Source organism: Synchiropus splendidus, chromosome 1 (genome assembly GCF_027744825.2).
Source record: "Synchiropus splendidus isolate RoL2022-P1 chromosome 1, RoL_Sspl_1.0, whole genome shotgun sequence".
Lineage (NCBI taxonomy): Eukaryota > Metazoa > Chordata > Actinopteri > Syngnathiformes > Callionymidae > Synchiropus > Synchiropus splendidus.
In genome coordinates this window covers 4572933-4861290 of record NC_071334.1, presented here as the reverse complement: position 1 = coordinate 4861290, position 288358 = coordinate 4572933, and the positions used below count along the sequence as shown (strand labels likewise).

Here is a 288358-nt window from a genome sequence, read left to right as displayed (position 1 = left end):
TCATGGATTCCCACTGACAGCAAGTTCATCTCACTTGTTATGAATTTGGGATCATCAGTTGTACATTCCACCAGCTTCAGTCAGGGTGGCCATAATGTTTTTGACACGTCATCATAATTGACCAAACACCACCATTAAAGCAATGTATGTTTTATGGCAATATACTTATTTTGTTGCGTTGTTAAGGTGTTTTGCGACCAATAATTCATTGCAGCGAGACAAAACTTTTCCGTCCTTCATTGAATGTTGTGATCACTACCTACCAACAAGGAGGCAAACCTCCTTGTTGGTTGTCTCGGAGTCTCAGGTGAACCTTCAACCTGCAATGTTAAACGGATCCATCTTATTGTGGCACTTGGTTAGTCCTACATCTGCATGTTTTGGAAATGGATGAATCTCTATTTTTCTATAATAATGGACAAATCATCCAGCGTCACCACTGCTATGCGGATGATACACGGATTTACTTCAACATAAAGAACTCTCAAAGCTTGGTTGCTGTCCTAGCACGTCTTGATGTCACCAAACAGACACAAGATTTCCTTCAGCCGAACCAGTCAAAAACCAAAAATACTAGTTTTCCCCTGACCTCTCCCAGCTTCACTATCAGCCTCGGCCCCCTGTCCAGATATACAACTTCTGTAGCCGGACTTCTCCGTGTCCCTTTTGACCCCTCTCATTTGACCCTCACATTAACATAACAGTCCTGTTTACTCCAATTGAAAATTATTATTACTTAGGAAAAACAAATTCATGCATTCATATTCTCCCGCCTGCACGACTGTAACTGTCTGCTCACTGGCGTCAACAAGCAATCTCTCTCACGCCCCCTGCTGGCTCAGACTCTAACAGACAGCACATCAGTCTCGAGTTAGCTTCTCTGTACTGGGTTCCTGTCCTCTTTAGAATCGATTTTAGGGTTTTATTAACAACATCTTGGCCTGGTCATTGCCGACATTGAAGAAGTGCCACCCACGAACCCTCAGATCCTCAGGTGGGTCTCTTCTCGTTGAGACGTAATCTAGAGGTGTCGGAGCCTTTTCTGTCAGGGCACCTCCGCTCTGGAACAATCTACCAGAGGAGATCCTAAACACAACGCGCATCACCTCCTTCAAATCCCTGCTGAAAATGCATCGACCTTCATGGTCGAGCTAGTCAATAATTCTTCACTGGGCTGCCTGTAAAGCACAGACTTCTAAAAAGTACCAAGTTTAAAATTTAATTATTTAAAGGTCGATAAAGATACAGTAGGAGCAGTTCAATTGTTTCAGTTCCAGCGCAGTTCCAGGAGTGATCCCCCTCTTATTGAGGGAATGTATTTGAATAATGTAAACTAGTGTGAACTGAAGGTGATGCTTTCTCTTCATACACAAAGCCCAGAGTGACTAGTGAAAGCTGGTCACAGAGCTCCACACATCATCCCTCACTCAGTAAAGAGTCCCACGTCTCAGGCATAGGTTACTGTACTGCGGTTCATGGTCATGATGGCGAATCTATTGTATGCTGTATGCAGTACATGGACGCCATTGAAACAAACAAACACCAATTTCACCAGTTTATAATGAATCATCAATAAAGTGTCTGTTTTGTTGACCCTGTCTTGGTTTGAAAAGCATCATTTAAGTCACCCCCCGTTTCTTGAACGTCCACCGAAGTGCAGCTTTAATAAGACACAACTGCGTCGGAGCGGCTGAAGATTAGCTGGAATCCAAGTGGTGTACGGAGAGGAATATTTCGATGCGTAACAAGAGCGGAAGAGAGGGAGCCGACCTGATCAAGGCGGAATCAGATGAGAGCAGTGGGCAAAGCGCTGAGGCCTGTCGGTTGCCGCTCCTGTAATAAAACACCAGCCAGCATCAGCGTGAGGCTTCATTTTAATATTAATTACAAATATCTCTCTGCACAACAAGGAAATAATTTGACAATCACTTTGGCCCCGAGTACTGTATTAAATGCAAAGTGGTGCTGAGGGTGAGAACAGTCAATATGGAGAGCTAAAGTCTCAGCAACACCGCGCCTCCACCTCCCCCCCTCACCTCATTACATGAAGTGTGAATGTTAATTCTAGTGGGTTTATTAGTTAGAATCAAGCAGAGGGAGAAAAATGAGAAGAGGCTAGCGTTTTTATTGTTTATTACAAGTGGCTCTGCGGCGCTACCTGGGAGTTTTTGGCTGTACGCAGGGAGGAGGGGTCTCCGCTACTGTTCGTCCACGGGTGTAAAGGGCGGCGGGTACGGGGTGCGACGAGTGGCTATTGTCTGATTCATAATTATATTTTTATTATGACGGAGCTCGGGGGGGCCCTTGCGCTATACAAAGCAATTTCTGTCGGAGCGAGCGGCGAGGGCAAAGTGTTTACATACCAAATTGTAAGAATATACTGACAGTGTTTGGCTGTTAATAAGGCGTAATCACTTTCTCTAATTTAATCTGGTTGCTATGGTAAACAAATGACACTTGAGGCTGATGGCGGCTGAGGAGGGAGGGAGGGAAAAGGACAAGACCAAACAAACGGAGAGGAGACACCTGCTGCCCCCCTTGTTAGAAGGACACACACGCACACAAAAATAAAAAATAAATAAATAAATGAAGTAACAGAGAACTTATGAGTTGCTCTAAATGAAATAAATAAATAAAAATATCTATATGGTGGTGTCGAAATGCCCTTAGACTTTGAGTTACATATTGTATTCTACACTGCTTCCCACTCAAGTGAACCCCCAAGGTCACAGACTGACCATGTGAACATGACCACGTCATTTTATTTTTTTTTTTATTGCAGTGTTTTTATTAAAAAGAATATTTCAAAGCCGCATGTAGGATTCAATCCCAGCCGAATTTACTTAGAAGCATTTTATTGGAATTTCTTTTCTTTAATTTTTTATTTGATCATTTCTATATCCAAATAATGGCACAGAAACACACTATTTCTTATTTACTAACAGTGCCATAAAAATGGTTCAAGTTCACTCTGCGTCTCCTGCGACTGCATGAGAATCGTATTCTTTTGTTCATGCCATTCACGTAGCTGTTGCTTCTGTATGTACAAGTGACGCATAGTTACGTTAGATTTTTGTGTTCAAACAAATGAGAAACGGTGCACGGACAACACAGGACCAGTATAGACGCTATGTTTGTCCAATACATGTCCAAGCTGCTCTGTAGCTTCTGCAGCAGCTACCTCATATATTTAGCCAGGTCTGGGTGTAAAATTATCTGTCCGATTCATACTTTGAATATAGCTCCATGGCAGTGGTTGGTGTCGTATAGATCAACATAATAATGTGAGCAGAAACGCTCTTGAGAGAACAGTGGCGCCTGTGCTAATGGTTTTCTTACTTTGGATCTTATCAATGCATATCAATATGTCTCGCTGTGTCTGTGCAGAGCCTGTCACATCCAATATCGCTTGGACATTTTACATAATTATTATTTTCAGGAGTCATCGGGGTCTCACAGAAGGGATGGTAAGTGACAGGCGTTTAAAATGGTTTTTTAAATCACACAGGATAACCAGGGCCTTTCAGAAATAATTGTGTCAAACTGCTTTTCACCTTTTTCGCCAATCAATATGCACAACTATTCACCGACGCGATGACTATCCATCAAAAGGCGCCGCTGCTCTTTAATATACATGCTTGCATTTTAATGGGCTACTTTGGCAACAATGGCGGGGACAACAATGTGGCGCTGTGTTATAGGAAAAGGTGATACTTTCACACCAGGAATGCTGCGGTGTTGCCTGAATTTATAAGGAAAATAAAACATAAAAAATTGAGCTGAGATACAAAGGTCTGACGTCTGGCTTTTTGAGGGAGAGCTGTGATATGATATTCCTATTTTTATATTACTGTAATTTCTGGACTATAGAGATCACCCACCAACTTCAAGAAGGAAAACAGATCTTGTTCCTACATGAGCCACAGCGCTCTATAAGCCGCGGGTGCAGTGGTGCTGTCTGCACCGTAGAAAGGCTTAAAAATGCATGAGGATCACTTCTATACTAGTTTGGAAAACGGGCTCCAGCAAGGAGACTGACTCATAAACAAACAGGCCAATGTTCTGAACTGGAATCATCAACTCCTCACATCTTTTATTGACATTAAAGCGCTCAAAATGTGTCCCAAGTTCAGACACCACAGCCGGTCTCAGCTGCTGCTTCTGGTCTCCGCTCCTACCAGGAGATCGGCTCTGTGGGCGGAGCTGCGGACACGCGGGCGAAAACAGCGCATTTTGAGTGCTTTAAGGTCAATAAAACACCTGTGATGTCATGGGTTTGATGCGACGAGGCTCAATATTCTGGCAGCAGGAGGCTCTTCAGCCTGGAAAGAAAGCTGTGTCGTTGTACAAGTGCCAGGTTTCAAATTGCAAAAAAATAAGTAGCGGCTCAAATATTACATATACTTTTTTTTGAAGCTGCTATAACAGCATGGTGCGATCACTCATTTGGTTTCACAATTCAATGTTTGGAGTGACTCAAACTGAGGTGACACTTTTGTATTCATGTATTCAGAAGTCAACTTTGTTTTTTGAGCAGCCTTGTGTTCTCATGCAGTATTTTAGGTGACTCTGATCTTGTCATAAATCCTTCTACTATGACACTAACCCATTGTACTCAGTGGCTACCAACTTTTATTGATGTATACACATGTAAAGCTCACCATCTTTCCCTTGTTTGTAGTGTCGCAGGACCAAGTTGGCAGTGACGTGTCAACGCCATGTGCCAATATGAATCATTTGCTTTATATCTTCTCTCTGCACTGCCTTCTTTTCACTGATCCAAGCACGATCCAGGGTCAGCAATTTCCATGTGAAGTTTTTAGATAAGGAAAAACATCCGCCGGCCTCCCAAAATGGGCCAGCCCGGCTGCTGCAGCACCTCCAGTCGGTGCCCGTAAGCCTCCAACCACATACTCCCGCGGAAAGAGACGCAGCAAGTCGGAGTGGTGGCCCAAGTCGATGTAATCACATTCACTCAGTTACACGGCTGGTAAATGATTTAAGACTAGATTTCATGCATGCTTTCATACTCATTCTCCCGCTCGTATTTTCTCATTGTGGCCCAGAAAAAAAAAAAAAAAAAAAAACCCTGAACAATCCAGATTTACGCCACTCTCCAATTAAGCTTCTAAACAGGACCAAGAGAAGGGGAATCTATTCATTTTCTTTGGATTAGAATTATTGCCACTTGCAGGAGCTCAGGGCTTCATACATTAAATAATGCATCATTTCATAATTATATCGACTATATAGATTTTTTAAATGGGATAGCGAGGAAGAACGGAGGGGGAAAAAATGTTGGCTTTAATTAGATCGGTGTGTAAGATATCTCGGGGGTATGATAAAACAATGTTAAATATCTGGCAACCACTGGAAAATATGTCCCGACAGATAATGAAACACAAATAGGGTCTCGCTTTGCCGTGGCTCCTATTTGTCAAGACGTCCCCACATGCCTCTTTCTGAAGTTTGGTAATTATATTGAAAATATAATCAGGAGAGAAAAGGGCTAAATAACATGCCCCCCCCCACCCCCCACCTATTTAGAAGCATATATTACCATCCTATTACTATAAGAGCAATTCACCGCAGCAAATCAAGCGTATCAGGTGCAGCAAGACAAGAGAGAGCAAGTCGCACCATCACATTTTTTTTTTTTGGTTTTTAATTGGAGAATATTGTTAATTACATATTGACACATACTTAATGTCTTTGAATTAAAGTAGCTGTTGAACATATGTATAAACCTCGGTCCAACAAACTAAGGTTCATCTCTTGAGAAATCAGAGTGAAGTAATACTTCTCCATTTTAGTACTTCCTGGTACCAGATGGTAAAGTTCTTCATACCACTGGCAAAATCTGACTTGAATTAATGTCGTCCCTTTTTTTTTTTTTTTTTGACATGTGACATGTGTCTAGGAGGTGTGCAAAAAGCATACGTACATCGTCAATTACCCGCCGCTTAGTCCTGTTCAGGGTTCTGGGGAGTGGTGGAGCCTGTTCCAGCAGTCATGGGACGAGAGGCGGGAATACACCAGTGACTTTGCCAGTCCATCGCAGGGCACACACACACACACCATTCACACATACACACACACAGGGGCAATTTTAACCTAGTGACCATGTCTTTGGGCTGTGGGACGAAACCGGAGAACCTGGAGAAAACCCACGCAGGGACGACATGCAAACTCCATGCAGAAAGGTGGTCCGACACACTGGCAACCTTCTTGCTGCAAGGCGAAGGCGCTAACCACTTGGGCTCCGTGTGGCCGAATGCAAGAAGCATCGATGTCAAAATAAATAACATGCTTCGTATCTGTCCAATATTCCATTCCCAGAAATCAAATACAATACAACGTGCTAGCATGTCCTAAACATTTTTTGTTTCCGCTGGTATTTTTGCCCATTTATCTTTAGAGGCAAGTCTTTCTGTTAGGAGAGTCTCCTTGAATTGGCACAGAGGGACGGTATTGCAGTCGCTCTACCGAACTCTAGTGTGTAAGAGAGAGCTGAGACAAAAGGCAAAGCTCTCTATTTACCCATCAGTCTTCATCCCGACCCTCACCTCTCTTCATGGCCTGTGGGTCAAGACCGAAAAAACGAGATCCCGGTTCCAAGTGACTGAAATGAGTTTTCTCCTACGGGTGGCGGGCGTCTTCCCTTAGAGATGAAGTGAGGAGTTATGTCACGCGGGAAAGACTCAGAGTAGAGAAAAGAGTCAGTTGAGGTGGTTCAGGCCCCCTGGATGCCTCCTTTTGTGAGTGTTTTAGGCATGTCAAACTGGGAGGAGATTATACGTCACTGACCTGGGAACATCTCAGGATCCCCCAGTCGGAGCTGGTGGATGTTGCCTGGGAAAAGGGCGTTTGCCCATGAAGCTACTGCTGTTGAAGATGGATGGATGGGTGGATGGATGGGCCTTGCCATCACCCCAACCCTTACTATAGCTCTCGCCATTTATTACAATTTCTTTATAGACTGCTTGCATTAGGTGTCCGCCCCATGTTTGACAGTGGGATGGAGTTGTAGGGCTTGAAGGCTTATCCTTTCAGGAGACCAAACAAAGGCCCCATCATTTTGGTCAAAAATCCCATTGGTCTCTGACCATATGAGCATCTGCTACGACCAAACAAGCTTTTGTGTGCCTTATGTAGAACAGAGGTATCTTCCTTTGGCAACTGTCATGAATCGCAAATTCAGATTGTTGAAAAGTGCCCATGTAACCGTAGCTATTGCATACCTGTCCTCTGCCTATAACTCCCGTTATAAAGCGGTGCAATTCCCCTTATAAATTGAAATTAATTGACCTTACAAACACAATCGCGGCACATTTTAATATTTTATTAACGCTATTTACATCACAGCAAGACAGAAAACGTACTGGAGAATGATAACAAAGATAGCATATATAAAAGCTCTTGCATTACATTTACCATGTGCAGCATGCTTTAAAATAAGGAATTCCTCCATAGTGTCTTTCAAAAAAAGTCATACAAACATTCTTCCATGTTTGTATGATTTTTCTCTGAATGATTCCTCTTGCGACACAATCCAAAACAACGGATGTGGGCTGCAGTGCAACGCGCATGCGCACACGACACTTCTATCGTCAAAGCCGAAAGCAATGAGAAATATAAATGCGCGACTGAGGACCACTTTTGCTCGTATGATGCGCCGACTGTCGTCAGCCACCAGCGAGACGAGACGATCCGTTTTGGATCCGAGTCGATATCGGTCTGGCGTGAAACGGCAGTGGGAATTTTTCTTGTTCTAACTTATTTCCCCCCGTATAAAAGTCGCTATATGGCGTTGAAATGGTAAAAAAAAAACCCGTATAGAATACGAGGAAAACGTCAAAGTTGACAGGTATGTTATTGATACATAGCAAACCACCTAACCGGTTACAATGTAGTTGAGGGACAGCCAGTGCTTTGGAGAGATCTCATCTCCTTGGTGGGTGTATCTGAAAATGACGGCGTGAGCAGTGAGGCTTACAAACCTGTTTCACTTTCACCTCTTCAGGATGCATCACACCTGGTGTCATTTCGGTACCTGTTTTAGACAACATTATCCAATGGATTTTCAACATGGGGTGTTGAAGAGCCTATGTTCCTATGAAGACTTGTGTTCATAATTCACCCCAGTTATCATTGCGAAGCCCACTTGAAACAAGCTCAAGAATTCCAAAGTACAATTTCAAAACTCCCCATGGCATCACCGACGAAGTGACACATGAAGACACAAACACCCGGCCGATAACAGGAAGGACAATCCGAGGCTGCGCGCGCGTGTGTGTGTGTCTCTCTCTCAAACCTATTATGATTGCAGGCTCTATATATAAAATATGTAAATGTCGCCCGGCTGCGACAGTCGCAGGCGTCAATAGAAGTTGACAGCTGAATTATAACCGCAGCCAAATCCATCAGTCTTTTGTTTTAACCCGCCGAACGACGCTTTTTTAAAACCCAACAAAAGGCCTTTAATCAAATTCTCAAGGTTGTTGGCTTTAGCATTGTATTAGTTTAATAGTTTCTGCCGCGCCGTTGATGTTAATGACACATTCCTATGTAAATATAATGTGGCTCCCAGAAGCCATCAAAACATTTTCAGGTCCAATGAATACAGTTGCATTTTTCCCTCCTCCTCCTCTCGCGCTCCTACAGAAATGTCTTTTTACTTAGCGATCGCTGCACAGTGCATGGCGATACAATAAAAAGGAGGGGAGATTGATTCATGGAGACTTTAAGGTAGTGATGCACAGCACTGATACAAATAACTACAGAGAGGGGAGAAGATGTGTCGCCTCCCCCCCCACCCGCCACTCTAATCGACGCACATAAGCACATATACATATGCAATTGCAACAAGGAAAAAAAAAGTAATTTAGCTTGAGACAAACACATCTAAATCACATGTTCACTTTAGCTGCTTTCCATTCATCTGCCATGACTCGAGCGTTGAGAGACGGAGGGAAGTGTGTAAGAGCTCTGAATGTAGGATTTTGATGCGCCTCGACAGAAAGGAAGAAATATTTAGCTATTTAGTGCATGTGGTGAGTAAAGCCTGAGTAAACGCCTTTTGTGCATACCAATCATATAATGAGCTCTGGAGGGTGGGGGCGGGGGGTGTTTAAGTGCTTGTTGTTAATTTATCGTAGCAGTGTCGAGCTCTGCCCACAGTTTCAGACGTGACACACAGATCAGGGCAGAGCGCGGTTGATCTCATTCACTCGAGACGTATTCAGTCTCTGCTGGTCAGGTTTGTTCTGGCTTCCGTCTTAAAGTCACCTGGATAAGCTGCAGGTGTATTGAACACACTGCCGCTGTTGAGTCACGTTCATGTCACACGTCAACAGCATGAAATGATCAGGGGCTGCTGTGCGTTTTCCCATGATTGTAACTTAAAAAAGATATATTATTCAGGATTCATACAGGAATATATCATTCATTTCAATGGCTATGTAAAAGACATCAAAATTGGAATGTTATTTTTTTTTACTTTCACGATCTCGCCGAAGAGTAACACAGGGGGGAACACAAACAAACAAGAGGAAATGGTATAAACATAATTTAACATAATAATGAAAATTTAGAGCAGTAAAACCTGATGGCACTGACTGCCCATTGTTGATTCTTGATCATTTGTTTATTTATTACTAATATTACCTATATATTTTTGAAATATAATTTATGATTCTCCATTATTTATTGACTTAACTATGTATATTACATTTATTTCGTCATGATACATATTTGGGTTTCAGTTTGGTTCAGAGTCAAGGTTAAGTTTAGCCATTTGTTTTGGACGGTTAAGTTTAGGGGGAGAGGCTGGGGAAAGGGTTATGGCAATGAGAAACCTCACAAAGAGTAACGCGTGTGTGTGTGTGTGTGCCTTTTGTGGGGACCTTCTATCGGTCCCAACAGGTCTAAACCTCAATTTGAGGATGATTTGAGGTTGAATTCAAAATAACTGTCATTCTCACTGGGTTTCAGTTTGGTTCAGAGTCCTGGTTAAGGAGAGCCATGTGTTTTGGTGGCTGGGGAAAGGGTTATGGCAATGAGAAACCTCACAATGTCCCCACAGGGATAGCAATACTAGTGTGTGTGTTCTTGTACTTTTATCTTTGTGAGAACCAGTATCAGTTTTTAATCCACAGAGTGGGAACATTTTTTCAAAGTGAGGACATTTTGGCCGGTCCTCGCATTTCCAAGCCTCATTCTGAGGGCTAAAACTACAAAATACCAAGGTTATTATATTGGGGTTTCAGTTTTGTTCAGAGTCAAGGTTAAGTTTAGCCATTTGTTTTAGATGGTTAGGTTTAGGGGGAAAGGGTTATGTCAATGTAAGCCAGTGACAGTCCTCACTAAGACAGGAAGACAAACATGTGCATGTGTGAAACATTCTTTGGGCTTATTTATCCTACATTTTGGGGACCAATTCTTAACAAAACACTATCCTTGTGAGGACCGTTAAGGTGAGCCATGTGTTTTGGATGGTTATGTTTAGAGTGAGAGGCTGGGGAAAGGGTTATGTCAATGTAAGCCAGTGACGGTCCTCACTAAGACAGGAAGACAAACATGTGCATGTGTGAAACATTCTTTGGGATTATTTATCCTACATTTTGGGGACCAATTCTTAACAAAACACTATCCTTGTGAGGACCGTTAAGGTGAGCATTGTGTTTTGGATGGTTATGTTTAGAGTGAGAGGCTGGGGAAAGGGTTATGTCAATGTAAGCCAGTGACGGTCCTCACTAAGACAGGAAGACAAACATGTGCATGTGTGAAACATTCTTTGGGCTTATTTATCCTACATTTTGGGGACCAATTCTTAACAAAACACTATCCTTGTGAGGACCGTTAAGGTGAGCCATGTGTTTTGGATGGTTATGTTTCGGGTGAGAGGCTGGGGAAAGGGTTAATGAGAGGTCCAACCAAGGCTAGAAATATGAACTTGTGGGTGTGCTTGTGTGTGTGTGCACATGAAGTGTATACACAGTATACTGTATGCTGTACATGATATTATATTGTCATAATATGCACTTAAGTAGATCACAACTACTTAGCTCACTGTGTGTAAAGTATTTTATATCATGTCGCTCGGATTACCGTGATTGCAATTTCTGCCTAATCTGTTTAGAAAGTGCTGGTAGTGCCTTATAATGGCGTGTGAGCACCACTTGGAGCAGAGTGCTACCAAATAAAAGATCAAGCGCATTTGAGCGTTTCAATTTCCACTCACATGCCGCACAGATTTCTCATGCGTCGTCTTGCTGTGTGCTCTGGGCTGAAACGTTTGCTTTCTTACTCGAGGAGAACAATCTCATTTGCAGCGGAGCAAACCACGAAAAAAAAAAAAAAGAAGAGGAAAAAGAAGATGCACCTGTGATGATAACCTCATATTCCATCCTACTTACTTCCTTTATCTTACTCTTTTACGATGCCAAGTGCAAAAGCAAACAGTGCGGGCTCAATTTAGTCCGCCTTCCACCCGTGGCATCTAATCTCCCACATCGCCTGGATTTTCCACATGGGACGACGAGTGGGTGCGCATCAGATAGGTGAGCAGACGAGGGTCTTTAACGCGTCTCAACCATACAAAAAAAAAAAAAAAACTTCCCGCGGCTCATTCTCTACCACAATGGCTCACACAAAACAAGCATGGAATATCAGATTCTGAGATTGTTACATGTGGAAAAAAAGATACTGAGACATGTCGACTGAACACATGCTGCAGTCAGGTTTGGGAGAACAAGCGAAATCTGTGCTGATGAATCGCATGTGTCTCACAGTGAAAGCAACAGCATATGGAACATTGTTCACAAAGGAAGCGGATCTAAAAGAAACATTTTCTGTTTCACCGAAGTCTCAGCCATAGATGCTGAAGTATAGTCAAGTAGACGTTCAAAATGTCTATTCAATCTGAATGCAGGGAGCAGTGAAAATTGACTTTCAAAATACAAGTATGGTACTCAAACCATTCTTCTCAGTCACACTCCGCTCATTCTGCTCCACAAACCATAAGGCCTTCCTAACATTGTCGCCAAGCTTCTCCACATGAACCTCTTCTGTTTTTCTGACTTACTTCGTCGCTCCCTATGAAAATGAGCATCAAGTCTGACATTTCTAACTCCGAGTCCTGTCCTTGTGTCAGAGTTACTGCCTCTAAACTAAACATTGTGTCAGGTCTCAACACTGCAGTCTATCAACCAACCCCTCCTCACTCTCATGGCGTCATATATTGACGTTGGGAAAGTGGACTTTTGCGTCCTATACTGACGACAAAGGCAGCCTTCAGCGTCGCATGTTGACGCATTGAGACTGATTTGTGTCCTTTATGTCTGAAATTATTCCTGTTCATTTCAAATGATGTTACTATCACCGATCACATGCTACCAAGTGTTCTTTAAGTTGGCATTGCTGTTCACCAATACATCCACTAGGGGGAGCAGCCCAAAGTCAAGACGTTGACAACAACAAACTCCAAAACCAACAGTGGGCAACAGTGGAAAAAGCATTGATCATGTAGCTCTCGTACTAAAGAGGAAACAGAGGTGGTGGTCGGTGAGGCTGTTAAATATATGGCCATTGTTATGTCTTGGTCATGTCTCACTTGAGCTACATATGTGGTAGTAACAGCAACACTGCCCCCATGGTTTCCTGTGGTACTACTCCACTTGGTTTGTATCCGTAAGCTTTGTGGAAACGTGTAGAAATACGGAAGAAATGAATGTGCAGCACGGATAGAAGGATCCGACCCCATCCGGATCTGTTCATAACATCAGTTGCTACTTACACATGACGCGCTTCCCACGGCGTCAGGATAATCTTACAAAGGCAGAAGATGAGAACATGTGCTTCAGTTGAAAGCCAGATCCATCAACATTCAATGCTGAAGGCTGCCACTACTGGACACCTCCAGTCTGCCTCCATCAATGTATTAGGCCATGGGAGTGTTGGGATGTGATGTGTTGTCCTCACCAGTCTAGCCTGCACTCTCCTCATCGCCTCTCTAAATCTCTTTCCCTTCACCTATGTGACTGATTCCAGGTGGACTCAACTGTTCCAGCCACGTCTAGATTCCTCCTGCCTCTCGCCCATGTACACAAATGCATCAAGTCTGCTTCCTACTAACTTTTATTTTCCTTCTCTCAAGCCGATATTTCGACTTTCATTCACACACAAATACAGAGATACAATGTGCCCTTAGAGCAGGGGTCACCAACCTTTTAGCAACCGCAAGCTACACTGTGTGTTGGTGACCCCTGCCTTAGAGGAATGCCACTGGATCCTGGAGTAAAACAGAGTAACAGTAACAAATGGTGCTTTATTGACTTCAGGGGACATCTGTGTCTACTACATTCCTGTGTCCTCCGCTGGTGAAACCTGCCAGAGGAAAGCTTTCTACCTGTCACTCTACAAGAGGATGGCAGCAGTTCAACCCACAGAAAGAGAAAGCAAACTTATAGATAATCTTTTTACTTGCTGTTGCGCAAACATCCCGCGTTTGTTCAGTCTGCTGCCGCGGTCAGGCCAAGTTGTCTATGATGCATACCAGGGCGTTAAGTGGCTGATTAGCGCCTTATCTTTCTCGGGGTTTTGAGGGATTTTCACGCTGACATTTTAAAACACAAACACAATGCTCAGTTGGGTGGCATATTTGCGTATTGTTCCTTTTTAAGATTAAACTTTTGTCCGTGCGGAAGTTGAAATCTTCTCTGCGAGTCACTGGATGGCTCAGCTCCTGTGTTTGTGTACTTGTGTTCTCAGTGTGTGCAAGTGTTCCCATGTGTGCTCCTGCATGTAAACCCTCATTCAGATAGACCCCGGTCCAACTTCCTGGTGGCCCTCGGCCACATGGAGTGGTCCGATAGAGCACTGGAGTCTACAGGAGATGCGCACACTGCTGTCGTATGCCGGGGCCTCTCTTATCGAAGCCGCCAGCACGGTAAGCTAGGATTAGCATCTAGATCTGCGAAGACTGGACGTAAGCGCGGGGGACAATGATGACAGAAGAGAGGAGGATGAGAGCTGGGGAGAGACGCGTCACGGGTTCTGCTGCGCCTCAGCCACTCCTTGTTTGACGACCGTCTTGAAGAAACCCTTCCCCTGGTCTGACATGGCGAACATTTGTTCACGCTCACTTGAACTTTTTTGGTGGTCTGATCTGGTGGATGCACTCTGAAACCACAGAAAACATCGCATCCGCGGCGCGGGCTAAGTGGGCTCTGTTTTTGAAGTCTTTCTTTGAAATAAGCGAGGCAATCCCCTTGGCCCAGGGATCATATTCTATTTACGTTCCCTTTGCCAACGACACAGGCGACGCTGGCCAAATTCACAAAAGAAGATCCACATTGGAAAATCCGGCTAATCCCTGATTGAAAGTTCATGTGTTGGCTTGGATCTGTAAGCTCTGGCAGTTTTTCCCAGGAAAAGGGGCGTAAATGAAAAAAGAGAGACAACAACACTTGGATCTCTTCTGGTTAAAAAGTGGACTCGGTGTCAGTGGCAGGCAAACAAAGCCCCCGGCCACATGTCCGAACGAAGAAACGGACCATTCTAGCCACGTCCTCAGAAGACGCCCCAACCCTCGGCATCAGAAGTCTCGCGTTTCACACGATATTTGTCAATTTGATTCCTGTCTTTACTCGCACGGTCCCCTTCTTCCTCCCTCCCGTCCTTCCTGGCGGAGTCGTCCCTGCCCCACTCGTCTCCCTCTCTTCCAGGGGTGGTGGCTATGGCGAGAGCGCCTGCACAGATGGCAGGCCAGCTTGCCTTCAGGGGAAGGGCTCCACAGCTTAAACTTCCTCCATTTCCCTCTTTTCTTCTTCTCCTTTCTTCAGCTCAAACTTTTGGCCCACAACTTTTCACGCCTGGCGAGCCTTTATCTCGCTGCACACAATGTGACAGGGGGAGCAACAACAGGGCTCTCTGAGGGCTGCTATATCAAATGCTTGCGCTGCCATTGGATCAATAGGGTCCATCAGTTTCAGTGGAAACCGACACATTGTTGAAGTGCACGAGTCAGATCCGCGGGAATCATGGAACTGCACGACCATTTTATGTTGAGACTGCCTGTTCCGATCGCAGTTGAGTTTGTGTGAACAAGAACCTGCCAGATCAGTGTCTTCTTCAGATGACCCAGTGATAATGTTGTAGCTCGCTATCTCTCCGCAAATATCATTTAACACTTCAGTCGAAGTGAACAACGTTCCTTTAATGGCTTGCTACACTTAGCGACCACGAGTGTTCTTGTTCACGGTGGCCTCTTCACCGGCGTCTCTTCAAGGGATCAGCAACTTGACCCGTGTCGAGTGCTCACCTGAAAGCATGAGAGCTGTTTCACACCTCTTGTAAAGTCGTCGGTCTCTGTTTGACAGACAGCTTCTCTATACTGACTCGTTCAAGAGCTGCGAGATATAGGATTATTGCTTATTTTTATCATCCATTACAGCCAAGCGGACCACGCCGGACCCTAAGAAAAGGCTGATGGCTGCCTAACATTTTTTAAATTTGACGTACTACACTGTCACCTGATAGCCAGAAATGAGCACTTGCTTTTGTGATCAATAAAAATAAAAATATAAAAAGTAAAAAGTTTGTATTGTCTTGGACTGAGCTAGACAACTTAGACATTGTAATATTATGATCATTATTTTTGTTACTCACACAGGTCAGTGTTAGCAAACCGATCGTCCAACAAGGTCCTAACACTAGTGACAGACGGTGCCATCTGGTGGCCTCTGAAAATCAGTATCATGTTTCACGAAACCTACCTGACACATGACATGGTTGACAAAAGTACAAATGGTACAACTTCACCTTATTGTTAGATCTATTGGATTAGATGTTTTTTTTATGTGTCCCACAGTGGTGAAATTCAATGTTTCAATAACAGCAGCAACAGCCAATGACAACAAAGACACAATGATGCCCAACACATTTAAAGATGCACAACTAGCATCAAAGATCAAAAATAAGGCTACAAAAAACACTACACTGAAGTCACAACCGATCAAACAGACGATAAATTAATAAATACCCATAATATATAAACAAATATCATGACTAAATAAATAAGTAATTGTCTGAGAAAAAATGACAAATGTACAATTATTACCATGCGTTCAGTGAATCACCAAAAAACTGCTAGTACGAGTGTGTCTTGAACTGTATGTTCAACTTTTACAATTGCGTAAAATGCCATTTATTATCATTATTTATTATTCCTTTCAATAGCAGAGAGTGACAACACGTCCTTACGGTTGTTTTTTCATCCGCTGTTGTTCACCAGTCAATGACATTTTATTTATATGTTTTTAACCTGCTGCTTCTTTAAAATTTCACTTTTTTACACATTGTTTGAATAATCAATATGTTTTGCTCTGTAAAAGGTATTCTCAAGGTTCTATTGTTCATTTCTGGAGCTATGATCGATATACCAACAGAGAAACAACAAGCAGTTTTTCATTGCTGGAAAAAAAAAGCCCTCACGGAAAACACATGAATAAACAAATAAAGTGCCTTTAAGAATGTTTGATGCGGTCCTCTGCTGTTGTCAAGCAGCTCTTATCTAATAATGATAATAATAATTGTAATAATCGGCATCATATCCATGATAGTTTTGAACTGCTCTCATGAATCAGACGGGGAGCGTTGTCATTGTGCGGCGGATGAGAATTAACACTCACCTTGACCTGTGACTCGCACTCTCAATAACGCATAAAATTCTAATTATAGCGAGAGATTATAACATTTTTAAATATGATTGCAGCATTTAATACACTTTAAAAGTTAGTACGTGCCGGTAGACGAGACTGGATTTTTTTTTTTTTTTTTTTTTTTTTCCTCTGAAACAACGTTCCTAATTAAAGCTTAGAGGGGATTTGTCATCAGTGTGCTTGAAGCATGTCCTAATTCTCATTTTCATAAAACATCTGTGAAATAGACTGTATTTAACGCACACAATGGCTATTTTATGCACTTTTTACGCTTGTCTGGTATGTATCTGCTCATGCTGAATCTGGAGCATCCACCCGAGCCAAGGGTCTCAAGGACCCTTTTCAGGCGTCGGTGAGAAGCGCGCGCGTGTTTCCTGAGCGATGTGAGGAATCCGGGAGGAAAGAGATAAAGGGAGAGACAGACATGCGGAACAGGAGATGAAGGAGGGCAGAAAAATTATTTTAGACTTTGTCAGAGAAATCAATTGTGCAACTCATAGAAACGGATGGCGAATTGGGTGATAAGAGCGTGGTGTCCTCCCTCTTCTTAACAAGACGAACTGAAGCATGAGGGTAAATAAAAGAGACATCGCTTCCCTATCTGTCTGCCTCAGCTTTAAGTCCTCACATTCTCTCCTCCTCTTTAGCCTTGTTATTCTCGATCTGCGGATTTTGACAACTGATCCGGTTTAGAGAAAAAGTGTGAAATGTTCTTAAATGACGCTCACGTAGAACCACATTTCCGATGGCGTGACCCCCCCACCTTCTTTCTAAATCAGACTCAAAAATAGCCAAACTCAAGTCATGCAACACGACCATGTCAATATGTATTAGAACACGGAGCGGAGCGAAGAACGGGGAGAGAGAATCATGCCCGGCCTTCCATCTATCATCATGAGTCAAGTGAGATCGCTGATAGCTGAGTGATGAGCTGGCAGCTTCAGTGGGCCGCCAGCTGGATGTTGTGTGTGGAGTTCGCTTTGTTCAACCGAGTGGTGATGGACAGGCAACATACCCACCGAGAAAATGGTAGCCATCTTCATCTGAGTAGAAGGCCACCCAACCACACCCTCCCAACGGTGGCAGGTTCGCAACAACAACATCCCAGTTGCATCAGGGAGAATAAGGACTTGGACCTGCGGTATGCTAAGTTGGAGGGGCATCAAAGTGCACTGGCCCATGACTTGGGGTGAATTCCAATTCCTTCCTTAATCCTCAACCTCAGTCCGAAGAAATCCAAGGGCTGTTAGGCTCAGTTGAGGAGCAACATGGAGGAGTAAGTAACTTACCTACTTTAGGATTGAGAAATACCCAGAAATACCCTTTGTGTATTTCCAGCCAATAAAAAATGGCGTCCAAAGCGACAAAGAAAGCCAGCTACAAATGCGAGTATTTTCTTGGTTGATGGAGATATGAATGATATCTTAGCTCATGTTAGGAATTCTTTACCTCATTGTTGCATGGCATTTACTTATCAATCTTCTCCTGGATTGAGAGACTGAATCCCGCTTTTGCGTTATGCTGCCCCCAGAGTCTCACACATAGCCCTTAACGCGTGGTTTTGAGTGCTAAGGTTGAGCGCTAAGGATTAAGGAAGGAATTGGAATTCACCCTTAGATTTTACCTGACGTACAGGTCAAGTCTGTGGTATACAGGTGGTACTAAAATCATTGAAATCGAGAGCCATTGGCCGAAAATCTCCACAGCTGCACATGTTGGGGTATCAACTATTTTCTGACAATTCTGAAAAACACAGCCATTTTTTCGACCATGACCTTTGAGCCTGTGAATCAGGAGGGTCTTGCTGCTCAACCTTAAAGGTCTCCCGCGGTTGTCGGTGAGAAAGACCCTCCTGTCGTGGCGCGTCTTGGACCCCATCTCCACAAAGCAACCTCTCTGGCTGCCAGATGGACCTGCACTTTTTCCCTGCACGCTTACCCGTCCAACTAAGGCCTAGGCTTTTCCCTATCCACATTTGTTCTCCCTTTCCACCCTCACTTACAAAAGGAAGGCGCTTTGGCTGAAGGGAAAACACAGCTGAATTTTATGGTGCGGCTTCTTTTGCCAAGCTGATTTTACAATTCAGAAGGACAGAGTGCATGGATTTTTTTTTTCTTTTTTTTTTTAACCCAGCAGAGATGTTTGCCGTGCCTTTCAAGGTGCAAGTTTGAATTGGCTCTTACTTCTCTCAAGCTAATATTTCCCTTCCCCGTGTGAAATCTTGACGATATATGAGAAAAACACCTTGGTGTATCTGGAAAAGATCTTCTCAGGACATTTCTTTTTCTCCTACAGGGAGCGAGGCACTTGCACCTCTTGTCAACTAAACCAAATTATGTGTGATGTTTTGTAGTAGTGTAATACCTAGTAATGTAATAGCTAGCATTAATACACTCAGTTTATTTGCTGTCACCTGCAGGACAAGGTCGACAAGAGTTGTGCAGAACACTGACCGGTCAACACAGAAATAACTACTATGGATACTAGTAGTAGTGTTACCTAGTGTTGAGGTACTCGAGATCAGTCCTGGTCTTGAGAACGGACAACTTCTCTAGAGTCTCTCTCTCATCTTTTATACATTTCCTCTTGGTCTTGTCTCAGATTTATATTCAAGGCCAGTTGAGACGGAGAGAGAAAACAGTCATAAGAGGTAGGCATAAGGTGAATGAAGGATTTTGGCTTTCTGTTCAGTTTTGTTGTGGTCTTACCGAGACAAGGCCAAGACAGTGTATGTATTGGGTCTCCAACTGATCCACAAAAGGGTCACAGTGGTTGCCGGTTTTTGTTGCAGCTAAACCTGACAACCACACACCAATGTGCGTGTTTCTTTGGAACAAAAACTTGCACCCACTGTGGCCCTTTTGTGGATCAGTTTGAGACTGTCTTGGTCTGGTCTGGGTCTCCACCTCCAAATATCTTGGTCTCGTCTGGGTCTGGATACTCCCCAGACTCGACATTGTCTTCGATCGATGCGATTCGATCTTGACTACAACACTGTTGTTCTCAACACAAAAGTGAAAAAAAAAACGTCTTCAAAACTGCAGTTACATTGCCGCAGGTGGGTGGCGCTATGGAGTTCAGGTGAAGAAAAGCAACAGGTGAAAACGGAGAAACCATATTTGTCATTCTGTCAAACCAGATCAGCTCTGTTTGTACAGTACGACAGTAACTTTCTCTAAAGCAGCTCGAATCACACGGGAGAACCTCTCACGGGAGGCAACGTCACCACGTACTTAATAACAGATCAAGGAAACTGTGCCACTCACACATTAATGTACAGATCTACATTCAATAGTTGCGATAACGGCGCACCCTCCCTCATATGTCTCCTCAGAACACCAACACATCACACAGCGATGCGCTGGTTTGATGCTACTGTGTGTGTATTCGGTGGGTTCCTGGCCCTCCGCTGAAAGTGTGCCAGTGTAAAAACACTGACACACATTGTTTGGCGTAAACATATACCACCAAGCACAAAAAACCCCCCCCATCAAATATTTATTCCACCCTCCCCTTTCCTTTAAATAACTGAACCAGGTTCAACACAACTTCAATCGCTCGACCCCGATACAGTGAGAGGAAGAACCACTCACTTACTCCAGGGACAGAATTAACATCCAATTTCCCACTTCTCATTACAATTCAATAAAAGGCAATCTGCTTTTACCTTTAGAGCACTGTTTTGGGTGGATGCTTTCAGGGGGCCCCACTGCACTCTGAGCCCAATTAGGAACATTTAAACATATTAAAATCTCCCCAGCTCTTCACTGTCCTGATTACTGCTTAAATATAATCTGCTTTTATATTCCTGCTCTGTCTCTTTGACTCGCTTTTCTGCCGAAATTACATCCACTAGCAATGTTTTTTTCCCTCCCTCCAGAGAGGTTCCAGGGTCGCGTGTGAGACTATCACATGTGAAGATATTGAAGCGCTAAGTGGAGAGTGTGTGTCTCACACTTTCCCACTCTGATATTGTCTTTAGCAAGACTTTCCCCAGCACACGCTCGCAGAAGCGCACACACGTTCAACTGTTTCCAGGTGCCAGAGTCCAAAAGTGACCAAGCACATTGAGGAAATGAGGAGAGGCAGTGAAGAGGGTCAAAGTGGACTTCAGGATGTCGGTGACTTTAAACACTGTGGTGTGGTTCAATGTCTGAAATGAGGGGGAAAAAACATCTAGAGTGCATCCACCCAAAAATGAAAATCCAAAATCATTATACCAAGAAATGACATGAAGTCACTCAGGGAGAACTGTTTCTGGTTGGATTTCTCAACTTTCATGGATGTATGAAAAAAACAAATCAATTCACAGTAGAATTTCTAGTTCATCGGAGGATCAGGCTCAGGTTAAGGAACGAGTCCCTGCCTCAAGCGGAGAAATTTAAGTATCTTGGGGTCTTGTTCTAGAGTGGGGGGTAAGTGAGTTGGTCGGCACATTGGCACAGCAGGAGGTGGTATTGTAGTCGCTCTACCGCACTGTTGTGTGTGTGTGAGAGAGAGCTGAGCCAGAAGAATTTACCTTCTATCTTCTACTATGGTCATGCTACAGGTCATAACCGGAAGAATGAGATCCCGGATGCAAGAGGCTAAAACGACCCTTAGAGACAGGGTGAGACTCGGAGTAGAGCAGGTTCCTGGGTGCGTCTCGGTATCCCCCAGTTGGAGCTGGCGGATGGCGTTGTCGTTTGTTAGCTATCTGGTGGTTGTATGTTTTTCTCCATCAAGATTCTAAATCTTGCCGATGACACCACCTTGACTGAAATTGCTACTGTTGGAGATAATTTTTCACATTGACAGACATGATCAGTCGCAGAAAAACTCCCTGATCCTGTGCCTTGTTGAAGCCAGGTGTCTGAGAACTGGACTGATTTAATGTTTTCTCCTGGACCTATGCTTCTTTTCGTGAATGATCTGTCTACACACCCGCCACATCCTCACTCCCATGGCGTACGACGGTATACTGAAGTTGGGAAAGGTGAGATTTAAGTCCTATTCTGACGACAAAAGCAGCCTTCAGTGTTGCATGTCGATACATTAGGTTTTCAAATGAAGCACATGCTCTGCCTTCTGCGGTAACACATAAAAACAAGATGTATTTTGAGGGGGATGACGCTAGTTTCATCCTACGTTTAGCGATGGAGGTTGGGGTTAGGTAAGGCATGGTGCTACTTTCATCCTACATTTAGAGGTAGACATTGGTAAACACCATGACTCACTGAAGTGCAGGTCGCAGTGGCTGCTCCTTTAAAGCGTTTCCTTCACAGTAAGGCACAGATCATTGGGATAACCTCTAACATAAAGAAGAGTTTCTCTGCCTGGCAAGTGTTGCCTTCACCTCCCATTGACTCCCAAACATTTATTTCGGTCTCTGAACAGTCACCCTCAATTCATGTATTTGATTTTAACTCACCTTTTAGTGAATATTCCTTATTTGACTTTGCTCTTTTTTTACCTCCCATTTTCTCTTCCAGCCAACGTGTGCACCTGTTCAAGTGAGGAGGACTGGAATTATTCCTCGCACATAATCCACCACCGTGTTCAAGTCAGGCATGTAAGAGAAAGCATCTTGAATTACACCATGCAAAACTCTCTCTCATTAATATTACAGCCACTATTCTTTGACTTCATTACATTTCGTTTCATTTCGCCGTCTGAGTGAGGGCAAACGTTGCAGGAGGGGGAAATTATAAGGTGTGCAAATCACATTTTAGGGTTCAGTGTACAAAGACTATAGAAATGTTTTAACCTTCTCCTCTCCTTGATTGTTCTCCTCCGAACTTCAACAGACCAATTATTTAAGTAACCAACTCGGTAAAACTGTAATAACACCAAAATGTCATCCCTATTAGTGACTGTCAATCCAATCTCTCGCTAGTTGGTCAAAGGTAGAAGCAGAAGTTAGACCCATTAAAAGTACTGGGACAGTGCACACCTCAGCCAAGGAGCTCGTATCGTATGACTTTATAAAAAATGGTGTTCAATCCAAACAATAAGACAACGTCCATGATTCAAAGGAAAGAACTGCTCTTCATCTTTCAACCCTAAAGCAGCAAAACCTTTTGTCCCAACAGTCACATATGAATATGAATAGTTTGAGATGATGTTGTGTGGTTTATCAAGTGATGTTTTCTTGTTTGATGCAAGGACGCAGGGAATCTGAGCAGCAGCTTTTAGGAGGCACACAGTACAGGTGAATACTTATTGTTCGAAACAGAGTAAACCCTTGGGCCGACTTATTTCAATGAAATATTTAAATTTCATATCACTATTTCAAAAGGTTCTAGCTTAAAAACGGTCACATCGAGTTTGTGGGATATGACGACACCAGGCAGCGGCCATCGTGAATTGCCTAGGTTTTACAGATTTATCGGTTTATCTGATACAATGGCGATACTCTTGGTCATCTCTCAAGCAACAATGATGATGGTTAGGAATCGTCTACCCATCCTCACACCCATGGCGTATTACAGTATATTGATGTGGGGGAAAGTGGACTTTTGCCTTTCATACTGACGAGAAAGGCAGAATTCGGCATTAGGTTTTCAACTGACGCATGTTCCACCTTCTGCCTATCCCTCCACGAGGGGAAGGAAAGCTTTTAAATCCATGAAAAAGCTTATGTTCATGGGTTGTAATGCCAGGCTGAAGGTGCTTTTGTTGTCATGGGTAGATGAGGTTTCGTGAAACAGTATTGAAGGGTTGATGTGACAGTGTCCTCATTTTCAGAGTCCACTAGATGGCGCTCCTGGTTTATGAATAACATGAGGTTTTATGGAATTAATTGTTCAAATCCAGACAGTGCCCCCCCTGAAAATCATGACACTGTTTCACAAAGCCTCATTTACCCCCACTAGCATAGGATGCAACCACTTTCCCCAAAGCATTTTGTTTCCACCTCCGTCACTGTTTCCACCGTGCCACCACCATGTCGCCTGACTCAGCGAAGCACCAGTTTGTATTGCTTGCTGTTACTGCTCTTACCTCTTGTCTCTCTGTTGTACCATCATCAGAGTGTGAAGGTACCTATGCAGAATCAAACGTGTCCTCTTGATCTCTGTTACATTCCTATTTCGGAACTATAGCCTCCCTCCACCCGGGGGTGGTTTTCAGTCTCTAGTTACTCCAGTCTTTGATAGAAACACGTCCACAAATGTTGCTCAGATTACAGGTGTTCGCCCTATGTTTGAGTAAAGGCTTCATATTTGCATCTTGGCCTGTTGAAATACCACAACGCTGCCAGAATTTTGCACAAGTTTTATTTTTATGCACTTCCAAAAACTTGTCCAGCCACTCATCGGGTGTAATGTCAGTACAGTCCCATCCAACTGTCAGCGAGATTCCACATCTGTCTGCGCATACAGACCAGTTAATCCACTCTATTTCTTAAGTCAAATCGTATCTAAATGTACTGGACACTTTAATGCGCACGAAAAGGTCCAGAGCTGGATTCGAACCAGGAACCTCTGAGAGGCAGCAGTGCGCACCACTGCAGCACCATGCCACCCAGGCGGATTTAAAAAGAAACATGAAAATACTCCTTCTTCCTGCTTATTACCTTACTTCATTCAAACACATTCCCCTGCACAGAGGAGAAGCAAAAGCGCAGAATAGGGGGCAGCAGAGTAGGTGCGCGGGTATTTTGATCCTAATATCAACATGATGATCTTTCAGATATGGTAGGCTTCCACCGCCCGGTCATTATGCATAAAGATGGCAGCTGTCTGAGTTTCAAATGAGAGAAAATACAGAATAGATTAGAGGACTTTATCTAAATGCAGAGGACGAGGACACGCGATGAGAGGACTTAAGTGACCCGCATATACGTGTCTTCTTATTGTTTATGAAACGGAACTAATGGTGTCGGAGGTGGACTCCGCTCCTTCCTTCTCTTGAATATCTCTTCCCCCCGTTTCGGAGAAGATGGCGTCTCGTCCGTTTGGCAAGTGTCTGACATCGACGGTGTGTATTTGCAGCGCACGTGTGTGTGTGTGTGAGTGTGTGTTAAAATTAATCAAAGCGGGGGCGATGATGAACAGTTTCTGTAGGATTCTGTCAAAGGTTAAGAGCTACTTATTTTTAAGAATGACATGAATCTTGGGAAGACAGTGATTGCCTAAATGACCACTGTAATTACCAATTACTTCTTGAAGCAGAGAATGTATTCGCGGCATGTAGCCAGCTAAATACAGACAGGCATTAGCCCATTTACGTACTAATGCACGTCATTCGGATCCTGAAAAGGGCAGATGGGAACACAATGGAAGGTATAATAGATACCGGCTAATATCCCAAAAAGAATATTGGATCCAAAGGAGATGAATATTACTTTGTGTCAGATTGTTTTCCCATGAAACATTCAAAATATATTTCATCTCTCAGCTACTGCCGAGTCTGGTTTTCCTTTTTGTAAGGCAGCGATTGTTAGCGGAGGGCACCACCGCAAAGGAGACCGTCGAGAGCAGACGCTCCCTTCTCTCTTCCCGCCATTAAACGACAATGAGGGCTCGACGCGATGAGCTACCTGGCCTCGCCGAGAAAGTTCACAAGTCCCAGTCTCGCGCCCGGAAACAAATCAGAGGGAATATAATCCACAGATTATATTCGCAGATCAGAGATCGCTGCCTTGTCGCTCCGCGACGGGGAAAGTTTGCGGGGAACACAGAGGAAGAAAACAATGGCTGACAGGCCTGACTGGCGCAAGGATATTTACTAAATTAGACATAAACTGCAACGCTCTGCATCTCCGCCAAGGAACTTGTAAAGTCTCATAAATAAGTCAGAGAAAATGACAGAGACGGAGCACGCAAACATAAGTGGTGTACAAAATATGTCTGAGTGTGTGAGGGCTCGGGATGTTTTTCTGGTTTGGGATAATGAGTGCTCTTCCCCACTCAACAACAACCTTTCCCCTCCTCGTTTATGCTACATATTGCTCTCTTCCTCCCTTGCCTCCTTCTCCCTCTGCCATTGTCAGCCCAAGATAATAGGGACACATATCCGCTCCCGATAAAGTGGTGAATGCATTCCATGTGATAAAGACGCCGATTATCGGCAGAGGGGTTATAAGGGAGGTGTTTTCAAGGAAAACTTTGGGGAGCAACTTTCACTCACTGCATGCTGAAGAAAAAACAACAACTTTTGAACGGTGCAGCTTTAACTTACACTGTATGTCTCTTTTGGCAGAGCATATGAGAGATTAATATATTCATAATAATAATTCATATTGCGCCGGTTTATAATGGTCTTACAATTTTATGCGACAAATGTGACTGGATAAACACTTTTCCTAACCAACTTGTGCAGAGTTAAAAGCCATCGTGGTGATGGGTAGATGAGGCTTCATGAAACAGTGTTGCAGGGTGGATGAAACACTCTCCTAATTTTCAGAGGCCACTAGATGGCGCTCTTGGTTTAGAAATGATGTGAGGTTTCATTGAATTTATCGTTCAAATCCAAATATTTTTACATCAGACAGCGCCATCTGGTGGCCTCTTAAAATCAGGACACTGTTTCATGAAACCTCATGAACCCTTCAATAATGTGCCATGAAACCTCGTGTACACTTCACTGGCATGTAGCCCGCACCGATCTACGGCGTCATAAAGGGAAGCGAACTTTTCTGTATCAGTGCAGCTTGAGTCCGAACTTCAAAAAAATGTGTAAAGTATGCACAGATGCTGATAAAGGGAAAAGAAGTGGCCCCAGAAAACTGTGGTGTTTGTTGGTGTGGAGGAATTTGCAGGCGTGTTGAGGTGTTCCTTCGAACAAGTCAATAAATTTCACAAAATTTTGAAACCCGTTATTAACCTTCTATGTAAATAATAACACAGCATTGGATTTTGCCGGTGACTGTCAGGTTATTTTTTAAGGTTTGTGTTCCATCCTTTACATTTAGCTGAATGGCAGGATGATAAACAGGCCCCGCCCCTTAGCCATACCATTGTACAGTCCCTGACAAAAGTCTTCTCGCTCATTCATCTTGTAGGAACTGCTTAGAACTTGACTTTGAATCATTCCATTGGCTTTCAAAGTGTTTCATATGGAAGCTAAAACCCTCCACATTAGGTTAAATGTCCCAAAACAAATTTGCTCCACTGTAGAAATATTGATCATTTAATGACCACAACAATGTCAGATTTTGGCAAGACAAAAGTTTTGTTGCCTACTGAGAGTAAACTACTAAACAGTAAAAAGACGTTCACAACATCTAAATATAGTGAGAGCCCTTTAATATCTTGTATGGCTTCCATGAGCTTGAAGGACTGCATCCATGCCGTCCATAAAATTGATCAGATTGATTGATGACGTCATCGGGAATGGCAGAGAAAGCAGTCGTCCATGCCTCCCACAGCTCACCACGAGTCTTTGGTTCAGTCTTCCATGCTTCCTCTTTCATTCTACACCAGACATGCTCAATGGTGTCCATGCCTGGAGCACCTTGAGCTTCTTCAGGGTGGATCTTAGGAAGGTTGTCAGAGGTCAAGTGGCAGTTGATGTGAATGTCTGGTGTGTGTGCTGGTGTTCTTTTTATACACACCCACAAATTGACCAAGGAAAGAGTGGTCACAGGTGAGGCTGCATCGTGATGTGGGATTGTGTGCATCATCAAAAGATTAAATAAATTATTATTATTATTATTTTATTTTTTTTAAAGAAAAAAAAATTTCAGAATGGAGACTGGAGAGACAAAGGTCTTGTGGTCCTTTGTCTCTCCAGTCTCCATTCTGGGAAAAAAAAAAAAAAAAAAAAAAAAAAAAAAAAAAAATTAAATATGTATTTGAAGGGCGCTTAAAGTCAACTTGTATCGAAGCAACAAGACTTTTGTCAGGGACCGTAGGTAACAACACCCATCCCTCGGCGGCAGAGCAGCCTGCGATGGACTGGCAACCCGTCCAGGGTGTATTCCCGCCTCTCGCCCAATGACTGCTGGGATAGAATGAATGTATGTGTTGCCACCAGATTTGAACCGTAAGCCACCGCCCACGTCACAGAGTACCTCCATTGCGTCGCGTATCAACCTCATGTGCGTCAACAAGCGACGCAACGGATGGATGACATCAAGAAACGCCTATTGAGTCAGAAGGTTTTGCCTATGTACAATTCAGAATCACCTTCATTGTCAGTGTCAGTGAGGAGCCAAGCACTTAGTCCTGCGGGAAAGTAAACAAAAAAACAAAATAAAATAAGCAATAATGAGTAAATAAAAACAAACCACAAGCTACAAGGGCTGTTTTTTTCCCAGACTTTGAGATATGGATTTGTAAAGCTGCATTAATGCTCAGTATTGTCATGGTGGTTTAAGCGCGTGGTCATTTTCCAGCCCATTTTTTATTTTCCCCATCTCCCTCCCCGTGTCACTTTCCCTGCCACTTCTGCTCTCTTCCTTTGCAAAGTCATGTCCGCAGCCGGCCGCGAGCCGTTTGAAAGGGATTAGTGAGCACTGGCACTACATTGAAAGCAAATCCATAAGGGCTCTGGGATTCACATTGTAATGTTAGTGATAGCTGTGGAGGAAAAAAAAAAAAAAAACACTTGGTTTTTTAAGCTGCCCTCTCTCCGCCAATAGCTCATTCCTCCCCCTTCATCCGGCCCCATCACATCATGTGTCAGGATTTAAAACCAGACCGAATATTTTTAAGTGGCAGAAACAAAGTGTGCCGACTGTTTATTTCTTTCACTTGCCTCGTGTCATCTCTTGCCAAAGCAGTTTTGCAGCAGCATTGTCACCCCGCTCCTCGCCACCGGCGCTCCCCCCTCATTGTTTTATATATTTTTTTTGTCAGTATCTTTAAACAATACCTGCGTTTTTATCGAGACAGCAGTTTTTTTTTCTGCTGTGTCTTTATTTGTCCCCTTTGTTTTGGGGTTGGCATCATCATTTTCTTGGCACTTTTCTTCAATAGTTAATGCTTCATTGGAAAGAGGTGACAAACAGCAAACCAGCAGAAAGAGAGAATGCATATATGTGTATTTATTTCAGGATTTAATTTGTCGTTGAATGGGGCTGAGAGCAAATCCTGGGTTTGTCTTAAAGACGGTGCTCCGTTTGTAGGGACGCGTCAGGCGGATCATTTTACCGACCAACGTTTCATTTGTCCGACTCACACTGCAACTTAGGAAGGTGAGGAGCCACAAGCAACTCAAAACTGTTCGTCTGTAATAATGAAGTTGGTATTTGACTGGAATGATTTTACATAGTTTGAAGACGGACACAAATCTGGATCGACAAATTTCTCTTTCCTTCCTTCCATCATTCCTGCCAGCCTTCCTTCCTTTACTCATTATCTGTACTTCCTTCCTTCTGTCTTTCCTTCCATCATTCCATCTTTCCTTCCTCCATCTATACTTCCTTCCTTCCGTCAATCCTTCACTCCTTCCTTCTTTCATTCATTACCTATATTTCCATCCTTCTGTCATTCTTTCCTTCCTGCTACCCTTTACTCCTTCCTTCATTCATTCATTCCCAGTACTTCCTTCCTTCTGTTCAGTTTCTGTCTTTCCTTCATTCCATCCTTTACTCTTTCCTTCCTTCATTCCACCTTTCCTTCCTTCCCTCCCTCTATACTTCCTTCCTTCCGTCCATTCATTACTTCCTTCCTTCTGTCACTCTTTCACTCCTTCCTTCTTTCATTCATTACCTACCTGTACTTCCTTCCTTCTGTCTTTCCTTCTTCCTTCTATACTTCCTTCCTTCTGTCATCATTCCTTCTGTCACTCCTTCACTCCTTCCTTCTTTCATTCATTACTTATATTTCCATCCTTCTGGCATTCTTTCCTTCCTGCTACCCTTTACTCCTTCTTTCATTCATTCGTTCCCTCTACTTCCTTCCTTCTGTTATTCCTTCCATCATTCCATCTTTCCTTCCTCCATCTATACTTCCTTCCTTCCGTCAATCCTTCACTCCTTCCTTCTTTCATTCATTACCTATATTTCCATCCTTCTGTCATTCTTTCCTCCCTGCCACCCTTTACTCCTTCTTTCATTCATTCATTCCAGTACTTCCTTCTGTCTGTCCTGTTTCTGTATTTCCTTCTTTTCTTCCTTCATTGCACCCTTCTTCCTTCCTTTCTTTCCTCCTTTTTCCTTCCTTCCATACATTCATGACTTGACATTGCATCTTTTTCTCCTTCTTTCCTTCTTACATTCATAATATGTACTTCTGTCTGTCCTTCCTTCTATCTTTTACTCCTTCCTTCCTTCTGTCATTCATTACTTCTTTTCTTCCTTCCTTTCTTTCCTCCATCCTTCCTTCATTCTTTCCTTCATTACATCCTTTCTTCTCTCCTTTCTTCTTTCCTGCCATCCTTCCTTTTTGTTTACCAAAAGACACAAATGACCGAGGATCCGAAAACCAAAGCAAGTCTGATGCTGACGATGGAATCACCTTAGAGAAAGGATTGGTCACCACATGACAAGTGCCGAGTTCCAGCAAGACTCCTGGGGAGTCATTGCTGTGACGTCGTGTCCATCTCAGATGAGCCTGACTAAAAAATGTTGATGTCTGATGCCCTGATATCCGTGAACACAGAAGTAAGTGATGGCAGCGAAGCCATGGCATTTGAATGACACATTGATGGCCACGGCTCCAGCGCGAGGTGCCAAGAGTCCAGAAGATAGAACCAGTCTGGATCGGCGGTGGCCAAGTGCTTAGTGGGGAGTCCACAAACTGCTCAAAGCTGACATTTGTGCCTCCAGGAGGTACGCAAATAGGGATAGACAGAGCGTCAGATCCAAGTACCCCGGCCCCCACCCTGCCTACACACACACACACACACACCCCTCTTCTTGAGCCCTCCGTCGTCTTCATCTCTCCATCAATCTCATTTAATTGTTTTTCCATCGAAGATGTTGTACACAGATAACTCACCGTGCATTATTCCTCCTCCTCCGTTTCCTCCAGCTGAAGTGCCATTTGGAGAGCAGGGCGCTGTCTGGGGTACACTGGGGAAAGTGCTGATGTGTTCCACCCCCCCACCCTCCAATAATGCTGGAGTTCATTTAATGGACTCAGGTTCTTGTTAAATCATGCAGACTGATTGCTTTTATGTTCTAGTGCAACTCACTTTGCTGTGTTGCTGCAAAATAAATAGTGTTTAAATATGGATCCGACGGTGAGACACCGCAGGTTCGGTGTAAAACCACGTAAAGCAAATGGAAAGATTTAGATTCGATGGCCACAGGACTCTGAACTAACATACGCTCAACATACACTACAGCACTAAACTATGACCTCTGCCACTGGACATCAAAGGACCAGTTCACTCAAAGGGCAAAAAATAAATCAACATATTCTCAGTCAGAGCTGATTTCAGGAAACAGTGCGATACTCGTGATGAAACTGACCCTGCATCAGTAAAGAGGGAACTAACTCCATGATCTTACATCAGCTTGCTCAAGGTCACTGTCAGTCATATGAAGGTTAATGAAACAAATACAACTGTGTCGGGGAACCTTAATCAATTGGATATCAATCCATCATGAGCAGTTCATAACAGCAACTAATGGTATTGCATTTTTAATACAACGTCATTGTGGCATTTGCCCAAACCTCCCAAGGTCACATTTTCACCCACTTCTCTGTGTATCTTCTCCCGTCTTCTGCTGCAGTTGGATTGCATTAATAGGCAATGCAGATCAATGTTTCAGTGGTTCAAACTTGTTCCACCTTCGAAGAATTCCACAACGTTTTCTGAAGTAAAAGGGTAGGTCTCTGGTGCGGTATCTTTTTCAATAATGGGGAATCATTTTGGTAAATCCAACAGGACATTGTTTCTACATAGCCTCTAATTCAAAAGAGAAGCAGAAGACATTAATGGCATTACATGGAATTCAGATGTGTCAGATGGGTAGATGAGGCTTCATGAAACAGTGTCCTGATTTTCAGAGGCCACTGGATGCCGCTGCCTGCTGTATGCTTGGACTTGAACAACTTATTCAATGAAACCTCACATCAGTTCTAAACCAAGAGCGCCATCTAGTGGCCTCTGAAAACGAGGACACTGTTTCATGATGCTTCATCGAGACTTGCAAGGGGGCGAGACCAAGTCCAAGATTCATAGTAGAAGTAAACAAGTCCATAGTAAACAAGGAAACATCAAGACAGATTTATTTTTTTAGATTTAAAAACACATTCACATACAGTCGGGAAGGCCAACCTTCCTGCAACCAAGTAGTCAATTAAAATATGATAAAAGTCTCAAGAAGTCAAGGGAGTGCACAGATGGTATTACTGGGCACATAGCTGGATCTCTGACCAAACAAAAGACAGTTGTGTTTTAAGTTGACAAATGCACACATTTGTGATGGAAAATCTCAGTTCAGCTCGACTGAGACAAAAGAGTCTAAATGTAGTCCATACTGGGACAGGACCAAGGCCCTGAAAATGTGGTCCTGATTCAGTCACGGGTACAACAACATGAGTAAACAGATCACCCACCTTTTAAGTGGATTTTGACCTCCTGATAGGTATGTATTTTAGCTTCAGCAGCCTGTGTTTCATTCTGGTCACCTCCAAGAGTCAGAATGTGAAATGAGCAGTCGCTTACACACACGCTGTTGTGTGTAAGAGAGAGCTGAGCCAAAAGGCATAGCTCTCCATTTACCGATCAGTCTTCATTCCGACCCACACCTCTGGTCATGAGCCGTAGGTCATGACCAAAAGAACCGGATCCCAGATACGAGCGGCTGAAATGAGTTTTCTTAGAAGGGTGGCAGGTCTCTCCCTTAGAGCTCTGTCACTCGGGAGAGACTCGGAGTAGAGCCGCTGTTTCTCCACATTGAGAGAAGTCTGAGGAGGTTTAGGCATCTCGTGAGGATCAAGGTCTCCCTTTGGAGGTGTTTCAGGTACGGCCAGCTGGGAGGAGACCAGGACCAGGACCAGGTGGAGGGAGGAGATCTCTTCACTGGCCTGGGAGCGTCTCGGGATCCCCCAGTCGGAGCTGGTGGATGTTTCCCAGGAAGAAGCTGCTGCGACGGTCACAAGGACGGAAGGGTAGTCTTGTCCTTCCTAGTCACTCTCAATACCAACTGAACTCTGAAGGGCTTCTTGAAACACTGTGTGCCCTGTGTTGTAAAGTGACGTGAGGTTTCATCCAAATATTTGTTCTAAGCCTGAGTTTTCAGACCTTAGAGTGCCATCTAGAGTCTGTTGAAAATGGGCACACTGTTTCACGAAGCCTCGCCAGTTCATCACTCATGCAGAGGAAAAAGTTCTACGTTCACCTGGTGCCATGGGTCTTCGCTGCCTTGCTGACCACAGATGGTGATCTGTTTAAATCCATTTTTCATCCTTGTTTACTCGCTGTTTTCCTCGGCAGCCTCTGCAAAAACCGTGTTCTTGTGAGGTTCCGTCGTCATCTGTGTGATCAACAACCCACCATTCAGCTTTGATGGCTTTCATCATCAGACCAAATTATGCAGCTATGAAAGTGCAATGCATCCACTTTAACAAGGACTCTTTGTTTTATGTCTCTGCTCGCCATGTGTCATTGACTTGAATGCCTTATAAATACCATTGATATATTAAATTGGCATTACACTGCCATATTTTTATCATCTTCAATCCTTTTATATCCAGGCGTAATGAGAAGGAAAGGGGATTTAAAAAAAAAAAAAAAAAAAAAAGAAGAAGCAGCAGCAGCTCCAGCAGTGGCTTTATTTATTATTTCCTTAAAAGAAAAAGGCTGATGGTGAGTTCTTTTCTCTTCACTCAGGGCACTTTGTGTTGATCGCTGTGAACATAAGACGCGTGCTGCGTGCGGAATAATTGTTCCTCTCATGGTAAGAAAGGCTGTATCAATTAAGGGTAAATAGTCTCCTCAGTTATTAGAGTGGGGCTCAGTGGTGTGCTGTCAATTCTTTGCTTTGACTGTAACTGTGCTTAAGCCATGTGATGTTAATACCAGTGTTTAACACCAGAAATGCGCACAATGTGTTTGCGTCCTTGTGTATGAAAAGAGAAAAAAAAAAAAAATCATCTCTGCTTCTTTGTGTTCGGAAAGTGAAGCAATCGTGGGTTAGTTTAAGCCCCTCAGCTGCCACGACTTAGACCAATTGACATTATATTTCCACTGAATCAGAGCGACAATAAATTGGAGAAGTAAAATATATTTCCATCATAAAGTTTAAGGCAGAAATATGGCAAACAATTAGGACTCGCTCCCGAGTCACTTGGTGATGTTACAATTGAAGTGTGGGGAGGCAGTTGGTCCAGACAACAAGCCAGTTGAGGTGTTTAAGATTCAATGATCTTTACGTTTGGGAGGATGACAGGTGGAGGAAAAGTCTTCTGGGGTGGGTTTTTAAGAACAAAGGCAGTGGGATCAAGTTCCTCTTTCTCTTCTCTTCTCCCTTCAGTGGTGGCCACAGCAGATCATCTTCCTCCATCTCACCCTGTCCTCTGCTTCCTCTTCTCTCAAACCTCCAAACCTCATGTCCTCCTTCACCACCTCCATCAATCTCCTCTGTGGCCTTCCTCTCCACCTTCTGCCTGGCAGTTCCAACCTCAACATCTTCATCTACCAATGTACTGGCTCTCTCTCTCCCCTCTGTACATGTCCAAACCATCTCCATCTAGCCTCTCTGACTTGGTCTCCTAAACACCTGAGCACATGTGCTGTCCCTCTGATCCTATCATCATCCTGCTCACTCCCAGAGAGAAGCTCAGCATCTTCATCTCTGCTACCTCCAGCTCTGCCTCCTGTCTTTTCCTCAGTGCCACTGTTTCCAAACCATCCAACATTGCTGGCCTCACCAGCCTTTTGGACACTTTCCCTTTCATCCTTGCCGACAACCTTTGGTCACACATCACACCTGACACTTTTCTCCAATGATTCCATCCTGCCTGCACCCGCTTCTTCACCTCTTTCTCACACTCTCCATGGCCTTGGACAGTTGAGCCTCAGTACTTCAAACCCCCCACCTTCTTTATCCCTGCATCCTGTAACGTCACCTGTCCACTTGGGATCTACACCATGCTGCCAGTGAGCGGCAAGATGGACTCATTTTTAAAAAAAGGACAGCAAGGATGAGCTGTTTGCTCTGAGGATGTTGATGGAGAAGGTCAGAGGAGCTGCACTGTGACTTGGTGGATCCAGAGAAATCCTTGTGACAGAGTTTCTAGAGAGGAAGTGAGGTGCTGTATAAGCCAGTCACTGGCATCAGAGAAGCATGTGAGGGTGGTGCAGCACATGTCTGCGGACAGTGAGACACTGGTGAGCAGTGCTGTAGGAGTGGATTCAAATTGAGGCACAGTTCATGACCGGATTCTTTATATAAACAAATGTTTATTCAACTATTTAAAAGCACAGTTGGCAGTTGATTAAAAGCGTATCCACAGAGACTTGACTCTTCAATTTCTCTCTTTGAGTCTTTCAGGGTCTGTTATGTCGGGTCACCTGGGGACTCGTTGAAAAGGCGCAGCCACATGTGTGGAGAGGCAGGGGAAGGGGATCGTCGGCGAACACTGGGTTCCCTTTGAAATCCCCACAGGTGGATTCCCTGACTGCCACTTTTCTCCCACTCACATTTATTCATGCAGTTTTGTCCCTGCTGACTCTGAGTGAACAGGCTTCATTGTATCGACATGAAAATAGTGCAGTTCACCCAGGAAAGAGGCTTCGGTGAGTCAAACCATTTTTTTTTCCCTCAGTAGAATCAGAATTATTGGCATGGCCAGTGAGGATCCCACCAACTAGGAAAGTGCTTTGGAAAACGTGCAGTCAAAAACATAATAATAGTAATAATCATAATAAAATGTAGTATATTGTATATGATACCTGTTTATTTTTTTAATATAACTTTGACCTTGACCACAATTTACCCAACAGACTACAGATGACTCTTAAGCTGGAAATACACAGCGATTTTTTTCCAGTCGCGGTGTTCAGCTGCTGCTCACACAGTCCGAGTGAATCTCAGTTCACGGCTCATGACTCTTGTTCTCATTCGACACGATCCGATGTTTCGATGGGAACTGACTGCTCACACTGTACATCTTCAGTATGTACGACACAGTGGACTCTTGTGTTTGGAAATGATACGTAGAGGATGGAGAAGCCGGAAGAAGAGCGGAAACTGGAATCCGACGGAGAAACGGAGAAGTTTTGACGGAATAAAAACACTAGTTTTATGAGAAGTGACTCTCGACCCATTGTGTAGCTGAGATCCAGCTCGTGCGTCACTTCCTAAGTCCGAGCGCGACTTTAGTTCCGCGAGTCACTTTGACATTAGGTTTAGTCATTAGTTTGTTTCGATGTTTATAACGTCAGTTTTCATCTTCGAAAGATAGATCATAATTCTGAGGGCAGGATGGCTCTCACTCTTTCACCAGCGGCGCCGCCAAGAACAAATATTCTTAAACCGTACATTGCCGCTTTTATGAAACAGAACTAGAAAAAAAGTGATAAAGCGTCAGGCCGAGCTTTAGATCTTTGACTGACAACCCCTGCCAAATCTAACTTGGAGGAGAGCAAAGGTCAGCCCCAGGTAGAGACGGGTCAAATCTCAACTAACGTTTCTGCCGACACCTTTGAAGAGCCCCAAACCACCATTTTATTTCCCACCAGTTCCGTCTGACTCACTGCTCATGAACTCTTATGTAGACACCATCATCTCAATAACAGACATGATGGTAAACATTCGCCTTTGACACGCAGATTTCAGTCAGATGCTGGGAGGCGGGGTTTATGACAACATCGTAGCGAGCTCATAAACGTACATGTCTAAACTTCTGAGACAGAAAAACACCAGGCATCTGTATAGCAAACAACCTTGCGTAACATACTTTAGATCCGAGCACACTATTCCACAAAGGGAGCTCAGCCATGAGGGCTGAATCAAAGTTGTCTCATTGTATAAAACAGCATTAGCCATGCGAGACAAATAAAACTCCCAGGGCAAAGACGCGCAGGTGGAAACGCTGGAATCGGCTCATATATCAGCCGGAGCACTGATCTGAGATGATGACTATTACCTGGAGTAATGGATGAAAAGGAGTGATGGTCTCTCATGATGGCGCTGGCCTCTGACCCCACTTGAGTGTTTGGCTGCTCAGTTGGATAAAGATGAGTGGTGTGACAGGCCAGAGTGGGAGGAGGACGCTGAACTGGAGGGAGATCATTGGAGGACGGACGTAGGAAGCGATCTGTGTACAGAGGCATGTACTGTGTATACAAACACTCATTTTCCATCGTGTGTTATTGTCATAGTGAGACAACGCTTATGATGCTATATGTTTACTATTGCTATTTCTAAGGCAAATACTGGGAAATAATAAAAGCTAGGCCACATTTTTAAATACATTTTTTTATATAATAATGCATATATATATATATATATATATATATATATATATATAAATGAAGTATATTCTCCTCATAACTGATTTGTCAATGATCTTCTCTCAAAGCTTGGAAACAAACATTTCACTTTAGAGACAGTAGTTTTGAGAGTAATAATAACTAGTAGTAATAATAACTGAAAAAGTATATATATATTTTTATCGACACTCTCAAGATTAACATGAAAGGTTGCATAATATCCTGCAAATGTACATCTAAATATAACAAATCTCTTGTGACAACCTAAAAAATACACGTGAGTTTGAGCAATTTGGATTTCATTCATGCATGTTAATATATTTTATTATTATAATTATGATTATTACTTAATTATTTACGTATTCCATTTTGCACTTGTTAAAACAATATGAATATATACATTTCATGGACTCTTTAATAGACAATGTGTCAGAGAATGAAACACCAAATGAAGGATGATAACATTTGAAATCAAAAAGTCAATTTGAATTAAATATAGAAATCCATTGCATGAAAACTGTACACCATGTTGACCAAGAAAAAAAGGTCTGTATTTACATTCTGTGGAAAACGCATTCATGTACTTAATCCATTGATGCAATGAGCATTTTAAATGACAGCTATTTGAAGGTGCAGTGTCATCATTTCATATTTTGATTTGTGCTGGTTCACCTGGTTAGAACCTGAGTTAAACCAACTATCACCTGGTTACAGGCCTCAGAATGTCAAAAAATAACCCGGAACATGAGCATTTTACACGACATGTGACCCAATTTCCAAGTGTCCAAAGAGAGAGAGGGTTAGGGATTAGAAAGGAATAAGGCCACAGTATTTTTTTTTGCGTCTCTCCAGGCTGTAAGTGTATGATTGACTCGTGCCAAGCCGAGCCTTATGCTTTTTCTGTCGTGTTGCCAGCGACAACATCCCCTGGTAGGCTCCAAAATGATGCATCTTCTTTGATTCATACTTAAGTGCACATCAGACACAGTCAAATATTAATATATCTGCCATGCTCGCCAGCCAAACAACATCTGTCTCAAAACATGAACTAATATTCTTCATTCCTCTTGGTTTTTTTTTTTGTTTTTTCATAACTCACAAGTATATTCCCTCCAACATTCATCGGCGCATCGCTGCGCAAGTTTGAGGAGTTATTTACCAATTCATAAGAATTCAAATATTCAGAATAAAACGTAGCAAACAGAGGAGCAACCGTAAGCATGAAAACACATCAGATTTATTCTGGCTGCCTTGTTTACCGGTTCACGGAACGCTGCATGCAAACAGAATGCAAATGCTTTTGATTGAATCAGGTGATGGCGAGGTAATTGTATTTGGAGAAATGTCCAAGATTTTTTTTTTTTTTTTTTTGTTTTTCCTTTCTGTCATTATCAGCGGGGAGCTTTCTTTATGAAATCCATCTTAAACAAAAGCCATCATCTCTGCCGAGCCTTTTGATCTTGCTTTGTCACATGCGGATGTGGATGCGTCTTTAATTTCCTTTCAATTAAAAGTAAATATTCGCCTTTATTTTTTTCCCCCACTGTGAAATCCAAACAAGAGGAGTCAACACAAGCAGACAGGTGAGGAATATTCATTTATATCTGCCAGCCGTTTTTTTTTTTTTTCTCTCTCTGCTTCTTGATGCTGATGATGTGATTCAACAGGCAACACGGTGCCTGCACACCTTCTGTCAAGCACACACACGTATGATTTTGTTACCGAATAAAAGAGAGGGAGAGAGAAAAAAAAAAACTCCCCGCGGCTCGTCTTGTCGGACAAAGCAAGCAAAACAAGACAAACTTTACTTCATCATTAAACCAGTGTTAATTCTCGCCTCCCGCGGCGACTGTTGTTTTGATCAGAGGGAGATTGTCACAAAGACATAACTTGGTCCCTTTCTTCTCGCGACAGCGGCGGACTTCAGCGCCGATGTAGTGCAGTGACAGCAGTACAACCTGATGATGGCCACTGCTGTGAGGGACTTTCTCATTATGACTGCCTGGTTCTCAACAAACTTAACTTATGGAATAGTTGATAAATAATGACAATTTATTAAAAATATCTCTTGTTGCTTGGTGCTCTGATTTATATCCTAAATTCAGACCTGAGAAAGTCCTGGGACAGGAAGTAATAAGGACATACAACATGTCATCCTCACTCACATGCAGTAACATATTGACGTTGGGGATAGTTGACTTTTGCGTCATATACTGACGCTAAAGGTTGGGGTTAAGTTAAGGCATTTCATTTATTATTTATTTGCATGTACTCAGATTTACTGTAAAGACCCGCAATACATTTATTTAGAGTCCAATCCTACACAGTGGACTCACATAGACTCCCATCCTCACTCCCATGGTGTTATACATTGACGTTGACTTTTGCGTCATATACTGACGACAGAGGCAGCCTTCAGCTTTGCATGTTGACGCGTGTCAGTCCGGGGTTAAGGGGTTATAAATAGCAACTGACGTCCGATATGATTCAGTGAAGAGAACCTCCGTGCGTCTCCCGCCCCTCGCTAAAAAACAACTAATTGTTATGGTTTTTTTTGTTAGTTTTTTTCACCCCGTTTCCTCCCCCCACGTGCGAAGTGCATTATCCACACCCCCGCCTGAAATGCTTCACGAAAATGTTTCATGCAATATGTCACCATGCAACACCGAAGGCTGCCTTTGTCTTCAGTATAGGACGCAAAAATCAAACAATATCTGACACCATGGGAGTGAAATATGTGGTTCATAAAGTCACACAATCAGCACTCGGAAGAATTGAACACATGATAAAACAAAAAACTGCTCAACACATCAAAACAAAACAAAAAAAGTGTTTGAACAAGAATGTATCCAACTCACTCAACTGCAGACAAACAGGAAACACACGATAGATAGGTGTGTCTCAGACAAACTACTCCTGGAAAATCACAGTCAGTGCATAGTTCTAACATACGTGCACACTTCTAAACTGCGGGCAGTATTTTTCACAGGCAAGCTGGCTAACACCTGAGCTCCTGGTGTTTCGATCTTTTCAAGTCAAGAGTCCTACTAAACTAAAATTGCATCCACTGACAGCGCAAGCTTTTCAAGATACCTGATATAAAGAACCAGCATCACACTCCCATCATTTACCAGTATATTTTATTTATTTCTTTATATTAATACAATATTCAAACATCAGTTTTCAGCATTTCCAGTTTGTTTTAGCTTAATACATTTTTTAGTTAGCTAGTTTTAGTCTGTTTTTGTCTGTCTGTTTCTTTTGCTAAGGAAACGCTATGGTGGTGCTATACATCTTTTTAAGTGCCAACAAATGATAACAACCATCACTGTCCCCCAGTAAGGCTTTAATGATTACTTTCCTGTTGGTATGGCACCAGTGTCCTCATTTTCCGAGGTCAGAAGGTGGCGCTCTTGGTTGAAAAATGATGTGAGGTTTCATTGAAAGAGTTGTGTGAAGCCAAAGATTGAAAGAACAGAGTGCCGTGTCGTGACCTCTGAAAAAGAGGAGGCTGTTTCGCGAAGCCTCACCACCGAAGCACTGGTTTCGGAACACCTGCTCAAATAGGAATGAAATATTCGGCGCTAAACTCGGACAAATGGAATGCTATCTACATCACTCGGCTCAGAGGTTTCTTCGAGCTTCCGGTTCATCTTTCTCACCGCCCTTATTCTCACTTCAGCCACCAATATTTTGAAGGCGGTCCTCCCTCTTCAGGAAGCAACACTGAGTCAAGGGACTGATTGAATTTCACTGGTGACATCATAATGTGATATAAATTTCCCGCCAACTCCCCACCCCGCTGCCCCACTGCGCTTCATGCGCTGTGCTTTTAAGCCAGACTGTGCCCAACTCTGAGTGATGGATGCTTCCCTCCTTCAGAAATGTTTTATGGCATGTGTCATGACCCACAGGCGGCGTTCTACGGGTCTCCATGTGATCCGGCACATTCCACACACGCACCCTTCTCTGAACCCCCTCCAGGTATTCAGGCCACAGAGCTGCTAAAACTCCTCGCTATGTTGACTCACAGCAGGGGGGTGGCAGTGCATGATTAAAGGACTAGTGTAATATATATGGACACACACCTCCCCGCCCCTCCACATTTTGATATGTGTGACTGCACAATACTGTCCCGGCTGCTCTCTAACAAGGCAATCAGTTTACCAGTCGAGGGCTCGCGGCTCAGTTCGGGTGAACAGCTGTGTGATCTCTGCGGAGAGACCGGAGCAGCTCTGCCAGATCTTCTCAAATAGACCCCTCATGATGTCATCCGTGAGTCGACGTGGAGCTGGAGCTCCTAAATTTAGCATGTAATGCTTCACTCACGGTGGTGGAGTTTAATGTCCGTTCAGCGGAGGCCTGGACTGAACAAGGGCTCCATCGGATCTGCAGCGCTGTCTTACAAGCACAGTGAAACCAAGACACAGGCACTGAGGTGTTAGAGACAAGCCCACCCTTCCAACGTCAGCTTATGTCAACTGATCGAAAATCTACTTTTCAAATGAAGATGGATTATGCACCTTCTTTCCTGGAAGTTTTGCATATACACACAGTGGTGGTGAGGCCAGCAATGTTGTATGGTTTGGAAACAGTGGCACTGAGGAAAAGACAGGAGGCAGAGCTGGAGGTAGCAGAGATGAAGATGCTGAGCTTCTCTCTGGGAGTGAGAGCAGGATGATGATAGGATCAGAGGGACAGCACATGTGCTCAGGTGTTTAGGAGACCAAGTCAGAGAGGCTGGATGGAGATGGTTTGGACATGTACAGAGGAGAGAGAGCCAGTACATTGGTAGATGAAGATGTTGAGGTTGGAACTGCCAGGCAGAAGGTGATGGAGGTGGTGAAGGAGGACATGAGGTTTGTAGGTTTGAGAGAAGAGGAAGCAGAGGATAGGGGGAGATGGAGGAAGATGATCCGCTGTGGCCACCACTGAAGGGAGAAACTGAAAGAGAAAGAAGAAGAAGATGTTGAAAAGACATGTACAGAGGAGAGAGAGAGAGAGCCAGTATATTGGTAGATGAAGATGTTGAGGTTGGAACTGCCAGGCAGAAGGTGGAGAGGAAAGCCAAAGAGTGTACAGCAAAAAAAAGACAATAACACAACAGGTTTATTAACTTTTCTCTGCTCTCCAGGTTGAAGGCTCCTTTGTCGTCAGCATAGGATGCAAAAGTCCACTTCCCCACCATCAATGGTGGTCAATGAGGATGAGTTGAATCACCAGTGATTGTGACAAGTGAGGCTTCATGAAACCGTGTCCTCATTTTCCCTAACCATCACCCGCTCTCAAACCCTTGGCTTCGCACAGCCATCTCACTGAAAACACAAATCATTTCAGAACCAGGAGAGCCTCCTTCAGAAGTCTGGAAGCGAAGACACATGAAGCTTCACCTGACAACTCGCTCTGTTGTTCAGTTATTACCCTCAGCATTATCGGGCCACCACTCCCAGGCCTGTCCAAATACCTCAGTGCTGTGCAAACGAAAATCACCATTAAAATAAACAAATCAATTCAGTCTGACTCAACAATTGATTCTTATTAAAGTTACTCACTTTGCAAGAGAAATACTTTTCTTAGCTTTGGCAGGCAAAACCTTACCATATACATATAAAACTGGACATATATCTAGTGATTTAACTTTGCACTTTGCATGACTATTCAAATGCTATGTGTCCAAATGTAGTTATTCAGTCTTTTACATGCGTACTGGGGGGAAAAAAATGAATAAATTGCCAGAAAATGTTAATTTTGCATGGAGCCTTTAACATCACTCTGAAATGTTTAGAATGTTTTCAGTCTTCTATTACTTTGACATAAAATATTTTATGGCCCAGTGCCAATTCTCACCTTAACAGTGGGTTCTTCTCGTTCACGTGTGAGCGTAGTGGGTCCCAATACTCCTCAGACTGAGGACAAGTGGGAAGATGAAGTGCGGGCAGATTCCCATGGCAAAAACGTGTGAATTGAATTGAACATGATTCATATTCACAACAGGAGGATTTTAGTAAAGAGAACGACTGCTCTGCTTGTTTACTTTCACCATCACACGTTGGTGACCTAAAGTGTCGACCGTTACAATACAACATGAATGAGTATGTTGTTATTTCTTCTTAACAAACAACAGTCAGCTAGCATCCAGGCTAAAGTCGACATACCTCGAACAAATGTATCACAGCGAAATAGCGGCGAAGTCGGCCTTGGCGCCGCCCATTTCTTCTCCGGTGGTTCACCAAACCAAGTCAGATTATGAAGTTGCTTAATACACAGTAAACAAAACACGGCACAGCTAACATTGTCTTTACGCGTGACCTAAGTAAAGCGTAACGTCGCGAAGTGCTGTCCCACTGTCTCCTCACTTTGTCGGAGGCACTTCATAATGTACTGCAGTCAAAACCAAGTGCTGGTGTTGAGGGTGAGGAATGGTCCTATTTCTGCCTGGCTCTTACTTCTTATGTGTAAACAAGACATTTTTCATCTCGTGCTTGAACATGTCTGTTTCCTGTTTCTCCTGCTTGTTTGCCAACGTTTTTCCATCTCCAGCTTTTCGAGGAACCAGACAGTATTAGTGACTAGTCATAATCTTACGGTCAGTCAGCCTCACAAGGGGATTACATAGTTGGAACTCACGCCTTTGAATTAACAATGCGTTTGGGGAAAAGTCGCATCTCCTTCTCTGCCCAAGTGTTTAAGAGCCCCCTTTAACTCCAGCCTGAGACGGAAAATTGATTGTGAAAAGAGAAATTATCATGGCAACATGATCAAAGACGCGTGTGCTTCTTATCAACTTTTGTTGTTTCGAGTTCTGCCAGCTTGGATCTGCTTCACCCAATTAAGATATTCCTGTGTGGTGAACAATTCAATTATCACTTCAGTCGGATGAAACTTTCATAAATCAAGGGAAAACGTTGACATTGTAATTGCATTTAAGCAACGTTAAATATCGATGACTGGCAGCAATATACGGGACGTGGGCAGCTGAAATAACCAGCAAGTGCAGCAGGAATCTTGAAAATAAACATCAACCATCAAAACATGCAGCTCTTATGAAGAGCAACATTTTTCCTTTCAAACTAAAACGCCTGCATGTAGGCAGTACAAACACTTCATTTTCCACTCTATGCTGCTGTCGAAATGAAATTTATTATTTTTTTATTTCATTATTTTGATATTCTTTTGCAACGCTTATGTATGAATTATTGAAAATAAATAAGGTTCTCCAAAGCAAGTCCCCACCTTTGCATAAAAGACGGCACAGAAGGTCGTAGAAGGTCACAGACAGAGCAGTACACTCACTATTCTGGGGTAAGATTTTGATGTTTTCTCCTGTTTAATCGTGTGCATCTAAATAATGAACGCCCTGTTTGTCTTTCATTTGAAAACTTGCAAGGTCATCACCGTCTGACCTGCTCTCTCTCACCAGCTCATCTGGGTGTTTCAGCGGAGATTTTTACTTGACCTTGATCAAACACGCTCAGACTCCTGAGAGTTGCTGCGACTGATCAAGTCTGACTCAAAAACTCTGATGCGACTTCAGAGCTTGTAAATCGAATCAAGTTGTTGGACAAGCCTTCCATGGTTCCATGGCCAGGTCAGTCTTCAGGTCATGAATCAGGTCTGGAGAAGAAAGACAAACAGAAAAAAAGCCCAAAGTGGAACAAGGTTCAAATTTATCAGGTCCTGGTCTGCAAGGGTTCGACCGGCTTCATCTGGGAACTGATGCCTTGTCTCTGTTTTTATCTGTTCCCGTCCTCTTTTTAACACAAAAGGGTTGTGAAAGAGATAAGTGGAAGTAGAGCGGGTCAGCGCTCATGTTTTTTTTTCGTTTCTTTCTTCAGAAAATCAGATATGGACATTGAGGCTAACATGTTTGGATCCTGGTCACTGTTCACACCACTCCTCCGTTACGGTTAAAGCAAGTGCTTTCATTGCTTTGGTAGATCCCAGACGTATGTACCGGCCCAACTTTACATTGTGTTATCAAACGGAAATATCTTTCCAAACTTTTTACCTTTGTCATCAAGTTGCACTCGTAGTTCTCCTGAACTAGCGAACTCTGTGACGCAAATACACGGAAGAAAGTTGCAATTGTCACCGTACACAGTGTCACCAAGATGTGCCTGCTCATTCATGTGCTCCTTATGGAACGTCACATCGGAAGGTAAACTCAATTGAAATAGTGAAATAGGAAGCCTGACATCCGTGTCGACGTTTGGACGCAAATGTCCGCTCAAGTACAGTCATCTTTCGGTGCCTAGGGACTGAGAAAGTGGTCGGGTTTAACTTCCTGAAGCGAATGGTGAGACGCAGAAATCAGATGCCGCTGTGAATAATGTGCCGCGTATCAGATGATAAATTATGTACAGGACCAAAATCCTTTTCACTGAAGTAGTCGCTGAAAGAGAGAACAGTCTGCCTGCCTTAATGTAGTTAGATGCTAGTTTCTGTGACAGTAAATAAAAGTCGGCATCAAATGAACATTAAACCCCGGCGTTTCACCCAGAAGGTCTGATGAAAGAAGACAGGATTTGCACGTCTCTGTTTCCGAAGTGAATTATTTGCCTTTCGCTATCGCGTGCGTCTGCGGAAATAATGCAAAAATAACTAAAATTAGCAGAACCCCTTTTACCCACTTTGAATAATTTCCCCAGGAGTTTGAAATCCCTTGAAAGTAGCGCGAGTCGGCACAAAGGCTGCAGCTGTTGTACATGGTGAGTTATTTCATCCCGCCGCTCTCCACCAGGGTTCCTGTTTTGTTGTCTTGACCCCGCACTGTCTGAGGACTTCTTGAATAACAGAGCTCATATTTTACCGTTTTTTTTTTTTTTTTGTGTCAGCGTGGCCTCATGCAAAATAGATACGCACGTTTTATTGAAGTTTTTAAACAAGAGAGAGGCACGGCTCGTATGCAGGACGCAGTGAGAGCAGCGCCAGAGAATGATCTCATCATAAATTATTTTACTCATATTCAGCCCCGCCGATGTATGTGGCATCGGTAAATAATGCATCGCCTTGGCGCATAATTAGGACAACAACACTATTCTTCCGTCTCACTCATTTTTCTTCAAAACATTCTCCCCTCTTTCGCTGTTTAATGGCGGCGCCGAAGACCTGATTGATCTATGATTAAGCTCGCTAAATGGCCTTCGATATGCATGGAAGTGCGCACTTCTTTCCGTTCATATAGGTTATCATTTGAGTGCTCATTATCATTTAGACAAGAAATAAGCAAAGGTAATGTGCCCTGGAACACAGGCGGTGCCCTGCTATGTTTGTCGCCTGTAATGTACCTGTGCATTTGCCTCCGCAGATTCATTCCAGGCCCAAGCCTCCTGCCACTGACACTAACTCATTGTGACAAAATGCAAAGTGCTGTTTAAAAAAAAAAAAAAAAAGGGAGGAAGAGGAGGTTATTATTAAATATATGTGTCCGTGCGTGTGTGTGCGTGCGTGCGCGCCAGTGAGCGTGTGTGTGTGTGCGCTCCGTCTTCCCTTTCTTCAGCAGCAGATAACACCTTTCGGAGGAATTGCCTTGAAGCATTATCCCCCAGACAGGATACACGGCTAATCTTCAGCTTTGAGCCATTACGCTACATTTATCTGTGACCCCCTCTCACTTTATATTATTACAGTTAAAGTCCATAAAAGTGTGTTTAGACAAAGATGAAGGCATTACCTGCTCAGAAACCCCGAGTGCTATTAGAGGCTCGGGCTCCTGCTGATGCGCGCTGGATATTAAATATCCTTTATCTTAAACTCCCCCTCTCTGGCTGCAGCTCTCTGGGTAAGCTGATATCTCACTCGGCCCTGCCTTATATTGCCATAGGTGTAATAAATACACAGATATCAATGGGCCAAGTTTGTCCTGGTCTCAAACGATTATGTGAGGCATGCCTCGCCTTTATGCGCTGGGAGTAGCAGCAGAGCTTTTATTTATTTCCTGAGGAGGGTAAGGACAGATAGAGTTACAAAGTCAGGCAGGAGAAGAGCTGATGTTCAGATAGAACTAAAGGCCAAAACCACCCAAACCTCAGGCGGACAGCTACCGCCTCTTACGTTTTACTCCGCATTTGTACCGTAGTAAACTATACAGTCATCGTTAAGAAGCGGAACATAGCATATCTATAACGTCTCTGGGACAAATGTAACACACACCTAATGTCTCCAAGTTCCATTCTTTGTACTGGATTCGACTGCTCCGCGGGTGAAAGAAACTGGAGAAGAATGTTTTTTTGTCTTTGTTCTGTGATGTTATCACGCTGAGCACAGCCAAAACCTGGAGCACAAGTCATCAGATTTGAGGACAAAAAGACCCCTAAGTGCTATATATTTCCTATCAATTTGGAGACATGCAGAAAAAGGGGTATGTAGATATTTGGGTTTTTCTTTTCTGTCCGTGTATTGTACTATAAATCAGCATCCATTGTTGAAATGAAGGAAAAAACACAGACCTACTTTCTTCAGGTTTAGCTTTTTTAATCCCTCCTGTGTAGAAGTATGGCCCCCCTGGAGTCACCGCCCCAACTTTTATTACCTCTCCGATGGCAGGCAACCAGGGAAGACGGGTGAATATCTCCTAGCGATAACCCAACATCCCCAGAGTGAGCAGGTCAAAGAGATTAACCTATAGCTCCTTTTTTTTCTTTCATTATTCGCCACAAATTACACCCACTTAGAGTCAAGAGGAAAAAGGAGAGACTCATATATGGGCTGGTATCTATTTAAAATCCAATTCCTCTGGGTAAATTCCGCTGCCTTTCCATTTCTTTTATGTTCCTGCCCACTGCCTTGGGGCAGCGCTACACCGTGATGGCATAAGAAGTTTTGTGAAATTACACACCTTGAGACCAAACTTGTCTTATGATCGTTGGGAAAGTTATACAATCGTAACCGTCTTTTTTGTTTCAGAAACACTTGACATGTGAACCTGAACCTGGGGTTGTCCATGTTAGCAGTGTCTCTGTCAACTCGACTACTGAAAGACAAACCATATTTTGAACCCATTGGGTGGATCGGGCAGCCACAATATGGGATGTACCCTGGGTGTTAGCCATGAGTGCCCAGTCGGTAAGTAGCAAGCAGCTTCTTCAAGTCGGCATAAGAAGCAGAGGAATGGTGCGGTGTGGGAGTATTTGAACCATTCTCGGTTCTACTTTTTAAAGAGTCTGATGGCATAAAGCAGGTGGGCCAGCCATGAGAGGTACCTAGGTGTCTTCTCTAGACTGGTGTCAACTCCAAGGGTGAGTCAGAGAGACTATGCCTTGTGTCAACGTGTCAACGTAGGTGTTGTCAAGGGAGATCCTCAAGTCAAAGCTAAGACAGCCCTCCACTGTTCTTACTGAGCAGTTACCGGTAAGAACGTAAGAACACCCCAGGTGTGAAATAACAGCTTTGGTCTAGTGACTTTTGCGTCCTATGTTGATGCAAAAGGCAGCCTTCAGACTCATTATGTCCCTGACAGTGGGCGGTGAGTCTGATTGACGGGGGTTGGTTTTGCCATGGGATGTGCCGTGGGTGTCATTAGCTATAGAATCAGTCACAGTGACAGTGACGCCTATGTGTCAGCATGCAACGCGGACGCTTCGGCGTCAACATACAGTAGGACGCAAAAGTCACTCGACAAAAGTCATTGTCAAAGCATTGAAATGGACTGGGTTTACTATTTCTTAGTGATGTGTAGATAAGGTTTCATGACACAGTATCGAAGGGTTGATGAGGCTTCATGAAACTGATTTTCAGAGGCCACCAGATGGCGCTGTCTGCTGTAAAACGTTTGGACTTGAACTGCTAATTCAGTGAAACCTCACATCATTTCTAAACCAAGAGTGACATCGAGTGTCCTCCTAAAATGAGGACACTGTTTCATCAACCCTATGATACTGTTTCATGAAGCCTCATCTACCCATCACTAGGATTTATTGCTAGTATGTGTTGGAGAGCAGAAACATTTCATCAGCATGTGAGCATAAAATATATTTGTTCTTAAATACTTAATAATCCAGATGCCCAATGAACCACAAGAAGGACGTTCTTCCTTTGTGTCACAGCAAAACTATTGCAGCTACTTTGTGTAGCATATGCTTAAAGACTGTTTTTACGTCCAACTTCCTCATTATTGTACTCCATTTCTAACATTTTACCATTCTGTGCCATAAGAAAATGTAGGTTTCGCATGGGTGGGGGGGCGGAGGGGTTCTTTCTGACATACTTTTCTGCGTTCTCCTTTGCTAACGTTTCAATATGAGCAGTGTTATTTGTTCAACTCCAAGAAATGTTATGGTTGTTGACCTATTCTCTGTATCCAGGCTGCTTTATGAATCACAATATTCATGACGCTTTAGAAAGCCCATGCCAATTGTCTCAGAGCGAGAGTAATGTCTGTCCTGGTGTTTTGCACTATACGCACGTACAGTTGGAAGACGATGAGATAAACACGTTATGAGCTATAAACAAGGTCTGGATCTGGTGAGTGAGTTTGAGAACAATTCGTCATCCGCTGCAGGTGCGTCGGTCAGCCCCACTCTTTTGCATGTCAAGAGACGCAATCTGGAAAGTGACAGCATTTACCAAACACAGGCCGTAGATAAAGAGAGATTTAAAAGAAACCAGCAGGAGCGTGATGGACGTACGGTACACATACAGTAAGTGAGGATTGACTGATACTGCCGCCTGGTTTTTCATCAAACTTTTGTAGTACAGCCAGACTTGATTATTCACCAGCTTCAAAGTCAAAGTGTTTACAATAATTTGTCCGCATGTTTAGTCCGACTCATAATTTTCAGTACGTCGGAAAAGTCTCAGCGGCACAAAGACACGGAGCACAACAAGGTTTAGGTGACGTCAGAAAGTGACAGAGTTCAAAGAGAACAAAAGTGCTGACTCAGTCAAACTTGTCGTTGGTATTGTCACAGAGTGAGTTGTGTCCACCGCGCAGGAACTCGCTCTTGATGTAGTAGGTTGTGTGGTAAAGCCTCCATGCGCACATTAAAAACAAAGTCTGGCATCAAGGGTTATTTATTTATTTATTACTAGAAAGAATTATTTTCATTCTAATGTATTCTTTTTGACTCTTATTTAATTATTATTTTTTTGCTTGCATCACTAAGCTTATATATTAACTGACTTACCTTAAAAATGTTTCTCGATGACTTGACTTTTAATTTTATACATTTTATACTTCATATTCAAAAGAGGGTTTGGTTTCCTCTTGCTCAAGATGGTGTCACTGGCAAAGGGATCCCTAATGTTGTGGATATTTTTCCACTAGTTTTCATTATGGATCGAAGGTTTGGCTCCATCCGACTTGCTTCTCTGGTGACCTTGGGCAAGACACCGACCCCACATGGTGGTGGTTGTCAGGTGATCAGTCACCTCCAGGACAGCTGTGGCTGCAAATGTAGCGTCACGATCTGCTTTTATTTTGGTTTCATTTTGCACACGTGCTTCCTCGGCTTCGTTTCCCATGAGCTTGACTGGGCAATGGCGCACACCTGGAGTCACTCTGCGACAACAATAACCTGCAGCATATAAGCTTCCTGGTTCCACTGCCGTGCACCAGACCATCTTGGCTGTCATGCAGGTAACGTTGCTTCTCTCTGGTATCTTTGTTCGCGATTCTTGTCCTTGGTCCATGTGACGTGTAGCTAACCACCGTTACTAAGGTATAAATGGATGACGGTTTCTGTAAAGCACTTTGGGCGCAATAGTTGAAGCAACATGTTGATGTTCGCATGGGGTAGCAAAGATCATCAAATAACTATCGTTATTGTACGCTTTCTTGAGTTAAACATGTTTAAAACTTCAATCCTCCAGTGTCTGAGACGTTTCTTTCTGATCACAGATGGCCATCCGCAATGTCATAATGATCTCTCATATAGTAAAAACAATTCACGTCACTTTTATATATCCTTCCTGATCCTGACTTTATTCTAGTACGGCAAAAAAGAATGTTCCCTGAGGTCAGAAGCGTCACCCCTGGCCCCACAATTTGAGAAGGACTGCATACCTGAATGTTACCAGCATCTTTATTGAACCGTCAGAACATTAAGTAGGTGCTACATCTACGTATTCACTCGATAAAATATCTTGTAATGGATTGGATCTGGATTGTAATGGAAGTAATGTAACCTGTTACTTTCCAAGGTGGGTTACTATTCGCTCTTTAATTTTGAATCTTGCAACCCAAAGGATAGAGGTCAGGCCTACCACCACTGTCAAATATTTGTGTTTTGGAGCAGAAGTGCAGGAGTTTGGCGGTACACGTGATCACACCCATGACATTGAGTTTTGGCTTTGGATCTGTGTGTTCATTGTCATGTCTTCACACGACACCAGTGATCAAATCTCCCGCACGGCTAGTTAAACCTTGCTCTGCTTATGTCAAAGTACTTTGATAAACTTCCAAATTGATCTCCTACTTTTCATCATTTAGGTCACTTATCTCGCATTTCTACACTGACCAGATATATCTGGTCCTCAGTCACAATGTCATTCTGTAGTTGGATGAAGACAGCAGCGCCTACAGCACCAGTTACCATGACTGATCACAGCCGACCCTTCTCATCCTGGACATCCTCTTCATTCTCTGGCAGGAGGCTACGGTCCATCCAGACCAGAACCTCCCGTCACAGGAACAGCTTCTTCCCCTCGGCCGTTACAGTGTTGAATTCGTGAACAGCCTTTGTTATTTTATTTTATTTTATTTTATTATGGTCAGCACTTTATTCCAAAACACTTTCCTAGTTAGTGGGCTCCCCACTGACCATGGCAATAAATGAAATTCTGATTCTGATTCCGGTGCAGGAAGCTGCTGCCTCTCCACAACAGGCAGCATCACTCAGCACCAGCCCGATGTCCGTGATGATGCGCACACGGGAGTCTGACCGGTGACTGATGGTGCAGCCATGTTGTGGGTGTGACAAGCTCGGAAGTTACTTCCTGGTTATGAATGGCTGCGGAGGAAAGGTCAGCGCCATGACAACGCCGTGATTGATATCACCCACGTCCAATTAAATTCTGCTAAAGAGACGCCTGTGCGGCTGCTGTGTGCTTATTAAACATAAAACAACTACATCAAAAGTCGGACAGTCGGCTTTCCTTCGTTTACCGCCTTAATTATTGCGGATTTCCATGCCGGGTCAGTAAAGGGGAGCGCTCTTGTTATGGATGTTTGGAGCCGAGCACAAAGGTCAGACTCGCAACTTTTCAGATCTCCTCAACTTTTCCAGTGGATAAATAGAGGAGAGCAAAGAACAATACTCCAGCGCTTTGAGAAATGCAAATATTTGTTGCCAGGTTGTTCTGGATTTTCCTTTTTTTTTTTCTCGCCAGTTCTCATCGAAACACACGCAGATGCCGACACACAAGCTGCTTTGAGGAAACTGGGACAAACAGTCGAGCCATGAATAAGAGGAAGCACATTTTTATTTGTGTATTCCGTGGTCCTTTGAAACCTCCAGCCCATCTGCACGTGCACTTGAATCCACGGTCGACGGTACAGTTTCCTTCCTTTGGTCCAGGAGGAGAAAGGAAGACAGAAATCAAAAAAAAAAGAAAAGAAAAGTCCTCTCACTTTTTAAACCCACCTTTGGTTGAACTTATGCTTCGTCCCTCCCGCCCCCGCCCCCCGTGCCTTGTGTATCCACTCTGAAATTATAGATGGGGATAATAATAATAATGTCATTTTGTACCGGAATCTTAGTCATTACCTGCAGTAAAGTGCTTCTAATTGATACCAGCAGAGAGATAACGATTACAATGCCCTCTAGGAACATATTATTGCAATATTAACCTTTGTATATACTTTTATGCAGAGGTCCCTGGCACATTAAGGGATCTCTAAATCTTAGCCGTGCAGTCTAATGCCATTACAAAAAATGGAATACTGGGAGGTGTGCCCTTTTCTTGATGAAGTGTGTCCAAAGGTTTGCGGTCATCTGCTGAAAATGGATGACAGCAAAGTGCAATTTCTAATGACTCGCTCTCCTTTTACTGACTTTGACTCCTGCGCGCGCCAAAATTGCCGCCGCGCCTGGTGTTTAGAGGGATCGGCTCACGTCTGAGCACGTGCGCTGACACCTCCGGTGAGTTTGTCGCCGTCCACTTGGTCATGAAGGTCATTTGTTTCCGTAGAGTTTTCAGGGTTGTGAATTGGTTAAGTTGATTTTAGTGTTCCGTAGGGTCATGAACACATCACCCGGTTGATGTGTATCACTTCCAGGGTCACGTGACCCGCTCGGGTGAGCACAGCAGACATGAGAAAACTTGACTTTGTTAAATACCACAGCCAATAAGTCACTGAAATAAATCAGCTGTCATGTGACCCTGCTGATGTCTTGTTGATGTTCATTCGACATTGCTTAAAACCACAGTTGAGATAAAAGGGCTTTATAGTTTGTTCTCAGTTCATTTTTTTGTTTGTTTTTGCCTCGATCAACACGTGAAATGTTCAGGCCGAGCGCCTACATTGTTGTTGTTATTATTATTATTTAGTTTTATTACAGTCACGGGTGTCACAGTGGAGCAACGGTTTGCATTGCTGCCTTGCAGCAAGAAGGTTGAGGGTTTGAATCCAGCTTTGGACCTTTTTAGCGTGAAGTTTGCATGTTCTCCCTGTGCCCATGAGCACTCTGGTTTCCTCCCACAGCCCAAAGACATGCTCACTCTAGATTCCAGCCTCTCGCCCACTGACTGCTGGGATGGGCTCCAGCACTGCCCGCAACCCTGAACAAGACTAAACGCTGGTTAACTGTCAGTCCTCAACTGAAAATGTGTGTACTATCGTCAGTCACTGCCGTCTCCTCTTCCCCTATTGTGGTTAGGGGTTTGAATTTGGGGCGTGACATGTAGGGCAGTGGTTCATAACCATTGTTTTACACCTTTGGGCCATGAGACACTCAGTTTTAATACATGAGCCACGTATGGTGGCAGTAGTGAGTCACTGCATTGACTTGACAGCTGTAAATCTGTGGTAGTTACCAACTGTGGAGAAGTTCTTAGAAATAAAAAAAGTGACGCTGCTCCCCCCCAGCAACAGTAAACACTGTTCTTGAAAGTACCTGTTGAAGCAGTTTTGAAAATTAATTGGAATCATTTTATGGTGATACTTTCATTTAGACTTTGCTTATATCTACTTTGGAGTTTAAATAAAATCCATTATTTTCATTCTTTGATATTTAGACATGGTTTTGTTATATTATATTATATTATATTATATTATATTATATTATATTATATTATATTATATTATATATTATCCCAACAGTTTGCTGGTTGGACTTTTCTATGACAAATAAATATCTTTGCGATGATCACATGGTTTCATGTCACTTCACAAGGTTTTCACAAGGTTTTTCCATTCCATTCTGAAGTAGATCAAATATGGTTATTCATCACAAACAAAAGCGCAATGAGCAAGAGTCATGAATCAGTTCTATCGAATGGGCCCCAGGGCCATTTGTTCTGGGAAAAGTGGGCCCCGAGTTCAAAAAGGTGAAGAACCCCTGGTGTAGGGCGCACTGAAAAGGTCAAAAGTATAATGTATTCAGGGTACTTGCAACAACTTCTGGTGACCCTTGTGGACTGAAGTAAACAGCTAGGCATGAACTGAAGGGTGGTGTGTATTTGTCCAACAGGAACCAAACCAACCGACTCTGGTGGAGAGCGTTTGCCAGTTGAGGATCCAGTCAATGCTATTTGCAGATGATTTGGTTCTTGTGGCTTCATCATGGTGAGACCTTCAGGTTCATCTTCTTCATGGTTCTCAACCGGAAAAGGATGGTTTGCTCTCTGTGGCAGAGGAATGAGTTCCTGCCGCAAGTGGAGAAGTGTAAGTATCTTGGCGTCTTGTTCTTGAGTGAGAGGCTCAGGGAGTTGGAGATTGGTCGGTGAATCAGCGAAGCAGGGGGCTGTATTGGAGTCGCTCTACCACACTGTTTTGTATAAGCGCGAGCTGACCCAATAGATCTTCGCCCAGACCCTCACCTGTGAGATCCCTGTGGACGGAGGAATCCTCAGAGGGAAGCACAGTGAGGAATTACTGCTGAAGCTGCACAGCAGGAAGGTTCAATTCCAACTCCAGGCATGTCTTGAAGGGAACCTGGGATCTGTCTGAGTGGAGTTTGAATGTTCGACCCTTCCTGCCTCTAAGCACTCCATCTTAATTCACAGGCCAAGAACATGTGCCCTGCAGTCGGCTGGTGAACAAGCAGCTGGGATTCCCTCCAGTGCCTCACGAGAAAATGAATGAATGGAATCCTCTGAACTTGACTCCCCTGCTGGTTCACCATTCTTCAAGTCAACCCTCTCCAGAGTGGCAGACGGTTTTGGGAAAGTCTCATGCTAGGACCTGCATTTGAAGATCACTCCCCCCGGGGCGTACCCTTAAGGGATAGAGGTCAGGCCCACAACCACTGTCAAATATTTGTGTTTTGTAGCAGAAGTGCAGGAGTTTGGCGGTACATGTGATCACACCCATGACATTGAGTTTTGGCTTTGGATCTGTGTGTTCATTTCCGAGCATTTCGGCAACACACAGCGCAGCTGCTGTGCCACACTTGGCTGGACCCCCCTCCCCTAAACAAGACAGCATCCAAACTGGAAGGCTATTTTTGGACACAATGCCGTCGCCTCAATAATTGGCCTGATACATACAGTCAACCACAGAGCATCACTTCTCTTCCGCACGCCATTCAGGAAGGGGTTTTTGTGTTGGAGATTTTAAAGCCTCCGTCACACCTGTGCCGAGGATATTGTGCCGCTGACTGAGGCCAAATGAAAGCAAATTAATTCAGTGAGGACTGTGTGTCAAGGTCTATTTCTCTCTGTGTGCCATGTATAAGTGCGTGTGAGCAAACGTAAAACTCAAGATGCAGTCCAGAACTTAAGAAGTGGTGAGTGGGAAATGGGACATCTGAATACCCCAGAGACCTCGGGGCTCTGAGATCTGTGACATTAACACTAATATTCTGCAGTTACGAGCTGCAGTTTCCAGCTCACACAAGCTTTGAATGGTCTGGATTTCACTTTTGCTCCTATTTTATGAAGGTCTCCTGAGGGACATCCGAATGCACACCAGCATCTGTATATTTATAGTAGTGAGGCTCAATGAGGTTTCATGAAACAGTGTCCTGATTTTAAGAGGCCACCAGATGGTGTTTGGACTTGAACAACTAACACAATAAAACAAGCGAAAAGAGCACCATCTAGTGGCCTCTGAAAATTAGGACACTGTTTCATCAACCCAGCGATACTGTTTCATGAAGCCTCATCGACCCATCACTAGTTCGTACAGTTTGCACTAAGGTGTATGTTACCACTGTTTTTCCTGAGATTTCATGCTGCAGCAGAGGAGAGGCGCTAGTTTTGTTGGTAGACGCTACCCTTGACTTCCTCCCAGTCACAGTCGGCGATGTTGGGAAAAACAAGATTTCAGCTCCTGTTAAACAAAGTACTTTTGATGGGTGGGGGTCATGCACACATTCTAATGTAAATATTTCAAATATATATATAGTTTGGTGCAGAGAGAAACATCCTTCCCTCGGTGGTGATGGGCTAAAGAGGCTTCATGAAACAGTGTCCTCATTTTCAGAGCTCAGAAGGTGGCGCTGTTGGTTTAAAAACAATGTGAGGTGAAGTGAAAGAGCTTATTGTGGCCAAATATTTTGGAATACGAGGGCACTGTTTCATGAAGTCTCACCAGCCCATCAGCATCCACCCAAGACCACTTTCAAAAGGTCCTCTTTAGGTATGTTTCTTCAAGTGAAGTGAAGTAACTCTGGCTTGTGTTCTGCTTCTTTTAAACAATAAAGAGGCTGCTTTTCCTCCCTCGCCAGCGAGGGCAGAATATGGCCTGAAAGATGGATGCTGCCAGGAATTCTTTCTGTGTTTTGTGTTCATCTGGCTGTCGTAACACAAGGCCCACTTGTCCTTGACTGCTTGTTACAAATAACCCACATAATTCCCACAGGCTCAGAGATAATTCACTGATAATTTAAGGCACTGGTACTGTGTTGCATTGTGCCCTCACACTCACACACAAAAAATCAGCACATTCCTTTGTTGTCCTCTCATTGTTTCCCTGCTCTTCCTGAGCGGACACTAACCTAGTAAAGCGTCCTTTTGTCCTGGGTAACCAGAGACAGTTGCCGGGGTTGTGCACGGTTTAGTGAAAGCAAACACTTTGGTGGCATCACCTTGTCCTTTATCCCACACCTGTTCTGAACAAAGCTTCCCAAGCTGTGCACTTATGTAAATGCATATGGAGGATTAAACATTTGATGAAGGAGCGCTGGGCTTGGTTTGGACTGCGTTACACGCCGCATAGGTCATGATTCTGTTATAACTCAGCACATTTTTCTGAATGAAAACCTCCCTCACACTGGCCACGATATGAAACACACCTCAATATGAGAGCTTATATATGCCACAAACCTTAATGACTCGGTCATAATTGTTCGATCCACATGACATTTGTCGGAATTTTTTGTCACTTTACGATAAATTCCATGTAAAATCGGTCTTGTTATGATGACAAAACTGGATACACTATACATTCCTGACCCTGATGTCTCCACTATATGATACACGCCAAGGTTAATGGGTCATAATGTCTAAAAAACACTCACCAATTTGGTTATTTACACTCAAAGTCTGTGGGTTTTGAAGTGTCATTGAGCACAGTTCCATGACGCTCAGAAAACTGAATTATTGTATTACTACGGCTGAGTTCAAACTTTATGTCGGTATGTAAACAGCTTGGTCCGACTACGGAGGAGGAATTGGAATTTCTCTTAGTCGGACTCCAGGACCTGGATAATAATAATAGCTGGACTAAGCTAGCATGTAGCCAGTAGCTCGGACTAAACTAGCATGTAGCCAGTAGCTGGACTAAGCTAGCATGTAGCCAGTAGCTGGACTAAGCTAGCATGTAGCCAGTAGCTCGGACTAAACTAGCATGTAGCCAGTAGCTGGACTAAGCTAGCATGTAGCCAGTAGCTGGACTAAGCTAGCATGTAGCCAGTAGCTCGGACTAAGCTATCATGTAGCCAGTAGCTTGGACTAAGCTATCATGTAGCCAGTAGCTGGACTAAGCTAGCATGTAGCCAGTAGCTGGACTAAGCTAGCGTGTAGCCAGTAGCTGGACTAAGCTAGCGTGTAGCCAGTAGCTGGACTAAGCTAGCGTGTAGCCCAGTAGCTGGACTAAGCTAGCATGTAGCCAGTAGCTGGACTAAGCTAGCATGTAGCCAGTAGCTCGGACTAAGCTATCATGTAGCCAGTAGCTCGGACTAAGCTATCATGTAGCCAGTAGCTCGGACTAAGCTAGCATGTAGCCAGTAGCTGGACTAAGCTAGCATGTAGCCAGTAGCTGGACTAAGCTAGCATGTAGTCAGTAGCTGGACTAAGCTAGCGTGTAGCCAGTAGCAGGACTAAGCTAGAATGTAGCCAGTAGCTGGACTAAACTAGCATGTAGCCAGTAGCTGGACTAAGCTAGCATGTAGCCAGTAGCTGGACTATGATGGGACTGTGTGCTGCGGCTGCACCAGCTTCAGCTACACAGTGGAAGTGCAGAATTGTCTTCAGCCGCATTTACGCCTGGAGTTTGAATTGTTAGTTCTCAGAAGAAGATTAGAGGATGTGACACGTCACCTCCATGTTAGCAACTGTTAGCATGTTTGCCAAGATAGATAGTCATCCAAAGCCCGACTCAAGATCCTCATCGATCACCTTGCGATACAGAGACAATAGCGCCTGTTGAATATTGAATTTTGTTCAGGAACTAGTGAGTTTAATCCAGAGATCTGCAGAAGGAAGCGTGTTGTTGACAGCTCCGTGACAGGGACAGCGGCCTTCTGTCGCACTGCAGCGCTGAACCCTGAAGTTAAACTGGTTGATCCGTCAACACAGCGGTGAATTACTCAGTTACTCTCCGCTGCTTGTAAACCGGGAGAACATGACGTAGTTGGACTCAGCATTGTTCCAGTAGGAAACTGCATGAATGACGTATGGAAAGGCTGAACAGCAGCAGTGTTGACCTCTAGGCCGGTCATCTAGGCACCAGTCAACACTGTAATGGTCCACATGATTTGCTTCCAATATGAAACGACAACACACTTAGCTCCACCCCACTGCTGCAGATAAATATGGCGTGTCATCTGAGGAGAGTGGAGATGCTTGCTACCAAAAAAAACAACTTTATAAGATCTAGTGCCACACAATATGTTGGTTTGACTCACTGAATCCTCCGCATTTAAAGAGCAAAGCGACGCTTTTATGAAGACTAACTCTGAATGCTCTCTTAATATAGTTTGCCAGGACCTGCAGTGTGGTGGAGTATTTTTGTACTGGGACATAAAGAGATTAATTTTAGTGGTAGTGTTCCCACCGGGGAGTTAATGTAATCCCACAGAGCATTAGAGGAACGGAGACAAGGAGGAGGAGCAGAACAGGCGAGAAAAGAGGAGGGTTTTTTTTTCTTTTTTAAGCGAAGAAAAGGGAGACTCTGGGATGAGGGGAGTAATCGCGTGTGTCCAGCGGAGGTCACCACTGGTCTACAGGTTCTAATTATGTGCTAATAGCCACTAAGGAGGTCATTTGCAGCCATTAGCTAGCGCCTGTAGGTAGTTAACGGCCCACAGCATAACCCGGCCTCCTTAATGTTTCCTGGGAGGCTGTTAGCGCTCTGTCACCAGCGCGCTCGCCGCCTCGCTACTGTGATTAGAAACCAATTGATAGGTAACAGTAAAATATGATGGCACACCATCATGGCATTATGGCGAGAAGGTGAGGGGAGCGGGAAATATGGTGTGAGGAGACGCCGGAGAAAGCTGCTGAAGATAAACTTAGACTTGGACTTGGACTTGGACTTTCTTTATTGTCATTGCACAAAAACATGTCACTGTATTATGGCAACGAAATTTCCGTCTGAGGCCTCCGGTTTCCAAAAATAAAGACTAATAAATATCAGATAAATACTAACAAAAATAAATAATAAAAAAATAATTATAATTAAATAAATAAATATAATAATAATAATAAACAGGACTGAGACTACTTTCTTTTTTTCTTTCTTTTTTTTTTTTTTTTTTTTTTTGAGGCCAATGTTGGTTCTGATATTAATTCAAAAAGAATCTGGTCCTGTAGCTCCTATAGCAAATGAAGAAAGTCAAGAATGGTACATGTACGTAAAAACTGGCCTCTGCCATGAGGAATGGACCCAAGTGCAGGAAGTGCTGGCCGACAGAAGGCACGGGAGACGAGATTACATTGCAGAGACAATTGCAGAGATAACTAAAGGTGCCGGAACCAGAACGCGGAGCGGGAACAATACGCAGGGAATGGGGAAAAATCTGAAAACACAAGAGGCGAATTAGAATTCAAAGCCTAAAAGTGGGAGAACACAAAACACACTCGGAGTTAAGTTCACGAGGTGGCAGTAAACAGAAAGCGCTTGGTGATGGAGAAACTCACACACACACACGAGGAATAAACTACGTCGGAGATATAAAGTGAGACTCTAAAACAGCTCACACGCGGGATGAATGGAGAAACAAAAGCAGAGCGAGGAAGACCAAGGAACTCAGGATACGGCTGAAATGGAATTCAAGGGCGCAGGAAAATCTAGATAAGGTCAGTGTCATGTCCGACTTTAATCTGTCTGTTTTTGCATTGTTTGTATTTTCTGCGCGTCCCTTCCTTGTGCTTTTATTTTGTTACTCCCTCTCGTTTCCGTTTCCTCTCCTCCTATCCTACTTTACAGGAAAATGCAGCTGGCGCTCATCGTCTCATCAATCCGTCCTTGGATATATTCCTCCCGACGCCAGCTACGTTTGCCAGATGGTAGATTTCCACTCTACACTCAGGTACTTCTTCCAAGACTTCCGTGATCTCGCTTTAAACCCTTGACGTTTCTAAATTCCTCCCGCGCTGAATCCCTATTCTTTCGAGTCTTTTTGTTCTCATATTTCTTCCTCGCTATTTCTTCGTTTGCTTCCCAACCATCCATTCAACCTGCGTGTGAGCAGTTATTGGCCTCACTTTTTAGTTTAGCGCTTTCAGTTTATTGCCACCTCATCGAGCTTAACTCAGAGTGTGTTTTGTCGTCTGTCGACCATGTCGAATGTCTGTCGAATATTTGATGAGGGAATGAGCGCCATCTGTGTTGCCAATGAAGGTGGAGAGAGAGCAGGGACAGGAAACAAGGACGACCGAGAGTAACAAAATAAAAGCACGAGACAGAAACACAGAGGAAAATACAAAAAGGAATGGCCAATTAAAGCGCGGATGTGACAGCTTCACTCGTAAGGTGCTCCAGGCATGTCCGGCTGGTTGGAGGCCACGGGACAGACCTAAGAGCCGGACCAGGTTTCTGGGGCTGAAGGGAGGACAGGGCTACTTTAAAATTGAGTTTAATAAAATGCAGTTATATATTTAGAATTCCATAAAAATCCGTGACTAAATATGGGAAAAGTACTGTCTTCTGTCTTTGATGCATTACAGCAGGGGCCACCAACGTGGTGCCCAAGGGGACCAGGTAGAACACACAACAATAACAATAATAATTTAAAATGTTTGAGGTTTTTTTGTTACACCATTGGTAGTTATGGAGAAAACTCAAGTATTTGAGATTATATCATTTATCATACACATATGTATATATATATGGTGATTTCAGAAGTGTGTACTGAGCCGACCGAAGCCCTTCAGGTCACACTGTGCCCCTGGAGAAGCCTGCTTTTGCTTCCCTGCATTATTGTTATATCTGTCATTCCACCTTCAAACATCATAGCAACATCACATGTTGTTTTTTAAATAGATTCAAATTCAAAACGCCATAACAATCTGGGTCAACTCCATCCTTTCTGTGTCCACCTTTCGCTTCGTTGTTTGACTGAAGAGTTTGTGCCAAAGCGGGGAATCCTGTTTGTTTCATGTGACGTACGGTTTTGCTTGAGAGGGGGAACGTCGTGTGGCCGACTTTGTGTTCTTCTAACCTCCGATCAGGTGCAGTTTCAGCACCGTCGGCAGGTTTCGTCATCTTCTAGATTGGACCGCAGGGACGAGGCAGCCTTTGCGCTTTACACACGCTCTCATTAGCCTTAGCTGTTACCAGCCAGAAATGTATCTTTCTTCGGTTATGTTCTTGCCAATAGGAACTGACCAGAAGCAAACTTGCTTTTCACACACACTACTTTGATGGAAATATTTGAAATGCTGTCCAACGGACTGAGGTGTCGCAGCAGACTCTCATACTCATGGTCTGAACTTTAAAATGCAGACGCCCTTGGCCTGAACCATAATGACTGAAGCAACTCATCAAAATAATGGAGTCAAATCCTGAGGCGACTTTGCATCCATAACGCATGCATCGGGAAGTTGTCAGTGCAAGTGAGCTGAAGGATGTTGTCGGAAAGTCTTTGCAAAGATGCGGCATGACATGACATTGGTCATGGGGGTTTGGAAAGTTGTGCTAATTGTGGACTCGTGACTCTTGTTGACGGCATAATCATTTTAGAGACCATTTTCATTTGGTGATATTTGTGTTTTGGCAGTGACTGGTGGCGTATTCTGACTCTCATGAAGCTGCTTCTTACACATACTGAAAATACAAAAATGAAGTTGTCAAAATCATTTTTAGGCTGAGATTCAGAAATTAATTTGTATTTTACTTTGTTTTGGACTCAAGTTTTTTGGACTAAGCTCTGATCAAGATATCTTCCGTCCGTCCACTAAAAATGAACCTAAGCGTCCACAATATGCATTTTGGTCTTCCCCATTTTTACTTCCACCAAATCTCTGACTGTGAGCGACACAACTCCCTGCCAAGTCTAATTCAGTCTCACACTCTTGGTGGTTCACATGCTTTAGAACGTTTCCTGCCAATGACAGTTAAACCCTTCATATAGGGAGGGAAAAAAAAGTAAATTGCCAAAAGGACAGTTTAATGCAATGTTTGTACAGAAAGCACACATTTTATTAAAAGTAGAAAGCCGGATAACTCAATCATATCTATGTTAATAACATCACGAATGAAGCCGTTTTGAGATTTCGCCTGAGCAACAAGCGACTTCTTTCAAAAGACTTGGCAGGGCTTCAGACGTGATCGGCGTATCGGGAAGCCAAAAGAAATGCAGTAATCTACTCCAAAAACTGACTCCCAAACCTTGAAATGAGACGTAACATCCTCGGGAGAAGTTGTATGTTGTATTAAACTCTGTTTTGGTCAACTGTGGTGGTAACATTGTTTAAAGTATATAGAAAAAGTATATAGTTTAAAGGTCTTACTGAGCAGAGTTAAAGCTCAAGCCCCTAATTTCAACCTGTATAGTGTTTGTAACCAGTATTTTAGCCCTGTATTTGTTGCATCGGTACAGTTAGAAACTTTGAAATATAATTGCTATTTTGTTAAATTCAACCTGAAATGGACTGAATACGGAACTTGAGTGAGCAGTCAAGTAGAATTCGGATGAGAAAGTCCAGGTTTGACAAGTGTTGCCGTAACAACAGTACATATATATAGGGTATAGTTCCAAATGAAGGGTGTCCAGACGTTTCCAAGCCACAGTTAGTAGATGAGACAAATGCTTCTACTGGACACACATGACCACATGATACACAAACAGATACATGTATTTCTCGCCTAACATCTTCAAAGTGACTGTTTTAGTTTCAAGGAGGCGAAACGCTTCTTCGTGTTTGTGACTCAAACAGTCACTTTTCATTCAGATTTATTGTAAAAGATGACGCTGCAGAATGCACCACAACCACGTGTGAGCAAGTTGAGACCAGAGCGTTTTTGAAAGACGTTCACGTGACCTTTCATAGGGGAGACTTGGGATAGCTTGGCTCTTTTAACTTAACCAATCAATTTAAAATGTGCTGAATCAACTTTTCTTCCTGAGAAGTTTAAGACCTGCCGTTGCCAAATATGCATTGAACACAGCTATTGTTGAACTGGTGAGGCTTTGTGAAACAGTGTCCACATTTTGAAAGCCTGCTAGGTGGCACTCTCTGATCAAAAATCTTTGGCTTTGAACAAGTGATGGGTAGATGAGGCATCATGAAACAGTATCGCAAGGTTGATGAAACAGTGTCCTCATTTTTAGCGGCCACTAGATGGCGCTCTTTGTTTCGAAATGATGTGAGGTTTCATTGAATTAGTTGCTCAAGGCCAAACATTTTACCGCAGACAGCACCATCTGGTGGCCTCTGAAAATCAGGACACTGTTTCATGAAACCTCATTAAGCCTTCACTACTTTGAACAACTGATTCAATGAAACCTCGGGTTATTTTTCAACCAAGAGCGCCACCTTCTGAGCTCTGCATGACAGTGTTTCATGAAGCCTCACCAGACAACTTTAATGGGGTTGAAGAACGCTGCGTTGTCAAATTTCAAGTTTTCAAATTTCTCCTGTACAACTCCTGGAGTCAACTGTGAGTTTCAGAGGTTTGAATGACAACGTTGACATTGTGTTTCACAACCAACAGTGTGAGGATTCTCGTAGCAGCATATGTTTCTGATGCATCCCAGGTTGATCCCCACATCCCTGTTTCTCCATCAATATCTGTCCACAACCTCCAACCTTCTCTGTTCTTACGCCTCACTTTGAAGTATCTTGATCTCAGGAGATGCCATCTGCAGTAGGTTGTTCCTGTTGTGCTCTTACCGGTGATGGGTTCACATCTCCTGACTGGTCTTTTGGGGTACTGTCACCAAGTCGGCTGGCGAAAGCCGCTCCATTTCTCCCAAGAATTGTACTTTCCCAAAGTCACGTACTCGTAACAAGAATCCTGAAGATCCACTAAGCAGACATTGTTCTTCATCAATGAGAGTCAGATGTTTTCATTTAGATATGTTTTATTTCTCTCTGTGCTGACGCTGTTTCATATGATTTAAATTGAAATCACACTGGTCATCAGTCAAAAGTGCTATACTTCCTGCTGCTCCTCACGAATCCAACTGATCTGCTCTGCCTGAAAATAACCGCAAATTTGTCTGTGATGAAACCTCAAAGCTTGTGGCTCTAAATATTTGCCCGTGCTGTATTTGTGCAAGCGTTTCATTAACGATCCGAGCTGACAAATATGCACACTCATTGACCCCAACCGTCAGTGGGGGAGGCGCCCCAGACAGTAGTGTGTGTTGACTGTGTATTTGTAGGAACGTAAATACTCCACATGAGGGATGGGTGTTTGACCAATGGTGCCGACGATTGCGGTCGAAATGAATCTGGTGCCTTCCAGACCTCCTGGTTCTTATTGAAATCCCAGTCTCGGGTGTCGTCCACACAAAGCTAAATTCTTCAACTTTACGATCTCAGGAGGTTCAGTGCTTTGTTTAAAATGGAGCGTGCACCTTTTTCCACGAAAGCACGAGGGCTGGAAGGCATCACATGACCACTGCAAGTAAGATGTTGAGGAGCTTGATTGAAGTTTCCAAAAAATATTTTTTCCCCGTAAAAATACCTTTTTGATATTTTGACATATTGCTTATTTATTTTACTTTATTATTACAGTGGTACCTCGGTTCTCGACCACAATTCGTTCCAGACGGCCGTTCCAGAAGCGATTTGTTCGAAATCTGAATGGATTTTTCCCATTACAATGAATGGTAAAAGCAATAATGCGTTCCAAGCCTTAAAATATTCTTTTGTAGGAGTGAATGTAGAGTGTCTGCTGCAGGTGGCTGTTCCTCTGTGTGTGTGGCCGCTGCATGTGGGAGGGGTTGCCGAGTGAGTGAGGTCTCTCCAGAAGTGAAGAGGTGCCCGGTGCGTGTCCAGCTCTGAATGTGCGCTTCTGTGCAGTTTGGCTGTGACAAAGTCATAAACCAAGTCACGCTCTGTCCCAGACTGGCCTCATCCCTGTCCCAGCTCCAGCCCACAACAGGACATCAAACCCTGGAGTGAGCGCTCCAGCACCTCCCCTGTGACACTCTACCACGCTCCAGTGTGGAGACAGGAAAGGTTTTACACCTCAATATGAAGAAAAAACAGTCAGTAAATGGAGCTAACGGGACACGTCTGCATACAGAGGCTGCGTTATACACAATAACAAAGCGTGTCGTGGGTCAGCTGATCGGTCCGAGCACGTTATGTTTTTTACGGCTTTTTTCGGGGGCGTTTGAGTTCTGGATTTTCGTTCGAAATCAGTAGCAAAAAAAATCTCTAAATATTTTTTCAAACTCTGATTTGTTCGAAGTCCGATACGTTCGAAAACCGAGGCACCACTGTATTTATTATCCTCCTGTATATATTCGCCATATGAAACCACCAGGCAACAGATGAAGCTGATTCTGATTCTGGTAGGAGCCACTGCACATATGGAAATAAGTGGATCATTACGTAATTGGAGAAGAACATTCCAGTTTATAGTATGGAGCCCATTATCTTTACATCTCTGCTCCATGGTGAGGCAATACAAAATTGTAACACAACTGGCCGTGATGTAACTTGAGACGTCACATGATTCATTTATGCCTCCTTTATTTTGAAATAATGCCAAAGAAGTTTTATTTTGATACGTACAGCAAGTGTCGAGGATTTTTATTTATTCATTTAAGTTCATTTCAAAATCTTTTTTTTTTTTTTTATGAACACAGATTTTCTATCTTTTTGCCTGAAATGCAGCATGAACAGGTTTCTTTTTAAATATTATTAGAGACCGTAGAGAGAGGTTCCCTGGTCAGTATCAAATATTCCGCCAGCACAAAATGATTCTTCATTGGTTCTGAAGACAGATTCCAATAATGCAGAGAAGACAGAGACTGCTGCCTCCTCGATCTGTAAAGGGTCACCGACATGAAGTCAGCCAAGAAATAATTCGAAGAAACGCTGGGTTTTGAGTTTTGTTTTCGTACACAACCATAAATTACACCATGATACAGATGAGTGCAAAGATTGGTCATCATAACTGGGTCAAATGCCGCCACCATCTTGAGACGTAACCGTAGTTACCAACTCTGTAAACAGGCACAGCAGAGTACACAGAAGCAGAAGAGCTTGCAAGAAATACCAGCAAAGATTTGAGTGACCTGTTCAAACCATGTCGTTCTGGAAGCAATGGCTCATGGTTGTCAGGGGTTGAGGAGTCTGACGCTGTGGAGTTAGAGCTGGACGTCGGTCGGCTCTGTAACAATGAAGATGAAGTTTGCGTGATACTCTCTTCACATGTGACTAAACAAAAGGACTTAATCTTTTATTAGTGCATTTTGACGCAGCTACTTCTCTCCGAATGATATGTTCCGGTTTATTTATGTTTGAAAAATGTGGGTATTGCGCTCGGTTACCTGCACCTAACAGATGTTACTCTAATGCAGTGGTTCTTAACCTTGTTGGAGACACCGAACCCCACCAGTTTCATATGCTCATTCATCGAACCCTTCTTTAGTAAAAAATAAAATATGATACACTAACTGCAGACTAGACTGAGGGGTCGACCTCTGCGGCGGAGGCTCCACCGAACCCCTGAGACAGACTCACCGAACCCCAAGGGTTCGATCAAACCCAGGTTAAGAACCACTGCTCTAATGGCATCATCGAAGCGCGAATCTAGTTCTCGCTTAGAGCAACACTGCACTGAATTTAAATTCAGTTTTAAACTTCTTTAGACTTCTAAGTGAACACAACCAAGTTTGTCGACGATATATGATAATTTTATATTGCATATATATGCATGGATCCAGAGTCTTGCCAGTGACACTATAAGTGTGTTGTGTCTGTCTCAGCACTTGTGTTATGAGGCGGTGACGTAAACCTTCTGCCTGCTTGAATAGATACACCATCCAGACGATGGTTCTAAACTGAACCCAAGTTAAAAGATTCCTCCAGTGGGAGAACAGGGCCACCTCATTGCTGCTGAGATCTGGAAATGAACTGCGCAATCCAGTTCCTGAGTCAATCACGTGGAATGTCATCGTGCCTCGGTGCACACGTCACAAAACTACCTACCAAATTACTTAACACACATCACTGCAGATCTTCCAGCTGCAGACTTTTCGCCATTTCACTTGTCATCTATTGTGTGCTTCCGCTTTTGGGACAGTGTGAGAGCACGAATTAAAGCAATGTAGAACACAAATCGGTCCGGACTGAAGGCTCTGGACCGAACGGTCAGATCCAATATGTACTGTTACACCCCCACTGCTATAAGTACGCATTGTAGATGCAGGCTTGACCAACCTCCCATGACTAACCCCAATCTCCGGCTTCTTTAACACCCCGCGCTGCCCACGGCATCATTTGAAAGCCTAATATGTCCAGCAACGTTCGTAGTCGACTTCGGCGTCAGCATAGGACGCACAATTCTACTTCACAATGTTGATATATTACGCCATAGGAGTGAAATATGTTGGCCAACCGAGTAGCCTCATGTGTGACCCGATGCAGGCTTTTACCAATGAGATGTTGCCACTAATGATGGGCTGGTGAGGCTTCATGAAACAATGTTGAGAGCTTGCAAGGTTCCACAAGTGGTTTAAAAAAATGTAATTGAAGTAAATACAAATATATATAAATAAGTCAAACATTGTAGAAGACACAGTGCCATCCAGTGACTTCTGAAAATATGGAGATTGTTTCATGAAACCTCACTAGCAGCCCCAGAACTGAGCAAATGATGTAGCTCTGTCTTCAACATCCAAATGGGGGCAATGACCAGTCACATTTTTATACAGTATACAGAACACAAACTCATGTACCAGTGTCAATCTTCTTGTCATATTCTGTTTTTCTCTCCTGCTTTTATTTTGTTATTGCCTGTTTGTTTCAGTGTTTCCTTGTTTTTCCCCAGCTTTCTGAGCGACACAGCTGGGATTCATTTGCTTATCAAGCTCTCGTGGATTTCGACACCTCGCTGCCAGCTCGTGTCGCCAGATGGTTGTTTCGCGTCCTCACGGTAAACTCCTTTGACACTCATTTCTCTCGTGCTCCTATTATCTAAGTTCTGTATGTTTTTGCAGCCGCCTCCTTAGTTACTCACATTCCTCCGTTTTCTGTTTATCGGTTCTTACTGTTAGTTCGCATGTGAGTGAGCTTATCGTAATTTATTTAATTATCTCATTCACCTGTTTTCTGTTTCTGGTTCTTCCCTGGCCCTGCTTGTGTTTCCACACGCTGTGTTTTGGTATTGACGCCCCTGGTTCATCGTTCCTCTTCGTCTTTTGTGTTTACATTATTTATCGTAATATATTGTTAAAACTACCCTCGATCTCCCAAGTCATCTGTAAACCCGCACCAATTCAGCTACTGGGTTCGACCTCCTTGACAAGCCATGACACTTCTACCGTTAAAGCCTGTAGAAAACAACAGTCGGTACAAGATGCCATCAGCAGATGAGGATACACAAAAAAATCTAGGCCTTTGGTGGTAAAAAAAAAAAAAGATGGGCAGAGCAGTGGAATAACATCTTAATCTATCTAAGAAGTGAACAGTGGCTGCTCTGTTTTTGGAGCATGCTGTCTTGGATACCTCCCAAGCAGAGGGGCAGGGAGCAGAGCCATCTTCAGCTGCTAGTCACTAACATGGCAGTAATAAGGCGGTGATGACCCTCCCAGGACTGCTGGCCAACACTGTCCCTTCAGCACACACAAATAAATAGCGGGCACTTGAGCCGATACCGAGCACGACATCACTCCATTTTGGCATGCAAAGACTTGCCTGCATTTTAATGTTGACCGAGATCAGAACGCCTAATTCAGTCCGCTAGTGTCGTCGAAATTTGAAAGGAAAAACGGATCTTCTTTTTATCATTGGTTAAAGTGAGACTGTTTCTGTTGAGTATGTTGGTATTTGTTTAGTAGTAACTCTACTATACTGTCACCATCTGACCGTTTGCACATAAATAAATTCTTCATGTATAATAGTCCACAACTGCTCTATATCCCTTACAATTCTGATCAGCTGAAGTGAGAGGGAGCTCATGGAGGTGAGGAGAGAAGCATGAGGAACAGTGAAGATCAGGAACAGATCAATTCCAGTTCTAACCAGCCATAGAGATAATGGAGAGAGAGGGAAGAGACGACTGACAGAGGTGACAGAAGAGTAGCTGTGACACAAGGAGAAGAAGCAGAGTTGAGGAGAGAAGCAGAGTTGGAGGAGTCAGGGTGGAAGATGCTCAGGTTTTCATTGGAAGTGACTATAATGAGTGGATCAGCTCTTGACGGAACGTTTGTAAACAAAGCAAAGGGAGGCCAGACCTCCTGTGTTTTTGACATGTGCAGCGGAGAGATTCACACAAGTTAGAACTGGAGGTACTGGACGAGAGAAGAAGAGGAGGTTGGCCAATGAGGTTCAGGTGGACATGAAAAGGATGTGGCAGCCCCTCAGTGAAAGGGAGACAAAGAATAAGATCACTGTTTTTGTTTTTCTGGCAGATCAATAACCCAGAATGTTTAAAGAATTCTACCATTAAAATAGCATTAAACAACATTCACTCTGAAAGACTAGAGAAAAAAACGACAAAAAAACAAAAACAACACAACAAAGTACCAGAGCCGTGTAGAGATGCAGTGTTGCAGCTGCACACCTGTGTGACCATTGTTTGTCATGTTCAGATAGAAATAGAATATCACTTGTATATGAATATATGCACTGATGTACTTAGACTTATTACAAAAATCCTGTGCCCAATGATGGTTTGCTTTTCACGTTGGAGATACATCAGAATGTATCATGTATTTTATTCATCTATCTAAAAAAAATACATAGAAAATAGATATATTTTAAAACACTGATGCTTCGTCGGTTTAGGCTGCAACAGTTTGAAATCGCTATTTCTGACCTTAGTCTTTCACTCCGATGTAAAATCATTTAAGATTTTAATGCAAGTTTTATTTATTTATTTTTGAGTGAGAGCGTGATTCATTACAAAACTTTCTTCTCAATGTTTATTTCTTCATCCTTTTGTATTTAATAATACTTCGGTTTTGTAAAATTAAAAAAAAAAAAAAAAATCAATAAATAAAATAAGTGTATGCCCCGGAACAAGAGTTTGTGTGACAGAAATTTAGTGCTCAGAAGCAGACAGTGATGATGTAAAAGAAGTTTAAACAGCTACAACTCCTTGATCTTTATGAGTTATAAATAATCTATATGGCAGCTGGTATTAGCTAGGTTGTATTTACCGCCGTCATTGATGCCTGAAGGGCTCTAGAAGCTATTAAAGTCATCATAAAGTCAGTAATGTTTTCGGAAACCTCATTCTAATTCAACCGGCTTGACCCGAATGTTCTGCCACTAAGTTGAGCACATTAAAGTTTGGGCAGTAAAGATCCGTGGACTTGATAAACAGGCTTCTGCGCCACATATATATATGTTTATTATTATCGGGTACACGCCCGGCAGCTGAGCATTGTTGAACATTTGCATGCTTAAGTCCATATGGCAACTTCCTTTTGACCTGCTTTCCCATCCCTGATGCATTGTCAGAGCTGTCAGCCGATAAAGAATCACTTGACTTGCTATAACAAGTTCAAAAGAAGCTGAGGACGCGTTGTTGATCCATGGAGAATTGGCAAAAGAAACACCCCTACTGCTCGCTGCTATCATTCCCATAGAGATAGTCATATTATTGATGGGGAATGGTTATGCAAATGTCTTTTAGGGGAGGCAGATATTTTTTAGATATTATTTTTTGGCGGAAAATGCTGAAGTAAAAAAGAAAAGAGAGGGGAAATCCATACAAGCGTTTAAAGGAGCAGCATGAGAATCTGATTTTCATAGTGCATAATGAATGCGGAATATCTTTTAAAGAGGAAGAGGTTTGCCATGGGAACAGAGGAAACTGCTTTTTTTGTATCAGGCACGGCGGGAGGTTTACATTAAAAGACAAGACAAGTGTAAGAGTCTGCGCTTGTTTAGAATGGAGCGAATGAGGGACATCCATTCATCTGTGTTGTAGATATAAAGCAGCAAAAGTTGTGCTGTGGTTTACAAGAAATTCTGTCGCAAAGCTGCTGATCCGAACCCACTGTGGAAAACAAAAAAATAAAACAAAACAAACTAATAAACAAAATGAGATTCCTCCTTTAATCCACCATTCCCTGCCATAATAGACTAGTGTCTTGAACTATCTGGAAGTTCTGAAGCCAGAGTGGGGATTGAAACTTTGTGCTGGTTTGACTGCTTTTTCTTTTTATATATTTACATGACCGATCCACTTATCTATGCTAAAACATCTTGTCACAGAACCATTTCTTGGATTTTTATACATTACTTTGTATGGAAAAACAAAGTTTATATATATATATATATATATATATATATATATATATATATATATATATATATATATATATATATATAGCAATTTACTGAGAGCATGTAAAGCTCTTTCAAATGTGCAAAATAGCACGTGTGCTATGGCTAGCAGGTTTGTAGCAATTCATGTGGAATATGGGATGTTTACAGACAATTTTGAATGATGGAAGGGCACAAACTATTGTTTTTTTCATGACGTGAATGAGGGAAAGTGCTACTTTGTTGTGCAATTTGGGTTCTAATGGATGAACTGGATCTGTAGCCAGCCGTTACGCCAATGACAACGTGCGACTGGTGAGGCTTCATGACACCGTGTCGTCTTTCAGAGCTCAGGAGGTGGCGCTCTCAGCTTAAAAATGATTTGAGGTTCAAGCAGATGGATTTGGTGGGATGAAAATGACAACACCGTTTCATGAAGCCTCAGCAGCCCATCACAAATCACAGTTGAAGTGGTCCCTTTTCAGAAGTGCTTTTGGATGTCCTAAATGCTCCGCTGTGTGTTTATAAAGCTGCCATCATGTACGTTTGTGTCAGGTTAAAATGAAACACTCAACCCCCCCAATTACAAACTTTCAGTCTGTGGTTCCGGCCGTAAAGTCTGGACTTGCACGCACAAAACTGTGGCTGAGAGTCTGAGGCATATTTTTCTTCTTGAAATAGATGAAAGTTTAAAGAAAATTATTTTCATGCTACGACAACTTGAGAAATTTGTACCAGGGTTGAGGTGGGTGGCTGTCTATCCCAGCTACATAGGGCGAGAGGTGAACAACACCCTGGACAGGTCACAAGTCGTCACCATTGTTGTAGTTATGTTGAATTTCAGAACACGGTTTCACATGGATCTACGGCACGATACAGTGAAACAGCACCCTGGACTTTGCACTGCTAACTTACACAGGGAAAGTTAGTCTTCGATCTAAGTATAAATATGTATTGTCTGATACATATTTTGTTCCAATAAAAGGCATGTTATTAAATACAACACTTTATTTGGGTATTACACTTAAGTATGTATGAGACTACTTTAATTTCATATGCTTTCAAATGTTCTGTGCATAATGTTTGCATCAAAATAGTTTTATTGATATAAGAATCAAAGTGCTCCTGGATAACTTGCTTCATGTTTTGCTATACCTTCTTGTGTAATTTATGAAATGTGGCTTTACTCTTCATGTTAACATATATCTACATTTTAAACTGACATTCTATACTTTTTTAATGTGAAATAATTTCTATTTCACATTTTTTTTTAATGGGATGATTATGTAAAGCTTGGCACAGCTCTGGGAAACTTTCTTCCCTCGCAGTTGATTTATTTACTTTATGCTGTAGGTTTTATTGAAGAACTTGTGATACAGGAACCAATGTTTCGTGATTGACACAAGTGGGAGGATGAGGTGGATTAGCTGAAAGGGAGGGAGGGTTTTGCGGGTGAAGGGGGTGGGGGGTCTGACTCGGGGGGCCACAGGTCCCCCTCAGATATTCAAGTGTGGCTTCATGTCCGGCTCTGGGCTGCATCCGATGACATCTGAGGCCATGTAATGTGTGTCTTTGGTTTTGGTCATTACCAGTCATAATCTGCTCTGTCTGCCACTGGCTGTCAGCAGCCGTATCCTGTCCATCTCTCTGTCTGTTTGTCTGAACACACTTGGAAAACAAGCCGTCCCTGCAACAGCGCACTTGATACTTTTTTTTTTTTTTTTTTTTATTTCCAAAACGTTCCCATAATTACCCCATAATCATTATATAATCCTGCAACAAAGCCTCCATTGAAGCCCTGTCTTTTGTCAAGGCTGGGACACTGAATCTATAATTGTATTATTCAGCCTCTTCCACCCCCCTATAGAAGCAATACCATATCAAAACCATCCTGTAGTTGCTGGGAACAGTCGGCCCGCGCGGGACTCGATATTTAACGCGTCTGCAAAAGTTAACTGTCCTTAACAAAACTCCCACAGGGCTGTTTTCTTTAAATGTACGGGGGGCGACGCCGGACTTGTCAATGCCCCATATTTTCTCATAACTGACTCCATTCCTCCTTGCGCTCGCAGGCGGTGTAACAACCCGTCAATACACCGAGAGGAAGAGGAGGTGAAAAAGAGCAAAAAAAAAAAAAAAAAAGCAAGTCCCTCAGGAGCCGGTTCTTTTTTTCCTCTTCTTTTTTCCTGTTCTTTTGCGAGAATTGGCAACACGACGCGGCTTATTTACATTAAACCCGCCACAAGGTTACAGTGCAGATAGACTGAGCGTCATTTTATCACTCATTACTTCTGTTAAGCGCTGGCTGACGCGCAGGACGCACACTCGCTCATTCATCCTGGAGTTTTTGCTCTTTTAAGGCGAGCAGAAGAGGAGGACGCACCGCTTCTTTGACAAGGTGAGGAAGACGACTTTTCAAGAGTCCTTTTAACAGCCTAGTTGTGTATTCCCTGCGAGGTTTTTAGCCGCTTATGTGCGAGTCCTGCGAGTGGAGCCCGCCTGCCAGCCTCAGTGCCTGGATGCCTCCGTTTGATTCCTCCTTTAAATAACAACGCGAGTGATGCGTCCAAGGTCAGGAACTAACCAGCGAGAGGCTCGGGGTTTCCTCCCGGTACCTGTTTGTGGACATCAGCTCCCGGACTCTCTTTATTTACCGCCACAACGCGTTTCACGAGCTGCTGTGATCGGCACCGCTCGTGTTTTATTTGCGTTTAAATATAGGGAAAAAGTAGATTGCGGCTGTTCACAGATAAGGAATTGACTTTTTCTTTTTTTTAACACCTTCCTCCGTCATGATCCGGTCAAACCGTAAGGACCGGAGCTCGTTATTCCGCGAACGCGTCGTTTACGCGCAGGAGTGACCCGGCGCTTCTTCGCTAAATGGTAGAAAAAGAAGGTAAGAGAAAGTGGTTCGATCTTCTTGGGGGGGGGTTTGCGGTCGACTACCGTGGGAAGTCGGCTTCTTTCTCTCAATTCGGCGAGGGGGGAATCGGGGTTGTTTGTGCCGGAGCATCTCAGCGGGGACCCCCCTGATGCCTCCCCAATCATGATTAGAAAATAACAGTGCAATTATCGGCACCATCGCGAAGCCGTGCAGCAGCTGGGACCTCCAAAAAAAAAGACAGAAAACAGAAAAAAAAGCGAGTGCCAATCTATTCCAAAGTGATGATTTGAAAAGGGAGATGTGTACAGCTGCGCGTCAGAGAGCGAGACCGGGCGCTTTCCAACGTCCCCATTTCTGGGCTCGACTACATGAATAAGTGGGTTAAAAAAAGTGCGTGTGGTCAACTTCAGGACCTCGCAAAAGTTTCCCTCCGGAGTCACCGTGTATTACAACTTGCGAGATTGACGAGGAGCCGGTGAGATCTGCCATTTTGTGTGCAGTCATCGACTTCTGTCTGAATAAACAGCGCTGTGATGTGCTCCGCAGCTTTGAATAGAAATAAATGTCAGAGCAAAGCCGACAAATAAGCTTTTTTATTTCACATGCAGAGCTACCGGTGGCGTGTCAGTGGTATAAAATAAGCATGTGTGACGTGTTACCAATTTTAATGTATGAGCGGAAGATAAATCCGCATGTAACTTTTTCCCCTCCCGGTTAAATCAACACTTATAATTTTCTCTATCGAATTATCAGCAAGCGATGAAGCTTGTAATCCAATTGAAAACCTCAATGTCCCCGTGTCGATATGGATGTGTGTGTTGCTCAGATGCTGACCCCTGAGTGATCAGACCCCTTCTGCAACACCCCTCTTCAAATACACTTCCACGCTCCTCAAACCCGCAAGTTCTCCGCAGCTAAAAAAAGAAGGGTCCCTCTTCCTCGGTCTCATTGTCCAGAAGGGATAAATAGATGTCGCGATTCTGTCATTGTTTGGCGGATATTATGTCTGAAATAGTGTCTGGGCGTGAACCCTTATTGGGAATGGAATGGATAAGTGCCTGCGCTCCCCTGACAACTCCGGCTGTCTGGCCGACCTGATCGCTGGACCTTTTGGGGTGATGGATTCAAGAAGAGAATAGTTTTTTTGGTGGTTAGAAAGGCCCTCAGAGTGGCCTTTTTTTGCTGTAAATCTGGCATAGAAGGCCTAAAATGATTGTGTTGTCAAATCTGAATCAGGCCTGCATCTGCTCTTATCCTAATTTAAAAAGTGATTTCGGATTAGAGTTGCAAACGCTTGCTCTGTACTGTTTCCCGAGGTGGTGCATCTGAAAATGTGGGGGTTGTTTCCCACCTGTGCCGACGTTGAACGCTGCAAATGCAGGAGAAGCGAGTGATGGACAGAGAGAAAGTGAGCGTGGCATCCAAAGGATGGCATCAAGTCAGTCGTCTTCTCCGCCCGGCTGTCAGTCAGACTGGCGGAGTCGACCCACTCGAGTGAAGCCGCCGCCGCCGCCGCTGCCGTCTTGTCAGTTTGACACAAATCATTTGCACCTTGACATGAACACAATCGCTTAAAAAAAAAAAAAGCAGGATGAAAAGGCGGCGGCTTCAAACGTACTTCTGATCACATATTTGAGTGGTCCCAGTAGAGTGGGGCTGGTCAGCCGTGTGTGGCGACTTGATCCCCTCCTCATGTAATTATATGGGAAAGCTTGCAGCAGCTGCACAGGGCTGCGGGGCCACGGCCGAGCGTCCGCAGGGACCCGGGACGGTGGTGGTGGGCAGGCCAGATCAGGCCAGCTCTGCTCATCAGCCTGCCTTTAATTGATATGTGCAGCCATTGTGAACGCGCTCCTCTCCCGATTCCAATTTTCATACCCCTGCCGGTCGTCCTGCTGCTGATCTGCTGATCTCCCCCGAGTCACGCAGCAGGAGAGTGCAAGTGTGGAAGCGCTGTGTCGCATGCCTGTGAGAGAGGTCGGACATGAGGCTGAGCCGTGTCGCTCCGTGACCTTGCTGCTCAGGGGTCAAGTCGCCGGATGTCAGGGGGCAAACGGTCGCCGCGTGAGGCTCTCAGAAGTCGCTCTCGAGGCTGCGGAGACAAATGGAGCGAGACACCAGTGACCTTAAACTTTATGAAGTTTCTACAACCGACCTTTTCTTCCACGATGACCATCCACTCTTTCTTAAATGAATCTAATTTTCCCGAGATAAATTCGCTAATGAGATTTCCACCTCTCAAAAGCATCGCGAACCTGCGCCTCCAACGGGGCGGACACGGCGTTCTTTCCTGGAATCTGGTTTCAGTGGCGCCGTCCTCCTCGTCTTCCTGAAATAACAGCAAAAGTTCTTAACAAACTTCGCGCGCGGCGTCATAAACAACCACGTCGTGTTTGCGATGACCTGTTATTGGCAAAGTGAATTTACAGTAGGAAAGGTTTCCGCCAGTGTTTGAAACTGCTGAGCGCTGTCTATCCAAAGTGAGCTCGACGCTAAACAGAAAGTGCTTTACCACCGACTTGGCTTTATTGAATAACGTAAAATGCATTGGGAAATATAGGAGATGCCATTAGCCTGAAATGAATCTACTGTCAATTAAAATGTAGCTCTATACAGTTTTATTGAATCATTTTTTTAAATGAGAGAGAGAGAGTGTGTGTGTGTGCAGACACTTTCTCCAGGAGGTTTCTCACCATGTTGAAGGTTGATGGACTGCACACGCTCCTGGCTTTTTTCAGGATTTTCCTCGACTTTCGGAAACGTCTTCCACCGGTTTGTTAGCTCAGAAGGAAGCGTCCAGTCAGCGCCTCAGTGGAATCACTTTGCTCCCTGGAGGAATGTGTCCTGAAAACACCTCACCCTTTATCTGTAGCTGCTTCACCTCTTTTGGCCTTGCACCGCGCTAATATTACACACTTTTTTTTCAAAGGTTCTTCCTGCTCATGTGACGGCTGCTTTCAGTTTTTTTTTTCATTCATTGGGTTCAAATGTCACTGGTGTTCCGAGTGCTTTCTGCGACTGGAAGTTGTGGAGGTTTGTTTATTTCAAAGCGGCTTTGCATGAACAAGCGTCGGGTCCTGAAGACACAATGCCTTCAGGGTAGTGGCTTGTGTGGCTGCGTGTGTGTGTGTGTGTGTGCGCACCTGCGAGGGAGAGAGATGTTGTATCGCTTACACATACCGTCACACAGTGGATCACACACCCGTCAGCTCTGCTCTTTAGCTGCTCTTCCTTCTGCGTGTGACCTCTGTCAACTTCCAGGATCTCTGCTAATGAGCACGCGAAACAAGATGGAGGGTGCAAAAGGGGGCAAGAGGAAAAAAGGCTGCGCGGATGCCAGGGAGAACTTGTGCACCTTTAATTATGATCAAGAGGTTTTTCACGCAAAAGGACGGAGGCGTCGCAGAGCTGTGGCGCTAGTAAATCAGCGATGCCGTATATCGTATCGAGCAGGTCGCCACCATTCCGCCGCCACTCCAGCCAGGCATTTGCATAATTGCATCTTCAATGAAACTTGTGGGAAAATACAAAAATGAAATGGAAAAAGTGGAACAGATGTGTCTTGCTTAAGTAAGCGGCGTGATTCCACCCGATAAGGGTTGGGGAACGGCGACCGCTGGGCACCAAGAATCGGAAAATAGGGAGATATCAGTATGACAAGAAGGATTGTGAGCGACAGTTCAACTGGCATGCACGACTTTATAGTTTATATACGATTCTCCAACTCGGTTCAACACCGTCCCGGAGTGAGTCGGACTCTCACTCACTCGGATTTAAAGAGTAGGGGAAGAGTCAAACATATTTAGCACGTTATCCACAGCCGCATCTACGCAACAGCAATGAATGAAATGATGTGAATGGCGTTGGAAATTCTTTTTCTCGCCTTGTCATTTGCGTGAGTGAGAGGCTTCGTACGACTGGAAGTGGAAGAGAGAGAAAAGAAGGGAAAGTGACCTGCCCGGGCTCACGCATCAGCGCCACGGCTACAAATAGGATGAGAAGTGACTGTGAAAGCCGTACATTCCCCGCCAGGTCTCGCGGGTTAAGACTACAATAGCGGGATATTCTGTAGCCCGGGGGGGATTTGAGCTCCTCTTCTGTCGACACTCATTGCAGCGACTTGTTACTCCGGGAAGATGGCACTTTTGTAGACGAGCCGGTGGTGCGCTCGCCTGCCGGAATTTCTCTGTTGCAAATATTTTGACAATCCCTAATCAGGAGCTGTCGTCTTTTTTTCCCTCTTGAGTGCCACTTTTGCTCCTGCATGGATTTATTTTTTTTTGCCTCACTTTTCACTGCCACTTGTTTGTGGCTTCAGCGGGGCATCCGTCTAATTGCTTAATTAATTTCCAGCATGTCCTGCTTCCCTCCGCCTCCAGGAGGTGAAGGTTAAAATCCACCTCGTGCCACTCTGACGCCAACGTGAGGGCCGTGGCTAATAGATGGCCGCTGACCACAGCCTCTTGAAGGATTTATTGCGCGAAACTGACAGTGAAAGATGGAGGGAGAAAAGTTTTTTTTCTGAACTCACAAGGTTGCTGCGGTGTTTATGTGCCACCACTTGCCAGCGAGTGTTGTCTACGCTGCCTTGCTCTGGTTTCGATTGTGCGTGTGTGTGATTCCACTCGACATCAGTGGGAGTGGATCATGTGTCAAAGCGGTTTACAGGTGGCCTGCGGGGCAGCCGCTCTACAGAGAGGTGAAGGAAAAGCAGGCAAGGTTCAAGTACCTCAGTGCCGCTGAACTGAGCAGTGCGAGCCTCTGAGAGGATGAAAAGTCTCCTTATCGCACTCCAGCCTTTTCTCTCATCCACCACGCTCTTCTCATCTCTCCATCCACTTGCGCTCCTTCCTGTCATCCCTTTATCTCTTCTTTTGTTTTCTCTTTCGCACCATCTGTTGCTTCTGTTCGGCAGACTCAGTCAGCGCGTGGCTTTTTTTCCTGGTGGCGGTGAGAACTTGTCTCGCTCCACTGATACAAAGAAGACGCTGCCTCTTGCTGTGGGCAAGACCCACTGATGCTGAAGGTCTTGCAGAAGACCAATCGGTTAACAAAAAAAAAACATGGATGGTTGCTAATTCACTGAGAACATCTAAATCTTTGAGCCATTAACTCTGAATTTCCACTGAACACAGAAGTAGAGTGGAACTGTAGCGGACGCTGCCAGGCTCCAAAACCCACCAGAAGCGAAGCGGTTCTTTTCACTTGATCATGTGATGATCGCCACATCGCGATAAATGGCTGCATTGAATAGACAGATTATCCTCGCGAAAGGATGAGATTAAATCAGACGCACGGTGCGGTGTATTGAATCTGACTCTGACTCAGAGTTTGAGTCACTACTAAAGGTCCATTTATGCTACCTTTACGTATGAAATTGTACTTGTCCTTTTCAAACTGACGTCACTGACCACATGCGTCCCTGCGTTCTTCACATTAGTATTGCTGTTCACCTATATATCCACCAGGAGGAGCAGCCCACAGTCAAAAGTTTTTGACAATAACAAACCAACATGGCGACTGTGGAAGAGTATTGATCATGTAGCTCTTGCACTAAAGAGGAAAAAGAGGCAGCGTTGTAGGAGGTGGCGGTTGTTGAGGACGTTAAATATATCGCCACTGGAGGACTGACAATTTCCGACATTCTTATGTCTACTTTGTGTCTGATACGAGCTACCTATCGGGTCGTAACAGCAACACTGCCCCCCATGGTTTCTAGTGGTACTGCTCTGTTTGGTCCGTATCTATAAGCTTTGTAGAAACATGCAATACAGAGAAATACGGAGAAATTGAAGGCAGAGAAGGCTCCGTCCTTATCTGGATCCGTGCATAACTTTGACCAAAATAGGCCTTGATAACGTCATTATTGTGAGTTTCTTGTGTAAAAAAAATAAAAATCTTCCTCGTGTTGGCTTTTCCATGGAACTAACAACCAACCTGTAACTGAAGTGCAACAAGCCGATTTTAAAACACAAAACTATTATCGATGTGTCATCCTTGAATAATGCGGAAAACAAAAACAAACAAAAAAAATTGGTAGCTTCCTGGCAACTATTTAGTTTTCCCTTCTCTGCCATCAGACCAACAAAATGGCCCTTGAGTGCCCCCGAATGTGTGTGGAAAGCTCCAACTCCAGGATAGAGGAGTGTGGATCCTGAGTAAATGTTAGAATGGTAATCTAGTAATACTTGATTAGTCCAGGGTTCCGCTACATGGTAACGCGTCAACGCCACCACACCTTCAGAAAAGTGGTCTCTTTTGGTGATGATGAAATCTCTTGAGATCGAACGCATTTAAACAAAGTGGAAACACTGACACGGATACATACAACATACAACACAACTTGGAGGTGGACAGGAACATGGCGGTTTTTGCAACAAGTGGCTGGTTGCTTCATGTTCTCAAGGTCATTAGAAGCCACTTCTTATTGGCTCAACAACTCAATTTTGTTTACTGTCTCGTATTTTTGCTGCCTAATCTACTGCCTCTGAAATGAGCCACATTTAACAATGTATTGTACTAAGAAAGACTCCCTCAAAGTCTGCGAGCTCAGTGGTCCTCGTAAGGGAAGAGACAAATGTGCAGCAGTGACAGCGGTGACAGGACAGAGCAGTGGAAAGACTCGCCGGAGGAAGAGAGGAAGCCAGACAGAGAGGAGGGATGATGTACTTAGCGGTATCTATAGGTTTTTCCTTCTCAACAACTTCTGCTTCAGATCCCTGGGAGCCCGCGTTGATAAATTCGGTTTGATAAAAGTCATGGAAATGCCGGCCTGTCTGCACACCTCCATTAAGCCCCGGTGCATTTGTCACCGGCAGCTGAAGTCAAGCAAAGGGTTTTAATGTCACATCAGGATGAATTAAAGTCTCAATTGGAAGCCCTGAAAGGTGCTGGTTTTTATTTCAAGTGACAGTGGTGCAGCTGACGCTAAAGATTATGGGGCTCCAGTTGATCATGGCAGTCATTTTATATTTTATATTTGACGACGGGGAGTTTGGGTGATGAGTTGTGGCTCCTGTTTTTTGGGGTATTGGGGCTCATTTGTATCACATTATTTAAATCAGGAAACCATTTTTAGGTGTGTGCGTGTGTCTGTGTGCGGATCATCTCCTATCTTACCCCCCCCTTTATTTTAATCTGCAGAAATTAGATCATCGCTGCATTAATCATTAAGTCCTATTTATGCAGCCACTGAGGATGTTTTTCCTTAAGTATGCATAATTTAAAGAAACACATACACAACTTTCCCCAGGAGAAGCGCCTTAATACCACATTACTGTTCTGCAGTTATGCAAAAGTAAACCCAAAAGGCAAAGGAGCGTTCCCGGCGTTTAAACACACAGCCTTCTGTAAACGCCTGGCACCTCACCACAGCGGGTGGAAACATATTTTCTTAAAGGTAAATATATATCTATTTGTTTACCCTTGCTCTTATTTGAGATCAAACAAACAAACTCCCCTTTTTATTTCCAAGATCGTGGTGGAAAATGGGCCCTTGCACTGGTAGGAATGAAGCGTCACATGAAGAAATATCAAGAAAAAAAAATGATTTGACTTGCTTGAGACTTGAGGGTTAAGACTCGAGACTTGCTAGAGACTGGAGGATACGGACTTGAGACTTGTTAGAGACTGGGGGGTTAAGACTTGAGAATTGCTTGAGCCCTGAAGGACAAGACGAGAGACTTGCTAGAGACTGGAGGGTTAAGACTCGAGACTTGCTTGAACCCTGAAGGATGAGACTAGAGACTTGCCAGAGACTGGAGGGTTAAAACTTGAGACTTGTTAGAGACTGGAGGGTTAAGACTTGAGAATTGCTTGACCTCCGAATCACAAGACTCCAGACTTGCTAGAGACTGGAGGGTTAAGACTTGAGACTAGCTTGAGCCCTGAAGGATGAGACTAGAGACTTGCCAGAGACTGGAGGGTTAAGACTCCAGACTTGCTGGAGACTGGAGGGTTAAAACTTGAGACTGGCTTGAGCCCTGAATGATAAAACTCGAGACTTCCTGGAGACTGGAAGGTTAAGACTCCAGACTTTCTTGAACCCTGAAGGACAAGACTAGAGACTTGCTAGAGACTGGAGGGTTAAAACTTGAGACTTGTTAGAGACTGTAGGGTTAAGACTTGAGAATTGCTTGACCTCCGAATCACAAGACTCCAGACTTGCTTGAGCCCTGAAGGATGAGACTAGAGACTTCCTGGAGACTGGAAGGTTAAGACTCCAGACTTGCTTGAACCCTGAAGGACAAGACTAGAGACTTGCTAGAGACTGGAGGGTTAAGACTTGAGACTTGCTTGAACCCTGAAGGATGAGACCAGAGACTTGCTAGAGACTGGAGGGTTAAGACTTGAGACTTGCTTGAACCCTGAAGGACAAGACTAGAGACTTGCTAGAGACTGGAGGGTTAAGACTTGAGACTTGCTTGAACCCTGAAGGATGAGACTAGAGACTTGCGAGAGACTGGAGGGTTAAGACTCCAGACTTGCTTGAACCCTAAAGGATAAGACTCGAGACTTGCACATGTGTGACTTACTATATAAGATATCCACAACATTCCTGTTGCCAAATAACATATATTTCACTTATAAATAAATAAATATAATCCAAATAATATTAACATAATATAAACATAAATCACTCAATAAATCTCACAATTTCCAACCACAGTCCTATGGACAATTATTATCAAGCTGCATGATATTTTTTTTTGTCAAATGAATTATTGCCTGAGTCTCCTCTAAAACTGCTGTCATCCAGTCGTGCTGTCTCAGTCTAGTGGAAAAGCTGTGTTTAAGTTTTGACTTCATGGACCCAGAATCTTCCTTATAAATGAAGCAAAGTAAACATAATTATTCTTCCGTTAATTATAGCACAAAAGGTCAAAAACAACTGTCTTGAGATAAAAGGCAAAGTCCCTTCTCCTCACCTCCTGATACCGTTGTGCTATTTCTGCAGCAGCCTATAGCCCCACTAAAATGTATAAATAAACATGAAATATCCAGATTAACTCTGAACATTTGATCTTTGCTTTTGTTCTGTTTTTCTTTTCCAGTCACATGTGCACCCTGGCAAAAACAAAGACACGCCAAAAAAATACCACCTGGTGTTTTATTTAATTAGATAAAATAGACTTTACACGTGTGGCGGCGTGTCTCCGCTCAGAGCTGTCACGTCTTTCATGAACCACTTAAAAAGAGTCCTGTTCTAGGTGGCAACTAAACAGTCTGTTATTTATCCGCCTTTTTACCCAGGTGGGTTAGCAATGCAAGAATCCCCCTGCTGCCTGGCTCGTCCCTTTAACACTTCTTTTTAGGTCATAAGATGCTGCTTTAAAATAAACCTTTTTAACAGATCTCCACAGATTCCCCCGAATCATTTCTTTCTTTCTTGTTCCACCACCCACCTTGTCTTCTCCGGCTCCCCCCCGCTGACTCTTTTATTTCCTTGTTATTATTATTAGTTCTGATTGTTGTTTTCTTCATCTCCGAATTGGATTCGGTGGCTTTTGTTGTGTCGCTCACACCAAATCGCGGCGATGGGGGGAGAGCGAAGTGGAAGTGCCGGGGCACGGGCTCTCGCTCAGCTTGTCTGTTGTGCCGCTTTTGCTAAACTGGGCCGACGGAAGGGAGCGCGCTGGAGAAACACTTGCCTCCGTGGTGAGGTTGGTGACACTGATAGGCTCCAAGGGTGGAAGTGAGTTCACACTTCCAGCCCACTTACCCCCCGCCTCCCAAAAATTGAGGGTCACTTTTAGCAGATTTCGATTTGCAGACCATCTGTCGCTCTGATGTTCCCGTTAAAGAAAGAATAGGAGGAAGAACTGGAGATTTGTCATCCAAATGACGAGAACTAAATCAACAGAAGTGGGATTCAAGCTGCGCCGCACTGAAGTTTCTCTTCACGGGTCAATAGTGGCCAGGAATATGTTGCATACAGGCAGGTATATGTTTGCTATGGCTGCCTCAATCTTCTCTTCAATCCTGTTGCCATATGCTATGCTCACATTCAAGGGTGAAAAGTTAGTAGACTGACAGAAGTCAGTCGCTTCCCACTTCTGCAGTTCTATGTTAGGACAATACAGCACAGTGCAGAGTTAAACCTTTAGCCACATTATTGTAACTGTTGTCGGGGGCCATCATCAAACAAAGACATTGATGACTACAAAACATTATGGCAAAAATATCCAAAATATATACGTAAAAAGGACAAAATGAACCTAAAAAGATTAAGTGTTAGTAAGGATATTAAGAAGTGTAAATAACCATGAAATATATTGAAATATTTCATTTTATACGCATTTAATATGAATATATATCAACATAACTTTGGTCTTCAAGATAAAACAGGCAATTTATTTCAAAATATATTTTCAATATTCCTTCAGTGTATTTTGAGGAACGAGAAAAACACACAAAAATGGCCAATGAAAAGAATATATATTTATACTTATATATTTATGGCTGAAGTGGTGGCAGTAGCGACTGCAAGAGAGAGAAAACGAAAAAGTACAAACATACCAGTTATATTTTTAGTCTGACGTCAAAAGGGCCACAAAAATACAGGCATCGGCCAGCATATGGCCCCCGGGCCACACTTTGCCCTGGTCTGGTTTAGGCCAACCATGACCCATGGAGGCTGTGGCCTGCGGCCGAGTCACAGGTTCTCAATCTAACAGGTGCAATCTCGCAATTCTTACAAGTTAGAGAGCGCCACTCATTTTTTTTGGCCTCAGCAGGAAGTGAAAGGCAGATGAGGCATCAGGAAACAGTGTCGTCATTTTGAGTCCTCAGAAGGTGGTGTCTTTGATTTAAAAACGGTGTGAGAGTGCATTGAACTCGTTGTTAGGCTGGTGATAGGTTTGTGAGGCTTCATGAAACAATATCATAATTTTCTGAGCCCAGAAGGTGGCGCTCTTGACTTAAATATGATGTGTGGCTCCATTGAAACAGATGTTCAAAGCAAAAGAGTGACATCTGGTGGACTCAAGGAATGAGGAGACTGTTTCATGAAGCCTCACAAGCCCATCACTAGTTGTTGTAGCCAAGAATGACATCAAGCAAGCACTGTTTCATGAAGCCTCGCTGGTCCGATGCTGTTGATGGCCACAAGTCGGCCCCGATTACATCGGCCCACCACACACCTATAACCTTATTCCAAACACGAGATGTCCTGCCGCAGTGGGAGTCAGTGGAAAATCTGAGTTATAGCTCATGCTTATGATGATGTATAGATGATGGAGTCATTACTTGCGCTTCTTGGCAAGTTTCACATGGATTTCCTGACAGCTTTGACATGAAAAAAGACTTAAGCATCATGTCAAATATAGACATGTTTATGGGTTTTGGAAAGTTTTGCCAAGTTTATTTCTCCAACAATAAATAGTCTATAACATATGCAAGCGTTTTCTTTATCGATGTTTCCATGTGGACAGAATCTTGGCCACTTTTGCACATATTTATTGAAACATCTTTGTCAGTTTTTAATATGACTTGCCATTTGCACCTTTTTTCCTGAACCTTTTGCCTTTGAAATACGCTCACTGTAAAGCAACTGTGTGACGGAAACATGGATTCGCTTGTGGAATGACGGTACAGCGAAGTACGATCATCTGAAAAACCCTTGCTATTCTGCTTTTCAAAAGCCCTGTGCTGCAATTCCATCGCTGGAATCCCCTGGTGTTTAACCGGACCCCCCACTCTCTCTGCTCAATCTCATGGACCAGCTACATCCAGATTAGGGATCAGATGTGGGCTTGTATGGCAAATCTGAAGTTAAGGTGGAGTTTATTTCTCTCTCTCGCAGCCTCCGTCTCTCTGATTGCTGATCGCCCCCCGAGGGTTTCCAGGCGCTCCGGCAAGATCCCTGTGATTAGGCTAAATGGGCTCCCCCTGTTCGCTGGAGATCAGGGTTTCCAAGTGGAGTGTGTGTAGATACAAGTGCCTTTTTTCTTTTTTTTTTTATTCGGTGTGACTTTATTCGTAGGTCGGGAGAAACCTGGCGACATGATCTGCCACCTGAAACCCTGTCACTATCTCTGAGTCACTTCCTGTGGTGGGGACTGGTACCTGTCGTCTGTTTGATACCTGCCATTTGATCCGTGCGTGGAGCCCGGCGGAGGTCACTCCTCCTCAACTCCCCTTTCTGATCCAATCTCTGCGGCTGCAGGCGGCCGCTCGCCTCGCTTTTGTTGCCGGAGGTAATCTGTGAAGTGATCTTAATTATGGAGGTTCGGCCTGTTTTTTTTTTTCTTCTTTTTCCTCTCCTTCCTCACCCCTGACGCCCCCCCCCACCCTCTCTTTCAGTGTCTCTCTTCCTCAGTATACACGCTTTTAATCAAACTGCGTAGTTAGCCGGTAATGAGGGTGAAGGCAGAAGCACGTGCGCCTCAGCTCGCACATGCTGAGAGGAAAAGACAGATGAGGAGCGGCATGTAAAGTTTCCGACGATTCCTGAAAATCTGCTGCTCACTTTTTGTGGGTGCCGTGGCCTCGTGTTAAGGAGCTTCTGCCTGAGTCAGCGTGGTGCGTCTATTCTGTCCGTGTACTTTTGTTTTCACACATATTATATTCCGCTTTATTTCTTCAAATAAGATCTGGCCATTTAAAGTGGCAATAAGAAAAAGAAAAAAAAGTGTTTTAATTCGCCAAATGGATTTCAAATGCTGCTTCTGTTGAGTCTCAGTTATGAATTTAAATTTGAATTTTGAACCTATTTTTTTGGCAATAAAAAAGTTTGTCGCACCTTTGAATATATGAAGACAAGAGCAGAGGTGTTGCCATTGTTAAAGGTCATGTCGGCGGCCATTTCCAGGTCAACCCCCGGGGCCAGAGGTCACCGGCTGGGGTGTGATAGCCGACCGTCCTGATGTCCCGAGATGCTGCACTTCATCTGTCCGTCCAAACGGTGAAGCTTCCCCCCGAATGTGACAGGGAAAAGTAATTTTGATCATCGGCGACGATGACATTTGTCAGTCGGAAATGTCATACTGCGGCGACAACTGGCAGCTATTCTGTACGTAATATCGGGAAAATGAGTTTTAACTGGTCTTGGTGGCAGGTTGGAGGAAAGGTCACTCGGCGAATCTGCAAGGGAGATTGAATTAAGTTCCTCGCTGACATTACAAGATAAATCAATTGCTTTTATCTTTTCGCGGATAATCGGCTCGCGATGGCTTCAGTTACAGTTGGTTTTTCAATGAAAAGATTCGCAGGCATTTCAAGTTCCGTCTCTGTCGGGGTCCGCGTCATTGTTTAGTGTAACGTGTGGAAAACACTTACACCATAGAAATAGAACTGAACAAAGTCAGTCTTTTATTTTCTTCAGTCCATAACTTTATTTTTTTTTTAAGTTTAAATGTGAAAACTGCGTGTCACAGAGCTGCGTCTCCTTAGGTTTGTTCCCTTGTGTGTGTCTGCGTGTGAATTACAGTGAGGGGCTGCTAATTCCTCCGGGGTCAAGAGGAGGGGCCGGGGTTAAACGCTGACAGGGGAGGTCAGTGGTTACTAGCTGCCATTTGAACTAATGCTGAAGAACACGGTGAGATGATGCCTCCTTGGTTTCCGCTGTTTTTTTGACGTTATTGTGTTTGTGTGTGAATTTGCCCGGCAGTCTTCCCCCTCCCCCGAGCGCTCACCCCCTCCCCTCCTCCCCACGTCCTTATATTATTAAAGGTTGCCTCTGTGCTTAAGTCAGGCGAGGCAGATGGCCCTTTCATAAATCATGCTTATAAGATGATTATAGGCATTGCCGCTCACTATTTTCGTCTTCACTTACAGTGCCCACTTTATTTATTTTCCTTTGTGATAAGGCTGATGAGCAGGCTGTGCTTTTCAAAACCGCCTCAGACGGACTGTGAAGAGGGTCATGTGTAAGTAACGTTGCTTGGCTGTGTAGACGTGGTCACAATGCTTTTAAAGATATCCCTTTGACGTGTTTTGGTCGAGTAGCTTTCACTGGAAACTCACTCATTTTGCGCTACGTTCTCCTGCGAGAGCAGAGATAAACTTCCTTATTTCAGGCAGGAACTTCTTCCAGACATGAATCACTGAGTGCTCAGGCCAAACACTTCATATATTGAGCGCAGAAGTGGAGAGTAGACAGAATGTCTTGGTGACCAAGGGATCACTGTATAATGTGTTACTGCTCGACGACGCAGGGGTTATCAAATGATGTTAGTGTTAGCTTTTATGGCGAAGTTTTTCGATGCTCACGCACAAAAGTGGGATGCTCTAGAGCAATAGGACGCTGCACAATCCTTTGCCAGGAACTGTGTCGGCTCACCGCTATAAAGGAAGCGGCATGGCCGTAACAAGGGAGCGGCACAGGTGACCCGGAACCCTTCAGCCACCAGCAATGTTGTGCCACCTGTGAGGATGTCAAATGTGTTTTGTTTTTGATGATTTTTTTTTGGCAAGTTTTACTTATTTATCGGTAGTTATGAATGGGGCAGGAATTTCTAGAGACCCTATCAACCATTTAAATACCTTCGGAACAGATCTATGCCTCTGATCACATTGTCGGATATTAGCTACAATAAAAATAAATAAAAAAATGTGATAATTCTGTTGTCACTGACTTGCTGTCAAACTTGTCTGTGAGTAGCAGGATAAAAGAAAAGTGCATAGCCCCCTCAGAATGGTGTTTTCGGTCCTAACATTTTGTGCAACTTCCCGTCACCACTCTATGGTAGAAGTTAGTAAAAACACATGTAGTCAAGTTGTACTTGACTGGTCTTTCATATTGCTTGGTGTTGGTTGCTATTGGGTTGTTTTGCAGTTTTACGATTCATATGACCCCATTTTCATGGAATTTATGACAACATAGGAATGAAATGGAACATCAGTTTTAATTTTGAAAGATGGATATTGGGCTTTGTGTGGTCTTTTTTGCTGATAGAAAAAAAAAAAAGCTGTATACTTGGTCTATGCTTGATGCATAATGCATGTGGTGTATTTTAATGCAATTATACTGTGGTTAGATTTTATCTTGCTGAGAAAATACACATTTGTACACGATGTCTAACATAGTTATTTCATCACTGCCAGGATTTTATGGAAACTGTGGCCCATCCCTCGAGAAATACACAAGCAGATGGGAAAGTTTTGACATTTACTGAATTGGTGACAATAAAAACACTAGTTTTTAATCATAAGAAGTAAATCTTTCTGAAATCCATGCCACTCCCATGCGGTCCATCTCTTCATACGTGCGGCCGGAATGTGTGACTTGAGTTCCACGAGCAAAAGACTTAAACATAAATAATATCCACCTCCATGATGCGTTACATGTGTCCACTTCATTTTAATGCGTCTTTAAATGGAAAGAAAGGTGCGCCATCATCCTGTACACGTAGCGGAAACCCAGCACCAGGTTGACTGCCGATACATGGCTGAAACCCTCCAATGCTTCATTCAAGTCGTCATTGTCCCAATACCTTCGAGTGAAATGACTGGTAATAATTTGACTCAGTTGAGAGCATGAAGAAAATGACAAAAATAGGACCCCGCCCCTCTTCACTTGTTATCTTCCGGAGCTTGGCACGGCGTTGCGAGATGTTAAATATAAAGCGCACACTAACAGAGCGTGTGTGTGTCTGTGCGCAGCTTTCCTTGATGTATGCGCCATTTCAGACACTCATTGTCTCCTGGGTGAAGAATGATAGTTCAAATACCTAGCAACTCTCCCCTGGTGCTCCAAATGCTGGCTTTGAAGTTTTTATAATCCATCTGTCATCTGTGAGCAGGGAGGGCACATGTTATGTACCACTCAATTACCCCACTTGCTTTCTGCCAGCTTCATCCAGACAGGAAGCAAATAATATGCCTGACCCCGTGTAGCAAAAAAACACAACGGTGCGAACAGGGCCACTGAAGAAGAGGAGGTGCAGGGAGAAAGCAAAAGTGGGAGGACTTGCTTGAAATCCTGCTTCCCTGGCTTTCTCACGCACTTGATTGTGTCCCCGCGCTGCCTCTCATAACAGTAGAACAAAGCCTGTTTGTTGTGGGTGGAATGCTGCAAATGCTTCCTACTGTTACAATTATGAACATTTTGATTGAATGCGTATTGTTTTAAGGGCTTGATGATTTTGATCGTGAAGAAGAATAAAACCTAGTTCAGACGCTCCCCACCACTTTAATTCCCCCTCACCGATGCAGATTGGTTTTGATATAAACATGTTTTTGCTCGGGATAAGGAGTTTACGCACTGTGACGCTCTGAGTTTATTCAAATTGGAATTGAAAATGTGCCATTCGTGGACAACACGGACGTGAAAACGCTCATGTTTGGCAGACAGGAGTGACGATTGAACACATTCCTGTTGCTGTATAGTTCAGCCCCTCTCCTCTGAAGTCAACATGTCTTCTCCACAGGTTTGCAACAGCTCTTTGTTTGCCACCAAAGTTAAGACATTTGAACATCACATAAAGGCCCTGTTGAGGACAGACTGGATTTACCTTTGTTTAGTACCTGATCAATCCTGCGTTCCAAACAGTCCTGTGTTCGTTGCACCACGGTTGAAACTCTGCTATTTATACGCTGTCATCACATCATAGCTGGTATCTCGAGTACGTCGGATCGTGACTTATACGTGAGCCCTGTTACCTGGACACACCTGTTTTCTTGGTGCCCAAGAGAGTCTTTATTTTAGTTGAGGCAAGACTCTTCTGAAATTTAGTCAACAATATAACCAACTGGAAATATTCTTTACATATGACCAAGGATGTCAAACCCAAATATGCTAGGTAGGACCAAAAAGTTGTGAGCGGCAGAGAATTCACTTTTAAATACAATAAACTGGCACTCCTTTTAAGAAACATGAGTCAAAATCAATACCAGTTTCCTTGTACATCATTGGAGCCTAAGTTTAGTCTAAAGCATCTCAACCCTACCTCACAATGCTAGAAGCTCTGTGTTCTCTCCTTGAGGCACAGACATCAACGGCATCACTGTTCCTATCTTGAATCAAAATCTCTTCCTCGTGCGTCAACTGTTTGGTCCTTGGAAGTATTCTGAATATTTATTGACCGCTATATTTGCCAAAGCAACATATAATAAAATATTGATACGCTCGAATATCGCAGTAGTTGCTTGTACAGTATTGTGTCAATATTTTTGCTGAAATATCGCAATACTTGATCGTGTGATATTGTCTTGATATTTAAAATTGGCTACATAGATACTTGGATATGTTGCTGCATACCTGGTGTTATTTCTTTATTCTTGCACGCAAATTTTGACTGAAAATCTAACTGGACCGGCGTCATAAGAAAAAACTTGTTTTCATCCACATTATATTGTACTTCATTATCTGATTTTACTGCTAAAAATGATGGTTCTTTTTACAATATATTGCTGGACATACAGCATCGCGATATATCGAAATGTATTGTATCACCACTCCTGTATCATGATACGTATCATATCGCAAGATACCTGCCAATACACAGCCCTTCCCTGCGGGTCCGATCTGGTCCCTGTGCCTTGAGTTTGTCACATGCACTGAAGGGTGTTGGATCAAAGGCAAGAAGCGTCAGTAATATAGTTTCTGGACCAGTTGAGACCAGTTGTTGGGACAAGGAAAAAAAAAAAACCAAAGCAAAAAAGCTTGATTATACATTATTCATCACTGGCGTTTTAAGTGTGTTGCGATAGCGTCTAATGAAGTTTGCCGCAGTTCTTGCTGTTCAAATCATCTTTAATTGGTGAGCACTTTGTTGTGCTAGGCTTTAAAGTGGCGTCGAACCACAAACAACTTCAGATAACACTCTTCAAAATAACAACGGCGGCACTTGCAAATGATGCTGCCGAAACATATTTCATTTACATACGCCACAGGCCTCTTCTAAGGCGTCTTACCTTTTAATTCTTTTTCATATTTTACACTCGATACAAAACAATAAACGCGTCAGATCCCCGTGTCTGTATCCTCGTTTACATCAGCCCTCCTCCCCCCCTCCTGTTCAGCAGCGATCCTAAAGCGTCCTCACTGGGAAGAAGATGAAAAGATTGTTTTGAGAAACTCAAAAGGAAATTTGACATTCTTTGGTTGCCTCTGAAACTTCCAATATTCCTCCATAATTGTTTCACACACGCTATATATCTTCATTTGGAGGGAATAAGTAAGGGTGGATGCGGCGGGGGGGGGGGCATGTCGGCTTCTTTCTTCGCGAATAAAAGGCATCAGAACCCATCTGGTTGGGTGATCTGCGGCTGGCCCTCTCGCGCTCATCGCTGAAATAATACTCCCTCTAATGACTCCCACATATTCTGAAATCTCCCTTTTGAAATTGGTCTTGGCAGATTATTTGCAGGTACTTGAGTTGCATCTGTTTGCAATTTTGAAAATGTGGAAGACTTTAATGCTGGCCAGGGATGGGTAACAGAGAGGAGGCTATTTTAATCCTCAGGATAACACCAGCTGCCGGTTTAAGTGGGCCTGACCAGACGGCCAAACTTTGACCCAAACTGCGACTGCGAACAAACACCTCTGATCGAAGTGAAAGTTGTGTGTCTTGTTCAAAAAAACGTTTTCACTCTTTCAGTATCTTTTCATTCTGAAAATATACAGGTCAATGTCTTCAGCAAAGCTGTGCCGGTCGCTCTCAGTGGTTGGGTTCAGTGGTGAATGCAGCTGGTTTTCAGGTTATTGACGTGAACATTTCCTGCCACTCTTTGGTGAGATTTGAGGATATCAGAAGGTTATAAGACAATCGTCTCATCTCCCACCTGCTCCATGCCACTGCGTAAGCACCAGTCTCCAAACACTCAGCCCAGAGATAAAACTTTTACTGCCCCTACCCTGAATTTGTGACTGCATCAGAGACGTTTGTGTTTCCCACTCTCACTCTCTGGAGAGACACATTTAAGGAGGAGTGTCCTTCATTGCCATCAGTTTGTCTTTCAGTTTCTTGGTGTTGAAGTCCATTGGGCTCAGATGTGCTTCTAGCTTTTTGTTTTCAACATGTTAGCAACGTTAATGAAGTACTGAGAGAGTGAAACACTGAGCGACACGGGTAGATAATGAAGCTAATGAAGGCAACTCGCTCGGATTTCAGTCCAACAGCATCAAATGGTGAATTCCAATTCCTCCCTTAATCCTCAATCCCGAACCCTCAAACTCAACCCTCAATCTTAACCCCCAAAACCAAGTGTTGTGCGACTTAGAACTGGGACATCCCTGCATTGCAGCAGGTCCTCAGACTGTGGGGGGCAGCGTTGAGCAAAAGCGACTGACAAAGATGTAAATGTTTTGCAACAATAATGGTTTTCATAATATTTGTATCTCCATTAACAAAGGAAATACTTACATTTGTAGCGCTCTGAGTAGCCTGGGTATTCCTCAAGACTAAGGTAGGTGCCGGCGAATCTCAGAACTGAGGAAGATACTTCCCTCAATCTTGCTCTCACTTCCTGAGAAGTTCGCGGGAGCGCACATTTTTGAGGTTGAGGACTGAGGTTGAGGATTAAGGAAGTGGAATTCACACAGAGTCCGTTGTTTAGGGCAAAGACATACGTACATCTTCAGGTGACCACTGCCCCGTCATGTTCAGGGTTGCAGGAAGTGCAACCCTGAACATCACAGAGTACAAGTGTCCAATTAAACTGGTGAGCATGTGTGTGGGAGGAAACCGGAGTACCCAGAGAAAACCCACACAGGCACAGCGAGATCTTGCAAACTCCACCCAGAAAGGTCTAGCAACAGTGATGGTGTTGGGTTTGTCGGAGCAGCTCCCTGCTGTTGTTGACAGTGGCCTCATCGGTCTGCAGTGGACGGGTGATGATAAAAGGCTGGTGCTCTCTTTAAGTGCCTTAACTGAAGATGTCGTCGATGACTGGAGCAATGCTGTTCCAGATCAAAGGGCGAGTTGTGCTTTTTCCTCTTTTTCAGAGACAAAATCCCCCAAAAAGGTGCAACCTTTGCTTCATCTAAAGTCCACCATAACACTCTTATTGTTGCAGAACGGCACATGGATTTTCCCGTCACTCCCAGTTGGGATTGGCTTGATAGGCATTCACGTTGGCGGGAATATTCATCAAGGGAGAGGAATCTTTACGGCTCTCCACATTGTCTCTGGCCAGGTACCGTCCGGCGGAAAGTGCAGAGCTCAGCGAAAACCACAACAAAGCTGAAACGATTGTGACTTCAGTACTTTTTCGACCATGTGGCGAGCAGCTGACCGGCTTAAGCCTCTCCCCATCATCCCCCCCGTTCTCCAACTTTTTAAAACTGTAATAAGGTGCCCTATTGTCTTACGGCAGGGGCCGCAGTGCAGCCCACCCAGCGGACTGTAATTGCGTAGATGGTTACAATTACATTAATTACATATTTCATCAACAGTGTTTATCCAGCCATGCGATGAAGACGAACTTTCAACTCTTTTGTTTTTGCATTTCTTGCCTCCCGTCTCCAACCCGATCCCCTCTTCCCCCCGTCTTCCCCTCATATTTTTCTGTGGTTGTTTTATTAGTAGCGTGGGGAGGGGAGGTGCCAGAGGAGGAATTACGCGGAAAGTGTATGCCTTGCAACTTTTCCCCCTCCCTGTTGGAAATGTTTATTTGAACAGTAAGCTCATGATTTGAATATTTGTAATCCATGCTTAAATTTACAGGCCAGATGAACTTTTTGGCACAGAATGGCAACCATAAGTAGGATTTTCAGAAAAGCTTTACAAAATTTTAAGCCATGTGCAAGGCTTATATAATTTAGAAGGGGGGAACGCGCAAATAAAACAGCGTCTGTCTTATTTACTTTACATGCTCATCGCCTATATGTGAGTTAGTCCTTCTGTCCGGCGAATCTAAAGCTAACAAGACGCTATCTGCGAGTGCTCGGAGGAGTGAGGAATGGTTCCCCCGGCGCCGGCACTTGAGTCCGGTGTTTGATGTAAATGAGTGTACTTTATATTGACTTGGCCTGGATGCCACCCATTTTGAAGACGAGATGGTGTGTGGGTCGGCTGGGCGAGTGGCAGCGAGTAATAGATTGAGCGTGAGGTTGCTGAGGTGAGCAGAAAAGGGAAAAGGGAAGGGGAAAGGAAGGCTTTCTTAAATGATGCTAATCAGTCCGGAGGAGTCCCCTCTCTCTCTCTCTCTCTGACTCTCTCCCTCGGTGGCGATATGCTAAGAACCTGGAATTAAATGCGCCACTTTTGCGTGTGTGTGTGTGTGTGTGTGTGTGTGTGCACGGGTTGTTTCGGGGTTAAGTAGAACCAAATTAGTGGATGGGAGCACTAACAGCCGCAGTGGCTTTGTGTGTGGCTACTTCTTCTCGGTGAATGTCAAGATGATTTAGCTGTTCTTCTGCTCACCGTCTGTCTCTGAGCACCGGCCCTCCAATCAGTGCTCTGGGCTGTCTGTTTTCTGTCTCGCTCTCCGTGCAACAAATGAATATTAAATCTGCGCCAGGCGACTTCCCGTACTGACAAGAGGTGAGGGTCGGAAATATGGAGACGCCGAGGACCAGGCCTGAGCTCTTTTGGAAAGAGACGGTTCTTAAAGTGTCCCTCCGCTTCAAATGTGCAACAAGACTTTATTAAAAAGTTGCCTTAAAAATGGACAACATCAACTTTCTGCACCTGTGTGGAATGTGAACGTCCAAATCCCTGCAGCAGGGAAAACAGCCATAGATGCGAACTGTCGCCTGTAAATTGTCCATTGAAGTGAATTTGTGAGTAGTTGTCTGTCCATGGAGCTGCCAGGGTGTCCCTTTTCTCTTGCTTGGTAAATCTTAAAATAACTTCGAGCCAAAGGAAAAGTACCTAAAGTACAATTGACTGTGTGGTCACGATACTTTCTGCTTTATTTAACATCGATTCATGCTGAATTCATGTTGAATTCCCCTACTAATAACCATCTAATCTAATCTAATGTTGCCAAACATAATTCTATCTTCCTTGTTTACATGTTGGATCGTCCTCCCTTTCCCTGTCTCATTTTTTTCCCCCAATCTCATGGTGGACTCATTGCTTTGCTTAACTTCCAGCCCTTGTCCTCCCAGTGTTTCCTACCCACATATTGTTGCTCCCTCACTTCAATCTCTCTGTCGTCTGTAGGCCCTTCCTGTTTCCTATTTCCACTGTGCACACTCTCCCTATCCACTGTGGGCATTGGAGAAGAGGTTGGTTATGACCAACCATCTGACACAGAAGTAAAAATAGCCTTTACTCTCTCATTCACTTGGTTACTGACCTTTTTTTCACTAGAGGTCAGTAGAATATTCCTGGCGCTTCTATTGGCTCAGCTTTTGACCTCTTACCCATTTAACCTAAGCTCCGGACGATAAGCCACTACTGTTTTCTTGCGGCTAATGCCGCATATGGAATTATGGAAATACGCGGCTAATATATAGAGTTTTCCAGGCTGAAGAATGTCACGCTGCCAAAAAATTTTGCCTGGTCACATCCAACCCATGACATCAAAGGTGTTTTATTGACCTTAAAGCGCTCAAAATGCGCTGTTTACGGCTGCGTGTCCGCAGCTCCGCCCACTGAGTCGATCTCCTGGAGGAGCGGAGACGAGAAGCAGCAGCTGAGACCAGCTGTGGTGTCGGAACTTGGGACACATTTTGAGCGCTTTAATGTCAATAAGAGATGTGAGGAGTTGATGGTTCCAGTTCAGAACAGTGGCCAGTTTGTTTCATGAGTCAGTCTCCATGCTGGAGCCCGTTTTCCAAACTAGTTTAGAAGTGATCCTCATGCATGTGGTGCGCAGACAGAACCACTGCACCCGCGGAGAGATCTGTTTTCCTTAAATTTAGTGGGTGGAGCTAATATTCCAGGTCTCTGGAATATGTGCTCTATAGTCTGGTATGTACGGTAACTTGTAAAGTCATAGACAGGTGACAGTGAAATTATGAAAAACTTAATTTCAGTTGACTTAAAAATAGAAGACAAATGGAACCACAATGAACTGCCTGGGAAGAGCAAGCTGACCATCAAAGTTCCCTCTACTTCTGTGATCTTCCTCTTCTGGTTGAAGACAAACGCCTTGAGTACTAGATGTACGCGCTCAGATACGTTGACAAAATAGCCATGCACCTGTCTGTGAACCCACCAAAACACACTCATTTGTGATTCTATAAAGACATTGGAAGGAATATTTCGACACGTGAAACAAGCTGAGCGGCTGGTCCTCACGAGAAGCTCACTAAAGTGTTGTCCTGGACCCTCCAGCCACAGAGGGAGCGCGCGTGCTTACATGTTCTCAGGCGAACATATTGCATACGTGTGTGTGTTCGGAAGGATGTGAAGAGCTGCTTGACTGTGTGTGTGTGTCTGTGTGTGTGTGTGTGCGCTGGGCCGCCAGTTGGGCTAACAGCTGAATCATGGCTCAGCCGCTGCCCCTCGTAGTCCTTGGCAGTTAGCGGTGTGAAAAAGCCTTCTCTTTCAGGGCATTATATAGATTAATGTGCTGCGCCTCGGGCACAGACGCACACACACACACCTCACCAGCGAGGGATCCTGATCCTGTGTAGTGTGTGTGTGAGTTGAGGAATTTGTGTAAGGAAAACACGACTAAAGAAACAAGACTGAAAGCAATAGAGTGGTGCGATGAGTCAGGTTCAAGTGTGTGTGTGATATATGACGGCTCTCTTCTGCATTCCTATAATTCAGAGCTTGGAAGACAAAAGCACTTGTGTGTGTGTGTGTGTGTGTGTGTGTGCCGGAAAACAATTCGCAGTTGTGGCCGGAACTTTTCTTACGAATCTTAATCTAAATGATGTTCCTCTTTGACAGCTCAATTAAAATTTCATCCACAGCAGAACGGACCTAGACACAGAATATGAGGTTTAAATGAGTGTTCAAATCCGGAGATGTTTTTTTTTTTTTTTTCTCCCTGACTGTGGCGTTTCAGTGATTTAGCAAGTCTACCGGTGCCGATGTTTAAAAAAAAGTATATGTTGCAGTAGCAGGGTCGACCACTGTAGGAGACGGCACATGAGCTGTGCCATGACTCACTGAACTTAGACACCTGGTTTTGCTTGGAAGTGTCCATCAGAACAGCGCCACCATTTAAGGTCCTGGATGTGCTCCTTTTGTTGCAGCCGTTGGTGAAATGAACAAGTTCTTTCCTCATGTACGTAGATTTTCAATCTACGAGGGGAAAACTTTGACCTTCTCCTCCCTGAAATTCAGGTGACTGACATTTGTGATGCACCTTAAGAGCAGCCCTGGCACTTGTTTTTCATGGGTGTTGCAGGTGAGGAGCCAAAAGATTTGTTTTCCAACAAGATACTCAGCTCTGTGCTTGTGACTAGAACAAGTCGAGCAGGTGCGTCTCAACACCCTGGACCTGCACAAGCTACGTTGCTTTATTATTAAGGAAAGCACTCAATTAATTGTGTACTTTTAAAGTTTTGTCAGCACCGCCTCGCAGCACCGGAGACCGTCTGGCTTTCTTCTCGTGTTTTCCCATGACCTGCATGGATTTTCCGAAATTTTCCAGATAAATTCTTGACATTTTATCTCTGCTTGTGGCCTGTCAAAGCTTGAACTTTACACTTTGCTGGTGACCAACTTTGTACTTTACTTTAAGTAAAATTTGACTGTAGCTACAGGTATTTGTTGGTCTTGAGGGCCACATAAAGCGGCCTGGCAGAACAGATTTGACACATTTAAAATGAAGAGATTGATGTTCTTCAGGATAAGTCAGTCAAACCTGTGAGAGAGGGAAAGGTACAGCAAGATCTCTCCTCCGACTGGAGATGAAACAAATGTCCTTTTTTATGGGCCGTTCCTCCTGCTCTCTTGATTTTCATCGTTGTTTGGTTTCCCCCTCTGCACCCCTTGAGTGAGAAGTTTGACTCGAGATTTACTTTATCAGGGTTTTAGCACATTCCATTCAAGATTAGGCACATCTGTTGTTTTGTGTATGCGAGTGCATGATATCGGCATGTGACTGAGACTATTGCTGTTATTATTTTGGCCTCTCGACGTGCCTTTTGCGTGGCCCTGTACCCCAGATGCTTGAAACGGTGCGCGTGCGTGTGCCCCTGGGAAGCCGGCGGGCGAAACAACCCACTTTTTTTGTCTGACAACAGCGTGGTCGCTGGAGGTGCACATATGCAGAAAGCTATTTGGAAAGGCCTCCTCGTAGCTGTCAGCTTTTATTATGCGCTGAGGTGTCATGTTTGTTAGGAAGCTGAGTGCAGATGGCAGAGTGGAAGAAATGGATCACTAATTTTAACAATGATTAATGAACAGAGATGGAAAATGAATTACATCGGACTATTGGAGGCAAGGAATATTTTCTCTGAAAATGTTAACTTCGGCTGCCAGGCAGCCGGTCGGGTGTAGGAAGTATATTGAGGTGTGTGTGTGTCGGCGTGTGTGTGTGCAGTTAGGTGTACCCCTCCTCCACCCGCCCCCCCACCCCCCCTCCTTCCTGCATCCTTCGTAGAGTCAACACTTCACTGCTCTTGCCTATTACTTTACTGTTCGCCTGCTTAAACACTGCCGGCTTTATACATATTGTTTCCCCCGCCTTGTGTATTGCACCTCACACACTATTTAATAAGGTAAACACAGGAAAGGTTAGACTGTTTTTAAGTCTTTGCCATTTTCGGCGCTTCACACTGAGCTTAGGAGAAATTGAAGTGAGATTTAATCAACTGTCAACATTGATATGTCAGAAAAATGGTTCTATGTTTTGATACAAGCGCTACCTCTGATGTTTTTGGGGGAGACTCTCGAGGCTGTCGGGAGATAATCTTATAATACCAGTCTCAAAACACACTTCAGCAGCCAGGATGAAAAAACGCTATTGTTTTTATCTCGCAGTGGTAGCATTTGTTTGTTTGAAAAGTTTTCAATCTTTAATACACCAGTGCCTAAAAAGCTCCACACGGAGGGCCTGAGCTCTTGTCAATACTTCAATATGGATGTCACTTGCTGTTAATGGTACCTTATGAGGCCATGGTGACTGAAACCCATGATCATTTGAGGTGCTTCATATACCAAGGGACACAAGCTACTCCAACGCCACTGTGATCCGAAGGGCTACTATCGATTCAGTGCACACTTCTGAGGTCACCATATATAATGGATGGTATTCCTCTCAAATACTCAAGTCTCATTGCTGACAATGGTTTAACAAAAAATGAATCACAAAATGAAATATAATAAGATGGTTATTACATGAAAATTATTTTTAACGGCCCACTCTCTTGGTCTCTACCTGGGGCCCGTGGGCACCATGTTGGGGACCCCTGCTCTAGAGCTGAAGGAGCTCTTACCCACTTCTTTTCCATGACGCGCTGCCCATGGCGTCAACATATGCAGCGTAAGATGCAACATATATTGAAACCCTACTAGGATGGTCCAGAACCAGTGCTCCGTGTCCTGCTTGACCATTCATACACTTACTCTTGTGAGCTCCGCCCACCATTTAAAACGCTCATTTTCAAAATCTCACCTTGTTTTCCTACTTCTACCTCTGATATTCTGGTATCCAACATTCATGTCTCACGTGCTTGCGCATGTACATGTTATTTCTTTTATTTTAGTTCTGCTTTGTCTCGACTTTTTGAATAAATCTCGGTAAGGTGCTATGTGAATTTACTGTCTTTCTTGAATTTGTCCCGCCTCTCCGACTTTGATGTTCTCTGACATCACTCTGGCTGGACTCACAAGGCCTCAGATTTGCTTCTTCACGTCAATTTTCGGCAGCGTAGACATAGCAAATGCATGTTACTGCCCACCACAAACGCATGTTTGGAGACTTCTCATCATATGTGTGCTCATTCTGCAGCTCTCAAACAATATGAACGCGCACGACTCAGGTGCATGATGACATAACAGTGCAAGCTGTCTACAGTCTGCGGCAGCAGCTTATATGTTGGAAGTAAAGACGTCCGTGCCTTTTCACCTCTTTTTGTTTGTCTGCACATTCTGTGCGATGTGTCTGAAGCTGTTCAATGAAGGTGAACCACGACCAGCCCTTCAATTGTTCTTGTACCAAAGCGACGAGTTTGGATTTAGCTATGGCTCCGAAAAAGGTCTGCACCAAAAGAGCCTTTTACGCATCAGAAAAGTTGCCTGACCTACAATGTTACGACGACTGTAAAACCATGTGAGTCTCACTGGCCGCGGCAGAACTGTTGAACAAAAGCTCGAATCAAATCACTGTTTACTTCCTGATTTGAGCAGTTGAATGTTTAAGAGTCATTGAAAATGATGCTTTAGAGCTCAGTCTGTTTGCTTGGTCGGTTGGTTATGATGGAAAATTGTGGATGAGAACAATTTTGAATCGAGTTAAGGGCCTGATGGGAGACAGCAGAGCACCTTTTTACCAAGTGTGTGTGTGTGTGTGTGTGTGTGTGTGTGTGTGTGTGTGTGTGTGTGTGTGCGCATGTGTGTTGGGATCTCAGGTTACAGTAGCATATGCTAAGCAGTCTGAAAACATACACAATGCCTTTGGTGAACAAGGTAGTCAGAACGCCCCTGGGAGCCAATTTGGATTGTGACTTAAGGCAACGCTGCGTCTTTGTGTGAGTGGGTGTGCGTCCCACTGTGTGAGAAAGTGAGTCTAGTCTTGATGCTGCATTTAAACCAGCTAGATCTGGGTGGCCCTCCTGCTGCAGCACCTCCACATCTGCACCCATTTTCCAAGACACAACTTTTTTTTTATTCCAGCAACGGCAATGATTGATGGGTCCCATTTTAGTTGCCTAAAAAAAACGGACAAATATACACAATACGATGCTGATTATCACCCAAGACATTTTTGCAGACTTCGGAAATGTCACAAAAAAGAAATGTAAATGACAGACAATTTAGTTCTGCAGTTGGAAGAGAAGAAACCAGCGTTGCAGATGTTTCGCTGTTTTCCAGTGTCCCTCCGCACCGTGTCTCATCCTGACGCACCTTATCGCTAATTACAGCTGTTTACAGCTTTAACTTGCATTGTGAAGTTGTTTATCGGGAACGTTTTGCTTTGTCAATAAAGAAACACATTTGGGGTGTGCTGCCTGTCAAAAGCCTCTTACCGTGTAAAATACTAAACTAAATGCTAAGAACGTTTTCTGAATCCTATAATGGTTTTTCCTTAACATGAATATGTTACGGTCGAACTTCTGTTTCTGTTCTACTAAGAACCATTGTCTTGAATTGGAAAGATCAACCTCACCTCATGTGTCCTGGATGAGAAATAAGCCATGAATGTTTTCCCCTATTTTGTTGCTTAAAACGTATTTGGACCTAAAAAGACTCAACGTCGTGAGGCTGGTGGTCATCACAGCGCAGGGTTGCCGGACCCCAGTGAGGCCTTGGTTCCGCTGCCACCCACCCAACTACCATGCTACTTTAACTGGGAGTGGCAGTCTTTCACTTCCAATGCTTTGTGTGGGATTGATTATTTTTCCGGCATCAAGCGCCGCGGCTCCAAGGCTGTATCGGATATCATCCTCTGCCCAAGCTCCTCTCTTAGTTTCCTGTCTTATGAGGACAAAGCTTCCTGTTTGTCCCCATGTTTTGTCTGAAGGAGTGCCGCATGTGTCCAAGTGGAAATCACCATGTTGAATTAAAAATAATAATATGAAGTCGGTAAATATAACCAGCTCGTACGGTATCTTTGTGAGCTCCGTCGTGAGTGCGTAGGAAGTCCTCAGGAAAAATAAAAAATGCTTTTGAGGAGAGGGCACTGCTGGGATTGACTGGCATGTAAACAGCAGAATGAGAACATGGTGTGTGTCTCTGTGCGAGCGACTTGTCAACTTCAAATGTGGCTGACTGTAAATTTCCTGGTGTGCGCTTTTGTTTCCAGGCTCCCGTTGTCCCACCTTCTGCGGAGCTGTTGACACGCTTCCTGACATCCGGCAATTGCTCCAGCGGCGGCAGTCACCAGGTACGATCACACCGATTGACGACTGGGGGCTGGAGGGAGGATATTAAAGGTGTCTGTCAGGATCACACACCTTTTGTTGTCACTTAAATCTTTTGGAAATAACAGCAGAGGATGCGCATGTTCAACATGTGAGGCATCTTCTTGGACTTGATACCACTCGCACAGCGTGTTTCAAGACTTCATACCTTCTCCATTGTATTCTGTGTGTTAGTTCAGTCAGTAAAGGCAGAGAGGACGACTGGACTCACCTACTGTCCACTTGTTTTGGATGAGATCTTGATTTACAGGAGTCCAGTACTGGGGCCGACATTTAGTTCCACTAATGGCCTGGGTGGTGCAGGTTTTGGCTCCAACCAGTCAAGAGCCTTTTCACCATCAGGTGTCTTAAGAGCCGAACTACATGGTCGTCTGTCAGGTGTTGCTTGTTTCATCTTGTCTCAGCTTGATCGGTTGGAAGAAATATTTGCACCATTCGCCCTTTGAGGAACAATCCATTGTGTTACCATGACATGTTTTCTTGTCTTATTTTTTTTTAATTCATTCTTTATATATTTTTATTCTCTTGCGCTTGTACGTGCAAAACATGCCGCTGTCTGAAACCGATGAGACCTCCTTCAGAAAGTCAGGCAGTAGCTCAAACTTCGCTTTGGTTGCCAGTCAACCCAACATCCCCCACCTTCCTGTCAAAAAGCCAAGAAGCTGTCACTTCCTCTCTGCGTAGCTCAAGAAGACAATTAGCAAACAGGGGTGACATGCTAAACAGGTGCAAGCCATTATAGAGGGAGTTGAGAAGCGTGGCCACCCTGTCTCTCACCGTGATAGGCTGCTATCAATGTGCTGGTGAGTGACGGGGTGACACACCAGCACCAGCGAGCTGTGCCGCTGCTCCTTCCTCCGGCTACGTTTTCACCCCTCCGTCGTCTGTATGTACTTGAACTTTTTGTTCCGAACCGACTCAACCATCCACTGTAATTATATTTATGTATGTGTGCGACTTATTAGGGTACGCTTAATATGTTTGACTTTTTTGCCATGTATGGTGAGTTGGTTATGTTGAAAGACTTATGGTTATATATGTATATATGTATATATATATATATATATATATATATATATATATATATATATATATATATATATATATATATATATATATATATACACCAAATATATAAAAATAGATAAAAATATGTAATAAAAAAATGCGACAATATAACAAGAACAATGCTGAACAATGATATAGTGGAAAGACAAAACTAATACGGTTTGAAATAACGCACAAATGATGAGGTTTAATATTGAAAATACAAATACAAGGTGGTAAAATTGTTACTGAAAAAGTATGTTACAAATTGAAACTAATAATAATTCGAATTTAGCAGTTCATATTTTGTATTAACATATTATTTGAGCAAATACTGAATGTTTTAACATTAAAATATGCATAGAACATTTCATGCATGGCCCCTAATACAATAAAAAAAAATGAATATAATCAGATGAATGAGTTTCTATTGAAGCCTGAATAGAATCCGCTTCCCCCTTTCTGTCAGCCTATACTCAATCTTCTCACCTCAAAAAAAGCCCAGTCCAAGTCTATGTCAACGTTGTCCGGCCCCTCCCTCCTGCAGCTTTCCAAAGACGACCCCCTCTCAATGAATCCACTCTGCTTTGTGTCATATTTGAGGTATGTGTGCCTCAGAGTTCCCTCATATTGGGAGCAGAGCACATGCTCCCCTTGACGTATTCTCAAACAGCAGCATTCCTCACGCAGAACGTTCAGATGACTTGGCTGCATGGGGATTTGGAGACAGACTTGCATGAGACACTTCTGCTCATGCAGATATTTAATGCTCAGTGGTCACTTCTTCTTTCCTTTTTTTCTGCCATATTTGTATCCATTCATTCAAACCAAGACACAGCTACGCACGACCAAAAAGGGGAAACAAGGGACAGAAATGACTGTTGTTCACTCTGCTCCTTTTATGGGCTGAATTCTATGGAATGCTACAATAATGATGTTATGACATAGTCATAGAAATGTAATATAACTTGTCATGTATGGCATTTACATTGTGTTAGAGGGGATTGAACTAAAAATTCAGTCAATTTGACAGCGACTGTTGACTTGTATTGACACTATTTTTGCATTTCAGAGATGTCATATCAAGCATTCAGAGGCATGACTTCAACTTTGTGTTGATAAAGATAACGTTTTTTTTTTTTTAGTCGACAGGAATTGAGTTTCAAAAGAGAAAGGAAGGAGAGAAACCAAGTTGCTATGAACTTTCAGTCACTTTGGTGTTACTGAATGAAGCTATCTCGAGTTTAAACGTGGTCCTGATGTTTGTTATCTGCGCCTCAACTGTAGCGAATAACAGGGGCTTCTGACACCGTTGACCCTTCTGGAAACCCCTCACTTCATTTGAATCAGCAACAGATCTTTGATAGATCATTCTTCCCGTCACTTCTCCTTCCACCTGCTCCATCTATAACCTCGAGGTCATGGCTGAGGAGGGGCGTCGGTTGTCGAGTACATTTTCCGACACTGTCTGGATGCGATTGTCACTGCTCCTGAAAGTGTCTGATATAAATAACACATGACTGAAGGCAACACAGCACACGGACGAACCCACTCCTCCTCTGGTGTGTGCTCTCTCTTTATCTGCCGCTCTCTCTGACAGCCTTCATTTGCGGGAGGAGTGGCAGACTTTGTGGGAGTTAATGATTATAATTATTTTATTTTTTTTTACATTGCGGATAATTATTTAAGAGGTTCATGTAGTCATAATCAGTAAAGGGAGATTACAGAAAATCCACATGCCAACAGATGGCACTTGGCTGTTGTTGTTGCTTCGTGCTAGAAAGCCGGCACGGCGTGTTGGGACGCGGACGTGTTGGGGAGTGGGCGTGTCGGGGCGCGGTGTGTTGGGGCACGGACGTGTTGGGGAGTGGGTGTGTCGGGGCGTGGGCGTGCTGGGGCCAAGGGCGTGCTGGGTGCGGCGTGTTGGGGCGCGAGGTGTGTTGGAGCGAGAGGCGTGTTGGGGCGCGAGGCGTGTTGGGGCGAGAGGCGTGTTGGGGCGCGAGGCGTGTTGGGGCGCAGGCGTGTTGGGGCGCAGGCGTGTTGGGGCGCAGGCGTGTTGGGACGCAGGCGTGTTGGGGTGCAGGCGTGTTGGGGCGCAGGCGTGTTGGGGCGCAGGCGTGTTGGGGCGCAGGCATGTTGGGGCGCAGGCGTGTTGGGGCGCGGGCGTGTTGGGGCGCGGCTGTGTTGGGACGCGGCGTGTTGGGGCGGAGGCATGTATCGCCACTTCCAAGAGGAGAATCAAACGCAGTTTGTTTGTGGGCCAAGCCGACCACCCGACTAATACCCGCGTGGTCCAAAATATGGCCAGGCAGTTGCGGGGCCCCGGTCGGAAAAACTGCCGCTCACCGGAGTAGACCTGACCCTGTGACTTGGATTGTTAGCGCACTGTCATTCACACGCAAATCCAGTTCACAGAGAGCGTCAGCCCCTCCAAGACGTGGCCACCGGTTCACCCGTACCTCCGAAGGCTAGCAACGTAAACCGGCTTATCATCTGCCATTTGGTGTCTTATTTCTCTGGATGTAAATCATAGTGAGGGAACAGATGAATAAAGAGTGAGGCGAGGGCACTTGTTCCACCCGGGGTCGGTGAGCAGGAGGAACACCAAGGCCGCTGGCCTACATTCCTGACTAATTGTATAATTGGAAAAGCTCTTCAAATGAGCAACCCCCCCACTGCCACAAACGCCCCCCCCCACTCGCTCAACACGCACACATACACACACACACACACACGCGTAGGTATAAACAGACAAAACAGCATTTTGCGCGTTATTTTATACAGTAATAGAAAAAAAACCTGAAATAATTCAAAATATTCGTCAATTTCAAGGTTCAGAAATCGTGTAGTAGTGTAATAGTTGTGAACTTCACCAGCTGTTTGGTTATTTTGCTGAGAATAATATTAATAATAATGATAATAATCACCTTATCAAAGTCTGTAACAACACTCTGCTCTACGACTCAGATACAGTGAAAGTTGTCGGTCACCTCCTACCTCACTGCGATGCAACAACCAGAGACAATGTTTCAATCCTCAGCAGCACTTTTCCTGTATCTTATTTTTATTTTATATTTTTAATTATGTGAAAAAAAAATGAAATAATTGAAAATATTTGTCAAGTTCAAGGTTAAAAAATTGAAGATTCGCAATGAGTTCTGTACGTAGTGAAAAGCTCTACGACTCAGATACAGTGAAAGTTGTCAGTCACCTCGTACCCCACTGCGATTCAACAACCCAAAACAAAGTTGCAATCCTTAGCAACACTTTTCCTGCATCTTTTTTTTTTGATAAAAAAAAAAAAAAAAACTTGACTGAAATCATTGAAAATATTTGTCAATTTCAAGGTTAAGAAATCTAAGACACATAATGACTACTCTATGTAGTGCAAGCTCTACGACTCAGATACAGTGAAAGTTGTCGGTCACCTCGCTGTGATGCAACAACCTGAGACAACACATTTCCTGCATCTAAAGAGAGTCATAATTTTGAGCCGGTGTAGGATGAACCACCTGCATGCTGTGTTGGTTCTCATATTTAACTCGTAGCACTGGAGCTCATGGTCAAATGGAATCTTCTGATTTATGGCCTGCGCCACGCACCGTTCATTTCCATGGCTACAGTTGGGGGACGGGGGGGCGCTGCAGGGGAGGGGCCCTTGTTGATTTCTCGGCCCCACAGCGGTGTCTAACAGGATTGTGGGGTGCTGCTAAAATGAAGCCGTTAATTAATGCTATCGATCGGCAAAAAAATAGAGGCAAATGTGATTTGCATACGACTCGGGTGATCAATGCATTAACCGATTTTTGTTCCCTCCCGACCCTCCCCCCGACGCCCCTCCGAAAATCAGATTTCTTGAGTTTTCAAAGTGAGAGACAGAGAGAGAGAGAGGGAGAGTTCAGACTAATGTCGATCGATCAGGCCTCGGTCAGACAAGAATACAAAGCGTTTTATTAGCTGCTGAAGGGTGAGACACGCCAGGACGGACACCGGCGTTTAGATCGAGTCATCCTCCAACAGATTCCCTCCGTTTCTTGCCTCCGCTGCACACCTGTGCTTACGTCGGACAAAGCAGGATCTGTTTCAAAAAAAAAGAGACGCTTTTCTAACTTCAAGGGCGGAAGAAAACCTGAAGCAATATGTTGTCTTTTTCACCTCCTTTCTCTGCCTCTCTGTCAAGAGCGGCTTATTATAGCGTATTGATTTATTAAGCTTTAAATGTGATCCTCCACGTCCAAGTCAAGGGCAGCGTGCGAGCGAGCAAGCGAGCGAGCGGGCGAGAGAGGAAGACGGGAAAAGCAAAGGTTTAGGGAAAAGAAAGCGGCGTCCGAAGACGGAGGGAAAGAGAAAGGCAGCGTCCATGACATGGGGAAGTGGCAGCAAGGCGTTTTCCGAGCCGCGCTGCAACACAAAAGGGTAATTGTTTTAGCCCAGATGTTGCTTTCGCACAACAAGCAGGATACAATGTTCCTACTGAGCTGATGAGCCCAATCAGTGAAATGATTAAAAATTGATTTTGTCCCTGTAATTACAGTATGTAAACTACTTAGCCGGGATTGCAAAGGAAGTGATTTTCTAATTACGTATATACTCTGGTGTCTAATGATTGGTTTTTTGAAGTAATGAAGAGAGGGTCCTAACGACTCTACTGTGTTGTGTTGTTGCAAGGAGAAGGAAAGGGAAGGGGAGTCTTGGGGCTGGGGAGGTGGTGGTGGTGGGGGGGGCGGTGAGAGCGCATGGTTCGGGCAGAGACAGCAGGCCGCGATACAAAAGGGGGATAAAAATGGAATTTTCGCCAGGCCCTGTGCGAGCACGTGGACGCACGCGGGGGCCCTGTTTTGCATGGGATCTGGACGCTAAATGGAGGCTGTGACTTCTCGTGGGACTCACCATGCCCCTTACCAGCCCCGGCAATCTGGACCCTGCAATCTCAGCCTCATGGGGGTTAGAGAATCAGGATGATGCTCCACATGCACATTTGACAATGGTGTTCATTTAGTCCATCTGCTCTTCAGAGAGTTTTTTTTTTTTTTCTCTCCAGCTGGAAAATCAAATTCATCCTAATTCGGAAGCGAGTCTCATACAGTGTGTGACATGGGAGGGTTTTTTTTTTTGGTGGATTTCTAGCTCAGAAATGTACTTGCATTCGTCTCATTCAAGGCATGGACCAGATGTGAAAAGAAAAAAAAAAAATTCCAGATTATAAGGCACTATTTTTTTCTAGTATATGGATTTTTCCAGGCTAAAGAGCCTCATGCTGCCAAAATATTGAGCCTCCTCACATCAATCCCATGACATAACAGCGTTTTATTGACCTTAAAACGCTCAAAATGTGAAGTTTTCACCCGCACGTCCGCAGCTCCGCCCACAGTGCCGATCTCCTGGAGGAGCGGAGACGAGAAGCAGCAGCTGAGACCGGCTGTGGTGGCGGAGCTTGGGACATGCCAGCGCTTCAATGTGAACAAAAGGTGTGACATGGAACTCACAGCAGCCAGCGAGACGTGTCTTTCAGCCAGTCGAGCAGAACGCGCATGTCCAAACTGGAGCAGTTCTGCTGCTGGGCACTTATGTGCGCACTTTCGCACGGTTTGTGTCACGGATCTTAAAATGATGTTTGCTTGAATTTGGGGCATTGTATTGGAGGAATGGCCTCATAAAAATAAATTCCTTGGAAGGTACGCTTTCAAACTTAAACGAAAAGACAGAAACTGTCTTTATTGTAAAATGGAATTTGATGCCCTGTGATTCGTCCAGGGGAAGGGACGCCATTTTGTATTGTTGGTGGGTGAGAACTGAGAAACCTGTGAGTTGGAAAGCTAATTGTTCTTTTTCTATTTTTTGGAAAGCTGACTTGGTTGCTTTTGTGGAACTCCAATTTTTCATGTACATTTTGGCTGCATTTTTTCCTTTTTTTTGTAAATAGCCACCGAGTTCACTGCACCTTTGGGAGAAGAGCACAATAAATTGCTCTTTTTTCAGAAGTTTTTATGGATACGTCATCCATTTTTTTTGAGTATGGACAAGAACCCTGTGACAAGTTGATGATTCCAGTTCAGTACATTGACCAGTTTGTTTCATGAGTCAGTCTCCATGCTGGAGCCCGTTTTCCAAACTAGTTTAGAAGTGGTCCTCGTGCATTTTTAAGCCTTCCTACGGGGCAGACAGCACCACTGCACCCGCGGCTTATAGACCGCTGTGTAGGAACATCTATTTTCCTTCTTTAAGTTAGTGGGTGAGGCTAATACTCTGGTGCACTCTAGATAGAATTTACGGTAACGTTTTTTCTTTATTCTTAAACCCATCAGTTTGTCTCTTTGCATGGAAGAATGGGCAACTCATTGAATGATCCTACATCTGCTTAATATCTTGGGCCTTCCCTCTTCATGCAGCTCTTGCGGTGGTCAGTTGCAATTTTAAATATTAAACAGTCTTGATTGAGGAATTCAAAATAAATAAAAATGCGGCAGAAGTCCATCCCGTGTTCGGCAGGTGGTCATAATCTTATCAATTTTGGAAAGCACTTGCTCAGCCTCTCGACTCTCCGATAAACTCAATTCCTCATCCTTATCTCCGACTCAATATTTAATCAGGACTTTGTTGTCACTTAAGAAAGAAATATCTGAATAAATGAGCGGCTGTGAGTTTGGTCTGTGATCACGGGGAGGGACAGATCTGTGGTTCCCAGTGTCTGGGGAACATGAATAAGTGACAGAAAACTCGATTAAGAAAGCCGGGATGCTGCTGGAAAAGAAAAACGACAAAAGCTTTGAAACGCTGCCAGACTCACCAACTGCACTCTTCTGACACAGCTGATCGTAAGAGGAGCTGATGGCGCAGCCGGCGTTTAATAATTCATTTAGTTCGCCTATGATCTATCATTTTGTACCTTTTGACATGTGATATTGAAATTAAATATTGCATCAATACAAATGATGTATTGCCAGTCGTCGCCATTGCAAAGGGATATCGCCGCTTTTTTCCCTTCCTCTTCCTTCTACATTGTTCTCCAGCAGGAAGATATGAGCGGAACATCTGTCTGCTCGCCTTTTTTTACTCTGCGCTTTGATACGTGTGTTTAAGAAAGTGACAAGTTAAAATCCTCTGTGGAGGGAAAAAAAGGAGAAGAGGAAACATGGTGTCGGCGGCTAAGGGAGATGCCACTCATAGTCAAGATCTTTGACATGACTCTTAAGTGCGCTGGAATCCCACAGGCGATATTTGGCTCTACGAGCGCAGTGTTGGGTGGCGGGAAGTAAAAAAGCAGCAGTAGTGGTGTCAGTCTCTCAGGCTCGCAGACTACTTCATGTCTGCTGGCTGAGATAGAGACGCACCGATAGCAGCCCACTGTGTCACTCTGAAGTAGATTAGACGTGTCAAAGGATTTCCACGCGGCTAAATGCTACTACTGAAGTAGACAAGGCCGGAGAGTGATCTAAATGGAAAGAAATTAGGGGGAAAAAACTTCAATTGCTAGTTTTGATTTAAAGAAAAAAAAAGTGTTTTCCAGCAGGAAGGCTCTCAAGAGGAGGAGCTTGAGATCGGCAGACTCTAACAACAAGAACCGTCATTCAAAGCTTTAGTTTCAAAGGATTCAAAAGTTAGGAGAAATAATTCATAACCAGTAACAAGACTGTGATTTTTTTTTTTTTTTTTTTTATGGAAAACACACTCATTGAATGTGTCTAGTCTGTGACTTTAATGCTTTGGAGGTTCTCAAATCTGACCTTGGGCTGCATTTGGTCCAGCTGTAAGAACAATAAATATTGAATTTGACTTATGTTTTGGTGCCTGTTTTATGACACTGCTAGTGTTTCACCCACATGGGGTTAATGTGCCTTTAGGGCTGTGGTCCGCAAGCCTTTTTGCTATAAAGGTTTTGTATGAAAAACGGTGAGAATAAAAAAATGAAAAAAAAGCAAAATCATCATTTATGAAGAGCATAATAGAATGACTACATGAAAACATTGACAAATGGGGATATTTTTCTTTTCGCACATTTATTTCTGTCTTTGAAGAATATAAACCTGAAAAACAAACCTGACTTAAGGCAGGAGTTTATTTCTAACATCCATTTAGCAAACGGAAATAACTAAGATGTTTGAAAGCTCTAAAAAAACGAAAAAAAAAAAACCTCTCTGACTCAAATTTGTGACTGCAGTAATGAATTCACACTTACAGCAAGCTCGATGGCACTGTGGTGAGTAAGCGGCCATATTGCTGTAGTCATATTTGCCTCTGACTGCACTACGTCGTCATCTCGCCGGTAGTAAATACATTCCAAAGAGACTGGCTTAAACATGAAGATGACCCATTGAGCATTTGCCGTCGATTCATGTGGTTCCACTGAGGACAACGCTTGCATGAAACGCACACCATTCTTTCTTGGAAAACAAATGCCGATCCCGTAAGGATGTGATAGCAGTTTGCATGTCGCCTTTTCACCTGTTTTAAGAGTTCGCCTTGGAAAGAAGTTTAACTTGGGTCATTATCTGGGGGTTATTACCAGGGATGCACACCGACTTTTATGGTCATCATACCGATTCCTGGGCTTTGGTTATCGACCGTTACCGATACTGATCCGAAACCAGTGTTAAAGTACGAAACAAAAAGTGAGTACATTCCATGTCACCGTTGCAGTTGTCGGTGTAGTGAGGGTGAAATATTTCTTCACAGCTGAGTATGTGCTGCCTAAATGTGACTTGAAATACCCATAATGGCTTTCTGGATCGGTTCTTTTCCACTAAACCCACGATAAGGGGCTGGATAGGTCAATAGCCGATACCAGGATCAGGATGGGTGCATCCCTAGTTATTACAAAACAATGAATTCTTTGTATTGTTAGCGAAACCGCTGTCTACAAATTCCATGTTTGGGCCTACCTTCCACACGAACCGTGCCATGACATTTGTTCGAGTCTGGTATGATAATTTCCACCGTGAAAAATAACTTTTCACGCATTCTCTCATTTGTTGGGGTTAAGTCCACATCATAGTAATAATCTTAATAAAAATTCCATCCCTGTGTGCAGTGGTCTAAAGCTCTCGCAACAAACCAAGAAGGGAACCGTGTTTCTTATGCGTCTTCTGTGTTATTGCCACAGGCAACAAGACTGTATTCTTAAAATGAATCTGAATATAGTGGGAAATAAACATTTAAAACGATAATAGTCGCTGACAGTGCCATTAAAACACTGTCTTGGGAGGATAAGCGCTGTGTTTTGGCGTTGACCTTTAGCTGTGCCCTCTCTCTGCCCTCAACGTTGAGGAAGTCTGTCGCATTGCTAAAGTGTCGGAACAGCGGGGGGAAGAGACTTGGCGAGACGAGAGAAAGAATCAGGTGCATTCGGGAGGTTACTTGAGTTCAAAGATCCCTGTAGCGCTGTATGATCCGGACCTCGCTTGTTGCCCTGTAACAGATATAGTTGTGTACATGTGCTTATAACATGAGTCTCAGACTTGTTTCCACACAAGTCTGCATGACTGGTGAGCAACTCAGTGGGTGGAGTTTTTGGCGGTGACCTTAATTTCTCACTGTTTTCTCACACCTGTCCCACAGAGAAGTGAGGGAGCGTCGCTTCTAGCACCTGCCTCCAGCTTTATTCCCGCAGAGATGGAGCGACTTCTCTTCATTTTATAGAGAGTTGAACACTGCGACATCTTAGATTTCTATTCTCATTGATTCATCTTGTTGTTGCTCCCAATACTCCCAAGCTCTTAACCCACCAAAGCCATAGCAAAACTGTGCTTCTGTAGACTTTACTGTGCCAAGCAATGTATTGGACTGTAGTCCATAAAAAGTACAATATTTGTCAGTTTGAAATGAAGTTGAGACTTCCTCATATGAGTGTGATCAAAGTGCTTGGATGTCTTTTCCTGTCGGGGGGTTGCCAGGACGCTAGCTTGAGCTTCGTCCCTTGTCTTCATGTCCTCAGTCACCACATACATGAAGCCCGATTCTTGTCTTGCTCCGCTTCAGACCGTCTCAGTTTGGCCTTGTTCACAAACTTGTACATGAACTGTCCCTCTGACTGATTCTGTTTACCATCTGTTAGCATTTATGCTCATACTGCCCCCCAAAAATCTGTCTTAATAACTTAGTAATGTGGTATTTTATTCAGTGTCCACCTGTCATTTATTTCTTGACTGTATTTCTTCGTGATTAATCGCACTACTGAATCGCGATTAATCGTGATACGGCCACAGTTAACTCATGATTAACCACAGATTCTTCACTCTTTTTGCATCTGTTCTTAATGTTACGAAGGAAGATGCTATCAACACAGGAAGGGACAATAATGCTTGTCCTCCATTTGTTTGCTACTGAGTGTCACAACAGATACTTTCAAAAGTATTTCTTTATTCACTTGGATTGAGGAGGCAGTGAAGCTGTGAGTGAGAATTTACAAGGATCAACCCCAGTTTATCAACTGAAAATAGATAAATAAATGGTGTTTAATATGAAGGTTTCTTTGTTTTAAACCCAGACTGAAGGATCCCTGAATAACTGAGTTAGAGATGGAGAGGACGGACACAGTTTCATTGCTTCCTGTTTGAGCATGAATGCCGCGCAGGCAACAGGGTGACTGTCGTTGACAAGCACGATCACAGCGGAGTTGGCGGTGTAAGGACGGGCGCCGTTTCACAGAGACAGAAGTGATAGAATTCACCCTATAGTGGTAATTGCATGTCAAAAATGTGAGTTTTCAAGGCGTGAACTTCGGCAGCCTTGTAGACACTCAGCTCCAAATCTGTGTTGCTTCCACTCAAGACTACCTGGACCTCCTTAAGGTTTCAATGTGGAGGCGACAGTCCCTGTGCCGCTGTGGATGCGATTTCACACGCCACAGAAAGCAGGGAGGAAAAAGTCTGAATGCAATTTGTTGCATTAAGAGACAAGTCCAACATGGCGCGGCAGAATAAAGGGGACAGAGATGAAATGAACCCCCCAAAACGCTGCCTCCGCTGGGACCTGATTGAGTTCAGGTGGCTGGAAAGTGTCTCACCCAGGGCTAGTTGTCATTGAGGAATCTGCTGTCGTCTCATCTCTCTGTGCTGGAGGGCTAACTGGTGAACACCGGGCGCGATGCTTTGACGGATGTTTGCACGCCTCCTGTGTTGCAGGGGGACGAGCTGTTGACACACTTCATATTTCAAAAGCAAGGTCTGAGGAGCAAATGAAGATTGATGTGGCAAAATGGCGGCGAAGCCGACCGCCTGTCCCATACATACGCGCTCATTTGTTTAGCTTTTTTCTTTGGGTATTTACATATACAAATGCAGTGGCGCCTCGACATGAGAGTGTGGGGCGGGGGGCGCGGCGGTGGGGTTCTGTTATTAGAGCCATGTGATATAATTGCATTTGATCTCCAAATAAACCCAGAATCAGTCCATCTTCTCGGTGGAGATGACAGACGTGATGGACGAGCGCATTAGCGGCGAGGACAACATTAGATTTGCTCAAAATTATTGATCTTTTGTTTGCGAGCCAAGTCAGCGATAAATAACGGCGTAGGGGAGACGCGAGTCATTATCTGCGCCAAACGCCTGACAGACCTGTGTCAAAACACGCTCCCCTTCCCTCGCAGCTCCGTCGCCACAAACCAATTTCATCTGTTTTTAATCCCTTCCTCTTTTCTGACGCCGACGCCTTTAATACAAGGCCTCGCCACCACTATCTGATTCCTTTAAAATGTTAATCCCGTGCCGATAACCCTGCGTTATTACGTGTTACACAGACACACGTCCACGCGCCAAACACACCTCGTGGCTCTCGTGGTGTTTTATTCCTTTTACCTTCTTAGTGAGGGAAAAAAAAAAAAAAAAAAAAAAAAAAGCTTTTATCACACAATGGGTAATTTATATCCATTACCAGCGTTTTCAATCCTTTTCAGCGTGGCTGTCACTGCCTTTGGCACACTTGTGATTAATGTGATCTAATAATATCCGCCATTATATTTCCTTGAGTAAAACGTGTACCAACATCCCATTCACTGCCACAAAATTCATTGGCCCCTTGAAATATTTCCCAAGCTTTCGCTTAAAAGACAAGATTGCTGCTTATTTCTTGTTATCCCCCCCTCCCCCGACCCCCTCCGTCTCATTGCCTCCCACCAGGAGGTGATTATTTGTAGTGGGAGAGAGGTGGTTAGTGATGGCGCTTCACCTACTTGCCGATGTCTGCTGGAGTGATTTACGGTGTGCGTGGAGCACTTTACGCGTATTGCCTTGACAAGAATACCTGTTTTTTTTCTGAAAATTCTGTTTAATAGAGACGCTATCCTGCTCAATTCAGCGTCTTTTAAGGTCATACTTGACCCGAGAGGAACACTTTTTACTGATATATGCTTCGAATGACTAAAACCACAAGCGGAATGTATATTGAATCCATTCACCTCGACTGCAGTTTATGACTTTATTGAACCCCAGTTGTTAACGTGCGAAAAATTTAAGTCTTATCGTTATTGAGAGTTTAGTCAGTTAAAACTTGATTTTCAAATGAGATGTTGAACACAAGTTACGTCACATTCTTTTGGTCCTGCTGAGCAACATCCAGTAAAGCGAGTGCATCATCGAGCAGCGAAGTAACTGTACATAGGCCTCACATGTTTTGAAATCAGTTCTTGTACTTTTCTCCCTCGAGATTCCTCAGTGGGATCCACTTTAAAATGGCAATGATTTATAAACAGAGAGAGCGTCCAGACAGAAGTCATAACAGTTGCTAGCAATATGTGCAACTTCCTCCGTAACTGAACCTGTATCTGCTGGTTGACTCATGAGTAATGGATCTACTTTTTTACTGACTCATACATGGACACACAACTTTTGAGAAAGGAACCGTCAGCCTTCTATGGCTATAAAACCAGATAGCTGAAGATGAAGTAAAATCAATAATAATAATATTAACAACAATAATAATAATAATAATAATAATCATAATCTAAAACAAGTTAGAAAACCACATCACCAACAACATATCAATATCGTGACCTGGTTTCTCCTTTTAACAAGGTAGCAAGGAGATACTTTATATATGTCGAGTAATTCTTAAAAATTGATGCAGGTACAGGAGAGTTATTATTATATACTGCAGGGTTTCCACCTGGATTTTTTGAAACTTTGGTTGAGCCGTCGTAGCCATAGTGACAGAGAAGGAGAGGGTCTTGTCATTTACTGAATTGTTGAGAATAAAAATGCTAGTTTTTCATCAGGAGTAGTAAGTCTTTATCCAATCCAAGCTGTGTATAGGCTGTACGTTTCTTCATATGTACGTCGGAATGCGCAACTTGAGCAACCGACTTCAATCCTTGTGATTTTTCTTTGGGGATTTTTCCATGAATAACCCGACAAAAAAAATCATGTTCATGTGCACCTCCATGATGTGTTTAGTGTTTGTTTCCACTTTGTTTTAAAATGTTTGATGTACTTCAAGAACAAAACCGGACTTTCTACTGTGTGTCTAGAAAACGTGCAACTGAATTCAACAACAATGACCTATAATTTATCAGTTTATGGATTTATTTTAATAAAAACTAGTTACATAGCAGTCAGTATACCCTGTTAAAATTGACTTGAATTGCAGACCATGAAATCAAAATTGTGTTTTCAACTTTGCCCATGTCCTGTAACTCTATTGGTGGGTCATTGACTGTTTTGCCATGAACCTTATTGATCTGCTCGAGATGGTGGAGCACTCAAACTATGAAATTGTTCTACTCGTGTAGGCCTTAAACAAAGGACTCAACACTGAGCATTCATCTACTCTTAACCAGTCAACCCCCACACTCACGGCTCTCTTGAATCCTCACATCAAAGATAACTTGTATTGAGCCACCTCTTATTTCCTGTCTCAAGCAATGCTTTCCCAGCAGAGAAAATCGAAGGTAACCAACTTCTAAAGCAAAAAGAATAAAAGAGGCACTTTAAATATTATCTTGTGATTAATGGTGCCGAGCTGCGACGGCTGCTTTTCTAGAGTCAGGTTTATCACTTGGCCTCTGTTGATGTTGTAAGGCAGACAAATCGCACTTGATCTTTCTTCCTCACCCCTCCTCACTTCCACCGTCGAGAAGAATTTGAATAAGCATGTGAGCGAAGCAAAAGTGAGTTCAGGTGTGAAGATAAAAGGCACAGTATGCTGAGACATCTGTTTTTTTAAGTATGGTCTGATTAAAAAGGTGCTGGAGTTTGTTGATAACCATTCTGTCCAGGATTACACTGACCCTTTTTTGCCAGATTTTGGGGAAGATTTCTTTTTTAAGTGGCGATCATTTGTGTCACGAGAAATACATGACAGGAAACAATAACCTTTGCAAATAAGCTTGTAAAGTTTTGTCAGTTTTTGGCCTTTTTTTGTGCACCCGCCCCCCCAAAAATGTACATGCCAAATGAAACAATAATAGTAGTAGTATGTAAGTAGTAACTAAGTATGTCTGTTATGGTGTTCTCTCAGTAGTCTCTCAGAAGCGGTTGCTTGTTGTGTTGTTACGGAGCTCCTCACAAGGGCGGAGACAGATGGATGGGTGGAGTCTATGAGGCCAAGGTGGGCAATGTTTGTGTGTGTGACCGAGTTGTTCAGCGGCTCCTTAATCCAGCCAATTAAAACAGTAGCTGCTGATATGTTCGTGGATGTAGATTGTCAGAAATAACCTGGAGAGCAATTGATGTGACAGTCAGCCATCTTTGTTTGCGTTCGGGTGAGTTTTGCTTCTTAGTTCCGTATATTTATACATTGAAGTCATGGGAATTTGGACATGAGTTGATTCCCAATCGCGACCCTTAGCAGCTATATTTATGGGCAAATTTGGCGTCGCTCATGACTTCATCTCACCACGGTGGGAGTGAATATGATGCCACGTAGAGGGCTGGGCGAAAAGTGACAGTAGTCCCCTTCCTAAAATGATGCATTTTCCTTTGCTTAAGACATGATTTTTAAAATTCATTTTCAGGATCTAGCTTGAGCAGTACTTTTAAATGAAGAGCTTAAAGAGCTAGAGAGGTGCGGTAATAAAGGCTGTTAAAGAAAATTGGACACAGAAGTGAAGGAGGACGACGGGTTGAGAGCCAGAGGCAACATCAGAGTCGTGGCTTCACCTTCCCTTCCTCTCAGCATGGGGGAATCCCTGACATGAATATGCCCCCCTCCTCCATACGGAGAGCATTGGTGGCAGTCGACTCAGCATTTCCTCTGACTCTCTCTCTCTCTCTCTGCATCCCAGGTTTCCCTCCTCACGGCGACCAGGAGCAGCGCTGAAGCTGAGACTGGCTTAACGTGGCTAAGCACACCGTCACGCCGTCTGAGGAATCTGCCCTCCACCACCCCCCCGCCCCCATCTGAGGTGACTAAGGGGTTTCCAGGGAGGGAGATTGAAAGTGGGAATAGAATAAATGGCAGACCAAATTGATGCCTGCTACTAGAAGCAGTATTTCTTGTTGTTTAATGCGCAAGAAGAGAACTTGGGGACATAAATTCCTGAGCTTGTGTTATATTGATGAAAGCGCAATAACTCTGTGGATGATTGCTAAAATGTTAAGGGAATGGGGAAGAATAGGGGGAGTGCTGAATACATTAGTTCCATGCTTCTAGAAGCTGGTAACAGGACAGATTGGTCTCATGTCAAATAACCCATCGCTTGTTTGATTCAGCCAAGGTATATTTCTCTACTTTTATTCTGAAAACTACAAAACAAAAAAAGGAAATTATGGTCAATTACCAAATATGTAATGCAATAACACATAGTACAATACTAGATTCTGATTTTGCTATTCACAAGAAGAAAAAAAAAAGCTCGTAATATTAATGAATAAATACAAAAATAGAAGCCTATGGTATATATGAAGTTGCATGGCATGAATTAGAATGTGAATGTTTGAACATGGTTTATGAACTATTACCTGACAGATTCTGATGTGTAAGTGCACGGTATGCAGAAAGGCTGTCGCTTTGTTGTGAGGCAAACACTCGCCAGGGCTTCAACTTAAATCACAGATACACATATTGCTGGAACATGTGTGCGCACAGATAATTCCTCATTAATCCCATCAGCTGTCTGTTGTAGTACGTGTATATTTAAGCTGTCTGTCTCCTCTTCCTCCGGCTCGACCTCGGCCCCGGGGCTCAGACACTTACGTAATATAGGTATGAATGTGCGAGTGTTCTCCACATTCGTATGAAAGAAGTGTCAAGAGTTTATTTAAGCCCCTTCAACTGTCTAACATGCCGAGGTGGAAATCCTAACGGGGACGCAAGGTTAGTTCACCCTGCAGCTATTTCTAGTCGTGACATTAAAATTCCTTTGCAGCCAGATCAGGAATATCTTGCTAACGTGAGGACGGGAACTTTGCGTCGGGCCGTTAATTGCGGGGATAAATCATTTCATCCTGATATTGAAGCGACTCTCAACACGGTTTGGTTGTGCGGTCACAGCTAATTGTGGTTACGAAAGTGCGAACGTGTGTGGTTACTTCTGACTCGCAAGGTGAAACTTGGGACACTGTCCAGTGTACTGTGCGTAGATGATGATGTTCATCTGTGTTTTCATTTTATTTCATTCATTTATGAAAACATGTTGATCTGTGGATGGCTAGGTGAATAACTTCTCACTCTCACTGGGATTTGACACGTATACGTCAGGAGCTGGGGAAAACAATCGATTCCCGAATATATAAAAACATTTTTTTTCGATATTTCTCTCTAGGGTCATTTATTTTTTTCCTACATTCTCATGTGACAAGCTTTTATTTTCAAACACCAAATATGGACCATGGTTGCTGGATCCACGTAGCTGATGCTAGCATCGGGCAGCCAACTGTCACTCCACAGCGCCATCTAGCAAACGCACCACGGACTGCATTCATGATATAGATCCATATGAAGTCACTTGGCTAGAAAGGCCAGACACATGGGAAGTGTGGCCGGACAAAAGCCTCTTTTGCCAGAGTTTTACGCTGGGTTAGCCCTGTGCCAACTGCTAACCGCTGCTCACTATGGCTCTGAAGGATTGTAGATACTGGAATAACCCCATCAATGCCATGGATGGTCGTCGTGGGCTGTGAAACAGTTTAACCCCAAAATATTACTGTCAGAACCTGTTCTGGCACCTTGTTATTATTAACTGTATAAATATAAAGAGTGAATAATACTTTATTATTTTTAAATTAATACATTTGCGACATAAATTATATTGGGAAAGTATTGAACCGGGACGGATGCATGTCATCCTAGCCCGAGTATACATACAGACTCAGTGACAATTTGAAATGTACTTATTTATTTTTGCTGTAGAAGAAGGTCAGTGACCAGGAAAAGGAATACAGTGAAAGCGGAGCCCAGTAAGTGGAAGTTGAGGAAGTACAGTAGAGTGGACGGAACCACCAGAGGAGGGGAAAGAGCAGCACAAACACTGGGGAAAAGAAGGTGTGTCTTTGAGGAAGAGGATGCTGAGACTCGGTTGTGAAAGGATGAGGTTGACTCCAGGATGTGGACACTGACAGGAGTCCCAGAAAGTATGACTGCCTTGTGCACGATAACAAGGGAAGTGACTTTTTGATGCAAGATGAAATGGCATCTTTCATAGTTTTTGGAAACATTTGCCTCTGAAAGGCTTTTTAAAACAGGTGTTTAAACATATCTTGACCTTCAGGTAGTACGTCATTCCCCATCTGATGAGTGGATGAGTGACTCTCATTATGGTTGTCGAATCATTTATAATAATTGCTCGTTGTTCTTTTGCCAATTTTAGATTTTACGACCATGATTAAACCTTCAGTAATGCATTGCTCCTTCTCTAAAGTCGCACTGTTGCTCTAAAATCACTCAGGTTAGATAGTTCAGCAGGTTTCAAGCAGGCAGCCAACAGCCGATTCCAAGCTGAAGCGCGGCTCCCAACAGCAGACCTGTCTTCTCTCCCTGAGCAAACGCTGTGGAGATTCAAGCAAAAAGGCCACATATTTTATTTATGTGTCAAAAGTGCTGTGAAAAGAAAAGAGCGGAGGGGGGTGGGAGTATCACTCAATCCGCTGGTTGATATCAGTCAATCCGAGCGGATCAATTCTCCCAGACAGGGCAAGATGATAGGGGGAGCTGGGACGAGGCGGCGAAGAGGGAGGGAACGGAAGGAGAGCTGAGATGGTGGTTGTATTGATTTGTCAAAGAAATACAGCATTGCGTGTTTTGCTCAAACGTCCACATAAACCTGAGCTGTCAGGGAGACTGGGGTTCAGCCAACGTAGTCCTGCTCCTGAAGCAGGCAGTTGGGAAGATTGTGAAACATGGACAGATGCTTTCTTGTGGTTAAGAATTTATAGTTTTGGCCTGGATGATGGAAAACTCACTGCCTTATTTTTCATGTAGACTGTGCAGAATTGTCTTCAGATGCAAAGTGTCAGCGACACACCTCTGGAACAGTGCGTGGATGTGTGGTGTGAAATGGTCACGTATCGTCTACAAAGTTCATTCTCTTGCATTTCAAGGCTAAATAAGTGTAAAACTATTACAACGTGAATCAAATTCAGAGTCCTGTCACACAAAGCCAGAGCCGGAAATGAGCCTTTGGGATGTCACTGAAGCTGTCGATGCACCATTAGAGTGCAGGTGAAAAAGCTATCCAGCTTCAGTATCAGACGAGAAATGCTGAACCTTTGCATGACATCTGGATGTTCTAGCACGGAAGCCTATTCTTCTCACCAGAGGACGAAGAGCATCATAAGAAATAGGTGAAGCCAGTTTAAAAAATGAGGGACGAGGGACAACCATCTGCGTTTGGCTGCTTTGCAGGAAAAAACAGGTTTGAAACAAACTGCAAATGCCCAGGATTTTCGACAATAAACTATGAACAAGCAATGACAATAAGCCATCAAAACAGCTGAGAGAAGGCGTCAATACAGTCCCAGTTTCGTACTACGGTACCTCCAGTTTTGCATTACATTTACATTACTGTTGAGTGTTGCCACCGACTTCGAGCCGTTCAGGCACTAAACCCTCTCACAATCGTCGGAGTTGTCGCCTCCGAAATGATGTGGTTGGAATCAAAACAAGTTCTTGGTTTACATGAACGCACCAATGTTTGGTACCTCCACTGACGTCACAAGATGGCGGCAGTGTTTGCGCTGCTTATGGGAACCTTGCCGAAATCACAATGTAGTTTTGGCTAGTATAAGTAACTGAAATCCCATTGATTTTTTTTTGTGTACAAATAAATAAAACAGTCATTCTTTCTATTTATGTATTGTTTTATGTAATTGTCAGTGACACTTTATACTTAAAATATCTCTTCATTCTTTTTGTTGGTGAAATTGTGGTTTGCATTCCTCGATAGTTTCTGTACAATTTTAGTAAATACACACACAAATAAGAGAAATTAAAACAAGGTTCTAGGAGCACTCTGAAGTTTGTTTAAACATGTAGATGCATACGTATTATAAACAACTTTTGCCAGTTGTGTTTTGCTGTTTCCAGTGTTTGTGCCATTTATTGTACGAGTTGAACACTGCACCTTTTTTTTTTCCAAGATCAAAAAGAGAACTCATCAGCAGTCAAAACCTTGTTGAGTGTAGTAATGGCTTTACCGTTGAGACTGTTTGTCTCTTTGTCTTTGCCTTCATTATCCTGCAATACTTAGTCAAGGGTAGTTCGGTTTCGTTAAGGGTTGAATTCTTGAGGCTGCATTGTGCCGACTTGTGGCAGTGAGAGCTGTAGAGGTCCTTCAGGGAAGGGGTGGGGGGTGGTGGGGGCAAGCCCGTGACATTGTGGGTAGCGGCGACGACTCCACCGTTCACTTTCGTCTTTGCACAAAACTCACTCTGCTCTCGAAGTATAGTATAAAGACACCAGCAGTTGATCTGGACGCTTTTTTTCTGAGTACCCCAAGGAGAAATAGAGTCTCTGCTGGCCAGGCAGCTTGAGTACTCCCACAAGATTGAGGTGGGAGAACCTCTCTGTGGAGGGACTAGAATTCCTGCAAAGCATGCTGGGATGTTCCAGCATGGGCCAGAGAACGCAACGGCTGGGTTATGTATGTTGTGACCATTTATTACCTTGCAAGACTAAACTAAAACATATAAAGGAGCCCTTTTCACTGGAAAAAGTCAAGACTCTTGACCTTCAGTCATCAACACATTTATTTCATGATGGTTTAGTAAAGAGATATGTCTTGCAGTTCCCTATTCAAAGCCCAAAACGTGTGTCAAATGAAACTAGAGTGTTGCCAGTGAAGGAAAACAAACCCGTATTCGACTGCTTGGGACTCACAGTCTGCCACTCTTACCTCGTACAGAAGAGACGGCTTAAAGAGCAGCGTGTGAAGAATCCGGAGAAAAGAGCGCAGAGTGTGCACCAGGCCATAAAAGGGATAGTTTAACCATTGATCGAGAGCAGTGGTGGAAATGGCAGCTGTAAATCAATTTTATCTTGGAGCAGCTAAAGAGTGTTTTCTAATGAGGTTAATGCCACATAATGGCTAAATTCCTCTGCTTAAAGATGCCCTCAAGCTGGTGGCGCTAGATAGATGTCGCCATGGAGAGTTGGCCGTTTAATGCAGGGAGGAATCTTAGAAGTCTCGGAGATGGAGGGTTTGATCTGATCGACCAGCGCAGCTTTAACAGTGTTAGTGACCATATTCACTTCACAAACAGATTTCTCAGTGCTATGACTGATTCAACCCAGTATTTCTTTTGTGTGTTCATGACTACACAAAATGCATACAGAACTTGCTCCATGACCATGTTTCTGCCCAGCCTTTTGCTCACCGGCACCAAGTCCAGTGTGCTTCCTCCTCATGCTGTTGAAAAGACAAAGTGAACCAGCACTAAAAGATTTTGTATCAAGTCGGCAACTCTGGCAAACTGCGGCATTCATGGAACTTGTTACGTCATGGGAGATGAGGTCAGAGGGCTGACGGATGGCAACCAAACAAACAAAGCACTGTCGCACAATAATGGAACCGTGCTAATCCTTCGTCCACAGGGAGCTTCTTGGGGACATTTGAACTTCGGTACCTTACTGTGAATCTTACTCGGTATTCAAATCTCTTGTAATGGTTGAGAAGCTTTATAAATAATTTTAAATAGGCTAGAATTTCACCATGTAAGTGAGTGTGATGTCGAAACCACATGGCGACACTCTCAGGATTGAGACGCTGATATGAGGGCTGTCGATGTTTATGATACGTCTGTTTGGCTTTTGTTCTTATTTGTGGCAACAACATCCGTAGATATCAGTTTAAATACATTTCTTTTGTGGGGTTTTCTCCCAAATTCATCAAGGGCTGTAATCTTCTTTCATGGACACCGGCGTATAGCAAAGTCGTCCCTGACATAAGTGGTGGCTTTACAGCAGCCGAATGAGTGAACGAATTGCAAAAGAAAAACAAGGAAAAGGCTGATAAAAAACGCTGACAGAAGGCCTCTGGGCGAATTTCAGATTTTACGAACTGTGTGCAGGATGTGACGGAAATAGGGAACTAATCGACGACACCACGTTAGCCGTTTCCTGACAGAGATGCTAACGCCTGCAACTGCTAGTTCTTTTATGATGATCAACAATGGTTGAGTCTGGGCGCCCGCACAGAATCTACCACCTGTTTCGGTCGTGGGAAAACATCAGGCTTTGCAGCGGAACACACTAATCTCGCAGCCACGGATAACGCAATACCTGTAGTGTGCAAAGAAAGCAATGCTAGTACGAGTGTAGAAGAACGTTCTCGATGTTGTAACTAAAATACAGTGAGTAATATCTGTATTTTGCAGAGATATATATATATATATATATATATATATATATATATATATATGTATAGATATCTATACTTTTTTTTTCATTGTAAATTGGTATCATATTCTGTACTGTACATGGCAAAATATATTACTGCCCCTGAAACAAAAGTGCTGAAATCTGTCTGTGTGAGAGAAAAAAAAAAGCCATCGCAGGCAGCATGGAACTTAAGGAAAGTTCATCTCCACAGACCTCTAGCATTGATCACTGGGGCCCTAAAGCTATTATCATGATCTAATTAGGTTTAACATAAGTCTCTGTCGTGGCCCGGTGCAAGGCTGCCTTGTCCCCAATTACACACTTATGCAGCCATACAGTGTAAAAATAGCAGCAAATCGTAACACACTCATGCAACAACTTCTAATATTGCCACGTTTAGTTCAAACAAGGTTGACTTCAACGCGTTCCCTGGACCTCCACACTGACTGAAAGGTAGATGCTACTGTTAGTAGCTAGATTTACTCAGAGGAACAGCGAGGAGGTTTTTGGAGGGAAGAGAAGTCTGGGCATCTTTTTTATCCACAAAGAAAATGGCTGTTAAAACTACAATATCTCGACCCTGAAAAGCTCAAACCTCCTCCAGCTCTTCCTGGGGGATCCCGAGGTGTTCCCAGGCCAGAGCGGAGACATCATCTCTTCAGCGAGTCCTGGGTCTTCCCCGGGGTCTCCTCCATGCCCGGAACACCTCCCCAGGGAGGCGTCCAGGGGGCATCCGGATCAGATGCCCGAGCCACCTCAGCTGGTTCCTCTGGATGTGGAGGAGCAAAAATCTGTTTAAAAATAGATGTAAATTTCCAATATATATATCACATTTCATCACACCCATGGCCACAGTGCTGAAATATTCTACTTTAAAAAACAAAGATGACGTTAAACATAACATACCTGACTTCATTGAGTGAAACAGGAGGCTGAATCCCGTGTTTCACTGGTATCAGAGATGTGAACGCCTCCCAACTCTGCTCACACGCAGCACAAGGTGAAACATGCAGCCAGTGACCTATTAAGAAGACCTTTAAGGTGTCTCCATTAATACTCCTGTCAAGAATATTCTATATTTAAAATGGAATGGTATATTGCATTTGTTTTATGTGGCTGATATCTGGGCTGAGCTACTTAAATACAGCTGTGAATTACCCACTCGCTGACACCTTATTCATTTCCAGCGTGATTAGCGGCAGCGGTGCGCATGGCTGGCGCAGTGGGTGGCTGTTGCCCGGCGTACAGGCTCGGGCTCATTACACCATGGTGCAGGTGTAATGGAATGACACACCCCCCTCCCCTCGCTCGCTCGCACACACACACACTTGCATGTGCAGACTCATGAACATAAAGCTTGCACAGACAGTCGGCGCTTCACAAGGCAACTTTTTTTTTTTTTTTTTTTCGCCTCTCTCCACCCGGCTCATTTTGTTTTACAATCTAGTGGTGTTTTATTATTTCCGGTCCGGGCTGAGGAGCTTCGATTTCCGACGCTGGGAAGGACAAGTCTTAAATAAGGTGTTGAGCGGAGGACCTCCCTCCACCGCCTCCTCGCCTCTGCCCCTGTCTCCTCTGTTATTATGAATAGTGGCAGTAAGAGAGAAAAGCATATACTCTATTTGGATCCGTTCATGGCTCTGAAGGACCACTCTCAACCTACGAGGGCCCTTTGCCCCCCCCCTCGACTCCCTCCCTTCTTTTGATTGATATGTGAAATCCGTCTACTACACAGCTCTAAAGGCAGTGCCTGTGTGTGTGTGTGAAAGGTGGTCATTGTTGGGCAGAGAGCACTTTGTCGAGCAACAATCCTGTTCCCAAGGAAGCCCAGAATGTCTTAAAAAAGATACAGCCCCTTTATTGTGTACATTTCGGGAATCTTTAATTTTGTGTGTGAGGTCATTTTAATCCTGATGAATTTTTATAGTCGCCGTTGTAGTTCAATGGTTAGTGGCGCTAATGCTCCAAAGAAGGAGCAAAATAAAAGAAGAATGGGGGGAAAGAATGGCAAAAAACCCACCCACAGGCCTGCTGAACCTAAAGTGTAGCGAGCGAGGAGGAAGGCGAGGAAAGGCCTTTGTCGATGGACACATTGGACCGTATTTAAGTTCTACAAAGAAGATTCCATTCATGCTTGCGGGGGATTGGTTTCTCCGACAAGGTTTAAAATGCGCGGCACAAAAGATGGAATCACAGCCGGACAGTGTTTGTGTCTGGTAATCTTTTAGGTCGCGAATGTGACTGAACCACCCAAGACCTTTGAACAGATGCCATGACCTTGACTCCAATTTCAACTCATTTTTTGTTGTTGTTTTTTTTCCCGAGTCAGTTGATTTTATTCGTGTGGCACGGTATCACCAGTAAGTTGAGATTGTCTTCCTTATTTTTAGCGTCGGTCAATACATAAAATTTGCACTTTTCTCTGACAGAAGAGATTTTATTTATTTGTTTATTTTCTCATGTCCTAGTTCATTGTTTCCAATGTTTGATGCTCATGGGATTTCAATCCACCTATTTTCATTTGAATTTTCACACATGGAAATGGTATAAATCCGAAAATAGTCTGGAAACTTGCAAAGAAGTTTTCACCCCTGGAGGAGGTGGATTTTCAGCGTGTATCGATAAAAAGAAATGGCGACTTTTTTGCTATGAAACAGGTTTTTCAGACAAACAGTGACGTCACGTCTGCCTCAGAGGAAACGACAGCTGACTGTGGTGTTTATTTTGTGGCCAAGAGACCTATCTGATGACATCATTTCATGGCCCACCCTCCTCTCAAAAACTGCAAAATAATAACAAATCGAAAACAAGTCTTTTTGTGCATTTTCACAATCAAAATATAAGGATTGTTATGAAAGCATTTCCAAAAGGTCTGATCCGGAGCCACCTAGGCTCTTAGTTTATGGAACATGTTTATCTGTTATCTTGACTGAGGGATGTTTTCTTGCCCGCACTTGGATCATCTACATTCATTCGACTCCAAAGTAAATAAACAAGTATTTATTTACATTTCAACCACAGACACACACGTTGTATTAAATAATTACGATCGATTGTAACGTTATTAAATATTGACCATACGTAGAAGAAAGAGGATATGATTCGATTTTAGACTTATATATACATTTTTGAAAATACCATTTGGCCATTTTTTTTTACCTTAAATGCTAAGCCTGTCTTGTTATGTGAACGCATCCAAAGAGGAACAACTCCTCAAACACAGGCGAAGATCCCCGACATAGCTGACGCCATAATTCACCGCTGTTAATTGCCATATTGGATTTTTCCATCCCGTTTGACCGAGGCAGACGTTCACAATGGACCATTTGCCAAGTTAGGGACTTATCCATGATAATATATTGCTGACCTCTCGCACTTCCCTTTTGTGCCAACTAATGGTCCCATTTGAGAAGTAGTTTGTCTTTCCTGGTGAGTTGCGCGGCTGTTGAGTTGTTGGCTGGGGCTCTGGCCCGCAGTTCAACGTAACAACCAGGCCATTAGATGGGCACATTTGGATGTAAACACCCTGAAAAAATCTTGCCTTTTTTTTAATTTATTTAAAACATGGGAGGTTGAGGCTCATCACCATTGTGGCTACATGGAGACAGCATCTTGTTTGAGACGCGACGGGGTGCGACCAAGACAGTGTGAATCATAATGCTTATTTATGTGCCATGTGGCTGAGACTCAGTGGGGGAGCAAACACGATCTTCACCAAGTTCACGTCTTTCTTCTTGCTCAACCCTCGTTCTGGTCGTCTTTGCTGTAAATATTTTTTTTCGCATGGTACTGTAACTGGAAATGCATCATTTGGGGTTTTTTTTTTTTTTTGATCATCCCCAAAATAATGAGTTTAGGAGTTCCCCGGTGTCAGGCAATGGGAACGAGGTGAGTTGAAAGTTTCCTTTTTTTTTTGGAGGGAAAAACTTTGGGTGTAGAGTCGGCGTAATCTTTTACATAAGCAGACTAGGGCTTCTTTTTTTCTGCTTTGTTTTTGGGATGAAGGGATCCATGAGTGGGATGGTTGGACATTGTTTTTTTTTTTTCATTATTACAGGGCTACGTGCGATTTATTAAAAAAAAAATGTAACCCTGCACATGCTAAGTATCTATTGCTACAAGATTGTTTTGAACTTGTGAAAGGTCAAATGTTTTGTTTTAGGCAGTACATGTTCCAACTCAGTAGAAGCCATGTCCTATGTTGTGGGCAGTGAATGTAGGCCCAGACATGCGCTGACGTAGCTTTTAGCCGGATCACTTCCTTCCACTTTCAGGCAAGCTGAGCCCTTTACTTTTACCGGGTTTGACGTTTTAGCTGGGAGTGGCAGGGACTTGAAAACGGGAGACTGACAGTCATGGAGACTGGCCAATGTTCTGAACTGGAACCATCAACTCCTCACATCTTTTATTGACATTAAAGCGCTCAAAATGTGTCCCAAGTTCAGACACCACAGCCGGTCTCAGCTGCTGCTTCTCGTCTCCGCTCCTCCAGGAGATTGGATCTGTGGACACCCGGGCGAAAACAGCGCATTTTGAGTGCTTTCAGGTCAATAAAACACCTGTGATGTCATGGGTTTGATGTGACTAGGCTCAATATTTTGGCTGCATGACGCTCTTTAGCCTGGGAAAATCCAGATATTAGGCACGTCGCTGTATAAACAACAGGGTTCAGGCCGCGAGAAAAAAGTAGCGGCTTATAGTCCGGAAATTCCGACAATTAAATTAATCCATCCAGTCATCATGGACGTATACCACAGTGCTCGAGTCGCTCAGTTGTTCATCAAGCTACTGTGAGATGCAAGATCCACGGAACAGCCAACTCAGATGTCACTGTGTAACTGCGCTGGTCTTTGGTCTGAGGTCCCAAGTTGTTTGTAGCATTTTCTCTCTGGGCCGCTGGGACCTACTGGGATGTTCTGATCTTCATTAAATTGGCTCTTAGGTTTACAACAAAGAAACATAATCTGCTTTATCCAAGCAAACACTTGGTGCCCATTTTCAAAACATTACTCAAGCACCACAAACAGAAAATAGATAAAAACCAAACTATTCCTTTTTGCTTGCCCAACTAAACCTCCCTGTGCCCCCACAACACTTCACATCCATACATAAATAAAAGTCATATTCACGACTATGTAGGTCACATTACAGAGGTGTCCAACTATTGGACATGGGCTTAAAAAGTGTTTGTTGAGTATTAAATGCTTTCGCTGCCTCAGCAGCCTCTTGCCACTGGTATTTCTCGCACAGCTGTGCGACTGAAAGGAGGCGGCAAGGCAGCTAAAATCATGTCACACTACAAAACCAACAACACTTTTTGTTGCATATATTAAGAGAGAAGAAAAAAAAAAGATTGAACTGTAGCTCCAAACAGGTTTTGAAAACCAGTTAATGCGCAGCATGTGTCAATGCGAGCCTGGCTGTGCTGAAAGGGAGTTAAACCCATTGACCTGAGGTGCTAACTCAAGCAGATGAATCTTTGCTTTTCTTTCCTCTTATCCCTGTTTGCTTTGCGTGGCCTTGCACATTGGTCCTGATGGGTCGTTCTTTCTCAAAAAAAAAAGAAAAATCACAAAAATGCTTCTACTTGCCGTCCACATCAAATGCACCCACACATTTAAATCTATCGCACATGCAGTTGTGATCCAGTTAAAGGTATAAAGGAAAGAAAATAAATGTTATTGTTGCAACTGGCATTCCTGGTCATTTCTGGACTGTAAGCCGCTACTTTTTTCTCGGGGTCTGAACCCTGCGGTTTATACAGCAACGCAGCTAATATATGGATTTTTCTGGAGCCTCATGCTGCCAAAATATTGAGCCTCCTCACATCAAACCCATGACATCACAGGTGTTTTATTGACCGTAAATCGCACAAAATGCACTGTATTCGCCTGTGTGTCGCCAGCTCCGCCCACAGAGCCGATCTCCTGGAGGAGCGGAGACGAGAAGCAGCAGCTGAGACCGGCTGTGGTGTCGGAACTTGGGAGCGCTTTAATGTCAATAACAGATGTGAGGAGTTGATGATTCCAGTTCAGAACATTGGCCAGTTTGTTTCATGAGTCAGTCTCCATGCTGGAGCCCGTTTTCCAAACTAGTTTAGAAGTGATCCTCATGCATTTTTAAGCCTTTCTACGGTGCAGACAGCACCACTGCACCTGCGGCTTATAGACCACAGCTGATGGATGAACAACTGTTTTCCTTCTTAAATTTACTGGGTGTGACTTATATTCTGGTGCCCTCTATAGTCCAGAATTTATGGTACTGACTCTACAACAATATCTACTGTTGACACAACTATTGGAAATGTGTTGTCAATTTACAGTAAGAGTTTTTCTGGTTCTGTGATGGAGCTCAAATCTTTGAAGGCCAATGTTCTGAGCCAGTTTAAGGCCTTTCCCTCTCAAATTAAGGCACCAAAACACAACTGTACTTCTGCACTTCTAAATGATTCATATTGAATTCGATATACAGTAAAATATTTTACATTAAATATGATTTCTATTTATCTGTTTTGCTTAGTGAAACATCGACTGCTCCACGTCACTTACAGTGTACATGTCTTCTTTGCTGTCTCTCTGCTTTAATTCATTGTGCATTGCTCACTTTCATCAGACTCATGGTTGGAAAAAAAAACCTTCTGTAAAACACAAACATAAGCCATGTGTGACATGCCGTGAAAGAATGCAGACATGTAGTGACGCCATTACCATTAAGCTCTTTTGCAATGTTTTGTTAAAGTTGGTTTGTTTGTAAAGTTGTGTGAAACGGACCACACAGCGCTGATGGTTCCACATGCGAACCGCTCATGACCAACAAGATGCGGGATCGTGAGTGAGGGCTTCAGTGTGTGAGTGTCGGAACCTAATCTCAACATAGGAAAAAAGTCTGTCCCAGAATAAATAAATAATTGAAATGGAAAATAAAATTGGTTGGACACTCGTAAGTCAAACAAAATCCAAAAAGCTACTCGTGTTTTTGTCCTCATTTGATCACTGTAAATCACAAAGGTACTTATATTGTACTTACAACAGCAGCTCTGTAGCTGCTTCGGGGGCTGCAACAAGAAACGCCATGGAGAAGCAAGTGACTCAAAATCAACCTTCATTTGAGAATTCAGGCCAAAGAGGGCAGCTCTGTTCTGAGATCTCACTCCCTCATTTCCTTACTTCCCACATAAATAATCCCAACAGATCACAAACAATTTGCTTTCCTCGCTGCTTTTGTATTTCCAATTTTGTCGCTGACACTCTCGTCTTCATCCTCACACATTTGTGTCTCTGCCTGCGACTAAGTCGCACCTGCTTTTATAACAGCAGGATCCAGCGACGTGAAGTGCTCGCTTAAAAATAGAAAGCAAGACGCGCGAGGGGGGCACCTTGGTGCTGTACGTCTCTGCCCCCTGTTGTATTTGCACGCAATAAAAGATGCAAGAAGTGTGTGTTGCTTGTGCCATCTCCTCCCCTCCCTCTGTCCTTCGTATGAAATGAGCCCAGATGGTGATTGATTTTTCAAGTGCTGACATCCCTGCTTGAGAAGCACCCCTCCTTTTTCTCAAACACACACACACACACACACACACACTTTTGTGAGGCAAACTAAAATCTCAGTGCCATGATCGTCTTTGGAACTGCCAGCATTTCCTCAAGCTGCTGTGGCTTTTGTTGGATTTTCTGATCAATACTTTGATTTGCATTTGATATATAGTCTATTCAGGTGAAACTACGTAAGGAGTATTTTTTAACACAAAAGCCCAGCGAGTTTTGTCGTTCTCCGTTTTCTCTTTGCAAGTTGATGGTTTGGATTTTTGGCTCTTTGGACTGAACAAATGCCATTCTCATTTGTTTTTGCTACATTTCCATGAATGTTGCATACTATCAATGGGAGTACCCGAAAAGACAAGCTAGAACAACAGCAATTTTGGTAGCGAAGCCGTAGAACATTGAAAGAAAGAAGAAGGCTGTTACAAAGGACTGTGTTCCCTCTACCCTGCTTGCTTCACAACCAGCTGCATTGTTTCACACTGAGCATTTTAGTGGCTTTGTGTCTGCAGAGTGAGTTGTATACACTGTTGTTTACCCCCAGAAGTTAGTCTGGAGAACTGTGGTGACTTTCTTCAAATGAAAGAACCCAGGTCTTACTGTCTTCAAGGTCAAGAATGAGTAGACAATTCCATCAGATAAAACACAACAACGTCAACAACGCAGTTTTCTTTTAGTCAGTTCATTACGGTGGCTGGGAAAGCTCACAGCAAATGCCAAACACCGCAACAAATCCAAACACGGAAAGACTACAACATTGACCCATCTGCAAAAGGTGCGGCAAATTCAAACGCAACACATTTATCCGCAACATTGACATAGACCACAACGAACGGTGGGAGTCCGAGCTGCTGTTGCCGTGGACCAAATTACTGAAGGAGAAAATGGCGAAAGATTTCGTAAAAGTACATTTTAGTGGTGACTTTTTCTGGTTTTCAGAAAGTAATAGAAGTATTACAGTCTCAACGAGTCCATGTGTAGTATGTGTACCCGTATAGCATAGTAGCTCTCGCTATAATCATGGTAACGCTCCAATTTTGAACATGGACAGATAATTCTTACGTGTATTGGGACTTGCGAATATTTGTGCACCTGCAGATGACCTTGTATTGTCCTTTTTGTGGTGTTGGATTACACTGTCGGAACGTCTGTCGTGACTTTCGTGGTTTTGTAGTAATGTTGCGGCTTAGCGTTGTCGTGTTTCGGTGTTAGCATTTGTTGCGGGGTTTTGCATTTGCTGTGAGCTTCCCAGGCCACTGTGGATCACCAATGAGCTGCGCTTTCTGTGCCCTATAATAGTTCCATTCATGGTGTTTTCAGTGGCAGAAAAATGAGTCAATGCTGTGTCTGGTAAATGACTTTCAAAGTTTGCTTGTAAAACTGTATATTTGGCATCATCCTGTTGACTTGTTAGAAGAAATAGAATGTTCATCACTATTCATTTTAAAGCCAAAAAGAAGCAAGCTTCAAGGTGCAGGATATGAAGTTGTGAAGCCTTTTTACTTTGTTTTCCCTGTAACTAATGAACAATGGGAGGCAAAATTCAGGCATTTCTGTCTTGTCTCTCTAAAACTGGAGAATATTTTGTGATTTAAAAATGAATAAATCAATAAAAGGTGCGTGCTTTCATGCTACTTTCCGGGACGGTAGCAGGGAACAGGGACCCACAGAGACACTGGTCCGACTACAGTGTTTGCCACAGCAGCCCCATTGAGTTAAAGTGTCTGTGTGGCTAAATGATGTCATTGGCTAACTAGGCGTTCTCAGGCCATTGCCTCTGTTTGCGTGACTAAATACATACAATTAAGGCCTCGGCACTTCTCAATCTCTGTGAACTCATTGTTATCCCCGGGTTGAAGTGCACTGATAATGGGGGCCGGAGGAAAACAGGCGTAGCAGCGAGCGGCACAGAGAGCTGGTGGGTAAAATAGACGTCTCATTATTAGTGGCATTCTCTTTCGCCCCAACAGCACCACGAAAGCCCTGCTCAACATCGCTCTCCTCTTTTTTTTTTTCTTCTTTGCCCCCACAGTTTATTTCTTTTGATTAGCAAACATTTTCTCCCTCCTCGCGTTTTCCTCTTTGTGATGTGAGGGGCCTTTGTATGAGCAGCGTTTGACCCCCATACAGTGTTTTTTTTTTTCTTCCACGGAAGAGTATGACACGCACCTTTTACCATTGTGACCAGTGTTGTGAATGGACCTCTCTCTGGCTGGCGCACCACCCCCCTCGCCCCCCACCACCATCCCTTCTCTGCTTAATGCTAGCGCTAAATGCATCATTAGACAGTTAGGCTGCTGTGAAAGTGCGAAGACAATGGACGGGTGGACGCGCCGAGAGGAAATGGATGGTTATGTAATAAATGTGTCACAAGGTGTTCCAAAACAACACGCTCTGACGCACTTTTTTTTTTAGAAACTTGAGATAGACACCTGGAAACGTTGACTGACATTTGAACTTGGTGGCTCTTCATCTCTCGCGGAGATGATTTTTCGAATCCCAGGGTTCTTCTTTTCAGGGTGATAAGTTAAACATGATTTGTGGACGGGGTCTTCGTCTGCAGTAGCCTAGGTAAATGGATCTTATTTAGTGGCGTGTCAACATGTGTAGGGGGGGCCTACGGCTCATTACTTTGGGCCTTGGCCCCTTTCTGCTCGCACGGTGATGGATGGCAGGGACAGCCGGGGCCGTCACCCACCCTGCTCCCTTCCACTTTTTACACCTTCCGTTCACCCCGTCTTTGAAACACTTGTTTTTGTACGCGACAAAGTTCCTCCGAGTTGTGCGCCTTTCCATTTAAAGGAAGTGGTTGTGGGTGTTGGAAGCCAGTTTCACTGAAGATGTAACTGGAAAACTGAATCTGATATTTAAATTAAAATAAAAATGAATGAATGGTGACAAATGAATTCCTCTTCTCCAGTGTCAATGTTTAAAAAACTTGAGCACTCAATCTCATCCCTTTTATTCGTGGGTCCTCAAGTGGAAGCTTTAATTGGATACATGTTGCTCTTTAACCTCAGGGTTATGCCACACACATATGCAGTGAAATACACACGCACACTCACACGGCCGGCGCTTGAGGAAGCTGTTTAAGACTTCAGAGTCGTGGAGTGTTGTTTTCACGAGTCAGCAGCGAGGTGAAGGGTCAACAGACTTGTAACCGTCTCTGAGGATTTGTCACTCCGGGCACTCGCAAACACTTGCCCTCGCGTGTCTCAGAACATCCCTGATATGTAGCTGTCTGTGTCAGCGCCGGGAACGGAGACCTACAAGAGGTGGTCTCGCTGTTCGCCTGGCTTTTTTTCCCAGTTCAAATCTGAAAGTGAAGCCTCGGAACTGTCTCTTTTAGGTTGCTAGCTGCGATGAACACCCCCTCCTTCTCTTTTCCTGAGTGTCAGAGTGTGTGTGCACCATCTCCCCAGGGTCATCTGCACTTCCTTCTGAAAACAGAGCTCTGAGATTAGGTTCTGGCCACAGAGATCGAGGGAACTGAGATGCCTCAGCCCTCCTTTCAAAGGAGTTCAGACAGTTTAAGTCCACTTGCGTACAAACATGATTTTTCTTTTTCAATAAAGAAAAGGACATTTTTCTTTCTTCAAAGCCTTTTCATCAGCTACAGCAAACATCATTTCCAGACCAAAAGTGAACCATGTCATGGCTTTATAAGAGATCATCACCTGCAAGAAAACACTACAACTACAACTTCTTTTTTATGTAATTTATGAATCCATTTTAAGGTTTTTTGCCTACAATGCATTCTAATGTGGTGCATCTGAGGAAGGCATCGTGATATATAGCAATATCTCCTCATATATGACGTTATATTGCTCTTAAATTTCGCTGCCATGAGGTTGACCGACACTATATTTAGCGTGCGAACATGCTTCCAAGCAGACTAAGAAGAAAGGAAAACATTTGTTGTCGCTCTCTCCACATTCTTGCTTGAGAAAAGTGTTTATTTAAAAAATATTCAAACAATTTATTTACTCTTGAGCCCCTTTGCGTGACTCACTTCACCAAATTAACTTTTTTTTTGTTGATCCGCAAGATGGAAGCGATGGATACGATTGTGTTTGAAGAAGAATAAAGTGGCGTGTGGGTGATTAAAAGAGCGCAACATCAGTTAGTGGAACCAGCCAGTGAGATTTGAATTCCTTTTTTGATCAGCGTGCGTTGGAAATTTGGAACTAGGACAAATAGACACACAGACATGGGGCTTAATAAACGATATTGTGTGTTCAGAAAAAGAGGAATTATTTAAAGAGGGAACAAAAGAGCATGGTTGAGGCTGAGTCAAGAGTGCCAGTCTTCTATTGTGCAGCTTATGAATGATTAAGCTACTGTAGCAACAGGAGCGGATCATATTACAGACGCCATTTTGTCAGTTCCCTCTTCAATCTTTCATATCGCCACCAGTCGATTAGCGAATTGATTCCAAACAAGGGGTGCGCGCGGTGTGTGTGGGGGGTGGGAGGGCGGCGTCGGCACGGTGGCATATTTGGAGTTAATGCCACAAATTGTTGTTAGATGCAGGTCTCCCTCTGCCATGCGTTTTGGACAGGAAAGGCAACGTGATTGGCTTTGTTCAGTCTTCCTGGCAGCCGCCACCAGCTGACATCTGTTCCCTCCTAACCACTCAGACTTATCTCCATCAGGGAACACACACATACATACGATGACACACACACACGCACACCAGAGCAGGCAGGCGCTCACAGAGCAGACACTGTTTCACGTGGACACAAAAATATTTGTGCTCATGAGCGGATATAAAATGAAGCTCCTTTTGGGTTGGATTGAGGGCACCTTAAAAATAGTGAAAATTCCATGAGTGTATGTGATGCTGAGAGCTCTGTGTGTGTGTGTGTGTGTAAGACGTGAAATATGAAGGCTAGGTGGCATGAATGAAGACCTGCCTGGTAGGTTGGTTCTTCATTTTACGTTGACATAGTCACTCAAATGGCATTGCAATATTGTTACTTTGAGATCATCTGGACTCCAACAGATTGTATTTCTACTTGCTATACAAGTGTATCATCATTCCTTTTGAAGATAGCTATCAATTTTTCCTTTTTCTTTGGCTCAGCAGTGTGTGAAAGCACTGGCAGCAGTCTTTGACAGGGTGGAGAGAAGTGCTTATTGTTGATATACCATGGACAACCCACCTTTCAGCAGAGCTCCTGCTACTTTGGCTTGTCGGAATCCCTTTGCGTGAGCTCTAAAAGGTTCCCACTTCTCATCCAGCAGTTTGAGTTATGGATTGATCAGGCATTTCTTTTTAATGCTCAAGTTAAAGGCTTTAATGTTTGCCCTCATGTTGGTTGGCATCGTGCGATCTGATACGTATCCCGATACAGCAGTGCTGATGCGATGTATTATACTATATAGTGTAAGTCAGCAGTATATTGCAACATTTTAAGGTGGAAAATCAGACAATGAAATACAATATCATGTGCATGAAAACTAGTCTATTCTTATGACGTCAGTCCCGGTAGACTTTAAACTAAATTTCACACAGAGGAATGAATCACTCCTTTAAACAACAATGTTATAACATGTTATAACATATTGTACATGTCACGAAAGCAGCAGCACATCTCAGTATCCATCCATCCTTATCTGCATATCTTATATGTTATTATTGCCGGGTCGCGGGGGCAGCAGCTTCAAAAGGTCGTGCCAAACACTCTTCTCCTGGGCAACATCCAGCAACTCCAAATGGGGGATCCCGAGACGCTCCCAGGCCAGTTTAGTGATGTAATCCCTGCACCTGTGGGTCTCCTCCCAGCTGCCTGAAACCTCCCGGGGGCGTCCTCATGAGATGCCGCCTCAACTGACTCCTCTCAAAGCGGAGAAGCAGCGCTTCTACTCTGAGTCTCTCCCTCGTGACAGAACTCCTCACCCTATCTCTAAGGGAGAAGCCTGCCACCCGTCGGAGAAAACCCATTTCAGTCCATATAGACAACTTAAAAAATAGCAAGGCAATATCACACAATCAAGTATTGTGACATTTCAGCAAAAATATTGATATAATATTGCAGAATCAAGCATCGCGAAATTGGAGCGTATCAACATTTCTTGCATCTGCGCTCATTTGTGAATGGCGGTTGTCATGCAAACATCACTTGATGTCTCGTGTTGTAACTATTGCTGTGGCTCCCCTTTAGTTCTGTGGTGGTTCTGTGCATGGCTGACTCCAAATCCGAGGTGGTTCCGAGGACTTGTCCTGTCCGTGAACAGGTGCGGTCACATTACAATTTAGTAACACAGCACAGTTGATATTAGCATACTTTTTTGCATTGCATGAAATTAGCTAAATATATAAATAAATAATAAAAAAAAGCAGGAGGGCTGTCGAGGTGGACGTGGGTCTCCGAGTGTGAAAAAGAGAAGCTGTTTGAAACGAGCCCTCCACTCTGGGGTCCTGGGAAACCAACATGACACGTGCAGATTTGGTGTTTTTGTTGCAATTACCAGAAAACACCAGATGAATTCTTTGCGAGCCATGTGTGCCGCTTTGTGTATGCATGAGTGTCTGTGTGTCTCTTAAGCGTGTACACATATGGAAGCGTGGATGTGCCTGTCTTTATGCGAGCCTGTGTGTGTTCGCCTGTGTGTGTGTGTAGCTGGCTGTGTGAGCAGGTGGCAGGCATATTTGAAGATGACAGTAGGGGTCTGACCCATGCCAGGGCCAATAAAGCAGCCTTGTGATGGAGCTTATGTGACACACTGTCCCGGGGGCTCGGAGGTCTTTGTCTCCCGCCCCCCGTTCACACACATCCGTGGCGAAGGCTCGAGCACGCCGGTGATGATGGCCGGGAAGTATCAATGGCTGCACTCTGATTACTGCGGGTTTGCACCTACGCTGCATGTGGCCTCATGACACGCTGTACAAGCTGTGCCAGGGCTAATGCTATAAATACGAGTTAGCGCATCTGGATTTCACTCACCAGGGCAGTAAATAACTGTATGGTTTTGTGGGTGTTAAGTTGCTACCCAAAAGTATTTCATTAGCAGGGCCGTGTATTGGCAGGTAGCTTGCGATACGATACGTATCACGATACAGTAGTGGTGCTACAATACATTCTGATACATTGATATATATAATATAGAAAATCAGACAATGCAGGACAATATTATAGGTTTTGTTCTGACGTCTTCCGGGTGGACTTTCAGTTGAATTTCACACTCCGACAGAGGAATGAATCGTGAATCCATGTAACGAAAGAAAGAAAACTTGGTATTAAACATGTATAAAATCCAGTAGTAAGTATTGATATAGCGACATAAAATATCAGGACGATTTGACATGTTAAGTATTGCGACATTTCAGCAAAAATATTGATGCAACATTGCTCAATATTGTGTGTGCTCAACTGTTTTTTCTTCATATTGAGGTGTAAAACCTTTCCTGTCTCCACACTGGAGCGTGGTAGAGTGTCACAGGGGAGGTGCTGGAGCGCTCACTCCAGGGTTTGATGTCCTGTTGTGGGCTGGAGCTGGGACAGGGATGAGGCCAGTCTGGGACAGAGCGTGACTTGGTTTATGACTTTGTCACAGCCAAACTGCACAGAAGCGCACATTCAGAGCTGGACACGCACCGGGCACCTCTTCACTTCTGGAGAGACCTCACTCACTCGGCAACCCCTCCCACATGCAGCGGCCACACACATAGAGGAACAGCCACCTGCAGCAGACACTCGACATTCACTCCTACAAAAGACTATGTTAAGGCTTGGAACGCATTATTGCTTTTTCCATTCATTGCAATGGGAAAAATCCATTCAGATTTCAAAGAAATCGCTTCTCGAACGGCCGTCTGGAACGGATTGTAGTCGAGAACCGAGGTACCGCTGTACATATTTGAGCACATTTCCTGACAGGCCTAGTGTTTAGGCTCAGCAGTGTTCATTCACTGGCTTGGACGTATCTAAACAAGACACTTTTTTGCTTCAAACTACTGGAGAAAAGAAGTGCAACTAAAAAAACAGATTTGATGCCATTCGCTCGACTGTTTTAGCTGTCCGTCATTCTGATGACGGCTGATGGAAATTGTTGTTTATGTACTTAAATCATATCTTTACCTTCTCGATCAGAATTCTGTGACATTTTCCGAATTTACCTGCTGATTGTGCCTTGATTGTAAAGCTTCTCCGAACAAAACGGAAAGTGAGGCGTCAGGAATGTTCATTTTTTTAACAGACGAATACAGACATTTCTATTGGTGGAATCGCGTCACATGACCGCGACGCTGTGGTGTCCGGTCTGTGATAGGTGGAGATGCTCTCCCCTATTCTTCCTACATGTATATTTGACCCGGCGCCCCTCCCTCGGCTCCTCAGCTCATATACTCCCCGATGACTCCTCCATAAACAATGAAAAGTTAATGAAGAGGTAACTTAATGATGTAATGAATATTGCAGCGCCAAGGTCAAAGCTGGCTACATTCTGGAGCTGGGCATGAGATGAACACACACACAGCCGTCCACACACACGTGCATCCAGTGTAAGCAAGTTTCCAGTAAAAGAAGGCTGGTATTTATATGTGTTTTGACGTTGGGCAGCTGCGAGCGCCGAACGCATTATTTCCTCTGTGCGTCTTTTGACTGGGATTTTCTCTGATGCTGGAGCTGGTGATTAAATATTGAGAGGCTTTGAATGACAGTGGAGAGTTTGAGGGAGCCAGGTACGATCAATAGAGCTCAGTGAATGGGCTCTGCTCCTACTTGTTGGTGAGGAGAGCACTTGGGAGTGTCTTTTTTTGTGTGGGAACTGAGAAGAAAAGTGTGTGCTGCATATTGTGACATTCAATTTTTTTTTCCTCTATAGACTGCATTTACAATTCAGAGCGCTTTGGCGTCGCTTCCCTGAATCCAGGCCGCGTCTGACTTCCATCGGAGCAGTGCCCCACCACTTTCTTAGCAGTTTCTCAGAGCATTACTCATTAAATAAGCCATGCTGAGACGTGCCAATGTGGTTTAACCCCTTCAGACCTGAGTTTTGTTTTGTTGCAAGGAGTGATAACTGAACTTTGTTTTGTTAGGAAAGTTGTTTTTGCAAAGGAGAATGACCTTGTTTGTGGACAAATATTATTCACAATGCTTATATGTATGTTACGTCTATCTATTTGTCACTGAAATGGTTGATGTATCATGATCAAGATGGTGCAGGCAGTGCCCCTGATAGATCAGAATTTTTAGGAACAATGTGCTATAGTGCTGAAAGGTAAAATTGTAATCCGCACACAGGGGACCTAAGAACTTAAGTTATGATGCTTCTCTACTGGACTGGGCCACAGCCATGGGGCCTCAGTGTTCAGTATGGGCACGGTGTGAGTTCAAGTTCCTTCCTGGGTTTCTTCCTAGAACAATCGCCAACATTTATTTGAAGATATTTCACTAAACTTAACTGTCATTTGAATTAGCTACAGGTGAGGAACGAACTCCTGCCTCAAGTTTTAAGTATTTTGGGGTCTTGTACTTGCACTGTTGTGTGTAAAAGAAAGCTCCGACACAAGGCAACGCTCTCTATTTACTGACCGTCTTCGTCCTGACCCTCACTTATGGTCATGAGCTGTGGGTCACGACTGAAAGAACCAGATCCCATATGCAAGTGGCTGAAATGACTTTTCTCCCTTAGAGATAGGGTGAGGAGCTCTGTCACTCAGGAGAGACTCTTGCTGCTGAGAATCTTGCTCCAACCACCTCAACTGCTTCTCAGTCCAGGTGGACCTAGGGGTCGACCCAGGACCAGGTGGAAGGATTAGATCTCTCCACTCTCCACTGGGCCTGGGAGCGTCTCGGTATCCCCCAGTCGGAGCAGGTGGATGTTACGCAGGAGAAGGGTGTTTGGCGCGACTTTTTGAAGTTGGCAACCTGGCAACGGATAAGCGGATGAGGATGGATCGATGAACTGGTAGACATCGTCCAAACCACTTGCAGTTGAAGAGTTAGTTCAAGAAAAGTCGAGTCATGATATCCCTCCAACTTTTGCACAATTCGTGACACAATTTTTTGACTTTTACCGCTCAACAGAGAACCATCAGTCAGTGTGACTACTAGGGCGATACAGCGTCCTTGCATTTGCCAATTCCAAACGGAGAAGATCGAGACTCAGGAGCAAGGCTTTTTTATGAGATATCTGGCAGCTGGCCTGTCAATCAATCCATCAGTCAGAACATACTATAACATAACAAAGTGTTTGCCCATCAAAAACACAACAAGAGGACCTCAAAGAAATGTATGGACCTTGGTGGAGAATAGAAACATACGACGACTGTCGTTTTTGTATATTAAGGTCTCCTCATAGTCAAGTGCCAAAATGTACATTTAACAAAACACTTGAAACTACAATAATATCGCACACAGAACCAAAAGGTCGATGGCAGCAGGTCATTCATTTCTACAGTGGAAAACTGGGATGAAATAAAATGGTCTCACAACCCAGCAGGGCAACGCAAAACATGTTGAGTCTAACTTTGTTGCATGAATCTGTGGAAAAGTTGAAATGGAATTTCTGAATATAATTGATCCTCCAATCATAATTGACTCTTGGAAAAATGCATTAGTTGGAAACCGTAATCGATGTTTTGCCGCCACGCAGCCAATGAGACAAGAGCACAGTTATGGGACGTCATCTGTCTACTCGCATACAAAACCAGTCATTTTCTTTGGTCATTTTTGCTTCAACTGTTTTAGCTTCATCCTCACGGTTTGCGCTCGCAGTCGGAGAGATGTAGCCCCTAATGTGTTGACAGCCCAAGCACCATTTTATTTTCTCACCCCCTTAAGTTTAAACAAATGCTGCGCGTAGTTATCAAGGCTGCGATCCTTTTCACCGGGGGAGACATCTGCTCGAGGCAGCGGCGTGCTCCACACATGTGCGCTCTCCGGCGCTGTTCTTATCGTGGCTCCATCTCTGGCTTGCGAGGGCCATATGTTGAGCGCCGTGTTAACGCCGGGTCACTCTGACTAAAGTGTAAACACTCAATCTCAGCGTCGGCTTCCATCCGACCGGCGAAAAACACAAATACACTCTCCCCAAGACGTGTATGGGACATAAATTATGTCATAATTCATGCATAAGGCTCCACTTTTGCACATCTGGTGTGTAAACAGGTTCTGCTTGAGACGATCAACACTTTCTGCATGTGTGTCTGTGTGTGTGTGTGTCTGTGTGCAAGGTTTGATCCGTTTAAAAGAGATCCGTGTTGTAATCAAAAACAATAACTGCTCAAAGCGTAAACTCTCCCAAAGCCACCCCCTGCTCCTCCCTTGAAGTATGAAATAATATTCTGTGTGTGGGCCCCGGCTGAGCGCTGAGAACGCAAACATTTCACAATAAAGTTGTTTAAATAAAGACCTTGGCATTGATAGCTGGGAGATAGAGGACATGCTGCGTTAATTACAAGCGGCCGTTAAAACAAACCGCCGGTATAAAATATGACTCTCCCATTCGTGGGGATTTGAACCTATAAAACGTCAGCGAGGTGTGTAGCTCAGATGTGCTGTTTGGAGAGCAAACAACAGCAGCCTTTCCGCTGTTCGCGCTGGAAGAGGGAGAACGAAAGGTGGTGGGGTGCGGGTGTGTGTGTGGTGGGGAGGGGGGAAGTCGAGGGAAATGGGGGCACAATGTGAAAAAAAAAACAACAACAACAGAGCTGCACAATCAACAAAGAAAGTAGTGTTTACTCTGCATTTAAAGACTTATGAATTCTCCTCGCCCCCGCCTCGCTGTTGTGTGGCATTAACTGAAAGAGAAAATAGCCCAGTTAAGCACCCGGTTTATTATTCTTCAAAGTCTTTTCTGAAAGTAATATGCTTTAAAGGCACAGTAAATGTACTTGGGCTCCCCCCATATCTGTTTCCCCTCACCAAGCTGGAGCAACCACTGTGTGTGTGTGTGTGAGTAAAGTTACAGTGCAGCGTGCGCATGAGGGAGAGAGAGAGAGAGAGGAGGTAAGATGGATTATTTTTCCTGAAACATGGACTTAAGTTTCGGCTCTGAGCTGCTGGGTGGCCCACTCCTCTTTAGCCGTGTTAACATAAGAATAGAGGTGTGGCCGCGCAGGGGAAGAGGGCGATGGGAAGCAGAGGAGGGGCAGGAGTTGAAATAATTTGCTGCTTTGCTGCGGCGTAGCAGGAGCTGCTGTTATCCACTTTAAACATCAGTCACTCTGGTCATAACCTTTCTGCAGGATCGCAGGGAACTCGGAGGTTTCTCTGAGCATGATGTGGCTGGTCGTCGACCCCCGTCTTCCTCCTAAGAAGTGATGTAGAAACTCATTCATGGATGGATGGATGGATGGATGGATGGATGGATGGATGGATGGATGGATGGATAGATAGATAGATAGATAGATAGATAGATAGATAGATAGATAGATAGATAGATAGATAGATAGATAGATAGATAGATAGATATAGATAGATAGATATAGATAGATAGATAGATAGATAGATAGATAGATAGATAGATAGACAGACAGACAGACAGACAGACAGACAGACAGACAGACAGACAGACAGACAGACAGACAGGTTTTTTCATGAGGAGCAGTGCATTTCAAATTGAAGTTGAAGATGGTAGTACTTTTGATTTACATTTGGGGCAAAGATATATATAGCAGTACCGATTAACAAGTATCTTTACTAGCAAAGTAAACACATAAACACATTACAACAGGTCAATACAGGGTTTTTAATACATTGGTATGAAGACGTTTTCCCCAAAACAGGAAAAAAAAAAGTGCAGGTAACGGAACAGTTTTGACATTGACTGAATTGTTGACAATAACAATGCTAGTTTTTAGTCATGGGAAGTAAATCTCTCTCCAATTTCCTGTGTCTCTTCATATGTCCGCCCTGGGTGTACGACTTGAGTTCCGTGAACAATGGACTTCAGTCATTATGAGGTTTTATTTTGGGGTTTTTCCCCCCAAAAACATGCAGAAAACCGTCATGTTCCTGTCGACCTCCATGCTGCGTAGTGTTATACACTTGTTTTGATGTTTCCACTTTGTTTAAATACGATGGATCATGTGAGATTTCATCTCTTTTTTCAACATCAATTTCATGCCGATAATGTATGCAGCATGGAAATGACTGTACATTTGCTCGGCATGGAAAAGGAACAAACGTTTTTTCTTTTGACCAAATGAAAAATGATGATTGTAATTGAGACATTCTGTTTGCCAGGGAATTTTCAGCTTTCAACTTTTTTTTTTTTCTGGAATCTTCTCATAGACTGACTCATGCAGGCAGATGTCTAACTTATAGCTGCGGATCGTCTCACAGATTCTCCAAAAACCCTCGTGTCCAATAAACATCATGCATTTGCACTGATATTCCTATAGGCAACTAACAACTTTTGTGTTTGTGGAAAAATACTTAGACAACGGTGTATTTTTTATCAGTTGTACAACCAAATTTGAAACTTTTTGGGCAGCGCCTTTTATGCGTATTAGCGCCCCCCACTGTCGTTGACCTTGTCAAATTGTTTTGTGAAAAATAAATACATGCATGAATAAACACACTCACTCGATGATAACAAGGCATTGTGGGTATAAATACGTGTGCGTGTGTGTAATGGCTGCCATCACCAGCGCTGTCTTTGAAGGAGATCTGGTGTGGCCACTTTTTAAAATCACAGATGATACCCCACAACACGCTGACCCAGATGAGGTCTTTGTATACATCCAGCGCTCGTCTTGGAGCGCAGCAATAATGGCTGAAGCGGCTTAAAGACATCTGGATGCGATGAAATGCCATTTGTCTAAACAATCAAGAGCCTTAGCGAAGCCACCCAATGTGCGCTACACACTTGTGCAACGTGCTTGAGCAGAACGTGCTATTGACAAATATTTCACTGCGACAGCTTCGTGAGATCTTTGAGATTTCTTCTTCTTCTTCTTCTTTTTTTTTTTTTTTGTAAACATACAGCGTCGGTGACGGCTGTTTTGCTGGAAGATGGATGAGATGTGGTGGAGTTCATTGTGAAGAGCAGAGCAGTAAAGAGGTCCAGATACATAAAAAGGACCACGTGATTATAAATAATCGGTGGCAGGGCCACGTCAGGGCTGGGGTTTAACACTCATTCCTGTTGAAAGGAAGGAAAATATGGAGGCCCGGCTCGTCTGTGGTCGACCGCCAGTGTGTTCAAGAGAGCCGGAGCCGCCGTGACTCACAAAAGATTGAATATCAACATGTCTGAGGTGCCAAATGACACGATAAACATCAGGACAAAGAGCAAGGCATCGTCTGTCAGAAGACACGCCACACCTATAGATCTATTTTTTCTCCACGTAATTCTGTTTAAACAAACAGCCATGGCCGCCTGGCTGTGCCTGAGTGGAGGGGCGAAGGCAGGCGGAGGAAGACATGGCTGCGATAATAGGCGTCATGGAATCTAATCAGATTCCTAAGAGGAATTGATTGTGAGGCAGCCGAAGCAGGAGTGCTGTCAACAGCACGCAGGGATTTTAAGTGTTAATTTTGATGGTAATCCTCTGGGATATGTGTGTCGTGCAGGCGGGTCCTTGACTTTTGCTTGCGGAAGACCCAATTGTCACATGTAGGATGCAGCAACGCACGGCCAGAACGGACTCATTTATTGGCTGCGTTTCTATTGGTTTGTTCTGAGGCCACATGCAAAGGCACGTCCTGCCTCCTTCTGCACTCTGCTTCTTGTCCTCTGCTTCCATCCTGACATTCCTGCCGACTGTCTCATGGGCACGGCAACGGTAGTCGGTCCACCCATCAGTAATCACCATCATGATGCCGTTACTCAATAGTCCGACCGCTACACTGCGCTGTTATTTTGTCTTGTACATGCTTGAATCTTGCTTTCAGTTTGTGTTATTTTTAATGTCCCATACTTTCCACATGTTGGGGTCCGTTCCTGGAGTCAGCTCATGAAATATATTGTCCCATCTTTCTCTTCAGCAGTTGTTCCTTTTAAACTTTTCTCCTTCTCAACACTCTCTCCCTGTTTTTCCACATCTTCCTAGATTCTAGATCCTTTTCAGTATAGTGTATGATAACGTTCACCAGTTCATATTCCTTTTGCTACAGAGCCATCTTTAGCTCTGTCTACTTTCTAGAACAGTCTTCTTCTTTCCGTCTTTTTTCCTGAATAAAAATCACAAGTTATTTACTGTGATTCGACAAGTTGGATTAAATAAAAAAGCACAGAGGAAGAATAAATAAAAAAATATATATACAATAATTATCATCATCATCATCTACACGGGTGGAATGGCGAGATACTGCTGTGACAAACAGATCTCAGGATCATCAACAATTTTGAATGAACAAAAACAATAAAAAACAGTTCATATAGCCTGTACAGTTTGAATAAAGGAAAATTACTGTGGTGATTCAATAGTATGTTGTGTTTTACAAAGCTACATTTTGTGATAGCTTTTATTTTTATAAAAAAAAAGTATTTTTTAAAATTGTTATTATATTTATTTTGTATGGTAATTCCTTTAAAAGTTTCTTAAATTCAGAAGATGCTTCACTACACCATCGAAATGTAATAATTCCTCTTGTGTCGTATGAGATATATGTCCATAAAATGTCACCCCATGTATTGAAGGTGGGAAAGTGGACTGACGCAGAAGTCAGCCATCTGCGTCCCATGTTTTCTAATAGTTGTTAAAAAGGTTTTATTTCCCCGTGTGAAGTTCTGTGTTGGGTGGTTGGAACACGTATAGGGGGAGGCAATAGAAAGCTCTCTGTCTCTGCATCTCTATGTGGAGTGAAATGACGGCCATCCCATGGGAAACCCTTTCCCCAGACTCCATTAATCCCGACCTTGGTGCCTACGGACAGGATATGCTACATGCCAAACATGCCACAACTGAAAACCAACATTTGTAACGTTTGCAAACATCAATATATAATGCCTTGGGAGTGAGAATGTGGAGACTACGCCACGTTACGTTGAAAACAAAAACTTTTTTGAGACAGAAACATATAGTTGGTTGAATTTTCCAAGGCACACCGGCACAAACATGCACTCTCACGGAAGGACAGTGCACTTGTTTCGGCTCAGTGGCTGCTTCATTGGGGCCTTAATGTATTATCATATATCGGGTGGTCTTTCCTCTCTGGACAAAAGGCTATTTAATACAATTTAATGACATTCCCCAGAAGTGGTGTGTGTGTTGCCGAGGGGGTGGATTAGAGAAGGGGAGAAGCAAAAGAAAAGCAGAGGCCCAGATGAAAATAGCATCTGTGTTTTTCATGGCTCACCCATGCAAACATGGAGGTGTAAAACGCGTGACTTTGCCTCGTCTGTCTCTGCCTCTCCCCTTCCCTGTCTTGCCGTCTACCTGCAGAATAAAAGTTAGTGTCTGGTTTCATAAGGTTAAACATATTCAGACATTAGAAATCACTTTGTATCCGGGGCCCTGGCACCAGGCCGAACCCCGCCATTAGTGTTTTATTTCAGAAAAGGTTGTGGTGTCACATTGTGGGAGAGGGAGCCAGAGAAAGCAAAAATGTCATTGAGAAGTGAAGTTAGTGCGCGCATGCTTTTTTTTTTTCTTTTTCTGTCTTCCGTGTTGAGGTTACTGTGTTAATATCCTGACCCATGGAAAGGTCAGAGCAGGATGATCTGCATTTCAATGGAGTTTAAAGGGAAGACGAGTCGCTTAAGCCGATGTCTCAGATGTGACACTTTGAATTTGACTGTCAATCAAAGTTGTAGTCAAGATCTAATCCTATAAAAGAAGCAAATTTCCATGCAAGAATTTCAGATGAGAACTAATTCAAACACTCGGTGTGGTTGTATATGCAGAAGGACTTGTTCAGAAGTGATTTGATTTTGGTGGTGGTCTATCCTTCATGTTCAATCGGACATTGTTTGACATTTTGAAACACTGTGTCCAATGACTTTCATGTGAAAGTAGTGACAAAGTGCAGATTTACATGCATTTTGAAGGCTTTCTCAGTGGCTGTGTGGCCCTTTGTTCATGTCAGTCATGTGTCTTGTAGGAGCTGTTGTCTGCTCTCCAGTGGAGATCACTACACTTGGAGTATTTAATGGAAAATATATTGATAAAATAAATGTCCGTCAATGAGATCTGTAACCAAAATAATGGAGTAATGTGAATCTGACTGAATGGCTCTGTGGAGGTATGTGCTGTCCCAGTGCCTTTCAAGTTTGTATCTGTTTCAGTTCACCACCACTTAGTCCTGGTCAGGGTTGCGGAGAGTGGTGGAGCCGATCCCATCGGAGAGGCCAATTTACCTACTGACAATGTCTTTGGGGGAGGAAACCGGAGAACATGGAAACTCCATGCAGAAGCTAGCGACGCAGGAATCAAACCAGCAGCCTTCTTGCTAACCACTAGGCCACCAAGTGGCCCTGTATCGGTTTCCGTTTGTGTAATGTGTAATACTGTGTTGTGAAATTGTCTGTTCACAAAAGGCCTGAAAAAATATTTATTTCTCTTCTATTTCTTTGTTTTTTTTTTCATGAAAAGGCATGCACTGCCTTCATCCAACATGATTCCTCTGTGTCTGCGAGAACAGCAGTAAGGCCAACGCGGCCCGCCGCCTGTGCATGGAGTGCTACTAGAAACCCAGTCAGAACTGTACTCAGAGGGCCCAGAAAACACACTGAATGGTTTGGATCCAATTCACATATAGGTCAATTAAATGCAACAACATCTGCTCTCTCCCTACAATTTGCATATAACATTCATATGTTAATGATGTCCCTTTTTCCCCCCCGTGTGTGTGTATGTGTGCTATTTGTTTCTCTCTCTGTGTATTTTTTTTGCTGTACTTCCTCCCTGCCTCCCCGTCTCTTTGTATTACCAAACCAAAAAAGAAGCAGAAAATTTAGATTCATACTTCCTCCTTTATAGCAGCAACAAAAAAGCAACTCCACCTCCCCCCCCTCAACCCCCCACCCCCTCCTCAGTTTGGCTAGCTTGCGAGTAACGGAGAGGTTAGACGACCAGTCCCGGTTTGGCCACGGAGCCCGTAGAACGGCAGAGAGAACCGAGCCTGGGCTGCTTCCCCGAGCAGCTTAATGCCTTATAAATCAATGATGACACAGATGGACGCGCGATAATCTATTTAGATGCCTCACAGCAAATATTGTTGTGCAGATGATTAGACAGACCCTTATTTTAACTCTCCGTCTAAACCCAGTCTTCTGCTTCTCATTATACTGCATGAGCAATGTGCTATTGCATTTTCAGGGAAGAAGGAGCCCATTTGACAAAATCATAATGTATATGTATATATATACATATATACATATACACATATATATATATATATATATATATATATATATATATATATATATATATATATATATATATATATATATATATATATATATATATATATATATATAAATCAGGGGAAGCCATAATCCAAATTGAGATGATGTATATATTTCATCTCACACACATCACACTTACTACTAGTTAAGTAGTTATAATAAAGTAGTAATAATAATAAAAATAAATAAAGTAGTCTAAGCTTTTGAGAGAAGATCATTGACAAATCAGTTATGAGGAGAATATACTTCATTTACTTATATATATATATATATATATATATATGTGTGTTTTGTGTTGTGAAAGTCTCTCAAAGGTTTTTAAATATTCATATTTAGGCATAGAGTCAAAATCATTCTTAGATTGTACTTTTTTAAAATAGGTGTGTTATAATAATAATAACAATATTCTTTATCAGACAGGAAGTCTTGATCCACTCGCCAACACTCTTCAGTTTTTCAGCTACTATTGATGAAACTATTGCAGAGATTTGAGGTGACTTTTAAAGGGGCGGTGCAAAGTTTTTGTCAACTTAATTCTCGTGGAAATGGAGCACAAAAGTACTTGCAGATCATCAATGCATTGAATGCTGAATGCCTTCTGCAGCTTTCCACGCCATCTCTTTACTATGTGTTATACAGGGGTTGGACAAAATAATGGAAACATCTGAAAGCTAAAAAAGCTTTCAGGTGTTTCCATTATTTTGTCCAACCCCGGTATATACATTAAAAATCATTTGATCGATTGATAAGAGTAATTTCGCTGAATGGCGCTACTGTGAGACAGAGAGTACACAGGGATTGCTACTGATGTACCTTGACAAAAAAGTACGATACACGTTGATAAAGCCGTGATGACGTTGGAAGACTGTTGTAACCATTGCTTCGGAGCAGTGCTCTGTCAGTGTCTTGAGGTAAAGCCCCCTTGTGAGGTACAATTATAGTATTTATGGGGGGCATTTATATATACATCTCTCGATGGGTGTGGTCGTGTCAGCAGCTACACAGCGACATGGGAGGGGTGGATCTCATCTTCGGATCTCATTGTTGTCAGACCTTGATTTAGCCTGCTAGGAGGAGGAAGGAGGAGGAAAGAGTGTGAAAATGAAGTGGAGGTTGTCAGACGTGGCAGCTGCTCAGAGGCCCTGATAAATATACTGTAAGCCCGTATTGATCGGTTGAAAATGAAAGATCCCCGTGTGGCGTGCAGTATTTAGCTTCTTGTCGGCCTCGCGTCAGAGGTGGCCTTGCCTTGGAGGGATAGATTTCCAGCCGTGCCTCAGGGCACCGCAAAGCGCCGGCTTTGATTTCATCTTTAACCTTTTTTTTCCCGCAGCGTTCCCTTGACCTCTGCTGTTTGCAGTGTTTCTGGCTGGAATTGTTGGATTTTTTTATCGTGATACCCGGTCCGTACATCCCCAGCCATCCTCTCCTACTGGTCTATATTTCATCACAAGCTCTGCATCTAATTTCTTCCCTTCTCTGCCGGTCTATCCAGGTGGTCGCTCCCGGAAGCCGCAGACAGTCAGGAGTGACAGCGAGAGGCCACTTGATCCGAACAGACAGGAGTTGCACTCCAGTATGCTGTTGGTGTGTTAAGGTGAGCTTCACTTTAACTTTGTCTTCAAACAGCTTGGCCACCTTCAGGGCGTGGTGTCTCTTGTCATATCATGTATATATGTAGGTACCGGTACTAGATACATATATTCTTATATACAGTATAATGTCCCTGCCCTGCAGGCTTGAATCTAACTTGCATGCCACATTCAACATTTTCAGTTTAAGAAAATTTGTTGTTGTGGCTTTCTTCGTCCGTCTCTCCAAAGTTTGACACCTACCAATGTTTATCGTAACCACTTGCCTTCCCAATTGGTGTGTATTATCACCAGATCAGATTCTTTTTCTTGGGTCTGTTTTTGGATCTGATGTCCCGATACGACTTTTCCACTTCCAGTATGATAGTGACAGTGCAGCTTTGAGTATTGGCCGATATTGTTCCGATATGAGCATGAATCAGACATACTTTTAGGACCTGTTTTGTAGTTTGTGTTGCCACTCAAACCAAGAACAATAGTCAGCAACAGTAGGTATTGGGAAAAACCGACTGGTTTCATATGAACCAAATGGTTACTTGAATAAAAATATATTAAAAATAAACAAGCGTTGCACTCTGCGGCAACGTTGTTGTCCAAGTTTCGGGTACATATTGCCGCGCTGCTCCTGCACTAGTTAGTAGCTCCTGGCTAGTCCTCAGCTTCGGCTAAACTCCGACAGCAGTATGAGGTTTTATAGCTTCTTCATATTGCCTCTGATATTTTGTGGATAATGTCAAGAAGTGCTGGAGCGTAAAATAAACTCCTTATCGGAGATTTTAGATGCAGTCCGATAAAATCCGATTTTTGGCTAGGGGTGTCCCGATCGATATTACCGATATTGATATCGGATCGGAACAGCCCTGTTTTTCAGCCCAGTCTTTTCAGCTTGTCTTAGACCAGTGCACCACGTGGTCCAGGAGGTTGGACGACATTGCCTGGAAAACGTTTCGGCAATATGAATCAGTGTCTCGTCTTTCTAGTTGCGTTGGTAGTTTCAGTGAACCCATCATCAATTTCGCCACATTTCGAAGTGGCGAAATGTCACCACTTCCCCACTTGTTACTCTCCTTTTCGGCCTTGGTAACTCATACACACTGTGTCCTTAACAATGAGAAGTTAGGATTTATCATGAAAAATCCATCTTTCGTAGAAGAATGTGAGTGTGATTTGTGAGTGGCACATGCAGCGATCAATGAGTGGGACTGAAGGCAGGTCTTGCTCAACTGGGCTACACAGAGTTGTCGCCGTTGCGATTTACTTGTAAGGTTTTTTTTTTTTTTTTTCAGTGGATCTAAGACGTGTAATGATATAGCTGTGATGTTGTGGGACGCCGGAGTGTTGTTGTTGGTGGTGTGGTTGATGACCATATGTGCATATTTGCTGGACAGATGTGATAATATAATAGCTTAGTAAATGTCCCCAATCCAATCTGAGCCAAAATTTAACACCGTGACTTGCCATGTGAACACAGACTACGGTGCTTACTTCCAGATCTGTGCAAATAAAGGAACACGCACACACAAATAAAAGCACACATAGTCTCAAGCCCGCCAACTGTTCGTCATTCACTCACCATTTAGTCTTATCCCCACAGGCCCTGTCTTAAACCGCACGCACGCTCACGCACACAGGCGCGCGCGCACACACCGCTACAGTACACTGCGGCTATGTACGCAGACTGAACTTGTAACAATCTGGATTGTGATAATCTATGATAATCATCCGCCACATGCCACCTAAAAACACACATGGGTGGCATTCAACACCCACACACAGGCGCGTTGCTTGAGTGTGTTTCGCCTCGCTCTGCTTCCCTCTCTCCAATGTCACTACCTCCGGAGTCAATGTCACCACTTCGCCACTTGTTTCAGGTTTTATGTATGAGACGCTTCACGCCGCCCACAAGAGAGGTGGAAGAAGGAAGGGAAAAAAAGAAAGGGGAAGAATCTGGAACAATTTATGTTTGGCATTAGTGTAATTGAATTCCACTCGTATATCAAAATAAGCGAAAAGAAAAAAAGTTGGAGCCATAAATGTGAGGTAGGGATCCATGAAAACACTGATCTGTCCCTCCCCTGCTGAACAATGTCTCCAATTTCTCTCCTTTTTTTTTTTTAAAAGTTCCCCTCCTTTATCTGGATGGATGATAAATTCCCAGCCGGAGAGCCAGCAACAGCTGTTGGCAGACAGGCCTGATATGAGAATAGCAGCATAGGATGAGCCGGCATTAAAAATTAATATGCTATTTAGCCTAGGTGTATTTTAAGTATTTGACATTTTCATGTCCGGGACGGACTCAATTTATTCATAGTACTGAAAAAAATAAAATAAAATTGTAAGTTGGGGGAAGGCCATGTGGGTTTTATGGCCGCTCTGGTTGCAGCAGGGCGAAAAGCGTCCCGTAGACCCGGCTGCTGGTCATCATACCAACACCAGATACATCCCTCCTTCGTGGCCACTTACTTTCCGTCTGGCTCCAAGTCTCAGCATATGCATGAGAGAGGCACCCAGCTAATGTTTCAATGTTGAGCAGATGTTGACAGAATACTCACAACTATTGTTGTGAAATGTGTAGCTCCTCCCACTGCGACTTCCTCGCAGATATATTTGAACAAAAGGAAACAACACGGTTTTATTCGAATGTTCGGAAGTTGCCTATTTCACATTTCAGTATCGCAGCTGTGCTCAAATGTATAGATATTTGCATTTAACCGCTCTGTCGCTTAATAGTTCAGTTACTCTAAGAACTACACTGCGATTTGAACAATGTTGTCAAATGTGTTTCATATGTTGTTGCCATAGGTTTTATGGTCATAGGTCGCACATCATTCAAAAAAAAAAAAAATCCTTATAAAATGTACAGCAATGTACTAGCAATGCTATCTTTTTCCCAACTTCTTTTGTGATGGAAGCGTATTCACGTTTAGCATTACTATTAAACGTACCCAGCACTTCACTCTTGTGTGTCTTTGCCTGCCTCAGAGCAACTCCACTCTTCTGCAATGTTTCTGAGCTTTGACTGGACACACATATCAGCTCTAGCTGGGTTTCCGTTCCTGTCATTTGGTCTTTGTGATATGACAATTTCTTTTGGGATTTTGACGTTAAAAACACGGCGATCTGTTAAACTGTTCCTAAAGTGTCCCTCAGATGGATCTGATGCCAGGATCATTTCTCTTTCCGTAATGAGCTTAGATACTTCTCGTAGGTAGTGACCCTACCATGACCCTCGACTGTGGATAAAGATGATAATGAATTCATAATCCTGCTAATCTGCAACGACCTGTTATCCTGCATCGGATTGGAGACACGATGCCGGAGTTTCTTGACCGAACCTGCGTCCAGCGCCGATAAAAAACAACTTTTAACGGCATTACATGAGCAAAAAGCAGCGCTTGACATGAGTCATTAGAGGGAATATATCAAAGGGGGCCAAACTTTTCATCCTGGGGCCCCCAAAATAACAGGGCCACCGACTGGCGACCCCCTATAGCTTCTGGCTGGTGGAACATAACCACAGAAATGTACAAATCCAGGCCTGTTGAAATCATGCAGGTCTTGACACCAAAGAACATACTTTACTTATTGATTCAAGTTCAAGTATTTTTAATTTTAATAAATGAATATGATGTTTATTATGGACTTGTTTTTCCTTTGCATCTCCTGCTGTCCCCACTTTGAGAACTTCTTCAATAAATTATCGCAGTGATGGAATTCAGCAGTTTTCCACATTGTGATTTGAGTATATTAAGTAATAATAAAAAATACGGGGTTCAGTGAAATGATTTTATTACTTTTTCTAGTTTTCACTTTTGAAAGAATTGTGCCTGGCACCTCAGCTAGCATACAACGGTATCCATACATTCTTTTGTATATAGAAATCGAGATGCTTTGCCCTAAAGGTGCACGAAACGTTGCCAGTCAGGGTCTAAGATAGTGTTTCTCCTGAAGTTCAGTAACATCACCCGTCTGTTGTCTGCAGAACATGCACATTTAAACTTCAAGAGAAGCCAAAACAAATGGACAAATACGGACCAGTGAATCGTACGATGATGATAACAAATGTGGCGTTTCCGAGTTTAAATACCAGCTGTCATTTCTGACACAAATACTGAGCAAACCTTTCATGCTGTCCCAGTTTGAACAGTAACTGGAGTTGAGACTTTTGCGTTGTTCCTGCAGCAGCACAACAGCAGAAACACTCCCAACTGAAGAAAGTTAGCTTTCGCTTTATATATATATATATATATATATATATATATATATATATATATATATTCACTGCAATACTAATCCGAATTTTACAAAACTGTCATGAACATTCAAAAACTACGCATTGCCATAATGTGTTTTTGCGGTATCGGTGGCTATTCCATCAGTGCTCGAGCCCGGTATCGGACCAATACCAGATACTGGTATATATACACTGTCTCTACATATTAAAGAATGTCAGTTTTGTGTGTAATGGCGTAAGTACACTGTCGGTATCAGTAAGAATTCAAATGCAAGTATGCTATTATTTATGATTTTGGAAAAGAACTGGTATTGGTGGATCCTTAACTATTATTGTTATTATTATTATTATTATTGTCGTTAATTTTCCACTGTATTACCCCTCATCATTTTGCTATAACAATCGCTAGAAAACATGTAACATTTTCTGCCTTAAATTCTTAGTGAAACCTTCCTTTACTCAGTCTCCTTCTTCCTCCTTGTGTCTCGTCACCGTTCCTTCCATAGAAAGTTCCCGGGCGCGCGCACGGCGCAGCGGCAATATATATACTGACTGTTATTACCTTGGGGAACGTTTAGCAGCTCTGTGTTTAACACCATAACCTCCACTGCATTGGAGACGGAGGGAAAAAAAAGATCCTCGGAGGTGGGAACCAGAGACGGATCATGTACTGCTCGTGTTCGACTGATCACCACGATAAAGACGACAAGGAGAGACGGAGAAAGAGACAGAGAGAGAGAGAGAGAGGGAGAGTGACAAGCATGCTTCATTCCAACCTACTGGATGTTCAGCCACTCTTAAGAGGAGGGATCATTTCTCCTGATATCCTTGACTACAAAGTAAATAGAAATCAAAGCCTGGCGCTCTCACAGGCGGAGGCTCTATATGAAAGAAAATATCTTAACAAGCTTCCTCAAACTCTTCCTGCCATTGATTTCACGTAACTGTGTTAAGTGAAACTATTAAGAGGCACTTGACTCCTGCCTTCTCCTAATATACTCTTAAAAGTAAATCTCAATCACTTAAAGCAGCGGCGCAGAATCTGTGCTGCGGAGCTGCAGCGTCGACTGGCAGCCGCCTCTTCGCCTGCTCGCTCCTCTCCTGCTTCAGTGGGAGTTGATGTCTTTCCTGGGAGATTAGAGGGCGTGGGAGGTGATCTGGCATGGAGCAGGCAGAATGAGGTCTGTCAGTGTGCGTCTGGGGCCCTGGTTACTCGCAGGAAAGCGACTCTCGCTGGAGAGAGGAAAAGATCAATGAAGGAACTTCCAACAGTCAGGGTTCTTTTCTCCATCCTCATGAGTTCACGCCCTCCTGGCCCATAATCCCTCTGCCGCTACGACACCTGTGATGCCGAGACCTGAGCTCGGAAACTTGCTCTTGGATGTCAGCTTGCTCCACCTGAACCCATCGGGTGAACGCGCACTGCTAGCGCACATTCTCCCTTACAGAATCTCATATGGTCTCACCAGATTCTTCATCCAACATGTCCCCTGTCGCTCCCCTCCACGCGTCTGAGCCGGCCTTGTCTGATGTCCGTACGTGACCGGGAAGTGCTGAGCCCCATTCACACACAGTTTGAAGGGATCAGTTCTCACCTTATATTGAAATATACACCTGTGTTTTTGATCTATGAAAAAATGAGGCTGAGAATCTCAGAGGTTCACCTTCTTTTTTTGCTTCACCTGACCACTTTTGTCTAGTGATGGATCGATGAAGCATCATGAAACAGGGTTGATGAAACAGTGTCCTGTTTTTCAGAGGGTTAGGGTTGGCGCTCTTGGTTCAGAAATGTTGAGGTGCCATTGAATGAGTCAAAACATTTTACAGCAGACACTGTTTCATGAAGCCTCATCTACCCATCACGACTTCTAACCATGCTGCTGTTAGCGAAACACATCACTTTGAATCACCGTGTCGGGTGAATTAAAACCGTAGATCGACCATCACTGTGCATCATGACCTCAGCCTCTCTTCCACGCCCCCCTCCTCCTCCCCTCCTGTGGCATTGCTCGTGCCCCGGCAAGCTTCCCGAATGAAGCTGCCAGCTTCCTGTTCTTTGATATGCACGGCCACATCTGGGGCACCCGCTCGCCGGGCCCCGTCGCTTAATAACAATCACCTTCCCTTTCACTTGGCCCTGATTGTTTCTAATTCACCCTGACAGATAGTAGCTGACAAGCCGCCTGCGCCTCCCTCCCTCCGTGACCCCGGCTCACTCAGCACACTTATAAGGCCTGTCATTTTTAATATTTGATTTTCACTTCGCGAAAAAGTTATGTGTTTTAGAGCTGCCACAGCCGTAGCCGCCCCCCTCAACACCCCCCCACCCCCCACCCCCTACCCCCTCCCCGCCTCAATTGCATGATGAAATCAGTATTTAACTGAAACTGCAACATGGAGCGGCCGTCTGTCCCTCTCTTATTCCTCCCGTCCTTTCCCCCTCTTCCTCCGCTTTCCATTAATTGTCTGTCTATCTTTCCGCTTCCATCATTTCATTTCTTTCTGTCTCTTTTGCTCAGTGTCTCGCCATCTCTTAGTCTGATAAGACAACTGGGAGAATGTAGCGGCAGCAGCATCAAGTGTGACCCCCACCACACCCTCCCCCACACCCCAGCACAGCCCTGGTCTTCAACAAACACACGCTTGACAAATAACCACCGTCGCCTTTTTCTGTCAGGCGCAGGCTTCTAACGTTATTTGCTTTGCATTGATTCCCTTTAAATGTATTTGGAGCCATGTGAAATGCATATCAGGTAGGCTGATCATTAAATGAAAAGATGGATTCATCGACAGCTTGACGGATGACATTTTGCGCCGGCGATCCATACGGCCCTTCAATAAAAATGCAATTTGGAGCTTAAGACAAAGAAAAAAAGGACAAAGGCTATTTAAGATGGAGAGCAGCGAGAGACGGATGAGCAGATGGGTAGATATATGGACGTCAGTCTATTAAAGTCAGTTCCATCACCGCCATTAACATCGTATGAAAGACAGTTTCTTTTTTCTTTTTTTTTGGGACAACCCCATGTTTGTATGAGCAATGTGTCCGTTTTCTTTTTAAGTTTATGTGATTTCGACCAGTGGGACATTGGTTAGCACTGCTGCAAGAAGGTTCGAAACCAGCTCTGGACCTTTCTGGGTGGAGTTGCATGTTCTCCCTGTACCTGTGTGGGTTTTCTGGTTTCCTCCCACAGCCCAAAGACATGCTCACTATTGGACATTCTAAAATTGCCCCTGCGTTGGACTGGCGACCCGTCCACGGTGTTCCCGCCTCTCGCCCAATGACTTTTGGGATGGGCTCTTGCACTGCCCGCAACCCTGAACAGCACTGGTTCCCTGAAGATATACTGTATATAACTGAAGATTTGGAAGAATCTGGCTTTGTTTTACTGCACAAGAACAATTTGATTGTCCAGAAAACATTTGCGGTCAAGGAAACATTATTGACCGTGACAAACTAGCTATAGCTGTGTTTCTGTAACTGTTAGAAATCCAAATTCCGCAATGAAAATGTGTTAATGGAAACATTTTTGAAAAAAAAGGTTGGTGCTAACATGAGGTGGTTTTTAAGACATGTTGATATTGACACGTCGCAAACGGAAACACTAGTTTTACTATGATATGTCAAGCTTGATAGGTAGTGATGGGTCGATGAAGATTCATGTATTGAATGGTTGATAAGGTTTCATGAAACAGTGTCTTGATTTTCAGAGGCAACCAGAAGGTGCTGTAAAATGTTTGCATTTGAGCAACTAATTCAATGAAACCTCTCATCATTTCTAAACCAAGAGCGCCATCTAGCGGCCACTGAAAATGAGCACAGTGTTTCATCAACCCTGCGATACTGTTTCATGATACCTCATGTAGCCATGACTGCATACTGGACTACTTCACTCATGAAACCATCCTATCAAAGCTGTTTCATGCATTTTAAGTTTATTATTTAGGGAGTATCACACAAGCAAGTTTAGTCTTGTCGGAAGTCAACTCCATTTTAAAAATTGGGGGGTAAAACAATAAAAAATGCCTATTAATAACAGTATTACTAACCATCTACGGGGTCTTGGTCTGGTGTGGTGAAAAGAAATGAAAGGAGCTGTTCTTCTATCTGCTCCTTTACGATCCCTCAGACGTAGTTGAGATGTTGTGTGTTTGATGTGGGATTGAAGTGAACTTGTACGACTGCTATGACAATGGCAATAAAGCAATTGAAACAGAGGCTCTCACGTGACCGTGCGATGGTCGGCCGTGGTTCACTCCGGCCCATATTGGTGAACACAACCTCTCGTTCTCTGCCAGCGTGTTTGCTCATCGCCCTCTCGCCTTGTTGTTCAAACACGCCCGCGCCCCCTCAGACCAACACACTATTCCCATCCCAGGACACGAGGGTGCCCAGGGCACAGCCACTGCCGTTCTCCCACTTCACCCCCGTCACAAATACACAACTAATTGGAGTACCACGGCCGGTTTTCACTAAAGGCACAATTTAATTACATTTGAGCTGGGAAGCAGCATTTCGGGAGCGTCTGTACGTTCATTCAAACAAATGGAGCGAATGAAAAGCAATATTTATTTTGCTTTGACTAACAAAAGGGCAGAATAATTTGTTAAGAAGAAAGGCGGAGAGGGGAGAGCGTTTGGGGTTTAACCCCTGGCGCTCCACGTCCTCGCGCACATGCGCCCCCTTCCGTCCTCACGCGCCTCTGACCACGTGCCTCCTCTGTCCCGTGCCCGTAATTCCCTTATTAATATCCCCGTGAATAATGTAAAGACTATTGTTTTCTTCAAGGTTGTATTAATAAACATGACTGAATTTATACATCTTCGCCAAAGCATGAGTAATGCACATTAACGTCAGAATATTGCTCACTCCCTGGTGCTTCCCCACAAACACCGATACAGAGAAAAGCAGTGGGCATATCACTGTTAAATATTTATGGCGTGATATTAATGGTTTGTAAGGAAAATAGCAAGTTATTAATACTCTGATTAACAACTGATTAACCTTTTTTTATGGAGCAAGTGATCCGTGCGTGGTTGACTGGGGGATCTGTCGACGGGTTGCGTTGCAGAATAATTATTTTTGTGTCTTTTCTAATTGCAAATACTGCATGGCTAATTTGTGTGTGTGTGTTTGTCAGCGCATGTGTGTTTCATCCGTCTTGACATATGCATTTGTTCCGAAAAGACGTCGAGGAGCCCGGGACGGCGGCGGAAGGATAAAGGAAGAAAATAAAATCAAAATCTGACTCAGTGAAGAGAGTCTAAATTTAACCCTCGATCTGCTTAAAACAATGGGCTTTAATTCACATATCCGTCGATTCTGCAGTCGCTGGCACGGGGTGGGAAAGTGGAGTGAAAACACTGGTGGAGGACAAAACACTTTCTGCCACGGCTCATCTCAGAGCCATTGTCTGTGTATTTTTAGTTCTTGTCAACTGAAAAGACAATTATGTTATGTTTTCTGACACGCTGCGCTGAGTTCAGATTGGCAAAGATGGAATTAGACACAATAAGAATCCTCCAAATCCACCCCGTGTTTTTCATTCTTTCTTTTGGAATGGTCACGCGCGCGACTCTATTTACGTTCACATCAGTGTTTATGCGACATCTCCTTCGCTTCCCGTGTTTCTCTCTCGCTGCTTTGTTTGCTTGACTTTTATTTTAAAATATATATTTTTAAACAGCAGCAAGATTTCCTTGGAATTTTACCTCCCGGTCGCAGCTTTATTTTGGGTGGAAGGCTTCAATAATATTCTCTTTATTAAAATGTATTGCAGTTATTTGTTCTGCCCTCTCTGAAAAAAAAGGCCACACCTTTCCGTCTGAACCAGCGTGGGAACATGTGCGTGCTTTTATTTTATTGGCGACGCCCCAAAATATGGCTTTTGGATCAATCGAATTCAACTTTTTTTCATGTTCGATTTGGAATACTTTACTTTGTTTGAAAAAATATCAATACAATATTAATAATTTATACTTTGTTTTAAACTTGTAAGAAGGTCCAACTTCTGTCTGAGCATAGTTGAAGTCGAAAAAAAAAAAAAAAGAAACGAAAAAAAAAAAAGAATGCAATGTACTGGCTTTAGAGTATAAACATTTCTAATTCCTCTTTGGGGGGAGTAGATGAGAGACCACACACACTGACTCTATATGTATTTTTTTTTCAAATGTTCCTTTGGTTTCTTGCTCTCCCTTTAAAGCGGTGCCATCCCGGGAATCCAGACAAACCATTTCTGCCCTGGCAGCCGTCAACAAACACGTCTCTTAGTGCCGTGTCTTAATTACCCATCATTTCATCTCAGTCACAAATGTCTACTTTTATTCACACGCCCCACTTGATGTGGATCCTTTTGAGCGTCAACCTTCCCTGTTCTCTGGTGGATCCCTTCCCAGAGGACATGGATTCACCACATCTATCCCCCCAATACCAGCCAGCAGCTATTTCTCACCACGCCATCTTCATTCCTCCCTTTTTTTTTAAAGAGGAAGTCATCATTTTTATTCCATCAGCGGAGTGAATTAGTGCGATCCCAAAATACGCAGAAGGACATATGGTTTGGCCCAGTTCCTGAGGAGTGATGGGTTCACATTTTGGTCATCCAGAGAGCAGATACAAGTGTGTGTGTGTGTGTCAATTTACACGTTGGATTTCCAGGGATTCAGAGCACATTTATTGTTCCCAATATTGAAGGGAACTATAGGTAGTTAATTCCACTTTTCTGATCATTTTCTTAATCTCCTGCCGCCCCGTGCTTTGGAACAGACAGACACACACTGGGCAGCAGGTACGTGAGCTGTAAGCCTCTTAGTCCTCTTTGTACTCCATGCAGAACAGACACAACAGTGTGTCAGAGAGAGGTTTAGGCATGGTGCGGGCCTTTCTTAATTACAGGAGGATTGCTGAGCAGATACCAAGGTACTTTCTCGACAGTGGGGTCAGCCGGCGGCGTGCGGGATTAACTACGTACGCCAGCGAGCAACCAAGTTTCAGCAAGTGAACTTTGGGATTCACTCTTCAGTTGGAGTCCTCGGAACTCTTGATGAACGGTGGCTGCTTCTTCCGTAACTTTTAAGAGGATAAATTGTGACGGGACAGTGTTGGAAAAAAGGTTCTGAAATTCTCCACACTCTCAAATAATATATTGAAGCAGCTTGGAATATTGATTGAATTTTATTTAATTTTTTTGCATTTCAAATGTGGCTGCCTTAAACGGACAAAATCAAATACAAAAGACTCAAGAAAAATTAACAAAACTAAATTCTTGATAGCTTCAATATGTCAGCCTTAATATGAATCATGATCATGTAGTGTTGGAAAAAAAGTTTTTGTACACCTTATATTCGACACAATCTGAGGTATTAACATGAGAACACTTCAAATTAAAATGTGTATTATTTTATTATTATAAATAAATAAATAAAATAAAATAAATAGTAAATAAAAATTATATTTTTATTGTTTTTTTACCTTTCAGGTTTTTTTTTAATTTTGATTTTATTTTTCTTTTATTGTTTTGTTTGTATTTTTTGGACAAAAACAAATATCAACGTCAACAAATAAAGACTTTTTTTTTAAAAAGATAAAGAAACTATCATTTTTAATAGATTAATCATGATGATGCAGTGTTCGAAAAAAAAAAAGTTTCTGAAAACCTTTAAAATTCAACACACATCTCAAACATTATTAGGAAAAAACATTATTTATTTTTATTATAGTTTCAGTAAAGTCTACGTTGTCATTATCAAAAGTCAACAAATAACATCGACAAAAAAAGATAAATAAACCACCACACCATCAAATTAATATTCAGTTACCCTACCATTTACTCGCACCAGATTGCATAGACTGTCTGAACACCACCACTGTAATAGGCATGGTGGGCATCCTCTCATTTCCACATTGTGGAGCTCCAAATGCAGAGTCAGCCTGTCAACATCCATTCCTGGTAGTGGGTAATAAGTAGTGTATCCTCACACATTTGAACTTAAGGAACATGACAAATGCCTCTCCTGCTCCAGATCTGGTATCAGAAGGTCACCTGAGCCAGTTAAAGCAGATAAACCTGACCCACATCGCCGCTGAATCAAGTTCTTTTAGAATCCCGAGGAATAAAAAGGGGGAGAAAACGGAGCGTCTTATTTGAGCACAGTGGTAAGTCTCTCACTCTGCTGTGCACACATTAGATTCGGCACTGAACAAATAGAGACACGTCGAGCACAGTCAAAACACACTGTCGCCTTCTTAGAAGGAATTCATTTTCGCCGCTGTGCAGTCAGCGCGAGCGTCGACGTCCCGTCAGAGGAGTTTAGGTGACAGCCCAGTTGATGCTGTTCTGTTTGCCCAAGTCATCTGCGTTCACTTTAATGAGCCTTTATGCTTGTGCTATGCTTCAGACCTGTTTGTTGGCTGGCTGCACAGCTGTGACGGCGAGACACCAGCGTGGTCGCGTGGTACTGGGGAAGGAAGACGCCAGCTACATTGCCGACTACCTTTGGTCTCATAACGTGGACTGCATTTACCAAATACGGATAAGAAGGTGGCAGCCACTTGCAAAACATGAAAGGAATGAGATTTCAGAATGAAAACTAAATCCACGAAGCTGTCAGCCACTCGGTGTGTTAATAGCATTTACAATAAAACATCCAGCATCCTTTGCTGTCGAAGAGCAGGTCATTCCACTCCTTGTCTCTACGGTTATCGCTTCACAATTCTTCTTTTCCTGAGTAAAACCAGGGAAGCAGTCAAACTTTATTCTCCGTTTCTTTTGTCTCCTGTGTTGCCTGGAGGTGGTTGGTGGTTCCTTGCCACAGCAAGTGGTAAACTACGACAGAAACTCCCGGGAATGTGATGGGCTGTTGATGGGTGGATGCTGTGGGGGAGTTGGGTGGCTGAGGAGACGTTGTGACAACCCACCTGTCAGCAGGTACTCAGCATAATTGGTAAACGGAGGCCGCAGGAAAGCGGCAACTGCTCGTCTCTTCGCTTGATCAGCAGTTGTTGGAAGGCTCGTTCCTTCACACTGCCACCGGCCGTCCAGGGCCGGGCGTTTGGAGGGGGGGGGGCAACAGGAAAGAACCGATGTTACGGCTGACTTACCAGCACGGCAGTGATTAGGCTGGACAGCAACTCCTGAACATTCGCAGTCAAGCTTGAGCAAATTTATTTTTTCCCGACCAAACTCTTCCCCCTCGCTCAAAGCCTATTCCAGCCATCAGGCTCTGTTTGCACTCTAATGAAACATATTCATCTTCATCATGCTCTGGCGCGGCGCTCAAACTCACTTTACAGCATAGTCAATTAAACCCTTAGGGTCTGGTCTAAAAGGATATATAACGCTTTGACATTTCACTGAGCCCACATTAGGCACACCCATAGAGCATTCTGCAGAGGGGAGAGTCATAGCTAGGCCTGGAGGTAGAGGGGAGCCAGTCGGAGGGATTGGGTCTCTTATAAGCGAGTTATCACGTAGGATTCAGTTACTTATGCTGATGTAATAGGCCAATTGTAAGCTGATACTGGCGTCTTTGTGACCCTCACACTGGCTCTTGTTCTCCTATTGAGCTATGTAACATACACTGACCCTGTATTAAAGGTGTAACGATAGACAGAAGAGTTTATTGAGACTGTTGATAACCATCTTCAATTTAATTCACAGACTTTAGTAATCTCCGACCCGATGTCTATCAGGGGTCGGCGGCTTTGCTTGCTTTCTCCCCTCTGGTGGTGTTTACAGTGAGTGGGGATGTTAAGGGGTCAGCGGCGGAACAGCGATGTAGACACGCAGCTCTCTTTCACTCTGAGTGTTAGGATGTGTGTGTGTCCGCTGGGCTCGCCGCTGATCTGCTGTCTGTATGGCGTGAAACAGCATGACAGTCATCATCCAGTCCTACGACACGACCGACTCTCACACCCACCGAGCCCTTAATACATATATCGCCGTGTGCGCAGCGCTTGTTCTGAGGGCATCCCTCTGCCTAGTTTGGTCTCTGGCTCAGTTGTCGTGTGCTTTGCAGAATTTTGATGTATCACATGGTGAATACTTTTGCCTTGTCATTCATCTGTTACAGTCCATTGAGCCCAAAAGCACTGCTTAGTCAGGGCCCTTTATCAAGACTTAATGATATTCTTACAGATAGCCGTCTAATTTAAGCGCTCGTCCAAAGAGCTCCGCTATATAGGCACAATAGTTGAAGTTAAAGTGTGTGCAGCGTGAACATCCGCACTTTAGATTCCATTTCATCATGCAGCTACCTAAAAATGAAAGATACTTATAAACTTTTGGGATCATTTTCCAACCCTGCAAAGCCCAACATGCAAGTCACCTGTTGAATTAACTAGTCATCCCAAGACTAACTGGTCTGCCATGGTATCATCAGCATATTCTGCGTTGTAATGACAATTCAGTCATTGAAGGCATGTTTCATGTCATACAAGACCAACCCATCCTCACTCCCAGCACCAAATATATGACTTTTTTGGGTCCTATACTGACGACAAATGACGCACGAGGTTTTCCATTGAAGCATTGAATGTTCCGCCTTTCGCGGCAACCTCACGCAAAGACGGAAGTTGGAGTTTAGTTAGATCGTGTCAATTGCTATTTAAATCCTGTCAAACGGTCATGTGTTTTTAGTCGCCAGTCCTGTCACTACGGAGCCACATAAGGGTTTATAAATAGCAACTGACATCGAATAAGATCCAGCTAAGAGAGCTTCCCTACGTCTCCCTGTCCCCCGCGCTCCCTATTGAAAAAGATGGTTGGCTGAATGCGCGCTGGAGTGTGCGCTAGCACACAGCTTAGCATGTCCAGAACACCCCCAAAATGCTATCATTTATCTACAACTAATTTCACACAAACATTTTCAGAACTTTTTGAGTTCTTTTGTAGAAAGACAGACACCTGTGGTTAAAAAAACAGCCTCTGAACCGGAATAAAAATAAACCAATAGATAAACTGGAGACTTCTACTGTCAATAAACGCGATCACATGGTGCCACCAGACTTCAATTGCAATCCTGTGTTGGCAAAGGCATCATGTTCAGCTTTCAAATGTAACGGCAATAATGACTTCTCTTGGAAAAGTTTTTAATCTCCGGATTGGCGCGCAGCCCCCTCCCCCCCTTCTCCGCCCCTAATATTGTATTTCTTTAATTATGTCCAGCCATCACGTCTGATGGATCAAGACTTTAATTCATAACGGGCCATCTCACATTTCCTATTGAAAGAGGGATAATACGGTTGGGTTTGCTGGCGTGTGCTGATGCTCTTTTACGGTGGATCCTAGATGATTTTTATTATTCCACCGTGTTTGTTTGTTGTCCCCGGTATTCTTTGCGTCCGAGGTTTTGACTCTCTCCGGTACGCTCCCCGAATGTAGAGCTGAGTCCTGCTATTGTCTTGTGTCGTTCTGTAGGGGAATGCTGGCACTGTCTTCGACCAGATGATGCTCTGGATGTCACTACATTCTGACTTCTTCTTTTTTTGTTTTTTTTCTTTGGACTGTTGAAAGGCCCTTTTTTTTTCTCCAACGGAATGACTGGCAGCTTCATTATTTATGAAAGCTAATGCATTGTTTCTGTTTCTTTATATCTCCTTTCCCCATCTGCCTCCCCCTTCCTTCCTTTTGTTAGCGCCGAAATCTTTTCGGCAAAGGTTGGCAGTTAAATGTCTGCGCTGCAACGAGAGGTTTGAGAGCGGTGCACTATCTCTAAATTTATATAAATGTGTGTGTAAACTGATTTAAATCGCTCTTTGAGCCCCGCAGAATGGCGTTTTAAATGTTAAATGGGGGTTGAAGCCTGCCTGAACTAATTTGTACGGCTTTGCACTGTGTTGACATTTAAATGTGATAAGAATAGCAAACTGTACTGCCGACCTATTTTGAAGATGCTCTCGGAATACGTTCGCATCAGCTGCAGCCTATAATTAATAAAAAAAGACAGGCCTCCCTCGTTCGAGATTTGATTATAATACAACCTTATAAACACACCAGGGAGAGATGCGAGAAGACGACGAGAGGGAAGCGGGAGAGGGAAGAAAAGAGACGGATAACAGAATAAAAACAAGAGAAGTGACGGGGGCAGGAATTAAGAGGGAGGTGGATTGCGCACACCTGGTCTTTGAGGAAGATTGCGTTGGCTGGCTGCTGTGCTATCACATTACTCTGATCCTGCCTCTCTTGTTTGTCTGAGGATTGGGGGGCGGCGGGGGGGTGCACGCTCCGAGGCCGAGGAGAGAGAGAAAGAGAGGGAAAAGGTGGCGGCGGAGGGGTGGGGATCTGCGAAATCAGCATGCAAATAACACCACATTGTTAACTTAATCAGATGCAGGGGGAGAAAATATGGAGAGGGTTTGGAGGAGTGTGGCGGGTTGGAACCAAAGGGAGCGGATCCAAGGTGGGGCCAGGTTTTTTTTTTTTTTTTTTTTTTCAGAAATGCTTCACCTGAGCAGTTGATGTCTGATTCACCGGTGTTTCTCAGAAAACGGGAAGACAGGACTGCGCCCCCTTTTATTTCTGGGTTGGAAGCAATGCTCCCTCTGATGTACAGTTCTGCTCTCCGACTGTCTGAGCTTGATGGGATATGAAGGCGGCCGGAGTTGTCTCTGCAGGGAGAGAAGGCCACGCTTGAGCGTGCACACTGGTTCATGTCTCTCTGAGTGTGACAGCTTTGTTTGCTTGTTCAACAGGATACATTTGATACATTTGCTACCTCCAACATCTTCTTTCTTTTACACTAGATATGAAGTTTAAACTGTCACTTCATTGGTTTTAAGATATAGCTTAGATTAAAGATTTGTTGATGGTCACCTATCTATCTCTGGCTGGAAAGTAGTCTCCAGCTGACCAAGTACTGAGGGGTGACCACAATTCATAGTGACATCTTTACCCCGTCCACCAATACTAAAAACACTACTATCAAAGTCGAGGCCTTGAAAATCTGGTGCTACCACGGTTCTGTTCATCTAAGATTTGTATCGTCTTTCCATGCCTTTCTTTTTTTTTTATTTCAATCCAAACATCCATGTCTTCAGTGACTTTACCCACTGACTTTAAGACAAGCAGACGTACTGTTTGTGTTCCTGAAATGAGCTTTGTTGTGTTGGATAAGTCGTTGACGAAACTGAAGGTCAGGCGGCAAACAGAAGAATGTGAGAAATGCAGTGTTGGCTGGGAAAGACAGTCCAGAGCTAGAACTCTGGAGGAGGCAGACTCAAGCAGAATTTATTTTTTTTTCCTGATCTAACTTATTAAAAATGTTCCCCTTAACAGGTATCAGTCAATGCCTTCTGTCAGTGTCACAGTTAACTCATCACTCTACCCATTGTTAGCTATCACATACTGGAATGGAAACACCTTGAAGCTAAAAAAGCTTTAAGGTGTTTCCATTATTTTGTCCAAACCCTGTATACACATTTTCAAAAAGTGTTCCATCAGTCAAGGGCTGTGGCGTTGAGGGCAGCTCTATATAATCTAACTATTATTTAGATGAGATGAGGAATGTGTCCTGCCTCGAGTGGAGAAGTATCTAGGGGCCTTTCCCAAGTGAGGGAGTAAGGGAGTCAGAGATTGGTCTGTGAATCGGTGCAGCAGGTGGTGGTATTGCATTCGCTCTACTACACTGTTGTGTGTGAGCTGAGCCAAAAGGCAAAGCTCTCTATTTACTGATCAGTCTTCATCCCGACCCTCACCTATGGTCACGAGCTGTGGGTCATGACCGAAGAACCAGATCCCAGATCCAAGCGGCTGAAATGAGTTTTCGCCGACGGGTGGCAGAGAGAGCGTGAGGAGCTCTGTCACTTGGGAGAGACTCGGAGTAGAGCCGCTGCTGAGACAGGTCAGTTGAGGTGATTCAGGCGTCTCCCCTGGAGGCCTCCCTTTGGAGGTGTTACAGGGACGGCCAGCTGAGAGGAGACCCAGGGGTCGACGCAGGAGCAGGTGGAGGGATGAGATCTCTTCACTCTTCACCAGTTGGATCTGCTGGATGTTGCCCAGGAGAAGGGCGTTTGGTGTGACCTTCGGAAGCTGCTGCCCTCGCGACCCGGCAACAGATAAGCAGATGAGGATGGATGGATGTTAAATTTATAGTTATTTTAGAGTGTTTTATTGGTATTGAATATTATCATAGAGCCAAACCATCACACAGAGCCCTCGGTTTATTTATTTATATTTAATAATAAGGGCAACATTTTGTGATTTGTCATCATGAACCTCAAAACCGGAGCAGACAAAGCCTTCAAAGAGGCACCAGACTGAAGAAGAAGGCATTTTAAAAGGGCAAAACACAAGTCCAGGCCACAGCTTTCAAGGGTGTCGTCAGTAAATCCACCTTTCATCCATGATAACTGACAGAGTACCACCTCATCTGACATGGCACTCTATGTTTCCAGTAATGAGTCTGGGTCAATCCTTCACGGAATGCCAGACCTCAGAGTCAGAGTTTGGTGAAAGCGACTCACATTTTCGCTCAGTCAGAACATCCAGACCCGAGTCCAAAAAGCAGCTGCTGTGTTTAAAAATTGAGTTACAATGTCGATTGAACCAATGTTTGGAGAATATTGACTCCTTCAATTCCCATTCCAGCCTGCAACAAACATATTCACCAACTTCTTCATGCTTACATCATGGTGCCATCGAGTGAGAGGTGGCCTGCTTCTTCTTTGCCTCTCATTTCCAAATCACATCTGTGTGCCTAAAAGCAGCGTGTCCTCAGGGTTTTTCCTTTTTTTTTTTCTAAAAGTTTGGATGGATAAACATGCTTGGCAATATCCCTGCGGCCCTACGCCCTCTCCCTCGAGGCCCCGCTAACGCACTTCCCCTTGTACAATTAGTGTGTAATAAATACATGCTAGCTTTAAAGTAGATAATGGTCTTCTCTCTCCCTTCACATTACGTGCCACATTAGCTTGGTGTAAATCTTTCTAAAGAGGGAGCGCAGATCAAAGTGGAGTTTCTTTTTCTTTCCTCCGTCTCTTCTTCCTCATGTGTGAAAACAATAGATGTTTCATTGAACAAATACATCTTAGTCCATGTAGAGAATCACAACCTTTTTTTCTTCTCAAGTCTCTACTTCCTGATGGCTTTGATAAGATTAGTTTGCTCTCTTAAACAGGAAGTGTGCAGCCTAAAGCGGGAACACACACACACACACACACACAAAAAAAAAGTCGAAACACAGCATGCCTGCGTAATAAGTTTCACTAGTTCTCAGGAAGCTAAAAGTTCCCTTCAAAACTCTCTCAGATTAGCGTGAAAGGAAGAGGAGTGGAGCGTTTGAAAGGAGGCAGGGAGTTTATCAAAGTGATGGAATAAAGAAAGATTTAACACGGCCATATTAAAAAGACATGCGGCAGTTTCAATATTTAAAAATCCCATTTGCTTCGACAGAAGCGCTTTTTCATTCAAGAGCATATGGCGGCGGTACCTGTACCCCGCGCCTCCCTCTTATCTCGCTCGCAGACGAGGAGCGCGTGAAGTGTGTGAGAAACTGGAGGGAAGGCGAAGGGGAAGGGGGGGGTTAAGGAAAAAGAGATACTTTCAAACAGACATTTGGACATTGAAGAATCATTCAATTATCGGCTCGGTGATGTAAAATAATTACCTGACTCTCTTCCTGTAATGAGCGGCGCTAATTAGCCGTAGACTTTTGTTTTAGTTGATAAAAAGCGAAAGTCCCAAACTCCCAACAGCAGAAGAGCCGTGAATAGAAACGTTGCATGCTGAGGATGCACCTCATCCGTTTCTGACACTCACACACAGAGAGGGAGAACGATCTTTACTCACTTGGCTTGAAGGCACCGTTTGCTTTGCATGTACTTTTCTGTAAACAGAAAAAGCCGACCCTTCGTCTCTTCATTAGCAGTGTGACAATTGAGTCTTAGTCAACAGCAGCCTCCTCCCCTTCGCCTTCACGCCATCTCAGGTTTGCCGCTCACCCACCTCTGAACCCTCCACCCATGGGCTGGAGCCATGAAGGTGTAAGCTTGTCGGCCCAGCAGGAGCAGAAGACGCAGGCAGTTATTTCAGATATTGTCTTTATTTAGTTTGCCACACTTCCTCTTCTTCGTTTTTTTTTTTTTTTTTTTTTACAATTGACTTCACTTTTTTCCGCAGTTCTGTGCGTTTGAAACAGGCATGTATCTGTTACACAACCCCCCGGAAAAAAAAAAAATAAAAATCAAAACAATAAACTTCATCGACACTAACTGAAGCCAAAACAAATGGTCACGTCAAGTTCAATAATGCCCTCCCTCTCTTTCACAAACCAAGGTCCCAAAAAGTTCTACTGCTCCAGTCTCATGGCCGTCTCTTTCAATGTGTCTTCATTTCTGAGCTCCCTTGGTTCATTGCGGCCATTACCAAGAGCTTGTAACTTTGCTGACAAGTCGGTTTTGCTGTATAGATGGTCAACATGAACAATTGGAGACCTAATAGCTGGGCACTTTCTTCGGAATTCATTGCCATTTAAACTCCATTTTGCAGTGAAATGATTTAATTCCCGCCACTTCCCTGAAAAGTAGATGGAAATGGCTTGGAAAATGATCTGCAGCATTTCAAGCAAATGAGCTTTAATGTGTAAATGTTCTGGATCGTCATGGTAAAAAAAAAAACACTATGTCGTCCAACGCTGTGATATACAAGGCACCTTTTGTCTTTTTTATCTGCTTTGTCACATTGATGTCTAACTTTCCCAAAAGGACAGTATCAGCAAACTGGCAAATATTGGTTTAAGCCTAAATGTCAGTGGCAGTTAGATTGAAGCCAACAACCGTATCAACAGAGTAAGCTGCAGCACCACCACCGGCGCTGCTGACGGCCGTATTAAAGCGGGATTGATGCAGTGTGCAAATGTGTGATGAGGCACGTTCACTATCATTATCATGTCAATTGCTGTAATTTTTATTTATTTTTGGGCTCCGGCTCTGTACCTTGCTAAGCAGAGGCTGCCGAACAAATCCACAGCGCTGTTAATCATGCGCTGATCGGGGTCCGCCACACATCTGCGGGTCATCGTCGGAGCGGTGCTAGGGATGGTTGTCACGAGGGGAAGCTTTGAGCTGCCCGCCTGTTTTTGGGGAGATGATTTTGCCGGATCAGAACAATGAACTGTGGGAATCCGTTTGTCCTGCATTGATCTCCCTCCCGTGGCACCCCCCGCTGCCCCCATGCTGACTGGTGGAAAGACCCTCAACAGCTTTTTTTTTCCCCCATCTTTGCCGCACTCCCTCCATGTGATTTCCTTTTCATTGCGAGGAGCCTCATAGTGATAAGCGGGGATGAGCTGAAAGCTGAACTACCTGTTGAAAGGAACCCTAAAACCTCCTCAATGACACATTGTTCGGAATGGGAGAGACGATACCTGGTTTCATATTTGTCAGCGATGTCCTTTACCATGCTGACCCTTGCATATTGTCCCAAATCCAACCTCAGCGCTCTCAAAATTTGTGCCTCCAATGTACAGTGATCCTGCGACAGGAGTTTATACCATTTCTGGTATGGGCATGTGGCCCGTTTTGGTCTGCAGCTTTCTTTGCCCCCCATGTTTGGCTTCATTCTGCGCTGGTTCTTGAGTCGTGTGCAGTTTTTTAAGATTCAAACAATATGTCTTGACACTCTCTGGCACGTCCTTACATTTAATGTTGCAGGACATGTTGCAGGAATCACCTGTCTCCTTGAAATGTGTGTCCTGGGCAAAGGTGGGAGTTTCAGTACCAACCTATTTTGGTGGGATGCCAAAGCTTCAGACAGTAGGACAGTCCTCTTGCACTGTGGACAAGGTGGAAACATTTTAGATGTGACAGAACGATGGCCCTGGATTAAGTCGGGATGAATGGTGGAGAGAGCTACGTAGACACAAGTAGGGAAGACGATTACCCTCAGCCAGGAGGAGGGTGTCTGACGGTGAGACACGAACCCATGTCCATCTACCATGAGGTGTCTTACAAAGCATTAGCTTCTGTTGCCTTTACATATATGAAGTTGCCTTTTGAGTCCTATACTGGCGACAATGGCAGCCTTCAGCGTTGCATATTGAACCATTGGCAGCGCAACAACAAGGTTGCGGTTAGGTAAGCCATGGGATGGCGCTCCATTCTACGTGTAACAACGTAATTGAAACGTTATTTCTGTCCCTTGCTATTCTCCACTTGCATGTTCCTCTTTGCGCTCCATGAGTTTTTTTTGTTTTTTTTTTGTCTCTCTCCGCCCCGCATGTGATGCTCCTTGTTCAATGTGCGACCCCCCCCCACCCGGAACGCTTCACAGGAAGGAAAGCATTATTTCAGCCGAAAGCGTATGTGTCAACATGTAACGCTGAGGTCTGCCTTTGTCGTCAGTATAGGACGCAAAAGTCCACTTTCTCAATATATGACGGCATGGGAGTGAGGATGGTTTGGGCTGTGGGCCGTTGGATCTTCGATCTGAGAAGAACAAGACAAAGGCAAATGGTTAGGTGGAAAACAATGCTTTAATATGAAACACATTATTTTCCATTAAACAACTATGACATGAACAGTCAGTCAGAAAACTAGTCTTGTCCTCGGTCTGCTGTAGCGACTCAAAACAGCTTCCCCCCTCCTGAGCAAAACAAGTCCACCCAAGGATGGCGAACATTTTCTTTAAAACAAGTGACACTGCGGGTCCCCAGCAGTCGCCGTGCTCTCGACATATTTAGCATTCAGCTCTCTCGGCGCGCGCAGCATATGGCAAACAGCCTCACTGTCCTTTTCAAAATCCGACTGCGGCTCTCGTCTCGTTAATGATTTGGTAGAAATATGATGGAATTCAGCACATTGTGAATGATGATTGATTTGTTTAACACAGTGAATTTGTTCATTAGGGCTTAATGAGGTATTGCATTGTGATTATTCGATGGGTTTTCGTGTCAATACATGACAAAATAACAAAGTAAAGTCCAACTAATGGCTTTTCGATCCCTCTTTTCTTAAATGTCAAAGGCAAGTTTGGCGACAACAGCCAGCAGACAATATGAGTTTATAATAGGTCACCGTCGCCGCTTGTCAAAGTGTCTTTCATTGCCTTCAATAATTCAGATGCTGACAATTAGAGGGGCACATACTGTAAATCCCTTATGCATTTGGGCCTTATGCTAATATTGATAAGGCAGAAATGAAACTGAAACACCATTGTGCTACAGATATGTATAATTAGACTGAGGCTTGTCGAGGGAAAAGCATGTGGAGGGAAAATACATTCAGAGAAACTAATCATTCGTGTGTGCGTGTGTGTTGTCGTGATGTTTTCCCGTGTACGCAGAGGCTCCTTTGACTGGTAACCAACTCCGCTGACTTGCGAGGCGGAATCCTTGCTTCCAATTTAGCAGTCGACAACTCGAATGCGACTTTTAGATGGATATGCTTTGTTTGTTGGAGGACCTCTTAGTGTTGTGTCGGACAATATTCAGGTCCATCTTTGTCGAGGCTGCTAAGCTGGTGGGGCTTCATGAAACAATGCTCTTTTTTCCAAGTCCACTAGATGGCGCTCTCTGCTCTAAAGTCAAAAAACCTTGCCCATCATTTTTTTAAGCGTTGCCTTCTGAGCTCTGAGTATTTTGTGTATCTTGCGAAGCCTCGCCATTAGAAAAGGGGCGGTAACACCAACCCGTATTGTGTCACTATGGTCTGATCCATCATCATATGCCATGTACCAAAGTTCTGAATGGAGAACTCATATTCAATTTCTATTAAATTCATCTTATTTCAGTAGAATACCTCACAGCCAACGATGTACTCAGTTGTTTTTTTTAATATACTCTGTTGTGTTCATGAAGTTCAAAGTCATATTGGCTGGATGAAATATATAAAACACTCACAAATGGGATACAATGTAAAGCATGAGGCATTTCATGGAATTTAAATTCCACTTCCCTCAATTCAAATTTGAAGTCCAATGCTACTTCCTGTTTGCCATCTCGCTATTCAAATCTATTTGGAATTCAATAGAAATTTGGGAGGAACGGAATGTTGTGCAAGTGCTCCACGTATAGTTTGATATTACTGAGTTCTTTTGTGAGCAGAACAGCCAGTAAAAGTGGTGTTTGAGTTGAAAGATTCCTGAGCAGAACCTTTACACCACAGAAACAGGGAAAAAAAATAAGCAGAATTGTATTGTTTTTCCTACATTAACACTTAGTTTGAAAGCAAGCTCTGTTTTTCCTTGCAATTTGCTTCAAAAACGACAAGTGTATATGTAAGTCAGATGTTTGATGTTCGTATTTGCCACCTACTTTTTACACTTTTTTGCCCTTTCAATTCTCAATTCTCTTATTTTTTATTGTTTTTAAATATTCTTCAGTAATATATCCAGAAATTACAAATGAATTATGATGGTTACACAGACCATTATATTTCATTCTTGGGGCATCCATGTTCCCTCACTATGAATTTTTTTTTAAAGAAGCAGGAAAACACCTGCTCCTGTTTTAACCGCAGAATAAGTCAACATCAGAGAGGAGCAGCGGCAGGACGGCCTCAGAGGCATTTCTGCATGAGAACCAATAGCTTTAATGAGTTGACATTGAGCTCCATGCCAGGATGTGATAAGGTTTTAAAGGTCCCAGTAAGAGCACATTCTGGAACAATGAAGTGGAGTGGCAAACACTACATGGCAGCAACAAAGTGGTGTCAACTCTTTCATTAATTCTATCGGTAAGAAGCCTTTCATCTTTGAAAGGCACAATGCCGTTGCAGACTGTGTGTATTTATTCTTTTTTTTTTTTTTTTTCCCCACATTTTTATCTGACTGTCAAATGTACAACAAAAGTCAGGAAGGTGTCAGAGCAGGAAGAGCTGTTTCGCAGGCAGCCATTTGATAGTCTTTTAGAGGGCATGCTGAATTGTTGTCGGTGTTCTCGCCTCGGCTCGCGCACGTCTGCCTTCCCACTTGTACGCCACCCTCAAACTCCCCTGCATGTGTGTGTTGATATGAGCAGAGGGGGGATGTCACACAAGAAATGTCCTTTTTAATCAGGGGAAAAAATATAAAATGACTCGGGAGCAGGGCGAGCATATTAATGTGGCTCATTTGCATACGCTCGTCAGCCAGGATACGTTCATAAAAAACACACACACACACACAAACTGGATTTGTCAGTTCATTTCACATTACTCCATTGTCTATCTGCCTTTGTTATATGTTAAAAGATAAAGGCAGGAATCAAATTGAAGAAAAGGGCACGCTGCTATCTCCACAAATGAGCAACAGCTCATCAGCCCAGTTTAAATCACAGATTTCTATTCCAAAAGGCAGGCGTCTCCGTAAAATAAGGGAGACATTTAAATAAGGTCCCCTCCGAAACAAGCACCAGGCCGTCAGACAAATACTAATGAAAAACCATGCAAAGTTCCGTCAACATTTACTGTTCCTTTCGTGGAGATTCACAGTTTTTATATTTCCTTTTTTTGGGGTAGGATCCATTAGTAGCTGAAGCAGAAAAAAACATTGAAAAAGACAGCAATGAGGAAAGCAAGATGGTCGTAAAGGGAGCCAACCTCCAAATAGGGGGAACCGTAAGAGAAACTGTTGACATGAAACACAGTTCCTTGGCATATTTTCACAAGTAAACCAATAGTACATATTTCTATTGCCTCATATTCTGCCTGTGTTGTGTTCTGACGGTATTATTTTTAGGGGAAATTGAACGGCAGACTTTGCGGCAGCCACTAGTGATGGGCAGATGACGTATCATGAAGCAGTATTGATGAAACAGCGTGCTAGTTTGCAGAGGCCACTAGATGGCGATCTTGGTTTAGAAATGATGTGAGGTTTCATTGAATGAGTTCAAACAGGTTCCAGCAAACAGTGCCACCCGGTGGACTCTGAAAATCAGGACACTGTTTCATGAAACCTCATCTGCCCATCGCTACCTGTCGAGCCCTATGGAACTGGTGTTGACTTAAAGCAAAACCGGTGTTTCCGTTTACGACATGTCAATATCAAGATGTCTGGAAAACCACCTCATGGTCGTGCAAACCATTTTTTTCCGAAAATGTTTCTCCTAACACAATCTTATTGCAGAATTTGGGTTTTTAACGGTAACGGAAACAGCTATAACCAGTTGGTAAACTTGTCGATGTCCGACGAATCGGCGAATGAAAGATGTCATCAAACGTTGACCACACAGGAAGACAGCAATTTGTTACCAAAGTTAGCGCTTAGCTTGGTTATTTTGCATTTTCCAACTGATCTGGTCGTAGTTGGAAGATCCAAGGTTGCAGCCCCAAATGATCAAGCAGCTTTTAGCAAAACCTTGGAATGGACTTCCTGCATATCTAAGTACAGGAAACACATGTGTTTAGCTTTGCCCTCACACCCAGCACTGCAGTGGGGACCGGCTCATCCTCAGTAACTCTGGCAGGTAACAGGGGAGATTCTGTCTCTCTTCAGTGTCAAGCGCTCTTTGACCTGCGTCTGAGAAAAGTGTCTTCTTCATATTTTCTTTTTGTATCCTATGAACTGCACTGCCCGCTTGTACATGTCAAAAACATGGTATATATATTTATGTATGTGTGGCTTAACTGTGACCTGAGGATTATTCTCAATGTTGGGTCAGCAGCTCCACTTTCGCCTGTAAAGCAACGGCATTATCTCTTTAACACGCCCCGCCGGAGTGTAAATATGCACGCGGGAAGACGTAAATGCGAACGCAGAGGTCAGCCCACAAGTGTCACATTCCATCTGACACAAGTGGAAGCCAGTCACAGAGTCTGATTCATGTGGACCAGATAACAATCCGGCATCATCAGTGTGTTGGAGGGGTCAGCCGCTAAGAGAACAGGCGCCTCTTGTGCCGGCTCACCTCCTACTGGTGGCAGAGAGGAGGAGGGAACATTCAAGTAAAACTCAAAACAAATGGTTCAAACACAACACAGTGTCCTCTGAGCCTTAGCATTACACTGTCTGTGAGGGAGGGAGGGAAGGAGGGAGGGTATGCAGTCCTCTTTGAGCATGTATAATAAACATACTGCGTGTGTATGGATGTTTAAAGGGGCCATCAATTCAATGGTGCTTTTGAAAAGAAAAAATGTCCCTGCTTAATTATGCTGCCTCCTTTGAATCCATCTTTTGTTGCGGCCTCATAGAGTCGTGTTCTGTAATATGACAGATTTTTTAAAAAGTTGGAGAAGGTTTGCATCCAGTAGTGTTTTATTCAAGACGGTGTCAAGGCCAATAGAGATGCCAAGACAAAGAGAAATGAGAGAAAAATGAGAGACATTTTTTTCAAATTAAGGCATGAACGAAAATGCTATCAATGGAAACAACTTGTTCTGTAATTTGCGGACTGGCTGCTACTTCTTTTTCGCGGTCTGAACCCTGCAGCTTATACAGCGATTTGGCTAATATGGATTTTTCCATATTTTTCCAAAGAGCCTCATGCTGCCAAAACATTGAGCCTGGTCACATCAAACCCATGACATCACAGGCGTTTATTGACCTTAAAGCGCTCAAAACGCGCTGTTTTCACCCACGCATCCGTAGCTCCGCCCACAGAGCCGATCTCCTGGAGGAGCGGAGACGAGAAGAAGCAGCTGAGACCAGCTGTGGTGTCGGAACTTGGGACACATTTTGAGCGCTTTAATGTCAATAAAAGATGTGAGGAGTTGATGATTCCAGTTCAGAACATTGGCCAGTTTGATTCATGAGTCAGTCTCCATGCTGGAGCCCGTTTTCCAAACTAGTTTAGAAGTGATCCTCATGCATTTTTAAGCCTTTCTACGGTGCAGACAGCACCACTGCACCCGCACAAGATCTATTTTCCTTCTTAGATTTGGTAGTGAGGCTAATATTTTGTTGCGCTTTATAGTACGGAAATTACAGTAGCTTGATCTATGTTCAGTTGGATCTCCATCTCTGTCAGCTGTTTGCGCGGTTTACGTCAGGTAATATGTAGACAATAATGACATTTGTTTTTATTTTATCCAATGTTTATCTTCAAAAGTCAAATGTTCATTCTGCTAGACCTGTATGTAAGTCACAAACAGCCCAACAACAGCTCCTCTCTGTTCCACAGTGAACTTGTGTTCCGTGCGGCCTCCTGTTAAAAAGAAAAAAAAAAAAAAAAAAAAAAAAAGAGCACATTTTGACGATTATACTCATGAGTTACAGCCTTGCTCCTGCCACCGTTACCAGGCAGCATGCTAATCTGCTTAATGAGATATTATACAATATTGTGTTGACCAAAGCAAAAGCATGCTTATTGTTGTGCAAGGATTGACCCCTTCAGCAGCCAAAAGGAAGTGTGCGCGTCGATGTTTATACCTCCCCATCTGGAGAACAGATGGATCTGCTTTAAAGCCGCGTTATTATTTTTTAATACATCTTCACTGATTTAACACATAGCAACTGAAATGTGGTTCCATGTCACGAGGCGCGTAATCTCACGAATGTGGCGTTGAATAAATTAGAAACTCTTTTAATATCGCCAACTGTTGTGTTCTCTGGCCTTAACAGAAACTATCAAAGGTAGTAATGATAGCAGAGGGGGAGGGTGGGGGGTGGGGGGGTAGTAAGCGTGCGGAGAAAGTGAGAAGCCATTTGCATCAGATGTCGCCAGGCTTTTTAATGGAATATTGCACAGAGACAAGTGTTGTGTCACCCAGATAAGAGTCTGCTATTTACTGTGAGTAACCCCTTAGTTTTAAGTGCTTTTGTTAATATCCTAATTGTAGTATTACGCTTGCTTCCTGACAATGCAGCCGCTCCATTTCATTAAGGCGTGTAATTAAAGGAATTCTGATAGGATGGCAACAAGTCGATTAATTATACACCGCTCACTGTGTTTACAGAGTCATTACTTCAAAATACACTTTGGGAAACTTCTAAAGGGTAAGGCAGGTGGCGCCGACACCGGCCAACAGACCGGACGTGTTGGCACTGTAGTACCTGAAGAAAAAAGTATATTAACGTGAAGAACAAATGTAGTTCTTCAAATTCATCATTTACCACACAAAAGACACAAGGACATTTTCTGAAAAGATTTTGAAGCTTGTTCCTGATCTAACACTATTCTGTAGTGATGCTGAAGATGAGGCATCATGAAGCAGTGTTGCAGGATTGTAGAAAGAGTGTCTTCATTTTTTGCTTTAGAAATGATGTGAGGTTTCATTGAATTAGTTGTTCAAGTCCAAACATTTTAGGGCAAACACTGCCACCTGGTGGACTCTGAAACCGTTTCATGAAGCCTCATCAACACTTCAGTAGCGTGTCATGAAACTTCCACCCATCACAACTACCTCGGTATTGTCATGCAATGGCATCCAATGTCCACGTTTTTTGTCAAATAACTTCCTGTCTTTAACCTTGTCGTTTTTTCCACAGCTATATTCAGAGAGTGACACTCAGTGTTTCAATTTCTCTTTGTTGCAGGATGGAGGATTCAAGTTTGTGCCTTGGTGTATCGTCAGCTGTGTCTGACGCTGATGCTCACCTGAGCAGCGCCGTGTTAAATGGCCGTTACCCCATCAGTCAGAAGCTTCACCAGCTCACTGCCCAGCTTGGACACGCCTTCCCCGACCTGCATCGCCCTCAGCAAATCCCTGAAGAGAAGGCGGCCGCTCCTTTGGACGAGAAGTCCCACCACGCAGCCCTGGCCAGTCAACCAATCAGTAGTCAGATGGCGCTGTTGGCCAATCAGCTCAATCGAGACATTGACGCCGGCGCGTTGAGTGGGTTGAACGGCCGCGTTGACCTGCAGCAGTTTCTCAATGGCCAAAACTTGGGCATCATGTCCCAAATGAATGATATTGAAGATGATGCCCGCAAGAACAGGAAGTATCCATGCCCTCTGTGTGGCAAACGCTTTCGCTTCAACAGCATCCTGTCCCTGCACATGCGCACCCACACGGGGGAGAAGCCTTTCAAGTGCCCGTACTGTGACCACCGGGCCGCTCAAAAGGGTAACCTAAAGATCCACCTGCGCACCCATAAGCTTGGCAACCTGGGCAAGGGTCGTGGCCGTGTCCGGGAAGAGAACAGGCTGCTACATGAGCTGGAGGAGAGGGCCATTCTGAGGGATAAGCAGATGAGGGGCAGCGGAGGTCTTCTTCAGCCGGCTCCGACAACTCAGCTCAATCTCAGCAGCAACAACACCCATCAGCTGGGATCGGCATGTGGCCTCTTACCTCCCGCTGGTCTTGCCACTTCGGACGCAGTTTCACAGCTATCGACCTCACCCAAACCTGTCAGCACCCAGGACGACCAGTCTCTGAATCCAGCCCAGGGATTCCGCTGCACCTTCTGCAAAGGTAAATTCAAGAAGCGAGAAGAGTTGGACCGCCACATCCGTATTCTCCATAAGCCCTATAAATGCACTCTGTGTGAATTTGCTGCCTCGCATGAAGAAGAGCTGATCAGCCACGTGGAGAAGGCCCACATCACAGCTGAGACAACCCAGGGTCAGGGCATTGGTGGCTCTGGCGGGATGCAAATGGCCACTGAGTTTCGTTGTGATGTGTGTGGTCAGGTGTTCAGCCAAGCCTGGTTCCTTAAGGGTCACATGCGCAAACACAAAGATTCCTTTGAGCACTGCTGTCAAATCTGTGGCCGCCGTTTCAAGGAACCCTGGTTTTTGAAGAACCACATGAAGGTGCATCTCAATAAGCTAGCCATCAAGAGCAAGCCACCTCAGCCCAGCGAGCAGGATATGGCAGCTGTCAATAGCATGAGCAACCTTGCTCAGGACGCTCATGCCAACCTTTATTCCCGCTACATCTCTTGTCTTCAGGGCGGCTTTCTCTCCCCTGATAAACAGGGTCTAAGTGAGCACCAAATGTTGGCAAAAGCAGGGATCGCCATGAAGGAAAAGGAGATGTTAGGGAAGCTGCTGGGGCCCATGGCAGCAGGAATTGGACACGGTCTAGGGGAAAATGAAAAGCGCTCACTTCTGGGTTGTCTTAACCTTGTGCCACCACTGAAGTCGAGCTGCATGGAGCGCCTCCAAGCTGCTGCTAAAGTTGCAGAGATGGATTCCCTCAATAGCTACCAAGCCTGGCAGATAATGGCTCGTGGAATGGCCATGGACAGGGCCTTCATGCCCAAAGAGCAGCAGCATCCAGGGCAAGAGGATGAGATGACCGGTGCAATGGCAGCACTTTCCAAGGAAAAAGACTTTTCTTTAATTGCCTCCACTGATAACTCAAAGCAAAAACAGCTCTCTGAGGCGTTGCACGGCTCGAAAGCCGGCAGCGGGGCGATGATGTCAATGAAAGAGGACGGACGAAGTTTCGAAACTCACCGTGATTTAATGCCTCACCATGTCGGTGTTGACAACGCCGGAAGCCTGGCGGGCCTGGGGAACCACAACATGGACTTTGCTCTGTCCAATCTGAAAGAGAAGCCATCCGAGTGCCCAGACTGTGGCCGGGTCTTCAGGTCCTACCATCAGATGGTTGTCCACTCTCGCATCCATGGCAAAGACCGGAGAGGCCTCGAGGAGGTTCTCCAACAGCAAGGCCTGGACGAACGTCGCGGGTCAGCGAGCGATCCTGAGTCCCAGTCGATAAGCCGGTCCACAACCCCTGGGTCATCGAATGTGACGGAGGAGAGTGTAGCGGGAGGAGGACATTCGCAGACGGGAAGCGTCCAGGATGACAGCCCACATCCTTCTTCACCATCTTCAGGTAGGTGCAAATAGATACAGAAAGGCTGATTCATGGAAAATTCACAAGGTTACCCTCAGAACACTCCTCACCATCTTATCGCGAAAAAAAAACAAAATGGCTGTGTCTGTCAGACTTTCAAAGAAACTGTCTCCATCTTCTTTGGGCTTCTCCCTTCAGTGGTGGCCACAGCGGATCATCTTCCTCCATCTCCCCCTGTCCTCTGCTTCCTCTTCTCTCACACCTACAGACCTCATGAGGTCCTCCTTCACCACCTTCATCAGTCTCCTCTGTGGCCTTCCTCTCCACCTTCTGCCTGGCAGTTCCAACCTCAACATCTTCATCTACCAATGTACTGGCTCTCTCTCTCTCTCCTCTGTACATGTCTTTTCAACATCTTCATCTTCTTTTTCCTTCGACTTCTCCCTTCAGTGGTGGCCACAGTAGATCATCTTCCTCCATCTCCATCTGTCCTCTGCTTCCTCTTCTCTCAAACCTACAAACCTCATGTCCTCCTTCACCACCTCCATCACTCTCCTCTTTGGCCTTCCTGTCCACCTTCTGCCTGGCAGTTCCAACCTCAACATCTTCATCTACCAATGGAGTGGCTCTCTCTCTCCTCTGTACATGTCTTTTAAACATCTTCTTCTTCGTTCTCTGTGGGCTTCTCCCTTCAGTGGTGGCCACAGTAGATCATCTTCCTCCATCTATCCTCTGCTTCCTCTTCTCTCAAACCTACAAACCTCATGTCCTCCTTCACCACCTCCATCAATCTCCTCTTTGGCCTTCCTCTCCACCTTCTGCCTGGCAGTTCCAACCTCAACATCTTCATCTACCAATGTCCTGGCTCTCTCTCTCTCCTCTGTACATGTCCAAACCATCTCCATCCAGCCTCTCTGACTTGGTCTCCTAAACACCTGAGCACATGTGCTGTCCCTCTGATCCTATCATCATCCTGCTCACTCCCAGAGAGAAGCTCGGCATCTTCATCTCTGCTACCTCCAGCTCTGCCTCCTGTCTTCTCCTCAGTGCCACTGTTTCCAAACCATACAACATTGCTGGCCTCACCACCCTTTTGGACACTTTCCCTTTCATCCTTGCCGACACCCTTTTGTCACACCTGACACTTTTCTCCAATGATTCCATCCTGCCTGCACCCGCTTCTTCGCCTCTTTCTCACACTCTCCATGGCCCTGGACAGTTGAGGCTCAGTACTTCAAAGCCTCCACCTTCTTTATCTCTGCATCCTGTAACCTCACCTGTCCACTCCCTCTCATTCATTCTCTTTCAAAGAAACTGTGTCAGCATTTATTCAATTTCAGGGATACACGCGCAACATCTTAGTGAACAGCTCCTTCATTATTCAAGTGCATTACTCGAGCGTTAAACCTCCTTCAATGTGGACGGAATTCCTTGTTGATGGTGAGCTGTTCTTGATCCGAGTGGAGAATAAGTAAAGCGCACAGGGACAAACTTGCTTTAAAACCGCGATGAATAAACACTGCCTTGTAAACACTTGCTTCTCCATGCCTCGCAAGCGCCGGCCGGCCGGGGCGAGATAAGTGTATGTTTAGTCGGATTAAGCGAGGCTCGTTGCTAATGATTACACAAGTTTTTAAAGGTAACTTTCGCTGGCTCCTCGGGGCAGCGCAGAAGCGCGCTCAGTAATTAGGTCACGACGACGCGATAATCAGTCAGTTTAAGCTAAACAAGACACTAATTAAAGATATACATATAAAGCAGGTCAAAAAAAAAAAAAAAAAAATGGTGAACTTCATTTGCTAGACGCCAAGATGTGCTTTTAAGTCTTTGAGAAGGGAAATATAAATAAATATGAATCAGAGTGGCTTAGCTTAAGGCTGTAAGCAACTTAATTCCACCAGTGGAGACAAAATTGTTTATTTATTCACAGAGGCATGAAGTCCTTATCATGCCTGTGTAGTGCGATGGGTTTGTACATGGGACGGGCGATGTTTATTTTAATCTAAGAAATAATAACAGACAAACCCCCCACCCCAATTAGGAATTAATGAAAATGAGAGTGAGATAAAAACCTATTTTCTTTATAGAGACTATTAAACATAACACTTTCTCAACAGGGTGGGGGTGCAGTGGATGTAATTATCTTCTGAATTTTAATGCTGAGACCCCCCCACCACCGCCGCCCCGCCCACCCTCTCCCTCCTCAGCGTCTCTCTGTCTGTCTCTTTTGACTTCACTACTTTGAATCTGATGAGAAAAATAAAGACTTTACGGTTTAAGATGAACAGTTTGTGGGGGAAAATGGAAGTAGAAATAACTGAAGTGAGTGCATCAACAAAGACTGAGTAAAGCCATATATTGAAAGTCTTTAAGTGCCAACTTAAGAGAGAAAAAAATGAGTTTTAGCAGGAATTATGACATAATCCTTACACCAATAATGAGTGGGAATCTTCTGATATCCGGTATTTGTCACCTTGAGCGACCGCGGCAGTCTTTCTTTGGAAGTGGGTATCAAGCTGAAGCCATTAGCGTAGCAGCTCAGTACCCTTCAATTAGCTTAGGTTCAAAAAGAGTGGTTGATCCTTGAGAAAGCCTTTTTCAGTGGCCAAGAAAATCACGTACCTCAGGTCCAGTTTGTCCAAATAAAGTGAGAAAGATTCACTGCTTGACAGGAAGCTGAAGTTAGCTTCATACTTTTAGATGCTAAGTTGGAAAAACAGGAAGGTGAGTTTTGGCGTGGTCCGATTGGAGGGAAAACAAACTCTATGGAAGTTGAAATTGGAAGACTTGAGACTGAAATGTGTGTCTCATGATGGAAGGTGTCATGTATTTTGTACTGTACCAGTGAAAAACACAGCATGGCTAAAGTACCTTTATCTGAATATCTCAGACTCTTTTCAGGCTGAAATGAAACGTGTGCGCTACACACTTGCGTGCGTGTGTGCCGAGCTTCTGCCCTGCCACCTACCCGCAGCAATTTTGCTTTAAAGTTGAATTATAGTAATCAACAATAACATCTCAACTGTGAAAGAAGGTCAACACCACCGCTTTTGTCTTTGAGGCGGCACTTGTTTAAAAGCAATGAGTGTGTGGGGGGGGGGAAGATAAAAAAAAAAAAAAAAAGCAGAAAAACAAAAGGCCCTCTGTCAAAGATGTCCTTTTAAAGAGCGCCCTCTTACAAAATAGCTCTCTGGCTAACCTTGAACCGCTTCTTTTGTTCGCACAATTACTTTTGAAATAGAGAGATAATTATGCCCATCATCTTTTTTTTTTTATATTAATATTTTTTTTGTACTCTGAATGACAAAATGGCGGCGTTCACCGTGCAGGGTTTCAGCTGTTTTTTTTTGGCAGCTTTGATGCTAAAATAACCCACCAATGCAAATCTACTTTAAGCACAACATTGTCCCTTTCTTCCCAATTTAGAGGCAAATCTAGCTAAGCATTTTAAGAATAGGCTTTAGAGCCATGAAAGACCTCGAGGGCTGTGCCCGGACGATGAGCACCTCTACAACCAACCCCGTTTAAACCCACTCCCACCTTTTAGCTGGCGGCTATAAGACTCTAGATCTTCCTGCCGCATGAGAATCCACCATGTTCCATTTTTTTTTCCCCCCCGTCTAAAGACGAACAGCGTTTTAACATGGCAAGGATTAGCCCGCATATCCCAGGGTCTTTAGCGCGGCTCAGCTAAACAGGCAAAATTCTTGCTCCATACAAATTAAAATTGGATTTGCTTACTCGAAGCCTTCGGTTATAAAGCGTGAATATTCATCTTAGTCGATCGTAACATCGTGGGTGTAAGCACACATTCCGACAAACTGTTGCTGTGTAATTACTTCAACATTAACACAGATGCACAGTAAGATCAGTGTCATCGTGTGAATTCAGAGCGAGTAATGAGATCATCTGCAATTGGAGAATCGTGAACCACTGTTTTATTTATTTAATTTTTATTGTCTCAAAGAATAAAATTCTTCCTACCACAGTACTCTACCAGGACTATTGAAACAATGTTGTAAGATATATATATATATATATATATATATATATATATATATATATATATATATATATATATATATATATATATATATATATATATATGGTCCACTGATGCACAAGACACATGGCAGGTAGGAAGATAACAACAACAACAAACATGGAGGAATCATCACTGAACAAAAGCATCTGTTTGCTTTGGTTCAGGGAGGTTTTTCACTACACAATGTCCAGGGTTTCCACCACTCTGAATGGACTTGGAATTTTTATAACATTGAAATTCTTATACAAATATTTTCAAGATATTAAAAGAGCTTCAGTTTAAATATTGTCAAACTGATGCAAAATAAACAATGTTTTGTTGTTTAAATGTATGTATGTGTAATATACCAAATTCATTCAAATTGAAAAATGTGGCTTCTTGCGGCAAATATTCTGATACGATTAAACTGCAATTAATTGAGATTAATTCATCACAAAGTCTCAAATTAATTTGATTATTTTTTTAAATCGAATCCCTCCCTAATATATATATATATATATATATATATATATATATATATATATATATATATATATATATATATATATATATATATATATATATATATATATATATATCTAAATTTACACCGCAGCGTAATTTATGATAGTTTTATTTTAGACTTTTATTTTTCGCTGCAGTTGAACCCCTTTCGTGTTGATGTGAAGTTGGTGCCGAGCAGCAAAACAATGTCTGCCTCACGCCAACATCAACAACACTATAAGCTGAAATCATAAAAGTGTTTGTCTAAAATCTCCGTCCAAGTTGGACGCCGCTCAAAAGACCAAATTTAATTGCGACGCAGTCGTGGCGAGGGTCAGCCTTGGCAGACTTACAGGCATCTAAATGAAACTTTTATTTGTTTAGTAAATACGTGCAAAAGGCCAAGGCTGCTCTAAATGCAGCCTCGGCCGATTGAAGTGGGAGTCAAACGAATTTAAGATGGCAAACGACTTCATCAGAATTGAAATGGCTTGTTTGACTCGGTGGCCAAGCAATCATCCAACTTTGTCTGGAATAAACAATGTTTATAACTTGCTTATTCTTGAAATGAATGGCGCGCATCAATAATGGAGTGAGCTGAGAGAGAGCCGTGTGGCCAGAGTGAAATTGCGCAAACTGTGGCGCTTCTACACACGTGTCGACCTCGGCTTCAGTCGTCTTCTCAGGCTATCACCAAAGTGTTTTTTCCTTTCAAAATAAAAGCTTCTCAAAACATTTATTTTTCATTTATATATATATATATATATATATATATATATATATATATATATATATATATATATATATATATATATATATATATATATATATATATATATATATATTCTTTGAGACAAAAAATAAAATAGTGATTCACGCAGTTGCAGATGAATTCACACGACATGACACTGATCTTGTTGTGCAACTGCATGTGCGCATGTTTTCATGTTTTGTGAGGACATTCGATTGACTTTCATGATATCCCCAGCCTCTCACCTGAAACCATCTAAAACACATGACTCACCTTAACCAGGACCTAAACCAAACTTAAATTCAAATACAATGACCCGGTTATTTGTCGTTGTAATCCTCAAATTGTGGCTATCTCCACAAGGTGTGTGTTCGTAGCTATACAAGGAGGGCCCACACACACGCCCTTTCCCCAGCCTCTCACCCTGAACTTGTCTAACCTTAACCAGGATCAAAAGTACACCCATTTATTTTGAAGCCTTCATCCTAAAATTGGGGCTTACTCTTGTGTGTTCTGGAAAATGGGCTCCACTGACGCCTAAGGGCCCCAAAACTGGACCTCACTTGCATTGATATGATAACTCCTCCTGATCCTTATGAGGACACTGGCCTTTCCCAGCCTCTGTCCTTTACCTTCATGAACACATGGGTAACCTTAACCAGGAGTCTGAACCACACTGAAACTGAAACCCGATGATATTATTTTCACTCTCTAAACCTTTTGAGAACAGGCCAAAATGTCCTCACAAAGCAAAATGTCCTCTCAAGAAAGTGGCATGCCAAGACTTGCCCCCCCTCACACACACACTCGTGAAGTGTATGTATTAAAAAAAGACTGTCTGTCTTTATTGTCATTCTCATTCTTATTCTTAAGTGACTTTGTCTTTCTAATTGACATTCTCTGACTGTTCTTTCTTCTATAATCACAGAACTGGCTGGTAACAAAACCTGAGCCCCCTCCACCCCCCACACGCCCCCCCACATGCCCCCCCACCCCTCTCTCTGGAAAGAGTCTGGCCTGTCATATCAGAATTTTTTTATGTGTCACCAAACTTAAACAGACAGTCATTGTGTCGGAGGCACATTCATCCCCTGCGCTGTGCTTCTGTACAGTAGGTCAGGGCTCGAAATGATAAAAAGTTCTTTTCAATGTGCTAATTGTCAGTGCGGCACTCTGACTGACACGTCTGTGGTAAATGCCGACTTAGTATTTTTGCTCACACATTCTAAAAGGCTCGCTTCTGTCGAGCCACTGCGCTGCTGCTCCTCCGTGATCAGTCTTCGACCTCGGTTTATAGAAGCGTTTGCCGCGGCGGGAAGTCAGTCGTAGTCGAAGTCAGTGGTGTATTTTGAAGTTGCAGATGAAGTTGTGTGTTTGATGCGCCGCTGTGTTGGTCCCTGGCCAGCCTTGTCCCGGTGAAACATTTATCAGTCCAGTTTAAGTCTTCATGGGATTCCCTCCCGAAAGCAGAATGGCGAGCAACTAAAGGAAAAAAAATAACCGAATGACAGTGCATCATATTTCTCTTTAATCAGCATCACATTCGTTCTTTTCTCCGCCGGAACATAATTTCCCGCTGAAACACATTCTATTTTTTCCCCCCTCACACACACACAAATACTGGCTCCATCTTCTGTCTCTGCCATTTCTGTTTTATGTTTTTATAATTAAAACACAATATTTATCTTTCCGTAACAGAAGGCTGCCGTACTCCGTCAGGTAGACGGTTTGCATATTAATATTCTTAATACATCAACAAGCTATCTTCGGCTGTGACATTGCTGAAGCTGAGGAAGGAAAGAGAAAGCAAAGGTGACTTGGCTGCTCCCAAGTACACTTGCTGAAGGAGGAGCCAGGAGGGAGTATGAGCCGAGTAAGATTGAAAAATGTTCAGACAAAAAAGACAAATATATTCTCCAACGTGTCTGTGGTTATAGGTTTAGATTTTCATTCATTCATTCCATATTGAATCCATTTAAACAAATGAATAAAGTTCCTATTTAGAGATCTGCTTTAAATAAAAGCAAAGCTTGTCAGTTGTAAATATTAAAAAGGAGGAATATTCAAACCAAAATACCTCAAAACACAGTTTGCTAACTGTTATTTTTATTATTGTTATGACTGCTATTACTGCTATAGTTCGTGTAGTAGTGGTATTCATTCATTTATTTTTCATTTAATATTTTCTGTTCCTCAACAAGTGGGAAATGAATCTAACCCCAAACTTAAAAAAACAAAATTTAATAAAATACAAAACTGCTGAAAAGTCTGTCAAAAGTAGTCAGGCCTCTTTCGCCTGCCCATTACGTTCTGATCACGCATCACACTGGGTCTATTTTGAAATGCAGACACCTAAAAATCATGCAATGTGCAAGAGTAGATGTCCCATTGCGCTGCGCTCCCAACATTTTCACTGACTATACTATACTGGACCAGCCAGCAGAGTAAGATGTGGCCCGTCCAACCACATCTGATATAACTGCTCCAGGAAGACCAAGCGACCAATTGACACTTACCTACTTCCCATTTACTTTATAAACACCACATTGGGATGTTTTGTTGTTTTTTTAAATGATTCATGAGTGTAGAGGCCCATCTTGGATGACAATTTGTTCAAAATCTGTCGAGTGAGTGAGGTCTCTCCAGAAGTGAAGAGGTGCCTGAATGTGCACTTCTGTGCAGTTTGGCTGTGACCAAGTCATAAACCAAGTCACGCTCTGTCCCAGACTGGCCTCATCCCTGTCCCAGCTCCAGCCCACAACAGGACATCAAACCCTGGAGTGAGCGCTCCAGCACCTCCCCTGTGACACTCTACCACGCTCCAGTGTGGAGACAGCAAAGGTTTCACACCTCAATATGAAGAAAAAACAGTCAGTAAATGGAGCTAACGGGACACGTCTGCATACAGAGGCTGCGTTATACACAATAACAGAGCGCGTTGTGGGTCAGCTGACCGGTTTCAGGCCTTTTTCAGGGCGTTCGGGTTCTGGATTTTTGTTCGAAATCCGAAGCAAAAAAATCTCGAAATTTTTGTTTGAACTCCGATTTGTTCGAAGTCCGGGACGTTCGAAAACCGAGGTACCACTGTATCTTTATATTTTTTATGTGATTCGTTGTTACAGAACAATGAGCAGCTGAGTATTTTGATATAACTAAGGTTCATTGGATTGGTTCCTTCAGTACAGACTGACTCACAAGGGGCAACCAAGACCGGTCTCAAGTACATGAGCACAGCAACACTAGCTCAAGCCCGTGCACGGCTGGGAAACATCAGCGTGATACTTTTGAGCACACCTGGGGTCTGAAAGTTGAAAAAGCTTTATTGTCTGTTCCAGTAATAACAGCAATTTGTCTTTTGTCACGACAAGTTTAAAACCACACTCACACATTAAGAGCAACGCTAACATGGTAAAAACATGATGGATGCACAACTGATGTGGAACTTCCAGCTTGACCCATTGTTGCAGTAAAAAGCATGATCTCTTCAGTGAGAAAAGAAAAAAAAAATCCAGCCGCAGGGGGGGGGGGAAAGGTCCCACCATAATACGGTGTCGGTGCTGAAGTGAGGAGAAATGCAGGGGTTTAAAGGGCTCGGGCCCATCTGAACATCAAGTTCCCTTTCTCTGACAGCTGTCTGAGTCAGTCAACGCTGGATTCCTGTGGAATGAGGCAGGCTATTCAAATGAGCAGCGGTGAATATGCAGGCGGCCGGGTGGGCATGGGTGGCGGGGGCCAACGGGGAGCTTTGTTTGAACAAGTTTACTTGGCCATCATTTGAGTTCCTCTTGCGCGTGAAAGAGCAAGAGAATACATTGACCTTTGCCTCATTAAAAATGGCCGGCCAGACATGTGATACCATGAGTGAGGAATCTCTCTCTTTTTTTCCCTCCCTTTTTTTGTTCCGTCTCCCTCCGTCATACTTGAATTTTGCCTCACCCCCTTGGTCTCCTCCTCTTAACCCCACTGACAGGTCACATAAAAAGCTCTTTGTGTCAACATGACAGCCTTGACATGAGAGCAGAGAGCGACATGAGAAATGTGCTTCTTTTCGCAGTTATCTCCCCCATCGCAGAGAGGAGGGGTGGACGGAAAAGTGATGGAGGAATTAAGTCCAGGGATTAAGATCTCGGAGGTTTTTTTTTTTTTTTTTCTGCTGCACTCTCCCCCGCCACATTCCAATTGTTCTTAAAATATTTGGCAATGTCAATTAGTAAGTGAGCAGAGCTCGCTGATGAACACAATTTTCCAGGCGACTGAGCACCCTATTGTTGTGGAGCGAACAGCAGATTTCTGAGGTCATTATCATTCCCTGTTAGCTGTGCCCAGCTGCTCTCAGTGGCTCCAGCCAAACTCCACTCTTCTCTTGCTGCCTCTCCTCGATCCTGCCGTATCTTCACTAGTTCAAAGCCGGCGGATGGCAGGCAGCAACAGGGGGTCTGCGGGACACAGGCAGAAGATGCCGGCTGCTGGAATGAATGGAGAGTCGGAGGCACAAGAATGTGAGGCTCTGGGAGCCGAGAGCGGCTCGAGAAATGTGTGGCAGCGTGCCATCGCTGACTGGAGGGAAAAAAAAAAAAAAAAAATATATATATATATATATATATATATATATATATATATATATATATATAATTTTTGGTAGGGACGACTTGAAGAATATTGAAACCATAATGTCTCAAAACACAATTTGCCAAGTTTTATTATTAATATTATAATAATAATAATTATTATTATTATTACTTTTATGGTAGTAGTAGTGGTATTCATTGAGTTATTTTTTATTGAATATTTTCTTTATTTTATCTCAACAAGTGGGAAATTGATCTAAAAAAAAGACCCAAACAGCCAAAAATATAGAAACAAAACGCCAGAAACCTTGTGTGACTGATGAAGATAGATTTTCGCCCTGAAAACAACTAAGTCTTCACTGGTCTTTGCTGGTCTTGCTGGTCGATGGAACAGGACCAGCATGTTTCATCGACCAGCAGGGCTGAGCCTGGTTGGCCAGTCGTGGTTGTCATCCTTGTCTTTCAAGAACTTCCCTTCTTCCTTGAGTCATTGGTCTTTATTACGTGCTGTTACATGATGCACTGCATGTTTAGAATCGCATTGGCTGAATCATGGAGATGATAATAATAATAATAATAATCATCAGCATCAGCATCATCATCGGAAATAAGAGTCACAGCAGCCAATAACAACAAAGACTCTGACACATGTCAAAGACATTAAAGATACATAACAAACATCAAAGAGGTCCACAAAAATAAAAAAATAAAAAGTCAAAATTTACAGGATGAAATGCATCTTCCGCAAAAAGTACATTTGTTTTGCAAAAAAGTATATGTTGCATTAAAATGAGTATGAAATTTAAACCCCTAATAGTTGTAGAAAGTTCCTGAGTAAGTCATGGCATTGTGCAATGTGACATTTGAAATTCATATAAAGCAATGCGTCGTGTGTGTTACGGTGCAGTGTGGACGCTACAGTCTTTTAAATGGAGCTGCACTGCCATCGTCCTCCTCCGTCACCTCTGAAGTGCAACCTGTAGTAGCCAACGGGTCGTGCGTCCATTCCTCCGTGTGTGTGTCTGTGTCGCGGCGTCTGAGTGAGATAGTCAGGAAGAAGTGAGCTACCAGAGTGAAAAAGGGTGAGCAGCATCAAAGCGTTGCTCTCAGCTGCAGCTGCCAAACCTCCTCGTCCCCAGTTAGCAGCCATCCAGCTGTCAGACTGCGCGAAGAGGAAGAGAGGGGGGAAATCTCTCACCAGCCATATGGTCCCCGGTTCTGTCGGAGACACTCCACACTCTGTGGGCAAATGGCAAACTCATATATCTAATCAACACTCTTAATATCCAGAGCTGAGGCCCAGCGTACTTTTTGTTGGGCTTTTCAACAACTGCAGGCCATGTGACCCGGCGTGTGTTCAGGCCATGGTGATGTCACTGCGTATTATGTAATCACAGCATGTCGTACAATGGCTTTTGAACCCTTCATGTTTGTGTGAAGCGTCTTTCTGCTGAGACGTTCAGCGACACCGCTGAGGACTCTTCCGTGACCGGTTGGTTTTCTAACAGAACCTGGGAAGGGTTGGTCTTTCATATCGCAGGTGCTCAGGAGAATCTTGAGGAGCTCTTTGGAGCTCGCTCTTGACAGGAAGGGAAGTTTGAAAACAACCGATGAAACCACAAATATGATGACAATCCTGTCCGCAAGTTTATGAAAGAGTCGGAGGCTGGTACAAAACGTACCAACTCGCTTGAGACCTCTTTACACGTGGCGTCTTTCCCTAATCCACTACACATCAATTGTCACAAAACAAGTGAGATTACAGCACGTACATTTCAAAATATATATGTAATATATATTTATATAATATGTAATATCGGATTCAAGCCGGATGTTTCACGTCTGCAAGGCATTTTCTTCGTATGAGAAACCATAACTGAGACTAAGAGTGTGTTCTGTTAGCTTGAGTCTCTGTCTGGTCCGAGAAGACTGAGGTCAAGGCTTTCATCAAACTTTTTTGTTTTATCTTTCACATATATTGATCTGAACGATCTTTCTTTATCAACCAACCACACACACTCAAATGCATTACTCAAAACAGACTCTGAAACAAAAGATTAAACACAATATCGGACTAAATTTGTCAACTATTACTGCGTGTCAGTTATAACCTTATATAACTGCATGGTAATTTCTGTCGCGGCCTGAACCCTGCTGCTCATACAGCGACACAGCTAACATGGATTTTTAGGCTAAAGAGCCTCATGCTGCCAAAATATTGAGCCTGGTCACATCAAACCCATGACATCACAGGCGTTTATTGGCCTTAAAGTGCTCAAAATCCGCTGTTTTCGCCCGTGTGTCTGCTGCTCCGCCCACAAAGCCGATCTCCTGGAGGAGCGGAGACCAGAAGCAGCAGCTGAGACCGGCTGTGGTGTCGGAACTTGGGACACATTTTGAGCGCTTTAATGCCAATAAAAGATGTGAGGAGTTGATGATCCCAGTTCAGATCATTGGCCAGTTTGTTTCATGAGTCAGTCTCCATGCTGGAGCCCGTTTTCCAAACTAGTTTAGAAGTGATCCTCATGCATTTTTAAGCCTTTCTACAGTGCAGACAGCACCGCTGCACCCGCGGCTTATAGACCACTGCGGCTCATGGATGAACAAGATCTGTTTTCCTCCTTACATTTAGCGGGCAAACATGGTTATCTGAAACACCATTTAATGCCTGAAGAACAAGCAGATCTTGCCACTCATGAGTGAAGACTGAGTTCCGGGAGAGTGAGTCCAAGGTAGAAAAGTGAAATGCCCGCCCAGGGGCGAGGAGCGGTGACTGACAGACGGAGGGGTCTGAGGGAAATGAGGAGATAAGAGGTGATCGGAGGCGAAGAGGGGAGCAATCCACAAATCTTTACTCAACCTGAAGCAGAGAGCATTAACAGCAGATCGGAGCTGAGATGGATACAGTGGCAGCCATGGTTAGGAGGGACGGTAACTTTAATGGCCCCACTGGGTTTTTAATGAGTGTTGTGCCCCAAACAAAACGAGCTAATTAGTGTTATCCGTATATCACACGTCACACACACACACTTGCATCCACACACATTGTTCAAGTACCTTCCTTGTTTTTCTTTTATTCCCTCGTATCACCGCGTTTCCACCGTGAACTTCATTCAAATTGATTTTTTTCCCCTCCAATTTTACTGTTCCCGACCAGTCGTCTTTAAGAGAGAGGGTATGAATGAACAGCTATTTCATCCTGAAATGAAACACTCCCGTTCCCCGCGTCCTCTTCACACACCAGGAAGGTCGTGCCCTGTTTGTCAGAGCAGCGATTATGTCTACAGCGCTTTAAAGGCAGGATAACAACACTGCAGCCGGCAGGGAAGAAAACAAAACAGAAAAGGGCTCAGACCAATATCCCGGCATTTGGACTGGAGCCCCTGTTACCTGCTTGTAAGCCTCGTGTTTGTCACGCCGCTGCCTCCGGTTGACCACCCCGCCCCGCCGGCCCCCACTTTATTTCTCTTGCACTAAGCCTATTATAAAATCAATAAACAATTGAGCTTTTTTTTCCAGTCCTTTTAAATCTTTTTCTCCTCTATATATCCTCTGAGATGGAGGCGGAGGCACGAAGGCGAGCAGAGAACGTGCAGAAAACAATTTAGGAAGGAAAAATGAGGAACAGAAGCCACTCGAGCGGCGTAGGCTTTAGTCAAGAGACTTTTCAAGAAACATCAGGTCTGGGCAGTGCATCGGAAGAAAATCAGAAAGAAATATTGACAGTATTTTTGGTGAAAACCATCAGAAAAAAAATGATTTTATTTTATGTTTTAATGGTCTTGTTTAATTATTGTTATTATTATTTAATTTGATGTTAAATCCCTTGACAAAAAAGCATCATTACTGTGAGAATATTTAATATGTGAATTTGTTTTTTCAGATCAGGTATAAAGAATATTAAAACAAACAAAAAACAAACTAGATGAATAAATAAAGTCCAATATGAAACAGCAATAACCAGTTAAATATCTAAATAATCCATTGACATTGATGACACAACATAAATCTATTTAAGATTTAAAATCCATTTAAAAAATGAATATTAAAAAATGAATATCAATACAATTTACATTATTAAATAAATAATAACATATTTTGACATTTTCAGAAGGGAACTTATTTAAGGAGGTAAGAAAAAAGACATGTTTATGTTTGCTTTCATTGCATTTATTCATTCATTTAAAAAAAAAATATAAATCATCTTGGAGCACATGAAGTGGAAGGGATGCTTTACTGTACTGATGTTCAGTGATCTCCACTCATCAAAAAGTGTAGTCTTTTAATTGAAAAAACTAAGAATCATAATTGATCTTCTGAGTGTAAGAATATCTGTGTCCCAAATGTCAATTCAAGTTTAAGTTTGCAGCTTAGTGGACTCCCATTCTTGTGCTAACATTCTGTCCCTGTAACACAATTTGAGTAACAGTGTCAGTCAAACAAACATTTTATTTTATTTAGTTTCCATTTTACATTCTTTAATATTATATTGTTTTTCCCAAGGTTGGTTTTCCTGCACACTTTAATTTTCCATGTCGGATTAACCAAAGTTGCGCACGTAATCTGACATTTGGCAAATTTCGCGTCCAGACATGGAAATAAATCGCACTTTTTTGGGAGCGCGCTTCAGTCCCACGGCGGCAGACAGGGTTTCATTTTTTTCAATTGTGGTTTGATCCACTTTTGTCACATCACTTTTCAAGTTGGCAGGGTTTACAGAGCGCTCACCGGAGTGATTGAGGGATTTTTAATTGTCACATTCTCCGAAGGCAATAACCCTTGAGTTGATAAAAATCAACAAACACCAACCTTGACAGCTGATTTTCAAATTAGGCATCACCAAGCAAAAGTGACATTTACAGATTTTAATTCCCTCTGTCAGTTTCAACTCTGATTTGAAACTCAACCGTGGGGGATATGACAATGTAAACCTCTTTTTGCTGCGGCGGTGGCTGAGGAGTTGAAAATGAGAATGTCAGCTACAAAGCGGCGCCCGTCTCCCCCCCCCACCCCCCTCGTCCCACCCGTTTGCCAACTTCACTTTGTTTACTCGCCGAGTCTTCCTCGAGTGCAGACACAATAATTATCAGTGATCAAAAACAGCACAGGTTCTTCTGCTGATGCTTTTGATGCACGCCTGACATCGCGTATCATCGCATCTTCCGCCGCGGCGCAGTGAGCAATTTGTGGCAAGTGAGCTTTTGCCGAACATGTTTCTCTCTGTCTTGTTTTTTTTAACAGCCTGCGACAAAAATAATCAGGAGTATGAGCCGATGACAGAAGGATATCACGGCGCACATTTGGAAAGAAAAACTTCAGATCTAACAGGTCACACCTGCGACTCACTGTCCTTGTGACGTGACAAGTTTCTGTCGCTCTGCTCCTCCGACATTGCGCGTATGTTTCAGAGTCTCCAGACAAACTCAACTGACCGGTGGTGTCTTAAGCTCCAGTCAACTGGGCCGTGTATTTGCCAGCCGTAGCCGACTCTCCCCCACCAAACGCAGCCTTCAGCCCAGCAGTTGCTACTTTTGACAGCGACAGATTTCGCCAAGCTGTCTTTGACGCCATCTTTGATTTAATTGCATTAGCTAGCCGCCATGTTGGCCGACCCCACCCTCCTAACATGCCTGCAATTGGCCGACCCGCTGCCAAAGCCGGGCTCTCATTGGCCCGTGCGCCACAAACCTCTGCCTCGAGCCAAGCCTTGACTGGACGGCTCTATCTCGCCTTGGACGGCTCCTGTCAGGACAGTCAAAACAAGCCGACGGTCAGTCCTCCCCCCGTTTTTTTCCCTTTGTGGCTATTTGGCCCCTTCCTGCACCCAGAGTGTGCATTTGGCTGGTTTGCTCCGTTTTCCCAGACTCACTGTGCTTAAGGCAGCATGGTGCGGCCATGTGTGCCACGTTCTCCCCGTGTCATGCCGCCAGACGGAGGCCGATATCAAGAACACCCTACTGTCACATTTGGGGTTTGACAGTGACTCGCCCTGGTGTTCGTCAGCGTCAGAACGGACTGCCTCTCTCCACCTGGTTCAGAAGGTCTTGACTGGCAAGCGTTCAATTCCGCCATCATCGCTACCCCCATTTGGAGCCCTTCATTCCCGTGCTGCTAATGTTCCTATCCGCTCGCGATTTAGCGACGCTGACCCCAGTTTACAGACACGTCGCTAAAGACAGAGACTGTTCCCGGGAACCTTCTTTTTTTTTTGTTCTCTGTGTCTTGTTCCTTCTTCCCCTGATATCCACTGGGAGGAAGACTGACCTCATTTGTGAGGACAATAACCCCCTTGACTTTGGGGATTAAGACATGAAACCTTTGTGGATTAATTAGGTTCATAGCTGAATTCATTTTGTCACCATGGAAGGCAGAAAAAAAGGTGGATATTTGCCACAGGACTGCAAGATAATATTAGTATTCAAACCCATCATAACAAGAAAAGAAAGCCCAACACTTTGATGTATTTTTTTGACAATAACAATGTGGACTCTATGATTTTGTATGTAATGTACAGATTCATTTTTGCATTTATGCTTCTGTATTAGTTCATTCAGCTGGATTGAGGGAAAAACATTACAAATATTTGTTGTTTACATGATCCAACAAGTCGTTTTTACATTTTTTTTAAATAAAAAAATTCCCTCCAAATTCTTTTATGCGCATTTTTAACCGTCACATGTAACAGTCATTATATATATATATATATATATATATATATATATATATATATATATATATATATATATATATATATATATATATATATATATATAATTTCAAACAATAAATTATAATGTTTTTGTATTTCGCTTTCATCCAAACACACAAAACAAACATTTCTTTAATATTGTGGTAACTTCAACTTTTAAACGTCCCTGAGAGGAAATGCGCGTGTCACGGCCGTATAGATTTAAATCATCCACTTGAACGCAGCCTCCTTCTCTGGCATCAGAAAGGCGAGGGACTGCAACGTGCTGTCACATCACAGCAAGTATTATGCACTTATCCATCAGTGCAGACTCCAAACCCGAGTTTCCATGTGTGGCGACGATGTTAGCCCCCTCAGCTTAACTCTCTGGCAAGGCTGCACCAGCGACTGCCGGACTATCTTCATCCCACAAATAGGCTGAAGGCTTGAATCTGTGCATTCACGCCTCTAGATCTACTCTTAAGCTTGTTATACATAGTGTAGCTCGCCTCAGTCCTCACAATGCCGCGGCAATCGTGTTGCCTCAGTCGTCTTGGTAACAAAAGTGTTTTTGTTGATGTGGTGCTTCTGCAACTTAGACACCTTTTTTTTTTGTTTTCCCGAACCAAACATATGTTATTTGAATGCATATTTAACTGTGGGTTCGATGTTTTCCCTGCCAAACAAACAAACAAAAAAAGGTGTTTGTTTTCAACCCAAGGCGCAAAAGGAAGACGTGTTAATGTATATTTTTGTCATCTCGCTGTAAATAAAGGCAACTTGTGCTTATTGTCTTATTAGAGTAACACCTTTGCGAAGTGACAGCCGCAGGTAGAGCTCCCTTATGGACCGAGTGTTGAACATGTGCTTGATGAGACGCCGTCCTCACTTTCGTTTACAGCTCCGCTAATGAAGCGCCGTCTCCTCATTGCTTCCTTATACTTCTTTTCTGTCCCATTCGCCCTCAAGTTAGCATGGGCCGCGCAGGCAGCATATGTTTACGTTTATGATAAGGTTGTTTCAGCCGGCGACCGTATCTTTTTACAGCGCACCATTTGCCGGTGAAGCATAATTGCAAATGCAAGAAGTCGCTGCTGTTGTGATGGCTAATACATTGTTGGAAGTCAAACTTGGTGACTGTGTTTTTGTTGGACTTTTTCTTGCTAACACGTGGGAAAACAGATGAGAACACTTAAATGAGTAACAAACTAAGAAAATAATAAATGTTTTTTGTTATTTTGTTTCATTTGAGGCAACTTTTTATTTTTTTTTTTAAGAATGGAATCTAGAATGCGTTAAAAGATACAGTTTTTATTTGGTTTATTATTGCTTATCACTACTACATTGGAAGACATATTGGAAATTAAACTTTTTCTTGCTAAAACATAAAAACAGATGCGAACACTGAAATGTGTGGCAAAATAAGCCACACATTTCAGTGTTATTTCTGCTTCATTTAAGGGGACTTTTTTTAAGAATGGGATGTAGAACGCTGTAAAATATACATTTTTCATTTGGGTTATTACTACTTATTACAACTAAAATTGGAAGTCAACCTTGGCGATTGTGTTTTTGTTGGACTTTTTCTTGCTAAAACGTGTGAAAACAGATGAGAACACTACAATGAATGACAAAATAAGAAAACAATATTTATAATATATACATTTTTGGTTATTTTTGCTTCATTTAAGGGGCTTTTTATTTCATTTTTTTTCAAGAATGGGATGTAGAAAATTTAGAAAAGTTTTCATTTGGTTTTTTACTGCTTATTACAACTAAATTGGAGGATAAAATTTTGCGATTGTGTTTTTGTTGGACTTTTATTTGTGGGAAATGTGTGAAAACAGATGAGAACACTACAATGAGTGACAAAATAAGAATATAAAATATATATATATATAATTTTTTTTTTGTTATTTTTGCTTCATTTAAGTGGACTTTTTTTAAGAATGGGATGTAGAGTGCTTTAAAATATCCAGTTTTCATTTGAATTATTACTACTTATTACAACTAAAATTGGTCAACCTTGGCGATTGTGTTTTTGTTGAGCTTTTTCTTGCTAAAACGTGTGAAAACAGATGAGAACACTACAGTGAGTGACAAAATAAGAAAATAAATATTTATATTAAAATATTTTTTGTTAGTTTTGCTTCATGTAAGGGGACTTTTTGTAAGAATGGGATGCAGAATGCTTTAAAATACAGAGTTTTCATTTGGTTTATTGCTGCTTATTTATTACTGCTTATTACAACTAAATTGGAAGACAAATTGGAAGTCAAACTTTGCGATGTTTTTGTTGGACTTTTTCTTGTGCGAAACGAGTGAATACAGATGAGAACAGTAAAATGAGTGACAAAATAAATAAATGTTTTTTGTTTTTTTCGTTTCATTTAAGGGAACATTTAATTTTTTTTCTAAGATGTAGAAAGCTTTAAAATATACACTTTTCATTTGGTTTATTACTGCTTATGACTACTGAATTGGAACTGTAAAAGTCCAAAATTACATTTAAATAGAGTAGTAGTTTGAATACAAAAAAAACAGGCACATCATCAACAATCTTTGTCAAAAGTGGAAACTGAGAAAATCGAAAACCACTACATACATTCAAGAAGTTCTCAGTTTTGACCATGAGGTGCAGCAAGTCGAATGTCTACCCATCCGATTCCCTCCAGAGGACACAGGTTTATCGCAGTCGTGTGTTCAGCAAACCCCCCCAGTGGTTCTCCTCGCCGTTCCTCTTATCCTCGGTCTTAAGACACCGAGCTCAGTGGCGGATAAACCACAAGCTGCCCCCGCTCGGGGACGTACCAGCCAAATGCCACCTCTCCTGGCAGCCCTTCGAAAAGGTGTAATCATGCTGGTGCAGAACTCCGAGGGCCAAAACCAGGTATTTCCTTTTAGACACAGTGATGAGGAGGGGATTTCTGAAGCTGTTTCAGACAATCCTTCCTCTACCTTTCCCCCTTTCATCTTCTCCTCTTACCCCCCCCCCCTCGCTGCCTGTTGTGGAGTTTGACACGTTCCTTGGCATTTCCTTATTTCCTCTCTATTTTTCTGGAGAGAAGGGCAAAAAGAGGGATTGAAAGTTTGTAAAGGAAAGTTGTTGGAGGACATTTCTGGATTATGTTCACAAGGCACAAGCTGCTCACAGTATGAACATGGCACGTTGTCAATGAGATCTATTTCCATGACGATTATTTTTATACGCTGAAAACCAGGGAGAAGACTGCACTGTACCACTGGAGGGGAAAAACAGCTCCTTGCATTTTCAGCTACAGATACTAACAAAGCCATGAGGGACAAAAAAAATGACAGGACATCAAACGTCTATCGGCGTTCGACTCACTGAAACGTCCTGTTGTTGGTTCCCAACCGAAGTGCTGATTGGACACTATGCTCAGCCTTGCGGTAATTGCAACATCTGATCAAATCCAGACGTGTTGGACAGGTGAGGTGCCGCAGCTTAGCATCCCAATTGAGATGTGCATTAGCACCACGTCACCCTAACCCATCTGTAAAAGTTTCTCAGTGCAGAAAACAGGCATGAGAAGAAAAAAAAAAACAAATCGACTTTTCATGCAAAATGTGTCATGTTAAAAAAAGAGGAACATTTGGGCAGTCGATCTCGAGTATGGCAACTAAACAACTGATTTGGAATTCATTGCCGTATTCTGTGTCAGGATTTGACTTTGTGCTTGGCAGACTTCAACCGAGTGCAGATTGAGAGACGGTGTCACGGGGTGTCTCCAATGTTTCTTCATTTCTTCCAGGGGTTTCAGTTAATTTTTCTTGAGGGTATCGATCGGTGCGTCGACCAGGAATGTGGCGGCTCAGATGTGCGAGTGCATCTTATTGCATTTACATGAGTCCTCTCCGAAAGTCTTGTGTGCTCAGTGGGCTCTTGGAGGGCTTTCCGCGAGACAGAAGGGCTCAGCTGCGGAAGTGGGGCGAGAGCCAGGCATCTTGATGATTTTTTTTTTTTTCCTTTCCCCTCCTCTTTTTCGGGGTGTATCCGTCTCTTTGGAAGAGTGCACCAAGGCCATGCCATTCACTGTAAGGGGCACAGCATCAAGCGACTTCTCTGGAGCGTTTTGAAACCAAGATGCCACATTAAAAACAAACTGCGATTTCGGCATGAAATATGTAATCGATGGGAGATGAAATGAATGCGACCGAATGGTTGTGAAACATTTTGGGAGCTTCAGTCAATAAGCTTTGGTCATTTATGTCTTCTTTTATATTAAAAAAGAAAAAAAAAATGGTACCACAATAAGAATCATGATCCATTTTCCACAGTTTAAGTAAAACCTTCTGTATAGCAACACGAGATCAAAACATCCATGATCAGTCTCACATCTAAAACCATTTTATTATTAAAACGTCATCATCTTTTTTGGAGGAAAGAAATATTAATATTTATATCCGATTAAAAATAAATATATTATATATTGTTTTTAATCTGAAAAAATAAATCCATCTTATCTTAATAGAAGTTGATTTATGAAATAATCTATAGAACTGAATTATTAAGTTTTCATTGTATGCTTTACATCAAATACACATTATTGCAATCCACCACTACTTCCACTGCCGACTCCTGCTGCACTGATATACCTGCTCGCGCTCAGTTTACATCCAGCAGTCTGTGTCCGACCGTCTTGTCTAGAATCCTCATCCTTGCAACATGTTGAACTCACTAAAATTCTCAGAGTCTGGTAGACTTTCATTTGTGTTTGGCTTCTAAACATGCGTCAATGGCATTGATATTTTTTTTTACAAAGCTACAGGTATTTTTCCAAAGCTCAACACAACAGTGAGTCATCTTGAACAAACCTCAATTGTAATGCAACACAACTCCACCACGAACTGCAGTTACATCCAGAACAAACATTTAAGTGTCACCCAGATCTATCAGTGATGTTGTTTTTCCCACACTCAGAGGTCAGATGTGTTTTGGTGTGCTGGGGAGTTCAACGTCTGTGGTGGGAATCTCTGAATTATGTGCCAGTTTTGACAGGCAGAATGTCACTTTGGTTATCCCACATGACCCCAACTGTTGTGTTACATCCCCAGGCCAAGATGTGTGGCATATTCCGTTTTGACATGAACTTTTTAAGAGAGGAAATTCTGATCCAGTTGTGCTCCCTGGCTACCAAGGCATCTGCCAACCAGTGCCGAGTTGGAGTGGTGAGAATGTCCTCCACCTTTCCACATTTGACCACCTGTGCTGGACCTGAGTTATTTTACCTACTTTTTGGCCAGCCCACACCACTTCTCCAAGAGTCTGACGCAAAGTCCAGGTGGCATATAAACAGCGCCATGTGGCCTGAAGGAAACCCTTCTAAAAAATGCCGGGTCTACTTTAAATGTTACTTTCTTTTGTGTTTTTGCTTTCGACTTTCCTGCTGGAAACACGCATCTTCTTTGCTGAACACGATGCTGCCTGTTTCCTGGCCCCCGTCTCCGTCTATATTAGCGCCACATCCCACTGATCGATGAGCCCAGCTAATCACATTAGATGTTTGTTTTTAAATATCAATGTCTGGCTGGTATCTGCCCTCTCCCCACCATTTGTCACACTCCCCATCCGTCTCTCCCACCTGTCCCCCATCCCTACCTCTCCCCTGTTTGTTTTAACGCCTGGCAAGGTGGGGTGGCGCAGGGTGGGGGCTTGGACCGCGTTCTAGGTATCACATATCTGACCATATTTCACTCCCAAATGAAGCATGAAGAGGAGGGAAAAAAAAACACAAACAATGGAAGCTCTTTTTGGTTTTAAAGGTCAGACATTAGTGCTGGTAAAAATTGATCTGTGGATTTATGAATTTAGCCTTGTTGTCAGGGCGCCTTTGTAATGGAAGATTCAGTGGGGGAAGCTTAACATTGCATTGTTTCGCGCTGACAGCGCAGCCACGAGAGCCTGTGCAGCTGTTCCCCACGCTCACAATGGCAGATTAATTAACACAATCATGTGGCGCTGGCTCGGGCTCAACAGCCAGGTCTGCTCCGAGATAGATAGGTAAATCCTATACATGCGTTTCCAGACGACCACTGAAAAGTCTTGTGATGCCGCACCGCCGCTGGATTGATGTGACCGGTCAGATGCCGGCTCGGAGTCAAGGTGGAGAAGGGTCGGATTGTTGTCTAATTGCTCTGATGTGTTTGCCTCCATTGTCTCCGTAACGCTGTGATTCATGATTAAATTAAGGGAAAGGAGGTCAGGGGGTACATGTGGGTTTTAAAATACATATTCTAATGCCGCGAGTCTCCAACATTCTATTAGGCTAATGAAGAGAGAAAAGTGCTATTTTGATCAGGGCGTAGAAGTGCTGATTTAAAAAAGTGAGAGAGGGAGCTGAGCTAGCAGCAGTACTTTCATGTATTCATTCCGCTATATGTTTTTTTCTGTACGATTTCTCTCAACAACCAAATGAAATATATGAGTTTGAGGGATGATAACAAAGTCAGGGGGGTCACTTTGAGCCGCTTAGGCTGTGTACAAGGTCTCACCCGAACACTGGGTTTTGCGTGTTCACTACTAAGTGTAGTGTGTCCCAATCCTCCTCAGACCGAGGGCACTCACCGTTCACCACTTGAAATGATCCCTTCAAACCCAGGGAGCTCCGGAGCTGACTTGAAACCAAGTGGGAATATGAAGTGTGGAGAGTTTATTTCAAAACAATGTTGGACAGGACAACAGGGACATGCTAGTAGCGTCACACGTTAGCGAGCCAAATGGTCGACCGTGTCCCACAACAAAAACACTACAACATGGATGTACAACAGCGTGTTTTTATATCTTCTGAACAAACAACTGTGGGCTAGCATCCAGGCTAACATTAGCATCCTCGTACCTCTAACAGATTTATCACCGCAACATAGGCTCTGCCCATTTCTTCTCCGTTGGTTCACCAAACCAAGTGAGATGATCAGCGCCGATGCTAGAGGTGGCAGAAACGTTGGAGCTGTCATTTCCAAAACGTTGTCTCCAACACTGGATATGCAGGAAACAAGACACAGCACGGCAGCCAATGACATGTTGTCTTTACACGTGACGTCATCAAGTGTTGTCCCAATTCTTAGGGACGTCGGTCACTTGACTTGGTCGTCGGAGGCAACTTCATAGTGGAGGGAGCTCAGAACCAAGTGTTAGGGTGAGAAATGGGACACAGCCTAAGAGCAAGAGCTAGTTGAGGATGTGCGAGGTATTGAGTTACGCATCTACCAATAATAGATCACAGAGAAGTGATGACCAAGGGTCCGATGCTGCCCTGACAGTGCCCATGCGTAAACATGCTAAGCAAACAACCAACCGTTGACGTTCCTCTTTATATCAGCCGAAACACCTGTGCACGGCGGAGCGTCCGTGCTCCCGCGCCCTCCCTGAAAGCCCGTCACCATTAGACGGAGCAGCTCTAATTAAGATTCCGTCTGGCCGCCCGTCTCTCTTACTTACTTAGTTCCCTGACATTTTCAACTGTCTATTATGCCGCCCGGCTTTCAGGTACAATGCTGTGTAAATGGCAAGTCAAAAAAAAATTATGTATCTTTTTACATACTGTTATCCATCAGCGCCGCATAGGGGGCGGAAGCTGACGGATAAAGGGCCTCGCGTCTAAATTACCGGACGCTGTGATCTTTCCAGATTGATCATATCACTTTACGTCCTTGCTGTCACGCCATTAGCCTCCGCCCCCCCCCCCTTTTTTTCTTTTTCTCTCTCTTACCCATCATCCAGTGTTTCCAATCTCCTCCCCCTTTGCCCTTGTTATTTCTTATTTTTAATATTTCATCACCCCGTGCCTCACACACACACACACACGTTAAGCATGAACGTGACCGCAGTTTGTCAATATTTTACCCTTGGCCCATCCCCTGTGTTGATATAATGATCACTTAACAGTCAAGAGTAAGGCGAGGAGGAAATTAGGGCGTCGGCGGCAGAGAGGACAACAACACTGAAGCAATTATGTTTCTTTCAGCCCAAGCGTTCTCACGTTAATGAAATCCCTTATCGTTATGGGAAGGTGGGGAGAGGAGGACAGGTGCGCAAAAATGTTCGTCGTCCATTTATCTTATGCTCTGAAAAAGAAAACGGAAGGAGCAGCAAGAATAATGTTGAGATAAATTCCCAGCAACAAGTGCTTTTTAGACTCGCAATCATGGAGAGAAATAAAAAAAGAAGAACAAAGATAAGTGTCGGAGACCAGTGAGGTGAGCCACAGGAGAGTGAGGCTTTGTATGTTTGCATCTTGATACAGGACATTCGTCGGGAAGGTACCACTGTCCGTCCCTCACACTTCTCTGTCCGCAACTCTATATCTACTCCTATTTAAATGAGGAATGTTCTGTATCTCCGCATCTAGATTGCTCCTGAACCATCCTGCATTTCAGGCTCTGATTTCCTCCACAACATTCTTCATGTACTCTTCGAAGAGAAATGCTGCTGAATTTGAACACGACTTGAACTCAATTTAACCCATTGTTCGATGAGTGTTTTGCCTCAGGCGTTTTGGGGAATCTAGCAAGTCTCTTCCAGTCTAACAATAAGCATGAGGGAAACTCGTGGACTACTGAAACAGGACGAGTGTGAAGTACAAACTCTCTCTAATATATTTTGCTTCCGCTGATCAACCTCTCTAGGCTTCATCTCTGTTGCATTGATAATGATCTTCGTGTGTTCCTGAATGAAAAGTACAAATTACCCACATTCCCACAAAGGTACTTGAATGATCTGGGTGTCTAAATATCTTTGGGATAACTGGACATAAATAAATGATGAAACACACGTGGCGGCGCTTGTTTGTAGCGCTGGACTAAGATGACACTAATGTCTGCTTTGGGCTGTCGTGCCGCGCTTCCGTCTCTGCTGTAAATGAGGGCTATCTGATCGGAAACAGATCTGGGCCACTGTGGGGGCCGGCCTCAGTTAGCTGGATTTAATGACCCATTTCCTCTGCTGCCTCGTGCCACAAGTAGTTAAACGACAGTCAAGGTGCCCAGAGGTTCTCCAGCAAGGGACCAAAGGGGGGAGCGAGGACTACATCTGAGTGAGGAATGGGGAGTGACATAACCTGGCTAACAGGCAGCAAATCAAAGCCCATTTTGCCCAGCAGGAAGATAACTAGGGGCCCACCACGGTCCCCGGTCGTGTTAAGAGCTGGTGACTTTTACGATTCCCGAATACAGCACGATTTAACAAGTTCAAGCAGCTCACAACTCATGGACCACCGCTCATCCCGTTGGTGGTGCACGATTCTATTTGTCATGTGACTGCACAAACAAATACTGTATACTCAGGGACTGAATGACTTTGTGCAGGTTTTCCCTTTTCTTTACCATATCAACTGGATTTTCTACTTACACATGCAATCTGAGATTACTAGAAAGTACTTCAGAGTACTGCTAGCATAGTCACCCTTGCCTTTATCGCCTCCCAGAGTCACATGACGTGGGAGCATCCATTGACATCCACGATTTAAAACCTTTTATTGTCCATATACTGTACAAACTTGAGAGGGTTCCTCCATGTTTGTTGTTGTTGTTATCATCCTAGCTGCCACGTGTCTTGTGCATCAGTGGGATCAGTGGAGCAGGAACTCCTGCACTGACAAAGGTTCCCTGTTGTCTGGGGAGAAAACTGTTCAATTTAATAAAATATTATTTTTTGTTGTGATAAATTCATTGTAATTAACTATACATATAGTGCAGGAGTTCCTCCTCCACTGATCCCACTGATGACACGTGGCAGCAAGGATGAAAACAACAACAACAAACATGGAGGAATCCTCCCGGAACAAAAGCAAACAAAAGCATCTGTTTGCTTTGGTTCAGGGAGGTTTGTCACTACACAATGACCAGGGTTTCCACCACTCTGAATGGACTTGACATTCTTATAGAAATATTTTCAAGACATTAAAAGAGCTGTATATATATATATATATATATATATATATATATATATATATATATATGGTTGGTATACTGTATCCTACAGACCTGTGCATGTGTGACGGTAAACTGACGTGGCCTCACCCACAGCCGTGGGTTTGGCCACTGAAACCAGCATCAAAAGTGTGGCCTCTAAAACCCTGACAAGGCTGTGCCCTATCAAGCTCATGATCAATTATTAATAACCACAATCCACAGTGTTGATGCGGCTCCTTGGATATCGAAGGCAAGCAATTAAGTGCTACTGTCTCTTTCGGGTTTTGGACGCCTCCATCTACGTCCTGCCGCGCCCCTCTCCACAAACATATAACGGATAGTTCCTCTTAGCTCACCACAAGTTCTCTCACTGCTGATATCCAGATCCAGATTAATTTGTAATTAGTCTTGAGTTGTTGAGCCTCTGAAAGATAACGGATTCAAACTCCCATTCAACGCGGCCCCCGAACGCTGATGATCACTTAAGAAGAACAAATGCACTGGCGCTGGATAAAAATAGCTTAAGCTCAGTATTATTTGTTTGGGGACAAATGCGAGAGGCATATGTCTGAATGGCTGCTTCAGACGTGTTGGAGACTAAAGCTAAATGAGTTGGGTCGATCATAAAACTTGTCATTGTGTCTGGCTGCAAGTTTGCTTGGATTAAACAGAGACGAAAAGAGTGTTTCAGAATCTCATCAGCTCAGCACTGCGGTGTGGCAGGAGCCAGACAGAAGAGGGTCAACAAAGAAGTTCTCGCCCTAAACTTTGCAAGCAACTGTGGAACTTGCAAGTCTGTATTCACGCGTTTGTGTCGACCGCTTTAGTAGACGGTTAGAGCATGATATTGGAAAGTGAATGAAAGCAGTCAGGACTTTTTGGTGGAGGAAACACTGGCGGCAAAACATGTTTTTCATTACGAATAATAAGAGTTTAAAAATCATTTTTCCCTATAGTTGTACTGGCATCGTCGCAAGTAGCGATGGGTCAATGAGGTTTCATGAAACAGTGTCCTGGATTTCAGAGGCCACCAGATGGCGCTGCCTGCTGTAAAATGTTTGGACTTGGAACAACTCAATGAAGCCTGACACCATTTCTAAGCCTAGAGCACCATCTAGTAGGCATTAGGGCAATGTTTCATCCACCCTACAATACTGTTTCATGATGCTTCATCAACACATCACTAGTCACATCATAGCCTGTAAAGCATGGACCATCAATGACACAGGAAATATTCACTTTCAATCCTCAGTCGAAACAAAGAAAGAAAGATAGAAAAACAAGACTCTTGAAGGGCAAAATATCCAAGACATTTGCTGTCAATTTTCCTTGAAATGGGTGCATCAAGTGCGAAGCATGGTCGTCTCTGGAGTCCGCTACCTCCAGTTAAGAGCATATGTCTTAGTGATATCAGTGGAAGAGTGGGTTTCATTCTGCTGCTGCCCACTTGGTCTTGTCCACCAGCTTCCATTGTGAGTAACCAGACCTAGTGGCATGGAAGATCTTAAAGCAGGGAACCTGTGCAGTTGTCACCCATTGACTGGAGAAGGATGGAGACAATCCAGGGAATTGAATCAAACCTGCAATAACTGCCTAAGAAAACAAGGACATGGTGCTGAAATACATGGAAAAAAGCAACACCCACTGAGTTGGTGGCCTTTGTTTAAGCACCATGCTTTGCAAAATTTATCCCAAAAGCTATTATGTAACTTGTTAGTAAAATCGAAATCCATCCTTGTTTGTCACCGATGCATCATTTGCTCAATGGTGCTATCAGCATCGAGTCACTGACTTGCATCTGCTTTTTCCTTAAACCTGAAGAACCTTAGTTCAGTGAGACCAACATGTCGCTTGGAGACACATTTTGTGGTTCATGTACTTGTAGATATCAAAAACACAGGATTCTATTTCACCAAATGTCGAGTCGAAACAAACAAAAACACAAAATCTGTGGCCTTTTTTTGTCCTTATTGGAGCCGTGATGAGTGTGGGATGGCAATGTGCTGGTTTTTAATCATTTAAGCGGACAGGATTGGGGAGGAAGGGGTGAGGGCGCCGTTCTATTTATAGTTAAGTCATCAGCGCCTGAATGTTCAGAAATGGCAAATTGTTAGATCCCCAATGGTGATTATTACTTGCTGTCAATGACCTTCATAACAAATTAAAATTATGCGACTGGGACAGAGCGTGCTCCTTAATGGGCGTCGTCATTGTGTGCGACGGTGTGTGTGTGTGTTCTTTCCCTCCTGTAAATGGAAGTGTGTGTGTTTGTGGCCGGAGGGTAAAGGCCTGTAGCATTTAAAGACTCGCATCCCTTCCCAGAATACTTTATTTATTTATGACTTTTTTTTTTTTTTCTGTTCCGTCTTTCGCTTGACACACACACAGGCAGACACACAAGCGAGACGAGGAGTTTGCACCTGCGGTATAAATCTTTTTATTTCATTTTCCGAGACGCTGGACAAGTTCATAGAAGAGGAAAACGCGGCGCGTCCTTGGCGCCTGGATTTACAGCCTGACCAGGCAGTCGGGGAGCGCGAGTCTCTTCCCTGCACGCACCTATGTACACACTTTAGCTCCCCCCACCCCTCCACAGTGGCCTTGTTAAAAGTCTCCATCACCTCTTGTGGTAATATATGCCTTTAAGTGCACATTTAAGCTCCTGCGCTATCGATCACAGTGTGTTCCCCACCCGATAATTACTCCACCTTAATATGCAGCCCCTTAATGAGCCTTAATTGATTCATTTTCATTGATGTAGAATCAGAGCGTTAATGGCTGCGGCGTGCAAGGCATCACCCGCGCGCACCATGGCAGACCTCGGCCAGTGCCAGGTGGGGTTTTTTCGGGAGGGTTGTGGCGGTGGCGAAGCGGGATGATTGGCCCATTGTCCAGCGATGATTTAGCACAAGCAGCGGATGAATAGGAAATCAATGTCGGAGTGGAGAAGAGTTGGGACGTTATTCAGCGCTTCAGTGGGACGCGAGGTTGTGAGTTCAAGTCCAGCGACGCCACAGACTTTTTTTTTCCGCTTTATTTTTGAGCGGATTTGAACCACACTCAAGCATTGCTGGGTCACATTGGCGAATGACTGAGATGCATCAGGTTGAACATTGAGATAAGATATTTTCGGTTGGTTAAATCGTGTTTTATATCCCTTTATATCTTTTATATCTCCCCAGTGTCATGACTGTTCGACATGAATGCAGGTTTTGTTTCTAAAACACCAAATAGAAAAGGCAGTGGGCACTACTTTTACACATAATATAATACCGTATTTAAGGCCAACTTTTAATTTGTGTTTTTCTTTTGACTGGGTGATTGATTAGTGCCTGTCAGTCGTTCTTTCCCCCATCATCTCAAGTCCCGGGTCTGGTGTTCTCACCATCGTAACATCTAGAAGAAGAAGCCCATTTTGAAGTCTTGGATTTTCTGATTTTAGTTGTGAGTTATTGTTCACAAAATTGCCTTTCATCTCTTGCCATTCACAGTATATTGAATCAAAGGTGCTTCCATTTGTCCTTACAAGTTGGAAGTTGTGTTTTTGATCTGAGAATTGTGCAATGCCTATATTCAATGTGCAAATGTATATTCATAATTCTTTAGTCATTACTCTGTCATGACCATTTTTATCCTTGAATACTCTTTCGTCTCCTCTTTTCCTGCCACTGTTGCCATCTATTTCACTACCTTTGATGGTCGTCCTCAGTTGTCCTTTCAAGTTTAACTGGACTGTCTTGCACCTCCAATATGGCCATTGTTTGCATTCTACCTATTTTTAATATTCACTTTCATTTATTCATTGTTCGGTTTAGGTTATTCATTCAGGTTTTGGTGTCTCCTAAATATCAACTCTTCTCTCCTATTTGCTAACTGCACTAATTTAAATATATATCTTCTTGTTATATTCATGTATTAATGTATGTATGTTTACCTACCTGAAATATTGTAATCTCTCTGTTCACTTTTTTCTGCGATCACTCTTTTTTTTACTCTGCTTATTCCTCTTCCTCTATGATCTCAGTCATAGAGATGGGGGGTAGTCATCCTTCACTAATGGTAACCACACCACTTCCTGCCAACGTAGGCCAAGAGGGGGCATGATGAATATACACGCGGATCATTACAGCATGCGTGCGCGAGTACACACATGAACACGTCCAGACTGGTGTGTTGGCTAGTGTCTATATATAAAGACATGGACAAACGTCTTTGTCATGTCTTCTGTCTGCATGTCTTTAACATGCCCACCTCTGTCCACATCTGCCTTTGTCATGACACGGCAGTAACACGCAGTGGTGGACATCACACACTCACACACAAACACACACACGCATTTACCCTCAAGCATCATCCAGAGCCTCTCAATGGGGCGATGATCACCCTGCTAGAATGATAAAGTTAGTGAGACATCAGTGCTCCCTCAGACATTTGTATGACTGTGTGTGTGTGTGTGAGTGTCTTTTTCCAATGCTCTTTGAAGCCTGAAACAGACTTGAGGAGGGGGCGAAAAAACAAAGGTGGGCCGGTGCCAGGGAGAAACTTATGGCACCATTCCTCTTCCTCTAGCTGGGCAGAGGCATAGCCTTTACGGAGAGGGAGAGCCACCTTCTGTCAGTCTGGGGTGGAGAGCAGGAGGAGGCAGGGGAGCGTCGATGGGGAACAAGCGGTGGAAGTCGATGCTCTTGAAAGAAATTGGCAACGTGGGCGAAATATCAATAGATATGAATCAATGGTTGCAAAAAAGTGTTAGTAGACCAGCACATATTTTAAAAACATATTTCTTTTCACCTAACTGTAGAATTGTCACTATATAGAATACATCATAGGTGGTTATTTATTCATTTTAATAGGATTGTTTCTTAAATGAAACTTTTTTTTTATCCACTTTAATTTTCTCCTTCTCCTTCGATCTTATTATTTATTTATTTGCATCATACCATTGTTGTGGTTTTTTTGACTCCTGAAAATGCGTTCATAAGTCCAACAATGCAGACAGCCAAGTCGCCTGCTGTTTAATCCATCATCGACACCTTTGTTTTTCATGTGTTTATTTTTATTTTTTAACCATCTGTCCATATGAAAATTTGCCAGGTACACTTATATCTAGTCAGGACCAATGGCAGCAGTAGCCTCCTGCACACCCATCACCCCAATGGGAGAAGGGAGGGGAAAAAAAAAACTATCCCTCCTCAACTCCAGTTTTAATGCAGGCGTTCACTAATAAATATAAATGTTTGTGATTAGCATCTCTGCAGCACAGGTGCATGTTTGTTGCGAGGCGAAGCTTGTTCATTAATTTTGAACGGCGGAAAGTGCAGCGCGCCATGAACGCCGAGTCCAAATCTCGCACGCTGATAAATGAACGCACAGATTGTTAATGTACCATTGTAAGGCTGCTGCCTCCACCAGCTCCAGAGAGAGAGGCAGACCTGCTGCCAAAAGCCAAGGATGTCTACGCTCCCTCACAAACACGCACAAAAAAACACATTCACACACACACCCGTGCACTTTTATCGCTATCCTTGTGGGGACCGCTCATGGCCACCACCCTTTCCCCAGCCTCTCACTCTAAAATCCAAAACACATGGCTCACCTTAACCAGGACTCTGAACCAAAGTGAAACCCAGTTAGAATGACACAGTTTTTTTGAAGTTTTAACCCTCAAATTGAGGCACTACCCTTATGGGGACCAGTCATGGTCATCACCCTTTCCCCAGCTTCTCACTCCAAACCTAACCATCCAAAACACATGGCTCACCTAAACCAGGACTCTGAACTAAACTGAAACCCAAATATAGTGACCTAGTTATTTTGAAGTTTTAACCCTCAAATTGAGGCACAACCCTCATGGGGACCACTCATGGCCATCACCCTTTCCCCAGCCTCTCATCCTTAACCTAACCATCCAAAACACATAGCTCACCTGAACCAGGACTCTGAACCAAAGTGAAACCCAGTTAGAATGACACAGTTATTTTGAAGTTTTAACCCTCAAATTGGGACACTAACCTTATGGGGACCACTCATGGCCATCACCCTTTCCCCAGCTTCTCACTCCAAACCTAACCATCCAAAACACATGGCTCACCTGAACCAGGACTCTGAACCAAAGTGAAACCCAGTTAGAATGACACAGTTATTTTGAAGTTTTAACCCTCAAATTGGGACACTACCCTTATGGGGACCACTCATGGCCATCACCCTTTCCCCAGCTTCTCACTCCAAACCTAACCATCCAAAACACATGGCTCACCTTAACCAGGACTCTGAACCAAACTGAAACCCAGTTAGAATGACACAGTTATTTTGAAGTTTTAACCCTCAAATTGGGACACTACCCTTATGGGGACCACTCATGGCCATCACCCTTTCCCCAGCTTCTCACTCCAAACCTAACCATCCAAAACACATGGCTCACCTTAACCAGGACTCTGAACCAAAGTGAAACCCAGTCAGAATGACACATTTATTTTGAAGTTTTAACCCTCAAATTGAGGCACTACCCTTATGGGGACCAGTCATGGCCATCACCCTTTCCCCAGCTTCTCACTCCAAACCTAACCATCAAAAAACACATGGCTCTCCTTAACCAGGACTCTGAACCAAACTGAAACCCAAATATTGTGACCCGGTTATTTTGAAGTTCTAACCCTCAAATTGAGGTGCTGGACTTGTGGGGACCGGCATAAATGCCCCCACAAGTGCAGTAGGTGTGTTTCCAAAATTAGTCCCCATAAGGAGAGCGAGATAGGAGCACACAAACATCAGCACAAACACACCAAAATGGCCTGAGTTGTGTGAAACTTGCATTTAAGACACACAAATCCGCACAAATGATATTTTAGGAAACAAAATGATCAGAATTAGGACAGATAACCATGATACATTTAAGTGCACCTAAGACCACATTTTACTTAGCAATGATTTCTTTTTTTTAAATGATGAAAATAAGTGTTTTTGTAATATACGTGTTGCTGATCGCCTACAATTGTACACAGACCCTATGAGTGTTCAGATTTTTCTCAATGGTGACGCTCATATCACAATATTCAAAAACACTATTCAACATAAATCGAAAAACGTGTAAAGGAATGAGGTGGAATACAACTGTTTCGTCTTCACTGTCCGCAACCGCTGCCCACTTTATCCTACAGCATGGGAATAGCGCCCCCACAGGTGGACATCAGGTATTAGAAAAACTCATCCTATTCTTGCACAGCCATGACTTCATACTGAAGACTGGGATTTGCTCACAACTGTTTTGCCGTTTGTAATATTTCCTTTGCGATTCAAAGCTGTGAGAGTTATGTATCAAGACCCATATTGGATGGACAGTCACGACGGGTTGATGAAACAGCGGTCTGATTCTGAGAGGCCACCAGATGGCGCTGTCTGCTGTAAAATGTTTGGACTTGAACAACTAAGTCAATGAAACCTCGCATCAGTTCTAAACCAAGAGCGCCATCTAGTGGCCTCTGAAAATGAGGACAGTGTTTCATGAACCCCGCAATACTGTTTCATGATGCCTCATTTATCCATCACCAGTCACGCCCACTATTCATGATGACTGAAGGATGAACGCCTGAATGACATTTATCAGTGCAAATGATGGAATGATATTCAAGTATTTCAGAAATTATAATATAAAGGAGACGACATGTCAAAAACACGATCGTCATGATGGCCAGCTCCATCTATCTGGATCGCTCTCCGATAACTTTCCTGCAGGTTCTGCATTCGGATTGACAAGGGACCGGGTCTGAAACAGTACATTTCAATTCAATATAGCAAGCTACAACCTTCACCCCACCCTCAATGTGCTGTTTTGGAGATACGCGCGCGACAAGGCGACGGAAATGCAGAAAACACGCAAAACAAAGACGGGAAATAAATCAAATCTGCCTGAAATTGGGTTGTTTTTCAGGAGCTGCAAAAATGTTTTATTAGGGGAGCGCTGAACACCTGCCTTAAAATGTCGTTTCAACATCTCCCGCATGCCATTTTGCTTAATTGACTTGGAAATGGCCCAAATGTATTGCTGAATGCAGTCTAATTAATATTAATAATAAATGCCATTATTAACATCAAAGAACATCTGGTGCCCCTGTTTACCCCGCCGTCTTATATGTAACACATTCTGCTGCTGTTTTCATCTCGCAAACATTGTGCCGGGGTAAACAGCGACTTATTCCTTTTTACTTTTCATAGTTTTATTTTTTTCTTCTTTGGTGTGTCCTCTTTCCAAATGTGGTGACTCATAAAGCAGTGAATTTAGTCTTTTTTTTTCTTTTTTTTTTTGAAAGAAACGCTGGTTGCAAGCCACCTTTTCTATCCGGCTCTTTTCTCCTGGTTCCATGTGGCATTGTGATGTGTATATATCCTGTGTATACAGGCTCTGGCGCAGTGTATAACGTGGAAGAACTCAATAGACTCTTTGCATTAGCACTTTCCCTCCGCGCTAATAAATCACCCACCAAATAACTTGAATCTAAAATTTCATTAAGTAGTCTTTGTCAAGTGGTAAAAGGAGGGGGATAAGGCAGTGGCGTTTAATGATAATTGGTGTTTGGTTAATAAATTCTCCGAGTTGAGGTTCCAGCAGAATGCTAGCATCAGCAGTGTGGCTAAACCTCAAATTGATGAAGTCGACGCGCACAAAGATGGCAGCCGTCCAAATTAAAGAAGAGGAAAATGATATAAAAAGAAAGGTTTGGGGGTGATCCTGAGGTGTGTGTGTGTGTGTGCGGGAGAGAGAGAGTGAGAGAGCGTCAGGCCGGATGGTGTTGTGTTGCTCTGGTGTAAGGAAATCAAGTCCCCCCCTGGGGGCGCATTTTTAAAAGCCTAATGCCTTTCAAATGATGTCATCACATTTTACTCTCTCTCTTTCTCCCGCTCTCCCAATCTCTCTTAATACCCCCCCTCCCCTTCCCTCACCCCCCCCTCCACCCGCCATACATACACGTATCAATCAGTTCTTTAAGGCCGTCGGGCTCGGCTGGGCATCACGTGACACATTAGAATAATGGCCGAGCGAGAGGCAAAAAACATCTTGTGTTTTTATGACTTATGAGCCGTTTTTTTTTCTCCTCTCCCTCCAGACTTTTATTTCCTGAAAGTGATATCATACTAATCAAAACCGCAGAGCAGTTAGAGTGCAAAGTGTGACTGAAAGAGCACCATTAACAATGGTCTCACACCAGCATCACACATGCACACACAGCCATTTGTGTTGACTTTGTTGATCTGGCTTGTTTGTGTGTTTGAATACTGTTGTATTTTCTGTAAACTATGGAACTAAAACTGTATGTACAATAGCCACAGTTCAAAATAGCTAATGTACAATTGCTAGCATGACTTGTACGCGCTAAAGTGGACAGAAATAAAACCATCATTATCAGCTAAAACAGTGAAAGAACGGAAAATAAAAAGTCACCTGAATCACTCCTGAATGCTCCCTTTACATGCAAAATTGTACTTGTCCGTTGTTACCGTCACATACCTCCACGCGTTTTTTGCGTTGGTGTTGCTGTTCACCAATATATCCACCAGGGGGAGCAGCCCAGAGTCAAAGGTTTATGACAACAACAACCTCCAAACCTAACATGGCGACTGTGGAGTCAGTATTGAGCATGTAGCTCTTGCACTAAAGAGGAAACAGAGGCAGCGTTGTAGGATGCGATGGTCGGTGAGGATGTTAAATATATCGCCACTGGTGAACGGAGAGCGTCCGCCATTGTCTTCTTTGTGTCTCATTAGAGCAACGTATTGAGAAGTAACAGCAACACTGCCCCCCATGGTTTCCAGTGGTACTGCATCTCTATCCATACGTTTTGTGGAAACATGCAGAAATAGGGACGGAATGAAGGCATTTGCTCAACAACATATTGCAGTCAAATGCCTGTGTTTATCTGAAAGGCAACTTCTCTTTCGATGAAGATTCCTCCTACAACTTATCAGTGATCTACTGTGGATCTATAATGCTTTCTCTGAAGGCACTTTTTGTGGAGAAAACCTGACTCGATTTGCGAATATTTAGCTTGTTTCTAGGTCGTTTCCTGCTCTGTACAGAGATGCTGTGCATCCCATGGCATAACTGTCATTGCAAGTTACAGTTTTTTTGGGGGGAAGGTAATGGATAACTTTAAAGGGCTGTGTGGGATCCCAGGTTAGATGTAGCACAGAGAATATATATTGTATATATGTTTAAGATATAAGTAGGTGAGGATGTCTAATCCTAATGGTAGCCCCTCATTTCTTTGCTTAAAGGGGGGAAATTCTAGGACAAATTTGCTCTTCAAAATGGTCCGATCGCAACATGCTGCTTTAAATCGTAGCATTTCTGGGCCTGTCTCTGAGCGAAAGTTAAGTTTTTCTCATAACAGAACTATGCATACACACATCCCTATCAATTTATATACAGTATCTATCACTTTGACACGGTGTTGTGTCACTGTAGTGAAGTATCGGCCACTCCAAAGTGAGATGGTGGTGACGTGCAGCCGGGAGGTGTCACACACTCTTCCGCTCACACACACAGACTTGTGCACTTCCGCACAGTGAGTCAGAGGGGAAGTGTGTGTACATGAGTGTAGCAGACAGCCGGCTGAGTGACTGATACTCAGCCTGCCTCCCAGATGGCCTGCTCAACTCTGCTCCAATCTGATCTGGGAGCCTTTGTTCTGGCATGTTCCATTACGCCGCTGTGACACCAGTAAAGGCAGAGGGGAGAGGAGCTGGTCTCAGATCAGATACAGCTGAATTATACATGTATTTCTCTTCCTGTCCTCTTTTTTTTTTGCTCCTTCTCCCTGTGATATTCTCATACCAGCACAGTCACAGTTTGTCGTGTCTTCTCCTCGGGTGGTGAGGAGTGAAGGCTTCATTGATGAGAGATTAAAAAACCATTAAATGTTAAAGATGGATCGGCGAATGTGGGGGTGAAAAGAATAATGCATGTAGAAGAAAAAGAAAAAAGTTGCTGTATAGAATGCAATCCAACTCCATATATATATATATATATATATATATATATATATATATATATATATATATATATATATATATTTTTTTTTTACATTTTACAAAAAAAATTTTTTTAATATTTTAACTTTGACAGACCTATATATATATATATATATATATGTCTGTCAAAGTTAATATATATATATATATATATATATATATATATATATATATATATATATATATATATATATATATATATATATATATATATATATATATATATATATTTATAGGTCTGTCATAGTTAAAATATTTGTAAAAAAAAATTGTAAAATGTAAAAAAAACCCAGTGGCCCTACAGGCCATGAGCAGGCCTTTTCTACAGTGGCAATCACTTCAATCTCTTTTGTGGAGCCTCTTTGCATGAAAACAGCCGGGAGATTGAAAATCAATACACTGCAGATAGTTACGAGCGGGTGTCAACAGGCGACCCCCCCCCCTCCCTCCCCAACACAACACCCACTCCCCCTCGTCCAGCGATGGACGCCTAATATACAGGGTGACCTTCAAAATGTCATAAATGTGTTGTGCAATAAAGTGTCAATATTTGTGGTTATATGGCGCCGGATGACTTTTACAGTAATTGGAACAGCCGCATTAAAAGCAGCAGATCAGTCAACTGATTAAAGACAAGCGTGAAGGACTGGCGGCAGTGACGTGCGCACACACACACACAAACACACACACTCACACACACTTTTGAGGATCGTTGCTTTACCTTTCGTTTCGGTGTATGTGTGTTGTAAACGGTGGATTTATTATTGAAGGCTGTTGCATGCCAGCACTCAGGTCCTCACAGTGGTGTGTCTTCCTCTTACAGGAGAACTATTAACCCCAACACACCAGACGCAGTTTGTGTGTGTGTGCGTGTGTGTGTGCCACTGAAGGAGAGACAGACAGCCTGGATTGTGTGTGTGTGTTCGGTCCAGCGTTCGTCCTGCTTCCTAAGCCGTGTTTTGGATTTTTTAATTTTCGGCCCATCTGGGGCAGGCAGGTGTCTGCTACACAAGTTGGCCACTCTGTGCCAAGAAGGGATGTGTACAGTAGAGTGCTCAAAATATGTTTGTGAGCAGGCGACAATGGCAACAGTATGGTGGTGTTCTGGCCCAAACGCCGGGGGAATGGGGGTTGCTTTCTTTCTTTCTTTCCTTTCCCTCAAAGGGCATTTATTTTGAGTCAGTTTTGGAAGCAAAATGCATATGCGCTAGACAGCGTGTGCAACTCAAGACCCGGGTGCCGAATATGGGCCATGAAATTATCTTTTGAGGCCCGCAAAAATTCAGAAAGTCAATAGATCTTGCTACTGATGTGGCTGTTTACGACTGTTTACACTGATATTTCTGGTTAAATAAGAACCATTCATGTATTTTAAAAAGTGAAGGAACTTCCCAGGGCCTTGCCCTTCTGTGCGCCAATGGTTGGAACATCTATCGCTTCCTCGATGGAGTCCAGTGGGATGCAGCCTTCCATAGCCTCCTCTCTTAAACCGCCTGCTCCTGTCGCTGTCTGTGATGTCACTTCCTCTGCAAATGATGCCAAGAATCGATGCAGCGTCCAACGCAAGGCTGTAGAAGCTTATCACCTCCTCAGCAGGTGGAGCCTTCAAAACGGCCGAAGAACTTCACATTCCTTTCAGTTGTATCTCATCTCAAGCTCAGATGCCACTGCTCATTTCCTCTATAATTTAATATGTGGTGGACCTTACTTTTCGCCATGTTTTTTTAAGTCTCATTTTTGTGAAGTTGTTTAAATCGCCGTACCCAAGTTGGATCTACAGGCGCAAAATTGATCCCTTCCAAGCGTAAGGTTGTTTTTACTGCCGTTGACGTTGCAAGAATGCGTGTTACATAGTTTGTTCACACATATTGGCTGCAATTGTGCGATAATGTTCGTTCGAATATGGAACTAGACTGTTGAAAAAAAAAAAGCGGGACTCTCTGCATCTGAGCTCCCGTTTCCTTTGTGCCGAATTACAGCAGCCATTTGCCCAGAACCAAGTAGAAGCAGCTGGCATTTGGGATCTGCGTATTGTCACAGACTTGCATTTAGGTTGCTTTTCACTTTCACTGGTGATAAATAGCCTTCAGTCTGATAGCGGAGCTGCTGAATGGAGTCGTGTGTTTAGTGTCAGCGTGGATGAGGACTTGCTGACTTGGGGCTTTCCATTCTGTAAACCTTATTTGACTCCCCCAATAGATGTGGGAAAAAGAGGGGGGCACGGAATAGGGAGGGGTGTGGCAGGAGAGAAAAGATTAGGCTACTGTCAAAAAAAAAAAAAGTCTATTTATTATCATTTTGGAGTTGGGAATGGTTTGCCAGAATCACTTATTTTTCCACTCCATTCATCGCTTGGTTGAAATTGTGGCGCGGAAAACATTTATTAGCGTTCAAGCTAATGCAAATATAAAAATGCGGTTTACATCTAATAAAGGAATTAGTGGTATAATGTTCCCACAGTCGCTGTAATCCCACTGAACTGATGTTTCCAAAACCCTGGACAGAAGAAAAGAACTATATCTTCTCAAATGTGTCACTAATGCACTATTATTTGCAGTTTAAAAACACAACACTGACTTAATTTTTAGTAGAATTATATACTGTTTCAGCCCCCATTTCAAGGTAAAGACCATCAGAATGCTGTTTTGTGCGTCCAGAGTCCTCAGTGTTTATGACCAGGTAATAATGTTGTAGTATGCTTCACTGGGGCAAACAGGCAGGAAGTGAGAGGGATTTCTATTGTTTGTGTTGATGTTTGCATAGTTCAAGCGAAGTCCTGTGTTTTCAACATGTGAACAAACACTGTTGTTATTCTTCCTTTTCCAGAGAAGAAAGGGCATTTAACCTTCTGTTTTTAGGTATTTATTTTTTATTTTAGGTATATATTTTTATTATTAATATAACGCAAGAAGTCGTTTTGTCTCTGTACAAAACATTTCCAAAGGCTGCTTGAACAGCAGCAGCTATTTTCCATAACAAGAGACATAACTTCTTTATACAAGTAGAAATCATAATAAATATCATAAAGCATCATAGTAATGTAAATCAAAGTGCATTCATGTGCTGTTGCAAAATAGTCTCAGGGCATCGTAAAGACAATAATATTAGTTTAACATTCAAGTTCTACAAATCACATTGAAAAGATAAATATGAGTTAAATTGAGCGGATTGGCCACTTTTCAATTTCACTTCACAAAAAAAAAGACATTCTTCAGCAGCAGCTGTTTCTATGAAGGTTTGTGATTGAGATTTGAGAATGACATTTAGCATTCTGCACTTGAAAAGCATGCTGAAATGTATAGTTAACAGCATTATGTCGGCGTAAAAGGGAACATGTCGAGGAATGTGCAAGAACGAAAGTGTTTTTTTTTTTTCACATGGCGGCTGACGGTGGCCTGCCATCACATGTCATCAGATGTTTACTTTTTTTTTGTTGTTGTTGTTGGATTCAGGTAGGGAGGAAATCAAAGAAGCATCTGTCGTGTCATACTTGGTGGTCTTTGTTTCACGTTTAGAACACATCTAAGTCCTTTGGATTCTGCCCTCTTGTCTGTCAGCACATCAAAACTCTTAACCATCCGTACAGCGCCACCCGGCTCACAGCGACACCCTCACCTCCGATTATGCTGCTGTCAACACATTCTCAGGTTGTCATCACATCATCCTCATCCTCAAATCCACCAAGCGATTGTGTTGATAACAAACTGCTGGTAAAGTGAAATGTGCGTCATTGCTTTTTTTTTTTTTTTTTCTCTTTTCCCAGTGTTCCGCGAGAATGGGGCGGTGTCAAAACTGCTATCACCCTATCATATCTGTGACAGCTACCTGTCAAAACGGGGTCGTGCGTAGATCCAGCGATGCTGACACAGCCACATTAAATGCACCTCCTACTCATTCTTCTGTCGGTATTGTTAATTTTCCCACAGTTTTCAACATATGTGGATGGAAATTGAAGGCCGACATTTAGGGCAAAAAAAGGTGTTTGATTTTGGGGGCGGTATATTGCAAGACAGTGCTTCTGATGAAAAGCTTCTGAATTGTCAGCGCTCTGTCAGAAGCCATTTAACGTGTTTGACTTTGTGTGGCGTCTGCACATCTTGGTAAAGGATCGAGACAAAGACAGACATGCGGAGGGAGAAAGGCAGCAGACAAATAAAAGTGCTGTGTTGTGTGAAAGGCTGGTTTGAAGTGACGCTAACCACACCTCCCATTTTTGTCCTCCTCTCCGTATGTTGTCTCCTCCAGATGTTGGGGAGGACCTGGCGAAGGCGGCGGGGAGCGCTCAGCCGTCCCTGGCCCAGCATCGGGAGCGGAGTCTGGCGTCGTCCTCCAAAGACTGCCCCTATTGTGGAAAGTCCTTTCGCACCTCACATCATCTCAAAGTCCACCTGCGGATACACACTGGTCAGTACCACCAAATACAAACTCACTTTGCACTTTTATTTTTGTTATTAAATCGATCATAAGGTGAAATGCTCCAGATGTCAAAGATCATTTTAAGACAAAGAAAATAAATATCATTAACGTTCCTTTAATGTTAGCTAAGTACATGACAACCAACATGTAGAGTGCACATGATCAGTTGTAGAAAAAAAAAAAAACGAGTTAAATATGCAGCGCATTCTGATTCTCTGGTGAACTGGTAATGAATGATTCAAACTACTGACAGCAGATAACCTCCACTGAAAGGAAAACAACAGATGGTTACACTTTCTAAATCACAGTTTCAAATTGTCCTGGAAAAAACGGAAAAGTGAAAAATTAATAAATAAGAAAAGCCGTCCCGGTATATCACCATGATTCTCTCGGCTCCAGAACCATCCTCCCTCTTGAGTTCCTCTAACCCCTTTCCATAGTCTGCCTTTTTTTGTCTGTCAGATAAACCAAAAAAATCACACTCACATCGCTTCCCAACTGTGTCCCTCATCCAGCCTTATGGGCATTTGGACTCTTCCTCTTTTTCCATATTCATCATTTCATTGAGCTCTAATTAACAGAACAAGGGTTCAGTGTCCTACGATGACATCACTCCGAGGGCAATTTCACACTCGCTAACTCTCAATAACGTTCAAGCCAAAACAAAGCCGACCTCGACCACAGTTTCTGCTGCCATGCGTGCGCTGATGTGCCTCATAGATTGATTTATTTATCGAAATAAAAGCGCCTGGAATCCCTCGGAGCGTAAGGCTTCCTATCATATGCATCTCGCGAAGCAGCGGTCGGACAATCCTGCTTTGTAGCTTAGAGGTTGCAGCTGAAGCCAGAGTAATGATGTGGACTCTAGCCGGGTCCTAACCCTCTGCGAGGTACAAACGCCCCGCTGACTATCCGGGTTAAAGTCACGAATAAGAACACACCAAGGACAGAATCGAACAAGGACACCGCACTCTACCGGGCCTGAAGCAGCTCCTGTAGTCTGTGGGTCGATTGCATATGGAAATCTGTCACTACTGTGTACAGAACTGTGTTGTTCATCACCTACTTCCGACAACACAAATATATATTGTGAAACCTTTCCACAGTATTGCAGCTATTTAGAGCTGATTCAGCATCGTTCTGCTGCATACGAGGAACGTAAAAATGAATGAATAAATACATACAATATTTTCAAGATAACGTAAAGATGTCGCCTAAAATGTAGCGGTTTTTATTTCATAGGGGTCAAACACTTTGAAACACTCTCGCGATTCTTGATTTAAAAATGAAACAAATTGAAAATGAAGAGAAGGAACAGTGAGTGAATGTTTGCCGTTTGGTTTGAGCGCTGGCACAAGGAACCCATTGATTGCTGACGGAAATCATTGGTTGCCTGAGGCGGGTGGAGAGAAAGCCGTTCGGATTTAAATGGTCAATCCTTGTCTTGTTCAGCTTCGTCTTTTTCAGTTCTTTAAACATTCTGAGGAAGACAGTTGCGTATAGATCCAAAGATCAGCATCGTGGTAAATGTTCATGTCGCGTTTCACTGATTTTCTTCATGTTCTTTTTGAACAACTGAGTCTCAGTTGTTGGTCTAATGTATGTTGTAATGCCACTTCGCCAAAGGCTGTAATGGACAGGCTCTGCTTGATTCTGTGTTGCTGAGCTTAGACTAATGCACCGGTGCCGGACAACAAGTCAAACTGAAGTGAATCAAACTTTGTTTTGCCTCCCACAAGAGCCTTAAATTGTCATAAGTATAAAAAAGTGCTGCCATTCAAAACAGACTGAGCTGTGAGCAGCAGTTGTGAGTGTCAACAATTTAACTTTTTTAACGTTTGATTCTAATGTATAAAATTATGAGATTGTTCTTGTGAAGTTGAAAAACCTGTTTCAAGTTGAAAACCCATGTCATGGGTTGATGATGAACCACTGTTAGCTTCCAACTATTAGTGCTGTCTATAGATCGCCATTCTACATCTTGTTTAACCGCACCAGAGCAGAGTCAACCCGCAACACATGACGTTGCTAAAAGTTACATATAGAACAGATTTAAAGAAGTGCGATTAATTTGCGATTAATCGCAAGTTAACTGCTCTGCGATTAAAAATATTGACAGCGCCAGACTTCTATTTTGACTTGTTACGGACACTTCCATAAATATACCTTTTTTTGTTGGACTTACAAAGGTGTTAAAATTTTGGAGGCTCTGATAGATACATCACTGAGATTTAAGCCACAGCGCTGTAGAGGTTCAAATCCGCTAACCTTTTTTTTTGCTCTCTTTTCATAATCTTCTTCCCTGTTCCCCCCAGGAGATACATGCATAAGGCATAAAAATCTGTTCCCGACTTTAGCATTAGATCTGCCATGTTAAGTAGCCTGCTCAGGTCAGCGAGGGCTTCGTAGCCGCGTGTTCCCGATGTGTGCCGGTTCAGGGGTCAGTGAGGGAGCTGAGTTATTCCTGTTTTGAGTGCTGTCTGAAGGGTCCCCTGGAGGGGCGTATCTCATCTGTGAGGAAGCCGAGGCCTCAACCTCCCATTAACTCTTTTTGACAAAACACAGATAAGTTGCTCCAAATCATTTCATTCATGAATCTTTGATCTCAAGCAGATGGCAAGAACGCTGTTCAATGTGAAGTGTGGTGTGGAAGGATGTTGGTTTGATGCAGTCCTTCTCAAATAGTGGAGCGGGTCCCCTGGAAGAGACTTTTTTGTTGTACTAGAATAAAGTATAACTGCACATCCACTTTTTTTTTTGATACAGCCAAAAACAATGTCAATAAATGTATTCTTTATTGGAACTTGTTCTATATATTCCTGTCTATTTTTCTTTTCTTTAACGTAAACAAGGATGCAATGTTATGCAGAGGTGCACTTATCATCATTCTAGAGACAAATAGAACTATTTACTGAGGTGGCGGAGAGTTTGTTGTGGGGGCGCAAAACGTGTACTTCTTCCTGGGGAGGGGGGCGCAACAGAATATAAGTGAGAAGCACAGGTTTAATGGAACATCTGAGAGCAGGGCCTTATTGAGGCGCAAAAACTGCGTCCTGCATCCCTGACACGTGGCCACTCCTGCCACCCAATCGCAGAAGTCCACTGTGACATTGCGATTAGATCCGCGAGATGACATTAGCAGCAGCTCCAAACCCTCCTCTCACTCCCTGCGCGGCCCGGCGGTGACAGCGGCGAGGAAAACGTGCGGATGACTGCTGCTTCCCCCTTCATTCTAATGCAATGTGAGCGGCCCAATTGAGCTGCTTCCGGGGCCCAGTCAGAAGGCGGGTCTCGCGCATCTCAAACGCTGAGATTAATGAGAGGCTACCGGCAAATTGAAAGAAACAAAGTGAATTTGAATTCCTCCTCAAAGTTAAAGAGCTAATGTTACAGTATTAATTCTGCCCGCGAATGGCGAGCAGGAAAATATCCATTAGCAAAATGAAGCACAGCTTCTAGGTAGCTAGCGTGGTTCGGTGTGGGGCCACGGCTAATGAACGCACTGCAGAGGGTGATATTTCATTATACGAATTAATGCTCACATTTTAATGGGAAAGTCACGTAATGAATCCAGGCTTCAGTGACAGCAATTAGAGGGCCAGATTGTCCCCTTCTGGACAAGGCACTATTTAGCAGTAAGCAGCTGCATGTAAAACAAATAAATAAATAAATAAGGCTCTCGCTGGTGACAATACGCATTCGGCTCTCCTGGCCGAGGAGGAATAAACTCACATTTAAATGAGGCGAGAGACAAAGGATGAAAGAGGGGTGGAGGGGGGGACAGACTTGCCCGTGTCACTTAACCTTAACCTAACCTTGTAATGTGGACGAATCAAGAGGGACCTGTGATCTCACTTTTCATTACTCTCTTTTCTTCTTCACCCTCCCTCCCCTCCTCCCCCTGTTCCTCTGCACTTTTGTTCATCTTTTCAAATTGTCATAGATCCCCTGTAACTGTAGCGCGACTCCCTTTATCCTAAACCTAAGTGTAGCCCATGGTGTTTGTTTTGAATCCCAGTTTTGAGTGGATGAAAGGGCAGCACTTCAAGGTTTTAAGGCAAAGTAGAGGTGAAGATATTAGATCGTGAACGGAAGTGAGGAGATCTTATGGATCGTCTCTGTCTCATTTTATAAACTGTGCATCTATACTGACGCGCTGTCCCCACCGTCCACACTCGTCACCAACGGAGCTAAACAAGACGGTCAGAAACGCGACTTTTGAGGCGTTTTTTTTCTTCATCTGATACGCACAGAAACCTAACCAGTGTTAAGAGTGTTCCTTGTCTGAACCGTTTCGCTCACTTGAAACCTTTATTGACATTTGTTGAGCATTGAAATGGAAACACTCTGAGGAGTTAGAACTCTTATGATGCGAATTGACGTTAAATATTTATCTGTAAACTCTGCAAAACCATGACAAGATGTTGCAAAAGAAATGGAACTGTATCCCAAATTTACACCATGAAAGTCAGATAAAGTTGTCAAAACGGTTTTGGCGTCGTCTTTGTAGAAGACGAATTGAAGTGTCTTCTTTTCTGTTCAAAATAGCTAAGTTTGCGTCTTCAATTGACCCTTTTAAAAAAAGTTATCAAGTGTTTTGGTGCACTTAAATCCTGTTAAACTGTTGTGTTGATGAAAGCAAATAGTCTACGCTAATAGTTTATTGGAATCCATCATTTATGTTGCAGGAGTGCTCTTCATCTCAGTTGTTGTTTATGATATTAAGGTTATTTGCTATTTGTTTTTTTAGGAGTGATTCACATACAGAAGTGGTTTGGTTGCGCTGAGTCCCAAAAACACATGTGAAATCGAGATACAAATCAAAATTGTGATTCCACAACAAAAGAATGGTGATATATATTTTTGCCGTATCGCCCACCGCTAAGACAAAGCTGAGCAGGCCAGACGGATTTGTAAATAACAGGCTCATGAGCCATTTAAACTCCTGACCCTGACAGTTACAGATCTCGTCCACGGCTCACCTGTCAACACTGACTTTAAACAGATGTAAAAGTTCCCATCTCAGCATCCCACTGGTGTTATTTTTTCCACTTTGTCGAGCCAACGGGAGATTTATCCCCCAGTATGTCATATCTATTAAGCTATTTAACTGCCCCTCTGCACCGGCCGGAGCGTATTTATCTGAACTAGTTTCTATGGAGTTGTTGCAAATCACTTAAAAACAGTCCGATGAAAACAGCCGAGCGAAAATATGGCCGCTGTGTGACAGTTGAAAGGCGACCGATGGTGTTGTTCTCGCGAGCATGCACACGGCAGTGTTGTGACAGGTAACGTTGGTGAAAGTCACGGAGAAAGTTTTGGACCTATTTTTAACTCCGAATGGTAATTTCCAGGTTTTGCGGTGATCCGTCATGCGGCGGGTAGGTTGTGCTGTTTGCGCTGATATCAATTAAAAGTGGATTAACGGGTACATAATGACCTTTAGCAGTAAATTGTGTGTAATGTTGCAAGGCAGGATACAGTATATTCCCCAGATGTCACACCAGGCCCCTGACGTATGATGGAGCAGATGTCTTAGCCAGTCCAAATGGCTCTCGCAAACACACACACACTGGCTCAGGCCGACACACACACACCAACATGTGTTCGCACACATTCCAAATGGTATGCACACGCGAGTCAATGCCGACTTGAAATTGCATTCTCTCGCTATCTCCCCCCCTCTCTCTCTCTCTCTCTCCAGATATATTTATATTCTTAATTTTAATGGAAAACTGGAATAAACAGATGAACTGTTTGAGGGTATTTTGTCTGCTTCCATACACATCAAAGCGAACGCTTCGACGTATAATATTCCGTGCTTTTCATTCTCATTTTAGATATGCAGATGATACATTAATCTTTATTTTACCCCGGCGAACATTAGCAACCTCTTCACGGGGAGGAGGGAGGACAGAAACAAGAGGGGGTAAAAAATGATATCAGTCTAATTTCTGTCTAATTTGGCTCCTAGAATATCATTTTGTCCAGTTAGAGGAATTGAGAATGATAATTTGCATCAGGGACGTTTCCTTATTAAATCAGCGCTGAGCCTCTGTTCGGCAGCTCACAGGGAAGCACTTATTGGGTTAAAAGCTCATCTGGCGTGGTTTATTTTGAATATACTCTTTGCTGTACAGCCGCTCTGCTTTAAGAGAAAAGATATCAAGTCACCCTCTTTTCTATCTATAGTCGCAGCTATCCGTCACCCGCTCTTCTTGCCGTTTCCTCCCTCCGTTTTCTTTTGTGCACGCTCCTATTCTTCTCCCCGCTGTATCAATATTGTATTGAGTTGGTGTTTGTGGCCCTTTATTTGAGAACTCTGCAGTAGGTCTGCAGATCGCGGAGTCTTTTTCTGGAATGGTGCCCTCTAAATAATGATAAATTACTTGAGCAGTATGCCATTTGCTAATTATATCCATGATTTACTACACAGCCCGACTTAAATCATTCAAACCAGCCTTGCGTAACAATGCCGCGTTTTTCTTTTTTTTTTTCCGCCTTTCATAAAATGGTTTCCATGTGTATCATCTAAACACTTTACAGCCACATTCTGTATGTTTAGAAATGTGAATACATGCAGGGCTTGACAAACATCTCCTCATTCATTCCCGCCCAATCCTTTTCTCTCGGCTTGATCCACTGTCATCCCGCGACAGAAATTCCATTTGGGTAAGTTTTTATATGTAAAAAAAGCTTTGCATTTTTTCCCCCTCTGTTCATTGTTTAATGAATCCAAATCTGGCGCCGACTCCAAGCCTATTATAATTGCTCGCAGGATGTGTTCTATTTCGACATAAGTATCATACCAACGGAAAAGATCCACTTCTGGCAGAATTATGCCTGTGTTCTACCATTATCAAGACTATTCATGAATATGGATGCGCTGCATAAATAAATATATGCAAATGTCACACAATGGATTCACCCCTCTTTTACCGCCATATAAATCACTTTGATCTGAGGATCCTGAAGTGAAACATATACTTCTTTATTACAGACGCACACACATAGGCACTTTGAATATGTATTGACTTTCGCATCAATGTCATTTCCTGAGCAGTTGTGGTGTCATAAGAGTGAAAAATAATTGAATAATGGACGAGGAAAAAATATAAAAAGGTCATTCTATTTCATAAACACAGTGTTGGGGAAGCTACTTTTGTAAAACTGCATTTTTGTTCAGCAAACTATGAACATATGAGGTGTATAAAACAAAATGTGAGTCATGTCTGTGTATCCAACATGTACACACTTGAATATGGCAAGCATTGTGGCGAAGCGGTGCCGTGTGAGCACTGTGGTGCAGCTGGTGCCTTCCGTTTGGACGACGTAGGTGTTTTATATTGTAGAGATTTTCCTCCTGAGGCCACCATAGTCGGGAGAGTTACATTACATAATAGGAGTTTATAGCTTGGCCGTCCTCTTTGGAAACTTCAATAAATGTGATTTAAGGTAACGTAATTCACAACGGGAGTCGCTCTCATATTGTTTAAAAAAAAAGTATTTTTATTTTCGTAAGAGTAGAATACCGGCCATAATGTGCTTTACACAAAAAAAAAAGACTACAAGTATTTGAACTTGACTGTAACACTGGTATCTGTCTGTAGAGGTTGGTATTCAAGGAATGCTTGGCAAGTGGGCAAAATTCTGCAGTGCATTACATGGGATCAGAGTTTTCAAGAGTATCTGAATCATGTCAGTTTTCAACTTTTTTTTCTCTGTTTAGTCTATCAGCTGTAGTTTTATTCAGTCCACTGCAGTGTGCCAGCCAACATGAAGATCTTTTGCCATGCCTTATGATTTATGTTCCTCAAGATAAACTCCAAATGTCAGGGGAACAGCGCTTTCATCGCCAAGGCACAAGCCTGACAACAAACAAGGCCAAAAAAAAAAAAAAAATGGAGGCACGATGAGCCCACCACAGGCATAGACAGACACAGGCATCCGTACAGAAATTCTAGGAAACACACACACGCACACAGGCCAGGATTCTCCCTTCAGTACTCGCTTGTAGAAGTGCAGACACGATCAAGACACTACTGCTGTCAGTTGAAAAAAATGATCTCTAGTAGTGGACTGAAAGCACCATATGGCGAAATGTTTTTATGGTGTTGACGTGAGTGATGGCTCACTTGGCAGGGCCGGATCGAACTGGATCGACCCATATTCCGAAGCATATCCCACATCCTTCATAGACCCCTTTCAATAGTCAAAGACAGAAACAGTGCGGTGGAAGTCGCCCGGCGATAGAAATGGCTGGGAAATGTCAGCTTAGTGCCGGATGTTGTTCATTATTACTTGATAGTTTGTTTTGCCGGTGCGGTTCTGCTATTGCAAAAGCCTTTGTCTCTTCTTTCGTGCCTGAGTTCTTGATTTCAAATTTCAAAGCAATTATGGGGAGATTCTCCCTTGTTTTCTTTGCTTCTCATTTCGGTAAGCTCAACCCATTTGACCTGATTTCCCCCTTTCTTTGAGGTTACATGACCCTGGGGTCCACACTCGCCGCTTCAGTAAATAGGTTTCGATATCCAGTCACTCCAATAACCAGGTTAATGATTCACTCATGTCCCTGATCTTCTGCTTCTGTCTTATTCTTTGTCTCTCAGGAGAGAAACCCTACCGCTGCCCTCATTGTGACTACGCTGGCACCCAGTCTGCCAGCCTGAAGTACCACCTGGAGCGCCACCACCGCGAGCGTCAGAATGGATCCACCACCCTCGGCTCCTCTTCTGGCCACACCCCCTCTTCTGACCACAAGGATGACCATGGGAAATCCATTGGCGGTGGAATCTTTGCTCGCCCAGATGTCCTGCGTAACGTTTTCAAGGGGATGCCTCCTAACCTAGACTTCAGGGTGGGTCCTCTGCTGCCTCATCAGTGGCCGTCTCCATCAATCATGTCACCGAATGACCGTGACCGCCATTTTGACTCAGCGGAGAACATGAAGCCCAGCGACGGCTCGTCCTCCCTCGTGTCAGCAGCCAACGATAGTCCCGCAAGCTTCTCTGATCTAAGTAGGGCCTACCAAAGCATGATGGGGAATGGAGTTCACTTCCAAGGGTCTCTCCAAGCCTTCATGGACAACTTTGTCCTCAACTCCATGAAGAAAGATGCCAAGGACAACCAGAGCCCAGTCCAGAGTCACGTGCAGCATTACCATGACAACGGAGAGACAAAGGCAAAGCATAGCTCTTCTGCTGATGAAGACAGGGAAGATAAGGTTGAGACAAAGAGTTCAACACCTGGAAAACCTGGGTCCCAGTATGAGCCGCTTGATCTGTCTGTGTCAGTCCGGCCCGAATCGGCATCCGGTTCCCTCCCCGGTTCTTCAGTCACTATCCATGACAACGTGGCGTGGCACAGCTGCCTCTTCTGCTCGTTCTCAACAGCTTCCTTGGAGCTCATGGCTCTCCACTTGCAAGCAAACCACCTGGGCAAAGCTCAAGCTCAGCGCCTTGAAACTGGAAATGAAGTACATGGAGATTCTTCTCCCATTAACCCACATGGAGCTTCGCGGAAAGATGGCGACAGAAATGGAGGCCAGATTAGCTGGAACAACCACATGGACCAGCCGTACAACCCTTTCCAGAGCGACTTCTACAAGAGATTTGGTGGGCTGTATGATGGCTCTCCCAGGCCTATCCAGGCTCTCCAAGGGTATATGGGCCAAGCAGACCAGGAACTGGACCTGCCATCCAAGGCCTTTAGGGGAGCCTCATCAGCCGCGGAAGACCAGATGGCAGAGCGGGGCTCCTGTGGAGATGCCGATGAAGAAAGGGTTCGGTCTGATGATGAGGCTGTGAAAGCTGAGGTGAACAGTGCTAAAGAGTCTCCATCCATAACCCCAAAGGATCAACGGGAACATATATCTGACGAAGAGGATGAAGAGAGGGGATTGGCAGAAGAGGAGGATGAGCGAGATGAGGATGGTCAAATGGAAATTGAGCAACAGGAAGAGGTAAAGAAACTCGCATTATCTACGCAGCTACGATGTGAAGTTTAAAAAATAAAAATCTTTCTTTGATCGTCAAATGCAGACCCAAGCTTCACCTCTTGAAAAACAGTGGCAGAAGAGCCTCGGCCTCCTGTCTCCCGGCGGCCAGCCTGGACTCCTCAAGGCAGAGCAGCATACGCACCTTGAGCAACAGATGAACATGCTGTCCGTTCTCAGAGCCTACAGCAATGACGGCGTCCCGGTGTTCAACGGCCTGGGCGGTGGGCCGGTTGGAGCGCAGACCGGGGGCATGAAGAGGCCAGAAGCTCCTGGTGAGTCAACTCCAGTGCTCTATTAGCAAACTAAGGCCTGGCTACAAATGGCTCCACCAGGAAGTATAGAAAGTCATAAAGACACATTTGCTGAGGCTAAATCGAATTTCCCCTCCTCCACACCTAAAACACATGACAAACACATATACATTTTTCTCTGACACTCACAGAGGAATCTCACTAAAGGTTTCGAGACTGGCTCTGAAGTCATTCCAACCTTATTCCAAGCAAGTTTTGAAGTAATCAACCCAGCAACTAGCAAGAGATTAATCTCTATTACACGTTCATATTACTGCGAGTGCAGCGCCTCCCTCCCGCTCGCCGGCTTGGAGGGAATTACCCTGACTGAGTCAGAGCAGGACCTCCACTCCCAGTACCATCTCCTCCACATGTCTCTTAACTATCTCTGTGCTCATAAAGCCGGCTCCCAAAAGCCCATTACTTTATAAGACTCGCCGATCTATGACCCTGTGAAAAATGAACTGCCAGCTTTCATGATTCGCTAAGGTTACAGCTGCTCCTTGAGAGAAGAAGAAAGTCCTTTTTTTTCTCTCTCTGTTTCACAATCCAGTTAAAGGCTTGTTTGTAAAGTGTTTTTCAAAACAGCAAGGAACAATTCCGGCTACTTTATAGACACAGACACATAAATCATGCCGCTAAATGAAATGGTAACGCTTTAAACCCGATATACAATATATTGAAACCTATGAAATCGGTCAGTGCTGGATGGTGCGAATTAACATGTTGTGTGTGCAGCCTGTTTACAGTTATTGACGTTCATGAAAACGTTCTTTTTGAACAGTGATTTTGCTTTAAGAATGTTGCTCTTTCTGTCTCCTAAGTGGAAGCACACAACATAGAGCAGAGCTCTGCCAAGCCTTTCAGTTTTCTTTTAGAACTTCGACACACTCACATATCCCAATACTGGATTGTGCGATGTCGTATGGATATTTTTTCATCGTATGATATTGTCTCAATACTTTCTGTCAGCTATATCAACATTTAATACGTAGATGCTTGGATATGCTGCTGCTTTTGTGGAGTGTTTAATACAGATATAGTCATGTTGTTGATGAACAATTCATTCCTGTGGTGGAGTGCGGAATTTAACTGAAAGTCAAACTGGACCGTTGTCGTAACAATAGACTTGTTTTCGTGCATATGATATTGTACTGTATTATATGATTTCCCCCCTTAAAATGATATAACAATATATTGCTGGACAGTATCGCAATATATTGCAATGTATCGTGTCTCCACTCCTGTATCGGGATACGTATCGTATTGCAACATGCCTGCCAATACACAACTCTACTCTGCGTTATTTCCCTACATTCATCTTATATGTATAATTCAATATCGTATTTAGCATTTGGAACTCTGGTTGTTGGGGATGAAAGGCCTCATTGTTTTTTGAATATGGAACTCCATGAAGCGAGAACAGGAGCTTGATAGTGAGGAACCTTCAAATGATTTGTGGAGCCAGATGGTGATTTGGAAAACCACTCAAATAGAATCTTATATTATATTGAATTCTGTTTTGAGGTATTTTAAAGTTTTCAATGATATTACTTCATTGTCGAAGTGAATAAAGACATTACATATTATTAAAAATTAATGCTAACAAATGCTATCTCATTAAAATTACTTCTGGATTACGGACGCTAATAATGATACGTAATAGTTTGCTATTCATTTTATTCTTAACTTCTGAGGAAGTTCAGCATGACGGTTGACTTGTGTTCTTAATCCGAAATTGAACTACTGTACTCAAGTCACAGGGTGTCACTTATTTTGTGAAGTTATTTTCTCCCAATTGTAATTCTTTGAGATTAAATACCACCCTGCATGTTCAGGATTTTGAGTGACTCACAGTTGTGTTACCTGAATTCACCAGTTTAGTTGTAAAGAACCATTGTATCTGGGTCCGTGAGGTAGTCCGTCGTGATCTTATTCATCATGAGTTCATGCTCAGCCTCGCTCTGCTCCTCCATCTTATGAAGAAGTGTATCTCAACCCCACACCAAATGCGCAGTGCAACAAGTACTCGCCCATTTACACTCAGTTTCAGAGCGAAGATGGCAACCTACAGTAAGAGAATCTCAACATTTGTGCACTGCACTTACATGAAAGTCCAGGTTATTTCAATGACTGAACCCTCACAACCTTCATCAGAAATATATTTTGAATGAAACTGATGCGATACCCTCCTTATTAATATACATTTGTCTGGGTTTAATGCCTTAATTCAGTTTGTTATTTTAACCTCCAAATGAACACACCAAGAATATTGTATTATTCTAAACTTTTGTGTGCCTCACATGTCCGTCAATTATCTTACAGAATGAAGCGCACATCAATATGTCATACTAGCACCAACTTTGACAATGAACAGATGCAGCTCTGTCTTAATCTGACTGCTTCCTCTCTGCAAACTAATTAACAGCAGATAATTCATCATTAATATGTGAGTACATTTACCGCATGTATGGCGGTGAGAGAATAGCTTACTTATCGTCTCATCTGAGAGTCTGTGGAAGAGAGCGATGTGGTGTGGGCAGCTCCTCCCTGCGACTCGGAATGCTTGACCTTTCCAGATAAGAGTTACTGTGCAGCAACAAAGGTCTCTCTATCACATGTTGATATTTGGTGTTGTCTGAGTCAGCCACTCATTAAGGCATACATTTATATATATATATATATATATATATATATATATATATATATATAGATAGATAGATAGATAGATAGATAGATAGATAGATAGATAGATACACACAGTGGTACCTGGGTTCTCGACCACAATCCGTTCCAGACGGGTGCTCGAGAAGCAATTTGTTTGAAATCTGAATGGATTTTTCCCATTACAATGAATGGAAAAAGAACTAATGGGTTCCAAGCCTTAAAATAGTCTTTTGTAGGAGTGAATGTAGAGTGTCTGCTGCAGGTGGCTGTTCCTCTATGTGTGTGGCCGCTGCATGTGGGAGGGGTTGCCGAGTGAGTGAGGTCTCTCCAGAAGTGAAGAGGTGCCCGGTGCGTGTCCAGCTCTGAATGTGCGCTTCTGTGCAGTTTGGCTGTGACAAAGTCATCAACCAAGTCACGCTCTGTCCCAGACTGGCCTCATCCCTGTCCCAGCTCCAGCCCACAACAGGACATCAAACCCTGGAGTGAGCGCTCCAGCACCTCCCCTGTGACACTCTACCACGCTCCAGTGTGGAGACAGGAAAGGTTTTACACCTCAATATGAAGAAAAAACAGTCAGTAAATGGAGCTAACGGGACACGTCTGCATGCAGAGGCTGCGTTATACACAATAACAAAGCGCCTCGTGGGTCAGCTGATCGGTCCGCGCACGTTATGTTTTTTCTGGCATTTTTCGGGGCCGTTTGAGTTCTGGATTTTCGTTCGAAATCCGAAGCAAGAAAATCTGGAAATTTTTGTTCGAATTCCGACACGTTTGAAAACCATAATAAGATGGTTATAATAAGATTATAACCATCTTATTATGTTTGACTTTGCCATTCCTTTTTTGATATACCATTGGTAATTATTGTAAACTCAGGTATCCTCACATATTTGAGAGGAATATCATATATCATCCGTTATATAATAAGAATATTTCAGAAGTGTGTACTGAACTGACGGCAGCCCGTTGGGTCACACAGTGCCCTTGGAGTAGCTTGCGGTTGCTAAAAGGTATGGATGTTAAACTGAGTCGCATATTCAATAAGAACCTTCCCTTTCTTCCACAAATGTGGGAATGAATGCCCAATACTACAATAAAAAATTGCCAAGTTTTTCTTGCTTGGCTAGCCTGTACTATGGGAGCTAATGGACATGGATATGTATCCAAGTGTACTTAAGTTTTGGTGGCATTATTTTCAATGTAATAGTTTGCAGACATTGGCGTCAAAGCCGATCACAAACCGTCATATTTTATAATTGTCCCTCTTCCATCAACCGCGCAGGAGATGCTATTACATGAATTCGGTGTTACTGCGTAGCCTAGAAGCACTTCTTTCATAGTAAAACAGAGGCTATTACCGGGCCTCTTCAAGTGACCACTTGTAAAGCCCTTGTGCTAGGGGTCACCCGCAGTGTGAAGAGCACGCGCCGCAGATTCCACAGTTATTTGGTGGGCAGCAACGACGGGGGTAGCCAAGATGTCCGTAAAACTCAATTCAGACCTGGCAAAATGTGATTATCTGGAGTGGGTTTGCATTAGGTTTGCATGCAAATACGGCATAAATCATTAATATTGAAATTCTCCCATGAATCTGCGGGAGCCATTGTAGGGCACGCACGGCACGTCTGGAGTGGCCGTCTCTTCATTAGTATGCCCAGAGGAGGAGGGCGGCGGGGAGGGGGTAACGCAGATGAATCTACTTGCACTCTGACATATGACGGATACACAATACATTCACACCTCTGTGCTGTGAAACTGCACCTGCCTAAACAGCCGAAGCAGGAATTGGATTTATCAATAAATGTCATTAAGAGCAGCCGTCGCTCGCCGGGTCGCCGCCGCAATCTGCCGTATCGTATCTGCTTACCCACATGTACAGAACGCAGAGATTGATATGAAGCCGCACCATTTGCTGTACTGTAGATGTGCTCGGCACAATCGATACCTGGCTACAGCACAGACCTATCTATAGCCGCGCATTATCAAACGTGAAGTATTACATTATTCAAACGGCGGCGGACATGCCACGACCGCTCGCCAACACTGGTCTTCATGTCATATTACTTACATTACCTCAACTCCCTCGTTCATTTAATACGTTAAGTGTAGAGACGTGACGCTGGAGGCTGTGATTGACAGGCAGGACTGGGTTTGTGGATGCAGAAGTGAAGTACTGCTAGTAAACTGGTTTACACCAAAAAAGGTGAGGCGCTAGGTGATTTTTACCAGAGTAGAACATTCAAGGACTGTTGTGTCTTATATTATTGTTTTTTCAATCATTTTAATTTAGTTATATATTGTAGATGCTTCTTATTTTTTATTGTTTTTATTAAGTTATGTTTCAATATCTCTAAACAATCTATATGTATAATATAGAAAAAAAAATATTATTATTATTTGTATTATTTTTTTTCCAATTGCATGTGGCTCAAATATAAGTGGTTAAGTAGAAAAGAAAAAAAAAGAGTTTGTGTGTGTTCAGTGTGAAAGGCGCATCATATTCAGCCGCACAAACTCAATTACATGTTCGTAGATGAAGAGACAGATGCATTCTAATACATGTACACAGGGTAAAGTGCGGGTCATTTTAATTATAGTAATATCCGTGCTCGTGTGCTGCGTGTGAAACGCCGTCAAAAATGAACCCTCGCGGCAGGTTTGTTCAATAGTTGGCGAGTCTGAACTGATTCTAGCCTTCACTGGTTTAAGTTAAGAACGGCGGGCTCTACACACGTGCACATTAATAGCCACACAACAAGAACAGTTTCTCACGATACTAGCATATTACAGTAAGCTAAATCATCTCATGGCAGTAAATCATATGGTACTGAAGAGGAACTTGTTCAGTGCAAATGTGGACTAAGTTTCAGAATTTTTTTTTTTCATTCTGGAAAAAAAAACAGAAATACACTGACATACTTTTTAGAATTGTTGTGTGGGACATTGGGTCCTTTGTTGGATGGCGTCGCTCACTCGAAGGTCACTGGTTCGACTGTCCAGATGTGGTTGTAAATAAATCTGCAGTGGCTTATTGAGTCATTTTCTCAGTCTTGCGTGTCTTTTTATCGAAATGGTTGGAATGTTTCTTTCACAAACACATCACCACCTTTGGGCACTTGACCCCACGCACACTTATATTCTGTCTCATGGCCCCAGCTGAATATATTTCAGAAAATAAAACGATGGCATTTTGACAACTCCAACCATGACATGAATTTTTTGGGGGGAGTCGAGGGAAGTGTACGTTCTTGTCCCCCTGGTAAGAAGTATTGTCCCTTAATAGACTGCATTTTTCTGTCCTTTAGAGAACCAACAACTGAGAAGAACCACATTTTGTGAATTCTCTTCCTCACAGCCTCAACTTTCTGCGAACCTGTTCCCGTAAAAAGCATCGTCGTGCGGACGGGATTACTACTTAAAGGTTTCAGCTTGAAAATTCGAGACAAGTACTGGCCTTTCACACTCATTCATGTCTTCAGCAGACGGGTCTGAATAACTAAAAGTGTATTTTCTCGCGGAGCTCCACTCACATTATGTCAGAGAGATTCTAAAAGAACACCAGATGAGCAGCTACACTTTCTGGCACTCGTACAGCTCCTCTCATCAGCTTGGCTGCGATCTCAGTCTTATTTCCTTCCCAGTTCTGTTCAGTGAAGACGTCTCTACAATGCGACAACAAGGACATACCCTGCTATATAACTATACACCTGAGACCTCTATTGTGTGATGCTGACAAACCTTTGTTCCGCCTCTGTTTGACTTCCATAGTCAAGTTTCAATAGATGTTATTCTTTTATTTTAGAAGTGACATGGCGCAGGAACAGGTGCTTTTTTTCGATGTATATTTTCGACTGATCATAATTTCTCAGTTCAAAATCAATAATGTTTTGCAGTTTGCTTGAAGCAACTCCTGGAATCTTCCCCAAATTCTATAGCAAATATGAAGTGGCCTTGCTGCCTGAGAGTTTTCATGTTGGTCTTGGTTTTGTCTTGCTCTCGACCTCCAAATGTCTCACCTCGGTCTCGACCTCCAAGTATCTTGGTCTTGTTTCGGGCTGGTTACTCCCCAGTCTTGATAATGTCTTGTTCTGGGTTGATGTGGTCTTGCCTACAATACTTCATCTGTCTCTAAAACTAATGTTACAGTAAAGCACTTGCCAATAAGACTTTCCTCTCCAAGCATCTACCTCGCACCAGACACACCCAAGTGCTCCCAGACATTAAAATAAAAACCAATAAACCTTTTTTTTTTTTAGGATGGTGAGTCTTTGCTGATGGCGAAGTTTGCCGAAACGTCTGGTTCTAATCTTATGCGGGTATGGATCGGGTTATCTGGTGGATTCATGCTGGTAAAAGTACTAGATTGACTTAGGCCCTCAGACTGAGCATTGATAGTGAGAACTATGGCGTGTTTATGTGTTTACATTTACTCTCAAACAAGGCAGTAATTCACGTCTTCTCCTAGTGCCGTCTTTGTGGTGTACACACTTTTAAAGAAAAATACCAACCACACTTTTTTTCCAGTGTAATATACGCTCTTCTTCAAGCACGCCCATCTACTTTCCCACACTCTTTCCCTTCTCCTTTTGTCGCTGAAGGCCATGGACTCCTCTGGAGATTAGGCCGTCTGTCGTCGGCGCTAGTTGAGCATCTCTGTAGTGGTGAGATGACTGAACAGGGTGCAAATCAAATATATACACTGCAAAAAATGTGTACTCCAAATTTAAAATTTAATAATAAAAGACAATAAAAGTGCTTCATTTTAGTGAAATTATCTGTCCGTGCATTGAGATATTTTCTCTTGACAAGTCTTCTTTAAACAAGCTCAGCACTAAAAATAATAATTCTATGGTGAAACCTAGAAATAAGCGCCATATGCTGAGGAAGTACTTGAAATTAGCCTGAGAGTGAGCTATTGAAACTAGATTCAAATATACATTATTTAAAAAATGAGTCTCTGTATCAAGACTAGAAACAAGACAATGAATGCCAAAATAAAGGGGAAATGTCTCTTTTGTTTAGGCAAAATAAAGTAAATCTGGAGCATATTTCCACATTATAAAATAAGTGTTTTTAAATAAAACATACTGCAAAAATTGGACATCAAAAAACAAGTTAAAACACTCAAACGTAGACTGGCATGATGTAACAGAACACATGTTCTCTCCACAGATATCCGACAAACATGACAGAGAGGCCAACATGAACACGCGACACAACCATCCCGAAGAATAACAAGACAGATCATTCACATAATCACACAACACCTATCCTGGCTACACTTTAACCATGCTCCCATAATCCTTTGCTCCAGAGGCAGCCTGGATCGCTACAGTGTACTAAATTTAAGCGTAAAACATCTGAACATGCTCGGAACTAAGAGCAATGATAAACACTTGAATGAAGGAAAAAGTTTTATTTAGATGACGCAGGCGCAGCGATGTAAAATATCTTGTTTTACGAGGTAAAAAAATTATTACGCTTGAGATAAGATTTTTGTGAGAAGTCAAAACCAGAATAAAAAATGAGAAGTCCATGCTTAAAATAAGAGAAATTGCCTGACACTTCTCAATCTAAGATTCTTTCATCCTGTTAAAAACCACGTCTTCGCGCTGCAGTGAATTATCACCGTCACCCAAAAGTGCAAATAGTGTTGTCCTCAAAGGGCAATGAAGTGCAATAGCCGTCTTAAAGAAGGCACCTGTCGCTCCCTTTTTCCCCTCTTCCCGACTCCTCAGATGTGATAAAAAGCATTTTCTGCTCTCTCTCTCCTGCACTCTGCCAACACCTTCTATGATCTTGGCCACATTTCCTGCGAGCGCAGGACATTTCATTGAAGGGCAGTATCAAGTTAAAAAGGAAATGGAGATGAATGCGGCGTGATAGCAAAGTTAACTGACAATTATTCTATTCATTATTATGGAGGCAGGAAGCGGAGACAGCGTGGGATCCGTGAGTGGCTGCAGCGAGCTGGAGATCACATTCATATCCAAGATATTTGTGTTTGCGCTCAGACGGAACACTTTTATGTCTATATGCAAGTCTGCTTCGGCAGCGTCCCAGTCCAATCTCGCGAGACATGAAACAATGGCTTATAAATTGGCCTTCCAACCCCATATATTTGACATGATCTCTGCTTTCCGTCTCGTTAGTTTGCTGTTTGTTTCTTTTCTTCGCCGACTCCTGTAGACTTTGTTCAGTTTGAGTTGCTCCTCTTAAGAATGCAACGTTCTCATCCCCAGGCGCCCCGGAGATGTGAGGAGGACGCCTCCGAGGAGTTGTACTCATAAAGCTCCTCATCCTCCCAGGGAGAGACAGTCGAGAAACAGGCGCAGAGAGAGAGAGGGAGGGAGAGTGAGGAGCACCGGCAGGCACAGACACACACACAGGCATAATAACTACACTTACGCAGCTCGTCGACACATAATGAGACAATGCCGGCGCAACTTCAAGGAAAAAACACAGATATATAAAAAACAACAGAGAGCAAGTGCAGAGTTGGAGGGAAACAGGGAGTTTGGGGGGGGGGTATGGAAAAGAAGAAACTATGTCAACTTTTATTTCCTCTGTTATTCCACATCAATGGAAGCGTGCCGCGATACTAATAAAAACAAAAATGATATATACACACACGCAGGTGCATCGGCAGCAAGTCGGCGTGTTTGAAAAGCTCTGTGGCAATTAAGGACAAATGAGCGCGCATTACTTCCCTGTCGGGAAGGATGATCCCGACCAGTCGCTAAGAACATGTTTGATTCCCACTTCAAAAAAGAGCTGGCAGACAAATAAATAAGAGTTAAATAAACAAAAAGTTGAAAGGAGAGCGGAGGAGAAGGCGAGATGAGGAATGCGGGGGGCGTAAGAATCGCGAGCGTCGCGGCGAATAAATGAACCAAAATGAACTTAATTCCGAGGCAAAGATGGGTGTAAACGCCGATGTTGTAAACCCCAGCTTTTAAACAGCGACGTTGTTTTCCCGAACAAGGGCGGTGCGGAACACTTGCTCGTTGGAATTACGGGGACCTAATCTGGATTAGGGAGGTTACCTGGTGGAGCAAGGGCGAGGGCACAGGCCGCTCGTCTGTTTTCGCTCAGACTCACTCACCGCCGTCAAACACATGATCATATTTCGCCACCCATCAGATTATGGCGGTCGCTCCATCTGAAAAGGTCTCATGAAGGAGTCACCGCTTGTGTTGACGTGGGTCAGAAATCGCACGTTTTGGACATTGAAAGGTGGCCATGCTGCGTTCTGAAAAACTGCAAGGTACTTCTCGGGTGTGAAACTTACTATGGCGTGTGATGAATTTAGCATTTAGTCTCTCTATCCTGCATCCGCCCCGTCAGTCATGAATATTTGATGGTCCTGCGGCCCAATTTTGGCAAGAATATAGAGCTGTTTTTATTGTTTGCTCACATTACAAAATAGGAAAAACAAACATGAGATTTAAAACATTTATAATATAGCAACATTTAAATATCATTATTATTAGATTCACATTACACTCGTACAATAATAAAATATGTATATTCTCTCTATCTCTAAAAATATATATATATATATATATATATATATATATATATATATATATATATATTCTCATATGAAGAGAATGATTTTTATTTATTTATTTATTTTTTTTAATTAAGTTGAGAATGAAACTTAACTTATTACGCTTATTTATTATTATTACTTATTTGTAATATATGTTTCATAGTTTATAAATAAGAGAAAATTGGAAGTGGTTTAAGTTGTTTATCATGTGAAAAACAAAATAATAGAAATGTCATGAGACTGGATTTAGGGAAAGAAATACCAATATTTAAAAGCAAAATAAGAGGATTAGGATTATGAGTGAAATAGATCACTTATATTTTGCAATAAATGTGAAATGTTTTCAAGAAAAAGGTCAACAGTCAGATTATTTCCAGCCCAGCAAAAGGTTCCTTCATGTTCTGCCCCCTCTTCCCATCACTCCTGGTCAACCAGCAGATCCATTTTAATCTGGTTAATATATGACTTCAAATATAACCTAATTTTTGTTGTGTACCACCCTTGTCTGCACCCCAGCAACAAGCCCAGAGTGGCCGCCGCCGAGCACAATACGCGCCACTGTGCTGTCAGAAGCTGTTTTACATCATTACAAACAACAATTAATATCGCCGTCTTTCTTAAAATGGGCTGTTTTCCCCCCGTCTGCACAAAAGGCCAGGCCTGCAATTGAGGGTCATTACGGGCCGGATTAGAGTTTCCTGGTTCGCAGGGATGGGAACAGGTTTTCTCATGCATTCACAGTAATATGAATCGTCCTTTTAAAACAGATATGGTTACATGTTGCTTTTTGAAAGGTACAGTAACTGGCTCAGCCCTAATCTTCCCTCCAACACTGAAACTCTTTGTTCCACAGCTGAGCTAATAACTGGCCCCTGATCCTCATCTCGAACTGTTAGCAAAAGAACCGCCATTTCTTTTTTCTTTCACCCCTCTGAATGTGTCTTCCATAAAGCCGTCATATGAGCCCTGTTGTATCGTTTCAATATTGTCTGTGCCTAGCGCTGAAATTATTCAGGATCTGCAAAGTTCGCATGTGACAATGTGGGCTTTGTTGGTTTGGGAAAGGAGACGGAGAGTCCAACCTGTTTTCCGACGACACACACACACACAAAATATGAATGAAATATTCATGATCTTTGCTGGGGTCTTTCAACACCCACATGCCTTCTTCTTCTTCACAAGCTTGCTGCTGTGGACAGACACATATGTACAGGGCAAGATGACAAGATGTGAGGAGATTATGCAGAGGCCATTTCTTTTTCCCCCCACCATTCTTCCCACGACAGAGTCTTCGATGTTAGACTTAATCCCTGGTGTCAAAGGTCCTCTCTTTTGGTTTCATAAAAGGGGCTGAAACACATGACTCCAAACTTCAAATCTGTGTCGGTCAAGTGAAAACAAACCAAATAAGAACGCTATCTTTTAAAGGCCCCAAAAGGTTTTTTGGATATTTTCACTTGATATTTCAGTTCTGGTGAATGAACAGATCTAGTCCAGTATTTTGCTATGACACAGAAAACTTCCTGTTATGAATCAAATGGCCTTGTTTTGTTTATTGTTCTTGTTTGTTTTTCATATAAAAGTTTGCTTCTGCTGAGATGCTACTGGTGTCTTTAGGAATCTTGTTTTCATTCATCTGATAAGTTGTTTTAGACAATGAAGTGATATATACAGGTATATAAGTGATATCCGAGTGTGGGGCTGTGTAGACAAAAAAACTAATAAATAAATAAATAAATAAAATAAAAATAAATAAATGAATAAATAAAAATTTATATATATATATATATATATATATATATATATATATATATATATATATATATATATATATATATATATATATATATATATATTGCTACACTCAAATATCGTGATACTTAAAAAAAAAAAAAAAAAAAATATATTTTTGGATTTTGTTAAACTTGGGTGACCAACGGTCCCAGTCCCGTGTGGAGGAAAAAAAGAGTCTTGCATACCATGACTTGGACCTGTATATCCACATGCTAGAACAGTCACATCTCCACTTCCTTTTACAGCTAGAAGAGGATTTTCTGGCGAATTTCAAACGACAGTTGACCATTCTGTTTACCGTGAGCGTGTCGCTTGACTTGCGCTACATCCGAACCTTAAGTGAGTGACTCACTGTCCATTCTCTATTGTCTATCGAGACAGCCTTGCCAACAACAAGGGAGAAACTGCGGCGACACCCTCCGCCATCTCCCACCGTCACAATTATCGTCATCTGGGTTAGGGCAAACAAATTTGCTCTTTTTTTTTTTTTTCCCTTTTGTCCTTTGTGTCCTTCGCTCCACTTCCTCTTTCGTTGAATAATCTGTTGTGAGAGGGATGAGTCGGTGAATCACTGGCCAGGAATCCTTGTAAACTCAGGCCTCTCCGCTTTTGCCAGTTTCCAAAATGGTAAGAAGTTTATGGTTTATAGTATTTTTTTTTTTTTTTTTTTTTAGGCTGGAAAAATGTTGCGTGAAGAAAGAGGAAAAGGGGGGATTAAAACTGGAGGGATTAACACCATACTTTAAGATAAATCTGTTTTAATGTGAAGCCATATCCCTGCTCTTTCTGGGGTATTGGTGCTTATTAACTGCTTTTCTATTACCCCCCTTTTTATGTGGCCTATTTTTTTCAGCTCGCAACTTGAAGTACAGGCTTTTTTGGACACTGCCGTGCACCACTAACTCTGCCAGTTACACAAGCAGCGTCCCTCTTTAAGCTTTTAAACACAGAACAATGGCAAATCACATAGCTGTGCACATTAATGCTTTTGTACGTAGAAGGGGAGGGGTACGTCAGAGGGAAAGCACCCAGAGAAGAAAGGAGATAAGCAGAGCTTGGCGGCTGCCGCTGCCCATCCGTCCTTCCATCTCTTCTCCATCTCTCTTCCCATCATCAAATCCAGGCTGATCTGTATGCGTTGGGGGGCTAAACAGACAAACATCATATTCTCCGTCTCCAGACTCTAATTGACTGAACAAGGATTGGTCACACTTTTAAGAAGCATTCCGTAATGGATTTCCATGTTTGTGCCGCTTTTAACTGGCAGCGCAAATTGGAGACATAAATGTTGTCTTTATTATTGAAAACAACGGCGCCCCCTCTCTCCTCCCCGCCTCACTCCTCTTGCTGTAAAAGATGATATCAGTGCCACGGCCCGGCGTTTGTTGCAAGGTCAACACCGCCCGACAGATGACAAACGATCTCAAGATGGCTGCATCATCTGTCCGCTATTGGACACTGACAAGATGAATCCTTCCGTACTTTTGTGTGTGTGGCAGACTTTTTTCTTTTTTTTTTTCACCATTTCTCACGAGGTGCAACTTTGAAGGATGCCGCGCTCGAAGGCCTCAAGAAAGGGGAGAACAAGATGAACAAATCTTTTCAACAAATCTGCACTTATCGTGTTTCTGTATCAGGAAGCAGACTTGGCAAGAAATGAGGATTCAGAATTATGGACAAGCTGCTCATCAGATGGGAAAAGGGTTTATTTCTGTGCCCCTCCACACCTCCCCCCCACTTCTTCTCATCCTCCTCCTTCTTCCCCTCAATCCATCCCCCCCCCTCCCAACTCCCTTCCTCTGCCACCCCTCTTCTTGTTTGCTTCCCGTCCAAAGATGCGACTCATTTGCTGCGACTGGACGGCTGCATCAGAAATGCCCAAAAAGAACTTGGCGTCCTCGCGTGCGAACAGAACACAACTTTTCATTTAAATAATTCGATTGATTTTTCTCACAGTTTATTGTCCTGCCTCCCCTCTCCACCTCCCGTCCATCCCTTTTCTGTTTTCCTTTCATCTTTTTTTTTTTTTTTCCGTCTTCTTCCAGGCTCATTATCTGTGGATGGAGGCTTGGGCACAACACGCAAGCACTAACTTGCAATGAACTTTAGACTCCGCACTCACCAGAATCCACACATTTTTAACCGCGTCCCTAAAAAAACATATGCTGATGAAAACATTCAGTTTCACAATTGAATGAATTGATTTTTTTTTTTTTTGGTTTATAACTATTGACCCTCAATTGGTGAAATTCCCACTTCAACCCTGAAGACAACAGATACTGTACTAAAGTTTTTTTTTTACCGATGGGGTAAAAGCTTTTAAGAAATGATGTAGGTTTCTTACACCTGATTTATTATCTTACTATAATCCATACCTACAAAGATGAAATGAAATAAGAAGTTTCCAAAAAAGACAAAAGTAATCCAAATCTGAAAACTACTACTGCTGTGTATTGTTGGTTTCTTGTGATACGATACGTATCACGATACAGGCGTGGTGATACGATACAGTATGATATATTACAATACTGTTGGAACAATATATTGTAACAATAGCCATCATTTTAGGGAGGGAAATCAGATATAAGTCAGTTTATTGAGTTTAAGAGCTCCAGCGTACAAAAAGAAAATGTTATTATTATGTATATATATGTCACAAATGCAGCCGAATATCCATATATCTATGTATTAAATACTGTTATATCCGACTTTAAAAAGTCTGGCCAATATCACACTCATCAAGTATCGCGATATTTGAGTGTAGCAATATTTTTTTTTTTTACACCTGTAGAAGCTACTATCTTACTTTTCCTCCATGAGCAGTGGATTTTAACTTTGCGCTAAGACTCTCTTCGCAATGGTCAGCCTGAAGCAGTTTTTCAGGTTAACTGACTTGTGTTTACCTGTGAGGCGTCTTTCCACCTGTCTTTATATTTGAGGTTTCCCAGGCATGTTCAGAGTCAGGCGAGGGACAGACCAAGTGGCAAACCAAGAACAAGATGGAGAGGCAGTATAACCATTCTGCCTAGAAAAAACGCTAGACTGTTGAAATAGGAGAAAAAAAAAAGTCGAGTAAAACGACAGCAAGATTTCTGTGGCTGAAAAATAGTCAAATGAAGAGAAGAAGAGTGGTGGTTGAACTAGACAGGAAAAAGCCAACTGAAGAAGTGAGATGTAAACGTGTAAAGACAGAAAAAAGCAACCTTTAGGAATTGACCTGAGTCAAAATCACTATAACTAAACAGTTTGACTCCACTCGAATGTTCCTGAAGACTGAGATGGTTTTACTGAATGTCTTGGGGGACCATATATTGGCTTTTTTTTGTGTGTGAGTTGGGGGTTTGAATGCAGAGCTTGCAGTATTGGATCCTATTGAGGCCGACGCAGTCTTCGCGAACTGCGCAGGACCAAAAGTAATGATCATATACAAACATCAATACGCGAAAGAGTGTGTTCTAAAGATGACGAATGGCTATTGATGTTTAAATAACTGTAACGTAAGAGAGATGGAGAAGGGGGGGAGGTTGGTTGGTGAATGATATTTTCTCACTTTTCTCCGTGGGTGGATAGAAAAAGCAACCAATCCAACAGTGGTGTCAGCTGGTTTTCTACATTGTTTGTCGCAGAATTTTGATCCCAGACCCTCTTGCCAGTCCAAAGTAGAGAGGCGAAGATGTGTGTCTACTTCAAAACTCCCCGCACACCCAACTGGATTTGCATTTCAAAATGCACGTATTTGAAGAGGGTGGCTTAAATGCCAAGACGTGGCACGATGGCAATCACTCGACTCAGACGCTGCTGACATTAAGAGTAAACAAAAAAGCAAACAAACAATCGGGAAAAAAAATGTTCTTTATCTCTTTGGCCTCCTTCCTTTTCTCTCGTTCCTTCTCTTTCTCTTCCTCCTTCACTCATTATTTTAGTATCACTTTCCATCAGAATACAGGTTCCTGTATTCCGGCATGGCGACGGCGCGAGCTGCCTCTCACAAACTATAAATAACAGAATAATCCGCAAGGTTCACAATGAGGAGGAATTGATTTGGAAACTAACAGTAAATCATCCCCTCTCCCTGCTCACTTTTCCGAGTCCGTTGGTTTTCATTTCAACGCGAACCTGAAACTCTCGAACACCAAAGTGAGATGAAAGGGAGTTTATTGCAATATTGACAGCAAACATCTCTCTCTAATATTAAAGGTTACCACCGACGTCGGGCCCCAGCATCTGTAGCCATCTGTTTTCTATTAAAACATTACACCCGAAATAAAAAAAAGTCACGCCGCTGCCAGTTTTCATTTTTTTCTTTCCACGCTCTTGAAGTTGAAACGGCTCGCCAGTACGCACAACCCTTTTGTTTTCTTGCTAAATATGAAAGTGCATTTGAACAAATAGGATCAATTTTTAAAAGTCACACCATGTGAAAGAAAGGAAAAACACTCGCCCTCCATCACACAAGAAACACGAGACTCCTCAGAGGCTGCTGTGCCTCAAGAGAGCATGCAAATGGTGTGTGTCTCTTAAAGGTGCAGAAGCTGGCATAGTATTTCTTGCCTATCATCAACTGTTCTCAATACAAGGCACTTTTTTAATGTTGCTTTTAGTATAATAGCTGGGGCTGTATATTGCCTGATACGATTCATATCCCGATACAAGAGTGGTGATACGATACATTGACAAATATTGCGATACTGTTACAACAATATATTGTCATTACAGCCTCCATATTGAGTGGGGAAATCAGATGATTTTACAATGAAATGCTCCTTTAGTCAACAAAATAACTCCAGTTTGCATGAAGAAAACATCCATATCCATCCATATTCAAATATCAGTGTATCAAATATTGATCTATCTAACTTAAATAAATGTCACGCAATTCAGTACTGCGATATTTCAGCAGAAATAACATAATATTGCTCAGTCAAGTATCGTAATTCATAACCATTATATTTTGAACACTTTCAAGACACTACATTGGCTGGAAAAGTCAACACAAAGTGTATTTCAGTAATAATAGATACACACTGTACCATAAAAATGTGACCCTAAATATGTATTCATACATCATTATCACTGAAGATCCTCTGTGAGATCTTTGAAAACCTGCTCATTGTGAGAGACCCAAGACGATTCAGGATGATGACACGAGTCCGGTGAGAGGCGATACGGGGCAGATGGAGTGAGACTGTGAGAAGGGAACTATGACATATCATGTTTCAGCCGGTGAATTATAGGCGAGACGTATGGGCCAAGTCAAAGGCAAACAATGACAACACAGTCACTTTTCTTCCAGAGCGGCCCAGAGGAAGATCATCTCTCCTACTTAATAGGTGACTTCCTTTGTCGTCCCTGGGACAGATCACGCGGTGGTCTTCAGAGGAAGGGAGTTTACAGGCTTGCTGGGGTAACTTTCACTGAAACTTTGTGTGGCGCTCACACGAATCATCGCGCACGACAGAACTCCCTCCTCTCGCTCGCGCTCCTCTCTGCCGTCCGGCTTGTCCATTTCTGTGTCTGTGATGCATTTTTTTTTTTTTGTGTCTTCCTTCATTTCCAGCCACATTCGCGACCCTCTCTGTCACTCTCCCCTGTGATGTCACTATCTCGACGTGAATCATTAGGGTATCAGTGTTCAGCCAGTGACAGAAAGCGCCTGATTAACAAGCTCTCTTGTTTTCCCTCTCCTCTTTATCCTCCTCCCGTTTTTTTTTTTTGTTTTTTTCCTCTTTTTTTTTTCTGAAACGAGGTCTCCCGCTGCTCCCAACGACATTTCTCCTCATTCCACCCGCCTCCCTCCTCATCATCCCTACGTTCCCTGCTCTTCTTCCCTGTCGAGGATGGTGGGGAGTCACAGGTGTGTGACAATAATTACACATACACTCCGGGAAAAAAAAAAATAATAATGTCGTTTCCTCCTTTTAATAAGTTTGCGGGAAAATAGGCAGCCGGAAAAGAGAGCGAGAGAGTGAGAGTTTGAATATTATCGGATACCACTACCTCTAACTCAATCATATGGCTCTTAAGAGCAGCCTGCCACCAGCTGGGGCCCTGTAATATGCATGCAATATGTGTGTAAAACGATACGCTTTAATTCTGAGCTCGCTTTAAGCAGCAACAAAACTGTTTATATGGGAGACACTTTAAAGGAGAGCAGGAATGGAGGGAGGCTGAGTGGAGGATTGGGTTAACTCTTGCTCTCCAGGCTCGACAAAAGCCATCTGTCGGGTTGCAAGGCAACCGGTATCGCTGTACACGGTTTAATGTACAGAGAACGCATGGGGTTAAACAAAACGTCTATGCTGGGCGTCGCCTTGTTTGACTCTCATAAACCCTTTCATTTGTTTTGCGTTTGAAAGCTAAAGAAGAGCAGCAAAGAGAGGGTCTGATTTCCCCCGACAAAAGCGATGTTGGTGTCCACAGAATGTTTCCTCATTGTTCGGAGGATATTGATCAAACTTACCTCTGGTGGTGGCTGGATTGCCAGTTTTGGTGTCTTTATATCTTAATATGAAAGTAGAAAGACACTGGGAGAGTGCGGACCTCTTGACTAGCATCTCATTTTTGGCTGTAAAAAAACACATTAAGTCAATAAAACAATGTCTGTGATTCATAAATAGTGTTCTCTGTAAATACAAAGTTCCTTGCCTGGATTATAATCTTGAGTGGTGTTGGATTGCACCTATGGAGAGATAAAGATGTCGCCACAGTCGCATAAAATTTAGTCTCATGAAAGTCCTTCCACAGCTGTTAGTGGATATTTGCTTCCCATAGTGTTAAGTTCAGCGGGGTCACGGTGTTGACCAGGATGAGGTCATGGTTGAGGTTACATGTTACGACAAATATCTCCTCTTGGGACCTCAGTCAGTGCAATTCAGCCACCCTTCTAAATGTATGTATTCGAGATGATAAGATGGACCTCCACCTATGACATGGGTCACTTGAGACATGAGGCAGACACCAGTGTGATGTGACTGTCGAGAGGGAAAACTGGAGTGGTAGAAGTCAACAACTGGTCTAAAACAACCATATCAAACATGTCATTTTCCTCCACCTTTGGTCACAGTTAGTTGGTCTTGTTGAACTGCAGGGAGAGTTTTGTTTCTTCTTCATCTGGTGTTCATTTGTCGCGATTGATCACTAGATTGAATTTGGTTGTCGGCAGAGTTAGAAATGTGACACAGACGCGCGCCCCGCTCACCACACTCAGGGAAACATCACAGCCCTTGCTGATGATGCCGAATGACTCCCATGACATGCGTTGGGAGTCTCACAGGGGTTCGAGGCAGGACACACAAATGTATGCAGCCCAGTCCAACACGAACGCCGCACCACTCAAGGAAAGCAGAAAGGAGTGAGGAAAAGTGGCTGGGAGGGCCGTGCTTAAACTTCAAAAAGCCCTCGACGGCCGCTGCTGCCATCCCTGACCACTTTACAAATGCTTTTGTTCCGTGCCCACTCTCACTCTTTCGCACCCTTAGCCCCCTCCCAGCACCGTCCTCTTCTGTTTTTTTTTTTTTTTTTTGCCTGGTGACTTTATCAAAGCCACCGCTGTCTGTTCCAGACTTCAAAACCATGGTGCCCCCCATCCATCCGTCAGCCCCAATCACCGTATCTGCGGAGCCCCAGCGGAAAGCCTCGCATACTAGAGGAGAAATATTTGATCTGTCCTCTTCGCAAGGATCAACAGTCGCGCAACCGACAGGAGTCCCCCTTGCTGATGTGGTGGTGCGAAGGAGGAGGGAGGATGAGGAAGTGGGAGGACTGATGGAGACTGCCAGGGGGCAGAGGAAGGGTGGACAGATGTCATGAGGGAGTCGATAAACCACTTGACTTTTTTCTTCAAGTAAACTGCTCTTGGACCTCTGAAGGAAAGGCCTCTGGTTACCCTGTTAAAGGAATGCTTTTTAAACTTGCAAAACAGGGACTTAAATGACCACTACGAAACATGATGAACACAAAAATAATACTTCGACTCATATTTTTAAGTAAGTTGGTCAGTAAGCATAGACCTGTTAACTGTCATAGCCCGAAATTATTTGGTTATTATTTAATATATACTTTTTTTTCCACATATTTCATGGAAACTCTTTACAGTGACAGACATATTGTCATACAATTTCTACAGCAACATACCAAACACCACTTAAGTGAGACTGAAACTTAAGTATCACGTGTGTCTCGCTGTCTGCTTTTGGATCATAACTTACTGAATAAGTTCTGCTAGTCAAACCTGTGGGATTCAAGACGCTTTTTTTTTATGATGAAATTATCCGAAGGAACAACCTGCTCAATTCCCTCTCGACTGTCGCCTTGCTCTTAAGTAGCGATGTGTCGATGTGGTCCCATGAAACAGTCTCCACTTTGAGGAAATGCAGTGTGGATTTTCAGCGTATCGGCAGGTAACAATAAAAAGCAACTTCCCCATGAGTTACATTTAATGACCGTATTCATAAAACTCTCACAAAGTCTAAACCCCTTGAAGAGCGAATGCTACTTTAAAACCTGCAAACTCAATCAGGCAGGAATTAAGAATGTTTGAAATCATTTGGCCACATAATTAATGTTTGAGATACTGTGGCAGCTGTTAAATCCCTGATATCTGCGATGGTCCAGCTTCTCAAATATGTTTTCCCCAATTCTTTTTTTTTTTTTTTTTATCTTTGTCGGATGTGATTAGTTGAAGAAATCGTATTTCCGATGCACTCCTCTTCTCGGAGTGAGTCTTCGCAGGCCGTGGTTTGTTCAGATTACCTTCATCCCTGGATATAAATGTGCGCTATAAACACTCCGGCCCTGTATCTATCAATCTGTTTAGCCATCTATCTGTCTATCTGGGTGTCATATGACACGGTTATTTATATCTCTCGGCGTGTGTGTCTCCAGGAGACGGCGGATAGCGTGAGCTCTTAAATCCTACATGTGAGATCAGACTACATAATTACCTATCACATTAAACCCTTTACGTCCACTAGACTTGGGCCTTTCGCATTTGGCTGCTCTGCCTCCCCGGCGCACACACGTTTTCCGTCGCACACACACAGAACAGCTGGTAGCATTATTGACACACACTGCGCCTCGGGGTGGGGCTGTGTGTGTGTGTGTGTGGAGGGGAGGGTGAGTCAAATGGGGAACGATGAAAATGTGATTGGAAGGAGAGTGTATGTCTGCATGAACTCATTTAAGAAGATTTTTTTTTTTTTTTTTTTTTTTGTCGACACGCTCAGCCATTTTATTGTTAATCTGAGGAGGGTGCTTTCGAAAATGAGCCAAAAACACATGAGATGGAGTCACGTTATAATTTGTCATTCTTTTTTTTTCTTCATTTTAAATTTGCATGAAATATGTCAGGCATGATTAATACTTAGCTGTGTGTTTCTTTCATGTTTATTGGAATGTGCTGGTGGCAGAGCTGCTATGTTAAGTCATGTGACCCGGGATAGATTCGACTTGTCAGTTCAGAGAGAAGTGACAGTGAGAAGATACTTGTCAAAACTTAGAGATGCAGCAGGTACCTTGTCGTCCTGAACGTGTGGGAGACTTGTGTTCAATTTCTTGTGAAAAAAGAAAAAATGGTGTTCAAATACTTGAGTCAGGTCAATGTTAAAGGCGTCCCATTCAAGGAAACCCCGCTCTGATCTTGAAATTCCCAAAAAAATAAAGCTGTAAAGGGAGAAAGAACCAGGTTCATTCCGACAAGTTGGGAGTCTGTCTCCGAGTCTCAGGGGAGACGGCGGCAGGTGATGTGTGTGCCGCGTATGTCCGCGTATGCCGGCAAACAATCGCTGGCAGTAAACAAATGATTTATTCTCCCGGTTTGAACGTTGAAATTTGGGGGTGTCGCTTGTCGGCGTGCGTGTTTGGTTAACAGATGTCCACCCAGTAGCTGCTGGGACGGCGTTTCACATTCTACACGTGTTAAGTGACAGTGATGGACAGCAGGTAGTCCTTTTAATAATGCGATATATTTTAATGCTGGCTGCACCTCTCTGTCAGAAGCCAAGTCAGACAAGGATGCGAGTGCATAAATGAGTTTCCAAAAAAAAAAAAAAAGATGCGTTTGTTTGGCAGCCCTTTGTTTTAATTCCTTCAGACTGTACACAGGCGTGATTGAAAGTGCGTAGAAAAGGGAAACCAGATGAGTGAAAAAGAAAAGAAAAAAGAGGCTGTAGCACGGTGAATGAGCACGGTCGTATATGTCAGTCAGCCGTGGACATTTTCCCCAGCACCAGGATGCGGGTAAGTGAGCCTCAACTGACCAGAAATGATTTGCCTCTGTCTGTTAGACACGTAATGGAGTCATTTAACTAGTCAAATTAGGAGCCGGCGAGATGCCGCATGCTTCATTACTGGGTTCCAATGGGCACCGCTCTACATTTATGTCAGGAATGATTTCAGGGCAAATTAATGTTTTTATTGTCTTGTGAGCTAAAGAAAGAAACGACACCCACATGCACATGATGCGCGCAGACGTCGGCCGCACACACACACCGACGCAGAGCCTTGTTTGCACACACAAATCTCTGCTATGTCTGTCACACAATCGCTTTAGAGCAAGTAGAAACGCCGCCGTCGGCGGAGAGTCGCACAGTCAAAAGCTCAGCACCATCTAGAGGTCAACGTCAGACTAACACATTCTTCCTCCTCCACTGCATGATTTGTTACACACCGAGCGATTGTTTCCTTAAAGCCAGTTATTGACAAAGAGCGCATTTGTGGCCACGAGTGCGCAGCCCGCGGATTACAAGGGAGGATTAGCAATCACAGCTGACTTTTATTTGAAGGGGTTTATTCCATCTAGGTGCAAAGAGAGGCGAAGAACAAGAAGGGGAATGGTGATTAATACACATTTCTTTACTCTGGCGATTAGATCGGGGCTTGTTTAGCCCGGTCGTGGTGCAGCATGCTCTGCCCTGACCTCTAAATCAAAACCAGGTGATGACGGAAATATGGAATCAAGTGTGCCCACGTGGGAGAGATCAAAGTGTGTGAGTGCGCGTGCATGGAGATCTGCTTCTTGTCAACAGGGAGGTCTGACATCTTGGATTTTTGATGTGAGGCAGAACCCTGGAAGAGTTGAGCAAAGACTTCTTGGATTTACTGTGGATCCCTCAGGTGTTCTGCATGTCCCCACATCGTCACCTAAAACTGCTTCTGAATCTTCGATCCATGCACAAAAATCCAGATGAATTCAAGTAATAAACTTACTTAACATTGTCGCGTGATCGGTGGGTTTCGCTTGAGAGTTTATTTATTTTTTTGTGGTGTAAAATCAAAACTAAATTGTCCGCACACTGGCTGAAAGAGAGCTCGACATCTTATGAAAAGTCTCTGCAAACATATTTAGTCATAAAAAAGCTCTAAAGTTTAAGCCATGAACCATTCAGTCTTCCATTTTAGACCATGCTATAGTGCGGAACATCAAGGACTTTGGTCTTTAAGCTGCCAAACAAACCCACCTCCCACCATGACTTCCCTTTCATTCTTGAAGTTGCAAAGCAAAGATTTGTTGCCTTTAGTGGTTTAAAAAAAAATAAAAAAAAATCCAAGTTCAAGTCTGTGTCATTTCCTGGGGCTTCCTGCGTCTGTGTTTATTTATGTTATCATAGATTATAGCGGCATTGTTTGAGCTTGACTGACAGACGGTGATATTTCTGCTTATTTGTGAGCTGCTGTTTGGATGTCTTTGTTTTTGACACACATAGCTGTGCACGCAAGCCCCCTGTCAGCAGAAGTTTCCCTTGACATTTTGTCGATACGGTTGTGTCCAAATTAAAAAAAAAAAAAAAAAGCCGGATGCATTTGATGCGGCCCTCGACAGAGTTGTGGCGTGGTGATCTTTGAAGCCGGAGCGTACTTTGTTCTGATTCCTACAGAAGCGTATCACTGTCTCTTAAGCTGGTGGTGGACTCTCAGGCTCGGCTGCTGTCCGACTGTGATAACTAGCAGCTCAGGAGATAGGCTTAACAAAGGCAGCTGCTTTTAAGAGAGTGAGTGGGTGGGTCTTTGTGATATGACACATGGTACATCCGGTCTAGAGACCAACTTGTGTTTTTCAGTGCATTTAAAAAAAATACTTGCATAAATATCCTTTATCCATCGCAGCCCAAAATTATTTTATTATTATTTAATATATACATTATATTTTTTCATATTTCATGGAAACTCTTCACTGTCACAAACATATTGTGATACAATTTCCACAGCAACATACCAAACACAACTTAAGTTACACTGAAATACTTATACTTGAGTATCAAAACGTGTGTGTGTCTCGGTGTCTGCCTTTGGATCAAAAGTATCTTGTGATTCAAGATACTTTTTTATGATGATTTATCCCTAGAAAAAACGTCAACCTGATCAATTCCCTCTCTTAAGTAGTGATGTGTCGATGAGGCGTCATGAAACAGTGTTGCTTGGTTGACGAAACGGTGGCGCTCTTGGTGTGAGGTTTCATTGAATGTGTTGTTCAAGTCCAAACATTTTACAGCAGACAGCGCCATCTTGTGGCCTCCGTAAAACAGGACACTGTTTCATGAAACCTCATCGAATCCTTCATTGATGTCTAGGATTAGCTCTTGAATAATTTCCACTTAAGTGGAGACCAAACGCAACGCACTTTCCATTTTCCCAAAATAAATGCAATAGTTTGAACCCATAATTAATGGAGGGTTTCTCGTAGATGTGCGTGCCAGATTCCTCAAATCGTCTATTAGTCCTCATTTATATTTGCCCAGAGATAGATGGGCTCATCCATCCGTCTGTGGTCCGCTCCCTCCCTCCCGTAGCGCCTTTAATAGGCAGGTCACAATGTTGTTTTTGACTGTATTGATCACTGGCTTGGCTGTTTATCTGTGCGGGGTGGACACTCAAGGATTGATGGATGCACACACACACACACACACACACACACACACAGAGATCACTGTTGTCTCGCTGCAGTCCAAGAATAGCCGCATATGTATTTATGCGATTCTCGTATTGCAGTGAAACGACTGAAAAAAAAAAGGATCAATAGACTTGTTTTAATGTGAAATAACAACTGCAGGAGTTCTCTCGGATGAATGTCCCCAGAAGGGCTGCAAAGTCAGACATAGATGTCTTAGCGCTGATTCTCTGTTGTCTCATTATTATCCCGCCATTGTAGATGGAAGCTCAATTGTTGTTGTTGCATGTTTAAGTGCGTAGTTGAACTGCTCAAGCAACAACGCCATCGCTAATTATGGCTTTCCACTTGAACGGTGACATGGAGACACGGGTCCTTGTGTTTAACATCCCTGGAACTAACCAGAGTTGTGTTGTTGAGATGCACTCATACAGTCACGTCGCTGTCTTTGTCGGCAACCTTGTCGTTTCTTTGCTTTCCCTGCTCGGGTTTTTCTCCGTGCGAGGGTGTTATAGTGGCTTTGAAGCTCTATTTTATCCCACTTTTTATGATTTAGTTTCCACACTATACCTTAAAGTCGGCTTCTCATCTCTAGACATTGTTTTACAGATGTGCTCTTGTCTTGCTGTATCACACAAAACTAAGCCTTAAGATGTGAAGACAATATCATAAGCCAAGCTTCCCATCCTGTTGTGGAAATTCTACTTCTACCTCCGTCATTTCTTCCCTCTCACCGTCCGTTGCTTCGTCTATGCCTTTGTCTATCGCTCCCGCTGTTTGCTTTTAACTCTTGAGGTCATCTGGGACCCCTGGGCAGTTATCCCAGAATGCTGAGCCTGCTAATGTCCTGTGGATTTACCTTCTGGACGGCACGGACAACCAAGCCAGGACTTTTTCACCACCAGCAAGCCAGTCTGACTGTCTGGGCTGCACGAGGGAGGAAATAGAGGCGTCCTCTTAGAGCTGCATTCTTTTACCTGTTCTTTCTCGCGTTGCTTGAAAGCTCTAGTTTAGGTCATACCCTAGTTGTAATATAACTATTGGTGTTACTGTAAATAGAAACTTCAATCTGCTCAGCTCAAGGATAGAATTCGCTAGCGATGGGTAGATGAGGCATCATGAAACAGTGTTGCAGGGTTGATGAAACTGTGTTCTCTTTTTCAGAGGCCATTAGATGGCGCTCTTGGTTTAGAAATGTGAGGTCAAGTCCAAACATTTTACAGCAGACAGCACCATCTGGTGGCCCCTGAAATCCAGGACACTGTTTCATGAAGCCTCATCAACCCATCAGTAGCATTTCCCATAGGTCTCACACAGAAGTGCATGATGACCAGCATTTATCCTCTGCTGTCTGCAACAAAGAAATGGTCTAAGATGGGTCACTACTTTACCAAATATATGATGAGCATCTTGTAAAATGTGTCTAAAATGCTTTGGTCTGAGACAAAAATGGTATTTAGTGGAGAAGGATGGACACATCTTTTTCTCACATTCTTTTTCACAACTCAGTAAATACAACAAAACTGATGGCTTTTCATACTCTAGATTTTATGAAACATTTAGTTTTCTTCAAAATGTATGTGTCATAAACTTAGTATTTTTGGATTCAGATGTTTTCACAACTGAACTGAAAATAACTGGCATGTCTGGCACTTTTTTATGCCAAAATGAAAAAAAAAAAGAAAATTCAATGTGAATATTCTTATTGTCGTTTATTCATTTGTTTTATGTTTGTTTTATATTTTTATGTTGTTATTCATTGTAGTAGTTTCAGTATCATACACGCTGTTACCTGCTAACATTCAAGATTGCTGTCCAGACCACACATGTAGATCCTGACATCATCATGCACGTCAAGCTAAATCCCTTTTCAGTCAAAGAGTGGGGCAAAATCCCAAATACTCATTTATTGACAAGAAACTGGAGCTTATTTTAAGGTGAATTTAGACTCGGTTTGAAAGGTTGGAGAGCACTTAACATGTCAATGGCTCAAAACCGGGCAGCTGTGCTTCAAGCGTCCAACTCACAGTAGGAACCTACATCCTCATTCCCAGTCCTTTTAATCTGCAGCATCTTTTGGAAGTTTGAGATTAAGGGCCGACATTCCTAATCTCTGTTCCTCCCATACGCAGCAGATCTTCAACACTGTGAACTTTGACATCAACATATCAACATATTTGGTGCCTTTTAAAGTGCAATGTCTTTGGGGAGTTGATTTTGAAACCACTTCTCTATGGATCTATTCTCGCGACCTGTTCAGGAAGAGGATGATAAGCGTTTGAAAACTCCGGTTTTAGGCGAAGGGAGAGGATGAACCTGCTGAACGGCGATGTCAGATCTGCAGCCTCCTCACCCCGCCCGCGTTCCCACAGTCCTCCTCTCCTTGGCCTGATAATGATGCTTAAGAAGGTAATGGTGTAAATGAAAGCTCTCGCTCTCTCCCTGCTTCATCCCGCCTGTACGTCTCTCTACCTTCTTCCCCCGGGGGGAACAAAGAGGCCTTATTATACCTCCGTGTCAGCGTTGCTCTGTGTCTCACCACTGTACAATCACTGTTTTCAGCAGCACTAGCAGCATGGGGTAAATGGAGAGAGCGAGGGAGGCGGCAGTTGAGTGAGGTAGAGAGGTAATGGGACGTCGCTCTCCAGTGGCGGTGTTCATCTCTGGTTATCTGAAAGTGCTTTTTTAGTTTGAAGCACACTGTTCATTTGTTGAAAATATCTTTCTGTGGCACTTTTTTTTTATTATTATTATTATTATTATTCTTCCTTCAAGCTTGAAAAGGCAGCGTAATTTATTTGAAGCTTACGTTCATGACACGAGAGCACACACACACACACACACGTACGTCGTCCTTAAGTCTGCAGATATCTTCTTATTGGGGAATCTTTCAATAAATCAATGTGACTTTAAACACATTTCCCAGGCGACGCAGCTGACCTGATAAGAAGTGAACTAATCTCTTTTGAGGCTGCCGGGAGAGCTTTGAAGCAAATCTACTGTGCATCTATCACCAAGGTTATTTGTCAATGACTGCTAATCCCAGGTAAATTTCCCTGGTTTTATATCAGGGGTTCTCATGTCTGAAGTTGTCGGCCCTGGGAAAATGAGAGCGCCGGCTTACAGAAAAGAGGTGAACAAAAGAAATGTTATGGATTTCAGCGAGGGAAGAAAAAAACTGCAGACAGTTTATTAATTATGCTTTGCAGTCAGCAGAGTACAGATATTGACCTGTTCAGCAAATGCTAAATTGCATTTTTTTTTTTATATAAACGAAGGGCAGGAACAAAGAGAAGTAATGCCAATATTTCCTCTGAATAACAAAGTAATATCAAAATGTCAACAAGCAGGACATCCGTCACTGTGATTCAGTAGAGTTATTAGATTCATTTGTCAAAGAAGTGTTTTATATTGAAACTTAAGTTCATTCTAAGCAAGAGCTTCGTGTGAAGGTTCATTTTATTTTCCCCGGTCTGGTTTTCCTCGGCAGAGACTGAGAGGAGTCGCGATTTATGCATGTCTAACTCAAGGCCCTTGGGCCAGATCTGGCCTACTGCATCATATTTTGTGGCCCGATGGATGGTTCACTCAGAATTAAAGTTGCTGCAGACTAATGTAGATGCCAGTGTTCAGGCTACTTTATGCTCAACGTTCCATACGGATTTGGATGGATCCTTCTGTCTGTGCTCTGCCTTCATTTCCTCCCTATTTTTGCATGTTTCCGCAAAGCTTATGGAGACGAGCCAAATGGAGCAGTACCATCGAAAACTGTGGGGGGCAGTGTTGCTGTTACCACCCGATACGTAGCTCTAATGAGACAAGAAGAAGACATGACAATGGTAGAAATTCTCCAGTGGCGATATATTTATCGGCCTCACCGACCGCCGCCTCCTACAACGCTGCCTCCGATTTGTCTTTTGTTCAAGAGCTACATGATCAATACTTCCACGGTCGCCATGTTGGTTTTGGAGTTTGTCGTTGTTGTTTTTGACTCTGCGCTGCTCCCCCTGGTGGATATATTGGTGAACAGCAATCCCAACGGAACGAACGTACGGAAGCGTGTGATCGGTGACGGTGACGGTGATATTGTTTGAATCCAACGCATACAATTCCGTACGTAAAGGGACCACAAAAGGTCAGAAGTTATTGAATATGTGGAAAGAAGGGAAATCTGATGGAAAGGGGGTGGAGTTTTGCGCTTGTGTCTCTTGTGTAGTAGAGTGTTCAGTGAAGGAATGCAAACACAAAAATCATGTAGCCTCCAAGAATTAAGGAGGCATGAGGTTGTGATCTATTTTAAAAAATGTAAACACAAAGTCAATATACACAGCCATCCTTGTGTATCTAAAAGACAGAGAAACACTAGTCTGATAAACTCAAGTTTGAATGGGCTTCAGGGGCTGTGATTCATGAAGTCCAGTTGCTTTTGCTTTCCAATAATAGTGGTAATAATGACAGCTACCTCAGCTCACCTGCTGCTGTTGAACGTTTACTTCACGAACTACGTTCAATTGAAAAAGGTCTTCTTTTGCCTTCTATTTAATCTTCAGTCCTTTTTTTTTCCCCCTGTCCCTTGAAGTGCTTCCACCACACCCTCGTGTGTGTGTGTGTGTGTGTGTGTGTGTGTTTGGATCATGGAAAATCTCCCTCCATATCTGTCATCTGTCACGCTCGCCGATGAGCAGTTTTGATCTCGGCCTCCTCTGTTTACGAACGTTGTCAGTCGAGGAGAGTCGTAGCCGTAAGTGCTTACACCAGCTTGTAAATAGTTTGACTTGTGGCTCTGTAACAAAGTTGCAGGAGTAAATAAGGAACCAAACAACTGGCCAGCGTCGCAATGAAGTTGTAAGCATGCATTATGAAATGTTTGGAGCAGCCTGGGCCCCGCTCGCTCTCTGGCACGTCCAAGTCCTGATATCAAAAGTGCGTGTTGCTTGGCTGGTGTTTGGTTTGAGAAACACTGCTTGGCTGTGAGGGATCAAAGGGTGAGCCCGGTGCGTTATAGACGGCGCTTGCAAACGCGGTACGAAGGCATGGCGAAGGAGAGCGTAGAACAGGAAGTGGATGTTGCTCCATTCTTTGATCATGAGATCACTCTGTCCAGCTCCGAGTGAGGAGACGAATCTGATATGTGGAAGACAGCTGAGGGGAACTGACTCATTTGTTCACATTAATACATAATGACCCCTCTCTGAGGGTGGCTTGTATTAACCCGTTAATGTCCAGAGTGCCGACTTCTGAAGAGTAGGTGCTGGAGAGACTGAATAGCGCCTGATGGTGTTTTGAATTCATTTTATTTTGTCGCGTCTCTGATCATTCTTAGGGTCACAACCCTCGCCGGGAAAGAGCGTCAAGTAAAGTCCACGTGACGGAGATGATGGAGTGTAAATCAGCCAGTGAAAGATTGTTGGGTTTGACAAAGACGGAGAGGGGTTTGGAGGGAGGGGCGGCAGCGGGGGGGGGGCATCTTGGAAAGGTTTCGCATATCATAATTATTCCGTTAAGTAACGGCGGAGCGGACTCCCCGGGGGAATTTGTCTTAAATGGAAGATTTGCAAGGAGAATGGGTCAGAGAGAGAGAGAGAGAGGGAGAATAACAGTCGGCAGGAAATCCTGTTTACATTTACATAATCATATCAACACTCACTTCTTCGTACACTCTTTCTTTCGGAGCCTATTCAAGGAAAAAAAAAACAGAGGAAAGAGACAAATGCTAATTCATGTAGCCTGGCGCTCTGGCTCTGAAGGGAAGGGGCTTAAGGCTGCTGCTTGTCGGCGCTTGTTGTTGTTGTAGCCTTTTTTTCTTTTATTTTCTTAAAAGTGCTGCCAATGTTGGCAACAATTCCTCCTTTTTGAAATCTCTTGCCAACACCTCCCACCTCCTCATAACGTCTCTATCTCCCCACCTCGTAATGTCTCTTTATTTATTGTGGGGGACCTTTCGACCTCTTCCTCTCATCTGGCGTGTTAAGGGGAATGGGGAAAAAAAAAGGAAAAGAAACGAAGCATAAATAAGGAACGGCACGCTCTGGTGTGCGAGTCTTAATTGAGATCTGCTAAAAGCAGGCGGCAGATGTTAGTAGCGGCAACTGTTGAATCATCTGAGACCAGGAAAGAGACTGCAAGACGCGTTCGATACGAGCCAGGTGCTCCACTTTCTTACTATGTACACCAAACTGATCTGGAAGTGCCCGAGCTTTTTCTGTCTGTGGGGATTTTCACGGTAAAATAATTGATGATCTGCCTTGCCTGGAGCAGACCTTGATATACCGTAATTTCCAGACTATGAGACCCTTTTTTTCTCGCGGTCTGAACCTTGCGGCTAATATATGGATTTTTACCAGGTAAAGAGCCTCATGCTGCCAAAATATTGAGCCTGGTCACATCAAACCCATGACATCACAGCCGTTTTATTGACCTTAAAGCGCTCAAAATGCGCTGTTTTCGCCTGTGTGTCCACAGCTCCGCCCACAGAGCCGATCTCCTGGAGGAGCGGAGACGAGAAGCAGCAGCTGAGACCGGCTGTGGTGTCGGAACTTGGGACACATTTTGAGCGCTTTAATGTCAATAAAAGATGTGAGGAGTTGATGATTCCAGTTCAGAACATTGGCCAGTTTGTTTCATGAGTCAGTCTCCATGCTGGAGCCCGTTTTCCAAACTAGTTTAGAAGTGGTCCTCATGCATTTTTAAGCCTTTCTACGGCGCAGACAGCACCACTGCACCCGCGGTTATATGGAAGATCTATTTTCCTTCTTACATTTAGTGGTTGGGGCTAAAATTCCGCTGTGTTTTATATTCTGGGATTTACGGTATTTACCGTGACAATTTCAGAGTGGCCTTCTCTTTTGAGGAACCCTCAGCCTTTGGACGCCATTTTTGTCCCAGTTGATCCTGCCAACTTTTATTTTACTGTCAACACTATCCTCAAGGATAATGTTCGACATCCTGTGCCTTGGAGGTGACGTATACATGAGCATGCAACGCCACCTTCAGACACCGTCCCCCGACAATTCCTGGCTTTTTTAATTTTCTTAAAATAACAAGCAACATGCAGATCGCTTGAGATAACATTTCCATCTTATTCCGGCTGAGAACAATAGACTCAGACTTTAGTTAAGTGGAGCCTTCAGCTTGCCAAGGTTAAAGATGCGATGGGTTGTTCTGCAGGGTGTCAGGAAGATGAAGGCATCACTGGGCCTCCATCAATCTCAACTCTTCTCACCTTAGAGCATGAACATATGGCGAGTCCCATACCTTGATCTTGTTATTTGAGGAGGCCCGTATCTTCCCCATGTCCCCGGGCGCCTCCTCCCCCCTCCATGCCCACTTCCTAAACTGCTGTCATTTATTTATCTGTAGCGTTGAGAAGCGAGGGAGAACGCCTGTGCCAGCCACTGTTGGGAAAGCAGCGACAGGTTTCTGCCGTGATTATGAATGATGGCTGTGATGGCTGGGACCGGGACGCCATCACTCCGCGCTCGGTCTGTCTGTCTGGTTTATCTCTCTCTGAAGAGATGCAACTTTTTTCTCTTCACGATCTGCATCCATTACCTTGTCTTTTCCAATCAGTACCTCCTGGGTCTTTGCTGACTTCAGATGGAGGCCCTAACCAACATATTCATTTTAATATTTCCTGAGAATCACAAAGCATAATACTATCTTTATGTAACAGTTTAAAGATTTGCTTTGTCTTTGGGATTCAGCCTTGTAACAGGTGAACCACTTCCTGTCTGTGCTCTGTTCCAAAGCAAGGCCCTGTCTCTAGTGATGGGCTCATCTCCACAACACACTGTCCTTGTTTTCAGATCTCAGGTGGTGGCGCTCTTGGTTTCAAAATTATGTGAGTTTTCAATGTAAAGGTTGTAGAGCAGAGACTGCCACCTAGTGGGCTTTAAACGTCTGGACATGAGTGAGAGGTAGTTGAAGTTTGTTAACACAGTAGCGAAGGGTTTGTCAGGTTTCATGAAACAGTGTCCTGATTTTCAGAAGCCTGCAGATGGCGCTGTTAAATGTTTGGACTTGAACAACTTATTCAATGAAACCTCACATCATTTCTAAACCAAGAGAGCCATCTAGGCGCCTTTGAAAATGAACAACCCTGCAATACTGTTTCATGATGCCTCATCTACCATCACTAGTTGTCGATGAATGACTGAGCGAAAACTTTGACTCCACCTGCCTGATGATTGTTATCATGCAGAATCAGAACCAGAGTCAGGAGGGCAACACCAACTCAGCTGCTGGAACTAAAAATATTCACTTTAAGATTCTCTTTTTAATGCCATAGGTGTTGCAGCTTGTTCGACGCTGCAGTCATAGACACAAAACACGAATCGGGATGAGCAGTGAGGGAAAATGTTCAGTTGAAAATGGCATCTTCTGCCCGTGGTGATTTCACCACTTCCTGCTGCGGCAAAGTGTTCAGAGCCTCCCGACCGCCAAACGTCAATACAGTTGTGTGTATAAGGAAGTCGCTCTGAAACACAGAACTGGACAACAAAAGCAGAAAAAAAAGGTCGTCTGAAACCACAGCCCCCATCTGACCTTGTTACCACCGCGGCTCATGGGTGATCTGGCGGCTTTATTATTTTGTTCTCATCACCCCCCCCCCTCCTCTTTTTACATTAAACTTTGTCAAAGCTCCGTGTGTCACAAGTGTTTAAGATGTGGCCTTTTCCCCCTGCACATTCCAGCGCCATTATGTTACATTGTTGCCGAATAAAAGGTTGTATTATGCTCTCACCACCACCACCACCCCACCCTCCCTTCGAAAAAAAGAAAAAAAAAAAAGGGCAGAAGTGGACCCAGTTTTTATCTGCTGAACGAATCAATCAGGATTATGTCAGCTGAAAAGAATCACAGACAGCAGTCGCCAGGCTCACTGTGTCCGTGTGTGTGTACATAGCCGTCCTTGTGCCGAGAGGATGGGAATTCTGCGACGGAGGAGAGCACTTGTTGGTCATGAACATGGTGACAGAGATGTCTTTCTTCTTAAAAAAAAAAAAAGGGGGGATTTTTTTCTCCTCTATTTATGTATTTACCCACTCCCCCTTGGACCCCACCCTTTCTCCTCCTCTGTGGGAGGATTGGAAGGGCACTAATTATCATTTCAGCAGAAATGATTAGGAGATCAAACAGGGATCGAATGCCATTTCCTTCCATTAATGCAGGGGGGTTTAGAGTGCCTGTCATGGCTTGTCCCAGGGTCGGTTGAGGGAGAGAGAGAGAGAGAGAGAGAAGAAAAAAAAGACTGACAGAGAAAGGAGGGAAGAATGGAGGATGGAGACGAGGCTTAAGAGGGTGAGGAAAGGGAGGGGGGGAGGGAGGGGGGGACAGGATGGGACAGGGGTTTGGCACCAGAAAGAGAGACCAGCTTTTCAGCGAAAAGGGCAGTGGGGCTTTTTCGCAATGTAAAGCCGAGATGCCAACAATTGAAACGGGAATACATGTTTGTACGGTCCTTGCTCTTGCTGGAGTATAAGGCCGAGCTTGATCGAACTTTGTCCGACATCTTTTGACTTTCAGTTTCTGGATTATCTTAAAAAAATAAATAAAAAAACTCTCTGAAATACTGATCCATTAAATGACAATATTTTCCCCCTTTTTATTTTTATTATTTTTATATTAAAGTGGTCAGGAAAACACTTTTAAATCGCAATATTTATGCCTGCCTGCAAAAAGTATAAATGGGTCGGGTTAGTAATAAATGTGTCATTATAATTTACTTTTATTCGTCAGTGTAGTGATACTGATACACCTTTTGCCAGCGACTACACACTTTCCTCACAAAAGAGCCGACCAAAATCTTCCGTTTTTCAAGTTACAATATGAAAAATGATAGTCCAGCAAGCGGAGCGGAGTGTCGCAATCCTCCCTATAAGAAAAGTTGCACCGCTGGAAGAGACTTCCCAGAAACAGCAGAGCGAAGGGGGCAGAGCGGCTGCTGCAGATGAGTTGCTGATTGTTTTCATCACGTCAGATGAGAGAAATGTCAGAGCGAATGTGAGAGATGACCTCTGCGTTCATCGCCCATTAATGACCCCGCGGCTCCCTGCTTCATTTTCCCCTCTCATCAAAAACATGAAGAAAAAAACATTTCTTCCTGTCTCCAACAGTCATTTCCCCCCGCATTGTATTTATGTATTGGATGGAGAGGAAGGGGAAAAAAAAGGTAATAGATCAAGCACATTCCATTATTCTCTTATAAGATCATTAGCAAATATAATTAGATATGAAAGAAAGTAATTTGGAGGGGAGAGGGGAGAAAAGCGCTATCAGGCAGAGAAGACAGATTGTAGCATCACAGTGTTTGGGCTTAAATTGCTCAGCGGAGGTATTATCACTCCGGCAATCTTTTAGCCTCAGAAATACTTTTGGAGAGTCGGGGAGAGAGAAAGAGGCCTCTCTGGCTGGAGTCTTATTGGCTCCATTTGAGCTTCCACACTGAGACCTGCACTTGCTATTTATACTTTAGCTCCAGCGGCCCTGCTGTTCAGCTCCGCTGGATCTTGAGGTCTGCATTCACCTTCGCCAGGTTCTGCCGTCTCCTCAGCTATCGCTTGTTTGTGTCATGATGATGGACCCGAGTGCAGGAAGTGTTGGTCTGCAGAAGCTTAAATTATAAAGATTTATTCCTTGGAACAAATAAATACAGACAGACAAATAGCTAGACGCCGGGAACCAAAACGCGGACCGCGGATGTACGGGGAACGGGGTGAATCTGGAAAAGAGAGGCGGATTAGAATCAACGGCCTACTATATAAATGGGAGAACAAAACACACACAACCGGAGTGAAGCTCAACGTGGTGGTGGCACTAAACTGAAAGCGCTCGGTGGCGGCGGCGAATCACACTCGCGCACACGAGGGGTAAACTGACGGATCTATGACTAAAAAGTGAGGCTTAGATAAACAGCTCACACACGGACTGAATTGAGACTAGGGAAGTAAAACACAGGAGTAGCAAGGAAGAACAAAAGGCGGCGACAGAATAGGAATTCAGCGCGGAAGAAAAATCTGGAAAAGGTCAGGGAGTAAAGCGAACACACGGGAGTCAACGAGAAGCAACAATCTGGCAACCAGGGCTGACGTTGACAGGTTTATATCCTGGATGAGACTGATGAGGAGAGTGATGCCAGCTGTGTTGCCAGTGAAGCTGGAGACAAAGCAGGAACAGGAAACAAAGGCAACCGGAGTTAAAAAAAAATAAAAGCACGAGAGAAAAATACAAAAAGGAACAGACAATAAAGTGCAGACATGACAGTTTGTGTCACAGTTGTTTTGCCTGAACACAGTTCTTGCACCAACGTTAACGTATTTTGACCGTCGGCTGCTTTGCAGTGTAACAATGAACTCGGGGCTCTTCTATCGCATAAAGACGACGGTCGCAGTTTAAATAAATGGGTCAAGGGCCGGACATGCGCTGCCCTGTAATGGCCACTTGATGAATTAACACAATTTCAAGGCTGTTTTTCTGTTTCTTTTAATATATAATTTCAATGATCATCACACGATAATTGAGAGTTGTTTGACTGCAGTTTTTTTTTTTTCATCAGCGCACCAAACGATGAAGGAGTAAAAGGTGCAATGTTCCGTATGAAAGTGCCAAAAGCTTTTTTTCTTTTTGCAATTACTTGTTGCACTCACTCGCCTTTGAGACACATGCAGTTATGCAGGAAGAAATATTAAAGGGGATATTTACAGTACCCACAAACCCCAAAACATACAACAGATTATTTCCACATGGAGGTGGACACGAAGAGACGGACATGACGTATAATGAAACAGTATTGCTGGGTTGATGTTCAGAGTCCACTAGGTGGCGCTGTTGGTTTAGAACTGATGTGAGTTGTCCAAGTGACTTAGTCCAGATGTTATAGCAGACAGCGCCATCTGGTGGCCTCTGAAAATCATGGCACTGTTTCATGAAGCCTCATCGACTCTTCAATACTGTGTCATGAAACCTCACCTACCCATTTCTAAGATACGCACTGAGATGAGACACTAACACAGTGAGATACCACTCTGATAAATGTGCGTGAATGTGCACACAAAACACAAGCAAACAACCAAGTTCTTATGCTTGACACGACATGATTTCTGCTACTGTGGAGCCCAGGTTCTCTTTGGATCATCAGATATGTTTTTTCAAAAAGGATCTTTTTAATGACGACAACAACAGACTGTATCCTAAACACCACAGCTAACTGTTCCAAGTCTTCCACCGCAGTTTTGTCCCGCAGCTGCGCAGTATTTAAGAGTTTCTGCCAGGAAACAGAAGTTCATAAAATGACAAAAAAAAAGAAAAATCACAGGCAGTATACAGAAAGAGCAAACTTTTCTTTTTCACATATTGATCCAGCTTTTTTATGAAAAAATATTTTTGTTAAAACACGGAAATCAAGGAGAAAATTGCCCTTTGAAGTGGCGTCAAACCTTTTTTTTTTTTTTTTTTTGCACATCTCTGCAACGACAGAACGTGCAGGCGCTCGTGGCTTTGTGGCACCTTAACGCCATGTTCTGTTTGTCTAATAAAGATCTGAGCCTCCACGCAGACGGAGAGCACAACAATCCTGCTGCGATTCACCACAAATTTCATTTTTATTCCTCCTTGTTCTTCTTTAGCGTTGCTTTGAGGAATCGGAGGAGGCAGGGTGGGACGAGTGCGGGGAGAATGTGGATTTTTCTTTTGTGCGTATCACAGGGAATGGTATCTATAAACATCCTGTATTCATTAAAACTATCTAAAAATACGGTTTTTGCGAGGAGGGGTTGAGAGCACTACTTCCTCACCGCTCCTCCTCGGTGTATACAAGCGGCTCGTATTCAGCCTGGTGCTGCTCGTAGATTTACATATTTATAAATACTGGGCTTTGCGATGATCCCGGGCCAACAACAACACTGGGTTGCTGGAAAGGAGGCCCACATGCCCTGCTGAGGGGACAGAAAGAAATGAGCTGAGGGGCCTGAGAGCACATGTAGGCTTGGCTCAAGGGTAGGAGGTGAAGGTTTAAAGTCAAAGTGCTTCTCAAATATACACTCACACGCACAAATACGGAATCCAGCACACACTATATATATATATATATATATATATAGTGCTTTCACTTTTAACTTTTACTTTAAACTAAACTTTAAATTTTGAAACATGAGTTATCTAGGAGGCTTTCAAACGTCTGAAGTAGTGGTGGGCAGATGAGGTATCATGACACAGTGTTGCAGAGCGGATGAAACAGTATCCTGATTTTCAGTGAGGTTTCATTGAATGACTTGTTCAAGTCCAAACATTTTACAGCAGACAGCGCCATCTGGTGGCCTCTGAAAATCAGGACACTGTTTCATGAAGCCTCAGCTACCCATCACTATTCTGAAGTGGATGTCTGTAAACGCATCTAGAAGAGCAATAGAATGTGAAATATTTGCAATTTCAGTATCTGGTTTTACAGGCCTGATGAAAGTGATCCAGAATTGAGATTTATTTTTGGTTACATTTAATTATTTCCCACATTTTGACAACCAAATTGATGCTTGACTTGAGCTTCCTGACAAGTCATGAATAAATTAAGAAAAAAAAAAAAGACAGTCACTTGCAGTGACGAACACATATTGACATAGTGGTCATGAATACGGCTGTTTTACGGCATTAACCTGACTAATACGACGGAGAAAAAATACATTGGCACTGAATGGTTGTGCTGTCGGGGATTACAACACAAAAACGCAGCGCTCTTGTTTGTTGCAAGCAACTCTCCAACCCTCACACATACCAACACACTCACACACACACAGCCCACTCGAGCCGTAGGTGGTCTTGGACTCCTGCTCCAAGTGCAGTGGTACTCCATTGTTCAGTCCTCCCTCCCATTTATCCATTCTGTTGAGCATGACACATGTATTAACCGTGGATGGACCCTGGAGCTGCGAGTCCTCGCACCATATGCTTTGCCATTTCTCTCGCCACAAACCGGCCCGCCAGAGGGAGCGCTTGCGCTCTCCTCCTTTCCTTTCCGCCGTTCTCTGGCTCCGACGCGAGGTGGCAACATATGGATCCGGGATGCTTCCATCTATTTCAATCATCACGTCTCCAGTACATATGCAGCGTCGGAGGTGCTGGAAACAAACGCACGGAGCTCACGTTTGAGTGATGAATAGACGCCAAGGCAGGTCCTCGCGTGTCTGTGAGGTGCATCTGCCGCTCGCCCGAATGGGAAATTAAAAACTGCGAGAGGAAGTTGTGCTAAATCTATAAAGTTGGCCAGGAAATCTCTCCCCCTTCGCCGTGGCAGTTGTTCGGGGAGATGGAGCGCCGTGCTTAAATAATAACATTCCAGGTGGCTTAGTTAATGAACAGTGAAAATCAAATATGGGGCCTAATCTGGTGCTGGTTGGTGGAAGTTTCTTCACAGGGAGGAGAGGAAGTGCCCTTGGAAAGGAACGGGACGCTTTGGAAAACATGGAAATGCCTCATTTGAACACGCGTCATGCTTTGAAGGGGAGAGATTGGAAGGCCCAGAAATAGTGGGCCCTTTTCAAAACCCAACATTTTCACATGGAATCTTTATTACCTTTTAATATCTGTTATTATTTTTGTAATCCAGGTCAGACGCGCCGTGTGCTATCTTCTGTCTTAGGCTGCCATCTGGTGCTTGATAGTGTGTAGTGAGCTTCAAATTCAGTGACATGGAAACGTCACTTGTGTTTATGCACCAGCTGTGTCGCAAACTTTACATCACATTCAGTTTAGTTTAATGGAGCCGCCTTGTTTCGTAAGAAGTCAGGACAGTGTGTCATGAAACCACGTCACTGTTCTGAAGTATATGTCTGTAAACGCATCTAGAGGATTAGAAATATTAGATTTTTTTTCAATTTCAATATCCTATTTTTAGAGGCCTCATGAAAGTGATCCAGAATTTTGATGTTTTTTTTTGCTTAACATTTGGTTAACTCCAATATTTCCCACATTTTCACAGGTCATGAATAAATTTAAAAAAAAAAAGTATATATATATATATATATATATATATATATATATATATAAAATTTTTTTTTTCAATTTCAATATCCTACTTTTAGAGGCCTCATGAAAGTGATCCAGAACTTTGATTTATTTTTTGCTTAACATTTGGTTAACTCCAATATTTCCCACATTTTCACAAGTCATGAATAAAAAATATATATATATATATATGTATATATTAGAAATATTTTCAATTTCAATATTAGATTTTTCGAGGCCAATATTTCCCACATTTTGACAACCAAATCGAAGCTATACTTGAGCTTCCCGACAAGTTCACGGCCTCCCAGCACTATTCTGAAGTGTGTCTGTAAACGCATCTAGAAGAGCAATAGAATTAGACATACTTTCAATTTCAGTATCAGATTTTTAGAGGCATCATGAAAGCGATCCAGAATTTAGATTTATTTTTCAAATATTTGCCGCATTTTGACAACCAAATTGAAGCTTTACTAGAGCATCCCTACAAGTCATGAATAAATTAAGAAAAAAAAAAAAAAAAAAAAAAAATATATATATATATAAATATAAATATATATATAAATATATATATATATATATATATATATATATATATATATATATATATATATATATATATATATATATATATATATATATATATATATATATATATATATTAGAAATATTAGAAATATTTTCAATTTCAATATTAGATTTTTAGAGGCCTCATGAAAGTGATCCAGAATTATCATTTATTTTTGGTTACATTCAAATATTTCCCACATTTTAACAACCAAATCAAAGCTTTACTTGAGCTTCCTGACAAGTCATGAATAAATAGTAAGAGAAAAACTGTCATTTGTATTCATATACACATATTGATATAGTGGTCATTAATACTGCTGTTTGAAGGCATTAACCTGACTCATTTGACGGAGAAATATGATTATAAAAATATACGTTGGCACTAAATGGTTGTGCTGCAGGGGATTACAACACAAAAACGCAGCGCTCTTGTTTGTTGCAAGCAAGAAACCACGTATTTGTCATATTTGTCATGTCGGCCTTTGCATCAGACCTTTACTGTCTATATATTTGAAACATGGAAAAGAATTCAGACTCCACCACAAGTGTGACTGTGATCCTTTCAGAAGGCTTGTTGTTTTTAAGAAGCTAATTTCTTTTTTTACATTCTCGTAGCAAAGTTATGAGGGTCATCCATGAGCCAAAATTGCGTAATCCTGTATATTAGAGGCTGAGGCCACTAGATGGCGCTGTCTTGTGTACATTTTTTGGGCTTTCAACAACCAGTTCAATGAGCTGCATGCAATTTTATCCATGAGCGCCACCTAGTGAGCTAATACATTAGGACACGATCAAGTCACTGTACCAGGCTGGAGACTTGTAACTGACCAAACAACCTTAAAGCGATTACTCAGCTGGATGAAGCTGGACGCGCACAAAATAGCACTGCGAGTCCCGGAGGGACGTCGGCGCAAACATTGCAGGCGGAATATGAGCCTCCATGTTAATGTGTCTGCATTATGCAGAGGCAGCGCAGGAGTTATTACTCAGCACTGAGCAGAGAAGATCTTTCATCATGTTATTAGTACTTTATTTTCCCTGCGCAGTGCCGGCAACTTCCTTTCATTCTCATATCCATTTCCGCCTGCGTGAGCGCGGCCCAACTCAAATAAAGCCATGTTTTAATTTGGTTTCGTCAGATTCATAACGCCACTTTAAAAGAACATGACATGCAAATGTGTTTGCAGGCGTTTTATTGCAAAAATAATTTTCCAAGAAGTTGCTGAGGGAATGAAAGTGTTGAGGAAAAAAGAGACACGCAGGAGGAGGGGTGGCGGGTGAGTCATATTATTTAGTGTCCGTGGCTGTGGGATCTAATTACGTTTTATGCATTTCTACTTTTTTTTTTTCTTTCCTCCTCCCCTCATCAGAATTATTCACTTCTCACCACTGTCGGGGACGCACTCGCTTGGACTGAGTACAGACACAAGTACTCCAGTTGTCACCCCTCTGATGTACTGGCGCCTCGTGTCGCTGAAGTTATTTCACTGAACACTCCGTTACGACTTCTGCCTCCGTGTGCAGGAGGTGGATCAGTAAAATTAGGGAGGAGTAGTTGTTGGTGTAGTTGGTTGTGTTGAAGATGTCGCAGTTTTACTGCTTATTGTTACTATTCAAAGCTCAGACGGGCTTCGTGAAGGAAGACACACGAGCTGATGAGGAGTGTGTGTGTGTATGAACAGTGGTGCCTCGGTTCTCGACCACAGTCCGTTCCAGACGGCCGTTCGAGGAGCGACTTGTTCGATATCTGAATCGATTTTTCAATGAATGGAAAAAGAAACAATGCGTTCCAAGCCTTAAAACAGTCTTTTGTAGGAGTGAATGTAGAGTGTCTGCTGCAGGTGGCTGTTCCTCTATGTGTGTGGCCGCTGCATGTGGGAGGGGTTGCCGAGTGAGTGAGGTCTCTCCAGAAGTGAAGAGGTGCCCGGTGCGTGTCCAGCTCTGAATGTGCGCTTCTGTGCAGTTTGGCTGTGACAAAGTCATAAACCAAGTCACGCTCTGTCCCAGACTGGCCTCATCCCTGTCCCAGCTCCAGCCCACAACAGGACATCAAACCCTGGAGTGAGCGCTCCAGCACCTCCCCTGTGACACTCTACCACGGTCCAGTGTGGAGACAGGAAAGGTTTTACACCTCAATATGAAGAAGAAACAGTCAGTAAATGTAGCTAACGGGACACGTCTGCGTACAGAGGCTGCGTTATACACAATAACAAAGCGCCTCATGGGTCAGCTGTTCAGTCCGCACACGTTTTTCGGGGCGTTCGAGTTCAAAATCCGAAGTAAGAAAATCTCGACATTTTTGTTCGAACTCCGATTTGTTCGAATTCTGGGATGTTCGAAAACCAATGTACTCTGTATTTCTGCAAAAAAGAAAAAATAAATAAACTGCTTTTTTAAACTACTATTTAAAACTTGAAATATATATTTTATGAAATAAAAGGCGTATTTCAAACCACACGTGTAACACACTACAGCAGTTTAATGGTGCTTGAGTTGATCGAGGCGTCATGAAAGCTGTCAAGGTCAGGGTCAAGGACACGGTACCTTTATTGTCGATTCAGCAACATGTGAAACATATATTGCAGGGTTGATGAAACAGTGTCATAACTTTCAGAGGCCACGAGATGGTGCTTCTGGTTTTGACGTGATGTGAGGTTTCATTGAATTATTGGCCAAGTCCAAACATTTTTCAGCAGACAGCGCCATCATACATCATCATGTATTTTGTTGTTACTACTTGTAGTACAATGACAATAAAGCATTCATCATCATCATCATCATCATGTGGTGGCCTCTGAAAACCAGGACACTGTTCCAGGAAACCTCATGGACACTTCAATACTGTGTCATGAAACAAGCAACCGCTTTGGGTCCTGACTCCCCATTTGAGAACCATTGATTTGACCTGTGTTTCTAAACAGCTGGTACCTTCATATTCATCATTGTTTAGGTCAATAAAAGACAAAGACCTCACCCGACTCCAGCTTCTTATATTTGACTTTGTAGGTGAACATGAAGCCAGCGTCCTCATTTTTAACGGCCACCAGGTGGCGCTCTCTCTTCTATGATCTTTGACTTCAAGCAGCCATTTCAGTCACACCAAGAGTGCCACCTAGTGAACTTTCAAAATGAGGAATCTGAATAAGTAGTTCTTCCTTACAAACGTTTTGGTCTGTTCTGAATGAGTTTTTTCCAGGTTGTACACTTGAGCTGCTGAGCAAATGTGCTGTCTTGACATGTTTTCCATGGCTCTGTCTCATACGTGTGTCGGGATCCACGGTGCTAACCTGCTTCTTCTTCTCTCTTTCAGTTCATCTGTGGGTCGGAGAGGAAGACCAGCCCATGACCCATGACCCCGTGTTGACCCACGACCCCAACCACCTGAACAACAACCATAACCTAGGGGAACCCCAGGGGCTGGACGCCCACGACGTGAATGAAGACTGAAGCTGGAGCCGGGCAAAGACGGATGAAGGAGAGACTTTATTTAAAATGTACAAACCGTCGGAATGAAGATGGTTCCCTCCTCGAGGACCTAACAATTTACAGACTATTCCTAAATCTGTCTCCTGTGGTCTTTGTACTCCTTTCTCCTCAATGATGCTCTGCTTTTCCTTTTCTTTTTTTCTTTTTTTTTTTTTTTTTTTTGATGAAACTACCTGTTGTGTCCCACCGCACTCTGATACATTCCTCCGGTTGTCCTCTCGAATCCGGACTGAATCGGTCTTGCGACTCCACACCACCGCTGTAATGTACCTGGAATGTATTCACCTGGACTCCCGGCACATTTACTTCTCCCATCTCATCCTCACAGACGTGGGCCTCGGAACTTCAGCCCACCCGCGTCCTCATAGGTGGTAACAAAAAAAGAAAAAAAAGAAAAAAAGGAAACCTGTATTTGGTGATGATTGTGTTCGCGGCCCCGTCTGGCTATATCATTTCATGCTTTGTATCCATCTAATGTACATAAAGAGATATACAGTAGTAAGAAAAAAAAAAGTTTAAAATGTATGTGCAAAAGAGGTAGTGTCTACATTATCATAACTAGACATTAAATACATTCTTCTAGGGTTCCAGAAAGAAGAATATAAAAAAAAAATATCACACATAATCCTGTCAACCTCAAGTGTTTGTAAAATACTGCCACCCATCATTGTTGCACAGTGTTACTGACTACTGAAAATGGTTTGATGTATTTACTTTATGACGATTAAAAAAAAAAAAACGAAAGAAAAAAAACCTAACAAAAAAAAGCCAATATAACCTTAGACCATCTGTTTTCTGCTTCTACGAAAAAAAAAAAAAAGCTACGTAGCCGTGCTAGAATATAGTATGTAGGGTTGGTTTTCGTTTCAGATTTTTATATGTACTGTACATTAATGCCATTAATCGAATCCAAGAGGAAAAAAAAGGAAGAAAAAAGATGACAATCGTCTCCTGTGCTGCGAAAACCTCCGTATATACACAGACTCCGTGACGCACAGAGGGACTTTAAACTACCCTGATTGTTTTTTGGAAGTATTTTGCACTGTGATAGTATTATAAACAGTACAAACCTAGCTAACTAACTAAACTGAAGTGTTTGTGTGTCCATTGGCATTGTGAACTGTTTCCTTTCGTTCTGTACAGTTTGATTTTTCTTTTCAAACTCCAGTGTGGCTTTGACAGACTCCACGGTTTGTTACTTTGTCACCCGCGGCGTCAGCCTGTCGCTGCTGAGTCCAACACGCGGCGACGCCATTCTTTTATTTACGCAGTGTCGAGTCGGAGGATGGCAACATCCGGTGTGTGACCAGTTGAACTGAGAAGTGGGCAGGTGCGGCGGCCATCTTGGGGCGGGGGGGGGGGGGCAGGCCCGGCGGTCTGCATGTATCCTGCTGGAGGTGTCGACCAATCGGACGCCTCTGTTTTTTCCCTCCTCCCCCCCGTCTTTGTTTTTTTTTTTTTTTCCAGAGGTGTTGAAAGACAAGAGAAAAAAAAAAGATGAATTGACACCTGGGCTCTCCACTTCTCTGAAGCAGCTGTAATGAGCATTCCACTCCACATATGATGTACAAAACCTGTCTCGTGAGCTGAACACTCTTTATGTCTCGCTGTATCCTCATGGCAGATGCTTTGTTTTGTAACTACTGAACTGTACTTATAATAAAAATAAAATGTATTCAAACTAAAACAGGTCCGTCAGAGTCTTTCCTGCCTGCGCGTGTCTCCAGAAGCTCAGGAGGAAGTTGTGAAAGCATCCAACAACATCTTCACTCTCCTGAGACCCAAGCTGTTGTTGAGGCTGAATTATTTAGTTCTCTGCGGGGTAAGAAGGCCCTTTGTGAAATTCGGAAACTTTGTCTTTGTAGACAATTTGTTCTTTCATATCAAATTAAATGAATGAAAATAAACAAAATAGTTTGGATAAAAAGTGTAGTAAAAATAAAAAATAAGAGGTTCTATCATGGTGCAGAAAGACAAATATTTAGTGATATATATTTAAAATATTGAGTTATTTTGACCTTTGATTTGGATAAATGACATTGCATATCCTGTTCGGCTGAGTTTGAACAGGATTTTTCCCGTAACCGACAGTTTTCCGAACGGAGAGACGGATGTTGGGAAGCTCTGCTAACAGCTTCAGGGCCCATTTGTTCCTGTTATGTTCCTGTCACATGCTTTCACGTGTTCTTCGTGTTGGTATTGCTGTTCACCAATATATCCACCAGGGGGAGCAGCTCAGGCTCAAAGGTTTATGACAACAACAAACTCCAAAACCAACATGGCGACTGTGGGAGAGTATTGATCATGTAGCTCTTGAACAAAAGAGGAAACACAGGCAGCGTTGTAGGAGACAGTGGTTGGTGAGGCCGCTAAATATATCAAAGAATTTCCGCTATTGTTATGTCTTCTTCGTGTCTCAGTAGAGCTATATATCGAGTCGTACCAGCAACACTGCTCACAACACAATCCAGGGTTTACAGAAATCCACTCACCCCCCTCAAGCAGCCAATGACTGGTCCTGGATCTGCACCTTCATGTCCATCAGAATCTGGGAATCCATCTCGCCTTGATGCAGAAGGTGAACAAAAGACATGGTTTTCCCAGGTATTAAACATCTTCTGGAATGAACAAATCTTTATTTATCCTCCACAACTGAGGGAGGAAGACGACATGCTGACTTGAACACAGTCCGGAGTGACGTCACTTGGCTTTGAGTTGAAATGCAACAATCGACATCCTACGCCAGACCTGGGCAAAGTGCGGCCCGGGGGCCAAATGCGGCCCTCTGGCTGTATTTATGAGGCTCTCCTGGAGTCAGAGTAAAACTATGAAACTGACATTGTAGTTGTCTGTGACATTTTTGTCTTGTGCATTTGGTTTTGTTCAGTATGATGAAACTGAAACATAACTTTCTCGTTTGATTATATTTCTCAGTTGTTCATCTTTTCTGTTGGCTGGTTTAGGTGTGTTTCTAGTCCCTTGAAATACACCAGAATTGAAAGTAGATTTTAAAATGTATGAGACACATCAAGAATATGTGAATGTAATGTGGTTTAAATTAAATAAAACACAACAAGGCAACATTTTCTGTGCAGTTTTTAAAGTGTATTTTCATTGTCACACATGATGTCATCATTTTTATTTATTTATGTATTTATTAAATTTTCTCTTACGCTCCTTTCTTTGGGTTTGACAGCCCCTCTCGACAGTCACAATATATAACTCGGCCCTGTAGACGACATGAGTCAGTTTTGATCTTCACTAACTGGTTCGTTTCAGCAGCTTTTTTTTTTTTTTTTTTTTTTTTTTTAGGGAATAACAACTTCTCATGTCACTCACCAGAGTCTCAAGTGGGATGAGCTTGTCCCAGCTCCTCTGGGAAGAGGCGGAGGACACCCTGAACAGGTTGCAGGGGACACACAGACTGATCGCCCAGAGAAACCCCAGGAACGGACACAGTGGAATATCTCTCCCCTTTAAACAGCGGCTGCGTGCAATAAACTTTATAACCGCATGGTGGTGCTGTTTAGTTTATATTGTCGTGGAACCATCGAAAAGTCCATGCGCCTGGTCAGTTCATTCAAGCAAACTATTTATCTGTTTAAGATGAATCAAATATCGTAAGTAAATCTTGAAAAAATAAAAGTAGTAAAATAAAAAAATATAAAAAAAAATTCTTTAAAAAAAACAAGGAAAAGCCATTGTATTTGAGAAAAAAAAAAGATGAAAGGATCATAGCGTCACATAATGTTCCAGGCTCAATGTTGACAATGTATTTTTTTTAATTTATTTGTTTGTCTTTTTATTTAGCTCCTTGCATTTCTGAACCGTTAATTCATGAACTGCCTTTTACAACTTGCCTTGAGAACTGTGACAAAGCAAAAGTCGACAAAAAGCAGTGCAGATAAAAACAAGTGAAAAATACAGACAGAGAATGAAATTCACCTGAGAGAATTAAAGGTTCTGGTCTGTGAATTCTGCTTAAATAAAACAATCAAAAAAAAAAAAAAAAAAAAAAAAAACATCCTGCCTGTTCCTGTAAACAATCATGTCTTATGTAGAATTACACGCATAAAAATGTTAAGAATGTACACAATTGTACTGAATAATTTTCCCCACCTTTTTTCAAATAACATCTACATCGGTCTCTGGTGAAAATAAAACAAACTTTTCTGACTTCAGACTAATGCTTATGGAGGATGTCAGTTAGTGTGTTAATCAAAATTCAACTAGACACATTTATCGTCACCACCGCACACAGACTTGGTGCTATTAACTCCTTAAAAAGAAGGCATTCATTCAAAACAAAGCAATTTCTCAGTGAATGTGACGCCCCCTGTTTCCCAGGCTGCTTCCTGCTCCAGAGACATTCGGCCTCTTCCTGTTCAGCCACTCGGAGAAAGCGTCACGCCGACCTTGTTTCACTTTGAGGGGACCAAGTCTTGTCTCCAAAGTCACCTGAAGGCTGCTCCGCACTGAATCCCATGCATGTCACACCTTTCAGTTCAGCGTTGTGTTGTGTCTGTCCGGCCTCCCGAGTGGCGCTTTGTTGAAATCCGAAACTTGGGTGTGGCGCTGTCCGGCATCACCCTGCATCCCCGGGCGGCCTGGTTCAGAGCCAGACATCTGCTTCCAGTGAGACAGATGAGAACGTGTCTGAGGGACACGCACTGTGACTGGCGAAGGTGCGTGTGTCCGTGTAATGGCTTGCATGTGTGTGTGATTAAAGAAGGCATTAGCTCATCCTTTATTCCATCCGGCCCTGACACCAGTGTGATCATCAGGACCCCCCCCACACACACCTCAACTCCCACCCCCGCCACGTCTTCCCTTCTCCCTCACTGTCCGTTTCCTCTCATTTGCCCCGGCACACGCGCGCGCGCACGCACGCGGCTGAATGCGTTTAAGATGATGCTCTGCAGCGGTTACAGTGTGCCAGCGTTTCTCAGTTCGGTCGCCGGGCAGATGGTGACCCGCGGATGAACCCGGTCTTGGGCTCATTTGTTCAGCTGCTGCTAATTTCCCTCTTCACATTAAAAATGAGAGCCTGCGCTGCAGTTCCGGCCAACCGCCACTAGAGCGCAGAGTAGGACTGGTTTTGTGGAGTTCATGGTCCAGTCTGGTATATGAGAATCGCTCACTGTGCGTGTTATTTTGAACTGTTTTTTTCAGCGTTTTCTTTCACCATCTTTTTGTTTCTTCCATCACCCCGCCCAACATTAAACCCTGAAACCTCCATTGCGTTATATAACATCATATATGATATGAACTATCGTGTTTCAGCTTCTTTTAATGGCAAAAGACATATTTTTCAGTCCGGTGATTCGACTTAACCGACCGGAGTCACGTTCTGTGCATGGACACACAAATATTGAGTCGTATTTTTGTTGGGAAAATCAACTCAAATTAAATGTGACAACAACTGGAAATGCTAAAGGCAATGACTACGCTATAATTCATCAATATTCAACAATAAAATTCAATGATTCCAGAGAGCTTTGGAGCTGCGATCATCAGACCTTTGCGGTTTTTCTTAAAGAATAGCTACACATGAAAGTCCATCTCTCCGGCAGCTTGTGGTGCGGAGACTGGGGGCGGCCTGGGACGGACCCCCCACCTGCTGGGATGTGTCTCTTGCTGTTGGACGTTGCGATACAAAGACAAAAACGTTATTGACCGATCAATCATCGGACCCATCTCTGCACTTCTGAATCAATATCCTTGATGCTTTATTGTAGCCTTCCCCAAGAGCTACACACTCAGGCTGCTCCTCATTCACTGCTGTGGCTCTTTGGTCAGATCATGGAGAAAAAAGTAAGTACCCAGAATCAACATAAATTAAATCAATTCATGCATTTTTTTATGTTTTATATATATATATATATATGTGTGTGTGTGTGTGTTGCTAAAGCGAGTTACAGAACAATGGAGTCCAATTTGACAATTCAAGTTAGAAATGACACAAATTATTATTGTGTTAAAATAGAATTAGAATAGAAAACAAGCAGGGCGATAAGGGCGTCCTCTTTGAGTGTCATATATAAAACACCAAAAACAAAATACATTATGAAAATGTCACAATAGATGAGCAACCAACACAAAAAAAAAAATATATATATATATATATA

General features: G+C 43.3%; 1 protein-coding gene across 2 annotated transcripts; it reads left to right on the top strand.

The window, feature by feature from the left end:
- Nucleotides 1-74144: 74144 nt before the first annotated feature.
- Nucleotides 74145-283917, top strand: znf536 (zinc finger protein 536). Of its 2 annotated transcripts, none has more exons than XM_053882298.1 (9): nucleotides 74145-74664; nucleotides 103912-103992; nucleotides 120291-120410; nucleotides 154160-154261; nucleotides 183876-186127; nucleotides 227824-227982; nucleotides 236604-237955; nucleotides 238035-238263; nucleotides 247191-248399. In XM_053882298.1, the coding sequence occupies exons 5-9, from the start codon at nucleotides 183877-183879 to the stop codon at nucleotides 247205-247207; spliced, it is 4008 nt and encodes a 1335-aa protein (XP_053738273.1). In that variant the 5' UTR covers nucleotides 74145-74664; nucleotides 103912-103992; nucleotides 120291-120410; nucleotides 154160-154261; nucleotide 183876; the 3' UTR covers nucleotides 247208-248399. The 2 variants fall into 2 exon arrangements, with proteins under 2 accessions (XP_053738273.1, XP_053738264.1); XM_053882289.1 differs by lacking the exon at nucleotides 247191-248399 and adding an exon at nucleotides 282055-283917 and having other exon boundaries at nucleotides 74147-74664.
- Nucleotides 283918-288358: the final 4441 nt, after the last annotated feature.

What these genes read in the sequence shown, in the direction of transcription:
- znf536 (XM_053882289.1), top strand. Translation starts at nt 183,877, where the DNA reads ATGGAGGATTCAAGTTTGTGCCTTGGTGTATCGTCAGCTGTGTCTGAC. An exon ending in AAATTGAGCAACAGGAAGAG is followed by an intron (nt 237,956 to 238,034) that starts GTAAAGAAACTC and finishes CGTCAAATGCAG; the next exon opens with ACCCAAGCTTCACCTCTTGA. An exon ending in GAAGAGGCCAGAAGCTCCTG is followed by an intron (nt 238,264 to 282,054) that starts GTGAGTCAACTC and finishes TCTCTCTTTCAG; the next exon opens with TTCATCTGTGGGTCGGAGAG.